The sequence below is a fragment of the Pleurodeles waltl genome, chromosome 5, assembly GCF_031143425.1.
Source record: "Pleurodeles waltl isolate 20211129_DDA chromosome 5, aPleWal1.hap1.20221129, whole genome shotgun sequence".
NCBI lineage: Eukaryota > Metazoa > Chordata > Amphibia > Caudata > Salamandridae > Pleurodeles > Pleurodeles waltl.
The window spans coordinates 718609617-718853775 of record NC_090444.1 but is presented as its reverse complement, the minus strand read 5'-3'; the positions used below and the strand labels follow the sequence as shown (position 1 = coordinate 718853775).

General features: G+C 45.1%; 1 protein-coding gene across 1 annotated transcript; it reads right to left on the bottom strand.

The window, feature by feature from the left end:
* Positions 1 to 7636: 7636 nt before the first annotated feature.
* RIOX1 (ribosomal oxygenase 1) lies at positions 7637 to 242919 on the bottom strand. Its single transcript, XM_069234671.1, has 15 exons — positions 242763 to 242919; positions 224341 to 224664; positions 220658 to 220803; positions 207115 to 207214; positions 166228 to 166341; positions 162930 to 163036; positions 161909 to 162016; positions 149157 to 149191; positions 110881 to 111059; positions 108263 to 108367; positions 97254 to 97395; positions 44096 to 44216; positions 32059 to 32158; positions 21695 to 21781; positions 7637 to 10011 (listed from the first exon to the last, which is right to left on the bottom strand). Exons 1-15 carry the CDS (start codon positions 242844 to 242846, stop codon positions 9943 to 9945), a joined length of 1821 nt encoding a protein of 606 aa, XP_069090772.1. The 5' UTR covers positions 242847 to 242919; the 3' UTR covers positions 7637 to 9942.
* Positions 242920 to 244159: the final 1240 nt, after the last annotated feature.

Here is a 244159-nt window from a genome sequence, read left to right as displayed (position 1 = left end):
GTTTTTGTAAACCTGAGGCAGCGTCAAAATGAAACACCACTTTTATTGCTCATTTTTTGCTTTTGCCATGCACATAGAATGAGCAAAATGCCAGACATGATTGTTTATGTGCGGTAAGGTGTCTCTTCCTGCACATAAACCAGTGCTTAATTTGTGCTTGTTGTTTCCGGTGCAGAGCAACGGCAATTATTTTTGAGGGCCAGTGCTTATTTTTCTGCCTCAAGCATTTACTGCGAGCAAAATACTTATATGAGAAAGACAGAGGAAGAGAAAAATGAAAAAGCGTCACAATGAGTGAAAGCAGAAAGCAGCAAGAGTGAGCTAAAGGGACAGGGAGTGGCTTCAAATGGATTGAAGAGGCTTGAGATGGCTTCAGGATTGGGCTGCCTCAGTAGTCCGTGTTTGCACATTTAATTGCAGCAGCAGCATGTTTAAGAGGAGAGCGATGGGCACCAGCACGTTTTTATTTACAAATTTAGCACCAACATCAACAATCATTTCAAAATGACCCTTTGGCACTTCTGTGTGTGCTGCATTCTGCAGCACACACAGAAAGCTAAATCGCCATAGGTGATTGTTTATGTGCAGGAAGGGCCACCTTCCCACACACAATCAAACCCCTCAATGCAGACAACCTTGCACAATGGTGCAAGAATGCCTGCGTTGGCGATAAACAGCTCAGTTTAGCGCTAGCGCAGGGAACAACACAGGGGTACACTGTATTCACTTAAATTTGGTGCATCCCTGTGTTGTGAAAATGACAGAGTGCGACGCTGTCAATTTTGGCACAGCGTTGCACTTTGTCATTTACCTTTAAATATGGGCCTAAATTCATTTAATTTTATTCGCTTCTTCGGGAGTTAAAAGTTCTATATGCGTATTAACACATTTCAAATACAATCATATTGTTAAAGACTACCATAAAAAAAAATAGTAACGGGCATATGCCAGAAAGATATAGGTCAGCTATTCTTAACCTTTTGACTTCGGTGGATCCCCACTGAGTAGCTACTGCTGCTGGACCCCTTTCTACGATTTAACCTAAAAAAAAACTACAGAAATAAGCATACATGAACTCAAACTAAGGATACCAACTTAGGGCCCGATTCACAAAGGAAAACTTAGACTTTTGGTCTAAGTTTAGACCAAAAGTCTGAGTTTATGACTTTTTGGTATTCACAAAGGTAAGTTACGAATAGTATCTTTACGTCTGCACTCGGGGTGGATTATCCGCACTCGTGGAGGAGGTAACCCTTCATTCTGACACACTTATGTCAGTGCCTACCATCTTCTCACCCAGCTCCAGGTGAAACGCCTCAGCCCAACAGCCAGTCCCAGCATTGCTGCACACACAAAGCAGAGCTGCAACAAACCAACCTTTTCAGACCTTTCAACATGTCACTGAATGTGTTTGTTGGTTTGGCCCTTGCCATGAGACAGCAGGACTTGAGGAGAATTGAGAGGATCCTCAGGCAAAGGTTCAACCTCTTTGGGATGCCCAGTCAAGATGTCATGGCCAGATACCGTTATCCCCCCTGCGATCATCTTAAAGATGGTTGTGAGTGGGAGCAGAACCTTGACTCTGTGACCTGCCGATCCCATGCCATCCCAGCCTAAGCCAAGATCCTAGCAGCTCTCCATTTCGTAGCTACAGGGTCATTCCAGAGGGTCTCTAATGACCTGGTGGAAATCTCCCAGGCAAACCAGTCCGGATGCCTACATTAGGTACTGAGCTGTATCAATAGGGGAGCACACCGCCACATATGAATGCCCCATACACTGGCTAGAAGGCAAAGGGAAGCTAGGGATTTCTACCTCATGTCCCACTGCCCAAGTGTGCTGGGTGCAATTTATTGCACTCATGTGACACTTCAGCCACCTCGCCAGAACGCACACATCTTCTGCAACAGACAACGCTGGCCTCCATCAACATGCAGGGTGTCTGTGATGCCAGTGGTAGCTTCATTGATGTGCATGAAGTGTCTCCCAGGCGGTACCTATGATAGATATGTATTCCACAGACCACCTCTTGTCCAGCGGAGAGCAGCAGTAGAATTTGGCAACATGTGTCTACTGGATAAGTACCAATGATCACACAAGTATGATGTAATATTGTTTTATAAGAACACAACCATTAGATGACACTAATCCTCATGTCACATACATGCCCCCAACAGATCATCGGTACCATTTCATATATCATGTACTGTTCTAATGTAAGAAGGATATTTACAAATATCACTCCATTTCCCTCATCAGGTGATGCTACATATGCACTCTCCCTTCATCTCCTCACACCATACAGACGTGCAATCACTGTACCTCAGCACAGGTACAATAGGGCACACAGACTTAAACAAGGCATAATTGAGCGCACTTTTGGTCTCCTGAAGTTAAGATTCAGGAGTCTCAACCTTACTGGGGGGTGCTGCTGTACTCACCTCAAGTTGTGTGTAAGATATTAGTAGTCCATGTGTTTTGCAAAACACAGCATTAAATCATGGCTTACACATCCCTCGGAAGCCTCATCTAGGTCTGAATCCTGCCTACCAAGACATTGTACAAAACAGAGGACAGGGTATGCAGGTATGTGACCAACTGGTTAAAACTTTCTACACCTGAGAAACATTTGTTTCATGGCTTCCGTGTGGTTTGCATTCTGTTGTCAATGATGATAGTCAGACTTTTGACACTATTCATATATTCCATCCTTCCTTGTAAGCAATACATGATGTCTGTAAACAACAGTCGTTGAAAAGAGTCAACAGTTTGGCCATACAATACGGTTTGTGTACATGTCAGGAATTAGCATGGACAACATCTCTTAGGGCTTCATTGACTCTGGGTAGTAAATGTTTGCTTGTGTCAAACCTCCATGGACAGTGTCACAAGAGGGGTCTTCTTCACTAATGGCCTCTCCCCTCAAGGTGAAGGTGTGTCATTGTACACCAGGGGAAATTGCTGCTATGAATGTTCACAGTGTAGTAATCCTGTCCCAAGTGCTGTGACTCACCCATAACTGTGTGGCCTCTGCCATAAAGGCAGAGGCTCTTTATGACCCAGGCCCCTTGTATGTGTGGCAAATCATGTGGCTGTGCGGCCATAAGTCTGAGATTTGCACACCATGGAACAAGTTCACGAGTGCAGAGACATGGATACTCCATGCTCATAGCTGACATTTTGGGAGCTGCTCATAGGATGTAGCACTTCAGGTCTGTGGTCAATCATAGTGGAGACTAGGACTTTTGTTCCTGTTTCACTCTGGAATGACAGAGACTACAAGACCCAGAATACATCTGATGTGGATTAACATATCAAGAATGGACCTGGGGAATTTTGAGGGGCTCTGTGATCACAAATGGTCTCCCTCATGAATCAGACTAACACCTAATGGTCACATTCCTTATGTTAGTCATTTAGTATTGTGTGTAACGGAGAATGCATCACACATGCAGGTCTGATGTACCCCTATGATAACATGTCACTGGCTCTTGACAACCCTACAGGTACCATGCGAGACAGAGGACATGGAGTGGCTGCCACTATCTGGGCAGGTGATGTTATCCTAACACACACACCCTGCTCTAAAGGTAAATCTAGGTCTATCACAGGTACAAAGACACACTACCCTGCAGCACGCAGTGAATTGACTCCATTGGCCTTAGTCTAAAAAGAGCTGATTGTAAATCCGCTCTGTGCACCCCCAAGGCACTCCTGTAGTACAGAAAGGGCAGCAAACACTGGTGCTGCCCTTCCTGCAATACGGATATTGCTAGTGTACATATAGTGCTTGCACTAGCACCAGTAGCTTTCGACTCATTAGCATGGGGGCATTTGCATGCTGACATCAGCCGTCACAGGGGAGGATCGGGGAGGTGGGGGGGGGGGGGTCAGGGTGGAATGGGAAGCGATTCCCCTTCCATCCCTGACAGGGGAAGGGGGGCCCGGTGCAGGATGAGGTGGTCTCGTCCCAGGCACATGGGAACCATGTTCAAGGACGAAACCACCTCGTCCCAGGCACCGTATGGGGTTAAAAGAAAAAAGTTAGTGGGGAAAGCCAGGGGACAGGGGGTTGCCTCCCAGCACTGTTTATATGACCTGATGGACAATACGGTCAAACTCATTTACTGGCTAGCTGACCATGAAAAAGGGAGCAGGGTGATTGCTGGTATCTGCAAATATTTGGATACTTTGGTCACCACAACCGCTGCAAAGGTATTCACAGACTATTACTGCAGAGACTATAGGGACGTCCCCATTCCTGCTGCTGAAAAAGATAACCCTATTATGTGTGACCTCCCACTTCCTTCATTACAATATGATGATAATCACAGGATTTGTCGATATCCACAGTAGAAACATACGCTAAGATTACCTCCATGCCCTTGAAACAAACCTTGGCCCGAACGGTTTCTCCTGGAATTTTATAAGAAATGGGACCGTCTTTCGGTAAACCCACCAGAGGATATGTACAGAGAGACTCTCCACACCCATTACTGGTCCTGACACTTGTAGGGGTGACGATCGCAGTTAATCCTAAACCTGGGAAAGATACCACAAAGATCCCACAGAGTGTACTTCATATTGGCTCATCTCCCTCCTTAACACCAAAGCAAAAATAATGGTTAAGGTTCTGACGACTAGACTGGTCGGGGTGATCTGAACGTTGGGTCACGTTGATCAAAATGGTTTTTTGCCATAGCAGGAAATCATGCATTGTGTTAGCCACTTACTCATAGCTTTTGCTTCAATTTGCTAGTCCACGTCAACCAGTGGCTCTGGTCACTTTGGACTTTGAAAAAGCATTCGATTCAGTGACAAGGTCCTTCAGAATCTTCAGGTATTACAAAGAATTCACTTTGGACCGAGGTTCATATCCTACATTAAACTCCCTTTATTCCTCTTACTGGGCATGAATCAATGGCATTCTCTCATGATCATTGTTGACAGAAGGAGAGGGATACAACATGGTTGTCTTCTTTCACAGCTCGTTTTGCCTTAACGCTAGAGCCCCTAGCAGCACGGATTCAAGGTGACACTCAGGTGTGGGGAATGTACTGGGGTGGAGGCATAGAAGAAAATATCTCTCTCTATGCAGAGGACATACTATTATACATTGAATGCCCGCAACTATGGGTTCCTAGAACTTTCAAGATTCTTACTACATACAAGGACGCGTCGGGCTTAAGGGTGAACTGGCACAAGTATGTGCTGGTCCAGGTGGAGCTGTTGGAAGGGATAGTTCTGCCCACAGTCCTAATCCTCCAGAGTTCGAGTCCTTTTAGATACCTTATCCTTCAGATCTCAATGTGACTAGATGAAAATTAGCGACTGAATATAGAGCCACATCTACATAAATTTAAACAGCAGCTGACAGCAGGGGGTAAACTCTCACTATCGATTATGGGAAGGGTAGTCCTTTATAAAAATTCTCTCTTCCACAGTTACAATACATCTTGCAAAACTGCACGTTTTCTCTACACTTCTCCTTTAGTAACCTGCAAACTAATATCACTTCCTGTATGATGAAAGATGGCCCGATATGAGTTGCGTTTGCTAAATGTGTTAATCGTCATGGCATGAGGGACAGTGTGCACTGGAGAGCCAACTATATTTGTAGGCTGCGCAAATGCACCCAATCAGTGACTGGTTGGTTGAAGAAAGAGATGCCTCCCCACCCCTCCCCCCCATCCGCAAATGAACTGAGGCGGTAGGGGTTTGAAATTCATGAAGTGCAGGCGCTTCTTTACGATACCAATCAACTTTAACTAGTGTCTGTTAATAAAACAGATGGCCCGAATTAAAAGGCTGATTCAGTTGACTGTTATGGGTAGGAGAGTGGACGCCCAGAGTGTCATGACTTCAAGGATTTGCACCCTGGGGCTGAACAGGCATCACAGCTTTAGTTGTGCATGGTACATTAAGTTGTTTGCTGAATTGATAACTGAATACAACCTCCACAAATCATAATTCATTAATTCTCTTCAAGCACACTGTGCGCATGAGAACTTTAGGGAGTCATTAACCCTATTCCAGACACATGACCCACTCAATGCCAAACTGACTCTTGAGGTGACAGAAGGGAATACCTCTTGTGAAGTTACAAAACATTGATGAATTATTCACCAGAACTGCTCCAGCTTTTGAAGTAATGATGGGTGGCGGACCTTGAGGCATTAGACAATGATGATTGGCTTGAAGCAAAGATGGTGGCTAGGATAAAGGCTAATTCCTCAAGGCTGTGCTTGAGGCAAATTTAATTATTTCCACTGAATATACTACATCGTTGAGAAACTATATAAAATGAAAACATGCCCGTCAACTTTGTTGTGCTGTTGGTTAGGGGTGGGAACCTTCCTGCACATGATCTGGGACTGCACACAAATTCGCCCATTTTGGTTCAGGGTCCATGCAGTCTTACAAAGAGTGTTGGGCTTCCCAGTGTTGACTGACCTCTCCCCCCCCCCCCCCCCCCCCCCCCCGAAAGCCCTTTTAGGTATCCCTTGGATGGAATGGGTCAAATGGGGACAAACTGTTGTACAATATTCCCTGCTTATTGGCTAAGAGGGATATTGCTAAGCACTGGTGTGCAGCAGCTCTGCCAACAGTTGTAGATTGGCTTGAGGGCATGGTTGGTTGTGCCCTGGTGGAAGCCACAGTTTTTAGAACCCAGGGTTGTTAGGAAAACATAAAATGATGTGGGGTAAATCATTAGACCTGCTTCATAAATTGTTTTCACAGGCTGCCTGAAATTAAATTCAGAGAAGTAAATTATACTATTTTAAATCCTACTTTCACACTAATATTGGAAGACTATCAGCCTCATGGTGTGTTGTTGCTGAGGCTGCTCAGCTAATATGCTGTCTACTGTTATGCCTTTATTTGTTATGACAAAACATTAAGTAGAAGTTTAAAAAAATGAATCAAACAGTCAAACGATTGGTGGGTGAGGGGAGACAAACTTTAAAATACCTAACAATACATAACTGGCATTCCAAAACAAGTCAACAATAAAAAATGTTATGCAGCACTTTATTAAAAAAAAAAAAAAAAGTGGGTTTTACAACTTGATATATTTTGGGAGTTTGTTGCAATATCCACGAATTACAGATAGAACTTAACGGTTTTCATTAAGAACTATTTGGTGCACAGTAGTGTTCAAGATATGAAGCATAGACATTCGCACCTTCAACTAGGGAAAATGCTTTGACAAGAAGCCTGCAAAAAACTGAACCCAGGATAGACCGCGGCAAGGTGGCCAGGATACCAGTGACCCATTAGCTCCACCTCTGCAGAAATACTGGAAGAATCACAGCCGGAATTACTGATTCTCCAGTGTAATTCCTCATTATTAAGAGGATTATCGGAGTCCAGTTCAGAATCCCCATTAATTTAGCATCTACAGAGCTATAGGGACCGCTGGTATTCGTAACCACATGGGGCGTGGAATTAAAATCCTATGTCCCCGGACACACTTACTGGGGCACTAAATGGTCATGTGTGAAATAAAACTACATAAAATATTTATATTCAAAGATTCTGTAGTTCATGGTTTTACAGAGAACACAAAAAAATATCAGAATTATTTCATGACTAAAAATGTAAAACAATGAACAAATGGACCAAGACAACATGATATTACTGTTGGTTTATTAAAAATATATATATACAAAAGTGGCAGGAGGAGATGAAGGGCCATATGTACAAACACTTTTTCCCATAGACACAGAATGGGTAAAAGCCTTTGCTACATCTGGCCCGAAGAGCGTTAACATTCACTGTTACAGATGTAAACTGTAATGGTAAAAAGGTATCTCACAATCATATTTATAAGTCTTGAAAAGCTCGGATTTGAACTTTGTCTCATTTATTTGTTCATCAACTACACTCTGCATCAGGCAACAAACATTTAATTAAATGCAATTTCTTAAGTGAAATCTGCAATAGAACGGACTGTCGGGTCCTAGCTGCCAGTTACTAAGGGAAACAATAATTCACCTTGCTGCAGCTAATATTTTATAGCTTTTCAAAAGGCGAGTAGAAATCCTGCAGTCCCAATATTTTACAATAGGACGCAGAAAAAAACATGTTTGTCTGGTAATTTGAATAAAACAACAAATAGCCTGGAAATGCATCAAAGGCTGGTCACAGAAACTTGGCTCACAGGCAGAAACATTCTAAAAAGTTATACTGGTTGACAATATTATTTTCACACAAAAAAGATACATTTTAGCTGACGCATTTAAAGAAAACGCTAAGTAACGCTTATGGGCATATTTACAAGAAAGTGGCCCATCAGCTATGATGGCCCACTTTTCTTGCATCCCCCCTGTGTTTCCTAAAGTCACCATGGTTGCACCGTATTTACAATACGGCACACCATGGCGCACATTACCACAATAGCGTCAACATTTTTGGCGCAATTGTGGCGTATCTGCCAACTAAAGCCAAAAATGATGGAGCTAGTCTAGCAATGCATGGGGAGGCTCATTGGAAACAATCGGAGCATCACTTTAACGCCTGCCTTGGGGAGATGTTAAAAATGACTGGAAAAAAAAAAGAACACTGATATCGTAAATTTCACTGCGCCATTTTTTCTGGGCCTCCTAACGGGGGAATGCCCCCTTTGCATACATTATGAGTGGTGAATGCATAATGTGGTGCAAGCGGTTACAATGAGGCGCAATGCTTGCATCGCGCAACTTTGTAAATCTGGCACGGAGAAAAGGCCTCCTTGGCACCGCCTTAGCATAAAAACAATGATGTAGGGTGGTTAAGGAGGCGCTAGGGGTTAGTAAATAGGACCCTTAATGTTTACTGGTTGGCTCTTGTAATATTAACAGAAAAACATTTTCCTATATAGCTAAATCAATCATATTGGTATATTTAATAATAAAGAAGGTGGGCACATTGGGCAGCAAATCAGTCATGAGAAACTATTTCATAAGCAAAAATTCCATAGCATGCATCATAATACATTTATTGAAGATTATTCCTCTTGGCAAGAACACCTGACTGAGACGCATCTTCGGAAAATCTATGCTATACATCAGCAAACGCACCACTGGTAACTGTTTTTTCTGTATGATTTACCAATATGAATAGTCTACACAGAAGTACAGACGATTCTAAATAACAAATACAATTGAAACCTTTTACCATTAGAGTCCGCCCATAGTTAGGAAAGAAACAGTCTCTCTAGTGTTGAAGAAAGATATTGAGAAATATTTGCATCAAAGGAACTGTGCCATTTTGCTAAGGCTAGCTCTTTAGCATCCTTTGGCAAGTAGATCTTCTAGCAAACTTAAGTAAGACCAGATGACTTTAACCCATCTAGTGCCAAAAAGCCGGGGAACTATGCTCAACTGTTGCATCATCAATAAAAGCAAACTAAGTAGGTAATGTCATCAGGGTGCTGCTTACTGCATCGTCAATAAAAATGGGCCAGAGTGAAAACTTTAGTTTGGTGGCGTTAATTCTGCTTTTAGATACTACTGAAATTCTAGTGTAGAGAATCGGCAAGAGTTTACCGAATGATACTACAGTATGCAATGATCAATTTGCTCTCCAATGCAACAATGGCAGCTTCTATAACCATTGCTGAATGCACTTCATGAAGTTTCGGTAAAAGACCAGTGTTTACTAAAAGACTACACAGCAAAATGGAAAACATATTTTCTGTTGACCCAAGCTCTATGAGTACATCATTCGTACGTTGTTTTCTGATGGTATGTACTCTTTTGTGGAAAAGCAGCTCCTCCGATATCAGTGGAAAACAAATAGCTAGCTTTCAGAAAGGCACAGTAAAACATGAATATTTGTGGGCCTCTAATTGTGTGTTCCTTTCTGTTCTGGTTACTGGTTGTATTTCCCAGAGGCTTGGTAGCTTTGACTTTCTCCAGGTGTACAAATCTGCAAATCACCTACTGATGCGCAATCATTTCAGGACGCATGCAGAGGCTTCTTTGTGGTGAGGAGGCCCTTCTCAAACAACACAGTGGATAATGCAATCTGCAAAAGAGTATATAGAAGAAAGCCACATAACTTTTTCAGAAGTAAAACATCACAAAGTAGTAAAACAATATGCACTAAGCTGTTTCAATCGATTTGAGAGTTAAGTGTAAAAGGGCTCTATCTAGTCTGCATGGAACCAGAACCGAACACCAATTAAAAAAACATACTTCAGCGAAGAAAGACAACTGTGCCTTTGATAACAAATACCCATACCATTTTACAAGAGGAATGTGTAAGGTCCAACTCATCAGTTACACTCCTTGAGTAACGTCTGGTTTTGTAGGCCACTCGTGACAACTTTGGATAGAATATCACACATGCAGATTAGTAGTTTCTGAGACAAAGCAAACTGCTAAAATCTAATTTGGCTCCAAGTATCAGAAATCCTTTGTTTTATAATAAAACCGTACACATTTCAGAGCCCCTGCTGCAATTCCTGCACGTTGATTTGGTTTCCAAATTATAAAACAGATTCTTCAGATCTCGAGTTAGTCTGGAAAACAGTAGCGGGCAGATCAGTAAAACACTGAGAATTACATTCTGCCTCCATCGCTCCTAGTGCACTGCAAATTTGTGGGGTACCTGGGACTAAGTTATTTATAGGTGAACAAACAGGGAATGTGAGCTGGGTTTCAACCATCGTGAGAATTTAATATTACTCTACAAATGATGTTTTTCTGTAAGAATCATTCTGCTCTGTATGAGAGGAACTACAGATTGACATTTTAGTTTGTGTGCTTGGCTGAGGCGCCAATGTGATGAAGCTGCTGTTTGTGGATTATGGCTGAAAGCATCCATGTCATAATCCCCACAAACCATAATAACGCAATGCAGTGGAGCCTCAACTGCACTGGAATAGTGGTCTTTGGGCCAGTGCATAGACCTGCTCGCTTGTGGACAGCACAGATGGAAGAAACTTCCCTTTTAGACGTGTGAGGAATTAACATTTTACACAGTGACATGGAATAGAATATTCAGATGAAATAGCAACAAAGATAAATCTTTCCTTTAATTTTAGTTACTGGGAAATCTCTCTTTTAAAATACAATTAGTGTTCCTTCAAGATCTCCCCTCCTGTAGTTCTCAGCTCCATTAAAAAATGTTGGCGAGCACTTGAGTCTCTGAACCAAATAAAAAAGCTGTGAAAACAAGTACTAACTGGTAATAAGTGTTCACATTTGAAGTACACTGGCATGGCCCGAAGACACTAGTGTTCTACTCTCATGCTTCTGCCTCCTCCTGTATTTACTGCAACTGATCAAATAGTCCAGCTGAAGCCACGCAACAATGGCCTTTACTGAGTTGCCACTCATTAACTACAGCTACAAGGAGGGAGGTGATAGAGAAGCTATATAAAGTACACTGGTGGTCAATTATATATCTATTGGCCCAGGTAAAGGACTAGTCTGCTTCACCCTTCCAGGAATACGCACTGGCAGTAAAAGATGATGGTAGTGGATGCTGCAGATTACTTCAGATGAACCTTAGATGTTGGTGGGAAGCCAGTGCTGATCATGTTAGATCTGTCAGCTGCCTTTGATACGGTCACCCATGCCAAACTCCTAGAGTGTCTCCAATCCATCAGAATAGTTGGTCAAGCCCTGGACTGGCTGGCCTCCTTTTTGGAAGGGAGAGGACAAGAGGTATAGCTCTCTCCCTTCTCTTCAGAGTCTCGTGCACCGTTAGTGGGAGTGCCTCAAAGTTTGGTCTTGAGCCCTACATTATTCAATGTACCACATTAGCTCAGCTGACCGAAACCTTGAGGGAAAGTAATCTCCTACACTGTTGATACTCTGCTGCTGTTCTCCTGGGGGGAGAGAAGCAGAGCTCCCAGGTGAATCCATGAGATGCTGCCTAACAGCCATCATCCACTGGTTAATCTCCCATCAACTTAAATGCAATGGTGACAAGACCGAATTACTATTCTTTAGTCTTAATGCCCCGGAGTCATAGCAGACCTGGCCAGATGATGCCTCCTCCCTACCCAGGCCATCAGGGAGAAAAACTGTCAAATGCTATGACTGTCAACCACAGATAAAACCAGTAGTAGGTACACATTTTGGGCTGCTGCATATTTTAAGGATTTTTTTTTTTATTTCTGCTCATTCTCAGCAAGGAAAATGGCTGTCCATGCACTTAAAACCTTGCGGCTGGACCACGGAAATGCCTATATCTGGGTCTTCCCATCCATCTTATTAATAGACCGAGGTGGTCCACAATTCAGTGGCCTGCATTCTCCTGGGCCTTCCTCTGAGAGCGCACAGGGGCTCTTCACTGGCTACCAATAAAGAAGAGAATATTATTTTAAACACTTGTTCTGGTCCACAAGGCACTCCACCAAACAGGTACAGGCTACCTTAGGACAAGAATTAGTTCCTATGTCCCGCCGAAGAATTTGGGATCAGCCTACACTTTTATGGCCAAAATCCCTCAGATTCACCGCACCAGAGCTGGGGGAAGGTCTTTCTCCTTCCTGGGGCCTTCTGCACAGAGCAAGCTCCCCCTGGAGTTAAGGTCGATTGATGCAATCCCACTGTTTAAGAGAACAACTGAAAACTTGGCTTTTTAAGCGGGGCTAAATACCTTAACCACACTCTGTAATAGGGACCCGAGTGCTGAGACACTCTTTGGAGTAATAGTGTGCTATACAAGTCACCTTTCATATCCATTCATTCATTTAAAGACCGAGCATAAGTAGCACACATTAACTTGCATGGCTTCTACTCATACTCTCATTCTGTGACAGTAGTAGCCACAATGTGAGGAAAGAGAAAACTTGCACTGGGGTCCAGTTGCAGTGGCCACTTCCCTCAATAAAATGTTTATTGTGTGCTCATGTGTACTAAAATAATGTTAATTGCTTCAAAAAAAGCAGTGACGACGTGAACAATAGTGTTGAAACACAGGGCTTGAACAGAGTTTAGTGGATGGGTTATCCATCAGAAACATGGCAGCTATCCAGATTGCCTTTGCACAAGTGCATTAGGTCCTATGGCACTTGTAATGAGGGGGACGAGGATATATATCATGTTTGTGACGGAGTAACCCATTCCCCAAATTCCACCTTCAGCCCATTACTTTTACCTCCCTGGACAGTGGTTCTGGCAGATGACTTGTCATTTGATGGTTCATAGATTGGTCAGACTTCTGAGGCTCATGGTGTCAGTGTAGGTTTGTCCAGATCAGAACACAGTAGAGTATAGGCTTTATGGTTAGAAGCTGCTATCAATCTAGGGCTCTTTTTGTTGGGGTCCTCCTATGGTGAGCCCTTCTTATGTTATGTTGATTTGTATTTGTTTAGTGCACGATCACCAAAGGTTTAACGCTCTAGCATTTGAGCAAGGGAATTACATGATAATTATTGGTCAAAGAAGAACTATAAGGAGTGATCACATACTGAAAGCAAGGTTTTCTTGGATTTTCTGAAACAGTAGTGGCAGTTGGTTTCTCAGATGGTTAGGCAACAGGTTCCAATGTTTTGCCACAGTGGTAGAGAAAGATTTGTTTCTGGAGGTAACTGGCCTAACTCTTGGAGCAAGGATTAGTTCTCAGAACACAAAGACTTATGTAGGGCACGCCAAGAGAGATGTCTTGCAAGGAATAATGTTATTTTTCTAAAATGGAAAACAATGTGTGCACTATTGTCAGAGCTGAAAGCAGTACCGTTGTGCACAGGCAGCCACTAAGAAGCTTTGAGGGAAGAGGAAACTTGTACTTCTAGAGGTTACACAACAGACAAGCTGCTGCATTGGGAACACATTCTAGTTGATCAATAAAGACGCTTAGGGACATTTACAAATGTTGCAGGCCCATAGTCTAAGTGTGAATGGATTACAGCAATAATCTCTGGTGTTCTTAATTCCTTATGTAAAAACTGAAAGATTATTTTCAAAGTATTCACATAATGAAAACAAGTTTTTCTAACTTTAGTAGCATGGGCTTCGACTCCAAGATTGAACGCAAGTTGGATTCCAAAATTCTAGACTTGGGTGGCAACTACCAGATGAGCACCTAGAGTACTATGCAAATTCTGGTCCTTTGTCTAAATCTTCGGAGATGTTGATAGTATCTCTAGTTTCCTTGCATTTAGTTTCAAGAATTTGGTAGCCATCCACCAACCAACTGCCAAAATACAATCAGGAAGCAATGAGGGAGAAAATTACTAGTTGTTGGCATTGGTGCAAATTTTGGCATCCGTCTGATGTAACTGAAAAGCAAAGGGTTTCATATATAAATAAGAAATTGTTGGGGATAAGATGGACACCGAAGGTACACCACAATCAATTGGTCTGTATTTTGAAGGGTAAGGCTGGATCACAATTATTTGCTTTCTACTGCTCAGTAAGCCTTTCAGCCAGGCCAGCAGTACCCCTCTGATGTTCCTTCTGCTGCCAGCTACCAAAGTGGGGTCATATACCCGTGAAATAGGTCTTTCAACATGGTTGGTTGAACAGGCTAAGAGGTAGACCGTAGACATCGTAATCAATGCAGTAGATTCCAGGATGCCAGTGGCTGGTTTAGCCTTTCTTTATGGCACATACGTGGACAAGTGTCCTATTAGTAGACAAACACTTTTGTAGAAGAGTAAAACTGTTGTGTAGGGGTGTTATACAGGTAATAGGACTGTGTATAAGGACAGCAAAACTTCGGATTGTGGGAGTCAATGTCCATCCACACCATCAGAATCTACTGGCCCAAATCCTGGCTAGCTCACAGTGCCTCACCTGAACTCCCAAAACAACTGAGGTGGCTGGGGTTGAGGGGTGATTATGGCAACCTAAATGTGACACTCCGACTCCCAGGGAAGTCGAGGAAACATATTTTACTCTTTTGTTGTATTACTCTTGCATACCCAGGCGAGATACACACAATAGGTTTTCAATACATTTATTGAAACAATCATAATCTTGCATTGGGAGAATGAGGTGTGATAATTAGGCAGATGAAACAAAGCAAAAGTAATCAGCATTATAGACACAATAAAGAAAATAAACAATCCAACCATGATGAATGTGGCTCTAGAGATTCCTACCGAATCCGAAGACTATACTTGAGAGTATAATTTGTGTACCCTATCTAAGAGATTAGCCCAGCACCATACCTGAAGACAGTGTCAGGAGTCCGCCTGCGGTGTAGATAGCAATCCGCCAGCACAGCTACATGTCAATCACAGCATTCATCTGAGGACGGTCGTGGCCGGAATGCCCTCTGCCCCTTCCAGGTCAGTGCATTGTTTATATAATAAACCATACAATTTTGGAAGCACAGCCCTGATGCAATGCTGTGTCTAGGTGTTAGAAGCGGTCTCCTGAACATGGACAACACAAACTAATATATTGTGTACAGTGGTCTTAGCCTTGGACATAAAATACTGAAAACATGTTGCGTGGAGGCTAACTAAACAAGCAGCTCGTTCTTGTAGGAGGCTGGCCTGGTTTGTAGTGGGTACCTAAGGTACTTACACCTTATTCTAGGTCCAGTTATCCCTTTTTAGTGAAATGTAGGAAGTGTCTAGAAGTCAGGCTCTCTAGGGGAAGCTGTAGCTGAGCAGCCAAGGCTTATCTGGGAGACATGCAAAGCTCATGCAATACCACTGTAGGCACACAGTACTCACACACATGAAAGAAAATACTTAGTGTTAGAAAAAAAAAAGCACATTATTTTGATGACACAAATGCCAAAAATACCATAGAGACTATACTCCCTTAGGAGGTAAGTAATACACAAATTACATACACCAGTATGCAGAAATAGGCATCAAACCAGTTAGAAAACAGTGCAAATAGTGAAAATCACAATAGTTAGAAATGGGCCTAGGGGGAACACAAACCATATGCTAAGAAAGTGGAATGCAAATGTTGGTTTCCCACCTAGGCAAGTGTAGTGTGTAGAGGGGCGCTGGGAGTATTGGAAAACACCAAAGGTAAGTAACAGAACCCACCCCAGAGCCCAGGAAAGCAGGAGCAAGTCACAATAACTTTCCTAGTACACACAAGAACACGAGAAAGAAGATAATGTAAGAACCAGAAGCGACTGCAAGTCACCAACAGTGGATTCCTGGACCTGAAGACCTGTGGAAGAAGGGGACCAAGTCCAAGAAGCACAGAAGAGTTCAGGAAGAACAGGAGCCCCTGCTAACCTGGATGAAGGTGCAAAAGAACCACCACTGGTGAAGAACAGTCAGTGCTGCACCCAAGAAGACGGATGCTGGTTCCTGGTTGGTGCAGATAATGTCCCACGGGGGATAGATGATTACAGTGTGGTTTGCGTCGCTGGATTCTGCCAACAGGCCTTGGCACACAAAAAGCTCGCGGTTAGTGGAAAATGGCGCTGCCCTGGACCAGGAGGGACCTGGTGGAGACTACCCAGGAGGGGTAATGAAAGGGGGCTCTCAGCAACTCAGAGAGCCCTCAGAAGACCAGGCAGCACACACAGGAGTCCCACAGCATGGGGACAAAGAAGGTGCAAAAGGAGGCCCTCGCAGCACTACAACAAAGGGTCCCACGCCACCGGAGAACCACGCAGGAAGCTGTGCGTCGCAGGATAGAGTGCTGGGGGCCAGAGCTGCACGGTATATGAAGAACTTTGTGGAAGGTCACCAACAAGCCTTGGCAACTGCAAAACACACGGTGCACAAGGGTACTGTCTTGCGTGGGGAGGCACGCTCTTACCTCCACCAAAGTTGGAGAGTAGGACATCAGGACCATGTTAGTCCACCACCTTTGTTGCTGGATCCATGCAACTCGTCAGGAGAGGGGACCGAAGCTGCCAATTGTCTATGCAGAGGGGTGCCTGCTGGAGCTGGGGAGTGTCTCCTCTCCAAGGGAGATTCCTTCATTCTTCTGGTGCAGGCTGAAGACAGGCTGTCCTCTGAGGATGCACGACCGGGAAACAGTTGCAGTTGCTGGCAGGAGCTGAAGATACAATGTTGCAGAATTCGTCTTTACTTCTTTGTTGCAGTTTGTAGAGTTCCTGAAGGGTCCCGATGCAGTTTCTTCCGTGATAAGGTGAAGTAAAGGATGCAGAGGATTCCTGCTGGAGTCTGACCCTCAATCTGAAGAACCACCAAAGAGAGAGACCCTAAATAGCCCTGAAAGGGGGATTAGTCAGCTATGCAGGTAAGCACCTATCAGGGGAGGGCTCTGACGTCCCCTTCTGGCACTGGCCACTCAGATGCTCCCAGAATTCCCTGCCAACTTGGAATCCAAAATGGCAAAACCAAGGGACCCTCTGGAGAAGCTCTAAGCACCACCCCTGGGGTGGTGATGGACAGGGGAGTGGTCATTCCTCTTTCCTTTGTCCAGTTTCGTGCCAAAGAAGGGACTGGGGGTCCCTGAACCGGTGTAGAATGAATTGTGCAAGGAGGGCACCAAATGTGCCCTTCAAAGCATTGCCAATGGCTTGGGGAGGCTACCCCTCCCAAGCCTGAAGCACCTATTTCCAAAGGGAGAGGGTGCAACACCCCTCTCCCAAAGCAAATCCTTTGTTCTACCTTCCTGGGCTTGAGCTGCTCAAGCAATAGGAGGGCAGAAACCTGTCTAAGATGTGGCAGCAGCTGGGGCTGCCTGGAAAACCTAAGAAGGCTGGAATGGCAATACTGGGAGTCCTCTCGAGAGCCCCCAGAGCGCATTGAATCATACAACCAACGCTTGCAAAGGCCTTGGGGTATGATTCCAACATATTCTATCCCAAATATGCGTGTGTTCGGAGTTACCATTATGTAGCTGGGCATAGGTAGTGACCTATGGGGGGAGTGCATGTTACACTCCCACCAGCTGCACACAGCCTCAACTGACACCCTCCTACTCCACAACTCAAAGCAGCTGGCAAATGAGAGCAGAAAAAGACCCAGAATTTGGGAAAAACATGTGGGTTTGAACTCAGTAATTCTGGGTTTGCCTAATTATCCCCAATCCCAAGACAAAAGCACATAACAGGAATGTTTAGATGAGGAAATACTGGACGAAATGGGTAATTCTGGCTACGGTATCGCCTCTTCTAAAATCTCAGGCACTGTGCCACGAAGAGTTTGTGGAAAGTTTTATTCCTCAGATGGCAAATTCTATTCAGTCTCCTTTGTGACAGAGATGTGATAAAAGGTTCTACAGTGGTAGCAGTCAAAACATCAAAACACACATGACTGAAATAGGTTATCAAGTAAGAAATTCCATGAGTAAGTGCACAGTATGTCAAACTGCGTGAGCAATCAATCATACAATGCAGTACATTTAGTGCATCATATATACCCCAATTAAGCTTACCACTGTGTCAACTGCTTTAGATCATTGTACACAGGCTGTGTGTAGTTAGCTATTTCTGGAAATGTATCAACATTAATTTAACTGACTTGCCATTCTCTCTTACAAGGAGTGTCAGTTAAGTTTTCCCTAGGATCAAGGCCATGTAATACTCAAACTGAATTCATTCCCAGTCTATTTCCAGTGAAGGCCCACTGCTTCACCTCCTACTTTACTCTTTAGTAGTGCTACATTCAAAGAAAAAAAATCTTAATAAACGTTACATAGTGGTGGATCACATTAGTAAAACACCATCTGTTGGGACTGAAGCTTTTTACTCCTGATGGCCCGGGGTCTAACTTACTACTAGTCCCGAGCAACTGGACCTAGTACCCCTTCAGCATTTGACTCTCAGTAGAAGTGTGGGTTGAGCAGTCTAAGGCTTCTCGGTGGTGTATCGGGGTTGTAGATAGATGCATGTGGTGAACACAGGCTCACAACTCAAAAAGTGTTCAATACCAGCACCAGTCAAATACTTGTTTTTATGAAAAAAGGAGTATGCATATTTGAACAGAAAGTAAAATGTGGCATACACAAATAACACACACGGTCCACCAGAGGTCAGTACTCTAGTGATCATAAGGCAGGTCCTTGAGTTCCACTTCCCAATCTCTAATAGTAGTGGTTATTCCTCTTTCAAGTTAGGAGACATTCAGGTTGGGCCCCCTAGTAGTTCAAGTCTCAGGAGCCCACTCCGACTCTCTGAAAATTCAAGTGTTCCAGTGCCAACAACACAACAAGGTAGAACAATTTCCCCTGCGCCCTTCAGCCTTGTGATCTGTCTTACTCGTGCCCTTGGGGTTGCTATGTCATAGTCTCCGGGAGCGTTCCACTTTTGGGTACCATGGAGGTCTGCAGTGGCCGCCGGCAGTGAGTAGCACTCTCAGCACTGCAAGGGCAGCAGCTGGTTGGGTAACATATAATATTGTTGAAAAAAGTTGAGATTAGTCTATTTTCACAGATGGGTAGTGTATAGGGGTAGTAGGGTGCACTTATGGTTTAGGAATGGGTAGTGTGTAAGGCTAGTGAGGGTATTTAGTAGGCAGGGGTGGGTAATTACAGGGATAGTAAGGCTTTTTAGTGATCAGTTGTGGTTAGTGCATATAAGGACAAATGTGTATTTAGGGCACATGGGTGATTAGTGTACAGGAGTAATAACGGCTTTTAGGCTTCAGGGTGGTTAGAGTATGGGCTCAGTAAGGGTTTTTTACAGTTCAGTGGTGGGTTTTGTATTGGAGTAGTAAGGGTGTTATAGGGTTCGGGATAATATAATTATATTAAAAATACATACAGTTTATATATATATTAATATGTAAAGTTCTATTAGTTTAATATTTATTAACTTTAATGTCTAAATTAGTTTTATTATACTATATCTATGCATATTTATAAACTCATATGTATACATATATGTAGAAATGTACACATGCATATATATATAAAAATACATATAAATATATGGTACACAGTGGCAATTGCCATTGTGAAGTTATACCTGGCTAATAACTTTGGTGCTGTAAGACTAACTTCAAAAAACTTTTTTTTTTTAAAAAGGTGTTCTGAATAGCTGAGAGGGCTCTTTATCCCATCGAGCGTCTCGGTCTCGCTGGATCGAGTGATCTTACTGGCTGCCTCAACATCAAAAGAAATGTGACAGTATCCATTTCAGGAGTCAAGGACTCAGTTCATATGTCCTAAGTTTGATTTAATAAAACATACATAAGGGGGCAGGGTAGGGGTGCTCTGACCCACTGGCTCTTGTAGGGTGTCCCCGAGGTACCTCTCGGAGATCAAAGTTTAAAAAAAAAAGTTTTCAGAATACCTGTGCTGTGTTCCAAATTCATGATATAGCGAGGCCTCCTGAGAAATCCAGCAATGCCTCTCCCATGAGGGGGCAGGGAAAACTCAGCTGCAGTGCCTAGGAACTGCAATAGCACCCTCCATATTCTGGGTGAAAATAAATAAAAAATTGTGGGATGGGAGTCAGTGGGGGGTTTGCAGGAACTCAAGTGGTGGTTGCCTGCAGGGTAAGTCTAGGTCTTGCACCTAATCCCCTACTACACATGGTCAAAAGGTGGGCTCAGTGATGGAGTTAGGTAAATGTGATCAATACCCCAAGGACATTCACAAAAAAAACAACAACAACAAAAAACAAAGGGTGATGAGACATTATAGTTAGGTAATTAGATCCTACTTTACATTAAAAAAAAAAAAAAAGTCACGGAAATTCGTTAGTATAAAAACAAAGATTAAAGTGAAACTAAACTTGTGAAATGCACTAACATTTTAGCTTTCTTTAAAAACTCCCTAGAAATTCATAGAAAAAAAAAAACTAAGGTTAAAGTGAGGTTATAGTTAGGCCTTATAATAATATAAAAACTATTGTTTTAAAACATAAAACACTGAAATTCACCAATGATAGTTTACTGACGTAACTACAACTTGCACCCACTGCCATGCAGCGCCTCACATATTACATCACTGACATGACATGTTCAGTTACATCATTGTTGTAAAAACAATGGACATTGAATAAAATCAAAGTACTCTGTGGCCTCAATTTGTCAAAATGTTAAATACCGAAATGGCACCCACTGCAAAAGAAAGGTTATGTAGTTTGACATGGAAACTAAAGAACTCTTGTGGTATTCTGAATGAAGTATGCTAATGTGGAGAGGAGGACAAAGAATCCATCAGGTTCAATCCTTGTGTTGTTCTGCAGCATTTCATCACTGTGAACGGCTCCATCTGCATCAGGGCAGAGCATTTAAGAAAACAGTAGCCTACAACTAACCCTAGCACAATTTATCATAATGGTGAGGTTTTTTTTGTTTTTTGGAAGAGGTAGATCCTCCAAGGTGACCTGCCTTTCACATTTTATGAATAGGAAAATCATAAGCCTTGGATGAGAACCTACTGGGCCAGTGTCACAATTTAAAAGGGGTATGGATTTTAATGCCAGAAATGCTCAACTTTAGAGGGATGCTGGCAAAGGAAATGTATTGGAAAACAACAGGGCACATGACTAAGTTCTTAAGCGTCTGTCTACACATTAACTTCAGGGCCAGTTCTCCCGTGGGCTGTAACAGAACCAGAAAATAGATCACACACGTCCTTTCTTTCTGGATCATCTGGTAGTGCCAGACTGCCCGAAAGACCAGTCCGACACTGTCGTCTGACATGGATCCCTAGCACAAAAAGATAGAAATTCCCTATCATCCCTGAGAACCACCCTGCTTTCATCTACAGCAGACATGATCCTTTGCTAGATTAGTTTCTACAATTTATATGTATACATTTTAAAACCAAATCGAAATTTATGTAGCAAATACAGGTAGAAGGAGCACAGTTGCATCTTTTCAATAGAGGTAAAAACAACATACCTTTTCATCTAGGTTTTCACATGGGAGGCTGTGCACGGGTACATATTTTGGGTATGAATGGATGAGGAACTCCACTGCATCTGCATCCTATGTAAATAATTCGAAAGAAGGGATCATTCTGGGAAAGCTTAACATGCACACATAAACAAAAATGTTCTCTTTCCAGTAGAGGTGCCCACCAAACATTTCCACTTTTAAGGTGTTTTGACTAATCACATATTTTTTAAAAACATCTTTAAAAACAGGTTGCACATATGACCAATCCACCATAAAACCATCTATGATATTGTGCAACTTTCTCAAGCACTACACACAAAACTAGATTGTAGTAAAGTGACTGCCACTACAAAGTGACTGCCACTACTGTGGGAGACAGCTGGCACTAGGAAAGCAATCAATAATTCACTTATATGAGACACTCTTCAAGCATTCACACAAGAGTGGATACCTTAACAATGATGTGGTGTATAAATAAAGCATTAAAATACAACTTGTGAGCAGGAACTCGGAAATGCCCTTCAATGGGGCGAATCCTTTTTGTCAAATTGAAGCCAACAAGTAAAAGTTATCATCCGCGAAAACCATATAATGTAGAGATGTCACCAGGATCTCCCAATTCACTCATACTATTCAACATACATATGATAACACTGCTGTAGCTCACTGCCCAAACCAAATACATGTACAAAGGTATTCAGGAGATGTTCAACTACATATTCCTGTGGCAATCTCGAGGAAAACTGTTCAAACATCACTAGCTGCTCTAAATACATTCATTATTAAAAGATAAAAGAGAGCTATCTTTTTCTGAATTGGTCAAAGACCGAAATCCTTAAATTGGTAGAAGACGTTGGTGAGAACTTTATTGTCAAATGGCTGGTGGCTCTGTACTTGACCAACTCTCGCCTAAAGCAGTTAAGTGCCTTGGAGAGTGGTCTGCCGTGTCTCTCCTTTTTTAGACATCGTACAACAGCTGTTATAAAAAATGTCAACATCCATCTTATGTTACTAAGAGGGACTCGGCTTCTACAACTACCTCACAGAGTCAAGCAGAGTGATACTTTTTTCAGTTTGGATGCAGATTTGCAATAACTCCACTTGTACAAAAAAAATACAAAGGTGGGGCCTGTTAGATGTTTAGTGAACTAGTCGTCACAGCTTTCTAAATTATGCAACAGGCTTTGAAGACGGGATGGGTTGGTAACGGAAGCCAATGGAGCTCAATTATGATTGCATTGATTAAATCATTTTATTTAGGCCCTGGATGAGACATAATGTGGAGCATAGGATGCCCTTAATGGTTGCCAGTGTGCAGTCTGGGAGGCCATGGAGCAGGGAGTTACCATCATCCGGCTGCGAGAATATGAGACCTTGAACAGCAGTCCTGAAGCTGCTTTTCTGCATGAAATGGTTTGTTTTTCTTTAGAAGAGAAAGCTGAAACCAGTTTGTCTTTGTTGTTTGGTAGAGTATTCCTTGAGGGCCATGTTTGTGTCCAGGTTATATTCAAGTCACCTAGCATTAGGTGAAAGCTGGGGCTTGTTTTAAATTGTAGCTTTAGTTTCAAAGCTTTGTAATCACAAATATACCCCCTTCACTACTGGTGTTCTTTCTTCAGCAGTAAAGATCAAAGGGCTGCTCAAAGGATTTTCACAAACCCTAAAATCTTTAAAATGCAAAGAATTTCTTGAACACGTTTCACTAGTTCTGCCTGCCAATAAAGGCTATTCCCATCTGTATGAGTTACAGCAGAAATAGACTAGATTTTAATCCCTTCGCTTCCACCCTCAGGTGCCAGGCCTTTTTTTGACTGTTTGGGGCAGTTTAAAAAAAAGAAGAAGAAAAAAAAAAAATCTTCCCTGGTCTGTGATGGGCTTTCTGGTCCCCTTGGGTGCAGATGGGCCTTCCAAAAATAGGACCATCTGCCCACAAGGAGGGTAGATATGCCCAACAGGACTGCCTCCCCAAACAACACACACATACACATCAATCCCTAATAGAAATAGGCTGACCTGCCCCCAAGGGGGGGGGCAGAAATGGCCTAAAATAAATTTGCCAAGGAGAGCAACCCTTGCTAAGAGGTCACTCCCCTTGCATGAAATTGGCGCAAAAAAAGAAATCCCTGCTGCCTAGTGGTTTCTGCCTCCCCTTGGGGGAGATCGGCCTAATAAAAATAGCCCGATCTGCCCCCAAGGGGACCAGAAATGGCTTAAAAAGATTACCCCACCCCCAGGGGAGCGAGCACTGCCTAAGGGTTCACTCCCCATGTAAAAAAAAAAAAATCCCTGGTTCTCGGAGGTTTCTGCCAGGGGCAGATCGGCCTAAGTACAATAGGCCGAAATGGCCTAAAACAAATGTGCCCCCTCCCAGTGGAGCAACCCTTGCCTAAGGGGTCACTCCCCTTGCGTGAAATTGACTAAAAAAAAGAAAAACCCTGGTGTGTAGTGGTTTCTGCCCCACTTGGGGGCAGACTGGCCTAATAAAAATAGGCTGATCTGCCCCCCCCCCAAGGGGGGGGGAAGAAGTGGCCTAAAGATAATTTTGCCCCCAGGGGAGCGACCCTTGCCTAAGGGGTCGCACCCCACATCTAAAGAAATACATAAAACAAAAAAAAATAATCCCTGATGTCTAGTGGTTTCTGCCCCCCCCCCGATCCCCGGGCAGATTGGCCTAATTAGAATAGGCCGATCTGCTGAGAGAGACAAAGGAAAGGAAAGGAAAGGCCTTTTCTTTCCTTTGATGCCTCTCTCGCCCCCTCCACGTGATCAGAAGAAAAATGCTTTTGCATTTCTCTTCCAATTTGCGCTGGTAGCTGAGCTTCCAGCACGGTGGGTGCAACCTCTGATGAGGTCAGCTTGCGATCATGCACTAACATCATCAGATGTCACTAGGGGGGGTTGGGGGGAGGAGGGGGAGGAGGGGGGGAGGTTGAAGGGGAAGCTATTCCCCTTCCATCCCTGCCCAAGGGAGGGCCCATAGCAGGACATAACCATTGCATCCTTGGCACCCGAGCGGTGTAAACGAGGACATAACCATTACATCCCGGGCACCAGAGGGGTTAAACAATCAGGTCGATCCATGATGCAGCCTCTACTGGCCTCCTGAAAAGGGTAACACCCAACCCCCTCTTTACCCCCAAAATATAAGCTAAAAGTCTGAGGATTGTGGTGGACAGCCATATAACTCTGAAAGTGTAGATGAGGGCTGTTACTTCACCCTGAAGCCTCCTTTTGAAATCTATTAGGAAGCTTACAAGCCTACTTCCTCAATAAACCCTAAAGTCATTAGTAGTGGCTACTATTCTGTCTAGTTTGGATTACGTTAACTCTGTTTACCTAGGGCTCCCGGCTAAGACGACTCGGAAACTTCAGGTTATTCAAAATTAGGTGGATTGTCTCATTTTTAGAGTCCGGAAAATATTTCATATGTCCCGTTTCAAAAAACAAAACTACATTGGCTGCCCATTAAATAATGGGTACAGTGCAAGGTATGTTGCTTAGCATTCAAAGTCTTCTACCACCTGGCTCCGTCACATCTGAACAATAAAAAAGTACATATGTGCCAAGATGTTTACAGAGGTCTGCTGATCTGAATCTCCTAGTTACTTACAAGTATAGCAAGGCAAACATGGGAACTCGTACTATCTCGCTGATGCCCCCAACCCTGTACTGTATAATCCCCTCCCACTGTACTAGCGATTGGATATAAATCTTTTTAAATTTAGAAAATGTATGAAAATGATCTCTTGAGGAGGCCTTCAAAGAATAGGTTCCGCTCAGCCTCAGCAACTTGGTAGTTTGTTTCCTCTCAGTATACAGCACCATGTAAACTTTGATGACCGTGCGCTTTACTAAATAGTCATTAACATAAAAAAACATGATCTACAAACGGATGTAGAATATTTAGCCACAAGATTCAGTTACTTTATTAATTATTCTTAAAGCACTACAGACAACTATTCCTGTTATTTAGTGTTGGTTAAACTATAGATGGCTGAGAACCCATGTACAGTGAACAACATACATCCCATCTCTAACTGTCCTCAAGGTTCGATATCTTAATTCTTTGAATCTAAGTGTGTTTGCTTTTCAAGAGCTACTCACCCAACCAATGGTTTGTGCTTTCCCAAATGGTGCGGACAGTTTCCTACCAGGCTTCAGATGCTTGTGACTAGAGCCTTTCAATATTCTGATCCCACAGAAAAACATACTACAATAACTTATTTTAGGCTCAACTACAAAAGGACAGACTCTATGGAAAAGGATGAGATACTAACATTGGCCGTTACATTTATTGGCAAGAACTGTGGAAATAGTCAGTTATATCCGGAACGTTTTTCTCATCAGATTGCCTATTGTATCATCACGGAAAATACTTTCACACACACTAGGACCTCCGCTCCAATCATGGTTCTCTATGTAAGCAGGATAAGGCTGGAATATTGTGTCTATACTGACTTTTTTTTTCATTTCAAAGTATTTTATCGAGTTTTCCAAAGAAGAAAAAGACAAACAACAGAAAAAAAGACAAAGAAAGGGTATCATAGTACATCAATGTTGCACACATGTTGGGGAATTCAGGAAAAGTTACTCATTCTTGTACAGGGATGCATTAACCTAATATAAGGAAAATATAGCAAGACTGAATCAGATTTGACATGTGCAAAATAAAACTAAGGAAGAATACACCAACAAGTATGGAAGTCCTATAGAAAAAAGTGTGAACAATTATGTTTTGGGAATGTGGGAGAAATAACCATGTTCCATTGTGGGCTGTGAGATTCATGGCAGTTTGGTGGTGGCAAAGAAGTTACAACGAAGGGGGTAGCCTCATCTAGTACCTCTTTCCAGATTGAACACAGACGTCAGTAATCCTCCAATTCTCACTCTGGCCGAGGGACCACTGTATTCACCAAGATTGAATACAGTCAGGTTTTGTGCAGGAATGGCCAAGTGATTCTGTCAAATGACTTGTCAGCATCCAGAGGGATCACCACGGCGTCAGAGTCCGCACATTTAGCTTGTTCTATAATACGACAGAAGGTGTGTTTTGTCATCCGATAGTCTGTTTCTCAATCAAGCGTGGTAATAAGGGTTCTAGGCTTTTAGAGAGAATTTTGCAATATAGTTTTGCATCCAGATTTTTTAGGGATATTGCGCTGTAATTTTTAGCATGAGTTGGGTCTCTGCCCTCTTATGGGATCACTACATTGGTGGCCCCCAAAAGCTGTGCAGTCTACGGCTCACGAGTTTGAGAAGTGATGAAAATGATAGAGGAGTATCAGGCTTAGGATAGGGGCGAACATATTGTATAAATTAGCTGAGAAGCCATATGGACTTGGGCTTGGGCTTTGTACAGTTTCAGGGATTTGATAGTTTACCGTTGAAGACAGAGGAAGTTATGGAGGCTTAAGAGTCGACTTCTCTACATAAGTTATAGTGGGCAATTGTTGTTTAGGTAGAAATTCCTTACACTTTTCACTAGAAGTGTTAGAATCGTCCTTGTATAGAGATTTACAAAAGTCCCTGATGAGGTCTAGAATTGTATGAGGGCTTGTGTGAGTAACGCTCTATTTGTCTTCAAGTGCAGTAATGCTCTTTGTTGGGCTTCTTATGTTTTAAATATAATGCAAGTACTTTATAAGGCCTGCTTTGCTTCACAAAGTTTCAAGCTTTTGTATTTCTGATTCCAAACTCCAGCTTTCTCGCTTACAATTCTATTGGATTATTTTTTTTTTTGTTAAGGGTGGAGACTGTTTGGTTGTTTGGCTTGGAAATGTAGTTAGACACTGTTTTTTTTAATCTCCCTCTTAAGTTCTAGTAGACTATTATGGTGCTTATTCAATTTAGGTTGGAGTTCAATTAGTGAGCCTCTAACCATGGCTTTGAGTATGTCCCAAAAGATAGAGGGTGAAGTATCTGAGGGAGAGTTGTCCCTGATGTAGTTTTGAATAGTATTTTCTAAAATATCTCTGGATGTCGCATCACTAACTGATTCATCATTAAATCTTCAGATTTTACAAGACAGCCTCATATTGGTGCCGATAAGAGTGATCAGTGACTAGTATCAGTAATATATCAGCCTGGTCGATTAGCTGAGTGTGTATCTTAAACATCAGAAGGTGATCTATTCTGAAGTACGATTTGTGTGGGTTGGAGAAGAAAGTATAGTCCTTGGTATCATGGTGTTGTAGGCTTCAAGAATCATAGATGTTAAACTTACATTCATAATTAATACATAATTTCCTACAAACAATCAATCTATGGAGTGATTTGGAGGGTTGCAATGATGTTTTGGACTGTCTATCAAGGGTAAGGTCAATAGGGAGCCAACCCTGATGATTAGTCTTTCGTCTGGAATTTGGTTTAGGGGGACAGTGAGAAAGTTCCAACATTCTGAGTGATCGGTGTTTGGGCCATACACGTTTAGGATGTAGAAAGAAATAGAATTCTTGGTTAGTTTCGTTAAGATCCATCTATCATCATCGTCTGTTGTGTGGACATCCACGGAAAAACCTGGGTTTTTGCTGATCATTGTTATCACACCTCTTTGTTTGTTGACCACTGGGGAACAGACAGCATTACTGATCCAGCTCTCTCCAAACATGGTCAACTCTTTACAAGTAATTTTGGATTCCTGTAAGAGGATTACATCTGCTTTAATTTGATATAGTTATCATTTTTTTATGCTTTGCTGGATGGTTAAGTCCCTTAACATTTAGGGAGATTATTTTTAAGTTTGTGTCAAGGGGGGTTGTTAGCATAATGGTAGTGTGTGTATATATAATGGTTTGCTGTAAGAGCGAGTCAGTATGTTTGAGAGTGCAAATGCACGGAGAGAAACTCTTAATGGGCAGACTCAATGTCCGCAGTGGTAAATCACTGGAACATATTTGGGCTAGTAACATTACTATAAGAATGTGGATGGTGGTGCTACGAAACAAAGGTACAAACATCAGCCATAAATGTAAGAGAACTGCCAAGTCAAACCATTTGTCGTTAAGTGAAAAAATTACAGGAAGACACAACTGAAAACAAACAAAATAAGATAAAAACCCACCACACCCTGGACTCCCCTCCCATCCCACTAACCCAGCCGCCACCGGCCCAACCCACACAAAATACTAAAGGTGAGGGAGACGACAGTGGGGCGAAAACCCAGCTGTTACAGCATGCAATAACTAGCAGAACTAGTAGAACAGTGGATGTAGTAGGTCCATACTTTTAAAGTGCAGAACATACAAGGTTATCTAAACAATAGGTATAAAAAAGTGGTGGAAACCCAAAAGAGATACCATTCCTTAGTGCAAAAAATTTATAGATGTGCCTAAGGAGGGAAAAGGAGTATAAGGTGGTGATCATAGACAAGTTTATGTCCCGAGATCAAACCCAAGACTGTTGTAGCATAGATAAATTAGATGAGAAAGTAGATAGAAGATTGACAACTGGTGTATAGTAGTAATACTACTCTGGCCTGATTATTCTTTCATTATTTGCAGCCTTGAAAAAGCCCTAGGTGAACACACCACTAGGGGGTGAAACACGTGTCGGCTGTCTCGCTTTGTTTTTCTGACAAATCTACCGTGTATGGAACCAATAAATGCACTGAAAACAAATATGTGGATTCAAAAACTTACTGTCTGAACTCAATTCGATATACAAATACAATTCTTGATTGTTTGCAGAGTGGTTTCTCGATTATCTTGGTTTTCCATTTTTGTTTTGGGGCTATTTGGTCCATACCCCAATTGACTACCCACTGCTTTATTACTTCATCTTGGGCCTTTTTGAGAAAAGGGAGATTTGGACCTTGGCTACTCATTTCTGAATCTAAACAATAGGGGTTTGAGATATAATCAATGGCCAATGGGGGCCCAAAACTGAACATTAGAGACTTAGGAGAATATATTTGCTGGATAGTGTGACTTATCTCACACCTTCGTAAAGGTCTGTTAATAACAAAGGCATAGCATATCACCGGAGGTAACGAACATGTAAGGATAATCTGCAACAGAACACAGCAAAGTCACAGATATCTCAGATGTATCTGTTAAAACATATGAAACATATGAGCTGATAGGTTGCTGGCAAGCCGTATTACAAAACCTGACAATCTGATAACATGCGTGTATATTCTACAGGGAAAGTAATGACCAACTGTCATTAAAGAGATTGTTGCACTTGATAAACGTCTGTGCGTCTATGCAGGGACATAGGATCTCATCTGCCAGAGCCGTCAGAATGTGCAGTAGTTCTGAAAGAGCTCATGTCATCAAAATGCCTGGGGAAAGAACTTGTATATAGCAGTTAGACCAGATGACAGGAATCACAATTCTTGATTATTTATAAACGGCTGGTGAGTATCCACTTGGATACCCTCTTTTTCATCCAGGAAGGCTTGCAAGTCTTTACAGTGGTTGAAGATGTGATTTTTTTCCGTCTGCAAGAACTTTCCATTGTGCGAGCTAACGAAGGAGAATTGGAGGTTCCCATTCCTGTGTCTAGGTCATAGGGTGAGGAAGCCTTTCCTAACGTCAACCAGGGACTTGGAATAGCCTTGCGAATTGAACATTCTGTTGCCGCTCCACAGAATGTAAATGTTTTTACGTATGTGGGTAAGGATTAGTTCTGATTGTTGGTTTCTCAGTGGGTGACAGCAATTTGGCGGGTGATGTTCTTGTTGGTCGGTTTGAATGATGGGACACGATGTGCCTTTTCTAGCTCGAGTTCTTTTTCAAAGATTAGGCCTGTTACTTGCGGTATCCACTTCTCCAAGAAGGTTAAGCAGTAGTGTGATGAGTCCTCAGAGCCCTCTGGTACTCCAAAAATACGTAAATTCCCTCTGTGGTTTCTATCCTCCATATCAGCCACATCTCTTTGGAGGGTTTTGGTTGTGATTTGTAGATTCTAGATATCTTTGTTTAAAAGTGTAGCATTATCTTCCAGGGAGCCGATTTGTGTTTCTGCTTCACTTACTCTGCTGTTAATAGTGTTGATGTCAGATCTAATTGCGCATATTCTTGTTGCATCGCATCCGTGTTGGCCTTAGTGGTCTTAGCAATATCATGTACTTCAGTGAGTTTTTTAAGGCGCATTATTTATACTCGTCTTCCCTTTGATAGGCGAGTCTGGTAGCAGCGTCCGGCTTTGGTGCTTGTTTTGATCTCTTGTTTGGCAATAGTTTTGCCCGACAGAATACGGTTTAGGGTGCACGCCAGAGTGCCATACGATATGGGCTTACAGTCCAGGTAGCAGACCACAACGCTGTGTGAGAGGAGCGTGCTGAGATACCTAGAGGTTGAGTGCAGTACCCCAATTGCCTGGTTAAAGCAGCAGACTCCAGGGATCAAGACAATGTGAGAAATAGTATTTGGCAGCAGGAAACTGGATAGTATTGATTTTCAAAAGTGCAGTTCGAAGAGGTGGTAGGTACTACTGTGCTTGCCAATAAAGCACACTAAGGCTCCAGAGGTACATCGGGTAGGAGGCAATAATGAGCCTGCAGTACAGTGAAAGCTTAGTAAGAGTACAGTCACCAGTACATATTAGATAGTAGAACACACTGGTAGACATTTGTAGGTGTAGCTGGTCCGTTAGAAGATCAGCAGGTAGGAAACCACTTATTGAGACATGGAAAAGATGGCTCTGGTACTATCTGAAATGCCTTGTTGTGAAGCGCCATCTTAGGGTCAGGCAGGCTGTCTGGAGGTTCTGGGGGCTAGAGGACACAGACTCCACTTCAAAGATAACTATTCTGCCAATTGAAAAGTAGACTACAGCGACCGTGAGATTGAGAAAGAGGGAAAGGCTTAATTGTAGGACAGCGTGCGTCATGTCCTCAGCCCCTTGCCGGATCACGCATCAGTCCGCCGGCCCTTTTCTTTCCTGGTGTGCAGCCACACCATTGGGCCGGTTGCAGGGGAGCAAAGATGACACTGACTGTTGTTTCATCAGCGGGTGGTTTCTCAGCAGGCGCTGGGATTCCCCTCATCTGCACCTCTATGTAGAGGACTCGAGGTAGTCTGTAGACCTAGCTGTCTGCAGTTTTTATTTCGTGGCAGTGCCGAGACTACGCAGCCTTTCACTGCACTGGTCAAGCCACACACCCTTCTATTGACTTTATAAATGTCAATTATTGTGCCATGTGCCAAATTCGTCTGCAACCAGTGGCTGCGATCTAGTGGGGCAGCCAAAGATTTACTAATGTATGTTGAGATGCTACAGTTAACATGTCTCCGTATTTCTGAATTATATTCAGTAGAACTTACCTCATCCCGCTCTTCTAAAAAACTAGGCCTCCTAGAAAGCAAACATGCAGCAATGCAACACAGAACCAGCAAGTGCAATTTCACTCAAAAGTACAATACCTGCAGATCTACTTCAATGTACTTTGGCTCCTCCTGGTGGTATACCCTGGAGTTCTCTGCTGTGTAATACAACCTACAGCAGTCAGCTTCATTGCATAACCTAAAAAAAAAAGAATATGTTATAATTAATTTACTTTGCAAACTACAGAACAAGTCTTAACTTAAAGTTATAATCAGCGCAAACAAAATATTTTGAGAATCATAACTTCACATCATTACCGCAATGCAGGTAAGATAGAATTGCATCTGTCACAGATACAAGAGTGTGGGTGGACAAAATGAGACCAAGTCTAATGACTAACATTCAAACAGCAAACGCCATGAAAACGCTATGAAAACACACTAAAAAATCCCAGGAATATTGGGGCAAATATATATAACCCTTTTGCAGTAGCAAACGGATAAATTAGTAAAATCTCAGGGTTTGCGACCTCAAAAAAACTTTACAGACTACAAAAGTCCTTATGAATGTTCACAAGTTTTTCTGAATCCCAAAACGGTTTTTGTAACCATTTCTGAATAGCCAATAAGAGAGGACATGGAAGGTGACTGCCACTCCTTTTTAAATATTGTAGGGGATGCATCCATGTCTGCGGCTACAATTGCTGCCAGAGTTGAGGCGGTCCTGATCTGCAAAGCTGAAGGTGTCTCATTAAGCTAGCTTCCCCTTTGGAAATCATGTTAACCTCAGGTGGAGCAGGCAGTGGTCCTGAGGGGTAGTACCTGTGCTTTTAATGGACACCTGCTGCTTTTTTTTTTTCTAAGCCAAATATTTTACTTGAACAATAAAGATGTTTCTCATCTGGGAAAGCAAAAGCAGATACACAAGTCTTCTGTATCTCGCTGGGCTCTATATCTGCACTTGTGACCAATCACAATGGGTTGGAAATTGCGAACTGCCTAATTAATAATCATTAGGCAGCTCATTTATGACCCATTTGATTATATACTTCAGTCGCACTGCAATTCGTGTGCAAATTACACATTGCTGGTTTGTGAATGGCAATAGTGCAGTTGGCCTATGGTGCACTAAAAAAATACAAACATTAGTAATTACAGTTATTATAATACAGTTATAAAATAGCTCCAGAGCTATCGAGCGGGAAAAAGGAACAGCTTGGATTGTAAAAAAAAAAAAAAAAAAAAAAAAAAAAAAAAAAATGTACAAACCATGGCTGCTCATAAACCTGCAACTTATTCTGAAACACATGCACATAAATGGCCATCTACACACACACCTTTGAAAAAATGATGAAAGCAAGCTCTTTATTCTTTTAAGCTACGAGGTTTTTATGTTCAATTAAGATCTCAAGTGCTTCGGCAATCCAACATCAGGGTACACCAGGAATCAGCTGAACTGAACACAATGTGCTAGTTGTACAGGCTTCACACAACGTGATCTAAGGTTCAAGGTCTAAGAGTACTGGACAATCAAGGATACAGAATTTCAAAGACTGTGGTTAGTCACTGAAATCACTCATGATCTCATGACAGACAAAATAAAAGTGTAGAGGCCAAAGATTCCACTCCTTTACACCACCATGAAAACGTGAGTAACACAAAAAGGACTTTCATCACCTATGCCACAGCCAGGAAAAGCTGCAGAGATAGCCTGAATGACTGAACCAGTTAATGCGGTCATGAAAAGCCTGATAGCATTTACCACCAACTGAAAATAATCCGAGGCAGAAAGGAGTCTTGTCACTTTCGTGTTTCAAAATGGTGGAAAACATGGCATGGAGTATGATAGGCTGCTGTCTGGACTGCTGAAGTTTATAGGTGACTTGCCATTTGATTTGTAACAAATTTAATAGAGGTCAATAAAAGGATACCGATGCCGATAACAAAGGAAATAAGCTGCTGGGCTAAAATAACACAAATATTAATTAAAAATCGGGGAACTTTGTGTTGTATGTGCACTAGGGATACAGGTGTCTTTGAAAGTCACAATTTAATTTCAAGAGCCAACAAATGAAAATAAATGTGAGGCAGATTAAGCCAATACCTTCAACTTTCTGGCGTTTGCAGAGCAGGATGATTTTGTGGTTATTTACAGAAACTACTGATACATAAAGGAGGGCCTCACCTTGAAATAAATAGATGAAACACTGAATCCAAATGGTTACAGGTAGGATATGAGGGGTCTCTGAATTAACAGTGATCATGCAGATGCAGAACTGATCGCAATGTGCGACACGACAGCTGCAATCTGCAGAGGGGCAAAGGAACTCAGGAACAGGGAATAATGGATCCAAGATGGCATTAATATTTTCACTCAAAGCCACATGGAGGGACTGTCCGCCGACAAGAAAGGACGGAATGGACACCATGGAAACCTAGAGGATAAGATTTGGCAATAACCAAAATACTACCTTCAGCAGCTGTCTGCAGGTCCACAAAAAGGACCATTCAGACAGCAAAAAAATGATGTGCCCACAATACTTGGTTGTTTTCTTTGAAGCTGTAATGACCACGGTAACAATATCCAGAGTATCGAAGAGAATAGGCAATTGGATCACCCACTGCAACACCCGTAGAGGCTGTGGAAGGGTAGAAGCTGAAAAGCTAACTATTCCCTTTAAAAACAATTGGGAGTTGCACTTGATCCCCTTATATTATAAGGCTCTATGTGAAGAACTGGTCAGTGCTCCCGCCTATGAATTGGGATAGGGGAATTAGAAGTACTGATCATGGATGTGGACTGGGCACGGGCTTGTGAACTGGTGCGGTATCATGTAATCAGTGATTTAAACTGCTGCATTTGAATTTTCTTCATTGTACTCATGTGAAACCCAGTCGCTTCACTAGGATTGACCCTTCTAAGGAGGCTAAATGTAAACGCTGCAGGGAGGTGGGGTCTAACTTTTTGAATCTTGCCAGAGACTGTGCTGGAATCCAGGGATTTTGGAAGGAAGTGACTCCAAGATTACAAGAGCCACTGGTATAGTGATCCCCTTGATGCTGATGGCATATCTCTTTGGAGTGGTAAAACAACTTAAGGGACGGAAACTACTGTACAAGCTCGCCCAACTCGCTTTCTTGTTTGCCAAACAGAGAGTAGCCACTGGCTGGATTAGTGTAAGGTCACCAGTCTTGAATGAGTGGCTCCTTGAATGGGGGGTAGCTGAGGAGACCCACATGCTCCTGACGGGCACTGATGACAGCACTGTGGATGCGATAGCAGCATGAGGGCTTCTTCTTGATAACTGTAATGGTCAGAATTCTTTCAGCTCGGAATCTAGTACTAGTTCTAGTGATAAGTAATAAACTGGTTGAACACTGTGGTTATGTGCTGTAGATATGATAGACAAGTGTGCAATTGATGCATTTCTTACTAGGTGTATACTTTCTACGACTTGACTGAAGTAATGTACTGTCACTCGAGGGACTTACCGACGGCCCCTATCCCTTACTGTAGCTGTTACTTTTGCTACTCGCAATACCAAGATATGTGATCAGGAGTCATTTTCTACATTGTACTTAGGAACCTGCACTGCTCAAAAGTTGTTGTGTATGTTTATTTTTCATGAAACTGAAAAAAATAGTTTAAAAAAAATAATTAGGAGTGCTGCAAGAGCAGGCAAGTAATGAAGGAAACAGTGTCACACACATGCAAGATATGGGAAGTTGTGTTTATAAAAAAAAAGCAGGCCTGGTACTTACTATGGAAGAAGATCTGTACCATCCACAAGTGCAGACTCTATTGCTGCTAAGATTTTGGAAATCTATAACCCAGTTAATGAGGTGAACCAGCATTAGAATTTGAACCTCTTTAACCTTGAGGCTCCTCTGAGTACATGATGTAAGTGGGGTGAATTTGTGTGCTAAAAACTGCATATATTGTACTTTTGCAGCATGGCAAAGTTTGAGTAACTTATGGTGGCAAGTTAATGATCATCTCTATAGGCCCGATCTGTTTATTGTGAAAAGTTATGATATAGGCACTATACCTGGTGGATTTACTGTGAAAAGCATATGTTGAAGTCAATAATAATGCTTACAGATAGTGTAAGGAAATGCCTCCTTGGCATGGTTGCCCCCTGACTTTTTGCCTTTGCTGATGCTAAGTTTTGATTTGAAAGTGTGCTGAGGCCTGCTAACCAGGCCCCAGCACCAGTGTTCTTTCCCTAACCTGTACTTTTGTTTACACAATTGGCACACCCTGGCATCCAGGTAAGTCCCTTGTAACTGGTACCCCTGGTACCAAGGGCCCTGATGCCAGGGAAGGTCTCTAAGGGCTGCAGCATATCTTAGGCCACCCTGGGGACCCCTCACTCAGCACAGACACACTGCTTGCCAGCTTGTGTGTGCTGGTGAGGACAGTCGACATGGCACTCCCCTCAGGGTGCCATGCCAACCTCACACTGCCTATGCAGTATGGATAAGTCACCCCTCTAGCAGGCCTTACAGCCCTAAGGCAGGGTGCACTATACCATAGGTGAGGGCACCAGTGCATGAGCACTGTGCCCCTACAGTGTCTAAGCAAAACCTTAGACATTGTAAGTGCAGGGTAGCCATAGGAGTATATGGTCTGGGAGTCTGTCAAACACGAACTCCACAGCACCATAATGGCTACACTGAAAACTGGGAAGTTTGGTATCAAACTTCTCAGCACAATAAATGCAAACTGATGCCAGTGTACATTTTATTGTAACATACACCCCAGAGGGCACCTTAGAGGTGCCCCCTGAAACCTAAACCAACTATCTGTGTAGGCTGACTAGTTCAAACAGCCTGCCACACACCAGACATGTTGCTGGCCACATGGGGAGAGTGCCTTTGTCACTCTGTGGCTAGTAACAAAGCCTGTACTGGGTGGAGGTGCTTCACACCTCCCCCTGCAGGAACTGTAACACCTGGCGGTGAGCTTCAAAGGCTCACCCCCTTTGTTACAGCACCACAGGGCACTCCAGCTAGTGGAGTTGCCCGCCCCCTCCGGCCACGGCCCCACTTTTGGCGGCAAGGCCAGAGGAAATAATGAGAATAACAAGGAGGAGTCACTGGCCAGTCAGGACAGCCCCTAAGGTGTCCTGAGCTGAGGTGACTGACTTTTAGAAATCCTCCATCTTGCAGATGGAGGATTCCCCCAATAGGGATAGGAATGTGACCCCCTCCTCTTGGGAGGAGGCACAAAGAGGGTGTACCCACCCTCAGGGCTAGTAGCCATTGGCTACTAACCCCCCAGACCTAAACACGCCCTTAAATTTAGTATTTAAGGGCTCCCCTGAACCTAGGAACTCAGATTCCTGCAACCTAAGAAGAAGAGGACTGCTAAGCTGAAAAATCCTGCAGAGAAGACGGAGACACCAACTGCTTTGGCCCCAGCTCTACCGGCCTGTCTCCCCACTTCTAAAAGACACTGCTCCAGCGACGCTTTCCCCAGGACCAGCGACCTCTGAATCCTCAGAGGACTGCCCTGCTCTAGAAGGACCAAGAAACTCCTGAGGACAGCGGCTCTGTTCACCCAAGACTGCAACTTTGTTTCCAAAGAAGCAACTTCAAGACAACTGCGTTTCCCGCCGGAAGCGTGAGATTTGCTACTCTGCACCCGACGCCCCCGTCTCAACTTGTGGAGAAACAACACTTCAGGGAGGACTCCCCGGCGAGTACGAGACCGTGAGTAGCCAGAGTTGCCCCCCCTGAGCCCCCACAGCGATGCCTGCAGAGGGAATCCCGAGGCTCCCCCTGACCGCGACTGCCTGACTCCCAGATCCCGACGCCTGGAAAAGACTCTGCACCCGCAGCCCCCAGGACCTGAAAGATCGGAACTCCAGTGCAGGAGTGACCCCCAGGAGGCCCTCTCCCTTGCCCAGGTGGTGGCTACCCCGAGGAGCCCCCCCTTGCCTGCATCGCTGAAGAAACCCCATGGTCTCCCATTGATTTACATTGGAAACCCGACGTGTGTTTGCACACTGCACCCGGCCGCCCCCGTGCTGCTGAGGGTGTACTTTCTGTGCTAACTTGTGTCCCCCCCGGTGCCCTACAAAACCCCCCTGGTCTGCCCTCCGAAGACACGGGTACTTACCTGCTGGCAGACTGGAACCGGGCACCCCCTTCTCCATTGAAGCCTATGCGTTTTGGGCACCACTTTGAACTCTGCACCTGACTGGCCCTGAGCTGCTGGTGTGGTAACTTTGGGGTTGATCTGAACCCCCAACGGTGGGCTACCTTAGACCCAAACTTGAACCCTGTAGGTGGTTTACTTACCTGCAAGAACTAACAAACTCTTACTCCCCCTAGGAACTGTGAAAATTGCACTGTCTAGTTTTAAAATAGCTATATGTGATTTATTTGAAAAGTATATATGCTATTGTGATTATTCAAAGTTCCTAAAGTACTTACCTGCAATACCTTTCATTTGAAGTATTACATGTAAAATTTGAACCTGTGGTTTTTAAAATAAACTAAGAAAAGATATCTTTCTATACAAAAACCTATTGGCCTGGAATTGTCTTTGAGTGTGTGTTCCTCATTTATTGCTTGTGTATGTACAACAAATGCTTAACACTACTCCTTTGATAAGCCTACTGCTCGACTACACTACCACAAAATAGAGCATTAGTATTATCTCTTTTTGCCACTATCTTACCTCTAAGGGGAACCCTTGGACTCTGTGCATACTATTCCTTACTTTGAAATAGTGCATACAGAGCCAACTTCCTACAGATAGGTGTTATTTTACACGGAATTTCACAGATCACCATAGTAGGCAAGGATTTTGACACTAGCTACCTGCTCTGACAAACCATGGGGGTTTCCCTGGGATGATTCCTGTTAAGCAATGTCGAGTGGGGATGTATATTGTTTTGCAAGCTGTATTTTTCTACATACTTGTAATCTTATAACTGAACACATGATTATTGCAAGGGTATGTGCACTTCAAAATACTGGTGTTGGGTAACGTATATAACCAATGTTAAAAGCTTCATCAATTTGTAGGGATAAGCAGGCCAGTTTTCAAAGGTTTGATCTGTTTAGTATTAAGTAGAATTAAACTAGTATTAGTTTAGGGTGACCTATTTATTGTGAAAAGAATGTTAAAGACAATAGGCTTTTTAAGACTGATTGGTATTACACTATGCTTAAGCCTGTAGGTAGCAAATTTGTTGCATGGAATTTCACAGATTACTGTAGTAAGCAAGGGTTTTGGGGCCATATGTACTAACACAGTGGTTCCCAACCATTTGACTTCTGTGGACCCCCACTTTATCATTACTGGAACTTGGGGACCCCCACTGAATCATTATTGGAAACCAGGGACCCCCCTCCCCCACTTAGTGATTACTGGAAGCTGGGGACCTAATCTGTTAATATTATTTAATTTTCTAAGCAGTCGCAGACCCCCCTGAGGAGGCTTCCTGGACCACAGGTTGGGAACCACTGTGGTAACACATTTTCCCAAAGGTACAGAATGGATAAAACCCTTTGATACATCTGGCCCTTGGTGTTGGGTATCTACCTGAACAGACTATGGGGAGAGAAGCTACCCATTACAATAATCCTTATTAGGTTCCATGAAGAGAGATAGTATTTTGCTTTGCGAACTGTAATTTCGTATATATTAGTACTTTTATGACTGTATTCCAAATTGTTGCCTTGTGGAAAGCTTATGTTCTGTGCAATGGGCTTAAACTGGTTATAGTTGCAAGCCAAGTATAAATGCTGTATGTCTGATTGCTTATCATGAAACGTTATGATAAAGACAGTAAGCCTGACATATTAGTTGTGAAGAGCATATGATAAAAAGAATAGTAATTTAAGGATGGACTTTTACTATTCTGAATAAAAGCCTAGAGATAGGCTTTTCTGTTACATGGAATTTCAGAGATTACCTCAACAGGCAAGGGTGTTGGCAAGCCCCTCTGACAAAACCATCAGTACAGAAGATTTGCACTGTGAGAATCCTTGTCAAGCCCTGTTTGGAGAAATACTATTTTGCTTTGCCAACTGTAGTTTTGAATACATTTGTGATTTTAGGACTGTATGGCTGATGGTTGCCTTGTGAGAAATCTTATTATCAGTACAGTAGGCGCCCTGAGCTGGTTATGATAACAAGCCAATAATAACAGCTATAGGCTTGATTTTGGAGCATGGAATTGTTATGCCCAATGCCATAGATCTGGCCTGTTTATTATGAAAAGTTAAACCAGGCCTACTGTCTTGGTAATATTTATTGTGAAAAGTATATAGTAAAGCAAGTAGACCTTTAAAAATGGACTGCTCTTGCATTATGTTATAGGCCGTAGAAAGGTATTTTTGTTACCAAGGGTGTAGCGTCAGGGCCTGACACCCCCAAATAAATGCATTCAATGGCTTGGCAGTTGGGTCTGGTGGCCCAAGACTGGTCTGCTATCACTGTGTCATTTTTACTTGTCTTGACCCAAGAATGAAAGACAAACAGTGACCTTTGATGTAAACGAGAAAGATATACTTATCTGGTCATTGAATTTCAAAATATGAATCTAGCTAGCCTGAAATCAATACTGGCTTCCCTGCTTGCTCAAACTGTGTGATCCTTGGCAAATATCTGATTTCACATTGCCTCCTTTTTAATATCAATTTAACATGCTTGAATCAGAATGTGTTTTGTGCAAGCATCTCTTATGTTTGATTTAACATACTATAATATTGCTTCATCTATAATAAGAATCAAGGCCACGTTTGGGGTTCTACATAACTACTGTTTTGCCTCTTAGTTCACCTACATGTTATTCGTGGGTGAGCCATGAACGTTTGTAAAAACTGTTACTTCTAATATATGTCTATGAAGTGATATAATGTGAAGCACCAGGGTGAAAAGCTTCCACATGTTAAAGAAGTGCACTTTTTGAAGTTTGGAAAGATTGTACCATAGTTCTACAATATATTTGCTACAAAATATGCATGAAAAACATTTTGATGGCTCGCCTTGTACACAGACTCTTGAAGACAAGTCAGATCCATGCCTTGGTTCTGGCTCAACTCACCCTATTAAATTTGCCTGCAGACCCTCCTTTAATTGCACCTTAGGCATAATGCATGGGCCCATCACTTTATAAAATGATTTGTAAAAGGTGAGTACTAGACACATAATGCACTGCCTATATGCACTGATTTGATAACTCTACCATCAAGGATTCTTCTATCAGAGACAAAGAAGAGTATATGCAGCAGACATTCAACCCATGGCAGGGACTCCAGCCAGTTATATTTTATGCAACTGTGGTCATAGGTTCACAGGGAGAACCACCAGGCTTGGGTGGGAGAGGCAGGGGCATTGCTTCAGTTGGGTCATTTGGGATGTAGCACCTCTCAAATGTATTTTTGGTTTGGTAGTTGGGTCTAGAGGCCAGAGTCTTATCTGCTATTTCTGTGTCGGGTTTTCTCACTGTCCCTATTTCAGTTAGACATTGTAAGTTGTTAATGCTTTAGATTAAGATCTAAAGTACATAAAGTGCCCTGTTTACCAAAAAAAGCATTAAATCTGCACCTACAGAAGTACTCCTTGTATGGGTGCAACTGTACTACTTTTTGTTATTACCAAAACATTGGCAGTAGTAGGCTTGGAAAACTGCTTTAGTCTCAAGTTCCCAGGCACACTACTGGAAATCAAACACCCTAAATGTGAAGGGATGGATGCTTGCAAATAGTCTAACCAGTGCCAATTGCTCGGGTAGCATTGCCACCCGTTTTCACCCACTGCGCCACTATGCCACTGCGCCACTATATATATATATGTCATTGCACGAAAGACAAAGTTTCTGCATGTTTTACACAAATCAAAATATTTATTTTAACATGGCTTACTTTAAACTGATTCATAAATCAGTTTTGAAAAAATAATTACCAACTGCTTTTGGTGTTTTTCATTTCCAGTACAGATTCTGAATTAATTCTTGTCTGCAATGAACATGAAAGAGCAAGGCACCAAGGATTTAAGCAATTTGTGGGAAGGTTGATCACAAAACAAAATTCCTATTATTTGCCAAGAACAACAAACAATATACAAATAAGATACAATACAAACCTGGCACAATGACATGAACTTTCATGGCTTCGAACTCCAACTAGCAACAAATGGCAAGTCAAATGGAGTCACCCTGGACAGCAACACATTGCCAAAAAACACACAAAAATGGCCTGGTACCAGCTTATTTCTTCTAAAGAAAGTGAAACAATTTCTTCCGGAAAGCAACCTTAGAACTGCTGTACAATCCCTTGTACATAGATGGCAGAAATTACCTACTGCATGGCCTCCCAGGCACACCCTTAGGTGCATTTTACATACAGCAGCAGTTCTTATCCAGGGCCTGTAGAAATATGATCACATCACCCCCATCCTGAAACAACTCCATTTGCTTCCCTTGCCAACTCGCACCACCTTCAAACTCAGCTGCATCATTTACAAAGCCATCAGGACCAGCGCACTTATTTATCTTGCAGATAACTCACCATCACTGGTGTTTCTCGGCACACATTCATCCAGGATCTAGAACCACATTCCCAAATCCTTTAGGGACACCACAACTCCGGTGTAACTTAGGAAAGAGTTAAAGACTCACCTCTTTAAAGAACATTACATCGATATGCATTCACTGCCCACAATCCAATATCCTCTCCTACTAAATGTTGATTTTAAGTTTGACTTTGACCAAGTACAGCACTTTTGCCACCTTTTAGCTAGGTTTGTGCAATACAAATACCATATACATCAATACATGACCAGATATTTGAAAGAATAAGGTGACCATTTCTATAAGGCAGTAGTGCCTAACCTTTTGACTTCTGTGGACCCCCATTTTATCAATACTGGAGCCCGGGGACCCCCACTGAATCATTATTGGAACACGGGGACCCCCAAGGAGTCATTACTGATAGCTGGGACCTAATATTATTACATTTTTTAAGCAGCCGCGGACCCCCTGAGGAGGCTTCGCGGACCCCCAGGGGTCCCCGGCCCACAGGTTGGGAACCACTGCTATAAGGTATAAGGATAATGCAAGTAACCTCAAGATTCCATATCCCCACAAAGGAACTCAGCCTTCAGCCTCTTTCCTCTATTTGATCATGGAATTCAAGGTGACTTGCAATAGTCTTAAAATAAATGGAATGAGGTACCTTCTCTCATATATAGTACATGGGAGCCTACAATTATCTGATTTAATTATTACAGTCAACCTATGAAGTCACTAATAGCCTGTAATAAAGAAGTGACATAGCCTCTCAGCTATAAGTTGATACAGTTGACATCTGTTGTCAGAATGCCTACTGCCAGATTAAAAGGCAGGTTACAAAGCATAAGTAACGCTGCAGTTTAAACAACGAAAACAAAACCTGGCTTTTCCATATTTGATCTGTTCTAAATAAACAGTGATCAGCAGAAAAGAGATATTTATGGCAACACGTTTATTTTTTGTACACTTTGGTTAAACATACGAAAGACACACACTCTCTGCTTAGTAGTACACATTCCGAGCAACAGAGTTTTTCTTAAATCCGACTTTCGTGAAACTGATATCTTTTTGCAACAAACGTTAAACCTCCTTTTTTGTATGAGTATTTTTCCACAACATATTCTACTTTTATTCTTGACGTCTGCAAACATGCTACCTCTCTCACGAGAGAGCAACACACCAAAGATTCAAGCAGTTTGCAGGAAGGGTTGGGTGATGGTCTGACCATGAAACATAAAGAATAAACTTCCTCCTACCATACATTATACAGATTTTGCAAGTCACCTTGGAGTTCCATGACATTAAACGGAACTTAGCCTTTGGGCTCACTCCTCAGGTTATGGAACACCTTGGTGACATACAACAGCCTTATGATGCATGGCAGAGAATACTTTATCTCAAAAATAATGGACAAGATTAAATAAAGGAGTTTGTGTATTTTAATATTTTCACACTATGAATTGTTCCAAACTAGAAAGTCAAAGAACTGCTGCCTTCTTATTTTTAGACTGGACAAATGAACTAGCTTAAAACAATGTTACTATTCCTAACTGGTGGGTTTTTGGAAGTTGTGCAAAAAAGTTGTTTTCAAGTATAATACAGACCTTACAATGCCATCCCGTAGAAGCCGTATAAGGGTTCCTCCACTTACGAGAACTTCTGCATCTTGAACGGTTCCATTTTCCCATCTCACTGGAGCTCCATGAACACTGCAAGATTTTTCAGCTATTTATCAAAGGTAGACAAAAGAATGCGTCTTCTCAGTGCCAATCTTTAAAGTCCCCATGTAGAATAATAGCAAAAGGGCCAGCTGTATTGATGTAGAATCGTTAATGTAAGCTGTGCCAAAAGACATTAATTAACTCCATACATTTACCAACAGCTTATGCCAGAATGAATGAAACATTACCATAGAGTAACAAATATATTTTGTCATTCACTTGGCTCTCTCACATAGCTCACTCCACAAGAAACTTTAACCAATGTGTCCAGCTTGACACCGCCAGTTTAAAGCCGGAGAAGTAGACCATGTAAAACTGCATACCCAGGAGCTTTCAACCCTACGACTCCATATTTAACTTTGCAAGCATTTATGATGTTCAGACCTGGCTTTCAGAGGGATGGTGGGAAAGACCTATTGCAGATTAAGGGCAACTGGACTAATAATGCAAAAATTACTACACAGGCTGGTCATTCTTGTTTCCCCACATACAAATCTTTTCTATTTCTTTGAGAACAGTGTGAGAACACTGATAAGATCAACAGGTTTTGCAGGACACATTGTCCAACTGGAAGAGATACTCTCATGCTAGTAGTGTGTCGCATTTGTGGGAATAGGTAGTACACATACTAATGTTCCCAGTTAAACTGAATGCATTAACATTAAATAAGGCTCACTTCTTCATATGCATGGTGTTAACTACTGAATCTGCTAGGAAGTTAGAATTGTCAGGTCATCATTCCCTGTGTATCTCTTAAGGCTTAAACAGGCCTAATTGATTCCATTAAATAACTATAAATCTTGGATTTATTTCAAGGCGGTCTTGCTAATTGCCTAAAAAACGCCTTCATCAAACAGCAATGCGTAATGTTTAAACCCATATGTAAAGCAACATACAAGAGTTTCATTAGGCGACAATGAACCTCAAAATGTTAAAAAGAAATCTGGAAACCACTGGGTGAAACTGACTGAACTACTGAATCACATTATCATTACTTACTGATTTTTTTGATAGACTGTTGCTGGCTGGGCATTTTCAGTGTAGGGGAAAAGTCAGTAAAACACTATTAACTTCGGAGGCTGCACACAATACAATTGGACACTATGCATGAAATGGTGTAAATACACTAATGCTACAACAATACTGTAGAGATATGTCATAAATACGAGTAGATCTGTAATGGATAGAGACAGAAATGCGTAATACTTGATTAGTTAGGAGATTGCAGCCTTGTTGCTCATTTAGATCGTGACTGCACAAGAGTTGTGAAAAGAGAATAGATTAAAATGGACACAAATGTTACCCATTTATTTGAATGTTTTATTCAACGGAGGTATACACATTCATAGACAGGATTAAGACAGCATGTTTGATTGTTCATTATGTAACACATCCTCTACGAGTCCTAAAGCATAAAGACAAAAAGGCAAAACGTTGGTAAATGGATGTGATCTCTCTCTCAAGGATTTGACAGAGCTCTCTCACGTTAGGTTTTTACGTCAGAGCTGAACATTGAAATCTGCAAATAAGCAATGACTCGCTCATTGTGATACGGTTTTGAAGGCCTAATGTTAGAAATGGGGTCTCTAGTGTGGAGCGGTTTGCACCCTATCCAAGCAGGGACCCACACTCTAGTCAGGGTAAGGGAGTCACGCAGCTGAGCTAACCCCCTGCTCACTCCCTTGGTAGCTTGACACGAGCAGTCAGGCTTATCTTAGCGGCAACGTTTAAAGTATTTGTGTTTACACACACAAACACCCCCCGCTCTCCCCACAAAAGTACTCCACACCAGTAATAGCCAATATTTATCTGAGTAAAACAAGACCAAAACGACATGAATCCAACATGCACAAGCAAAAATACAAATCTTTAAAGATTACATCTTAGTATAGTGCTTTGAAACACAATAGCTCCACCTGGGGCTATTACAGAGTCTTGAAAAAGTCATTCCCAACAGTCTGACGCCAATCACGAGGGAGTGCGGGCCAGTCACAGTCACACAGACCCCAGGTACAGTACCTTTGAAAATGATGAGGAAACAGACATCGCATGGAGTCAGGAAGGTGAGGCGTTGCTGGAGGCGGTGCGCCGTCAGTTTCTTGTTGCTACCGGAAGGTGAAGCTTCAGTTCTTACTGCTAGGCTGGGGAAGTGTCTGTTCCTCACAGCTGCAGGGGAGGTAATGCGGCGTCGGTGGCAAGGTGTCGATTCCTTAGGATCCAGCGGGGGTCGATGAATCCAGTAAAGCAAGATGCAAGGTGTTGACTTTGCGGTGACGCAATCACACCATGGGGCCACAGGTGCTGCGTCAGAGTCGGGTGTCACAGACGTCTGTGACAGGGCATTCAGGACTCACACTGTGGCAGGACTTCAGAGGCGTTGGGGCGGCATAGGACCTGCAGTGTCGATCACAATCATCCTACTCAGCAGGGACCATAGCTCCAGTGCAGGCAGCAGTGTGGAGTCGGACAGTGACGCTGGTTCTGGAGTCACTCTGGAGTCGACGTGCTTGTTTCTTCTTAGTTACACCAGAATACACTCCCAAGGGCCCAGGACCTGATTTTGGCACTACTTGGCAAGTCAGGGCTCTCGGCACGAGAACCCAGGTGCTGGCAGATGAAGTCTTTGATATCCCTGGGACTTCTAACAGGAGGCAAGCTCAGTTCAAGCCCTCGGAGAACCTTGGAAAGCAGGATGCGGAAAGCAAAGTCCAACACAACAAGGCAACAGGCAGAGTGACAGTCCCTCCAACTGCATCTAGCTCTTCTTCATGGCAGAATGTCCTAAGTCCAGAAGGACTCTAACTTCATGGGGTCAGAGGTCCAATACGACATTTTCCATTCGTTGGCATGTGTAGCTGCAGATACACATGCTGTGCATAGACTACAAAGCAGTAATCCTCCTGAAAGCGGTGGTCAGCCTGTAGGAGTTGAAGTTGTTTGAAATAATGTTCTTAATACAGCCTGTCCTACTGTGGCTTGTTGTGTTGCTAACACATCTACACAGTAATGTTTAGTAAAGGTATCAGGTGTAGACCAAGTGGCTGCCTTACAAATCTCTGTCATTGGTATATTACCTAGAAAGGCCATTGTTGCTCCTTTCTTCCTAGTGGAGTGTGCCGTTGGTGTAATGGGTAATTCGCTTTGAGGTAACAGGTCTGAATGCATTTGACTATCCATCTGGTTATGCTCTGCTCTGTTTGGAAATAGGGTTACCAGCATCGGGTTTTTGGAAAGCAACGAACAATTGTTTAGTTTTACGAAATGCTCTCTTTATGTCTAATGTATGCAGTGCTCTTTCTGCTACCGAGTCTGGTTGTGGGAAGAAGACTGGGAGCTCAACTGTTTGGTTTAGATGAAACGGTGATATGACTTTTGGTAAAAATTCTGGATTTGTACGGAGAACCACTTTATGTTTCTGTATTTGTATAAAGGGTTCTTCAATAGTAAACGCCTGTATTTCGCTAACTCTTCGTAGTGAAGTGATGGCTATTAGAAAAGCTACCTTCCAAGTTAAGAATTGGATTTGACAAGAATGCATGGGTTCAAACGGTGGACCCATGAGTCGTGTAAGTACAATATTAAGATTCCACGAGGGTACTGGTGGGGTTCTTGGAGGTATGATCCTTTTTAGTCCTTCCATAAAGGCTTTAATAACTGGGATTCTAAAAAGTGATTTTGTATGTTTAATCTGAAGGTAAGCAGAGATTGCAGTGAGATGAATTTTGATGGAAGAAAAAGCGAGATTAGCTTTTTGTAAGTGTAGTAAGTAACTCACAATGTTTTGTAAATAGGCCTCTAACGGTGTGATTTGATTTGCTTGGCAGTAGAAAACAAACCTTTTCCATTTATTAGCATAACAATGCCTTGTTGTTGGTTTCCTTGCCTGTTTAATGACTTCCATACACTCATTTGAAAGGTTTCTAAGACTTCAGGAGCCAGATTGCTAAATTGAGCGATGCTGGATTGGGGTGTCTGATCTGTTGTTTGTGTTGTGTTAACAGATCTGGTCTGTTTGGGAGTTTGATGTGAGGTACAACTGGGAAGTCCAACAGTGTGGTGTACCACGGTTGGCGAGCCCACGTTGGTGCTATGAGCATTAGTCGTGTTTGTTGTGACTCAATTTGTTGACTAGGAAAGGAATGAGCGGGAGAGGGGGAAAAGCGCAAGCAAATATCCCTGACCAACTGATCCATAGAGCATTGCCCTTGGACTAAGGGTGTGGGTACCTGGATGCAAAGTTTTGGCATTTTGTGTTTTGTTGCAAAAATATCTATATCTGTTGTCTCCCAGCGGTAGAAGTAATCTTGTAGAATCTGGGTATGTATTTCCCACTTGTGAGTTTGCTGGTGATCTCGACTGAGATTGTCGGCTAACTGATTGTGAATGCCTGGTATATATTGTGCTATCAGGCGAATGTTGTTGTGAATTGCCCAATACCAAATTTTTTGTGCTAGGAGACACAGTTGTGACAAGTGTGTCCCCCCCGTTTGTTTAAATAGTACATTGTTGTCATATTGTCTGTTTTGACAAGAATGTGTTTGTGGACTAGAAGGGGTTGCAAGGCTTTTAGTGCTAGAAAGACTGCTAGTAATTCTAAGAGATTTATGTGAAGTTGTTTTTGTTGACTGTCCCACTGACCTTGTATACTGTGATTGTTGAGGTGTGCTCCCCCACCCAATCATGGAAGCGTCTGTTGTGATAATGGCGTGAGGCACTGGGTCTTGAAATGGCCGCCCTTTGTTTAAATTTACAGGGTTCCACCATTGAAGCGAAGAGTGTGTTTGGCGGTCTATCAATACTAGATCTTGAAGTTGACCCTGTGCTTGCGTCCATTGTTTTGCTAGGCACTGTTGTAAGGGCTGCATGTGTAGCCGTGCGTTTGGGACAATAGCGATGCATGAGGACATCATGCCTAGTAGTTTCATTACAAACCTGACCGTGTATTGTTGGTTTGGTTGTATGCTTGACCTTATATTTTGAAACAATTGAACTATTTGTGGACTTGGAGTGGCAATTGCTTTTTGCGTGTTGAGTGTGGCTCCCAAGTATTGTTGTATTTGGGATGGTTGCAAATGAGATTTTTGGTAATTTATAGAAAACCCTAGTTTGTGTAGAGTATCTATTACATATTGCGTGTGACTTTGACACCGGTGTTGAGTGTTGGCTTTTATTAGCCAATCGTCTAGATACGGGAATACGTGCATGTGATGTCTCCTTATATGAGCTGCTACTACAGCTAGGCATTCTGTGAATACTCTGGGTGCTGTTGTTATCCCGAAGGGCAATACTTTGAATTGGTAATGGTTGCCCTGTATTACAAATCTGAGGTACTTCCTGTGAGGTGGATGAATGGGTATGTGAAAATACACATCCTTTAGATCCAGTGTTGCCATTTATTCTCACTGTTTTAGTAAGGGAACTACATCCTGTAGTGTGACCATGTGGAAATGATCTGATTTGATGGAAAAGATTTAACGTTCTGAGATCTAGAATTGGGCTTAATGTTTTGTCTTTTTTGGGAATAAGGAAATATAGGGAGTAAACCCTGTTCCTTTTTGATGGTGGGGTACTAGTTCTATGGCTTGTTTTGCTAGTAGTGCTTGCACCTCTATTTGTAGTAGGTCTAGATGTTGTGTTGACAGTTTGTGTGCACTTGGGGGGAACATTTGGAGGGAACTGTGTAAACTCTATGCAGTAACCATGTTGGATAATTGACAGAACCCATGTGTCCGTGGTAATGTCTGACCAATTTTTGTGGTATTTTGTTAATCTTCCCCCTACTGATGATGGGTGTTGGGGGAGGGTGACATTGAAGTCACTGTTTGTTACTAGGGGTCTGCTTGGCAGGCTGAAATTGTCCCCTTGCTCTTGGGTACTGTCCCCTGTATGAACCACAAAACCCCCCTCTCTGGTACTGAGACTGGTAAGTGGGTTTTGTTTGGGAGGTGGATGGCTCTGAGGGTTGCTGTCTAAACCCTCCCCTAAACTGTGGCTTCCTAAATGTTCCCCAATACTGGGAAGAATAGAGCACGCCCATGGCTTTGGCCGTATCTGTGTCCTTCTTCATTTTCTCTATCGCGGTGTCCACCTCCGGCCCAAATAGTAGTTGTTGGTTGAACGGCATATTTAATACCGCCTGCTGTATTTCTGGCTTAAAACCAGAACTTCATAGCCATGCATGCCTCCTGATGGTAACTGCTGTATTGACAGTCCATGCTGCTATATCAGCAGAGTCCAGTGCAGAACGGATTTGGTTGTTGGAGATTGCCTGTCCCTCCTCCACCACATGTTGAGCACGTTTCTAATGTTCCTTTGGTAAATGTTGGATAATATCCTGCATTTCGTTCCAATGTGTTCTGTCTTAACGGGCAAGGAGGGCTTGTGAATTGGCGATATGCCACTGGTTGGCCGCTTGCGATGCCACTCTTTTTCCCACCGCATCGAACTTACGGCTTTCTTTATCAGGGGGTGGCGCATCCCCTGACAATTGAGAATTTGCCTGCTTTCTTGCGGCACCACTACAACAGAGTCCAGAGGGAGCGGTTGTGTAATAAACACAGGGTCTGACGGGGGAGGTTTATATTTTTTCTCGACCTTTGGTGTGATGGCCCTTCCTTTCACCGGTTCCTGAAAGACCTGTTGTGCATGCTTAAGCATGCCTGGTAACATTGGCAGGCTTTGATACGAAGCATGCGTGGATGTTAAAAAGAAAGTCATCCTCCACTGGTCCTGAGTGCATAGTGACATTATGAAATGTCGCTGCTCTGGCCAGTACTTGCGTGTAAGATGTGCTGTCCTCTGGAGGTGAAGGCTTTGAAGGATAACACTTTGAAACTGGTGGGTCGTATAGATCCCAGGGGTCTTCATCGTCCTGCGTCAGCCCAGTATGTGTGGGTGACTGTGCCATCGGTGTGCCAACTGGTGACCTTGTCCATTGTGGCGAGTGAGGTGCGGACGTTTGTGGGGAGAAATGTGGGAGTGGTGACCTTTCTCTAACCACTTTGGCTTTTGGTTGCTCAGTTTCAGTCTCATGAAAAGCCAGTTTTCTTTTAAGCTTGAGCAGAGGGATGGTTTGAATTTTCCCTGTGTCCTTTTGGATTTGTAGACTTGGTTGAGTCTGGTCAAGCTCTTCCAAATCCAGTTCCTGCTCAAACCTGTGCCTCTCCTTAAGTTGTTGAGAGAGCCCATGTTCTTCAGTATAGGAAGTCTTTTTCTGCCACAAAGCCGTTTTTTTCGGTACAGAAACACCCATGGATACGGTCGGTCTCGGCTCCGAGAGGCTCTTTCGAGGCTTGTTCGATTCGACCAACCGATGTCGACTCTTTTTGATGCCGGTTTCTCGACCCGAGTCGGAAGACTTCGGCACGATCTTGGCCTTATTCGGTGTCAAAGATGGTATTTGGTCACCGCTTTTGTTGTGGGTCAAGCCATGGCATTCCGGCAGTGGCGTCCCCGAGGCCTTCTGTTTCTTCACCTGACTTTGGGGCTGGGTCGGGGCAGGTGTACTCACTTTTTGTGCCGCCGTCGGTGGCCGGTCCCCATCGGAGTCATCCGATCCTAACCTTGGATCAAAATAGTCATTTCATCCTCCTCGACGTTGAGGTGTTGTGTCGACTTCGATGCCATCTGCAAACGTCTTGCTCGTCGATCTCTTCTTGGATCAAAAAGCTTTGCAGGCCTCAAGTATCCTCTCTGTGTTCTGGCAACAAACACAGATTACAGACCCGATGCTGGTCTGTATAAGGATACTTGGCATGACACGCCGGACAGAAACGGAAGGGGGTCCGGTCCATGAGTCTTCGACGGCGGATGTGGTCGGGCCGACTAGCGGTTGTGTCGGCGGTGCCGATGTATCTATACTAAACCGGTCCCGAACGCAACAATACCAACAGATTTCAATGTTTTTTTAAGTTTTCCCGAATTCTAATTATGGAGCGAAGAGGAACACGTCCGAACCTGAGGGCGGAAATAAAACAATCTAAGATGGAGTCGATGCGAATGCACAATGGAGCCGAAAGGGAAGAGTCACTCGGTCCCGTGACTCGAAAAGACTTCTTCGAAGAAAAACAACTTGTAACACTCCAAGCCCAACACTAGATGGCAGGAACAGTGCACAGCATGTGTATCTGCAGCTACACATGCCATGGAATATATATATATATATATATATATATATATATATATATATATATATATGGAAAATGTCACTTACCCAGTGTACATCTGTTCGTGGCATTAGTTGCTGCAGATTCACATGCTGTGCACAGTCCGCCATCTGGTGTTGGGCTCGGAGTGTTACAAGTTGTTTTTCTTCGAAGATGTCTTTTCGAGTCACAAGACCGAGGGACTCCTCCCATTTCAACTCCATTGCGCATGGGCGTCGACTCCATCTTAGATTGTTTTGCCCGCAGAGGGTGAGGTAGGAGTTGTGTATGCTAGTAATAGTGCCCATGCAATGGAGTGAATGCGTATGTACATAATAAAGTTTTAAGTAATATATTTACAAATGTACAAATGTTTAAGATCTACTTCTAAACGGTTACAGGCTCCCGGGGAGGCGGGTGGGCGCATGTGAATCTGCAGCGACTAATGCCACGAACAGATGTACACTGGGTAAGTGACATTTTCCGTTCGATGGCATGTGTAGCTGCAGATACACATGCTGTGCATAGACTAGTAAGCAGTTATCTCCCCAAAAGCGGTGGTTCAGCCTGTAGGAGTTGAAGTAGTTTGAAATAATGTTCTTAATACAGCTTGACCTACTGTTGCTTGTTGTGCAGTTAGCACATCTACACAGTAGTGCTTGGTAAATGTATGAGGCGGTTGCTGCCTTACATATTTCGTTCATTGGAATATTTCCTAGAAAGGCCATGGTAGCACCTTTCTTTCTGGTTGAGTGTGCCTTTGGTGTAATAGGCAGTTCTCTTTTAGCTTTAAGATAGCAGGTTTGAATGCACTTAACTATCCATCTAGCAATGCCTTGTTTTGAAATTGGATTTCCTGTATGAGGTTTTTGAAAGGCGATAAATAGTTGTTTTGTCTTTCGAATTAGTTTTGTTCTGTCAATGTAGTACATTAGTACTCTTTTGATGTCTAATGTATGTAGTGCTCTTCCGGCTACTGAATCTGGCTGTGGGAAGAACACTGGTAATTCTACCGTTTGATTTAAGTGGAACGGTGAGATTACTTTTGGTAAAAATTTAGGATTGGTCCGTAGAACAACTTTATTTTTGTGTATTTGAATAAATGGTTCTTGAATGGTAAATGCTTGAATTTCACTCACTCTTCTTAGAGATGTGATGGCAATTAAAAATGCAACTTTCCACGTTAAGTATTGCATTTCACAAGAGTGCATGGGCTCAAAAGGTGGACCCATGAGTCGTGTTAGGACAATATTGAGGTTCCATGAAGGAACTGGTGGTGTTCTTGGTGGAATAATTCTCTTTAGGCCTTCCATAAACGCCTTTATGACTGGTATCCTAAACAATGAAATTGAGTGTGTAATTTGTAGGTAAGCAGAAATTGCCGTAAGATGTATTTTAATGGAAGAGAAAGCTAGGTTAGATTTTTGCAAATGTAGTAAGTATCCTACTATTTCTTTTGCAGATGCGTGTAAAGGTTGAATTTGATTATTATGGCAGTAATAAACAAATCTTTTCCACTTATTTGCATAGCAGTGTCTAGTGGTAGGTTTTCTAGCTTATTTTATGACCTCCATACATTCCTGTGTGAGGTCTAAGTGCCCGAATTCTAGGATTTCAGGAGCCAAATTGCTAGATTCAACGATGCTGGATTTGGATGTCTGATCTGTTGTTTGTGTTGTGTTAACAGATCTGGTCTGTTGGGTAGTTTGACATGAGGTACTACTGAAAGGTCTAGTAGTGTGTTGTGTACCAAGGTTGCCTTGCCCATGTTGGTGCTATTAGTATGAATTTGAGTTTGTTTTGACTCAACCTGTTTACTAGATATGGAAGGAGAGGGAGAGGGGGAAAAGCGTACGCAAATATCCCTGACCAGTTCATCCATAGAGCATTGCCTTGGGATTGATCTTGTGGGTACCTGGATGCGAAGTTTTGGCATTTTGAGTTTTCCTTTGTTGCAAATAGATCTATTTGAGGTGTTCCCCAAATTTGAAAGTAATTGTTTAGTATTTGGGGGTGAATTTCCCATTTGTGGGTTTGTTGGTGATCTTGAGAGAGATTGTCTGGCAACTGGTTCTGAATCCCTGGAATAAATTGTGCTATTAGGCGAATGTGGTTGTGAATCGCCCAATGCCATATTTTTTGTGTTAGGAGGCACAACTGTGTCGAGTGGGTCCCTCCTTGTTTGTTTAGATAATACATTGTTGTCATGTTGTCTGTTTTGACAAGAATGTATTTTTGGGTTATTATGGGTTGAAATGCTTTCAGCGCTAGAAATACTGCTAACAGTTCTAAGTGATTTACGTGAAACTGCCTCTGATGTATGTCCCATTGTCCTTGGATGCTGTGTTGATTGAGGTGTGCTCCCCACCCTGTCATGGAAGCATCCGTCGTTATGACGTATTGTGGCACTGGGTCTTGGAAAGGCCGCCCTCGGTTCAAATTTGTACTGTTCCACCATAGAAGCGAGATGTATGTTTGGCGGTCTATCAACACCAGATCTAGAAGTTGACCCTGTGCTTGTGACCATTGTGATGCTAGGCACTGTTGTAAGGGCCGCATGTGCAATCTTGCGTTTGGGACAATGGCTATGCATGAAGACATCATGCCTAGGAGTTTCATTACCATTTTGACTTGTATCTTTTGTGTTGGATACATGGCCTGTATTACCTTGTGAAATGTTTGAACCCTTTGTGGACTTGGAGTGGCAATCCCTTTTGCTGTGTTGATTGTCACTCCTAAGTATTGCTGTGTTTGACACGGCAAAAGGTGTGACTTCGCGTAGTTGATGGAGAAACCTAGCCTGTGAAGGGTCTGTATGACACATTTTGTGTGCTGTGAACACTGTCTTAGCGTGTTGGTTTTGATTAACCAGTCGTCTAAGTACGGGAACACATGTATTTGCTGCCTTCTGATATGTGCAGCTACTACTGCCAGGCATTTTGTAAAAACTCTTGGCGCAGTTGTTATTCCGAATGGCAACACTTTGAATTGGTAATGTATTCCTTGGAATACGAACCTTAGGTATTTCCTGTGTGAAGGATGTATTGGTGTATGGAAATACGCATCTTTTAGGTCTAATGTTGTCATGTAATCTTGCTGTTTGAGCAGCGGGATTACGTCTTGTAACATGACCATGTGAAAGTGGTCTGATTTGATGTAGGTATTTAGTGTTCTGAGATCTAGTATTGGTCTCAGAGTTTTGTCCTTTTTGGGTATTAGAAAGTACAGTGAGTAAACTCCTGTGTTTTTTGGTAGATTTGGTACTAATTCTATTGCGTCCTTTTGTAGCAATGCTTGAACTTCTAGTCCTAGAAGATCTATATGTTGTTTTGACATATTGTGTGTTTTCGGTGGGACGTTTGGAGGGAATTTGAGAAATTCTATACAATAACCATGCTGGATAATTGCTAAGACCCAAGTGTCTGTTGTTATTTCCTCCCAAAGTTTGTAAAATTGGCTTAGTGTTCCCCCCACAGGTGTTATGTGATGGGGTTGTGTGACTTGTGAGTCACTGTTTATTTTGAGGAGTTTTGGGGCCTTGGAATTTTCCTCGATTTCTTGGGAATTGGCCCCCTCTATATTGCCCCCGAAAACCTCCCCTCTGATATTGACCCTGGTAAGTAGGCCTTGTTTGTGAGGTTGTGGTTTCTGTGGATTGACCTCGAAACCCTTCCCTAAAAGGTGTTTTTCGAAATGTGCCTCTGCTCTGCGGGGAGTAGAGTGCGCCCATGGCTTTGGCTGTATCGGTGTCTTTTTTGAGTTTCTCAATGGCAGTGTGTACCTCCGGCCCAAACAATTGCTGTTCATTAAATGGCATATTGAGCACAGCTTGTTGGATTTCCGGCTTGAACCCTGAAGTGCGCATCCATGCGTGCCTTCGTATCGTGATTGCAGTGTTTATTGTCCTTGCAGCTGTATCTGCTGCATCCATGGAAGACCGTATCTGATTATTTGAGATACTTTGTCCCTCTTCTACCACCTGTTGCGCTCTTTTTTGGAACTCCCTGGGTAAGTGTTCGATGAAATGTTGCATTTCATCCCAATGAGCTCTGTCGTATCTTGCCAAAAGTGCTTGTGAATTGGCAATACGCCATTGATTTGCTGCTTGTGCTGCAACCCTTTTTCCCGCAGCATCAAATTTGCGGCTCTCTTTGTCTGGAGGTGGTGCGTCTCCTGAGGTATGAGAGTTGGCTCTCTTACGAGCTGCCCCGACAACTACTGAGTCTGGTGTTAGTTGTGTTGTAATATAGATTGGATCTGTTGGCGGTGGCTTGTACTTTTTCTCCACCTTTGGAGTTATGGCTCTGCCTTTAACTGGATCCTGAAATACTGGATCCTGAAATATTTGTTTTGAATGTCTTAGCATTCCTGGGAGCATGGGAAGGCTTTGGTACTGGCTATGGGTGGAGGATAGGGTGTTAAACAGAAAGTCATCCTCAATTGGTTCAGAATGTAAGGTGACGTTGTGAAATTCGGCTGCCCTTGCGACCACCTGTGTGTAGGATGTACTGTCCTCAGGTGGTGACTGTTTTGTGGGATAGGAGTCTGGGCTGTTGTCAGACACTGGAGCATCGTAAAGGTCCCATGCATCGGGATCATCCTGACTCATTGTAGTATGAGCTGGTGAGTGCATCAGTGGAGGAGTTGTTGCTGGTGATGCATGTATTGATGGTGGTGGAGACGGTGGTGGGGTTGTTTTTCTTGCCACTTTTGCGTGTGGTTGCTTGTCCTTTTGTTGAAAGGCAAGTTTCCTTTTTACTTTGATTGGGGCAAGAGTGGTTATCTTCCCTGTGTCCCCATGAATATGAAGCCTTCTTTGCGTGTAGTCCGGCTCTACAGCTTGAAGCTCCTCTCCAAATCTATGTAATTGGGAGGTTAATCCTTGTTCCTCTGTATAGGAACTAGTTTTCGGCTCCGAGGCTGGTTGTTTTGGAACCGAAACCTTTTCGGAAGTCTTTTTAGGCTCCGAAGAAACCTTCTTTGTTTTCGGCGTGGTGTCTCGGTGCCGAAATTCTTCGGTGCCGCTGTCTCTGTGCCTAAGTTTCTCGGAGCCGCTGTCCGGCTCCGAGGTTGCTGTGTGGCGGTATCTCGACCGGAGTCGGATGACTTCGACACCAGCATACCCTTTTTCGGTGCCTTGGATCGGTCACCTAGTTTTCGGGTTAAGCCATGGCCTGTTGGCGGTGGCGTCCCCTGGGCTTTTGTGGACTTCTCGTGAGTCTTGATTTTCGACATCTTACTCACGGTTTGGGGTGTTTCTTTGGCGTCGAGTTCTTCAGAATCCGACTCGTGGATGGAGAAAGCTTCTTCTTCCTCCTCGAAACGTTCTTGACCTGTCGGCGTGGATGCCATTTGTAGTCTCCTGGCTCTTCGGTCTCTCAGCGTCTTCCTCGACTGAAACGCTCGACAGGCTTCACAAGTATCCTCCTTGTGCTCGGGGGACAAGCACAAGTTACAGACCAGATGCTGATCCGTATACGGATACTTGTTATGGCATTTTGGGCAGAAGCGGAATGGGGTCCGTTCCATCAGCCTTGAAGTCGCACGTGGCCGGGCCGACCAGGCCCCGACGGGGGATCGAAAAAACCCCGAAGGGCCACCGGAGCTCTTCAAAATTCAGTGTCGATTTGTTCTAACTAACCCGATACCGAACGCAAACAATACCAACGATTTTTTCTGAGATTCTAACTAACTTTCCGACCAGAAACACGGAGCGAAAAGGAACACGTCCGAACCCGATGGCGGAAAAAAAACAATCTAAGATGGAGTCGACGCCCATGCGCAATGGAGTCGAAATGGGAGGAGTCCCTCGGTCTCGTGACTCGAAAAGACTTCTTCGAAGAAAAACAACTTGTAACACTCCGAGCCCAACACCAGATGGCGGACTGTGCACAGCATGTGTATCTGCAGCTACACATGCCATCGAACATTATATATATATATATATACATACATACACACACACACACACACACACACGTACAAATGTATGTTGAACTTAAACAGCTACAGGCTCCCGGGGAGGTGGGAGGGTGCATGTGAATCTGCAGCGGAACATTCCACGAACAGATGTACACTGGGTAAGTGACATTTTCCGTTCGATGGCATGTGTAGCTGCAGATACACATGCTATGCATAGACTACAAAGCAGTTTTTCCTCCCATAAAAGCAGTGGTTAGCCTGTAGGAGTTGAAGTTGTTTGAAATAATGTTCTTAGGACAGCTTGGCCCACTGTGGCTTGCTGCGCTGCTAACACATCAACACAGTAATGTTTGGTAATTGTATGTGGTGTTGACCAAGTAGCTGCTTTACAAATTTCAGCCATTGGTATATTTCCTAAGAAAGCCATTGTAGCCCCTTTTTTCCTTGTGGAATGTGCTTTAGGTGCAACTAAGAGCTGCCTTTTAGCTTTAAGGTAACATGTTTGGATGCATTTTACTATCCACCTTGCTAAACCTTGTTTTGAAATGGGGTTACCAGTATGTGGTTTTTGGAACACCACAAATAACTATTTAGTCTTTCTAAATGATTTTGATCTATCTATGCAATACATTAAGGCTCTTTTAATATCTAATGTATGCAGGGCTCCTTCTGCCACAGTATCTGGTTGTGGGAAGAAGACTGTTAGTTCCACTGTTTGATTGATATGAAACGGTAATACAACTTTTGGGAGAAATTTAGGGTTAGTTCGAAGTACGACTATGTTTGTGTACTTTTATGAACGGTTCTTGAATTGTGAAAGCTTGGATTTCACTAACTCTTCGCAATGAAGTAATTGCGACTAGAAAGGCAACTTTCCATGTTAGGTATTGAATCTGACATGAGTGCATAGGTTCAAATGGTGGGCCCATAAGTCGTGTGAGCACTATGTTTAGATTCCATGAAGGCACTGGAGGTGTTCTAGGTGGGATGATGAGTTTTAACCCTTCCATGAAGGCTTTGATAACAGGAACTCTAAATAAAGAGCTGTGCTGTATATTTTGCAAGTACGCAGAGATTGCAGTGAGATGTATTTTTATGGATGAAAAAGCTAAGTTTACTTTTTGCAAATGAAGCAAATAGCATACAATCTCTTGTATTGATGCTGAAAGCGGGGTAATTTGTTTAGATTGACAGTAATGCACAAATCTTTTCCATTTGTTGGCATAGCACTGCCTGGTAGTGGGTTTTCTTGCTTACATTCAGTTGGTAGTTGTACATACCCAAATTCTATGATTTCAGGAGCCAAATCGCTAGATTGAGTATGTTGGGATTTGGATGCCTGATCTGTTGCTTGTTTCGTGTTAACAGATCTGGTCTGTTTGGGAGTTTGATATGTGGTACTACTGACAGGTCTAATAGTGTTGTGTACCAGGGCTGACATGCCTACGTTGGCGCTATGAGTATCAGTTTGAGCGTGTTTTGACGCAGTTTGTTGACTAGAAATGGAATGAGCGGGAGAGGGGGAAATGCGTAAGCAAATATCCCTGACCAATTCATCTATAGAGCATTGCCCTTGGATAGGGGATGTGGGTACCTGGATGCGAAGTTTTGGCATTCTGCGTTTTCACTGGTGGCGAATAGATCTATGTCTGGTGTTCCCCAATGTTGAAAGTATAGTTGAAGCACTTGAGGGTGAATTTCCCACTTGTGTGTTTGTTGATGATCTCTGCTGAGGACATCTGCCAATTGGTTGTGTATCCCTGGAATGTATTGTGCTACCAGGTGAATTTTGTTGTGGATTGCCCATTGCCAAATTTATTGGGCTAGGAAGGAGAGTTGGGATGAATGGGTCTCTCCTTGTTTGTTTAGGTAATACATTGTTGTCATGTTGTCTGTTTTGATAAGGATATTCTTGTGAGTGCGAAGAGGCTGAAAAGCTTTGAGTGCTAGGAATACTGCTAGCAACTCTAAGTGATTTATGTGTAACTGTTTGTGTTTGGCGTCACATTGTCCTTGAATGTTGAGGTGTACCCCCCCAGCCAATCATTGATGCATCTGTTGTAAGTATGGTCTGAGGCACGGGGTCTTGAAATTGTTTAGGTTTGTGGAATTCCACCACTGATGGGACATGCATGCTTGGCAGTCTATCAACACTAGATATTGAAGTTGACCCTGTGCTTGTGACCATTGCTGTGCAAGGCACTGTTGTAAAGGCCTCATATTTAGTCTTGCATGCGGGACAATGGCGATACAGGATTCCATCATGCCCAATAGTTTCATGACAAATTTGACAGTGTGCTGTTGGGTTGGCTGTATTTGTGGCAATATATTGGGAAATGCTTGTATTCTTTGTGGACTTGCAAGCGCTGTTTGCGTATTTAGTGTTGCCCCTAAATACTGTAGAATTTGTGCAGGTTGTAGATGTGATTTTTGGTAGTTTATGGAGAACCCTAGGTTGTGTAGGGTTTGTATTACATAATGCGTATGGTTTTGACACTGTGTATGACTGTTGGATTTTATTAGCCAATCGTCTAGATATGGAAAGACACGAATGTGTTGCCTTTTTAGGTAGGCTGCAACTACCGCCAGGCACTTTGTGAATACTCTGGGAGCTGTTGCTATTCCGAAGGGTAACACTTTGAACTGATAATGCTTTCCTTGAATCACAAACCTGAGATATTTTCTGTGCGCTGGATGGATGGGTATGTGAACATACTCATCTTTGAGGTCTAATGTTGCCATGAAATCATGCTGTTGAAGTAGTGGGACAACATCCTGTAGTGTTACCATGTGAAAATGTTCTGACAGGAGGTAAAGATTGAGGATTTGGAGATCTAATATTGGCCTTAAGGTTCCGTCCTTTTTGGGAATGAGGAAATACAGTGAGTAAACTCCTGTTCCTATTTGATTTTGTGGCACTGGCTCTATTGCTTGTTTGAGTAATAAAGATGTTACTTCCTCTTGCAGCAGGGCGATATGTTGTGTGGTTTTGGTGGAATATTTGGTGGAGTTTGTGCCAATTCTATGCAATAGCCATTGCGAATAATTGATAATACCCAGCTGTCTGTGGTAATGGGTAGCCAATTGTTGTGGAACCCTTGCAGTCTTTCCCCCACAGGTGAGGTGTGAATAGGGAAGGGATGGATCAAGTCACTGCTTTGCCTGTTGTGAGGCTTGTTTTGCTGACTGATATTTTCCCTGCCTCTGAGGTACTGGCCTCTGTAAGTACTTTTGAAACCACCTCGTTGATATTGAGGTTAGTAGGCAGACTTTGTTTGTGAGGTGGATGCCTCAGGTGTTTGGGTTCTAAATCCACCTCTGTATTGGGGCTTATGAAAGGATCCCCTGTATTGTGTAGTATACAAAGCACCCATGTCTTTAGCTATGTCTGAAACTTTTTTCAATCGCTGTGTCCACCTCTAGGCCAAAAAGCTGTTTTTGGTTAAACGGCTATTGAGGACAGCCTGTTGTATTTCGGGCTTAAATCCTGAAGACCTAAGCCATGAGTGTCTTCTTATGGTGACAGCAGTATTTATGGTTCAGGCTGCTGTATCTGCAGAGTCTAGGGCTGACCTGATCTGATTGTTTGTGATGGCTTGCCCTTCCTCAACTATTTGTTGTGCCCTCTTTTGTTGTTCCTTGGGGAGATGTTGCATTATGTCTTTCATCTCATCCCAGTGGGCCCTATCGTATCTAGCCAACAATGCCTGAGAGATGGCTATCCTCCACTGGTTGGCTTCCTGAGATGCCACCCTTTTTCCTGCAGCATCAAACTTTCTACTCTCCTTGTCTGGTGGGGGTGCATCCCCTGATGACTGCAAGTTTGCTCTTTTTCTGGCTGAACTTACCACTACAGAGTCTAGAGGCAATTGTTGTGTGATAAAGGCAGGATCAGAGGGAGGTGGCTTATATTTTTTCTCTACCCTAGGAGTAATTATTCTAGTTTTAACTGGCTCCCTGAATATTTGGTCAGCGTGCTTTAACATGCCGGGGAGCATGGGAAGCAACTGATAAGTTGCATGCGTAGAGGAAAGTGTAATAAAAAGGAAGTCATTCTCTAACGGCTCAGTGTGCCTGGCGACATTGTGATAGGATGCCGCCCTAGCTATGACCCGAGTGTAGCCTGTACTATCCTCTGTTGGTGATGGCTTAGAGGGATAGCAGTCTGGGTTATCTGGAATGGGATCTGGATCATAAAGATCCCATGGATCCATATTGTCCTGCTGCGAATCGAAGGAGTGTGCTGGTGATTGCATAGGTGTAGGACTAGTAGGGGGAGAGATAAGTAAATGGAGAGTGAGGAGGAGGCTGAGGAGGAGAAAATTGAGGAGGTGGAGGTTTCTCTTTGGTTCTTGGCACTTTAGCTGGTGGCTGAGCAGTGTCCAAATATTCCTGAAAGGCTAATTTCCTCTTTGGCTTTAGAGGAGGTGCTGTTATAATTCTGCCAGTGTCTCTATGGATGTGAATTCTGGCTTGCCTTTCATCTATTGCCTCCATTTGTGAGTGTTCCTCAATCAGTTTAAGGCTTTCTTTGAGTGCTTGTGAAAGTCCATGTTCCTCTGTATAAATTGGCTTTTTCGGCTCCGAAGCTGTGTTTTTCGGTATCAAAAAAGTCAGGGTTGATGATGGTCTCGGCTCCGAAAACGATTTTGGAGGTTTCGACTCAAAGGATCGATGTTTGGTGGACTTGGAGACAGAGCCTCGGCTCGAGTCCGATGGCTTGGCCTTTTTACGGGTCGAGCCATGCCCTTCCGGCAGTGGCGTTCCCAAGGCCTTATGTTTGGGCTTGGCTGGGACAGGGGTAGGCGTACTCACGTGTTGTTCTGCCGTGACCGGTCTGTCCTCCTCAGGCTCCTGCTAGGAGTCGGACCCTCGAACGGTAACAACTGTCTGCATGATCTCCTCCTCTTCCACATCGAGACGTTCGGTGCTCTTGGATGCCATCTCGAGTCTCCGTGCTCTTCTGTCTAGGAGCATTTTCTTGGGGTGGAAGGGTCTGCAGGCCTCGCAATTTTCTTCCCGAGGGTCTGGGGAAAGGCAGAGATTACAGACAAGATGTTGGTCTGTGTAGGGAAATTTTGCATGGCACCGAGGACAAAAGCGGAATGGGGTCCGGTCCATGAGCCTTCTGTGCAGTCCGCCCGACCAGGCCCGAGTTGGGCGCACATGCCCCAAAGGGCGAGTAGAGATGTTTAACCCAATGGTACCAAAGTGTCGATAGAGGATGGTACGCGATCGAAACAATACCAACGAGAATTAGAGTTTTGAAACTTTTCTGACTCGAACTATCGGAGAGAAAGGAAACACGTCTGAACCAGATGGCGGAAAGAAAACAATCTAACATGGAGTCGATGCCCATGCGCAATGGAGCCAAAGAGGACGAGTCACTCGATCCCGTGACTCGAAAACACTTCTTCGAAGAAAAACAACTTGTAACACTCCGAGCCCAACAATAGATGGCAGACTATACATAGCATGTGTATCTGCAGGTACACATGCCATCTAACATATATGGAAAATGTCACTTACCCAGTGTACATCTGTTCGTGGCATTAGTCGCTGCAGATTCACATGCTGTGCACATCCCGCCATCTGGTGTTGGGCTCGGAGTGTTACAAGTTGTTTTTCTTCTAAGAAGTCTTTTCGAGTCACGAGATCGAGTGACTCCTCCCATTTCGGCTCCATTGCGCATGGGCGTCGACTCCATCTTAGATTATTTTCCCCGCAGAGGGTGAGGTAGGAGTTGTGTATACTAGTAATAGTGCCCATGCAATGGAGTGAATACGTATGTACATAATGTGGTTTAAAGTAATATATTTACAAATTTACAAATGTTCAAGATCAACTTCTAAACGGCTACAGGCGGGTGGGCGCATGTGAATCTGCAGCGACTAATGCCACGAACAGATGTACACAGGGTAAGTGACATTTTCCGTTCGATGGCATGTGTAGCTGCAGATACACATGCTGTGCATAGACTAGTAAGCAGTTATCTCCCCAAAAGCGGTGGTTCAGCCTGTAGGAGTTGAAGTTGTTTGAAACAATGTTCGTAGTACTGCTTGACCTACTGTGGCTTGTTGTGTCGTTAACACATCTACACATTAGTGTTTGGTAAATGTATGCGGCGTAGACCATGTAGCTGCTTTACATATTTCGGTCATTGGAATATTTCCTAGAAAGGCCATGGTAGCACCTTTTTTAGGGTCGAGCCTGCGTTGCATGCGCTTGCGCATGCGTTTCGCAGGGAGACTCTTTTGTATTTATAAAAGGGCTCGGAGCCCTGTCAACTTCACATCAGTGTTTTTTATTGGTTGGTGGGCTTCCCTAATAAAATCTGCTTGCTTTCATTAGTCGAAGGCACGCATATGGCATGCCTTTTCCGGTGGCAAGCCCTCCTCCAGCGCAGCGACCAAGTACAGAAAACATGCGAGACTCGCTGTTTTCCATCGGGCTCGTGGACTTTTTTTTCTCTAATTTACGAGCCCGATCTCGCTTGGGAGAAGTCGAGCGCTTTACCTACTTGATTTCACTTTTTCGGGTGACGTGCATAAATGCACTTTTGCCCGACACGTGAAAAGTCGGGTTAGGAGTTTACAACGCGATAGGCTCTAACACGAGCAAAGGCGAGACCCGATGCATTGTAAATGCTTGTTTCTAGTTGAGTGTGCCTTTGGTGTAATAGGCAGTTCTCTTTTTGCTTTAAGATAGCAGGTTTGAATACACTTAACTATCCATCTAGCAATGCCTTGTTTAGAAATTGGATTTCCTGTATGAGGTTTTTGGAAAGCAATAAATAATTGTTTTGTTTTCCGAATTAGTTTTGTTCTGTCAATGTAGTACATTAACGCTCTTTTGATGTCTAATGTATGTAGTGCTCTTTCAGCTACAGAATCTGGCTGTGGGAAGAACACTGGTAATTCTACTGTTTGATTAAAGTGGAACGGTGATATGACCTTTGGTAAAAATTTAGGATTTATCCGTAGAACTACTTTATGCTTGTGTATTTGAATAAATGGTTCTTGTATGGTAAATGCTTGAATCTCACTTACTCTTCTTAGAGATGTGATGGCAATTAAAAATGCAACTTTCCATGTTAAGTATTGCATTTCACAAGAGTGCATGGGCTCAAAAGGTGGACCCATGAGTCGTGTTAAGACAATGTTGAGGTTCCATGAAGGAACTGGTGGTGTTCTTGGTGGTACAATTCTCTTTAGGCCTTCCATAAACGCTTTTATCACTGGTATTCTAAATAGTGAAGTTGAGTGCGTAATTTGCAGGTAAGCTGAAATTGCGGTAAGATGTATTTTTATGGAAGAAAAAGCTAGCTTTGACTTTTGCAGATGTAGTAAGTATTGTACTATATCTTTGGCAGATGCGTGTAAGGGTTGAATTTGATTATCATGGCAGTAATAAACAAATCTTTTCTACTTATTTGCATAGCAATGTCTAGTGGTAGGTTTTCTAGCTTGTTTTATGACTTCCATACATTCGTGTGTAAGGTCTAAGGCGGTCATTCTGACCGCGGCGGGCGGCGTTGCCGCCTGCCATGCGGTCACCGCCAAATGGCCGCTCCGCGGTCAGGAGACCGCGGATGCCATTCTGGCTTTCCCGCTGGGCCGGCGGGCGACCGCCAAAAGGGCGCCCGCCGGCCCAGCGGGAAAGGCCCTGCAACGAGGAAGCCGGCTCCGAATGGAGCCGGCGGAGTTGCAGGGGTGCGACGGGTGCAGTTGCACCTGTCGCGATTTTCACTGTCTGCAAAGCAGACAGTGAAAATCTTCATGGGGCCCTGTTAGGGGGCCCTTGCACTGCCCATGCCAGTGGCATGGGCAGTGCAGGGCCCCCCAGGGGCCCCATAACACCCGTTCCCGCCATCCTGTTCCTGGCGGTAAGAACCGCCAGAAACAGGGTGGCGGGAAGGGGTCGGAATCCCCATGGCATGGAGGATTCCTTGGGCCAGGGGAAAACCGGCGGGAAACCGCCAGTTCCCCTTTTCTGACCGCGGCTTTACCGCCGCGCTCAGAATGGCCCTGGAAGCACCGCCAGCCTGTTGGCGGTGCTTCCGTGGTCCCCGGCCAAGTGTCCGAACTCTAGGACTTCAGGAGCCAAATTGCTAGATTCAGCGATGCTGGATTTGGGTGTCTGATCTGTTGATTGTGTTGCGTTAACAGGTCTGGTACCAAGGGCCCTGATGCCAAGGAAGGTCTCTAAGGGCTGCAGCATATCTTATGCCACCCTGGAGCCCCTCACTCAGCACAGACACCCTGCTTGCGTGTGCTGGTGAGAACAAAACGAGTAAGTCGACATGGCACTCCCCTCAGGGTGCCATGCCAGCCTCTCACTGCCTTGCAGGTATAGATAAGTCACCCCTCTAGCAGGCCTTACAGCCCTAAGGCAGGGTGCACTATACCATGGGTGAGGGCACCAGTGCATGAGCACTGTGCCCCTACAGTGTCTAAGCAATACCTTAGACATTGTAAGTGCCGGGTAGCCATAAGAGTATATGGTCTGGGAGTCTGTTTTACACGAACTCCACAGCACCATAATGGCTACACTGAAAGCTGGGAAGTTTGGTATCAAACTTCTCAGCACAATAAATGCACACTGATGCCAGTGTACATTTTATTGTAAAATACACCCCAGAGGGCACCTTAGAGGTGCCCCCTGAAACCTTAACCAACTATCTGTGTAGGCTGACTGGTTCCAGCAGCCTGCCACACTAGAGACATGTTGCTGGCCCCATGGGGAGAGTGCCTTTGTCACTCTGAGGCCAGTAACAAAGCCTGCACTGGGTGGAGATGCTAACACCTCCCCCAGGCAGGAGCTGTCACACCTGGCGCCCCTTTGTGCCAGCACCGCAGGACACTCCAGCTAGTGGAGTTGCCCGCCCCCTCCGGCCCCGGACCCCACTTTTGGCGGCAAGGCCGGAGAAAATAATGAGAAAAACAAGGAGGAGTCACTGGCCAGTCAGGACAGCCCCTAAGGTGTCCTGAGCTGAAGTGACTCCAACTTTTAGAAATCCTCCATCTTGCAGATGGAGGATTCCCCCAATAGGATTAGGGATGTGACCCCCTCCCCTTGGGAGGAGGCACAAAGAGGGTGTACCCACCCTCAGGGCTAGTAGCCATTGGCTACTAACCCCCCAGACCTAAACACGCCCTTAAAATTTGTATTTAAGGGCTCCCCTGAACCTAAGAATTTAGATTCCTGCAACTTACCGAAGAAGAAGACTGCTGAGCTGAAAACCCCTGCAGAAGAAGAAAGAAGACACCAACTGCTTTGGCCCCAGTCCTACCGGCCTGTCTCCTGCCTTCTAAAGAACCCTACTCCAGCGACGCTTTCTCCAGGACCAGCGACCTCTGAATCCTCAGAGGACTGCCCTGCTTCCAAGAGACCAAGAAACTCCCGAGGACAGCGGTACTGCTCCAAAAAGAACTGCAACTTTGTTTCAAGGAGCAGATTTAAAGACCCCTGCAACTCCCCGCAAGAAGCGTGAGACTTGCAACACTGCACCCGGCGACCCCGACTCGACTGGTGGAGAACCAACACCTCAGGGAGGACCCTCCGGCGACTCCGAGTCCGTGAGTAACCAAAGTTGTCCCCCCTGAGCCCCCACAGCGACGCCTGCAGAGGGAATCCCGAGGCTCCCCCTGACCGCAACTGCCTGAACTCCATTTCCCGACGGCTGGAAAAGACCCTGCACCCGCAGCCCCCAGCACCTAAAGGAACGGAACTCCTGTGCAGGAGTGACCCCCAGGAAGCCCTCTCCCTTGCCCAGGTGGTGGCTACCCCGAGGAGCCCCCCCTTGCCTGCCTGCAAGGCTGAAGAGATCCCTTGATCTCTCATTGATTTCCATTGAAAACCCGACGCTTGTTTCTACACTGCACCCGGCGGCCCCAGTGCCGCTGAGGGTGTACTTTTTGTGTGGACTTGTGTCCCCCCCGGTGCCCTACAAAACCCCCCTGGTCTGCCCTCCGAAGACGCGGGTACTTACCTGCTGGCAGACCGGAACCGGGGCACCCCCCTTCTCTCCATTGCAGCCTATGCGTTTTGGGCACCTCTTTGACCTCTGCACCTGACCGGCCCTGAGCTGCTGGTGTGGTAACTTTGGGGTTGCTCTGAACCCCCAACGGTGGGCTACCTTGGACCCAAACCTGAGACTTGTAAGTGATTTACTTACCTGACAAAAACTAACAAAAACTTACCTCCCCAGGAACTGTGAAAATTGCAGTGTCCACTTTTAAAACAGCTTATTGTGTTTTATGTAAAAAGTATACATGCTAATGTAATGATTCAAAGTTCCTAAAGTACTTACCTGCAATACCTTTCAAATGAGATATTACATGTAGAATTTTAACCTGTGGTTCTTAAAATAAACTAAGAAAAGATATTTTTCTATAACAAAACCTATTGGCTGGATTTGTCTCGGAGTGTGTGTTCCTCATTTATTGCCTGTGTGTATGTGCAACAAATGCTTAACACTACTCCTTTGATAATCCTACTGCTCGACCACACTACCACAAAATAGAGCATTAGTATTATCTCTTTTTGCCACTATCTTACCTCTAAGGGGAACCCTTGGACTCTGTGCATACTATTCCTTACTTTGAAATAGTGCATACAGAGCCAACTTCCTACATTGGTGGATCAGCGGTGGGGTACAGGACTTTGCATTTGCTGGACTACTCAGCCAATACCTGATCACACGACAAATTCCAAAAATTGTCATTAGAAATTGATTTTTTGCAATTTGAAATTTTTTCTAAATTCTTAAAAGACCTGCTAGGGCCTTGTGTTAGATCCTGTTTAGCATTTCTTTTAGAGTTTAAAAGTTTGGTAAAAGTTTGAATTAGAACCTAGAACTAGTTTTAGATTCTTAAAAAGTATTCCAACTTTTAGAGGCATAATGTCTAGTGCAGAGATGAATGTGGTGGAACTCGACACCACACCTTACCTCCATCTTAAGATGAGGGAGCTAAGGTAACTCTGTAAAATAAAGAAAATAGTAATGGGCCCCAGACCTTCCAAACTACAGCTCCAGGAGCTGTTGGCAGAGTTCGAAAAGGCCAACCCCTCTGAGGATGGCAACTCAGAGGATGATGATAGTGACTTGGAGGGTGATTCCCCCCCACCAGTCGTATCTAGGGAGAACAGGGCCTCTCAAGCCCTGACTCCACAAATAATAGTCAGAGATGCTGGTTCCCTCACAGGAGGGACCAACAACTCTGAAATCACTGAGGATAACTCTAGTGAAGAGGACATCCAGTTAGCCAGGATGGCCAAAAGATTGGCTTTGGAAAGACAGATCCTAGCCATAGGGAGGGAAAGACAAGAGATGGGCCTAGGTCCCATCAATGGTGGCAGCAACATAACTAGGGTCAGAGATTCTCCTGACATGTTGAAAATCCCTAAAGGGATTGTAACTAAATAGGAAGATGGTGATGACATCACCAAATGGTTCACAGCTTTTGAGAGGGCTTGTGTAACCAGAAAAGTAAGCAAATCTCACTGGGGTGCTCTCCTTTGGGAAATGTTCACTGGAAAGTGTAGGGATAGACTCCTCACACTCTCTGGAAAAGATGCAGAATCTTATGACCTCATGAAGGCTACCCTGATTGAGGGCTTTGGATTCTCCACTGAGGAGTATAGAATTAGGTTCAGGGCGGCTCAAAAATCCTTGAGCCAGACCTGGGTTGATTTTGTTGACTACTCAGTAAAAACACTGGATGGTTGGGTAACTGGAAATGAAGTGCATGACTATGTTGGGCTTTATAATTTGTTTATGAAAGAACACATTTTAAGTAACTGCTTCAATGAAAAGTTGCATCAGTATCTGGTAGACCTAGGACCAATTTCTCCCCAAGAATTGGGAAAGAAGGCGGACCATTGGGTCAAGACTAGGGTGTCCAAAACTTCCACAGGGGGTGACCAAAAGAAAGGGGTCACAAAACCTCCCCAGGGGAAGGGTGGTGAGACAGCCAAAAACAAAAATAGTAAAGAGTCTTCTACAGGCCCCCAAAAACCTGCACAGGAGGGTGGGCCCAGAGCCTCTTCACAAAACAATTCTGGGTACAAGGGTAAAAACTTTGATCCCAAAAAGGCCTGGTGTCGTAGCTGTAGTCAGTCTGGACACCAAACTGGAGACAAGGCCTGTCCCAAGAAAGATACCACTTCTAACTCCACTCCAGCTAAAACTGGAATGGCCAGTCTCCAAGTGGGATCAACAGTGTGCCCAGAGGAAATCAGGTGTCACACTGAAGCTACATTAGTCTCCGAGGGTGGGGTGGATTTAGCCACACTGGCTGCCTGGCCCCCTAACATGCAAAAATACAGGCAGCAGCTCTTAATTAATGGGACAAGTGTAGAGGGCCTGAGGGATACAGGTGCCAGTGTCACCATGGTGACAGAGAAACTGGTTTCCCCTGGCCAATACCTGGCTGGACAAACTTATCCAGTCACCAACGCTGACAATCAGACTAAAGTACATCCCATGGCAATGGTAACTTTAGAGTGGGGAGGGGTCAATGGCCTGAAACAGGTGGTGGTCTCCTCAAATATCCCAGTAGACTGTTTGCTTGGAAATGACCTGGAGTCCTCAGCATGGGCTGAGGTAGAACTGAAAACCCATGCAGCCATGCTGGGTATCCCTGAACTGGTGTGTGTCAAGACAAGGGCACAGTGCAAGGCACAGGGTGAAAAAGTAGAGCTGGAGTCTGGAAGAAAGGCCCAGCCTACCAAGAGAAAAGGAAAGTCAGCTGGGAAACCAGCTGCAACACAGCAAGAAAAAGAGAACCTCTCTTCTCAGGAAGAAGTTCTGCCCTCTGAGGGAACTGAGCCTATGGAGCTGGAACCTTATCAGGTTGAGCTTAGGCCCAGGGGGGCCCTCAAGGGAAGAGCTGTGTAAGGGACAAGAAACCTGTCCCTCTCTTGAAGGCCTTAGGCAGCAAGCTGCTGAAGAGTCCAAAGGCAAGAAAAATGGAACACATAGGGTCTATTGGGAAGATGGACTCCTGTACACTGAGGCAAGAGATCCCAAACCTGGTGCCACTAGGAGAGTGGTAGTGCCTCAGGGTTTCAGAGAGTTCATTCTGACCTTAGCCCATGATATTCCCCTTGCTGGGCATTTGGGACAAACCAAGACGTGGGAGAGGTTAGTCAACCACTTCTACTGGCCCAATATGTCCCAGAAGGTTAAGGAGTTTTGCCTCTCCTGCCCCACCTGTCAAGCCAGTGGTAAGACAGGTGGGCACCCAAAGGCCCCCCTCATTCCACTTCCAGTGGTGGGGGTCCCCTTTGAAAGAGTGGGTGTGGACATAGTTGGTCCACTAGAACCTCCCACAGCCTCAGGAAATATGTACATCCTAGTAGTAGTGGATCATGCTACTAGGTATCCTGAAGCTATTCCCCTTAGGTCGACTACTGCCCCTGCAGTAGCCAAGGCCCTCATTGGTATCTTTACCAGAGTGGGCTTCCCTAAGGAGGTGGTGTCTGACAGAGGTACCAACTTCATGTCAGCATACCTAAAACACATGTGGAATGAGTGTGGAGTGACTTATAAATTCACTACACCATATCATCCACAAACTAATGGCCTTGTTGAGAGATTCAACAAGACATTAAAGGGCATGATCATGGGGCTCCCAGAAAAACTCAAAAGGAGATGGGATGTCCTCCTGCCATGTCTGCTTTTCGCTTACAGAGAGGTGCCTCAGAAGGGAGTAGGATTCTCACCCTTTGAACTTCTGTTTGGCCACCCTGTAAGGGGACCACTTGCTCTTGTTAAAGAAGGCTGGGAGAGACCTCTTCAAGAGCCTAAACAAGACAGTGGACTATGTACTTGGCCTTCGCTCAAGGATGGCAGAGTACATGGAAAAGGCAAGCAAAAACCTTGAGGCCAGCCAACAGCTCCAGAAGTGTTGGTATGACCAAAAGGCTGCACTGGTTGAATTTCAACCAGGGCAGAAAGTATGGGTTTTGGAGCCTGTGGCTCCCAGGGCACTTCAGGACAGATGGAGTGGCCCTTACCCAATCCTGGAAAAGAAGAGTCAGGTCACCTACCTGGTGGACCTAGGCACAAGCAGGAGCCCCAAGAGGGTGATCCATGTAAACCGCCTAAAACTCTTCCATGACAGGGCTGATGTAAATCTGTTGATGGTAACAGATGAGGACCAGGAAGCTGAGAGTGAGCCTCTCCCTGATCTCCTCTCATCAGACCCTAAAGATGGCTCAGTGGATAGAGTGATCTATTCAGACACCCTCTCTGGCCAACAGCAAGCTGACTGTAGGAAGGTCCTGCAACAGTTTGCTGAGCTCTTTTCCCTAACCCCTGGTCAGACACACCTGTGTACCCATGATGTGGACACAGGAGACAGCATGCCTGTCAAAAACAAAATCTTCCGACAGTCTGACCAGGTTAAGGAAAGCATCAAGATGGAAGTCCCAAAGATGCTGGAATTGGGAGTAATTGAGTACTCTGACAGCCCCTGGGCTAGCCCAGTGGTCTTAGTCCCCAAACCTCACACCAAAGAAGGAAAGAGAGATGAGGTTTTGTGTGGACTACAGAGGTCTCAACTCTGTCACCAAGACAGATGCTTATCCCATTCCTAGAGCTGATGAGCTAATAGACAAATTAGGGGCTGCCAAATTCTTAAGTACCTTTGACTTAATAGCAGGGTACTGGCAAATCAAAATGGCCCCTGGAGCAAAAGAAAAGACAGCATTCTCCACACCTGATGGGCATTATCAGTTCACTGTTATGCCCTTTGGTTTAAAGAATGCCCCTGCCACCTTCCAAAGGTTGGTGAATCAAGTCCTTGCTGGGTTGGAATCCTTTAGTGCAGCTTATCTTGATGATACTGCTGTCTTCAGCTCCACCTGGCAGGATCACCTGGTCCACCTGAAGAAGGTTTTGAAGGCCCTGCAATCTGCAGGCCTCTCTATCAAGGCATCCAAATGCCAGATAGGGCAGGGAACTGTGGTTTACTTGGGACACCTTGTAGGTGGAGGCCAAGTTCAGCCACTCCAGCCTAAGATCCAGACTATTCTGGACTGGGCAGCTCCAAAAACCCAGACTCAAGTCAGGGCATTCCTTGGCTTGACTGGGTACTATAGGAGGTTTGTGAAGGGATATGGATCCATTGGGACAGCCCTCACAGAACTCACCTCCAAGAAAATGCCCAAGAAAGTAAACTGGACTGTAGAATGCCAACAGGCCTTTGACACCCTGAAACAAGCTATGTGCACAGCACCAGTTCTAAAAGCTCCAGATTACTCCAAGCAGTTCATTGTGCAGGCAGATGCCTCTGAACATGGGATAGGGGCAGTTTTGTCCCAAACAAATGATGATGGCCTTGACCAGCCTGTTGCTTTCATTAGCAGGAGGTTACTCCCCAGGGAGCAGTGTTGGAGTGCCATTGAGAGGGAGGCCTTTGCTGTGGTTTGGTCCCTGAAGAAGCTGAGACCATACCTTTTTGATACTCACTTCCTAGTTCAAAGTGACCACAGACCTCTCAGATGGCTGATGCAAATGAAAGGTGAAAATCCAAAACTGTTGAGGTGGTCCATCTCCCTACAGGGAATGGACTTTATAGTGGAACACAGACCTGGGACTGCCCATGCCAATGCAGATGGCCTTTCCAGGTTCTTCCACTTAGAAAATGAAGACTCTCTTGGGAAAGGTTAGTCTCATCCTCTTTCGTTTGGGGGGGGGGGGGGGGGGGGGGGGTTGTGTAAGGAAATGCCTCCTTGGCATGGTTACCCCCTGACTTTTTGCCTTTGCTGATGCTATGTTTTGAATTGAAAGTGTGCTGAGGCCTGCTAACCAGGCCCCAGCACCAGTGTTCTTTCCCTAACCTGTACTTTTGTATCCACAATTGGCACACCCTGGCATCCAGATAAGTCCCTTGTAAATGGTACCCCTGGTACCAAGGGCCCTGATGCCAAGAAAGGTCTCTAAGGGCTGCAGCATATCTTATGCCACCCTGGAGACCCCTCACTCAGCACAGACACACTGCTTGCAAGCTTGTGTGTGCTGGTGAGAACAAAACGAGTAAGTCGACATGGCACTCCCCTCAGGGTGCCATGCCAGCCTCTCACTGCCTATGCAGGTATAGATAAGTCACCCCTCTAGCAGGCCTTACAGCCCTAAGGCAGGGTGCACTATACCATAGGTGAGGGCACCAGTGCATGAGCACTGTGCCCCTACAGTGTCTAAGAAATACCTTAGACATTATAAGTGCCGGGTAGCCATAAGAGTATATGGTCTGGGAGTCTGTTTTACACGAACTCCACAGCACCATAATGGCTACACTGAAAGCTGGGAAGTTTGGTATCAAACTTCTCAGCACAATAAATGCACACTGATGCCAGTGTACATTTTATTGTAAAATACACCCCAGAGGGCACCTTAGAGGTGCCCCCTGAAACCTTAACCAACTATCTGTGTAGGCTGACTGGTTCCAGCAGCCTGCCACACTAGAGACATGTTGCTGGCCCCATGGGGAGAGTGCCTTTGTCACTCTGAGGCCAGTAACAAAGCCTGCACTGGGTGGAGATGCTAACACCTCCCCCAGGCAGGAGCTGTCACACCTGGCGGTGAGCCTCAAAGGCTCACCCCTTTGTGCCAGCACCGCAGGACACTCCAGCTAGTGGAGTTGCCCGCCCCCCCCCGGCCCCCACTTTTGGCGGCAAGGCCGGAGAAAATAATGAGAAAAACAAGGAGGAGTCACTGGCCAGTCAGGACAGCCCCTAAGGTGTCCTGAGCTGAAGTGACTCCAACTTTTAGAAATCCTCCATCTTGCAGATGGAGGATTCCCCCAATAGGATTAGGGATGTGACCCCCTCCCATTGGGAGGAGGCACAAAGAGGGTGTACCCACCCTCAGGGCTAGTAGCCATTGGCTACTAACCCCCCAGACCTAAACACGCCCTTAAAATTAGTATTTAAGGGCTCCCCTGAATCTAAGAATTTAGATTCCTGCAACTTACCGAAGAAGAAGACTGCTGAGCTGAAAACCCCTGCAGGAGAAGAAAGAAGACACCAACTGCTTTGGCCCCAGTCCTACCGGCCTGTCTCCTGCCTTCTAAAGAACCCTGCTCCAGCGATGCTTTCTCCAGGACCAGCGACCTCTGAATCCTCAGAGGACTGCCCTGCTTCCAAGAGACCAAGAAACTCCAGAGGACAGCGGTACTGCTCCAAAAAGAACTGCGACTTTGTTTCAAGGAGCAGATTTAAAGACCCCTGCAACTCCCCGCAAGAAGCGTGAGACTTGCAACACTGCACCCGGCGACCCCGACTCGACTGGTGGAGAACCAACACCTCAGGGAGGACCCTCCGGCGACCCCGAGTCCGTGAGTAACCAAAGTTGTCCCCCCTGAGCCCCCACAGCGACGCCTGCAGAGGGAATCCCGAGGCTCCCCCTGACTGCGACTGCCTGAACTCCATTTCCCGACGGCTGGAAAAGACCCTGCACCCGCAGCCCCCAGCACCTAAAGGAACGGAACTCCTGTGCAGGAGTGACCCCCAGGAAGCCCTCTCCCTTGCCCAGGTGGTGGCTACCCCGAGGAGCCCCCCCCTTGCCTGCCTGCAACGCTGAAGAGATCCCTTGATCTCTCATTGATTTCCATTGAAAACCCGACGCTTGTTTCTACACTGCACCCGGCCGCCCCAGTGCCGCTGAGGGTGTACTTTTTGTGTGGACTTGTGTCCCCCCCGGTGCCCTACAAAAACCCCCTGGTCTGCCCTCTGAAGACGCGGGTACTTACCTGCTGGCAGACCGGAACCGGGGCACCCCCTTCTCTCCATTACAGCCTATGCGTTTTGGGCACCTCTTTGACCTCTGCACCTGACCGGCCCTGAGCTGCTGGTGTGGTAACTTTGGGGTTGCTCTGAACCCCCAACGGTGGGCTACCTTGGACCCAAACCTGAGACTTGTAAGTGATTTACTTACCTGACAAAAACTAACAAAAACTTACCTCCCCAGGAACTGTGAAAATTGCACTGTGTCCACTTTTAAAACAGCTTATTGTGTTTTATGTAAAAAGTATACATGCTAATGTAATGATTCAAAGTTCCTAAAGTACTTACCTGCAATACCTTTCAAATGAGATATTACATGTAGAATTTGAACCTGTGGTTCTTAAAATAAACTAAGAAAAGATATTTTTCTATAACAAAACCTATTGGCTGGATTTGTCTCGGAGTGTGTGTTCCTCATTTATTGCCTCTGTGTATGTACAACAAATGCTTAACACTACTCCTTTGATAAGCCTACTGCTCGACCACACTACCACAAAATAGAGCATTAGTATTATCTCTTTTTGCCACTATCTTACCTCTAAGGGGAACCCTTGGACTCTGTGAATACTATTCCTTACTTTGAAATAGTGCATACAGAGCCAACATCCTACACTGGCTCTGATAAGTGGGTCTTGTTTGTGAGGTTGTGGGTTCTGTGCTTTGTCCTCGAACTCCCCCCCCCCCCCCGAAACTGTCTTTCGAAATGTGCCTCTGCTCTGTGGGGAGTAGAGTGCGCCCATGGCTTTGGCCGTATCTGAGTCTTTTTTAAGTCTTTCGATGGCAGTGTCCACCTCGGCCCAAACAATTGTTGTCCGTTGAATGTCAAATTCAGCACGGCTTGTTGTATTTCCGGCTTGAATCCTGATGTACGCAGCCATGCATGGCTCCTTATTGTCACTGCTGTGTTTACAGTTCTAGCAGCTGTGTCTGCAGCGTCTATTGCTGATCGTATCTGATTGTTTGAGATACTCTGTCCTTCTTCCACTATTTGCTGTGCTCTTTTCTGGAACTCCTTGGGCAAATGTTCTATAAAGTGTTGCATTTCGTCCCAATGAGCCCTATCGTATCTGGCCAACAAAGCCTGTGAGTTTGCAATACGCCACTGGTTTGCTGCCTGTGCCGCCACTCTTTTTCCTGCTGTGTCGAATTTACGACTCTCTTTATCTGGAGGTGGTGCATCTCCTGAAGTGTGTGAGTTCGCCCTCTTGCGAGCTGCCCCTACTACTACTGAGTCCGGTGTTAAATGTTGTGTGATGTACACGGGGTCTGTTGGTGGCGGTTTATATTTTTTCTCTACTCTTGGAGTAATGTCCCTTCCTTTTTCCGGCTCTTCAAACACTTGTTTGGAGTGCTTTAGCATTCCAGGTAGCATGGGGAGACTTTGATACTGGCTGTGTGTGGACGACAGCGTATTAAATAGAAAGTCGTCTTCGATTGGCTCTGAATGTAGGTTGACATTATGAAACGCTGCTGCCCTTGACACCACCTGTGCGTAGGCTGTACTATCTTCTGGTGGTGACGGTCTAGCTGGATAACAGTCAGGACTATTATCTGACACTGGCGCATCATAAAGATCCCACGCGTCTGGATCGTCTTGACTCATCCCCGTATGAGTCGGGGATTGCATCATTGGTGGTGTGGCTACTGGCGATGGTTGCGGAGAGCGTGGTGGAGACGGTGGCGGGCTTACTTGTTTAGCCACCTTAGCCTGTGGCTGCTTGTCCTTCTCCTGGAAGGCAAGTTTGCATTTCATTTTAATAGGAGGGAGAGTGCTGATCTTCTCTGTTTCTTTTTGAATGTGGAGCCTTCTTTGGGTGTAGTCTGGCTCTATTGTCTCTAGTTCCTGTCCAAATCTATGTGTTTTCATTTGTGAGGACAGCCCTTGTTCCTCTGTGTAGGAACTTGATTTCGGTTCCAAGGCCGGATGTTTCGGTATCGAAACCTTTTCGGCTACCTTTATCGGTTCCGACGCAACCTTTTTTATTTTCGGCGTCGTGGTCTCTCGGTGCCGACCCATTTCGGTGCTGCTGTCTCGGTGCCGAATTTGCTCGGAGACGCTGTCTCGGGCCCGAGATTGCTGTGTGGCGGTATCTCGACCGGAGTCGGATGACTTTGCCACCAGTGTGCCCTTTTTCGGTGCCGATGATCGGTCACCTATTTTTCGGGTTAAGCCATGGCCTGTTGGTGGTGGCGTCCCCTGGGCTTTTGTTGTTTTCTTGTGAGTCTTATGTTTCGACGTCTTACTCACGGTTTTCGGCGTCTCTTCGGGATCGAGCTCGTCCGAGTCCGATTCCTGGATGGAGAAGGTTTCTTCTTCTTCCTCCTCAAAACGCCCTTGTCCTGTCGGCGCCGACGCCATCTGCAGTCTTCTTGCTCTTCGGTCTCTTAAGGTCTTCCTGGACCGAAACGCTCGACAGGCTTCACAGGTATCCTCCTTGTGCTCTGGGGACAGACACAAGTTACAGACCAGATGCTGATCTGTATAGGGATACTTGTTATGACATTTTGGGCAGAAGCGGAATGGGGTCCGTCCATCAGCCTTAAAGACGCACGTGGCCGGGCCGACCAGGCCCCGACAGGGGATCGAAAAAACCCCGAAGGGCCACCGGAGCTCTTCAAAAATCGGTGTCGATCTGTTGTAACTAACCCGATACCGAACGCAAACAATACAGACGATTTTTCAGAGATTCTAACTAACTTTCCGACCCGAAACACGGAGCAAAAAGGAACACATCCGAACCCGATGGCGGAAAAAAAACAATCTAAGATGGTGTCGACGCCCATTAGCAATGGAGCCGAAATGGGAGGAGTCCCTCGATCTCGTGACTCGAAAAGACTTCTTCGAAGAAAAACAACTTGTAACACTCCGAGCCCAACACCAGATGGCGGGATGTGCACAGCATGTGTATCTGACATCTAGTGTTGGGCTCGGAGTGTTACAAGTTGTTTATCTTCGAAGAAGTCTTTTCGAGTCACGAGATCGAGGGACTCCTCCCCTTTCCGCTCCATTGCGCATGGGCGTCGACTCCATCTTAGATTGTTTTACCCGCAGAGGGTGAGGTAGTTGTGTATTACAGTAATAGTGCCCATGCAATGGAGTACACATGTATGTACATAATGTAGTTTAAGGTGATATATTTCCAAATTTACAAATGTTCAAGATCAACTTCGAAACGGCTACATGCTCCCGGGGAGGCGGGTGGGCGCATGTGAATCTGCAGCGTCTCATGCCACGAACAGATGTACACTGGGTAAGTAACATTTTCCGTTCGATGGCATGTGTAGCTGCAGATACACATGCTTTGCATAGACTAGTAAGCAGTTAACTCCCCAAAAGCGGTGGTTTAGCCTGTAGGAGTTGAAGTTGTTTGAAACAAAGTTCATAGTACTGCCTGGCCTACTGTGGCTTGTTGTGCTGTTAACACATCCACGCAATAGTGCTTGGTAAACGTATGAGGCGTAGACCATGTGGCTGCCTTACATATCTCAGTCATTGGAATGTTTCCTACAAAGGCCATAGTAGCACCCTTCTTTCTAGTTGAGTGTGCCTTTGGTGTAATAGGAAGTTGTCTCTTTGCTTTGAGATAACAGGTTTGAATGCATTTAACTATCCATCTAGCAATGCCTTGTTTGGAAATTGGATTTCCTGAATGAGGTTTTGGGAAAGCAACAAATAATTGTTTTGTTTTCCGAATTTGTTTGGTTCTGTCAATGTAGTACATTAACGCTCTTTTGATGTCTAATGTATGTAGTGCTCTCTCAGCTACAGAATCTGGTTGTGGGAGGAACACTGGTAGTTCTACTGTTTGATTCAAGTGGAACGGTGATATGACTTTTGGTAAGAATTTTGGATTTGTCCGAAGAACTACTTTATGCTTGTGTATTTGAATAAATGGTTCTTGCATGGTAAATGCTTGGATTTCCCTTACTCTTCTTAGAGATGTGATGGCAATTAGAAATGCAACTTTCCATGTTAAATATTGCATTTCACATGAGTGCATGGGCTCAAAAGGTGGCCCCATGAGTCGTGTTAAGACAATGTTGAGGTTCCATGAAGGAACTGGTGGTGTTCTTGGTGGTATAATTCTTTTTAGGCCTTCCATAAAGGCTTTAATGACTGGTATTTTAAACAGTGAAGTTGAGTGGGTAATTTGCAGGTAAGCTGAAATTGCGGTGAGATGTATCTTAATGGATGAAAAAGCTAGCTTTGACTTTTGCAAATGTAGCAAGTAGCTTACGATGTCTTTAGCAGATGCGTGTAAAGGTTGAATTTGATTATTATGGCAATAATAAGCAAACCTTTTCCACTTATTTGCATAGCAATGTCTAGTGGTTGGTTTCCTAGCTTGTTTTATGACTTCCATATATTCTTGTGTAAGGTCTAAGTGTCCGAACTCTAAGACCTCAGGAGCCAAATTGCTAGATTCAGCGATGCTGGATTGGGGTGTCTGATCTGTTGATTGTGTTGAGTTAACAGATCTGGTCTGTTTGGTTGTTTGATATAAGGTACTACTGAGAGGTCTAGTAGTGTTGTGTACCAAGGTTGTCTTGCCCAAGTTGGTGCTGAGTATGAGTTTGATTTTGTTTTGACTCAACTTGTTTACTAGATATGGAAGGAGTGGGAGAGGGGGAAAAGCGTATGCAAATATTAGTGAGTCATACTAATAGCACCAACTTGGGCAAGACAACTTTGGTACACAACACTACTAGACCTCTCATTAGTGCCCCATATCAAGCTACCAAACAGACCAGATCTGTTAACCCAACACAAACAACAGATCAGACACCTAAATCCAGCATCGCTGAATCTAGCAATTTGGCTCCTGATGTCTTAGAATTCGGGCGCCTAGACCTTACACAGGAATGTATGGAGGTCATAAAACAAGCTAGGAAACCAACCACAAGACATTGCTATGCAAATAATTAACCAATCGTCTAGGTACGGGAACACATGTATTTGCTGCCTTCTGATATGTGCAGCTACTACTGCTATACATTTTGTAAAAACTCTTGGCGCAGTTGTTATTCCGAATGGCAACACTTTGAATTGGTAATGTATCCCTTGGAATACAAACCTTAGGTACTTCCTGTGTGAAGGATGTATTGGTATATGGAAATATGCATCCTTTAGATCCAGTGTTGTCATGTAGTCTTGTTGTTTGAGCAGTGGGATTACTTCTTGTAATGTAACCATGTGAAAATGGTCTGATTTGATGTATGTATTTAATATTCTGAGATCTAGTATAGGTCTTAGAGTTTTGTCTTTTTTGGGTATCAGAAAGTACAGTGAGTAAACTCCTGTGTTTAGTTCTTGTTTTGGTACTAATTCTATTGCTTCTTTTTGGAGCAATGCTTGAACTTCTAATCCTAGAAGATTTATATGTTGTTTCGACATACTGTGTGTTTTCGGTGGGACTGTTGGAGGGAATTCGCGAAATTCTATGCAATAACCATGCTGGATAATTGCTAGTACCCAAGTATCTGTTGTTATCTCCTCCCAATGTTTGTAAAATTGGCTTAATCTTCCCCCCACAGGTGTTATGTGATGGGGATGTGTGACTTGTGAGTCACTGCTTATTTTGAGGACTTTTGAGGCTTTGGAATTTTCCTCTACTTCTTTGGAATTGTCCCCCTCTATATTGCCCCCGAAAACTTCCCCACTGATATTGGCTTTGGTAAGTGGGCCTTGTTTGTGATGTTGTGGTTTCTGTAGGTTGTCCTCGAAACCCTCCCCTAAAAGGTGTTTTGCGAAAGGTGCCTCTGCTCTGCGGGGAGTAGAGTGCGCCCATGGCTTTTGCCGTATCAGTGTCTTTCTTGAGTTTCTCAATAGCAGTGTCGACTTCCGGCCCAAACAACTGCTGTTCATTAAATGGCATATTTAGCACGGCTTGTTGAATTTCCGGCTTGAAACCTGACGTGCGGAGCCATGCGTGCCTTCTTATTGTTATTGCAGTATTTACTGTCCTTGCAGCCGTATCTGCTGCATCCATTGAAGACCGTATCTGATTATTAGAGATACTTTGTCCTTCTTCCACCACTTGTTGTGCTCTTTTTTGGAACTCCTTGGGTAAGTGTTCTATCAAATGTTGCATCTCATCCCAGTGAGCTCTGTCATATCGTGCCAAAAGCGCTTGTGAATTGGCAATGCACCATTGGTTTGCTGCTTGTGCTGCAACCCTTTTGCCCGCAGCATCAAATTTGCGACTCTCTTTGTCTGGAGGTGGTGCGTCTCCTGAGGTATGAGAGTTTGCTCTCTTACGAGCTGCCCCGACAACTACTGAGTCTGGAGTTAACTGCGTTGTAATATAAACAGGATCTGTTGGCGGTGGCTTGTACTTTTTCTCCACCCTTGGAGTTATGGCTCGGCCTTTAACAGGATCCTGAAAGATTTGTTTTGAATGTTTTAGCATTCCTGGGAGCATAGGTAGTCTTTGGTACTGGCTATGAGTGGAGGTTAGCGTGTTAAACAATAAGTCATCCTCAATTGGTTCTGAATGCAAGGTGACGTTATGGAAAGCAGCTGCCCTTGCGATCACCTGTGTGTAAGATGTACTGTCCTCAGGAGGGGACGGCCTGGTAGGGTACGAGTCTGGGCTGTTGTCCGATACTGGAGCATCGTAAAGGTCCCATGCATCGGGATCATCTTGACTCATGGCAGTATGAGTCGGGGAGTGCATCAGTGGAGAAGTTGCTACTGGTGATGTGTGCACTGATGGTGGTGGAGAAGGTGGTGGAGTTGTTTTCTTTGCCACCTTTGCCTGTGGCTCCTTGTCCTTTTCGTGAAAGGCAAGTTTTCTTTTTGTTTTAATTGGAGGAAGAGTGGTTATCTTCCCTGTGTCTTGATGAATGTGGAGCCTCCTTTGAGTATAGTCTGGCTCTACAGCTTGAAGTTCCTCTCCAAATCTATGTTTTTTCATTTGTGAGGCTAATCCTTGTTCCTCTGTATAGGAACCTGTTCTCGGCTCCGAGGCTGGATGTTTCGGAACCGAAACTTTTTCGGAGGTCTTTTTAGGCTCCGAAGAAACCTTTGTAATTTTTGGCGTGGTGGTGTCTCGGTGCCGAATTTGTTCGGTGCCGCTGTCACGGTGCCGAAATTTCTCAGAGCCGATGTCTCGGGTCCGAGATTGCTGTGTGGCGGTATCTCCACCGGAGTCGGATGACTTCGACACCAGCGTGCCCTTTTTCGGTGCCTTGACTCGGTCACCGCTTTTTTGGGTTAAGCCATGGCCTGTTGGCGGTGGCGTCCCCTGGGCTCTTGTTGACTTCTCGTGAGTCTTATGTTTCGACGTCTTACTCACGGTTTTCGGCGTTTCTTCGGCCTCGAGCTCTTCCGAGTCTGATTCGTGGATAGAGAAAGCTTCCTCTTCTTCCTCGAAATGCTCTTGTTCTGTCGGCGTCTACGCCATCTGCAGTCTTCTGGCTCTTCGGTCTCTTAACGTCTTTCTGGACCGAAACGCTCGACAGGCCTCACAAGTATCTTCCTTGTGCTCTGGGGACAAGCACAAGTTACAGACCAGATGCTGATCCGTATACTGATACTTGTTATGGTATTTTGGACAGAAGCGGAATGGGGTCCGTTCCATCAGCCTTGAATTCACACGTGGCCGGGCCGACCAGGCCCCGACGGGGGATCGAAAAAACCCCAAAGGGCCACCGGAACTCTTCTAAATTCTGTTGTAACTAACCCGATACCGAACGCAAACAATACCGACGTTTTTTCCGAGATTCTAACTAACTTTCCGACCCGAAACACGGAGCGAAAAGGAACACGTCCGAACCCGATGGCGGAAAAAAACCAATCTAAGATGGAGTCGACGCCCATGCGCAATGGAGTCGAAATGGGAGGAGTCCCTCGGTCTCGTGACTCGAAAAGACTTCTTCGAAGAAAAACAACTTGTAACACTCCGAGCCCAACACCAGATGGCGGGATGTGCACAGCATGTGTATCTGCAGCTACACATGCCATCGAACATATATATATATATATATACATACATACATAGTATTTACTTACCTCCTATTGGAAGCGTGCCTCTCTTATTTTCTGACACGGTGTTCCAAAATGAAAATGTCACTTACCCAGTGTACATCTGTTCGTAGCATTGGTCGCTGCAGATTCACATGTTGTGCACAGTCCGCCATCTGGTGTTGGGTCGGAGTGTTACAAGTTGTTTTTCTTCGAAGAAGTCTTTCGAGTCACGAGACCGAGGGACTCCTCCTCTTTGCTTCCATTGCGCATGGGCGTCGGCTCCATCTTAGATTGTTTTCCCCGCAGAGGGTGAGGTAGTAGTTGTGTGTGTTAGTAATAGTGCCCATGCAATGGAATGAATAAGTATGTACAAATTAAGGTTAAGTAATATATATATATACAAATGTACAATTGTTGAAGATAACTTCCGACGGCTACAGGCTCCCGGGGAGGCGGGTGGGCACATGTGAATCTGCAGCGACCAATGCCACGAACAGATGTACACTGGGTAAGTGACATTTTCAGTTCGATGGCATCTGTTGCTGCAGATACACATGTTGTGCATAGACTAGTAAGCAGTTATCTCCCCAAAAGCTGTGGCTCAGCCTGTAGAAGTGGAAGTAGTCTGAAACAAAGTTCTCAGTACGGCTTGACCTACTGTGGCCTGTTGTGCGGATAGCACGTCTACACAGTAGTGTTTAGTAAATGTGTGAGGTGTGGACCATGTGGCTGCCTTACATATTTCGTGCATTGGAATATTTCCTAGGAATGCCATGGTAGCGCCTTTTTTCCTGGTTGAGTGTGCCCTTGGTGTAATGGGCAGTTGTCTCTTTGCTTTAAGATAGCAGGTTTGGATGCATTTAACTATCCATCTGGCTATACCTTGTTTTGATATTGGGTTTCCTGTATGAGGTTTTTGAAATGCAATAAACAGTTGCTTTGTTTTCCTAACCTCCTTTGTTCTGTCGATGTAGTACATTAGTGCTCTTTTGACATCTAAAGTATGTAGTGCCCTTTCAGCTACTGAGTCTGGCTGTGGGAAGAACACTGGTAACTCTACCGTTTGATTTAAGTGGAACGGTGAAATAACCTTTGGTAGGAATTTAGGATTGGTTCTTAGTACAACCTTATTTTTGTGTATTTGGATAAAAGGTTCTTGTATTGTAAATGCCTGAATTTCACTTACTCTTCTTAGAGATGTGATGGCAATGAGAAATGCAACTTTCCAGGTTAAGAATTGTATTTCACAAGAATGCATGGGTTCAAAAGGTGGCCCCATGAGTCTTGTCAAGACGATGTTAAGGTTCCACGAAGGAACTGGTGGTGTTCTTGGTGGTATTATTCTTCTTAGGCCCTCCATAAATGCTTTAATGACGGGTATCCTAAACAGTGAAGTTGAATGAGTAATCTGCAGATATTGCTGCAAGGTGTATTTTTATGGAAGAGAAGGCTAAATTTGACTTTTGTAAGTGTAGTAAGTATCCCACTACATCTTTTGGGGATGTGTGTAATGGATGAACCTGATTATTATGACAGTAGCAAACAAACCTTTTCCATTTGCTTGCATAGCAGTGTCTAGTGGATGGCCTTCTAGCTTGTTTTATGACTTCCATACATTCTTGAGTGAGGTTTAAATGTCCGAATTCTAGGATTTCAGGAGCCAGATTGCTAGATTGAGCGATGCTGGGTTTGGATGCCTGATCTGCTGTTTGTGTTGTGTTAACAAATCTGGCCTGTTGGGTAACTTGACGTGTGGTACTACTGACAGGTCTAGTAGTGTTGTGTACCAAGGTTGTCTTGCCCATGTTGGTGCTATTAATATGAGTTTGAGTTTGTTTTGACTCAATTTGTTTACTAGATATGGAAGGAGAGGGAGAGGGGGAAAAGCGTATGCAAATATCCCTGACCAGTTCATCCATAGGGCATTGCCTTGAGACTGTCTGTGTGGGTACCTGGATGCGAAGTCTCGGCATTTTGCGTTCTCCTTTGTGGCAAAAAGGTCTATTTGCGGTGTACCCCAAATTTTGAAGTAAGTGTTTAGGATTTGGGGGTGAATCTCCCATTCGTGGACCTGTTGGTGATCTCGAGAGAGATTGTCTGCTAGTTGATTTTGGATCCCTGGAATAAACTGTGCTATTAGGCGAATGTGGTTGTGAATTGCCCATTGCCATATCTTTTGTGCTAGGAGACATAGCTGTGTCGAGTGTGTTCCCCCTTGCTTGTTTAGGTAATACATTGTTGTCATGTTGTCTGTTTTGACAAGAACGTATTTGTGGGTTATGATGGGTTGAAATGCTTTTAGCGCCAGGAATACTGCTAGTAATTCGAGGTGATTTATATGCAGTTTTGTTTGATGTACGTCCCATTGTCTTTGGATGCTGTGGTGATCGAGGTGTGCTCCCCACCCTGTCATGGAAGCATCTGTTGTTATTACGTATTGTGGCACTGGGTCTTGGAATGGCCGCCCTTTGTTTAAATTTGTACTGTTCCACCATAGAAGCGAGATGTATGTTTGGCGGTCTATCAACACCAGATCTAGAAGGTGACCCTGTGCATGTGACCATTGTGATGCTAGGCACTGTTGTAAGGGCCTCATGTGCAGTCTTGCGTTTGGGACAATGGCTATGCATGAGGACATCATGCCTAGGAGTTTTAAAACCACTTTTGCCTGTATTTTTAGTGTTGGATACATGGCCTGTATGACCTTGTGAAATTTTTTAACCCTTTGTGGACTCGGAGTGGCTAATCCTTTTGTTGTGTTGATTACCGCTCCTAAGTAGTGCTGTATTTTGCACGGCACAATGTTTGATTTTGTGTAGTTGAGGGAGAACCCGAGTTCGTAGAGGGTTTGTATGACATACTCTGTGTGTTGTGAACACTTTGTTAGCGAGTTGGTCTTGATTAGCCAATCGTCTAGATACGGGAATACGTGTATTTGCTGCCGTCTGATGTGTGCGGCTACTACTGCTAGGCATTTGGTAAACACCCTTGGTGCGGCTGTTATACCGAACGGTAAGACTTTGAATTGATAGTGTATTCCCTTGAATACAAACCTTAGGTATTTCCTGTGCGAAGGATGTATCGGTATGTGGAAATACGCGTCTTTGAGATCTAAGGTTGTCATGTAATCTTGTTGCTTTAGCAGTGGTAACACTTCTTGTAGCGTGACCATGTGAAAGTGGTCTGATTTGATGTAGGTGTTTAGTATTCTGAGATCTAAGATTGGCCTCAGTGTTTTGTCCTTTTTGGGTATTAGAAAATACAGTGAATAGACTCCTGTGTTTATTTCTGTACATGGTACCAGTTCTATTGCTTCTTTTTGCAGTAGTGCTTGAACTTCTATTTCTAGAAGGTTTAAATGCTGTTTTGACATTTTTTGTGTTTTGGGTGGGAAATTTGGAGGGATCTGTAGAAATTCTATGCAATAACCATGTTGGATAATTGCTAAGACCCAAGTGTCTGTTGTTATATTCACCCATGATTGATAAAACTGACTTAGTCTTCCCCCCACTGGTGTTATGTGGAGGGGTTGAGTGACCTGTAAGTCACTGTTTGGTTGTTGGGGTTTTGGGGCTTTGAAATTTCCCCCGGTTTCTCAGGAATTGTCCTCCTCTGTACTGGCCCCGAAAACCTCCCCTTTGGTACTGTCCCTGGTAGGTAGACGGTGTTGATTGTGAGGTGCTGGCTTGTGTGGCCTGACCCCGAAACCCTCCTCTGAATGTTGTTTTACGGAAGGTGCCGAAAGTGCCTCTGCTCTGCGGGGAGTAGAGCGCGCCCATGGCCTTGGCTGTGTCAGTGTCCTTTTTCAGCTTCTCAATCGCCGTGTCAACCTCTGGTCCGAACAATTGTTGTTCGTTGAACGGCATATTGAGTACTGCTTGCTGTATTTCTGGCTTAAAGCCAGATGTGCGCAACCATGCGTGCCTTCTGATGGTAACTGCAGTGTTTATTGTTCTTGCAGCTGTGTCCGCTTCATCCATAGAGGAGCGTATTTGGTTATTGGAGATGTTTTGTCCCTCCTCAACCACTTGTTTTGCCCGCTTCTGAAATTCCTTGGGTAGATGCTCGATGAGATGCTGCATCTCATCCCAATGGGCTCTGTCATAGCGCGCTAGGAGCGCCTGAGAGTTGGCGATGCGCCACTGGCTGGCAGCTTGTACAGCGACTCTTTTCCCAGCTGCGTCGAATTTTCGGCTTTCCTTATCCGGGGGTGGTGCATCGCCCGATGTGTGTGAATTGGCTCGTTTGCGAGCTGCTCCTACCACGACTGAGTCTGGTGGCAGTTGAGAGGTGATAAAAGCAGGGTCTGTGGGAGGTGCTTTATATTTCTTCTCTACCCTTGGAGTGATTGCTCTACTCTTGACGGGGTCTTTGAAGATTTGCTTCGCGTGCCTTAGCATTCCTGGAAGCATAGGCAGGCTTTGGTAGTTGCTATGGGTGGAGGAGAGGGTGTTAAAAAGGAAGTCATCCTCGACAGGTTCTGTGTGTAACGACACGTTGTGGAATTCTGCTGCCCTAGCTACCACCTGCGCATACGCTGTGCTGTCCTCGGGTGGTGATGGCTTGGTAGGGTAGGACTCTGGGCTATTGTCTGACACTGGTACGTCGTATAGGTCCCAAGCATCTTGGTCATCTTGGCTCATGGTGGTGTGAGCCGGTGAATGTGACGGAGTTTGTGCCGGTGATATTTGAGTTACAGGTGGAGGAGAGGGTGGCGGAGTTGCTTTCTTTGCCACCTTTGCTTGTGGTGTTAGTTGTTCAGTTTGGAACTCTAGTCTCCTTTTTCTCTTGATTGGTGGAAGAGTGCTAATCTTCCCCGTTCCACTCTGGATGAAGATCCTCTTTTGTGTATGGTCTACATCAGTAGTCTGTAGCTCCTCTTCAAACCTGTGTTTACGCATTTGAGAGGACAATGAATGTTCCTCTGAATATGAGCTGGTAGTGGTTTCGGTTGCTGATTGTTTTGGCACCGAAACTGTGTCCTTTTTTGTTTTCGGCTCCGAGGCGAATCTCTTCTTTTTCGGAGTCGAGCCTTCTCGGCGTCGATCATCCCCGGTGCCGCTGTCTCTGCGTCGCGCAGCGTCGGCTCCGCCTTCTCGGCGTTGATCTTTTTCGGCAACACTTTCTCGGTCCCGAGAATGTTGCGTGCCTGTGTCTCGACCCGAGTCGGACGATCTGGGCACCGGTTCGGCCTTTTTCGGTGCCGATAGACGGTCACCTTTATGGGTTGAGCCATGGCCAGTTGGCAGTGGCGTCCCCTGGGCCTTGTCTATTTTCTTGTGCTGTGTGCTTTTTGACGTCTTACTCACAGTTTCGTCGACGTCGAATTCATCTGAGTCCGTTTCATGGATGGAGAAGGCTTCCTCCTCTTCTCCTTGTTCCTCGAACTCTCGGTGTTCTGTCGGCGTGGACGCCATCTGTAGTCTTCTGGCTCGACGGTCACGGAGTGTTTTTCGGGACCGGAACGCACGACAGGCCTCACAAGTTTCTTCCTTGTGCTCGGGTGACAGGCACAAGTTACAGACCAAATGTTGGTCCGTATATGGATATTTATTGTGGCATTTAGGACAGAATCGGAACGGGGTCCGTTCCATCGGTGTCAATGTTACACGCGGTCGGGCCGACCAGGCCCCGACGGGAGATCGAAATTACCCCGAAGGGCTACCGGAGCTCTTCACGATTCGGTGTCGATTCTAACTATCCCGATCCCGAGCGAAACAATACCGACGTAATTTTTCGAAGTTTTGACTAACTTTCCTTCCCGAAACCCGGAGCGAAAAGGAACACGTCCGAACCCGAGGGCGGAAAAAAAAACAATCTAAGATGGAGCCGACGCCCATGCGCAATGGAAGCAAAGAGGAGGAGTCCCTCGGTCTCGTGACTCGAAAGACTTCTTCGAAGAAAAACAACTTGTAACACTCCGACCCAACACCAGATGGCGGACTGTGCACAACATGTGTATCTGCAGCAACAGATGCCATCGAACATAAAGTACCTTTATTTTTGTACAACCAAGTGCTTTCTTTAATGAGTGTACATACTGTGTTTCTGTAGTGGTATTGCATGAGCTTTGCATGTCTCCTAGATAAGCCTTTGCTGCTCATCCACAGCTACTTCTAGAGAGCCTGGCTTCTAGACACTGGAGACAATTTACTGAGAGGGGATACCTGGAATAAGGTGAAAGTACCATAGGTACCCCCACACACCAGGCCAGCTTCCTACACATCCTTTTTGGGGAGCAGGACCACAATGTACTCCTTCATGCTGACAATCTCCCCCTTGCCAGAGCCTTACACCTCCATCCCTGCAGTTGTACATGCTCTCCAAACCTATGAGCGGATATCAGGGTACAAATATCAACCTGGCCAAGTCCCAAGCGCTCAACCTTATGTTACCATCACACCTACAACACCAACAGACACTCACTCACTTTCAATGGTCTACCCGGTTCATCAAATATGAAGATCTCACTATCATGAATTCTCAAGCCACATGGATGAGGGTTAATTGGCAACACTACCGCAGGGCAATACTCGACGATCTCTGGCGCTCAAGGCCGCTGCAGATCTCATGGTTGGGCTTTATTAATGTACTGAAAATGAACATACTTTCCCGACTGATCTACCTTGTTGTAAGGGGACCTCCGCTCCTTTATTTGGAAGGGAAAGCACCCTCATGTTTCCACTACATTGCTTATGCTTCCAAGAAACAGGTTAGGGCTTGCCTGTCCCAACATTCAGAATTAATAGTGGGCAGCCAATCTACGCTACAACTCTGAATAGGTGGTGCCCAAGAGCGAAGAACACTGGCTACACATGGATAGGGCTGTTGTTTGCCGCCCACTAGGGGATCTTGCATGGTTTCCGAGATAGCCACGCCCGTATCGCCTATGTAGCTACCCCAATGCGCATGGTTTTTGAGATATGGAACAAGCCGGTGGATGGGCGGGGTCTGACAACATTCCAATCTCCAAACAACCCCACTGCACGTAACCACAACTTCTTATCAGCTCTCCCTCGGCATTCTTTTCCAGACTGGGTGAAGGGCGAATGCACAATCTTATAAGACTTGTTTAGGGGGAGAACTATTAAATCATTCAATAGATGTAAAGCTGAATTCCACCTCACTTAATATAGGAAAGTACCATCTTTCTTGGCATGTTACCCTCACTTTCTGCCTGATTGCCAGTGTGTTTTGACTCTGTCACTGGGATCCTGCTGGTCAGCACCCCAGTGCTTATGGTTTATGGCTTGCTTACCAGTGCACTTACACGTTTTTCTAAATTGTCACTGGTGTCCTGCTAATCAGAACTCCAGTGCTCATGCCCTTTGTTTCTAAATGTGTCACTATAGTCTAGTGACTCCATATTTCACTCTAAATTGGCATACTGGACCCCCTTTATAAGTCCCTAGTATGTGATACCTATGTACCTGTGGGCCTCCTGATGGTGCTCCCTCTCCTGAAGTTGCCTCTTTATTGTGGTGCCCCCATCACCTTGGCTTTATCATTGTCCTTATTGATTTGTTGTAAGGACTCGTCCACCTCTTAGCCAAACAAGGCCTCTTCACTGAAGGGCTTGTTTATTATGGAAGCCTGTACTTTGGTTTTGAAGTCAAATATCCTGAGCCATGCTTGCCTTCTGAGTGTTGTCCCTGTGCACATTTGCCTGCTAGCTGTGTAGGCTGCGTCCAGAGTGGATTTTAAACACATGGTGTTGATGGTTTTTCCTCCTGTATAATCCCCTTTGCCCTTTTCTTATCTCCTTCTGGGAGTTTCTTCATGAGTTCTTCAAATTTGTCCCACTGCTGGTGGCCGTATCTGTTTAGGAGGGCATTAAAGTTGGCTATATGCCACTGTGTTGCAGCTTCTCTTTCCATCTTCCTCCCCCCCATGTCCAGCCTTTGCTTTCTCTTTCTGGAGGCGGACTGTGGAGGAGAGTGTGCATTTCTCCTCCTTCTGCTGTTGTTGTGACGATGATCGAGTCCTCCACTGTGTTCCCCTGAAAGTATCTGGGGTCCTTTGGACAGGGTTTGCACTTCTTTTCCACTGTTTGTGTAACCCTTTGGCTGCCGGAGGTTCCCTGAAGGCCTCCTTTACCTGGTGCCGTATGCTAGGTAGCATAGGTAGGTAGAGGTTCACTTTGCTTGAAGGCATCAGGGTTTCCAGTAGGAAGCAGGAGTCCCCTTTCTCTTTTTTCAGGGGTAATCCATATGTATCTGCTGCCCTCGTCACCAGACTGTTGTAGCATGTGATGTCGTCAGGGAGCTAGGGCTTCAAGTGGTGGCCGTAGACGACCTCTCCTGTTTCGAGATTATTCCAACAGAGCTCGAAACCCCGGTAGCTTCCTCCTCCTCTGGGTCATATAACTCCTCCTCCATCTCTTCTTCATGCGGTTCGGGGGTTGCCAGGGCTTCAAAACTGCCTCCTCCTCCTTGGCATCTGCAGCCATCAAGGTTATGGGTGGAATTCGGAATTGTTTTAGTGCATCGTCCAACTCCTGCTTTCTTTGCAGGAGCACTGCCATTTTGGCCTCCAGATGATTCTGCATTCTCCACCTCCGATGCCTTTTCTACATCCTGTTCCTTCGACGGTCATTTTTTCAGCACACGTTCCCCCGATGGCTTTGGGGTTTCTTTCCCTGAGGAGGTGTTTCAACTGTTTCGGCGTCTGGCCCGCTTCGGTATCCCTGGGGTTCTCTTGTCTGTGGCTGGCCCTCGATGGTCGTTTTCTGGGATGTCAGGGCTGCCTTGTGGTATTTTTTCCTCGGGGTTTTCTCCTCTGAGCTTTTCGGTGGCTTCTTTACCTTTTCAGGTCTCTTTTCAACATCCTCTGTCATCTTATTCTGCAGTCGTTTTTCCTCTGGTTCCCCCTCAAGGAATTCGCTGTCGACCCAGTGTGTTGAATCTGTGCCTCCTGCTTGCGCTTCTTCGTTGCTGGAAAGACCTAGTTCCTACAGCTACCTTGTTTAATTCTCCTGCTCTGTGGATTTCATCAGCGGGGTGTTTTTTGCTCTCTACTTGTCCTGGGTGCTGTTGGTTTTGGCGTTATCTTCAAATTTGTCTTGATGTTTTCAGCATTGTCTCAAAAAACTTTGGATTTCCTCCCTTGCTTCCAGACCCAACAACACAAAAAAGAATCTGAAGATGGCTACCACGCACAACAACTTCCAGGGTGCTGTCTGACGTCATGCAGGGGACGGGCCAAACACCAAATGATAGTCGGCAGCGCCCAAAAGGAAAAGAAAAAAAAAAAAAAGGACAATTATGCACACAACCACTAGATGGAATGACGCACAGCATGGGAATCCAGAAAAGGATTCATGCTGCAAAACTCTATTAAGTTAAGTGCTTTCTATTGACCAGCTAGCCATACTACAGTGCAAATATCTGTTAGGGCCTTGTCACAGTAGGGACATTAACATTTACTTTTCCTACTTTTAAGTACCATGCTCTCTGCCTTATGGGCATTTAAGGCCTATTTAGGAGTGACCTATTGCTCTTTTGAAGGAGGGTTTAGGCCTATTAAAAGGGGTTTTTGTGGCAAGTTGAATTTGCAGTTTTAAAAGTGCACAGATAGGCTACAGTGGCAGGCCTGCAGTTATTATTTGCCCAGTCACTCTAGTGGTAGCACAATGTGTGCCACTATCCACTAGTGACACATAACTTACAGACCCTGGGTACACTTTATACCAGATACTAGTGACTGACAGTAAAGTTAACTATGGCAATTAGAAGTATAGCACATTGCGGTATGTTTTAGCGGTCAGACCACATAGAATGGGGCCTTGTTAAAAGAGTCCAAGTGCAAAAACAACAAGCAGCATCAGTCCCAAAAAACTGCGTGATCATGCAAAAAGAGGCATTTAACTAAGGGTATAAGCAATGACAAAACCAACAGGTTATACGTTTATGTAGTGCATAGACAATCACCTTCAGTGACATAGAATGCACATGCATGCAAATATGCAGACATGACAGAACACCTACAGACATCCCTGCAAATAGATCGGCAGATAAACATGCACTCACGCATACAGGCACCGATACACATAAACCACCTGGCATGCAGTCATCTATAAAAACAGATCACAAGATGTGTGGAGAGGGGAGTGGAGGGATAAAGTGTGAGGGATTGAGGTAGCATCCTACTGAATACAATGATCTTCCTCAAAATGAAAATGAGCAGTGGTTGATAAAAGCAGTATGTATATGCTTGTTGAAGAGGTAGAAAGAAGTATACAAAAAACGGGCTGCAGAAGACAGTAAGAGGAAGCAAAATGGGTTTGGAGGTACAAATCACTGCAGAGAGGAATAAGGGGTCAACATATGTTTAGGGATGGTAGAATGTTAGAAAGATGCCAAGGCAAGCAAGTTAACCATGCCTACTAATCAAGACAACAAAGCTAAGATGGAGTAAACAAACATTCAAACACTCAATCACTGTCCCACACAACATAGATAAAAGTGAGGCAATGCACAAATAGGCACACAACGAGGGTCAAGAGAAATAATCAGATGTTAAAAGGATGGACAGATATATGGATATACATTTAGGTCCATTTAGTCCTTAAATCCTCTGCTGATAAAATCACATTTGAGGGTAGAGGAAAGGTTTATGATAACACCTATTCAACTTTGGCCTTTCCTTTGATAAAACATTTCTATTGGGTGATGGAATATATCAGTTTCCATCTCCATTCTACCATTTCTCTTTTAAAATCATCACCTGTTGTAACAGTATACGTTTGTGGGGGTAATTATATAACACAAGCTGCTGGGAAATAATGGAGCGCTGTACAGGAGAGCAAGAGCCAAGGTACATTGGTGAAAATACTTACAGGGATACACAGAAAAGGTGGGTAAGCTGCAGTGAGGAGATAGTTTTCTATCAAGACATGAGTTGCAAGAGAGAGTACATAGTGGAATTTCTGAGATACACATCTTCAGTTCCTTCCTGAATTTTAGGAGGGCGAGAGTAGTTATTTTGAGACAGATATTCTGTTCCAAATTAGTGCATCGAGTCAGAAGGCTTTCATTCTGGTCATTTTTTATCTCTTTCTTACATTTCCTTGTTTCAGGTTTAGAAACATCTCTTCATTTGGTGTGGCACTGTCCTTCATGATGGCCAGCTTTTCTGCTACGTACACTATGGTTTTTTGATTTTGGTGGACTTCTAGATGGTGCACCATGTCTTAAAGATAATGCAGCTTTTTAGGGAGAGGGTGTCACTTGTTGGCTAACAGATCTGTCCAGATCCTCCCAAGTGCATTCTAGGAATTGTAATACAGCCCTACTGTATCCAAGTGTAGATTGCACTGGTAGCCTTTGGAACATGTATTTATTTTTATGTACTTAACAGAAAGGTGAAGTCTTAAGAAAATGATGCAGGCCTGAATGAGGAATCAGCGAAGCTCCTTCAGTGTTCAGGCAATGTGCCTGAATTTGCTAATGTCCCCAAAATGTAGGATGCCTTTCAGACCCGACAGCCTGGAATGAGAGAAACCTCTGAAAATAATTTTGCTTTTATCCAGGTGGGAAGTGACAAGGTCCTGCACTGATGATCTGAAGTCAGCTTTGCAGAGAACGTTTCACTTCTTTATGATATGTCCACAGCTAGCAGTTTATTACTTCCATTAGTGCACTGTGTTTATGTCTGTTGAACTATCAACTTTGGGATATGGGGAATGGTGTATCCATGATCACATGCTGACAGTCAATTGCAGTTTGCAATGTCCTGTGCACTTCTTAGTACCCCCTACTAAATTGGCAACTTTTTGTTTATATTAATGACTCAGAAGGGGCACTATTTAAATAACAATAATTAGGACAATATATTTTAACACATTATATTTAGGTTGTGATATCCTGGTACCATACACTCACTGCCCTGTGCACCCATTTCCTTTATGTTACTATACGGGGCCATGCCTCCCTAAACAAATACCCCTGTCTACGAGCCTGAGTAGAGTTGAGCAGTAGCAGACAGTCATCAAGGTTTACCTCTTTTGCATGGTATTTAGAAAAGTGAATCAAATATATAAAACATTTTTATCTTCTGTTTGTCCAGAATTAAGACCTGCTTTGCAGTATCCTCATGTCTCTCTAACACAAGTAAATCTGTACAGCTGCCTTCTAGTAAGCAAGCATGCCACAGGTGAGGGAATGCCCTTCTTCTGTAACTACTAGTCAAGAAACAGCACTCTCTTGTGGAGAAAAGACCTTTAAGGTCTGTACGTAATTACTGCAGAAGGTAACATTAGTAATTTGAGGATGATTTAAATTGCAATAATAACATATTAAACACCACTCAAGACTAAGTGCTCCCCTCTTTCTTGATAGTAACAGAAATACCACTGCTACTTCAAAGTGCTGTGAAAAAGAATATGTTCACCAATTTAATGTTACTCATTTCCGTCCCTCGTAACTAAGACCTGATCAAAGAACAAGAGAGCAAAAGAGAGAGAGAGAGAGAGAGGAAAGAGAGCAAGGCTGTATGTTAGATACTCCTTCCCCCAGGATGCCAATATATTAGCCAAACAATTAAAAGTATAGCATGCATAAAAAAGCAAGGCTCATAAAAAAGTATGAGGAGTTGAATTCAAACCTTGAATCGGCATATAGCGCCCCTTCCTGTCACTAAAATCTAAAGTTGACAAGCTCATGTTGGTGGTATTATCTACGGTTTCCATTAGGTCTTGCAAGTGGACATTGAAGAAAATAGCTATTTTCTGTGAGAATAGTTTTCTGCTTGAAACCGTTCTAGATTCACAACCTGTGCATTCACGTGCAGTCTAGTAGTTGCGTCTCTAAATTTTGTTCGTGAAAACAAAGTTTTAGTTGTTGGTGCCAACAACGGACAATATACTTCACAAGACATCTAGCCTAAACTCGCAATGCGTTATTTTATATTTTTTTTCGAAAGTTAGAAAGGAACATATGATTCGAATATTAGACCATCTGTAGACATGGGTTTTACATCACAATTTCTGCCTGTACAGTTTAACATTTGATTAGAGTTGACACGGCGTTGCGACCTGGCGTGCACTGTAAAGGAAGAACGTAAAGAGCGATGTGGAACACCCAATGACTCTTGCAATGGTGAAAGTGGAATATGGAGGCAAGTCACAGTTTGTCTTGCTAGCAACACAAGTTCAGCTAAAGGACCCTTCCATTTATCTCACTTGTTTAACTCAACACCCGACAGGCCACTTTACCTTCTGTGAGCACAGGAGGCAGGCAGTCATGCATGAAATCCTTAGCTTTTTGATCCACTCCAGCATCAACAGGAGCGTGGTCTGCTAACTTTTTAATTAACTTTCGCACCTTCTGCAAAAATTTGACTCGGCGAGGATCATCCTTTGACGAGAAATGAAACAAATTATCTGATCAACATAGCATTCAAAGCAGTTCATGTAAGTGGAATAAATATCAGTACAATCATCAACATCTACACATAGCATGTAAAATGAATGTGATATAGTATCCCTGACACAAATCATAAGAATGTTACCAGTCAACAAAAGTTTGTGATGAAATACAGTTACTAGGTCAAAGGGTGAATTCCTTTATAATGCACAGAACAGTGAATTGTAATGTACTTTTTGGACAGGACAGAGCTGTAGGAAAGTAGCCTCTTTTGGGGATGGTTAACCCCACTTTTTCCCTGATGTCAGTGCGTTTTGACTGTGTTCACTGGGATCCTGCTAACCAGGACCCCAGTGACTGCGCTCTCCCTCTAAATTTAGTTGTTTGGGACTTCACAGCCCCACATTTGGAATGCTGGTGCCCCTTTATAAAGTCCCTGGTTAATGGTATACAGGGCACCATGGGTTCCCCATGGGCTGCAGCATGGATTATGCCACCCATGAGAGCCATTGTAAAATGTGTCTGCAGGCCTGCCATTGCAGCCTGCGTGAAAAGGGGCATGCACCCCTTCACTTCAGGTCACTGCACCAGGTCACTGTAAATCATCCCTATGGTAGGCACTCCCAGAGGGCAGGGTGCAAGTACCGTGTGTGAGGGCACCCCTGCATGAGTAGAGGTGCCCCTACGAACTCCAGTTCCATTTTCCTGCACTTCGTAAGTGTGGGAATGGCATTTCACGCGTGTACTGGAGACAGGTCACTACCTGTGTCCAGCTACATAAAGGTAACTCCGAACTTGGGCATGTTTGATATCAAACATGTCAGAATCATACCCCAATAATGTTGCCAGTATTGGTTGTATGATTTCATGCACTCTGATTTGCTCTTACCAGTTTGCAAGGTTTTCCCAGGCAGCCCGCGCTACTGCCATCCTACAGACAGGTTTCTGCCCTCCTGCTGCTTGACAAGCTCAAGCCCAGGAAGGCAGAACAAAGGATTTCCTTTGGGAGAGGGAGACATGGAGGCAACACCCTCTCCCTTTGGAAATAGGTGTTACATGGCTTGGGAGGGGTAGTCGCACCAGACCAGGTACCCCTAGTCCCTGCTCTGGCACGAAACTGGACAATGGAAAGGGAAGTAACCACTCCCCTGTCCATCACCACCCCAGCGGTGGTGCCCAGAGCTCCTCCAGGTGGCCACTTGATTCTGCCATCTTGAATCCAAGATGGGCAGAGTCCTCTGGGAGCATCTGAGTGGTCAGGACAGGCAGGTGAAATCACAGCCCCCTCCTGATAGGTGGTCACCCAGCTAGGTGGCCAATACCCCTTTCAGGACTATTTAGGGTTTCCCTCTCTGGTGGGTCCTCAGATTGGACATGCAAGATTCCAGCAGGATTCCTCTGCATTATTTACTTCACCTTCTGGCAACTAGACCTGCAAATGGACCCTCCAGGAACCTACAATCTGCATACACAGGGATGGCTCTGCTTGCAACATTGTTTCACCGGCTCCTTCCAGCAACTGCAACATTTTCCCCGGCTGTGCATCCTCTGAGGGCAACAAGTCTTCAGTCTGCGGAAGAAGGAATCACCCTTAGAGTGAAGGAGCCATTCCACTGCATCCATAGGCACCAACTGCAACGACTGGCTGCGTGGATCTCCCCTCCTCCAGAGCTGAGTGGATCCTGCATCACGGGTGGTGTTCTGGAGTAGTCCCATTGGTCCTCTCTACCAGCTGTCCAACTTGGGAGAAGGTAAGCCCTTACCCTTCCATGCAGGACTGTACATCTGTGCACCATGTCTCTTACAACTGTCAAGGGTTGTTGGCATCTCCTCCAAAGAATCTTCATGCTCCGTGTAGCCCCAGCCCCCAGCACTCTTCCCTGCAACTCACAGCCTTCTGCGTGGTTCTCCAGCGATGTGAAACTCCTTTCTAGGCGTGCTGCATGGACATCACCGTGACTTCTGTGCTTGCTGTCGGTGGGCCACCTGCAGGGCTGCCTCCTCTTCCTGTGACTCTCCTCACTGCTGAGGGTCACCTGGGACTCCACTCTATGGGTTGAGTCACCCCCGGACCTTGCTGGTCCCTGGCAGCTACGCATTTCTTCTTCCACGACATTTGCCTTTGCCAAGGCTTGTTGGTGTTTTTTCTACACCACTGACCGATTGCAATCCTTTTTCTGGCGTGAGACGTTGACTGCATCACTTCAGCAGCTCCGGTGCTGCATTGCTGACTGTCTTCGTTCACTGTGGCCCTGGTCCTGTATCCACAGGGTGGGTAGTGGTTCCTGCCACGACCGGACACTTCATTGTGAACTGGACTTGGTCCTCTTCCTTTACAGGTCTTCGTCTTCCAGGATCCACCTTTGGTTTCTTGCAGTCTTGGTTGGGTCTTGCATTATCCACTTCTGAAGTCCTTTTGGTGGGTTTAGGGAAAACCAGACACTTACTTATTTTCTCCTGGTCACTGGGGGACACTCTGGTACCTACCTTGTGGGTTTTGTAGTTCCCCCAGCTCCTCTTTACCAATTCCACTTCTTCGGGTGGGGGCCCAACTTTTGCATTCCACTTACTTAGTATGTGGTTTGGTTCTCCCCCCACCCAAACGCCCCCACCCGCCCCCACCCGGCTGGGCCTTCAGTATTGTATATTGTTTTCTATTGCTTTTATGCTGACTTATAATGTGTACATATTTGTGTGTTTGCTTACCTCCAGTTGGGGTATTGCCTAGTCAGTATTTTAGTACTTTTGGTACTATAATAAAATCCCTTAATTTTGTGGCATTGTGCGGTTCTTTCATGTGTGTAAGTGCCGTGTAACTACAGTGGTATTGCATAACCTTTGCATGTCTCCTAGAAAAGTCTTGGCTGTGTAGGCCTTGCCGAGAATGAGCCACACGCTGACATGAAGGGATAAGAGAGTGGCAAAGATTTGGTGTCAATCATAAGTAGCTTGTTGAAGGCAACTCGTTAATGATTGTGACAGTTTTTGTTGCAGTCCCAGAGCAGTCCTCTATAACGAAATCGTTACTTTCCGGTAGGAGTAATTCACAGTGTGAATAGTTTTCTGGCTTTACATGCTGTGCATCTGTTCTGCCATCTAGTAGTTGGGTCCGGAATCGTGTTTGTCCTGCATCTCTTTTCTTTTTTGTGGAGTGTAATGTCAACCATCATTTGGTGGTAAATATATCCTCTGTGTAACGTCAGACGGTACCTTGTAGGTTTCTATACGTAACAATTTAGTTTTGCAGCAATAATCTTTTTCTGGATTCACATGCTGTGCATCCGATTACATAGTGGTGTTTGGTTACTTGGGTAGGCGGGTTTGAAATGTGGACGAGTTGACTAACAGAAGTTGTAGCACTGTCTGCTCCTTGTTCAGCTGAACGTCCACACAACACTGTTTCGAGAAGGTGTGTGGGAATGATCAAGTTGCTGCAATACAGATGTCGCCAATGGGTAAGTTTAATAGGAATGCTAGGCATGCACCCTTCTTCATGGTTGAGTGTGCCCTGGGGCGAGTGGGTAAAGGCTTTCCTGCCCTTGAATGTGCAAGTTTGGATAGTTTCCATTATCCATCGTGCGATCATTCCCTTTGTTAATGGTACGCCCTTGATTGCCCTTGTAAATGAGACAGAGTTGGTTTCCTTTCCAAACTGCCTTTGTCTCTTGTAGGTAGTACACAAGTGCTCTTCGCATGTCCAATGTGTGTAGTGCACTTTCGTCCTTTGACTTTGGAACCTGGAAAAAGGCTGGTAGTTGGGTGCTTTGATTGACATGGAACGGTTCTTGTATTGAGTGCTTGTAGGTCACTGACTCTGTGAAGGGACGTAATAGCTATTAAGAATACGGTCTTTAGAGATAAAAATTTCAGCACCATTTTGTGCATTGGCTCAGTAACCAGCTGTGGGAGTACTGCGTTCAGGTCCCACAATGGTGCTGGTCTTGGTGGCACAACTCTTTGACCCCTCCAGGATTCTATTCACTACTGGTAGTGTAAAAAGGCTGTTCCCTGTTGTCCCGCTTGTGTATGCGACTATGGCAGACAGATGGACCTATAGTGATGCATAGGTCAGGCCGTTTTCCAGTAGATGGGTGAAGTATGTTAGTACCGTACCGTGCTCTGTCCTTGTCCCTATTGTTTTGTTATCAATTCACCTGTAGAAGTATCTGCTCCACTTGTCCATGTATTCCTTCCTAGTGCTTGGCTTTCTACCCTCTTTCAGAATTTACATTGTCCTGGAAGGCAGCTCTAGGTGTCCAAACACTAGGTATTCAGGTTGAGTGTGGCTGGTTCTGGGTGGCACACTCTTTGGACATCTCTAGTAGGTCCGAGACCATGTCTGTCTGGCCCAGTGTGAAGCGATGAGTATGAGTGACATTGCTGGTTGTCTCGCCTTGTCTACTACCCTTAAGATCATGGGATTCCGTGGAAAGACATATGCAAATCTCCCTGACCAGTCTATTAACTAGGAATGTCCTTGGATTGGGGGAACTTGGATGCAAAGTCTTAGAATTGTGCTTTTTCTGGACTTGTGAATAGATCTATGCTTGGGATCCCCAAGTGTCTGAATACTCTGACTAGTATTTTCTCCTTTATCTCCCATTCATGGAAGGTGTTTTCATGTCTGCTTAATCGGTTTGCCTCTAGGTTCTGTTTCTCCAGGAGGTGTAATGTTACTAGGGTAGTGTTTCTTTGGAATGCCCATTTCTATATCTCCTGCACTAGTATCGACAGTGGGAAAGACTTTGTTCCTCCCCGCTTGTTGAGGTAGAACATCAATGTCATGTCCATTTGGATGAGCACTGTCTGTCCTCCTATGTGTCTAGGATGCTTTCAACACTGATAAAACTCTTTAGTTCCAGGCAGTATATGTGCTTCACTGCATCTGCAGGTCTCCTTATTCCTCTGACATTCACACTGTCCATGTTTGCTCTCCACCCCTTGTGCGATGCATCTGTAGTTATGGTGGGAGTTGGTAATCTGGAAGGTCTACCTATCCTCACATTTCTACTATTTAAATTTCCTTTTGCCCCCTCAATGTGACATCCACTAGATCCTCCTAGCCCCCCGTGGCTTATGACCATCCGTTGCAGATCCATTCCTGTATGTGTTGCATATGCAGTCTCCCATGCACTATGAGGAGGATGCAGGATGCCCATCAATTTCATGACAGTCCTCACTGTCATAGACAGCCCCTCCTGGTAAAGGCGAGCTGGCTCTGCTATTGCTGTTCTCCTTGGGACTGGGAATGCCCGTGCCGTTCTTGAATCCATAGTAGCCTCCAGGAATACCTACACCTGCTCTAGGTGTGGTTGTCATTTCACATGCTTTATGATGAAACCGAGGCGCTTTAGCATGGTGATGACTGTCTACATGTCTTTCTGGCATTTTCATACAGAACTTGCCTTTACTAGCTAATCGTCTTGGTATGTCTAAGCATGGATAGACGTGTATACCCTGCCTTCGCAACTGTGCTGCCGCTATCACTAAGCATCTTGTAAACACCCTTGGTGCAGATTTATGCCAAAGGGGAGCACTCTGAACTAGTAGTTCACCTCGTCAAGGACGAATCTGAGGTCCTTATTGCGCCTCAGATTAATTAGAATGTGCAGGTAAGCATCCTTTAGGTCCAATGTGGCCATGTAATCTCTCTTAGGAATGCGATCATTTCTTGTAGTATTGGCATTTTCAAGTGTAGAGTTCGTACAAACTTTTGATAAACAAGGTCTAGGATCTGTCTCAGTGTCAAGTCTTGATTTGGTACTAGGAGGTACAGTGGGTAGACGCCACCCCCTGCCTCCATTGGAGGAATCCTCTCTACGGCTTGTTTCTAGATAAGTTCCTTGACATCTTCTCGCAACTGCATGACTTCCTGTTCCCTTAAGGTACTTGCTCTATGAGGAACACATGGTGGTGGTCTGATGAGTTCTATGCAGCAACCTTGTCTTATTCTGCTTAACAGACAATTATATGTGATTGACCCTAACTCCTGGAGCAATCCTCCTATTCTGCTCGCTACTGTTGTTCTGTGGTGGGGGTGTGCTCCTTGTTTGTTTGTTTGTTGATCCCCGTCCTCTTGGGGACTATTCTCTTCCTCTTGTCCTCCCTCGAAGGGGCTGCCTTGCTGGGTGTTAACACTGCTGGTGTGCTGCCTGCTGTGTCACCTGTTGGCAGAAGCTCTTAAGCTGGCGGTGCTGGTTGGCTTTGGAAAGCTTACCCAGCCCGGTGGTCTCCTGGCCATCATCCCTCCTTCTTCTGAAGGATTCTCTGAACTACAGTGCACCTACTGCCTTTGTAGGGTCATTATCCTCTCTGATTTATTGCAGCACTTCAGCCACTGAAAGGCATATTGATGACTGGTAAATGCATCTCTGGTTTGAAGCCTGGCGTTCCTCCAGAGTTTTGGTGGCTGTGCACATCTCTCTGCTGGCTCTGCCTGGTGTGTCCAGCACAGATGTAAGGCAGGAGTTGTTGATGTTTCTTCATTCCTGGACTACAGCTCTCTGGTAGGTGGCCATACCTCATCCCACTGATGGTGGCCATAGCGGATGAGGAGGGCCTTTGAGTTATTCTCCATTGTGCGTTCGCCTCTCTTTCCATCTTCCTGTCCACCAGATCCACTCGCTTACTCTCTTTCTCTGGTGTGGCTCGGTTGCTTTTGGGGCACTGCTCCTTTTTCTTATGGATGCCACAATGAAGGAGTATGCAGCGTTGTTCCCCTTTTTGTATGGGGTGTCATATGTATGTGATGTTTAGATTTAACGACACAAGGCATTATTGCCCTTGCCGGGTTGGCTCTCTAAAGGCTTCCTTCCTCTGAAAAAGGATGCTGGGAAGCATGGGCAGGTACAGATTTGCCTTCTGGGAGGGTGTGCGAGTTTCCAGTAGGAAGAAGAGTTTTCCTTTTCATCCTCCAATTGGACACCATATTTGTCTGCCGCCCTTTTTTTCATGTACCTGTTGTACAAGGACAGGTTACCCAGCGGTGAAGACTGATAGCTACCTGCGCCACCCGAGGGGGACGCTGTGTTGAGATCATGCTACGTGTCCTTACATTGGCCGTGTTCCTCAAACACCGTTTATTCATCATTCTCAAATGTGAAGAACGCCTCCTGTTTTTCCTTGTGCTGCTTCCTGGTTGAGGGCACTTTAAAGTATGCTTGCTCCTCCTCCCTCTCTGTAGTTCTCTAAGGTCTTGCCAGTATGCAAAAATCCTTCAAAGATTCGTCAATCTCCTTCTGAAGGAAGCTTGCCTTTTCGGCCTTGAGTCTTTTTTTTTTTTTTCTTTTTACTTTCGACCTCAAGAGCCCTTTGTACTGGATCAGGATTAGGTGGCTTTCTTTAGGCGTCGGTGGTTCTCTCACTTTTGGCTCCTTGCCCTTTTCTTTTACTCCCTCTCGGGCACCTGCTTGCAACTAGGGTTTATGCAACGATTTTCCCCAATCAGTGTGCTGGCCTTCTGTTGTTGGGCGCTTAGACACTGAATTTGCTTTTGAGGACTTAAAGTCCGGGGACAGAAGAGCCCGGGGATTTAGCATCTCAGCCTTTCTGTGCCTTTGTTACCTTATGCTGTTTTATTATGGCATCTCTTTCACGTCACCTCCATCTTTTCTGCGTCAACGGTTTTGTCTTCGGCGTCTGATTCCACTCCCTCTACTGGTTCATCCTCCACAAGGTTCTTTTCATCCTTGCTGTATAGCCGAAGGTCTCTCAAGGGTTCCTGTGTCTTGTGGGCGCTAGCCATGGCGTGGTATGCTAGTCATTGTCAGGGTCTTGCCTTGAGTGTCTTTAGCACAAATTTAGCACAGGCCTCGCAGTCTTCATCCTTATGGTACTTTGGTAGGCACAGATTTGAGAAGTTGTGTGGCTTCCTCTGCATGAACTTGTGGTGGCAGCTGGGGCAGAACGAAAAGGGGTATTTTCCATTTCACTCTGCTGCCTCTCTCCTTTTCATTCACCAGCCACAAGGAGCTCCCCAGTAAGGGGGTCCCTGTCGGGGTAGAGAAGGTTCCCCTTTCTCTTTTCTTTGGTTCTTCCTGTGACCTCCAGTGTTTTCCTGTGGTAAACACTAACTTTACTCTGGTCTTTCTCAGACTCAAAGACAGAAAATCAAATCTGAAGATGGCAACCGTGCTTAGAAACTTCTGGGGCGCCGTCTGACTACACACAGGGGTTGAAGTTACCTCTCACAAAAAAAGGGAGCACTGAACCATTCACTTTAATCACATCTGTTTCAAAATCTTTTTTTATGGAGGCAAGGGCAAATCAGCCTTCCTTCCTTGACTTAGGGTTTTTTTTTAACAAAAATACCTATGGATGTCAGTGTTCTGTGACAAATGCTTGGGGTGAGGAGAAAATATAGGCTCTGTATGTGCAGGTAATCATCAATTTTGCCACCACATATTACATCAAGATTAAAGTTTTAGTTCTCTTAGATGTTCCTGTCATGCTGTAAAATGAATAGACTATTAAAATAAGGAAAAGCGTCACCCTGGACCATCTGCCTAGAGAAACAGACTAATGAGATAACTCACAGTCCTAAAGCAAGGAGAAAGCAAACATGTAATATAAAAAATGTAAGAGCAATTATATTTGCCTTTCCCATAGGAAAACAGTGGGTTACATTAGTAGTGCTTAGTTTCAGTTTGGGAGCAGCTAGAAAAATTGTTCAAGGACTCATTTTAACAGTAATAGTAACTTAAAATCCAACTTAACGGTAACATCTGATTTTATATCATCATTTTGGAAACCTCACCATTAGAAAGTTGTTTTCCTAGCAAGAGCCAAAAGGAGTCTTTTTGGCTAGTGTCACATGACTGCTGATGGCTCCTCCTGTGTGAGATATAGATTGCTCCCAGACAGTGATTAAAGGGCTTGGACATAGGGAGGTATTTTACTTCCTTAAGCAGAATCACCTCGAAGCTGTGCCTGGCCCCTTCCTGAGCTTCAAAGGATGCCTACCCTGTCACTGACAGATTAATGTCACACCTTGGTCAGCCTATCTTTTGTCTTCCTAGACAACTTGGCTTCAAGTCGAGGGGGAATGGAAGGTGCCCCAGAACTGGTTTGGACTGATCACAAGTGAGGCCTTGCTTATTATCATAGCCACACGTCTGGGTGGGCACAAGGAGGTCTAACCAAGAGGAAAAAAGTTGTGCCATGTTAGAATTTGGGAAAGAGGGTTACTATAGGACAATGTACAGTAAAACACAGAGGAAGTGCTGCTAAAGTGGGTATGGTCAGTCCTGGGAACTTTTACCCCATTGATTAGGGAGTTTCCTCACCAGAGGCTGGCAAAGGACATAAATTTGACATCCCAGGTACCCTCCTCAGAAACATCTTAGACGTGTGAAGAATGGGAAGTACTGCTCTGCTGTCTGGTGAACCTGGACGAAGATGACTTCTTTGCCTTGAACCTAGGACCCGAAGGGTCAGTTGTTTGACCTGGTTGAGCTACAGGGCCACAACAAGCTTCAAGAAGCCCTTCCCTAGAAATGTCCATCAGACCAGTACCAACTGAACCTTCCCTGGACCCTGAAGCTGGCCTCTATTGGAGTGAGTCCTTAACCCCAAGTGGTGTTACAAGTGTTCTCTTCCTGGCCCCCAAACTTCAATAAATGGAACTTAGAAACATTTTGCCAAATTTCTGCCTGGAGAACAGACAAAAACTTAGATCGGCATTGGAGCTGCAGCAGTCAATGTTGACTTGCCGGTCGGCCTCGGCTTTCCGATTTCAAGAAGCCCTGATTTCCAGAAAATGTTTAAGTCTGAACGTAGAGAGCTTCATTGAGACCAAAACAGAGCAGCATCTGATCGATGTTGAGCCCTTTCCAGGCATGGACTTCACCTGCTCTGAGCTTTCTGACCTTCATCAACAACCACAGCGGGACCCCACTACTCTTCAGCAGCCTGCAGTCGTTGAGGCACACTTCACGTCCAGCTTGCAGCTTTCCCCATCGAAGGCTTGCCAACTTTCTCCACAAAAGTTTCTAAGTCAAAGGTAAACTTTCTACCAAGATGAACCTTGTCTTTGTATTCGACACATGCTCCATTGAGGTCGGCCTGATCTTCTGTCTTTGCCCAGGTCTAGAGAGACCAGGTACCAGCAGTTGGCCCTTTGTGATTTTTAGTGTAATTTTTAAACCAGACTTTAAAATGTTATATCTCTGGTTCTACTGATTGTATTTTTGTCATTTTGGTGTAATTTTAATTATTTCAGTATTCTCTATCTTTCTAACGTGGCTTGGGATTTTGTTTGTGTTGTTCTTTCACTTTATTACAGATTGAATGCTACATAAATATTTTACACACTACCTCTACGTTAAGACTGACTGCTGTGTGCCAAGCTACCAGAAGATTAAGTGTAGGTTTATTTGGTGCCTTTAGTATTTCACCTTAAAGATTATATTTATTAATTGAGGGGCAATCCCATCCTCTCAACGAATATTCAAATTTCTTACATCCACCAATAGAAAACTTAAAAAACCCATCAATATTAACACTGCTGGCCTGATTTAGAGCTTGGCAGATGGAGTTACTCCGTCACAAACTTGACAGAAATACTGTCTGCCATTTTACGATTCCATTATATCGTATGGACATCGTAATACTGTGGATGGGATATCCATCATGTTTGAGACAAAGCAACCTGTCTGCCAAATTTAGGCCCTTAGTCTAGCAGAAAGGACTGTTTACAGAACTTGGGCCTCAAATTGTGAACAGCAAACACACTGATATCCATAGTGGTTAAGTAGCAAAAATGTAACAAACACATACATACATACATAAATGTATGTGTGTTGCTGTAAAGAGACTGATCTCCTGTTAAAAAAAACGAAAAAAAAAAAAACTCACACACCTGTTCGGAATTCTGTACTCCCATATAATCCAAATAGTCCAGTGGAAGGCCTTGACGGTATTCTACATCCTCTTCAAGTGCAACCTGCAAAGCTGCAGGAAGAAGCTGGAAAACAGAGCACAAATGGAACAAGTTTTAAAAAATTGATTCCTTAAGAAATATTCTATTCACTGAAATAAAGTATGAACTGGGCACAAATTTAGCAGAACACTAACAGTTCTCCTAACAGCGCAATGTCCACTGCTCAGTTGTAAGCAGAGTAAACACTGTAAAATATAAAGTAGAACTATAGTATGAAAAACATTCATGAATAATAAATCCCAATATAATTTAATGTACTTATGGTTTATATTATCTATAACAATAGCATGTAAGTCCTAAAAAAAATCAAGTGTTTATCACCAATGTAATTGTTAAAATGTGGCTAGCCTCTAAAATATGTGAGAGAGCATCAAGAAATCCTAAAATATCTTCAACCAATAGCCTCTGCAAAGCAATAATACACTCTGGGGTGCAAAAGGAGACTGAACACATTGTTTATGGGCATTTCAAAGAATAACGCAAACACTTGCAAGCCTCAAGTGGGCTTCAACGGTGCTTGGACATATATGCACGACTAACTGTACGCTCACTCTCAGGACAAACCTTGGTAAACTGCACAGTCTTAAAGAATGGCACAGTGGTGTCCCCTCTTGAGTCACTGTAGAAGCAAGTAGGGTCTGCGGCCAAGGTTTGCAGCAAAGCTTTTATGGGGCTCTGTAGTGCTTTCAAGCCAAGGAAGGAGTCACTGTAGGCTGCCTTCCACCAATTGAGAGCCACCGACTATAGACTGCTGAGCAAAGAGCTCACGTCAAATCCATGTCCACATCAAGGTCGGGATCGCTCATGATGGACATGCTCCTACCAAGGTCTTTGAGGTATGTCAGTCCTCTGCTTTTTCACACCCCAAAGTCTGTGATGAACCTGGCCCCTGTTCCCAGTCTGTTACACAAGAAGTTGCGTGGTAGGTAGGATTTGCAAGGGGAATGGAGAGGGTGAGGTGGTAGTTTTGTGGTGGATGAGGTAGGGTGTGGTTTGTGAAAGTATGTTAGACCTGGTCAGCATCTGAATGGTCGATGGTGTTAGCGTGAACTGTCCCAAATGATTAACAAACTGCTGGCTCTTTGGAACATCTGGCATCATGATACTTCGCTGTATTTTAATTTTGGAATTTCTAAAGTCTTGATAGCATTTTTCATCTGTGTGCGTGGTGATCTGGTTGCAAATTTGATCCGGGCTATTTAATAATCATCTCTAAATCTTCGCCTAGGGCCTAAGGAAGTGCTCCGAGCAAAATGTATTGGCAGACATGCAAGTCAAAAGTACCAGAACTACGTGGATAGTTTGTGTTGCAAAGAAAATCAATCTTAGCAACCAGCGGGACGAAGAACAGACAGGGCCAGAATCTTTGTCAGTAGACATGAATGGTGATATATAACAGCTCAATTTGTCAGCCCTTTCAGTTCCTAAATCTAAATGCAAAACAAATTTGAATGATTTGTCAGGCTCAAAGGTTAGGATCAATCATCCTCCGCTTTCAGCGTCTATAAGGAATTTAGTTGCAAAACATTTTAAAGTTAAGGAGATCCTAACACACTCAAAAACAGTGGAGGCCAATTCTGATGGTGAGCAAGTTGAGCACGATAGAGTACATATAAGTCTACACTCTCCCGTCTTAACATCTTTATTGAACAAGCTGGAAAGACCACAAACGAGATCTAATGGAGCTAGCAGGCTGATCAGTTGTGCAGCAGAGTATTAGGCATCTCTGTCCACTCATTAAAATCATCTACTAGGAAAAAGACGGTATGGAAAACTAATAAAGGGGGCCAGTAAGTCTGGGAGTACATCAGCAAAAACCGGTACATACTCCAGGGAGCTGATAGCACCAATGGAGGATGTGTGGGAAAGGGAAGTCGAAAACTCCAGTAGTTCTGCCAAAGGAAAAGGACGATGTTTTAGAGGCTGAACCTTCAAACTATCTTTAAAGATAATACTTAGCCCTCCACCACTCCCAACAGGGAGAGGTAAATGAAAACCTTCGGGGCAGGCAGCAGCTAAATAAGGTGCTGTGACCTCAAAAGTCCAAGATTCAATAACAAAAAGCATGTCTTATTTATCTAGGACAATCACCTCATATTTCCACCATGTGCTTGACTAATGAACACAATTTATTAAAGCACAAGACAAGTTGATTCCCTGCTTGACTGGTGAATGAGCAATATAGTTCAAATGAGGGTGGCTTATTAACTCCACGACAGTGGCCTCACAGTGGTTTACCCAAGACAAAACCTGCATAACCAAAGTACTGGGCGGACCAGAGCCTAACCATTATTCACTATTTTTTACCTGCTCCAAGATGCAACCTGACGTCAACAGCAGGACTAGCAGCATGGCCGGCACTGTGCGCATTGCCGAGGACCAGACAGATCTGCCTTTGGTGTGCTTGCTATTCCGGTGTGCTGCAGGCAGCCTTATATAGGCGTCCTCATCTCTGCACTTTCTTTCACTGTCTACACCACAAACCATTAGTTACTGTGACAATGGACAACTACTGACTTGCATTTAAGAAAATATACCTTTTCAAGGAGGTCTCCCCAGGAGTTCTTCTGGTATGAAGAAATAGTTACATGAAGAGAGTGGACATCAGGAAAACAGTCTCCTTGGTGGATAAACCCTCGTGGAAAATAGAGCAGGTCTCCAGCTTCAAGTACTGTATCCAGAATGGGCTCTCCAATTTCTTCCTGGCTGAAATTTTCTGAACAATAATGATAAGGAAGAATACTGATGCAACAGAAAAGGTTCGTAATATGGGCTGAACTAAACTGAGGGCTTGCTAAAGCATGAACGAAATTTAAACATAGTATTGGTTCAGCTTACCAAACTCTGCAAACAAGGTACATATTGTTAATGTTCTACTTGTTGCTAGTACGTATCAGAAAAAAATGATAGAAAACAAAACATGCTTCCCATTGTTAACTGCCAGACACTGACTTGGAAAAGCAAATACTCCACAGGCAAGAGAATTCCTGATGTCCTGTAAACTATGCCTATTGAGATAGTAGGATGAATGAGAAAACACTTCAGAACAAGGTTTTATCAGCCACAGCCAACACTTCAAAAATGTAAAAACCTTGTTCAGTGATTGCACCAAAAACTCTGATTATTATTATTATTTTTTGCATCAAAGCAGGCAAAGTGAGTCATCTATGCAAACAACCTTACAAGATCATGGGTCTAAATAAACTTTACCCCTTCACAGCCACCGTAAATCAAAAATGCTTATGCAATCAACTTATGAGTTTACAGGTGACTCTTCTAGTGCTCTCAGGCTGCTGATTCAAGAGGCTACGGATTTCTTCACCTCACTACTTCAGGGCCACAATCAAATGTCCAGTCTCATCTTCCCAGATTTTTTTTTCTTTTTTTTCTCCATTTTCATCACTCCTAAAACGCTCAAACTTCCAAAAGAAGGTATCACAGAATGGGACACATAAAAGTGGAAGGTAGGATTAACCACTTTCTCCTCTAAGTTTAGTGCAGTCCCAACTGCTTCTACTTGAAAGGTGCCCATTTCTTGGCTTTGATTTCCATTTGGGCTTCAGGAAGCCAAAACCTTGTGCCCTTTGGGAACAACCTTTATGGCATTAGGTTCAAAATGAAGCAAGATCTAAGACCTCATTCCGTAGGAAGATAATGAAAGCCTGGCAGAACCAGTTTAGGATGGTCTAGGACAATAAGATGTACCAGACTCAGCATGCACAGATGCTGCCCAAACAGGCCTCAAAAGAAATCATAGGTAATCAAAACTCAATCAAATAAACAACAGCTTATAAACAGAATGCAACAACGGTAAGCCAAGGCAAGAGTTGTAGTAGTTCAAGAGAATGTAATTGCTTGTAGGTCAGACAATCTGCTTGTAGGTCAGAACCAGCTTAGGGTCATGCCAGTTCCTAAGGAGAGATAAACTTGTAAAAACTATCGGGACCAATTTCAGAGGGCCAAAGGGCAGGCAGAGGCTACAGGCCCACCATGGGGGTTGGGGTCTTTTCCTCCTGTTGTCCCAGGGCTGACTCTCTATGGGTTCAGTGTAACTGGGTCATGTATTACCCCGTCCAGTACTGGACTTTGTGAAAGTCGAGCAGTCTACAACTTTTTGGGAAACAGTAGGTGTAATACATGCACAGGTTCACAACTCAAAGTACAAACAATAAGATGTCCAGTCAAATACTTGGTTGATTAAAAAAAGGACTACTTTAATGTAACACATAAAGCAAAGCATCAGCACCGTAAAACAACCTGCACAGCCTCTTAAAGTCAGCGTGCTGGAATCATCATGGGCATAATCCCTGTTTTTGGTCTAGTGGGGGTTTGTTATTCCTCATTTAATACTGGAGATAACTCAAAGATGCAGCCCATGCTACGCAAACAAAGTCTATGTTTGGCCTTCAGAGTTAAGTCAGATGTGCTCAGCTGCTAAGTTTGTGCAGGTCTCCGGCAGGTCCCGTGGACTTGCAGTCTTACCTAACCAGAGGGCAGCTGGCAACCCTAGAGGATCAGGTGCTCTTCGCAGGCTCTGGTCTCCACACACTGAGGGCCTGCAACCTCTTTCAGTCTTTCTCCAATGTTGCATCAGCCTGCCCACTCTCTAGGCAACCACTTTGATGTCACATGTCCCCACTCAGCTCCTCCAGCAATCAGTAAGTGTCCCCAACCTATTCACATAGCACAATGAGTTTGGGCAAGGCCCTAGCTCCAAGGTGGTCCCTTCAAGACACATGGGAATTAACCATGTAGGGCCGCAAGCAGGCACCAGTCACAGTGCCTCCCCTTCCCAGTGCGCTGTTGACACCAGTACACACACAAGTAACTGCCTCCTGGAGCAGACGGAGGGTGGGGGGGGCCATTAAAATTCCTGTTGGGGGTGCCCGCTACTCTGAAAAGCTCTCTTACGTACTTTCCTTTGTCAAAGAGACAGTCTGCCACAACAGTAGCCACTTCAAATTTGATTGGCTGCAAACACAGGCCAAGGAAGTAACTGGAGATCATACTGAAATATGCCCCGTAATGGTTCAAAGGTCCAAGCCTTCCTCTCTATCAAGATTTCCTGGTCCACAGGGCCAACCATATCAGTTTCACCATCTCAGTGACAATGAGTCCATGACCCACTGACAAGTAACTCTTCTTGGAATTAAAGACCTTTGATGTGTACAGACAATACGCTGCTCCTCTTCCAGCCACGTGTGCTCCACCCAAGTCTTCAGGAAGGCCAGCAAAACACAGCTCTTTTATGGGGGGTTTACAGTCCTATAAAACACAAAAGGAGAGTACTGGGAGTATTAGCTAACCCACACCACCTCCCAAGAGAAATCTGTAGAACCACTAAGGGTGTGGGGTAGTAGGGGTTGAGGGTGGAACTTAACCGGTGTTCTCTCAAAAGGCGGTATCAATTAGGTCGCCTTAACATATGGGTTGTAGAAGGCATGGGCAAAGAGTGTCTCAGGAATGAGAAACTGTGTTGTCCTAGGAGGGGAGATAGAAAGGAGGGGAGTCCCCTTACGGACTAGGTGGTCTCACACACAAAATAGTGTCTTGCTTCATCATTTGACCACCTAGCCCCACCCAAGTAAGATGATACTACTTGGGCGGACTCAACCTCTTGGTTAAAAGAACCAGAGGGAGTGCTGAAATTAAACTAGCTGGATAGATACGGGGATCCAGATGAGGTGGAAATAAAATTACCATACATGTCACCAATTAATGCTAATTAAATTTTAATGGAGGTGCATGTTGGTAAAGTTAAAAAGTGGGGAGGAGGCTCACTGGAGAATAATGTCTCCTGGAGTCTAAAAAGGAATACGTACGACCGGTTTACAGTCATCTCAAGCCTTGCCAGGCCCTGTAGTTCCAAAATGAAACCCACAGATCTCAATGTTAAATACCACACAGGTATACACATGCATCCAAGCACGTACAGGCAAGTATCGCATGCTTTCTGATGCTCCAGACTCTGTGCAAGCAAAGGGTGAGTCAAGTACACAGCCACAGAACCTTACATGGGTGGGTGTTGGAAATGGCCCTTTTTGGAGGGTTATTCCCAAACGTTTTACCTCCTGTTTTTGACTGTGTTCTGCATTTCACTTTTGCTGGCTCTAGGACTCTGGGACCTTTACCACTGCTGACCAGTGCTAAAGTGCAAGTGCTCTCTGGCTAAATTGTATTGGTGATTGGTTTATCCATGATTGGGATGTCCGATTGACTAGAGAGTTCCTAGTAATGTGCACCATGTGTACCCCGGGCCTGTACATCAATTGCTACTGGTGGGCCTGCAGCACTGATTGAGCTACCCATATGAGTAGCCCTGTAAACATGTCTCAGACCTTCCACTGCAGTGTGTGGGGAAGTTTCAAACTGCCACTTCAACCTAGCAAGTGCACTTACTTGCTAGGACCAAACTTTCCCTTTTATTACCTGTAAGTAACCCCCTAGGTCGGCTCAAAGCAGCCCCATGGGCAGGGTGCCTTATATTTCAAATCCAGGACATGTACAGGTGTGTTTCACATGTCTTGATAGTGAAATACTGCTAAATTTGTTTTTCACTACTGGAAGAACTGTCTCTCCAAATGGGCAACATGGGGATTGCCTTGAAATATCTTATGTGTAATTTCCCACTGGGAGCAGATAGAGATGTGGAGTTGGGGGTCTCTGAACTCACAATGGAAAAATATAATTCAAAAACCAACTTCACCAAAAGTTGTAAGTTTGAAAATGCCAATTTTAGAAAGTGAGCTTTTTGTTGCTTAACTATACTGTGCCTCTGCCTGTCTGTGGAATACACATCTGGGTAAGGATGACAATTCGGCTTTTTGTGCATTCACTCTAGACAGTCACACAAAGGGAGCTGAGGTGTGCCCTGCATATCCTGGTGGCCCATCACCAGACCTGATGGGTCTTCCTGAACTAGAGTGGTGGTAGAAGCTGACACTTGCATCTGAAAAGCGCTGTGCCTGTCCTTCCACAAAGCATTCTCCAACACCCTGGAGTGTGTCTTTAGCCAGGGCAAGAAAGGCACTGTCTAATGCACTACAAAGACTTTTCTTTGAAGTTTTCCTACTTCAAAGGTAGGATTGGGTGTACGTACTGGACCTCTAGCCCCACAAAGTTAGAATCCTTCTGGACTGAGGACATTCTGCCAGGAAGAGCTGGAAGCTCTATAAGGGACTGCCATTCTGCCTGTTTTGGTGCTGTTTCTGTCCTGAGAGAGAAAGGACTGGACTTCTACATGAAGCTTTCCAAGGTTCTCTAAGGGCTTGAACTGAGCTTTCCTCCTGTTACAAAGTCTCAGGGACATCAAAGACTTCATCTACCAGTGCCTGGGCTCTTCTGCTGAGAGTCCTGACATGCCAAGTGGTGCCAACTCTAGTCCCCGGGCCCTTGGAAGTGGAACCTGGTGATCTGAAGGAGAAAATCCATGCACCAACCCGCCACAGCAGAAAAATCCGACACAGAGCCTGTTCTGCGGCTCAAGAATCGAAGCAGCGTGTCTGGATTTTCCATGCATCATCCTTGGGGCGTCAATTTCTCATCAACCCCACACCACAGTAAGGAACCAAAGCTGCATGTCTGAATTCAACGCATTGCCTTTCCTGCAAGGAAAGAATCGACGTGTCACCTCCCCTGCGCAGTAAGGAACTAAGGCATAGTTTTGCTTTTTGGCACCTCACCTGCCCTGCGGTCTGCATCGTATTTATTTTTAATGAATCCCAGGTACTTTGTGCTAAAAAGATACAACCATTGATTCCTATGGATGAAGACTCATTTAACCCTTTAAAATGTGATATTGTTACTTGTGTATGTTGAATTTTTGTCATTTTGGTCTTGTTTTACTCAGATGAACATTGGCTACCGTTCTAAACTCGTTTGGAGTACTTTTACAGTGTTTTTCACTGTGTGTGTGTGTGTGTATATATATATATATATATATATATACACATACATACATACATACTTTACACATTGCCTCTGAGATAAGTCTGACTGCTCGTGCCAAGCTACAAAGCAGGGGTTATCTTAGCTATGTGACTCTCTTACCCTGACTAGAGTGAGGGTCCCTACTTGGACAGGGTACAAACCACTGCCAACTGGAGACCCCATTTCTAACACTGGGTGTTAGAAATTGAGTCAGTAGTTGGCAGAGGTATACACCCTGTCCAAGCAGGAACCACAATCTTAGTCAGGTAAGTCAGATACACACCCTAAATTAACCTGTGCTCAGCCTCTGGTAGCTTGGAACAGAACACTCAGGCTTAAATTAAGCAGCAATGTGTAAAGCATCTGTGCAGCACACACAAAACACACTAAGTACCACAATGAAAACACCACAAAAAGACACCCCACCAGTTTAGAAAAAGAGAATATTTATCTAAGTGAAACAAGACCAAAACAACAAAAATCTAATCAATAGAATTCAAGATATGAATTTTTAAACATTAAATGAGAAACAGTCACTAGCTGTCAAATGGCTCCTTGAGGCTGAGAGGAACTGGTGCAAGGCCGACTGATCGAGGGTAGGCTGGCTACAGAACTCATGCAGAGTCTGCTGATAAAGTACCTCTGATGGGACAAAGCTTTGACGCTAAGGGCACAATGCAGAGATATTTTCCACACAGTGGGGTCACTGCGTCGTCTACGGGCTGTGCTGAAATACAGGTGAGCCAAGAAGAATGTCGTCGTTTGGGCTCACGGGCTGTGAATCTGCTGTCGAACAGCCTCTGCATCGGTATCAAACAAGCAATTTTTAAAGAAACTTTGTTGGATTTTCAACATAGTAAATGCATACAATCTTGTTGGGGACTTTAGTATAACAATCATCAATCAGGTAGGCACAGCAATGCATGAAACTCAACTGCACCAGCGGAATGCTAAACGTCATATACTTGTCGAGACCGTTAATGGTGAAGACCAAAGCATCTCCTATGAGGGTGCTAGCCCCCCCCCCCCCCAATCACCCAGTGTATCACTCACCCAACCGTCCCTTAATTCCCTAAACACCCACTTCCCCCAGCCCTTACCCCCTTGTAGTGTCCCCCTCTAATTGGCTCATGTTTGAATAAACACCCACAGCCACATTTATGTAAAAGAACAAGTCTAGGTATGCTATTTCACCATATTGTCTTCTAAGGGATCACAGCCATGGAACGCACAAGGTCACACCTTCCTTTTTAGGGCTTATACCCGCGAGCACACCCAGAAAGCATCCAAATTAGTTCTCCAAAGGAGACTCGTGTTCTCGGTGTTGCAGCTGATCCACTAAGGCCTCCCAAGCCCTAGCTGCCTCCACAGTGCCCTGCCTATTCAGGCATCTGGGTCAGATCATACTTTCACAGGATGCCTATTTGATGAGTCCCTTTCACAAGTAACTATGTTAGGCCAGTGAGGGTGCTTCCAGTTCCTGTCTACTTCTCTTTTCACCAGACAAAGTCAAGGTCTAGAAATGTACTAGTTATCTTAGTTTTGGCTATATGGAGGAAGTTGAGTAACAGGTAAAGGGGAGTAAGGGATTGTTCTTTCAGTCACATCGGCCAGTCTGCCAGTGATGGCTTCCCAAAAGTCTGTCAGTTGTGGAAAGCCCAGAACGTGTGGAAGAATCCTGCCCCCATCTCAGCGCATTAACGGCATTTTGCATCTGTGGTGGTAAAGTATTTATTGGATCTGCTAGGCGTGAGGTGCACCCTATAAAGAACATAAAACGTAATCAGCCTGAACCTGGCATTGCGTGTCACCTTACTCGTGTATTCCAGAATACACTCCCACTCCTCATCTGGGAGGTTGATATCTAAATCTTCCTTCCATTGTGTCTTCAGTCATAACAAGAGTTGATCAATTTCATGCCCCAACCTACGGTACCATCAGGTCACAGCTTTGAAGGTGACTGCAGCAGTCACCTGATATTGACAGTTGGAGGACGGCATCGGCTCTGCTTCAATCAATCAAAAAAGTTTATAGAGCGCGCTACTCACACGTATGGGTCTCAAGGTGCTGGGGACGAGAAAAGGAGGTGGGGGGCTGCCGATTACTGTTCGAAAAGCCATGTCTTGAGGTGTTTTCTGAAAGACAGGAGGTCCTGAGTCTTGCAGAGGTTGGTGGGGAGGGAATTCCAGGTTTTGGGGGCAAGGTAGGAGAAGGATCTGCCTTTGGTGGTGGCGTGTTTGATGCGGGGGACTGTGGCGAGGTTGGCAGAGCGGAGGTGGCGAGTGGGAGTGTGGAAGTTCACTCTTTCGTTGAGGTAGGTTGGTCCAGTGTTGTGGAGGGATTTGTGTTATGTGGATGAGGACTTTGAAGATGATTCTTTTGTCGATCAGGAGCCAGTGAAGGGATCTGAGGTGGGAGGAGATGTGTTCATGGCGTGGGAGGTCCAGGATGAGGCGGGCGGCGGCGTTCTGGATCCTCTGGAGTTTTCGTTTAAGCTTGACTGTGATGCCAGCGTAGAGGGTGTTTCCGTGGTCTATCCTGCTGCTGTTGAGTGCATGGGTGACTGTCTTTCTGGTGTCTATGGGAATCCATTTGAAGGTTTTTCACAGCATGCGGAGGGTGTTGAAACAGGAGGAGGTGATGGCATTGATTTGCTGGGTCATGGAGAGAGAAGAATCTAAGATGATGCCGAGGTTGCGTGCGTGGGTGGCGGGTGTTGGGGATAATCCTAGGGCAGAGGCCCACCAGGAGTCGTCCCATATTGTTTTGTTGGGGCCGAAGATGATGATTTCGGTTTTGTTGGAGTTTAGTTTGAGGTGGCTTGCTGTCATCCATTTGGCGGTGTCAAGGAGTCCGGCGTAGAGGTTGGTTTTGGCGGTGGTAGGGTTTCTGGTGAGGGAGATGACAAGCTGGGTGCATCTGCGTAGGATATGATGGTGATTCCGAGTGGCCGGAGGATGTTGGCGAGCGGAGCCATGTAAATGTTGAAAAGGGTGGGGCTGAGGGAGGACCCTTGGGGGAATCCGCAGATGATCTCAGTGGCTGGGGAGTGGAAAGGAGGGAGGCGGACTTTCTGGGTTCTTTCGGTGAGGAAGGAGGCGAGCCAGTCCAGGGCCTTGTGTCGAATTCCTGCATCGTAAAGGCGTGTGCAGAGTATTTTGTGGCACAGTCTTGAAGGCTGAGGAGAGGTCCAGGAGGATGAGTGCGACTGTCTCACCCTTGTCGACTCTGGTTCTGATGTTGTCAGTACAGGTGATGAGGACGGTCTCAGTGCTGTGGTTCTTGCGGAATCCAGACTGGGAGGTGTTGAGTATGTTGTTTTCCTCTAGGAAGTGAGACAGGCGGGTGTTCACTAACTTCTCGGCGACCTTGGCAGGGAAGGGGAGAAGGTAAATTGGGCAGTAGTTGGTGAAGTCATCAGGGTCTGCTTTGGGCTTTTTCAGGAGTGCGGTTACTTCTGCATGCTTCCAGGAGTCTGGGAAGGTGGCGGTGTCGAAAGAGCTGTTGATTACTGCGTAAAGCTTGGGAGCGATGGTTGGGCTGGCCTTTTCTGAAAATGCGGCGGGGGCAGGGGTCCGAGGGGGAGCCTGAGTGGATGGAATGCATCGCTTTTTCTGTTTCTTCGTCGTTGGTAGGGGCCCAGGTGTGTAGTAGGTGGGGGTGGAAGAGTTGTTGTTGGTCGTGTCGGTGGTGGTGAGTGCTGGTGGTGTGAAGCTGTTGTGTATGTCTAAGATTTTGAGGTGGAAGTGGTTGGAGAGGGAGTCGCAGAGGTTTTGTGTGTGAGTGTGGTCGATGTTGCTGGCTTGGGGTTTGGAGAGCTCTTTGATGATGGTAAAGAGTTCCTTGCTGTTGTGTGAGTTTCTGTCTATGCGTTCCTTGTAGTATGCCCTTTTGGTGGTGCGAATGAGTTGATGTTTGCGTATGGTGGTTTTGAGGGGGGAGAAGTTGGTGGTTGAGGGTTCCTGGCGCCAAGCTTTCTCTGTTTTGCAGCATTCACGCTTGGAGGCTTGGAGTTCCGTGGTGAACCAGGGGGCATTCTTGATGTTGCGGGTGGTGATGTTTCTTCTAAGAGGGGCGAGTGAGTCGGTGCAAGTTGTAATCCATTGTGTGAGGTTATGGGCAGCAATGTTGGGGTCCTTGGTGTTTGGGGGGGGGGGGAGGGTGTGTTATGAGCGAGTTGAGCGTTCAGGTGTTCTGTGGGGATCTTGTCCCACATGCGGTAGGGTGTGGTGTGTTGGTGGTTGTGTGTGGGGGGTTTTGAGAAGGAGAAATGGACGCAGTGGAGTTCGGTGTTGTGAGTGCAGGTTATGTGGTTGCTCGAGGTGAAGATTGCATCTAGCGTGTGTCCTGCTGAGTGGGTGGGTGATGTGACCAGTTGTTTGAGTCCTAGGTTCGTGAGGTTGTCTAGAAGGGATGTTGAGTTGTGGTCGTGGAGGTTCTCCAGGTGAAAGTTAAAGTCACCAAGGAGGATATAGTCTGTGGAAGCGAGGGTGTGAGGGCTGATGGTGTCAGCGATGACGTCACAGAAGGCGGGGCGAGGTCCTGGTGGTCGCTTCCAATGTTTACGGACAGCTGCTGTGACTGCACTATGAAGGAAAATTGTCCTTGTGGAAGGTTATATCGTTGTCTGAACTCCTCAAACGGGAGGAGAATCTCAGCCGCGAATAGGTCCCTCATTGTCATCACCCCCTCCTCAACCCATCCCTCCAGTCCATGCCAATTCCCGCAATATGGCAATTTGGAGAGAAACCGCAACGCTACGTCCAGGGAATACGGGATCAGGGTCCACAGTCTTAGTTGGCTCCTGGACCAACAGTGCTGCAGGGTCTAGGTTTCTCAGTTGTTGGTGATCTCCCAGTGAAGAACCCGAAGCACCAGTCTTGCCAGTTGGCCCAACGGATGGAGTTGAGGGGAGTACCCCATACCTACAGCAAGTCTTCTGACTATCCATTGGGTTAACTACTTTAACTGTGCCGCCAGGTAATAAGACTCTAAATCCGTAACCGCAATACCACCTGCCATCGCAGGCATCTAGATGGAAGTTTTGTCCCTGAAATAGGCTTGCGGTATGCACACTGACAGCGTTCTGAAGAAGTAGAGCAGATGGGGAAAGGCGACCATCTTTAGAAGTGCCACTCTGCCTGCAACTGATAGTGGCAATTCACACCACAACTCCACATGAGCCCTCAGGACCCGGACTGCTCTACCCACCTTATCTTCCAGAAGATCCTCCGTTTTATGGTTAATGTGGAGCTCTAATAAGTCAAGCATCGAGGCTCCCAATGTAGGGGTCCTAAGCCCTCTGAAGGCAAGCCAGTAAGGCGCACCAGGAATATACAGGACTTATTCCAGTTAACTCAGAGACAAGAGAGATTTCCAAAGTGATTCAGCAAGTCTCGGGCCCATCAAGATCTGCCTCAGTAACCTGTAAGAAAAGCCGGTCATCTGTATAGAGGGCGATATAATGCTTCTGATACCACATCTTTATGTCACGAAAGGCCTCATCCGTCCTGGCCGCGCACGCCAATGGCTTTAAAGCCAGGACGAACAATAAAGGTGACAGGGACAACCCTGTCACATGCCTCTCTCAATGCTGTAACTGGTTGAGACTGAATCTCGTGTTCTAACTCTGGCTGATGGCTAGTCCAGGATATAAACCCTTAGCCCAGCCCAAAGTGTTCCAATACCGTCTAGAGGAATGGCCATTCAAGGCTATTGAAGGCCTTCTTGATGTCAACCGCAAAGACAGCAGCTTCTGTGTCGCCGGTTGCAGTGACCGCCAACATCCCAAGTAACCTTCGGATATTATGGGCTGTATTACGAACAGGGACGAAGCCCGCCTGGTTGCGATGAATAAGACAGGTCATCTTCGGGAAAAGGGAGGAGGCCAGGATGTGACTTAGAATTTTGTAGTTAGTATTCATTGCCCGCAGCGGGCGGTAGGCTCGTCTGTCCTTGGCTGACTTACTCGGCTTCAGGTGGGGTACCATAACGTCTCCTAGGCCACCCTATATAATTCAGTGAGTTTAGGGGTCAAACTCTCCATACAGGCCCAGTAGAATTCCAACCGGAATCTGTCTGTTCCCAGGGTCTTATTCCAGGCCAGAGTTTTCAGGGCTGCTCGTACTTCTGATAAGGTGATATTGGCCACCTGGGGCAAAATCCTAGGTAGGTTTTGGCGGGAGGGGTGGGGGAAATCAGAAAAGCTATTTTACTTGGGGCAACCCCTTTGGTGCCACTGTACAGCCTGGTGCAGTATTCTCAAAACTCCTGATTAATGTCATCTGGGCAGTACACTGTGTCTCCCATTCTGGTGTCAATTTCCACTAAAACCAAACCTCGTTTTGGCGGGTTCACCAGCCATGCCAGGAGCCTCCCTGCCCTGTCCCCCTCAGCCTAAGTTTGCACTGTGTACACCCGGTAATTGAAGCACCACAGCCCTTCAGTGTATACAGCCACTTTCTCCTTGGCCTCCAACAGGTCATGGTAGACTTCAGGTTGGATAGGCTTTTGCTGCTCACAATCATGCAGGGCTGCCTTTGCGAGGCAGTTCTCAGACTCCAGGGTCTTCCGGATCCCCACTGATTCGGCAATACAGCATCCCCTAAGAACGGTTTTGAATGCCTCCCACTAGACCAAAGTAGAGGCTGTTCCTGCATTGTCCTTGAAGTAGTTTGCAATACATGACCCTCTAACATTGCAAGAGTCGGGGTCCTAGAGGGATTCAGGACACAACTTCCATGATGGGATATTGGGGCGCTGTTAGAAACTGGGTCCAAGTAGGGACCATAATCCTACTCAGGGTATGTCACAACACAACCCAAATTATCCTGTGTTCACCCTCTGGCAGCTTGGCACAGAGCAGGCAGGCTTAACTTAGAAGACAATGTGTAAAGTATTTGTGCAATAACTCATATAGTAACAGTGAAAACACCACAAAAAAAGTACTCCACACCAGTGTAGAAAAATAGATAATATTTATCTGAATAAAATAAGATCAACATGACAAAAATCCAATACGCACAAGTCGAGATATCACTTTTTAAGGTTTAAAAAAAAAAAAAGGGAGTCTCAATCCTTAAGAATCAGTGGTTGTATCCTTGTAACACACAGTACCTGGAATGCATAAAAAATAACTATGCACTTGGGCCGCAGAGGAAGAGATGCGTTGAAAAATAAGGTACTGTGTCAGATTTTCCGATGCGGCACCGACAGTGCGTCGTTTCTTTACACGCTGCAAGGTGATGCGTCGATTTCCAGGAGCACAACCTTGGTTCCTCACTGCGACGCGGGGAATACTGTGACACTTGGGGACAATGGGATAAAAATCTTAGACGCGTAAGTTGAAGGAGCAGATGCTGCTTCGATCCGGTAGGTGATACAGTGATTTTTCCACCGCGAGGCAGGTGCTGCGTCGATTTCTGCAGGCGTTGCGTTGATTTTCCGATGCACGTGGATTATCTTCTCTGGGGTTAAGTCTTTGTGGCCCTGAGAGTTCAGAACAGGATGCCACTCAATCCAAGCCCTTGGGGAGCACTTGTGGGGAAGGCAGAGTCATTCCAGCAAAGTCAGGGGGCAGCAGGGCAACAAGCAAGGCAGCAGTCGTCCTCAGCAAAGCAGTCCAGATGAGCCCTTTGGGCAGCCAGGCAGTCCCTCTGACAGAGTCCAGATGTAGATCCAGAAGTGTCTGATTTGGTGGGGTCAGAGACTCAGTATATATACACACACCCAAAAATGCTTTTGAAGTGGCGGAAACTGTAAAGAGTGGTTTTGAAGTGCACAAGTTCACCTTTCACCCCAGACCTATCTGCCAGGATGCCTGTGAGGGGTTATCAGTCCTTTGTTTGAGGGCAGGGGCCACTGGCCTTCGAAATGTAAGAGAGCCCCTTCACCCTTCCTGCCGAGGGAGACTCATTCACTATGCAGATGTGACTGAGTGTCATGTGTGTATGGCTGTCTGGGTGGAATGCACAAGAGGAGCTGTAAACCAGCACACACCAGACATGGTTTGGAGACAGGTTGTAAGGCACAGAAGGCAGGAAGTGCAAATAAATTCCCACTTTCTAAAGTGGCACTTCTGAAATAGTAATAATAAATCCAACTTCACCAGTAAGCAGGATTTTCTATAAAAATTCTGGCCACACTAAACGTGACAGGGCTACTCTTTTCAGATCAGAATCTACCACTTAAAAGTATATAAGGACAGTTCTAATGCTGGCCTATGAGAGGAGCAGGCCTCACAGTAGTGGAAAACTAATTTGTGAGTTTTCAACTACCAGGACATGTGAAACACATAAGTACATGTACTGCCTTTTACTTACATAGCACACTGTCCTGTGGGTTACCTAGGGCCTACCTTACGTTTGCCCTATATGTAGAAAAAAGAGTTCAAGGCTTGGCAAGTAGTTTTAAATGCCAAGTAGAAGTGGCAGTGAAACTGCATACAACAATGGCAGGCCTGAGACATGATTAAGGGGCTACTTATGTGGGTGGCACAGCCAGTGCTGCAGCCCATTAATAGCATTTAATTTACTGGCCCTGGGCTCCTCTAGTGCACTTTACTAGGGTTATACAAGTAAATTAAATATGCCAATTGGGTAGGAACCAATGTTACCATGTTTAGTGGAGACAGCACACACACTTTAGCACTGGTCGGCAGTGGTAAAGTAAACAGAGTCCTAAAGCCAGCAAAAACAGGGTCAGAAAAATGGAGGGAGGCAGGCAACAGGTTGGGGGATGACCAACCCTAAGGCTGTCAGGTCTAACAGGTGCACTCTTCCCCAGTCCACCTCCAGCAGTAGAGGGTCATGATCTGAGATTGTCCGGGTGAGATACTCAGCTGAGTCCACCTGTTCATGGATCTCCAAGGTGCAAAGGATGGTGTCTAACTGAACATGTAACTCATGTAGGGAGAAGAAGTAATAGTCATGGATAGTTCGTTTACAGCATCGCCATGTGTCCAGAAACCCCTCTCTGCCTGTCAAGCCATGAATGCCTGGGCCACCCTATGTAGTGGGCAATCTGGTAGAGGGGATTGGAAGGGTGTAAAGACACCTCCGCTATACTTCCTCCCCCAAAATGACTGGTCCCATTAAGTGTGGTGCCAGGGTTCGAGAAAGGTCTTCAGAGAAGGATGCCAGCTCAGCATTTGACCAATAAATGCTGCTGAGGACTATATCGCTGCCATCTAACAGTCCAGCTAGCACTGCATAGCAGTGCATCTGAGCTGCAAGGCCACCCCTTCTTTAGCTATAATGTAGGTTTCCTGCAATAGTGCTATGTGCAACCCCTCGTATTTAATGGGAAAAGACCTTGTGACGTTTATCTATCATGTGCAGCTCCCTATGTTCCAACAATATAGTTTATATCCTGCATCAGTCACCATAAGATAGCAGTGAGATAGCTGCGCCTTGGGACAGATACCAAACCCAAACAACCATTTCAATAACAATAACAAATCCCTGAACTCACCGCTCCCCAGGAGAAGTCGTACCAAGCCCCCTACCCAAACAGGAGACCAACCTAAAGATAAATTCCAGTTGTAGGAAAATTCACCCAACAACCTTTGGCTCAATGGGACTAGATAGGCAAGCCTCCAGGGTACTAAGGATCGGTATCACATTATCCACCCTGGCCTAAATGGGCTTGGAATCTCCCCAGGACCTCTATTACATCTGCCAACTGTCACCCAATAGACAGTATGTTGGAGCCAGTACTGCAAGATGGTCACAACAGATTGTCCGCTGTGCATGGCATCACCACCGGAAGCTCCTCTGTAGAGAGCTCAGAACCACTGCCATCAGTATTGCTCGAACGTTGTGAGGCCCCAGAGCCCCTCTGTTCTCCTGATGCGAGAGCGCCAGGCCCACTGGTACTCAATGTCGCCACCTCCTCAAGGACGCAATTTTGCACCTGTTGGGCCTCCTCCTTGGTCGGGGTACCTACTTGCCAGTCTCGCTTACACTGTGGCCTCTTTTGCAGACCCCATCCTTTCCACTGTGAGACCTGATTGGAACCCGTCTCAATCCAGTCTCACACCTCCTGAGATGTATTGAAGAAGAGAGTTCTCTTTGGTGCGATCACCCGCAGGCAAGCCTGAAATAACATGGAGTACTGCATTTCCTTCTGGCACAGCTGGTGTTCGGCATCGACGAATGAAGCTCGCCATTTCTGCATTTCTTTCGTGAAATCGGGAAAAATCATGATTTTGTGGTAGTGTATGCAGAGCTCTGGCTTCGTTTGGGCTTGGTCTAAGATATAGTCTCAATAATGAAGGTGTGCCACCACAGGTCACAGCAGCACTTCAGGCGGGGGTGGTCGAGCCAGTACCCTATGTGTCCATTCAAGGGCATAAAAGTGGGAGAGACCCTCCAGGGCCACATCCTCCCGCAGCCAGCGCTCCAATAATGCAAGCATATCTGGTCCCTCTGAATCCTCCGGTAGGCTGATAAATCGGATATTGTTCCTTCTGGATCTACTTTCACTGTCCTTAGCCCTAATTTCTAGCAGGTGAACCTTGGTCTCCATGAGGGTGAGTCTCTCCTGCAAGCTAGTGACATCAGGGTGCAGGCCTATTAGGGAGAGCTCCGTTGGAGTGGCCCTTTATGCTAAGTGCCTCTTATCATCCTTGAGTATACCAAGATCAGCGCCAGATTATCAATTTTATTTTCATGGGCTTCCCTGGAGGCCGTAATTGCCTGTAGTATGTCTTGTAAAGAAGGGCCAGAGAGTAACTCCATTTTTGGAGGTGGAGAAGATCCTGTATTACCAGCTGCCTGGCTCGACAGGGGTTCCCAGGTCCTGCTTCCAAGGGACCTTGCCCATTGTGTGCACCCTGCAGTCATCAATGTCCAAAGAACCTCTCCCCAGGAGCTCTTCCACACTGTGGAGGGGCAAGAAGCTCAGGCCTCAGCTGAACACCCTCCCAAGACACGAGCAGCAGTACGGGAAGGGGAGGCCAGAACAGTCCAGTGCCAGTCGAGGTACCCCCCCCTTCCCAGATCAGTGTGTAAACAAATACTTATCTAGTGGTACTCCTCGGTGATGGCAGGTCCAATTATAAAAGACTGTGCTGAGGTCCGGTGGGTAGCCGCACCTCATGACATTTAGGGTCTCAAACGCCAAACTCCCCCTCACCCCCATATTACCTCCTTCATGAAGCTCTGAGGAGGCAGCTCAAGTCGCACAATCCAGGAGATTAGGCCGGCAGGTAGGTTTCTGGGAGCTCCATCTCGCTCCATGTCAGAAGACGCCTCCAGTCGGGTAGGCTCACACCACCATCCGTATGCAGGCGGGCCCCTTTGAGATTTCACCAGTCCCCCTCACTGCTACGTGGGAGGGGAAAAAAAGACCACCAGCACAGATCCTTAGAACCCCGGTGTACTCAATTTTGTGAATACAAATTGGAGAGCCCCTCGTGGCCCCCACTTGGCCACAGTGATTAATCCTGGTCCCAGGTGGGCTCCCCCATGATGCACCACTCACAACCAGCTTTCACTGCAGGCCTTGAGATCTTGCCGGCGGGCCCATCTGAAGCAGCCACCAACCCTTGCCACAGGTCCCAGGCCAAAACTGCCTCTGGGTGACCCCAGCATCCCTCTACGTGTGACAAGCTGCCAGCACCGGAAAGAGCCTGTCCCACGTGGCGGCCCTCCATTGGGGCTCCTCTGTGGCCCCCTCATGTGCACTCGTATCAGCTCTGAATCCGAGCCGGGCACCCCGGGCAACAGCTGTAGGATGGCCTGGTTTGTAGTTGGCATTTAAGGTACTTACACCTTATACCAGGTCCAGTTATCCCTTATTAGTGAAATGTAGTCCGTGTCTAGAAGCCAGGCTGTCTAGAGGTAGCTGAAGGTAGAGCAGCCAAGCCTGAACTAGGAGACATGTAAAGCTCTTGCAATACCACTGTAGTCACACAGTACTCACGCACAAGAAAGATAATACTCTGTGTTACCAAAAATAAAGGCACTTTATTTTAGTGACACAAGGCCAAAAATATCTTAGAGGCTATACCCCCTTAGGAGGTAAGTATTATACATAAAATATACACCAGTAACCAAAATCACAAGTAAACAGTCATAAAATATTGCAAATAGTGCAAAACACCATAGGTTACAATGGGACTAGGGGGGGAAACACAAACCATATACTAAAATAGTGGAATGTGAATGTCTGTTTCCCACCTAGGCAAGAGTAGTGTGTAGAGGGGTGCTTGGAGTGCAAGAAAACATCAAAGGTAAGTAAAGTACCCCACCCCAGAGCCCAGGAAAACAGAAGTAAAGTACAGCAAGTTTCCTCAGAACACACTAGAAGTCGTGAAATGGGATTATGCAAAAACCAAGCAAGACCGCAAGTCACCAACGATAGATTCCTGGACCTGAAGAGAGAGGAGACAAAGTCCAAGAACAGCTGACGAGTCCAGAAGTAACAGAGCCCCTGCTAACCCGGATCAAGGTGCAAAAGTGAATTCTCTGGTTGGAAGAAAAAGTCAGAGATGCACCAAAGAAGACAGCTGTGGGTTCCTGCTTGGTGCAAGAGATGTCCCACGTTGAGTAGATGGATGCAGGCTAGTTTTCGTCATTGGATTCCATCAACAAGCCTTGGCTCACGCAAAAGATGCATTTGGTGGGAAAAGACGCTACCTGAACCCAGGAGGGACATGGGGGTCTCAAATCGGACTGAGGAGACAGAGGGGGCTCTCCGCACTTCAGAGAATCCTCAGAAGAGCAGGTAGCACCCATAGGAATCTCAGGACACGGAGTTGCAAATCGCGGTCGTCGCAGCACTACACAAAGGGATCCCACGCCGCCGGAGGACAACTCAGGGAGCTGAGCGTCGCAGGATAGAGTGCTGGGGACCTGGGCTACACTGTGCACAGAAGCCCTAGGAGCTGCAAAACACACGGTGCACACGGGTACTGTCTGGCTCAGGGAGGCAAGCTCTTACCTCCACCAAATTTGGACAGTCAGGGTCACTTCGTTCCACCACCTGTGTTCCAGGATCCACCCTTGTTGTCAAGAGAGGGGACCCACAGTACCAGTCATCACTCCAGGAGGTGCCTGCTTAAGCAGGGAAGTGACTCCGTCACTACACGGGAGATTCCTTCGGTCCTTCTTGTGCAGGATGAAGATAGGCAGTCCTCGGAGCGTGCACGACATGGAATCTGTTGTAGTTGCTGGCAGGAGCTGTAGTTACAGAGTTGCAGTAGCCGTCTTGCATACTTTGTTGCAGTTGTAGAGTTCCTGGAGCCGTTCTGCAGTTGATCCGATGGTAAAAGGTGAAGCAAAGGTTGCAGAGGAGTCCTGCTGCAGTCTTGCAAACCGAATCTGAGGAAACACCCAGAGGAGAGACCCTAAATAGCCCTGAGAGGGGTATTGGTCACCTATCCAGGTTAGCACCTATCAGGAGGGGTCTCTGATGTCACCTGCTGGCATAGGCCACTCAGATGCTCCCAGAGTTCCCGGACCATCCTGAAAACATGATGGCAGAACCCAGGGACACTCTGGAGGAGCTCTGGGCACCACCCCTGAGGTGGTGATGGACAGGGGAGTGGTCACTCCCCTTTCCTTTGTCCAGTTTCGCGGCAGAGCAGGGACTGGGGGTCCCTTAACTGGTGTAGACTGGATTATGCAAGGAGGGCACCATCTGTGCCCTTCAAAGCATTTCCAAAGGCTCTGCGAGGATACCTCTTGTCATAGTTTGACTCCTGCTCTAGGCAAGACTGCTGGTTTAAGGGTGGCAGTACTTATGTTTGTAGGCAACTATGCCAATCATACAACAAATCGCAACTGTCGTCCCAACCATCCTGGCTCACAAGCAGCACCTCACTAGAAACCCAAACAGTTAAAGGTGATTTGTGGTACCCTTTACGCGTGGACTTAAGTGTGTGACATCTCAGGGAGTGTCGTGGTTAAACAGAGATTACCCCTTTCTCATATGAACAATATGTCCCAATCAAACACAGGCAATGAAGAAGATACAGTAAAGTTTCAATAGGTTTTATTTAGAAAAACTGCAATAAGTTGCATGAGCTGAAATGATTAGGCTAATGATCATTGCAAGAAACAGAATGGTAAAGAGTAGAGTAATTAACACAAAGACCCTCGCCATCTTGCAATAATATGTAATGACATGAGATGTGAAATATGTCCTAATACCCTAGCATAACGAGCCTAACTTTTAACCTAAAAGAGAGCTAGGTATATTAAACCTAATCTGTCAATGCCATATCCATGAGAAGAGCCCCCAACCCTCGTAACCTTGGCATGAGGTCTCTAGCTCGGACTCCGCAGGGATAAGAAGACAGGGTCAAAGTCAAGGTGACGTGCAGCATCGATAGCAGCGATGGCATCTGGCTGGCATCCCTCTGACTTATCTGTTTAAGTGAGGAGTATTTATACTGCTCTGCTTGGACCCATGAGGTAGGGCTGTTCCTAAACTATAGATAACAAGACATGCTTGGGATGGTAATTTATATAAACAATTCCCTTGAAAGTGTGAAAAGGGAAAGTACTTAATGTGAACACCTACAGTTTGTTTATCTTTGTTGCTTGATATTGATGCCTTAGTGTGGTGGCACTGATTACGAAAAACTAAAACATGGGCCCAACTAAAAACAAGGCAGCCATCTCAAAAGATTAAATTAATTAAATGCACTAAAACAGAGCAAGCTAAGTAGGGTAAAAGTCATTAGGTGACGGAGGCACGAGTCTGCAAGCCAAAGGATAAGCTAACTCCTGTATTCCATTAAAACAAACTAGGATTCACTATACCCTCCTCATTTCCGTAACAAGTATGACCCCATAACGTGATGCCACCGAAGGTGAATGAATCCAAATGCTAAAAATGCTCTGGCCTAAAAACTAAAATCATAAAACTAGATAAAAAAATAAATAAAAAATAAATCACAGTTAAACACTTGTTAAAAATCAATAGCTAAAAAACATACAGAGATATGTCGACCATGACAAGCACAGCAGGCCACAGTAAGGGCAGTAAATGTACACTTTGGATTTGGTGTAATAAGCCAATCATCAAACTGTCTCACAACACTCATGATCTTGAAGAGCATCTTCGAAGCCATCGAATGGAAAGGACCTCAGGAAAGAGGCCACATCGTCAGATTTTAGATCGATCACAGGATAGGCAGACGGCTCCACGAAGCGGTAGTGCATTGTAGTCTCTTGTGCAAGTCTACCTGCAGTACTGGCATCCACCATAATGCAAAGAGCCAAATCGTTCAACAAGGATGGCTCATAAGTGGCCTTGCGAATCAGCTTTAGTCTCAAGGGGCACGACCGTGAATGAACCCTCATCGGGGACATCAGCAGTTTTTGGTACACAGGAGGCACTGACGTAACAGCAAGACACACTGGAGGCAAGTGTTCGAAGAGGCACCATACACAGCAAAAGACTGGTTGCACGCACCATAGGAGTGGTCAGAATGACAATGACCAGTCACGCTCCAATTCCTCCAGCAAGGAAGCATCGAAGACCTGGACCATGCGTTCACGGCACAGTTGAGCTGGTGGCAGCCACTCCGTTGCTTTGCATAACTGGAAAGACACAACCACTGCAAATCAAAAGAAATAGCAGCAGTATTCCACCAATCAATGCCAAAATTATAGGAAAGCCACCAAACACACTTGAAAAGAGTAAATAGATGGCCAAAAGGATGACTCCGAAGACAGTCTGGAAGATGGACACAAATCCAGACCCAACAGCCCTAAAGAAGTGAACAATTCCAGTAGCATGCGGGGCGTTGAAAGTTCTGAATACCAGTTCTTCAAAGTGCTTGGGGAAGTTTTTATTTAATAGGGATTGCATCTCAGCTGATGATCTCGCAATCTGGAGAGCGTAAGTCTCTCTAGCTAATGTCAACGCGACTTGTTTTTGAAACAGTAAGAGCCATACTGTCGAAGGACGCTCTGCAACTGTGAAAGGCAATTTTTCCAACTTTTCTATGTGAAGCATGGTGAAACTCGCTTCCCTTTTAGCCATTGTCTGTTGTTCCCTGGATAAATTAAAAGCGGTGAATAACTCACTTCCGTTAATGTATTTCCATGGAATTCAGCCGTTTTCCAATATCTGTAATATCCAACCTAACTGCATGATAGAACTCAGCTGACGTGTCCATGATATAAGAGGGACATGTCTGTCTGAATTATATCAATCTCAGATAACACTATGTTTGTTAGGGAATAAATCCTGTTGGACAGAGTGTTCATGGCGTTATTGACAACTGCTAAAGTCTTTTCTAAGTTTTCCTTATCTATTTGCCTTAAACGTGCAGCAGCTTCTAGATCTCATTATACATAGCATAGGTTAATCTTTTAGAGCGTGGCTTTCTAGGACCTAGCAAAAAGTCCTATGAGTCTACATCTTCGGAAAGAGTGTTAAGATGTTCCTTAACTGTGGCCAACGTGTTAGACTGTACCCATTGTTGGCACAGTTTACCCACACTGTATGTTTTAACTATACCCGAGATGAAGCAAGGGTCTGGCCGCCTAACCTTGAAACCCCTCAGGAATTTAAAAAAAAAAAAAAAACTGCCTGACATTCATTGGTGTCTATTGGCAAAATCAACCACCTGCCGGGACTGCAAAGTGAAGAGTTATAGGTACTAGCCTGTACCTTTGCGTCTAGCTCTTCCTCAGCGACATTCAGGAAGAATTGCCAATCATTCAATTTCGCCGGTGTGGGGCTATTGGGCATGTTCATTTCTTTTATTTTTGCTAACTGCAGACAGGATGTCTGTGAATGGTATCATTTAAAAAGGTCATCTGGACAGGAATCAGGCATGCTCTAAATAAAGCTTTCCTACCCTGTATTTGCCAATCTTGTGTTCTCCATACACTCTTCCAGTATTCGTAACCTTCAGCTGCAAGACGGGAAACAAAGGAATCTGAATAAATCAGCTTTGTATCAGTTAGCAAAATGTTCCTAATTTTGGAGGGAGGTCATTTGAAATAATATGACTCAGGATGTTTTGTGTAATGCCCAGAAAATAAGTGAAATTATCTGTACATCCTTTTGGGCTCTCCATTGGTGATGTTGAACAGCGTTCCCACTGTGTGGGATTAAGTACTGATCTGTGTCTAGTGGGACGGTGCAGGTAGTAATGTCCCCAGTTATTGTAAGAGAACATTTCCCCATAATTCATTGTATGTCTATATACATCATGACTTTCAAATACTGAATAGTCCTTCAATTCAGTTAACATCTGTCTGGACATCCCAATCATCAGATATAATACCAGGTGTAATTACATCTGTTATAGAAATGTTGAATACATATGGAATTTGAATGACCGCAGTAGGCCCGTATATATCAAATGGAACGTTGTCCCACACAATCCCATTAGGAATTGGTACAGCTGAAATTTCACAAGGGATAAGTCTCTTTGGACCTTATGTGAGGAAAGACATGGAGTTAAGACCTCATCCACAGATGCAACAGAGGAGAGTTCAGGAAGGTAATGACCATTTATAAGCAAAAAGAAAAAACAGTCACAAAATCAATCCATAGAAAAAATTCAAAAATTGTCAGGCAGACCCATAAATAGTTCCATGGGTGAATTAAATAGTTATTTTTAAGCCATAGGTACAGCTTAAATTTCTTAGAAACATTTTCAATTACTGGAGTGGATGAGTCTGAAGAAAAGTCATCAATGTCGAAGTAACCAGAAGCAGTCTCTGCACATGCAGGAGCAGGTGCATTACTGGTAGATGGATCCACTTCGCGTGGAAGCTCATAGTAGGTGATGTCATCAGTGTGTGTAGTGTTGGTGTAGAAAACAGCCAAATCTTGGACAGGTGCTGTCGTTGAAGTGGTAACTGGAATCAGCAAGAGCTCATTTTCCGCCCTCCCCACACTTGAGGAGGTATTAGTAACATTGTTGGACATTGTTGTGTAGTCCGAAGTAGTGTTGTTATTTCTACTTTGAAGAGGTATATCCTGTTGGGTACAGGGAACTTCCCAAGGGACCTCTGGGTCTACTGTGCAGGGATCAGCCACATGGTGAAGTTTGACATCGTCAATGGAAATTAATCGGTTTCCTTTGGAACCAGGCCGCAGTAGTAGGATGAGAGTTCTGGTACCCTGTACTCCCAGGAGTGGGACCGGTGCTCTATAGGATGGGCTGAATTATTTCTTCACAGCGATCTTCTCACAAACCAGATCCCCAACTTTAGGAATCCAGCCAGTGCAATTCCTAAGGTGGCAGCCCTGTGCGGATAATTGATCATCACGAAATTGCTGAAGCTCCTGTAAAACAGCGAGACGTTAATTTATGTCAAAAGGTGTGTCTGCTGCCACCAAACTATGGACATCAAGATCAGGGACATACATGGTATCCCAAAGAGAACCTCATAGGGAGTGCGTCCCCCAAGGACCGTCATGGCAGAATATTCAGTGCTCTCTGGACCCCATATAGGTGATGAAGCTAGCTGCGACCAGAACCTAAATACTCTAGCTGTTAAGAACTGCTTTAGATCATGGTTCTGCCTCTCCATGACCAAATTTCCCTCGGGATGATATGGTGAGGAGTAATGTAGTTCAACACCCATCATCCCCATGGAGTCCCTGAATTCTTTTGAGGCAAATGCAGGGCCCTGGTCCGAATGGAATGCTACAACTGCATATGTACCGATAAAGATCAGCAAGTCTTTTATAACAGTTCGAGCGTCAGCTGACCGCTGAGGCCATACCCACAGCAATCTAGAACAAGAATCTACAGCTACTAAGATGTATTTGTATGCACCATCAGGTTGAAGTGAACCGCAATGGTCCAGGTACACACACTGTAGTGGCCTGCTGGACACTAAGAGGGATGTCTGCGGTAGGTGTTTGATGTTTGAGCCCTTGATTTGCTGGCAAATGTCACAACAAAGGACGTATTGTTTTGTCTGTTTGTACAGACCTGGCCACCCGAAGCATTTCTATAAGAGTGTTATTGTGGCCAAGATACCAGCATGTGCAGAAGTGACACCCTCATGCACTGCTTTTATTAGATCTAATCTCTGGCCTTGATTTGGGATCGCTTGATCTCCAACCCCAGGAATTGTTACATAGGCAACATCCTGCGCACTGATGTGGTAAGAATATTTTGTAAGGTATGCTTTTGGGAGAGACTTGCCTTTAGCCGAAGCTTTAAAGACAGTCAGAATTTCACTATCCAATCTCGCCTGAGAACGAGTCACTGCAGCCACAGAAGCGGTAGCTACTGCGGATTTGGCTGCTTCATCAGCCAAAGTATTGCCGATAGAGTGTACTCCTAAACGTTGGTGGCCCAGTGTATGTACTACATGGACACACAGTAGCTTATCCTTAAGATCAGCCACACTCCCCCACAATGTTTTGTGATTTATGGTGTTCCCTTTGGAGTCTCTAAACCCGTTCAGCTTCCAATGACTGAGGTAACCATTGTAGGACTGGACCAGAAGTATGAGTCACAGACAACTAAAGTCTGCAATCCTGGCTCTGTGTGTTCTAGCGCTAGAAGAAGGGCTCTAAGTTCAGCTAGCTGAGCTATGCAGTCCCCTAGGGTCTGCATGTAAGTATTGTGCAGGGTGGAAAACTTCATCCTTTATCACTCCACTCAAGGCTGCGCAAGCGACTGAATATTGATGTTTGGTACCTACCGCTGGTTGTGCTGAACCATCAGTATAAATGACAGTATGGTATCTGTCAAGAGGCAAGTTATCTAGAGGAGCGGGGTACTCCTGTTTGTATTGGGGAAATTCTTGTGTCTGGAGCTTTGGATCAAAGATGTAGTCAACATCGGTGGCAGTCAGGGAGGTTGCCCACTAAATCCAACGTGGATGTAATGCTTTAGCGTTAGGAACGCTTGCTTTGGTGACAGCCTCTAAGGCTGGCACTGGGGTAACGACAATAATGAGTTTCCCTTGGGCAAGTGGCCTCTCCTTAATGACAGCCATTTGAACTGCAGTTAGAATTTTTTCTGTGGGTGCAAAACTCTGTTCTGCATTGGAGTATAAATGTGATTTATCTGCTATGAGTACTGTGTCGCCCTTGTTAAAGGTGACATAAGTTAACCCAATGGCACCAGCAATTATTCTGATGACCAAATTTGTTTTGCTGTCACGGGTGTGCCAGTGTTTGGCTTCTAGCATGTCCTGCTGCAATCCCCTATGGATGCGTGTGTGTTCAACTGTCCAGTGTCTGCTAGAAAAATCAGGGTGTATTAAGTCATAGAGTGGCTTGATACGTTGTGCATAGTCAGGAATGTATGTTCTGCTAAAGTTGAAGAAACCAAGTAAAGACTGTAGTTTCTTGAGAGTGTTAGGTGGGTGAAGTTGAGCACATTTCTCTAGAAAGTGCGGGGCCAGGCTCTTCCCCTCGTCTGATAGCTCGTATCCCAGGAACAGTATGCAGAGAAAGGCTATTTTTGTGTTTCTAAAATTGAATTTGTAGCCAAGGGCTGCGAATCCTGAAATGACCCCAATCTACCCTGGCAAAGATGAATGTTGAGGTTGTCATCTGAGATAAATATCATCCACATAGGACAACGCATCGGGATCAATATCATGCAATATTGATGTTAATCGGGCTGAAAACAGCCCTGGGCTGTTTTTGTAGCCTTGGGGAAAATGGCAGATGTGTTTCTGTGAGCCAAATGAGAATGCACTCAGGTCCCGAATTTCGTGTGCTAAGTTTTGGCAGAAGAACCTGTTGGAAATATCCACCGTTCTTTTGTATTTTTTATGCACTATATTGTTAATTAGTGCTATGCTATGTGAATTTTGTATAGCATAGGTACGTGTATGACTGTTTAAGTGTCTGTAATCTAAGACTATTCTGTAGGAATGGTCTGGTTTTGCAACGGGAAATAACAGGTTATTCATTGCAGAGACACAGGGCTCTATTACTCCCTGGTACTTGAGGATCTCCCTCACTGGAGCTTTTGCTTTGTGTTTGACAGGATATTGTGGCTGAGGTTGGGGTGTAGACCTGATAGGTATTACATGACCAGGAGAGTCCTTGTCCCAACCTACATGATTGCGGTACAACACAGGTGCTTGCGCTAAAGCCCAACTGACAGCGTAGGCTTGTTTTACCGCTTCTGGAAATGCTCAGGTGGCTAGTCCCTTTCGGCCAGCAGGATATCACAACTAAGTTCATCCCAAAATATCACACCAATGGTGCGCTCCACGTCTCCCTTAATTTGAATATTTAAATCATAAACCCTGTCGGGTGGGAGAATGCGGCCGTCCGCAGTCTCCATCGCAATGAAAATCGCTAGTTGCTGTCGCATCCAGATGATCTTTCAGTCTCTGGCGACATATCGTGACCTCTGCTGTGCTGTCCAACAGTGTCACTGCCCATGTTCTTCAGCAATGTTCTCAAGTGTACTGGCACTTTTCATTGACAGTGCTGTCATCTTTCTCTTTTTAAAGTGTGGATTTTGTTGTGGGGGCTTTTCTTCTTTTTTGTCTGAAAAGAGTGGTGTGTTTTCTGTTTCACATATTAAGGATGTCGTTCAGGACAGCCCCCCCCTCTTGCTACATCTATCTGGTGCGTCCTGAAAGGAACACTAGGGACGTGAATCAGTATATCTGTCAGGAGCTTTTATACTTTCTCTATTTCTGAGTGTATATCTCCTTTCGGAGTTCTCCGGATGTGGAGAATCTGCTCTCTGATTTCATCTATCTTTAAATTGTTTTTGCTTTCCCAAGCGCTTCTTAGAACAGTCCTGTGCTTGTTTAGTACCTTCCTTAGGGGTGGTACTCTGTAATTCAAGCTTCTTCGGCTTGGTTCCCAAACTATCCCGTCCTAGACTCGTATAGGCATCAGAAATAATTTTCAGTAGCTCCTTCTCCCGGTCCAAATGTGGAATCTCTCGGAGACGCTGGCGTATAGCGAAGATACTGCTTCCCCTTTGATATTACTGAGTAGGACTGAGGAGACTGAGTCGAAGTTACGTATTAATTTCATCCCCAAATCTAGGGCTGGTTACACCCCGTGCTCATTCTGTATTTAACACTTCCGGTAAATTGGCAACTGTTGGGGAACCATGTGTGGTAGTACATATTGCAGCGACGATTGTACCCCATGTGGCCCAATAGTCCACCAGGAGAATCATCTCCAAGGGAAAGCACATTGTGAGAATTCTATGTTTCTCCTGTGGTCCCGTATAGGGAAACGCAGCTTCCAGCTTATTTGTTTTCAGGGGTATCCAGAACGGTACTTTCTCCCATTCTGTGGGTACCTTACTGTAGGAAGTTGGCTCTGTATGCATTATTTCAAAGTAAGGAATAGTATGCACAGAGTCCAAGGGTTCCCCTTAGAGGTAAGATAGTGGCAAAAAGAGATAATACTAATGCTCTATTTTGTGGTAGTGTGGTCGAGCAGTAGGCTTATCAAAGGAGTAGTGTTAAGCATTTGTTGTACATACACCCAGGCAATAAATGAGGAACACACACTCAGAGACAATTCCAGGCCAATAGGTTTTTGTATAGAAAAATCTCTTTTCTTAGTTTATTTTAAGAACCACAGGTTCAAATTCTACATGTAATACTTTGCATGAAAGGTATTGCAGGTAAGTACTTTAGGAACTTTGAATAATCACAATAGCATATATACTTTTCAAATAAAACACATATAGCTATTTTAAAACTAGACAGTGCAATTTTCACAGTTCCTAGGGGAGGTAAGTTATTGTTAGTTCTTGCAGGTAAGTAAACCACCTACGGGGTTCAAATTGGGGTCCAAGGTAGCCCACCGTTGGGGGTTCAGAGCAACCCCAAAGTTACCACATCAGCCGCTCAGGGCCGGTCAGGTGCAGAGTTCAAAGTGGTGCCCAAAACGCATAGGCTTCAATGGAGAAGGGGGTCCCCCGGTTCCAGTCTGCCAGCAGGTAAGTACCCGCGTCTTCGGAGGGCAGACCAGGGGGGTTTTGTAGGGCACTGGGGGGGACACAAGTCCACACAGAAAGTACACCCTCAGCAGCGCGGGGGCGGCCGGGTGCAGTGTGCGAACAAGCGTCGGGTTTGTAATAGGAATCAATGGGAGACCAAGGGGTCTCTTCAGCGGTGCAGGCAGGCAAGGGGGGGGGGGGCTCCTCGGGGTAGCCACCACCTGGGCAAGGGAGAGGGCCTCCTGGGGGTCACTCCTGCACTGGAGTTCCGATCCTTCAGGTCCTGGGGGCTGCGGGTGCAGGGTCTTTTCCAGGCATCGGGATCTGAGAGTCAGGCAGTCGCGGTCAGGGGAGCCTCAGGATTCCCTCTGCAGGCGTCGCTGTGGGGGCTCAGGGGGGACAACTTTGGTTACTCACAGTCTTGGAGTCGCCGGGGAGTTCTCCCTGAAGTGTTGTTCCTTCACCAGTCGAGTCGCGGTCGCCGGGTTGCATGTCTCACGCTTCTGGCAGGAAACGCAGTCGTTTTAAAGTTGCTCCTTTTGCTGTTCTCGGGAGTTTCTTGGTCTTTTTAGAACAGGGCAGTCCTCTGAGGATTCAGAGGTCGCTGGTCCTGGGGAAAGCGTCGCTGGAGCAGTTTTCTTCCGAAGGGGGAAGACAGGCCGGTAGAGTTGGGGCCAAGGCAGTTGGTGTCTCCGTCTTCTCTGCAGGGTTTTTCAGCTCAGCAGTCCTCTTCTTCTTAGGTTGCAGGAATCTAGTTTCCTAGGTTCTGGGGAGCCCCTAAATACTGAATTTAGGGGTGTGTTTAGGTCTGGAAGGGCAGTAGCCAATGGCTACTGTCCTTGAGGGTGGGTACACCCTCTTTGTGCCTCCTCCCTGAGGGGAGGGGGGCACATCCCTATTCCTATTGGGGGAATCCTTTTTCTACAAGATGGAGGATTTCTAAAAGTCAGACTCACCTCAGCTCAGGACCCCTTCGGGGCTGTCCTGACTGGCCAGTGACTCCTCCTTGTTTTTCTCATTATCTCTCCTGGACTTGCCGCCAAAAGTGGGGGCTGGGTCCAGGGGGCGGGCATCTCCACTAGCTCGAGTGCCCTGGGGCATTGTAACACGAAGCTTGAGCCTTGAAGCTCACTGCTAGGTGTTACAGTTCCTGCAGGGGGGGGTGTGAAGCACCTCCACCCAGAGCAGGCTTTTGTTTCTGTCCTCAGAAAGCACAAAGGCTCTCACCGCATGGGGTCAGAAACTCGTCTCTCAGCAGCAGGCTGGCACAGACCAGTCAGTCCTGCACTGAACAATTGGGTAAAATACAGGGGGTATCTCTAAGATGCCCTCTGTGTGCATTTTTTAATAAATCCAACACTGGAATCAGTGTGGGTTTATTATTCTGAGAAGTTTGATACTAAACTTCCCAGTATTCAGTGTAGCCATTATGGAGCTCTGGAGTTCGTTTTTGACAGACTCCCAGACCATATACTCTTATGGCTACCCTGCACTTACAATGTCTAAGGTTTTGCTTAGACACTGTAGGGACATAGTGCTCATGCACATATGCCCTCACCTGTGGTATAGTGCATCCTGCCTTAGGGCTGTAAAGACTGCTAGAGGGGTGACTTACCTATGCCACAGGCAGTGTGAGGTTGGCATGGCACCCTGAGGGGAGTGCCATGTCGACTTATTCATTTTCTCCCCACCAGCACACACAAGCTGGCAAGCAGTGTGTCTGTGCTGAGTGAGGGGTCCCTAGGGTGGCATAAGACATGCCGCAGCCCTTGGAGTCCTTCCCTGGCATCAGGGCCCTTGGTACCAGGGGTACCAGTTACAAGGGACTTACCTGGGTGCCAGGGTTGTGCCAATTGTGGAGACAATGGTACATTTTAGGTGAAAGAACACTGGTGCTGGGGCCTGGTTAGCAGGGTCCCAGCACACTTCTCAGTCAAGTCAGCATCAGTGTCAGGCAAAAAGTGGGGGGTAACTGCAACAGGAAGCCATTTCTTTACACTTACCCATGATAGTATGTACTGTTTGCGGATTAATCCCAGCAGCCAACTGGTATCCAGCAGGTGATGGATGCGCTGGTGTAGTGTTCCAAGTTCGCATTTCGAACAGAACCAGTCATCTGTAAAGTGTTACTAGTTCAAGATATACGTTTCGCAGGTCTGCTGCCTGCATGTTTTGAATACCTGGGTGAGGTGTGTATGTGGAAAACTTAGGCAACGTTGGTCCTTCATTACCTTAGGGACCTAATCTCACGGGTTGTATTACATGTGGTAGGACGCCTTAAAACCAGTTCTGATGCTCCTGATATGTGAGCAGTATTTCACAATACTGGTATGCTTGGTACCGTATTGGTACGTTTGCAATTCTGTATGTGTGGAATGTGAATGTAGTGTTGTCTTCCTTGGGAAAGTGTACCCAGGAATAAAATGATTCAGTTTAGTAAGCTTCACTAGCTTCCACTATGAATGTAACATCCCTGCCGTCTTCTCTTAAGCCGTGCGCTACTAGATGTAGAGTTAGTGCTTGTCTAGCATTCTCAGGAACTTCTATGGCATTAGCCACAATATGAAATGGGTAAGAGAGATGGAACACCAAATGGGGAGTATAGTCCTTTTATGAGTTTGAGCTCGAACAACCTACAGCCTAATTAGGTGCTTCCTGTTCAGCTGAGGAAGATCTTCCCCAAGACCATGGACGTCTCTGTATAATGGTACTTAGGGTACCTCTAGAATGTGAGACAGTGATAGTCAGGGTATCTGTAAATCAGTGCCTAAACATCATTGTTGGTGGCACCATGTCGTAGTTTGACTCTTGCTATAGGCAAGACTGCTGGTTTAAGGATCACAGTACTTATGTTTGTAGGCGACTATGCCAATCCTACAACAAATCGCAACTGTCGTCCCAACCTTCCCAGCTCACAAGCAGCACCTCACCAGAAACCCAAACACTAAAAAGGTGAGTTGTGGCAGCCTTTATGCATGGACTTAAGAGTGCGACATCTCAGGGAGTGTCATGGTAAAACGGAGATTACCCCTTTCTCATATGAACAATATGTCTCAATCAAACACAGGCAATGAAGAAGATGCTGTGAAGTTTCAATAGGTTTTATTTAGCAAAACTGCAATCTGCGATAAGTTGCATGGGCTGCAATGATTAGGACAATGATCAGTGCAAGAAACAGAATGGTAAAGAGAAGCGTCATTAACACTAAGACCCCCACCATCTTGCAATAATATGTAATGACATAAGATGTGAAATATGTCCTAATTCCCTAGCATAATAAGCCTAACGTTTAACCTAAAAGAGAACTAGGTATATCAAAACCTAATCTGCCAATGCCATGTCCATAAGAAGAACCCCCAACCCTTGTTACCTGGGAATGAGGTCTCTAGCTCAGACTCCGTAGGGTCACGAAGACTGGGTCAGCGTCAATGCGACATGCAGCATCGATGGCATCTGGTCGGAATCCCTAAGACTATCTAATTGAGGAGTATTTATACTGATCTGCTTGGACCTCTGACGTAGGTCTGTTCCCAAACAATAGATAACAAGACATTCTTGGGAAGGTAATTTATATAAACAATTCCCTCGAAAGTGTGAACAGGGAAAGTACCTAATGTGAACATCAACAGTTTGCTTATCTTTATCACTTGATATCGATGCCTGATAACGCAAAACTAAAACATGGGACTTTTGCAAGGGTAGTTTTGCATCTGGTAGCCAGATTGGAAATGAGAACTAGACATTGTCCACCGTGAATTGTTTTGAAAGTCTTTGGAGAATTCCTTTTTATCCACCCCTCGCTCTTTTTTTTTTTTAACCACCCTTTTGGGAGACAAATACCCAGCCCATACCTTCTTGACAAAACTGGTGCTGGCCCAGATGGCCACCTCCTCAGCAAGCTTCCTAAAGTCAGTCAGCCTGCAATTCACCAGGTGTTGCTGAAGCTCAGGAAAGCAATTATCAAGAATGTGCTCCTTTAAAAATAAGTTGAACAGCCCTTCAAAATCATCAACCTTGCTGCCCCTCACCCAGTCCTTCAGTGCCTTACCAGCATAGGCCAAGAAATGTACCCATGTTTGTGTTGAGTTTGTGACTAGCTGTGAACCGTTGCCTATACCTCTCAGATGTCAATCCAAACTTACTGACTAAAATGGTCTTCATGGCAGTGTAGTTGGTCTGGTCCTCCACCTTTAGAGTAAGGAGTGCATCCATCCCCACTGTGGGCATGTACTGCCAAAGATTATTTCCCCCCCCCCCCCCCCCACAGAACTCTTCTGGGACCCTGTGCACTTTTAAAGTCACTTCATAGGCTACAGACCATTTATCTATGTCATCCCCTACTCCATAACTTGCCACCACATTTTTTGGGATATGGAATCTGTACTCCTATGCAGACACTGCAGGTATGCTGCCACCATCACTGCTGGACTCAGCCCTCCTGGCTCTGATGTCCAGCTCCCGCAGCCTCAACTCCTGAGCAAACAACATTTTCTTCTCCTCCATAGCCAATATTTTTGCCTCCATCTATTTCTCCAATTTGTGGTCAGTCAGTTCCAACTTTATTTCCTCTCCTCCCTCCTGTCCTCCACCTCTTCTTGGGGTCAGACCTTTTGATGACAAGCTGCTCCCTGCTGAGGAAGGGGCCCTCATTCCTGGAATTAAGTTGCTCCCCTCATTCTAGACCCAGGTCCAAATCATCCTCCACACCCAGCTCCTACTCAGCCTCATTCACCTCTGAGCTCTCGTTCAATGCAGCAATGGCTTCTGAATAGGCTCGTAGTGCCTTCTGCAGCTCCACTCTTCTTGGTGCTGCTCTTTACAGGAAGCCCAAAATCCTTGCAGAAATCCTTGAGCTGGGCCACAGTATAACCCTCAAGTTTGGTCAACTCAAACTTCATTCTTCTAAGGACAGATGCTTACCCTCCAAACAGAGACATGATTTAAAATAAAAAGCAAAATTTTTAAATCGGGGAGAAATTAAAAATTTAAAATGCCAATTGAAGAGAGTAGAGAAAAAAATTCTAATTGGATCAGAGAAATTGATTTGAATTGGTCTAAATGTTAGCAGTGCACAATTAATTACAAAATGTTATTGTACAAACAAGTCATATTCTCACCGCTGAACATCAATGTTAGAAATGAGGTCTCTAGTTGGCAGAGGTACACACCCGATCTAAGTAGGGGCCACAATCCTAGTCAGGGTAGGTCAGATATACACTCTAAATTAACCTGTGCTCACACTCTGGTAGCTTGGCACAGAACAGACAGGCTTAACTTAAAAGTGGGATTGTTTGTAGTAGAGCACACAGGAACTGCAGCAAACGTGAGCAGAGTTGCCACAGGAAAAAGTTTCCTATAGGTTAGGGAGGAGCCAGGAATCACCAACCCACTGCCTAGTGCCAGGCACAAATGTGGCAGCCCTTGGCACCCTATTCAGAACACCTCTAGAACAGTATAAGAGCAAAGAAAAAGATTATGACCTGTGAGGTGAATCTAAGGTCTGGAACTGCTCCCACTTGTACCCAGGAATAAGAAGTGGACTCTAAGGGTCAGTTGGCTGATCTCCTGTTAAGCTACAGAGACACAAAAGCCACAAGAAGCCTGCCCTTAAATTTGCTGGTGGCTTCTGTGAACTAGGTCCTAACCCTCAACTGCTGGTCTTCAGGTCCAGGATTTTCCCTGGTGGACTGACAGTAGACCAGAACTAGCCTGCCAAGTCAGTCTATTGAGGGTGCATCACCAGTGAGCACTACTATGCCGCTGCTCCTGCTACTTTATTATCCAAAGCAGCAAATCAGATTCAGTGGGGCCAATAAAGATCAGCATCTGATGACACCGAACTCTCTCCGGCTACAACCTGCAGCCTTGCCCTGCTGGAGGAATCAGATTTTCACAGAAAAGACTGAGAACCTCGTTCAGAGTTCAGTGAACAGATTACTCTGTCACAAGTATATTAGACGTGTATTATATCCAATGGCACTTGTAACATGGCAGGCAGGATATCTGTCAGGTTTGTGACAGAGTAACCTACTCACCAAACTCTAAATCAGGCCCAAGTCCGGAAGTAGATATCTTCACTGGACCAGAAGCCAATCAGCATTCGATCGACTGAATGCTTCCTGGGAGCGAACTCCAGACTTTGCCTGCTCTGAGGTTTTCCCACCTTTATCAATGGCTGCACAAAGGACTCATTCTTCAACACCCAGTTGTCGCTGACCCTGTCTTCAGATCCAGCCTGCTGCCTTGCCCCACTGAAGATTCTATCACCTCAGAAATTTTCTAAGTCATAAGGTACCTGGTTTACCCGGACCAACCTGGTCCTTACATCTAGCCCACGCTTCACAGAGGTTTACCTTAAAACTTACCTTTTCCCCGGCCCAGCATGACCGGTTTTACTCGTGGTTAGGGCTTTGAGATTTTGGTGCTATTTTTATTAGAAATCTTAGAAATTCATATCTCCATTTCACCCTATTGGAGTCATTTTGTTTGTTAAAATATACTGTATTTTGATAAATTGTAGTGGAATGTTTTTTTTTTTTTTTTTTACATGTGAACTGTTTTGGTAATTTTTCAGATTTAAATTACTGGATCTAACAAGAATAGTGACATTATCACTTGTAGTGAACCACCATTCACCCCAATTAATAATCCACTTTCTCACATCAGAGATCCAGCTGGGCAACTCAAGGCAGCCTGCACATACGTCACCATGCAGGGGACTTTTCTGCCCCAAATAAAAAACATGTGTGCTACACTAGGATCAAAAATCTAAGTCCACCAATGAATTATATTTTAATAAGCAACAAAACCAGCAAGGGTAGATTTCTAGCTGGACACTACATGAAAATATACATCTGGGGATTTTACACATAAAGCAAGGAAGTGGAAATACTTCTTTACCTTGTGCAGTAAGTAGCATTTTTTTATTTTGTTACTGCAGATAAGTTGCAAATTACCTGTACAGATACACCCAGGTAAAGCACATTTTTCAGGCGGCTTATTTAATGTTCGAAGGAGGCTTTCAAGCATGTCACAAACGCTTCCTTTGAGATATGCCTGTTACAGCTTTTGCATGCAGCAGTTTTAAGAATGTGTTATTTGGTAACCAAATAATTAATAAATAAATAACACACTTACAACCGCCTTCATGACTAGGTTGGCAGAGGATGTTATATGCCACATATAATCACTCGTAATATTATTGCACAAAGTCAGCAGCTGCCATCCAGTGGCACTAAGAGATGGTAGCTAACGAAGCTGTCAACACAATTAAAACAATATAAAATAAATTCAGGATTTTGTAAGGTGAGTTGTGTGACCTGTTGTACAAAGAGTGTGAAATAAGAGGCTGTTAGGTGTTTAGTTTTTCCTAACACAACATTTAAATAACAAAGTCAACTGCACAAACATTTCAAAATATATTTCACTAGTTGTGAAAGCCCATTAGTTTTGACTTCTGAGTGATGAAAAATATTTTAATAAGATGAAAACAAATTAGAACACTTTACTTGATGAGGTGCACATGATAAAAGTGTTTTGTGAAAAACAATTTTCACACATAATTGTTAATATACTATATAGCTTTATCAGTAAAGCTGCATGTTAGTGGTAAGGTTTTTGGACATTTCTTAGAAACGTAATGTCTGTAAATGAGTGTGCAACCACATCATGTTTTTGTTATACATCTATTAAAAATGAGTGTTCAAACAAACTGAGAAACTTTCCTGCCCTGATGGAAATGCTTTTAGTAAACGAAGAGACAAGTCATGGATCATGTGTAACCCTATATGTGGGCTAGATACTTATTATACATGGAGCAAACATTTAGTCTATTTAATCAAACAAAAGAGGATTTTTTTGGAATGCAGAAATGTTGAATTCACATATGTGAGAATGAAGAAAAAGGCAACTGTGAAATAAAATATTTGCCTAGCATCACACAATTTGAGACCTGTTTACGGGTCAAGCACATTACAATTAGGTCGAGTAGATTAAACTTACTCGACATGCAATCTAGTAACATTTCTATGGTTTTTCAAGGCCTGACTACTCTTATCTAGGGACAATTATCTCTTTAAATTCTATTGACAGCATGAACAAACGGGCTTCCAATGTTTTCTTAAAGCAATCATACTGACCCTTTATTCCTAACAATATCTTTTCCATGACAAATATTTCCCCAATACATCAAAGTTGTATATGCTGGTGTTTCTTCATGCTCAGAACCCGAAGATCGCCTGCTTAGCTACACTGACTAATAGCAAGATCTGTCTGACTCTTGTCTGAGTATGACAGACAATCCGCCACTCCGAAAATAGTGTAAGCTGAGAGCCTGATCAGTTTCACTCAGTTCATTTGGCCAATTCCATCAAGTATCTCCTTTCAAAATCTTTAAAGCTTAGGGCATTGCCTAAACAAATGAAGAGGCCCTGGACTGCCACACCTCTCCAGCAGAAATCGCTCCTATCGGGATTCAAATTTGGAATTCTGCTGGGGCTACAGGCCAGTACACTGAAATTGTTACAAATTGTTCCCTCATTGCAGTACAAGCAGAACTCCGCTGAGGCCTCGCCAACACTTCTTCCCATTATTTAAAGTTCTACTTTAAGCTTCCATCTCTCTACACCGTTGTATGAGTTTGGTTAGTGTCAGTATTAATTACCCTATACAGTTCTGATAACAAATATCCGTAATTACATTTAAGGAATATTCAACAGTCAAAGATGCCATGAATCTAGAGGCCTGTGCCTATACTTTTTTATGTGCTATCCAGTACCTTATGTGGAGTTAAATTCTTTCAGATTCGGAAAGGCTAAAGTCTTTTTTAGTTGTTCAAACTGCTTTATTCCCTCCAGGTTAAAAAAAACGAAAAAAAAAAACCCATTCATTTGAAGTTAGCAGTCCACTATGACGAAGTCTGACCACAGTTCATGCCAGTTGAAAAGACAGAATTCCCTGTAAGCGAGAGCATGGGGGATTGGTAAATGGATAACCCCTTCTTCAGCATAACTGCATTCCAGGATAAGACGATAGACCTCGTCACAAGTGAGGAATGTAGTTCCCTTGAACGAGATTTACTATGTAACCAGAGAATGTTCCAAACATCCTTAATTATTTGATTTATAAAGCACCACATTTTTTCGTATGTCTCCTTCCAGCAGCTGTTCCTAAAGTCACTTATGGATGGGTGATGGGGGATACAAAACACTGTGGCCAAAGCTCTAAATTTACCCATGTCCAGAGGTGAGAAACTCATCCAGTCCCGGTGAAGACCCATTTGAATTTGGGTTCAGTTTCTGAGCTTGTAGAACATAAGGTTTGCAGTAACCGCGGGCTTTGAGAAATGACAGAAATAATGAGATAATGCATCTGTCTGTCAATCTCACGCCTAGCGTCAGTTGCAATTTGTGAATACCATATCCAAATATAGTTGAATGTCTGATGTTGAATAATGACTGCATAAATGTCTGTAAATCCCTTATGTTGGGTAAATGCATTGACTGCTGTGTAAATGAGTAGAGATGTATCAAATGATAGATAACTTGCTGTAACTTGCTATGCTCTAGGTCAGCCACTTATGAAGACTGTCTCCGCTCTACAGTATTTTACTATGAATCTCACTGTTTTGTTTTTTATATTAATTTGGGGGAGGACTGGGGCTTGGGATCTCGATCAGACGGCAGTTGAAGTTATCATCACGCTGACTGTAGTGGATGGTTTGGTACACTAGTTCCAGACGCCTACCTACAGAACTGGTTTTCCACAGAGATATCTGTCCGAGTGCCCTCCCTACGATCACTTCAGGGATCCCACTTGCAATGTGGGGTTGCTGGCATATTTGAAGTTTAGTACCATATTTGTTTAGCAAAGGATCAATGTATGACAACCTAGACCTGAAGACAATACATGCAAGTCTGTAAGTGGTTTCTTTTCTTAAAGATAAAGACAAACAAATGTTGATTTTAACACTTCCAAATCACCTAAAGGAAGATTCAGAGTAATACTTACTACTTGAATACTGTGGTAATATTTCTGTGCTTTTCCTGTAAGTTAATAAGTGGAAATATTAACAAGGAAAGTCAAAACTCAAAGCAAACTGCACTTATATCGGTCACATAATTTGAGTACTTCAAAACTTATCTATGAGAAGGCAACCAAAGAAGAATCTGTGAACTAGAGATACCACTGTTGTACAAAATTCCTCTGATGTAAGTGTAGAGGCTCCTAGAAGCAATACTTGACAGCAGCTTATGGCGATGATTTAACAAGTCATAATTCAATAGCTTAAAAACATGAACATTTGTTTTTGAAAAATACTGAATATAGAAACAGCATTGGCTAAATTCAAAATAATGTGGCATAAGTTCAAACGTGTATCTTAATACACAGAGAATGCTTTACTTTTGCTTGAGAGAAGGGGGGTATAAAAGCATACAATTCAGTTGAGATCATTATTAAGGATAGCAGGATTAATGAAAAGCCTGAGTAATAGAAAAACAACTAACTCCTGTAAGAAGTTGGAGTATAAGTTGAAGGGGATGAGAACCAACCACAGTCCCTGTCAGGGTGAACCACTGAAGTCACTAAATTATTCTGAGCTCACCCCACTTGTAGCCATAGCACACAGCAGAGAGGCTTCACTTACAGATAACATGTAATATATTTCTGCAATACTAAGACAGTAATAAAGTCAAAACAGAACACAGAAAAAACACGCAAACCAATTTAAAAAATAGGGAACTTCAAATAAATAAAATAACACGGAACAACTAATCAGTAGAACTGGAGTAATGAATTTTTAATGTTTGAATTAAAAATAGCCCCAAAAAGCATTAAGCACCAACAACGGTCATTTGGTTGCGTTGGACGGTGTTATGCTATTAATTGTGTTTGACCAATGACTGTGTTTCACCACTGCGCATATTAGTTGCTCAATGTTCACCAGTAGCACATTACATGTTGTGTTTAGGTTAGCTGCCTATTGGCTTTAACATGACATTAGACATTACATTTGGGTTAGCTGCCTATTGACTTTAACATGGTATTAGCCCTTACATTCTGTATTCAGTTTAGCTGCCTATTGGCTTTAACATGGCATTAGACATTACATTTGGTATTTAGGTTAGCTGCCTATTGGCTTTAACGTGGAGTTAGACATTGCAGTTGAGACACTGCAGATGAGCTGTGTTTTTCCAAGCTGTGTTTTTCCAAGCTGTGTTTTTCACACCAAACCCTAGCTGATAAGAGAGCTTAGATTTTGTGTTTAACTCTCAATCCAGTCTGGGAACGAGTGAAGTTTGGAGAATTGTCCACTCTCCAAGTTTATTCGGTTGCCACACTGAGTTTGCTTTTAACGATGGCCCTGGGCAACAGCGAGGGGGAGAGGATCTTGACTTCAGACAGCAACGGACGTCAGTTGCCTGTCTCCCGCTTGGGTGGAAAATCTCTTTCTCGCAGTTGAACCGGAGTCATCAACTTGCAGCCCTTAGAAAGATGTAGCGGAGTGAAAGGCCCTACAGTGATGCAATTTAGACTTTTATGCTTTGAAGTTATGCTATAATATAATCACATGTATTTGCTTTGTACATTGCAAATGAGAAGTACTCTGATATATTTTGCTTTCATTGCTGCGACTACTTTTAAACGTGTGCTTCCAACCTACTAATTTAGTCTTTCAGGAACCTCGTGGTGAAGTAATAATAACAATAAATGTCAGGAACCTCGTGGTGAAGTAGTAATAATAATAAATGTCTTCTTTAAACTAAGAATTGCATTCCAGAGAAGTTTTGTAAGCTGGGTCATAAGATAAGAGAAGGAAAGCAAAACAGACGGGGGCAAAGATAAGTTTCAAAGTCGTCCGCGATGAAGCGCAGACCAGCTACCAGGACAAGGTTTGTCCGGTGGGGAAGTTACCTTCTGGAATAAACAACCTTTGGTGAGAATAGGCAGTGGACTAACATCGACCAACTGCAATGTCAGGCTGGAGCTTCAGAATAACCAATGGGATCTGGTGGGTAAAGCTCTGGCTGAAGAAGTTCATATTTTTGTGCTCTGTAGTACCTTTGGAGTTGATCAGGTTCCTGTCAAAGACAGCACTGAAGGAGGTACTGGATGGAGTCAAAGCAGCCTCAGCATGGACTGATGACGATGCTGAGTAAAGAACATAGCAGGAGTTACCAGTGAAGTCAGGTCCTGCGGCGATGATAGGTGGATAGGCTGGGCAGGTCGTCTGATAGGCTGGGCAGGCTGGTCCTGGTCTCCCGATGGTTCTTCATGGAACAAATTTGACAGAAAGTTTTTCAAGTCCAACCTTTAAGCGCTACACAAAAGGAATAAACATTAATATCAACCAAGAGTTCCAGGACCTTTAGAAGACTACTTGGAGGTCAGGACTCACTCCCAAAGAAGCCAGCAGCAGGGTCAAAGACAATGTCCAGTTTGAACTTGTCTGCTCGAAATGCAGGGACAAAGCCCCCTGTAGTTTAAACAGGTCAATTTTACGACCCTTTGATGCACTTCTGGGGTCTTGGTTAAATGTGAAGCAGGTTCTGTCTTCTCAGGTCTTCAGACAGCCAGGCAATCCTCTTCTGAATCTTCTTCTGGTCCAGCAGTTTTCTGAGAAGGGTAATGGGGATGCCACATTTATGACCAGTGACAGCATGTGTGTGGGAGAAACTCCTGGACACACTCTATTTAATGGGATAAAAGTTCCCAGGGATGACCTTAGCCACTTTTGTACCACGTCATTTGGGTTCTGCTGCTAACAATCCTGCACTGTCCCTCTCTGCCAAAAAGCAACATAGCAGAAACATTCTTCCCCTGTGCAGAGCTCCGGTGCCCATCCTAGAGGCATGCCCAATGAAATGAGCACTCCCTCTTTTGTGCTCACTCAAAACTGGTTCTGGGGCAGCACTGCTCCCTCAAGGCAGGGCGTCTGGGGGACAAAGAAGAGAGCAGGTCCAGGTTTTAGCTCAATCTACCTATGACAGAGAAGGCACCTTACAAGGGAATGATGCTCCAGGCTATAGTCCAGAGGGTCAACCTGCCAGGGAAACAGAACACCACCCAAGGCCTCTGTCTCAGCTTTTGAAACAAGTTAATACTCAATTTAGGGGCTCTTCAGCTCACAGGGTTTAGGCAGGTAACTTTTTTTTTAAAGTACATGTTCTAAAATACGTATTACCTTATTACATATATATTTATTGCAAATCCAACACTACCAATGAATTGAGCTTGTAAGAAATATTTTTTTTAAAGTGTCAGGTTGAGCACTGTAGCTGTTGCGTAGCTGGAGATACCAAATATTGAATGTAATATTGCTTCCAATTCTTTTCTAAAACACAGCCTGGGAGTGTGGCAGAAAGGTAATGTTTCACCTGACCAACATTTCTGGTGAAGATGTTGGTGGGAAGAATAATCTGCAAAGGAAAATCTGTTTTATCAGAAGTAATAGATACAAGGTTTTCACTGTAAATCAGATTACAACATCAGTGATGTCAATCATTAACAAATCTGTAGAGTCGGGGAAACAGGACCAAATTTTACTAGAAAGAAGGCAGCTCAGAAGATTATGAGGAGGAGAAATTCTTGGTTCTGAGAGGCTCCAGGGAGGAATTATCAGAGAGTAAGCTTTTCAGAAAGAATGGCAGTGGAGCTCTTAAATCCTCTAGTGAAAAAAGCATTTGACACTTAGGAGAAAGGGTGAAAATGACACAGTGAATAATAATAGAATTTAAAAATGTGCTTTTACTTGGAAAAACAAGCCTCTGTACTAGATGTTAATAAACAGGAGGAATCACGGATGAAGACGGGGTCATGAGTATTAAAGATGTTATTACTATGTCACAGGTGAGTATTAGGATGGATCTGGATGTCTATGCCAATTTGGATTAAGATTTGTTTCTGAAAGATGCAAAGGAGGTACAATTAACATCTGAATTTCATGCGAAGGGTCATCAGTAGCAGTGTTATACTTTATGCCAAAGATATTCATTATTCCAGGTGAAATAATTTGGTGGCCTGCAGCCCATGTTTTTAGGTATATTAAGATCTGTGTGAGAGGGCTTTGGTAATGGCATACTAGCAGGGTTCACATGACCTGATGTGGGAGTTTAAGTATTTAAGACTCCTAACGAGGAGTCCAAGATAATTAACAATTTATTCAAAATGGGGTTTACTGCTTACAACGATTTACAGATAGCATTCAAGATGTCTGAGGGAAATGTATTGGATATTGTGGGCCAGACAGCCATGATATGTGATACGGCAGAGACAGCCATGGCTGAAGAAGCCCAAGTGGGAGGTGGTGAGCTTTTGTTTTGGTGACAGATTATGTGATTTAAGCACATTCACATCATTAGATATGTGCCAGAATAATTTGAATAAAGTTTTTGCTAGTATTTTGCAAGGGCCTTTACTTCCCAGGCAAAAGCAAGAAAAAAAAAATACAATATTAGAGCCGTCACCAGGTTTGTCCCTCAAAGTAAGAGACTAGGTATATCTCCTGCAAACTTGACAAGTACAGGATGGGCCCAACCAGCCTCAAGTGTGAGTACAGATATGTTTCTATCCCAAAATTTAAGGAGGGAAGCAGACCGCGATTCTGTAGATAAATGGTGTAAAGCAGTGGTTCTTAATATTTTGAATTCTGTGGACCCCCACTTAATCATCACTAGAACCCAGGGACCCCCACTGAATCATCATTGGAAGTCGGGGGCCCTCACAGTCATTACAGGAAGCCTGGAACCCCAGACAAATTCGTTTTGATAATTTGGACCACAAAACAAAAACAAAACATACAGGCTGAAGCATTCAAACAAATATGCCAATGATTAAATATTTTATTTAATTAACCAATATTAAAAATATAAACATTTTAATAGGAAGGTAGAGCTTTTCCGAATTCAGATGAGGCCGCTCACCATCTATACTCTTTTGTGCTTGATGCACTTGAACTACTCCCACAAATCTGAGCATGCTAACTTAATTTTTTACAAATTACTTCAAATTTACAGAACACTTTACCACTGTCAATTTGACATTCTGCTACCTTATTTATACAGACTTTAATAATCTGTTAATATTATTTAATTCTCAAAGCATTCGTGGACTCCATGATTAGGATTCACAGATCCCTACGGGTCTCCAGCCCACAGGTTACAAATCACTGGTGTGAATCAAAATCAGATGTGTGGGTTCTGGAAGTTAATCAAGGTTATAGAGTTTATAATGGTTCCACTTGATGTCACAGATACGTTTTGTTGGAGCATTCAGTGATGCTGCAAGACTGGTAGTGGAGAGAAACTTTTTATCAACAAGGAGAAGTCAATGAAAGAGCCAACTGAGATGGTGGATTTTTTAAGTATCCATGTCACTGCAGTGAAGTAGATTCTTTGTTCGCTGAAAATGGAGGTGATCAAGAAAGATAACTATTTTGTGGCTGAAAGATTTTTTTTGCATTGAGAAGAATGGCAAATGTTTCAGGCAGTTTCTTTATTGTGGTCCACAGCATTACATGGCTTTGCAGTATTTGAATGGATGTGTTTTGGTAGAGGGTCATTTGTACGAAGGCGTGGTGCATTTGGATCAGGAATTGAGCGAGGAATTGATCTGGTGATTACAGAATTCAGAGAGCTAGAATGGCCGAGCAACTTGAGGAACTTTGTTTTATGCAATTGTAGAGTTGGGTGCCTGCGTGACTGGCTGGGGTGAACAGAAAGAAAGAAAAAAAACAGGCGCAACTGGTCGCTGAAAGAGAAGAATCTGCAAGTAACTGTTTGGAACTACTGGCAGAGCCATTTGCAGTCAAGAGTTTGATGATGAGTCAAGGAGCCAGTTTTGGTGAGGTTGGCAGTTCATCATATAACCAGATTAGGATGCACATTGGTGGTAGATTGGAATTTGAATGTTCTTAGGGATTTGAGTGAGTGAATGTAACCCAAATTTGTTCAGGAAGATGAAGCAAGAGCAGATGTATTCATGATGAATTTGTTTGTATGACAGTTAATAGTTAAGTTGCTACGATTTGCAACTGAACCACTCTCCCAGGAGAGATAGCTACAGATACATTTCTTTGTATGTGGATAGAGAGAGGTATCAGTGCATTTACTTGCTTTTCAATGATTCTGTGAGTAATTCTCCAGGCTAGCAATTTGAGGAAGTCTTTGGAATTATTCTCTACATTTTGGGAGTCTTAATCTTAGTACCCAGGCTTGTTGGAAATTGCGGAAGACGTGTTGTTTCTGCTTTTATTGTTTCAAATAATGTTAAGAAGTCTAGATGGATCTCATCACAGGCTGGTGAAATTTCGGAGAAACCTGAGTAGTTCCAGGTATTTTAACAAAGTTTTGAGAGTTGGGTGGTGATTCTTAGCTACATAGGACCAAGAAAAAAATATTAAGCATCTTGGGCAAAATGCTTTAGCTGGTGCTTAGAAAAGGTGTATATCAATTTCATGTCAATAAACAAGAAAGATGCTGCTCCTATAGAAAAAAGGGTGGTTGGAACGTAGGGGTCAAGAGGGAATCCTTATGATCAAGAATTGGTTCCCTCACACACCTGAATGGGTGACATGGTTCATCATATGGCCAGCTCCTCGTCAGGCTGGCGCTGTAATGCCCAACGGCCCTGTAAGAGGGCTTTTTCTTAGAGATCCTTGTGTGGGGTGTGTGGTTGGGGGTGTGTGTGTGTGGTGTGGGGTGTGTGTGTGTGTGTGGTGTGGGGGGTGTGTGTGTGTGTGTGGTGTGGGGTGTGTGTGTGTGTGTGTGTGTGTGTGTGTGTGTGTGGTGTGGGGTGTGTGTGTGTGTGTGTGTGTGTGGTGTGGGGGGTGTGTGTGTGTGTGTGTGTGTGTGTGGTGTGGGGTGTGTGTGTGTGTGGTGTGGGGTGTGTGTGTGTGTGTGTGTGTGTGGTGTGGGGGGTGTGTGTGTGTGTGTGGGGTGTGTGTGTGTGTGTGTGTGTGTGTACAAGAAACTGTCAAGCGAGTTAAAACTGACTAACAGGGTACCAAATTGTTTTTTATATAGTGGTCCCCTTGACAGAGAAAAAAGTGAAAAGCTATCATATGGGCTCAATGTACTAAGATAGCCTTAATACGATTTATGTAGGGAAGACATGTTTCACGTCTGTTGGTCCAGCCCAATCCCTGGTGTTTCTTCAGGACCAGCAGAATCCCTACCCTACACCTAAATGGGGCGCATGATAACAGGTAATTTCCAAACAACTAAAATACCATTATGAAGTACTGTCCAACCTAGGAGAGACAAATAGAACAAATGAACAATATCAATTTGAGCATCACCTCAGAGAACATATAGATTGACACCTCCTTGTATTTTAGGTGATTCTCAAGTGTCCTCACACTGCATGTTGAAAGCGCAAAAAGTCGCTATCAAGTGATTAGTGCTCATAAACACAGTAGGCCAGGCAGGTGACCACGTGTATAAAAACTGTTAAAAGCACCGTTGTACAGTATAGACCTACAACATAAAACATAAATGAACAAGGGGGAATAATATCCCAGTAGATGAGGGCGGGGGTCTTACCCTGTTGGATCACACTGTCAGGTCTCTTAGGTCAAAAGCACATTAATGCAAGGAAGTGTCAACCTATATGTTTCTCTGAAGTGACGCTCAAAATTATATTGTTCATTTGTTCCATTTATCTCTTCTAGGTTGGTCAATCCTTCATAGAGGCCTTTTATTTGTTGGGGAAACACCTGCTATCACACATCCCATTTAGGTGTAAGGTAGGTAATCTCCTGGTTCTAAAGAAATGCCAGGGATCCGACTGGAACAGGCGTGAAACAAGTTGACTCTACATAAATCATATTAAGGTTATCCCGGCACATTGAACATATATGTTAGCACTTCCTCTTTTGTTTTTATGGGGACCGCTATATTAAAACCAATTAGGTACCCCTTAGACACTTGTAACTCGCCTGAACCTTTTTTGGCATGTGCTGCGCTCCACCCTACACGTACTTCGTCCTCACACGCACATCCATCATTCAGCAGAAAACAAAAAGATCTCTGAGAAAGAGGCCTCTCGCGGGCCCCATCTCGCATAGCCAGTGCTAGCCCGATGAGGACCTGGCCCTATGATGAAGCATGACACCCATTCGGGTGTATGAGGGCACCAATTATTGATCACAAGGATTCCTCTTGACCTTTAGGCTCTAACCTCCCTTCTTTCCATAGGAGCAGCACATTTCTGGTTTATTGATTTTGGTTTAGGAGCATGGGTGTTGGACCTTTATCAGCTCCTTATCCCCCCTTTCGTGTTTATGTCAAATTCATGTGGTTGTAGCGGTAGTAATGATTTTTTGGGCAAAACTGTTTCACAAACAGTTAAGGTATGCTTGTGTAAATTTATATTGGTTGATTTCAGCAGGTCATGTCTTCATGGAAGGCCTTGCCATACAAAAGCATGCTCATCTTTTAAGACTTAAAAGGCCACATTTGCTTAGGGGTTTCTTTCTTTGGGAGGTCAAAAATATTGTTAATGCTGAAGGCATGGCCTGATAATTTGATTTTGGCTATGAAATGTCCTTTTTTATGCTAATGTTTGGGGGAAATACAATAGTCAATGTGAGTGTTTTTAGGAACTATTATCATTTTATTGGCTTTTTCTCATATGCTTTAAATGCATTAAAATGCCATTATTCAATGTTTATTTCCCTGTGTTCTCAAACCCTGCCACTGTGATTCAGACACACTCTGACTAATTCATCACCTTGGATAGAGCATGGTTGCTACCCACAGGTGCTATGGTGCTTGACACCAAGTCCTTTTGATAAGTTAAATAGTTAATATACATTTTCATAGCCTTGTAGAACGGTATAAGGTTAAGCAGGAGATGAAAACGAACAGAAATGCTTTTTAAGGAGACTTCTGCATGTTAAGAAAAGTGATCCCCAAGATGGGCAATGCTAGAACTGAGGGGCTAGAGAATCCACATGAGTAGCCAAACTTTATTGGATAAATAGAAAACATTGTGCAAAGGGACCTGGTCTCTGTATGAAACTATGTACAATAGAGTCTTAAAAAGGGTGTTTTTTTCTGATTGGAGGCCAGTGAAGTTTAAACATATGAAAACAGATGTGGTCAGCTTTGCGTATGTTTCAAAAAAGGTGTGCTGCAGAATTCTAGATAACTCGAAAGCAATCTGCTGGTTTTCAGATAGGCCTGAAAATAAACCACTATAATTGTTGAGCTGTGAATCGTTTTCCTTAAAGGGACCTCAATAGAAGGCACTAACTAGAAAGAATATTGTTGATGAGGATCAAAAGACTGGGACAAATACAATGTCCTCCCACTGCAATCACTGTTCTCGGTGTTGGAACAGTATCAAACTTATCCTGCCAATACCTACAAGTCCAGAATGAGAGTGGGCCACAAGACACCAAGACCTCAGTTTTAACTGAGCTTAACTTTATAGTATTAGCTGAAATTTATTGTGCCACAAATATAAGGCAGGAATGAAAGATAGCTAGAGTACCGGAGGAGAGGCCATCCAATCTGATAAGGAACTATCATCAGTGTAAAAGTAAGCCTCACACCTGATGAAGGCAGCAAGAGTAGCAACATACACACTGAAAAGGGCAATCCTCAGGCAGGTTACCTGGACACACACAACACTTCAAGGGCTTAAAATCAGTGAGAAGAGAGAGGGAGAGGGGGAGAACCAGCTTTTTGGGTTGTCACAGGCAAAGTATTCTATCCAGCCCAGTGCCTTGGCTGGGACACCCATCCAAGAAATTCTTCCTATTAGAAATGGATGGCTGACAGTATTGAGTGTCATGGATCAAAGTTGATCTAGTCCTCCATACTGCTACCATCCAGCACCATACAGATGTCATCAACCAGAAGACTAGGACAGTTTGTAGATGGTTTCAATTTCTTGATATTCCAAGGACTTTCTTTCAAGCCAACTGAGCATACAGTGACTTACATGGAGAATAAGCTTTGAAAATATGCCTCCAATCTGGACAGTAAATTGCCAGATTCTACCATCAAATTTAGGCAATGGAAAGTACCATAGTTCTTGGCAACAAAAACCCTCAATAGAGATGGACATATTTATAGTGAAATATGAAATCTTTTCATAATGGCTTCTGGGACAGTTAACTGTAGGCTTGGCTAGATATAGAAGGAGATTACCAACAAAGAAAGTTTTCTCCTTTGACATGTGCAGGCGATAGCCCACTGTGTCTTAATAGAGCAACAAATCTGATAACGCACACAGTGCCACTGGTTGTCATAACATATTGGCTTCCATCACATGGTCACCAGGTGAGGAGTCAATATCATGCAGTGGATAAAAAAAGTGGTCTATAAACCCCTGAATACAGTAGATCTCCACCTCCTGATTGGTGCTTCTACACAGCTGATGTTCACTGCAGGTGGGTAAACACTCCAGGACAAAGGTGGAAGACTCAGATGCTTTTTTTGGAGGGGCAGGGGTCGGGGGCAGTGTAGATGTGCTTAGCAAGTAGTGCTCTGTACAGAGCCCTGCCCTCCAAGGGCCTGCCCCCTCTCACACATTGAAAACGTACAGACGTTGGCAGGTCTGAAGGAAGGCAAGAAAGTCCCTTCCTGGTGACATGGGAAACAGGAATCAAGTGACAATGTTTGCAAGTATCTTAAGGAAAGTCATTGGACTGGGATAAAACTCGTTTTATTTTGACTTTGACCTATGGGTCTTTTAACTTGCAAAGACCACTGAATATTGATAAATATCTAAAATTTACACTATCTGACCATATCCCATCAACACCATTCATAAGAATCTGGGGCCAGATGTACGAAGACCTGGTCACTAAAATCCAGTGGCAATTTGCAGCCTAATTTCTTTCAGGGAAAAGAGGCTGCATTAAAAAAATATGTAAAAAAAAACAAAACAAAAAAAAAAAGATGGAAGTGGTCCCCTGGACCACTGATTAATTAATCCCCAGTAAACATTTTTTTACATTCACAACAAGGGAGGAGCACCACTTACTTTTTTGTATGCATTAGCACCCAAACTCGGGAATTTGTATTTTTTCAGTGTTTTGCGACATGGGTTCAGTAGCAAAACACTGATACAGTGCATACTAACTAATAAAAGCCCATGCATTCCAAAGGTCGGTTTTCTACAATGTTTGTCTGAAGGTAATCTGAAGGTTTTCTAAACTAGTTTGGGTTTAGAATGTGCATGGGGAACTTCCCGCATTTCAGGGGTTTATGGCATTGAAGGAACACAGTTTGACGAAATAGTACAGTAGTGGTATCCAAATAAGACAACAATAACATATCAATTTTTAACAAATTATGTTGCTGGTGTGTAACACTGAGACAGCTGCAACAATTCTCCATCAATTTGAGTTCAGAAATCTTCAAGCACAGCTGACACAGGTTTAGTGATAATAATGTTTTTAGTTCAAGTTAAACAACAGGAAACAGTTGTAGTCCACGGTGCAATTTCGAAAAGAATTCTTTTGATTAAACATGCCACAGGTGTGTTTATATGAAGTCAGATTTGCTACTTGTCAAATTAAGATGTAGTGCCAAAGTGGGTGGAGCAAAGTTATTTGAATTTCGAAGTAATTTGAAAAGTAGTGTTGAAGACTGTCAGGATCGGCTGTGGCGGTTGGAAGCTGCAGTACTACAGTGACATGTCAAGGTACGAGGGACAGGGAGTGTTAGGACAGATCCAGTGTGCAGCCTCCCTATAGACAATAGGTAAAAATCAAACTGGGCACACTGTTCCTAACAAAAAGGAAGAAAGAAGACACAGAGGCACTTCTAAATTTAGAAGCTAAAACCCTCACACATCCACTGGGTGTCGTGCTTCAACCTTGGGTCTGCTCCTCGTCGGGCTGGCACTGCAATGCCCGATGGGACCCAAAAAAAGGGGGCTCTCTGCCGGAGATCTGTTAAAGGTGCGTGCCATAACGATGAGTAGGAACAAAAAGAAAAAAAAATAAAAAATCAGACGTACTGTGAAGAATAGAGCTAGAACATTAAAACTGGCTCGAGACCTACCCAGCAACAATTTTTTTGTGAAAGATGGGTCTCGGTCAAGGTTAAAAACAAGGGGATTATAAGGGCAATAATGTTCCTCTACTCTAACCATTAACATGTAGGGCAAAAAGGACATTGACTCTAGCCCCAACTATAAGGTCAACATGTTTCACGCCTCAGATGTCCCTAAGGATCAATTGGCTTTTCATCAGGACCATGAAAACCTTAGCTACTAAAAAAACAATGAGCGTAAGCAAAACAAGAAACTTACACGAACAGCTACGCAAAAGAAAAAAAGCCACAATCGGCGTAGAGCCTCCTATATTAAGAAAAGGGCATCATGGGTAAAGTGCTGGCCGAAGGGCTGTCGTCACAATTGCAGACTGAGCCCCCGCTGGAGAACCTACCTGCGGCCGCACACCCGGAATCGTTTATCTCTACTTATGTACTACTATGTATTAATTGCATTAATTAGTTTCTGGATACCATAAAATGCCTAATAGAAAAATGTATAAAAAACAAAAACTAACAGAATGACTGGTATGAGCGTGATGGAGCGTGACGACTCCATCTAGCATGCATTATTGTGGGAATAAAGTCTAAGGCTGATGTTGAAGTTGTGTATTTACATACAAATTTCCATGATATTGTCATAGGATCAGCACTGTCTGAATGTTACTGGAAAAGATCAAATAAATCCCTTTGAAGAGAAAATAAGTAGGATTGTACACTGCTGCCACAAGAACGGCTGCTGTTACATACCTTGGCTCATAAACCCGCCAGTGTTTCTTCCCTTCAAGCTGGATTATGAAGGCTTCAATGTCGTCATAGTGAGGTGCAAACCCCTGAGTGCCAGCAGGGGTTAAATACCTGTCACATAAAGAATACCACCATGAAATTATCACCAGTTTCATCTTAGGCCCTTGCAGGGCAGAGAAAAATGTAATTCCTAGAAGATCCTCTTACACAAAAATCATCATATTAACATTAATAGGATTCTTTCCCACAACTAAAATCGTTGTTTTATATTTCCATGTGTACTCCACAATCCCTTGCCCTTCCACTTTTGTTTTACACCATTTTCTTTTAATATATGCAAAAGATACTACAACGAAAATCAGGGAAACAAAAGGCAAATCCTAACAAGCTCTGGCAAAGCCAACAGCCCTGGTATTGGCTGCTGACCTTCTGGCTTTGCCAAAGCTTTCTTTGTGAATAAGGCACACATTGCTTGAAAATAATGATTGTCTATATGCCAAAATGTATATCTGTTTTGTAAAATCACGAGTCAAAAGTCCTAGGCACTGGAAGGAACTGCTTATTGTGATGACCTGCACACTTAACAGCGGAATGCTGCGATTCGCAGTCAGGTAAGCCAATGGCTGAAGTGATTGACTATGTACCTCACGTTACATGTTGAAGTGGGTGCGAGCAAAATGGGAATGACACTACAGCAGACCAATGGATGCAGAGGATGACTGAAACTCAAATAATTATGTATAATATAGTATGTATACTTTTAATAAATATAAAAGGTTGGGGGAATCCAGAACAAAAAAAAAAAATCAAAGACAACATTAAAACAAGTCTGTAAAGACCGAGAATCAGAAAAGAAGACAGAATAATTATGCTACAACTTGTTTCTCGGAGTTCTAAACAGCCACCATGAGAAGGGCCAAATGTGACCAAGACGACTGGTGCAAAAATCAACCAAAACATCAATTTAAGTCTTAGCGTCAATGTTTCATGACAGGTATACTGGAATGGATCGATTAACACTTACGTATTGGCACCACACATACTTCCAAAATTCTCCTGCAGCACAGATAAAAAGTTCCACATGGTAACAGAAAAGCTCTGTGGGTTTAACATCCTCAAAGAACAGCCATTCTGTGAAAAATAATCAATAAGAAAAAAAATAAAGAAATATTGTGCAATAAGCCAACAACAAAATCACATTCGAGTTCTGGGAAATAAATATATATATACACATATATATATATATACACACATATATATATATATATACACACACACACACACACACACATATATACACATATTTACACATATATATATATATATATACATACAAACACACACACCCATGGGGGACAAAGTAAAGCGGCACACCAGTGAATCTTTTCCAAGGATGGTGGGAGGAGCAAGGCAAGTGGTATGGACAGATGCCAATGAAATGCACAAAACATATTCCTATCTGGAGCAGATACATTGATGATCTTATTTTAATATGGATGTGACATTAAGCTAGCCTCAGAATGGATCAATGTGTTGGAACGGAATGATTTGAATCTTACCTTCACATACAAGAGAAGTGAATACTTTGAGATCACCATACATGTAGAAAACAACAACTAACAACTTCCCTACACCGAAAGGACACTGCTGGCAACAGGGTTTTGCATGCCTCTAGCTATCATCCATACTCACTCAAATGGAGAATCCCCTATGGGGAACTCCTGAAGGCATGTTGTAATTGCAGCCTGATAGTATCTTTGAAACTGAACAGTGTAATATTCTACAACGGTTCACACAGTGAGGTTATCCTTTTGAAATCCTGGCTAAGGCTAAGCAAAAAGTACAGAACAAGAAGCAGGAGGACGTGATTCTTCAAGTGTGGGGGGGGCAGAGAAAAGAGGGTCGGGATTAAAAAAGAAAAAAAAATGCGTGCTTCCATTATAATTCCCATTGGGATTTTAGACATGACTACAGCCTATACTGCCGGACAGAATTACACCAAGCGTGGCAAGAGCTCTTGGCCCAAAAAGTGATTTTTGTTATTTGGTGTAAATCTGTTCATTAGCTTTTGAGATATCAAAAGCAAAAGAAGCATATCTAGAGGAGCGAAGGATTTACAAATAATTAACTCATACAGAGATTTGCAGAGCTGGATTGGCTGCCAACACTTCAACCAGAAAGTGCTCGCAGCCATCTTTGGACTCTGCTTCAACAGAGTCCCAGACAAAAAGGTAAACAATAAGAAAAAGGGCCAGCATAGAGTCACCCTGATTCCTTAGCTCTGGTGCTGGGGTCCCAGGTACCTCCTTGGGCAAAAAAAAAAAAAAACATATTTTTAGAAACATTTTGGTGCAAATTTGTGATGGGTTTGTGCATCCGAAGCTCATTTTTTTTTCTTAATGACGCCCCTGGGTGGGCCAGGTCCTGTGGGCATGTAAAAATAATTGGGGGTGGGGAAGGGGGCGCAAAGGGGCCCCCTTACTAGGGCATTTTTATGCTCTGGGGACCTCCAGCTCCCCAGGGCTTATTAATGTGATAGGCACTGTATTAATTGGATAATACAGTGCTTAATTTGTATTGCAGGAAGTGGGGGGCGTGCCCCCTTTCTCGGGGACAGCCACCTCCATGGGGCTTAATTTAGATTGAATGCAAGGGGACTGTCACCTCCCCAGGACTAAAGACATTATGTATGCAGAGGGGCGACAAGGCCACCCGCACCTCATCACCTTCCTGGGGCTATTCATCTTCATTAAGAGGGAGCCTACGTGGTGCCCCTGCAGCCCCAGGGACCGCCACCTCCCCAGGGCTAAATACATTAGAAATGTGGGTGGTTGGCAGCTCCCACCAAGCAAAAGCAAACATAACTCAGCTTTCTGCAAGCAGGAGCTGTCAAACAGCTCTTGCTTGCAGAAAAGTCAGTTTTCATCTGTTTCCCTGCAGGCAAATATGCATGCAGGGAAACAGATAAAAAGATTTCTCCCACAAGCAGGGAGCTGCTATTTCAAGTGGCTCCCTGATTGTGGGAACAATGCCGGCTCCCGCAGGAGTCTCGAGCCGGCTAGGGTCTTGAGGCTCCCCCTGCGGTCTTGTTACTCTCTCTTCTATCATGGGATGGAGAAAAGAGAGCGAGAAGAGAGATTGAGAAGAGAGAGAGAGAGAGTTATTCCAATGGTCTCTCCATGCAATAACTTAAAAGTGTCACATTAACAAGATGTTTGGTTCAAATGTTATAGTTACATTTTGATGGACAGCAGACCATGGTCACTTCTGGCCTAATTGTTAAGCTCTTGGACCCTCACTCAGTAGGCTGAAGGTTCAAATCATTGTATCTCATGGCAGTGTATCTGTTTATTTTCCAGTGCTTTGACTGTTCCTAGTGATGTAACATTGAAGTCTTTTTCCACTCAAAAACTTTGGCTTCAAGGTCAGAGCTACATTTGGACACCACATGCTAAGGAGTCTCTTTTGGTCAAGTGGTTATGGTCTCAGACCCGTACACTCAAAGTTGAGGGTTCAAGTGTGTGTGTCTGTGGTCACTTCTCTGCTCTAGTTTCTTTTAAACTTCAAAAAAGTAAGGTGCATACTTAAAGATGAAGATTCAGCCTCTTACAAGAATCAGAGTTTAGGATAAAGTTATTTCTCAACATTGAATGGCGAATCTCAAATGCCAATGTCAACAGATTATCTCATGTACAAATTCCTACTATCATTCTACATCAAACTATGACATAAGAGTATGACCTATATAATGATGTACAAGTACTATAAACACTACACTCCCTTCCTCCCAATAATTTTGTAAATAATATCATATTGACATAATGACATGTTTATGTCAATGGCAAGTAATAAAATAACCTGGCATTCATTGCACATTCACAATGAGTTATCATTAAATACTTTCAAATCTGAATTCAACACACTGAAATTGGAAAGCATCACAAATTAATAAGGTATTTGGTTCAAGAGTGTAAATGTTTGCAGTTACCTTCGTTGTGAAAAATGAACATATAAATACAGACATTTTACTAGAGGCTTATTGCATCATGTGAAGTCTTCATTGTGATTTGCATTAGTAATAGTATTATACAACTAAACCTAATTGAGTCACAAGGTAAATGGAGGCTTTAATAGAGCATAAAAGGAAACAAAGCATTTTTTTTCAGACAAACTGTGAAGCAGCACACAACCAGGTTGGGCAGAACAGGCCTTCAATCGGGCAACTCCTGTTGATTCACAGCAAATGGAAAAGAAACCACATACCTGTGATGAAGAAAACAAGCCTCAAAAACGCAACACAGCGTGTAAAACATCTTATTTACCTTATAGTAGTCCCAAACGACCAGTGGCAGAGCTCGGCCGGGAGGATTGTGGGTTTCCCGCTTTCCGTCAATGTAGCTTGTGACATCCAGATTCACTCCAAACTGTAAAGAATTCTGGGTATATAAGGGTAAAAATTGGAAAAATGTAAATATGTCCATTTACTTGGTTAATGGGAACACAATTTAGGGTGGAATAATGCTGCACTGTAATAGTCTCTGAAAATAACGAAACACAGCTTCTCGACAAATCCCCTAGCAAAGGAAGTGTTTTTTAGAAGACTAAATATTATCTCTCTAAATACCTTACCGCCAAACCCCTCAATCAACAGAGCCATCCACTTTTACATTGGGATCTTTCCTGTATTCATTCTTTCTCACTGTAAAACATGCACTAGCCAAGAAAAACTTGTCATTTAACTTATAAAACCACAAAGAAATTAACATGAATTGATATTTTAACAAGAGGTAACATGAGAGAATACTCTTTGGAGAACAGATCCAATTGGTGAAACTTGACCAAATGGTTAACGTCGTGTTTTATCTGCATTAAAAAAAAAAAAAAAAAAAAAAACACAGAAGTGCCAGCTGTGCAGAAAAGAGAACAAGCATTGGTAAAGCCAATAGGTCTCGCCTATACGAGATCTATTGGTTTTGACAATGTTTTTTTTTTAGCTATGTTGTACAGCAGAGTGGGCTGCACCAGATTGGGTCAGCAATACAGAGAACAGCAACAGGCAGTAGCTCTTTTTTGTGGATGCCACTAAGGCATTTGATTCTTTGAAGTGGACATACCTGTTCAAATTAGTGGAGCAGCTTGGTTTCAGCACCTGATCTATTCAATGGTTAGGATATGCACAGCTAATTAGATACCTGCAAATGAATTGAATGGTGACACCTCCCATTTTCCATAACTAGGTGAATCAGAAAGGGTTGCCACTTGTCAGCTATCCTATTTGCCATTGCGATGGAAACCACTGAAACACAACTGTGTCAACTGCATACACATAGGAGCCTCGGGAATTCCTAAAATTTGATCAATACACTGGAATATCCAATAACTGGTCCAAATACAGGATTTTCCCTAACTCCCGTCACAAGTCTGCTTGAACGCGAATATCCTTATGCAATGGTCCGCCTGCTCAGTTAAGTATCTTGGCATTTTGGTTAGCTGAAACAATGACAAAGTTGGAGAAAAACTAGTACAGATTGCTTGTGTGACCGCAAGAGCAGGTACAGATATGGTCCCTACCCTGCCACTTTCCAGAGCCAGGATGGTGGTAACAGCCAAAACATAAGGACTCCCCAAATTTACGTATTTGTTTACCAACATCCCCGTTCCACTTTTTAGGTGATTCTTTCTAATTGAATCTTATGACATTAGCTTGGGCAGGCCAGCAGCCCAGAGTCACACAGGAGACACTTGCAATGTCATTTGGATCTGTGCACCTGATCTGGAGCTCTATTAATATACCACACAAGCTCAGTTTGAAAACGGCTCTCTGCTGGTCCATACAGCAGCAGAAGGCTGACATAACGCAATTGCCTGCACCGTTTGGACTTGGGATCACCTGCACTTCTCGACACTACTTGACTGTCACAAAATATCTCCCTTGCTAGAAATCCTATGCCCCCTCTGTAGGAGGCTGGACTGGCTTGTAGTGAGTACCTAGGGGTACTTGCACCTTGCACCAGGCCCAGTTATCCCTTATTTGTGTATGGGGTGTCTAGCAGCATAGGCTGATAGATAATGGTAGCTTAGCAGAGCAGCTTAGGCTGAACTAGGAGACGAGTGAAGCTCCTACAGTACCACTTAGTGTCATATGCACAATATCATAAGAAAACACAATACACAGATATCCTAAAAATAAAGGTACTTTATTTTTATAACAATATGCCAAAAGTATCTCAGTGAGTACCCTCAGTATGAGGATAGCAAATATACACAAGATATATGTACACAATACCAAAATATGCAGTAATAGTATTAGAAAACAGTGCAAACAATGTATAGTTACAATAGGATGCAATGGAGACCCATAGGGATAGGGGCAACACAAACCATATACTCCAAAAGTGGAATGCGAACCACGAATGGACCCCAAACCTATGTGACCTTGTAGAGGGTCGCTGGGACTATTAGAAAATAGTAAGGGTTAGAAAAATAGCCCACCCCAAGACCCTGAAAAGTGAGTGCAAAGTGCACTAAAGTTCCCCAAAGGACATAGAAGTCGTGATAGGGGAATTCTGCAGGAAAGACACAAACCAACAATACAACAACGATGGATATCCAGTCGAGGGTACCCGTGGAACAAGGGGAACAAGTCCAAAAGTCACAAGCAAGTCGGAGATGGGCAGATGCCCAGGAAATGCCAGCTGTGGGTGCAAAGATGCTGCTACTGGACAGTAGAAGCGTAGGTTTCTGCAAGAACGACAAGGGCTAGAGACTTCCCCTTTGGAGGACGGATCCCTCACGCCGTGGAGAGTCGTGCAGAAGTGTTTTCCTGCCGAAAGACCACCAACAAGCCTTGCTAGCTGCAAATCGTGCGGTAAGGGTTTTTGGATGCTGCTGTGGCCCAGGAGGGACCAGGATGTCGCAAATTGCGTCAGGGGACAGAGGGGGCGTCGAGCAAGACAAGGAGCCCTCTCAGCAGCAGGGAGCACCCGGAGAAGTGCCAGAAACAGGCACTACGAGGATGCGTGAAACGGTGCTCACCCGAAGTCGCACAAAGGAGTCCCACGTCGCCGGAGAACAACTTAGAAGGTCGTGCAATGCAGGTTAGAGTGCCGTGGACCCAGGCTGGACTGTGCACAAAGGATTTCCGCCGGAAGTGCACGGAGGCCGGAGTAGCTGCAAAAGTCGCGGTTTCCAACAATGCAGTCTGGCGTGGGGAGGCAAGGACTTACCTCCACCAAACTTGGACTGAAGAGTCACTGGACTGTGGGAGTCACTTGGACAGAGTTGCTGGATTCAAGGGACCTCGCTCGTCGTGCTGAGAGGAGACCCAAGGTACCAGTGATGCAGTTCTTTGGTGCCTGCGGTTGCAGGGGGACGATTCCGTCGACCCACGGGAGATTTCTTCGGAGCTTCTAGTGCAGAGAGGAGGCAGACTACCCCCACAGCATGCACCACCAGGAAAACAGTTGAGAAGGCGTCAGGATCAGCGTTACAGAGTTGCAGTAGTCGTCTTTGCTACTATGTTGCAGTTTTGCAGGCTTCCAGCGCGGTCAGCAGTCGATTCCTTGGCAGAAGGTGAAGAGAGAGATGCAGAGGAACTCGGATGAGCTCTTGCATTCGTTATCTAAGGAATCCCAAGAGACAGAGACCCTAAATAGCCAGAAAAGAGGGTTTGGCTACCTAGGAGAGAGGATAGGCTAGCAACACCTGAAGGAGCCTATCAGGAGGAGTCTCTGACATCACCTGATGGCACTGGCCACTCAGAGCAGTCCAGTGTGCCAGCAGCACCTCTGTTTCCAAGATGGCAGAGGTCTGGAGCACACTGGAGGAGCTCTGGGCACCTCCCAGGGGAGGTACAGGTCAGGGGAGTGGTCACTCCCCTTTCCTTTGTCCAGTTTCGCGCCAGAGCAGGGCTAAGGGGTCCCTGAACCGGTGTAGACTGGCTTATGCAGAAATGGGCACCAAATGTGCCCATGAAAGCATTTCCAGAGGCTGGGGGAGGCTACTCCTCCCCTGCCTTCACACCATTTTCCAAAGGGAGAGGGTGTAACACCCTCTCTCAGAGGAAGTCCTTTGTTCTGCCATCCTGGGCCAGGCCTGGCTGGACCCCAGGAGGGCAGATGCCTGTCTGAGGGGTTGGCAGCAGCAGCAGCTGCAGTGAAACCCCGGGAAAGGCAGTTTGGCAGTACCAGGGTCTGTGCTACAGACCACTGGGATCATGGGATTGTGCCAACTATGCCAGGATGGTATAGAGGGGGCAATTCCATGATCATAGACATATTACATGGCCATATTCGGAGTTACCATTGTGAAGCTACATATAGGTAGTGACCTATATGTAGTGCACGCGTGTAATGGTGTCCCCGCACTCACAAAGTCCGGGGAATTGGCCCTGGACAATGTGGGGGCACCTTGGCTAGTGCCAGGGTGCCCTCACACTAAGTAACTTAGCACCCAAACTTTACCAGGTAAAGGTTAGACATATAGGTGACTTATAAGTTACTTAAGTGCAGTGTGAAATGGCTGTGAAATAACGTGGACGTTATTTCACTCAGGCTGCAGTGGCAGGCCTGTGTAAGAATTGTCAGAGCTCCCTATGGGTGGCAAAAGAAATGCTGCAGCCCATAGGGATCTCCTGGAACCTCAATACCCTGGGTACCTCAGTACCATATACTAGGGAATTATAAGGGTGTTCCAGTAAGCCAATGTAAATTGGTAAAATTGGTCACTAGCCTGTTAGTGACAACTTGAAAGTAATGAGAGAGCATAACCACTGAGGTTCTGATTAGCAGAGCCTCAGTGAGACAGTTAGTCATAACACAGGTAACACATTCAGGCACACTTATGAGCACTGGGGCCCTGACTAGCAGGGTCCCAGTGACACATACAACTAAAACAACATATATACAGTGAAAAATGGGGGTAACATGCCAGGCAAGATGGTACTTTCCTACACCCTCCAACAGGATAGAGAGTGTGCCTTCAGCTAAAACACGACTGAATACACTGGGAGATCTCTGCCCTCATCATGGATATTCATTCCAATAGACACTCACCAAATCACCCCCCTTGATCGCTTCTTGTATTACAGACACCTAACTACATGCAAAACCCTACATACAACCTTCCTGGCTGCCCCTCTGCACCTTCTTGCCTTGGATTGACTCCTGGAAAATGTGTCCTCTATAAATTTAAATACTCAGATCTACGCTGCCATGCATGACATGGCCCTGGTGTGTACTATGAGGGCGAGAACCATGTGACTACAAGATTTAGACCCTTGACTAATCGAGGAACATTTGAGGTTTTTTTTGCACCCGAATCAGTGCACTCTCACCCAATTATAGGCTGCGACTTAACTGTGAGGAAACAGGGTGCATTACATGGTGTGGTTGTGCGACCTCACCATGCAATACACTTACCAAACCCTTTAGGATGCTTGTTCTGAACAGCAAGGCTTAAACAAAGTGACATATGTAAAACATGTAAACAGCACTAAAACAATTGAAGAAAAATCAACAATACACCACAGAAATCAGACACCAGCTTTTAAATATATACTGCATCTTTATATAGTTTTAGACACCACAATGAAAAAGATCCACCGGAGGGTTCGGAGACATAGAATTTACAAAGCATAGTAAATCAGGGTGTTTTCACTGGACCATGATCAAGCATTGGCAAATTCAACAAATGTGACACTTAGACATTTTTACAAAGTTTGGGCAGGCGTAATGCTGTCACTTGGAGTCACTTTAGCGGACCCACTCCAGTGGGAAACCAGTCAGGAGGCCAGTAAGGTCTTCAGACACAATAGAGGGATGCATGGGATGAAGGATGCCAGAAATGCTCAAATAATTCTATGGATGTGATGCAGTCGATGGGATGAGGGGTGTTAGAGGTGGCATGGTTTCCCTCCTGTTTTTCTGACTTCATTTTTTTGCTGGCTTTAAGATTCTGTGCACTTTACCAATGCTAACTAGTGTTAAAGTGCAGGTGCTCTGCACTCAAACACGTTCACATTGGCTTAACCACAATTGGCATATTTAATTCACTTGTAAGTCCCAATAACTACCCCTAGTAAATATAATTGTGTCCCGGGCCTATAAATTAAATGCTGCTACTAGTGGGCCTGAAGCAGTGTTTGGGCAAACCACTACTGTAGCCCTTTAAACATGTCTTAGGCCTGCCAATGCAGAGCCTCTGTGTGCAGTTATAAAATGCCATTTGGATCTGCCGAGTGCACTCACTTCACAGGCCCAAACCTTCCTTTTTGTAAAATACAAGTCACCCCTTAGGTAGGCTCTATTCAGCCCCAAGGGCACTGTGAACTGTATTTAAAAAGTTGGACATGTATCTTTAAGTTTAACATGTCCTGGTGGGGAAAAACTATTACATTTGTTTTTCACTACTGCAAGGCCCATCTCCCCCATTGGTTAACATTGAGGATACCTTGAAGCAGCCTTGAAGTGTACCTTCCAAGTGCGAAAATATAGAACTTTGGATTCTGGCGTCTCTGGACTCGCAGTTTAAAATCACAACTTATGGCGAAGTCAGATTTTAAGTTTCAAGTCTGAAAATGGCACTTTTAGAAAGTTGGCATTTTCTTACTTTAACCATTGTGTGACTCTGCCCGTCTCGGAATACACACCTGGGAGGGTGACAGCTGGGCTATGTGCATTCCCTCTAGATAATCATACACAAAGAGATGGACTACAACATTTGCATCCAGTTGGCCCATCACCAGGCTGATGGGCCTTCCTGGGCTAGATGGGAGGGAGGAGCTAACGCACCTGAATAGGGCTGTGCCTGCCCCCCACACAATGAGCTGCATAACCCCCAGTAGAGTGTCTGGAGCCAAGAAAGAAAGGGCAGGGATCTTGTGCACTTCAAAAGCCTCTTTGTAGTCGCCCCCACCTTAAAGGCTCAACTGGGTATAAGTACTGGACCCCAAACCCCACCTAATGAGTACACTGCTGGATCTGAGGGAATTCTGCCAGGAAGGAGGACTGCTGTGTTCCCAGAAGGGTCTGCCACTCTGCTCAACTGCATTGCTGTGTTGGCCTGCTGCCTCGTTCCTGGGAGTGAGAAGGACTAGACTTTGCTCTCTACATCCTCTGCAGAACCAAGCGACTCCAAGGGATTGCTGGTTTGCCTCTTGATCGGTAAGTCTCAGGGCCAAACACTTTCCTCAACTCTGCTTCAGCTGCTGGACATTGCCACTATGAATCCTGTCAAGAGGTGCCAATCCAATCCTGGGCCTTGAGAGGGGACGCTGCAGCTGCTTTTCTGCACAAACTGACGCATCAACACCGTTGCAGCAATCAGAACTGCCACATCCTCTTTCGACGCAGAGCTGATTTGGCAACAACGCAGGTCTTGACTGCGAGGTTTGACAATGCAAAACTGATTCCAAGACACCACTGCGAGGTTTTACGCAGTGCTGGTTTGATGACGACTTGGTACCCGACTGCGAGGCTTGATGAGGACACATCTGCCCAACTACGTGACTCGGAACTGACACATCCAAGTCTTCAATGCCGACGTTTGCGCCATCTAAGGTACGTTTTTCAACGGCCTCTGCACCAGTACTGTAGCCGGCCAGCCCTCCATTGCAGTTGACCTGAACTTTGAATTTACACTGTTCTGGCGTGACCTCAAGTAACCTTTTAGAGCTACTGACTTCGAAGCACTGCATTGCAGTTTATTCTTTAAAAATTCATTTCTTGAGTTCTACTTATTGGATTTGTGTTGTGTTGGTCTTGTTTTACTCAGATAAATATCCACTATTATTCTGGAATGGTGTGGAGGCTTTTTACAGTGTTTTTATTGAGTTACTGTTATTTAAATGTTGCTCAAATACTTTACAAATTGCCTCTCAAGCTAAGCCTGACGGCTCTGTGCCAAGCTACAAGAGGGTGAGCACAGGTTAATTTAGGTTGTGTATCTGACTTACCCTGACTAGGATTGTGGTTCCTACTTGGACAGGGTGGATACCTCTTCCAACTAAAGGCCCAATTTCTAACAATGGGTCTTGGTGTGACTACTCGGTCCACGAAGTGGGTGAGGCAGCCCTGGTCACAAGGTCGATGACCCACAAAGTCCTCTCTTTGTTGGCAGAAGTCCAACCACCAGTGGACTACCAGTCGCCCAGTATTGCGATTACAGGTCTATCTTTCTTGGATCCATAACTCGTTCTATGGAGGTCCCAGCTGTACTTTGGCGACACCCTCAGGTTCAGTGAACTAGAGTGCAACTTTATGCATCTGATCCTGGTACCTAGTACTGCAGGGTGATGACTGGCAGCAGGTTGAATATTCTGGTGTACCAACTTGCCCCAGCAGACTCAGCTATTGTGTTCCTGTGGTGTGAATACGAGGCCAGCTCACTGACCTTTGGAGCCTCTTGGCTTTGGCTGGGCTCTGGTGACGACCTCTCCCCACACAGCAGGCACAGTCCCTTTCCATTGCTAGCCACCAGGTTCAGCAGGTGCAGTCATTGCCAGTGCAGCCTGACTTTGCTGGTTCTACGCTGCAGCAGGGTAGTCCTCCTTCCCATCCAGTCAAGATCTCAGTTCAAGGTGCCAGGGATGCCATATTTATGTGGTTGGTAGGTAATGGCCTACCAGGGCCCACCTTCCTGATGACTACTTTGTGGGATGTGTGTCATCTGGCTATCCCAGGATGTACCATTCTGCCCACTTCCAAGATGGCAGAACCACTCTCTCGGAATCCAGCAATACCTACATCAGCCCAAGTGTGTGGCTACCAAGGGAGCAACGAGCCAGTGTAAAACCAAGTCAGCATGTGACTTCCCTTTCCCTAGTGTCAGCCTGCCTCTCTAAACAAAAGAGCAGCCTCTCTCCCAAATGTTTCCCATTTGCCCTTAAAAGGAAGCTGTGTCTTTGAAGTTCACCTTTTGGGCTACCACCTGTTTTTGGCCAGGAGTCCACTTTGGCTCCACCAGCCTGCCTCCGTGCCCCTGACCCCCGCTGTTGGGCGTTAGAAGAAGTTCGAGGCCCTCCACCACCCACAGGCACCAGCTTTCGCTTCATCCCTGGTGCCTAATGGTAGGCGTATCTAGTTGTGCTCTGCACTCTGTATTTCATGTATTTTTCTGTTTAATGTAAATAGTTTTTCGTTTTATGCACTATTTTTAACTGCTCCTGTGCCCTTTTTCAATTCCACTTAGTTTTGCCCTCTGTTGTTTGCACTGCCCGTTTCCACCCGGCTCTGGTCGGTCTCCTGATCCCTGCCGCTGTGTCTGCTGTGGCCCCACCCCCCTCGGGCCCCCTTTGGTCCTTCCCTACCGCCTCCCTCCTGCTCCTCCTCCCTCACACCTCCCCTTCTTAATGGCAGATGCTGCGCAAAGCCCTGTGTGACACCCTGACCTGTTTTTGGCCAGGAGTCCACTTTGGCTCCACCAGCCTGCCTCCGTGCCCCTGACCCCGCCGTTTGCCGCTAGAAGAAGTTCGAGGCCTTCCACCACCTGCAGGCACCCACCTACGCCTCATCCCTGGTGCCTAGTGGTAGGCGTATCTAGTTGTGCTCTGCACTCTGTAGCTCATGTATTTTTTTGTTGAATATAAATCGTTTTTCGTTTCATGCACGGTTTTTAACTGCTCCTGTGCCCTTTTTTAATTCCACTTCATTTTGCCCTCTGTTGTTTGGACCGCCCATTTCCATCCAGCTCTTGCCAGTCTCCCAATCCCTGCTGCTGCGTCCCCTGCGGCCCCGCCCCCCTCGTGCCCCCCATTGGTTCTTCCCTCCTGCCTCCCAGCTGCTCCTCCCTCCCACCTCCTCTTCTTAACGGCAGCCGCTGTGCGGCAGCGCCAGAGGCAAGCCTATCTGCGCCCATCCGTGCCTGGACCGCTCCTAGCGCCGGTCCCCTGGCCCACGCTACTATGACCCCCCGAAGCAGCACTACTCCTCCACAGAACTCCACACCCTCAACCCAGGCCAGCATCCTGCCTGCGCCCAGGCCAACCCCAAGCACACACATGGACCATTCACATGCCACTCATGCAATTTTTCCTGCACTCACACTAACACCAATAACACCAACACGCACCACAACACCACCAACCCCCACAACCACCTTAACAGCATCCTCCTTAACACCAGCTCTGTCCACAAGCACGCCATCGAGCTCTGGGACCTGCTCACCACATACTCCCCTGAAATCGCCTTCCTCACGGAAACATGGATGAACCCCTCATCAGAACCAGACATAGCCATAGCCATCCCAGACAGTTACAAAATCACCCGTAGGGACCGCATAAACAAGCCAGGAGGAGGTATCCCCATCATACATAAAAACACCATAAAAATCTCCATCAACACCAACGATACCCTAAACAGCGCAGAACACCTACACTTTCTAATACACATCAACGCCAACACCACCCTTAGAGGAATCCTTATTTACAGACCACCAGGACCCCGCCCCTCCATTTTGCGAAGCCATCGCAGATACTATCAGCTCCCACGCCCTCACCTCCACAGACTACATACTCCTTAGTGACCTCAATTTTCATCTGGAAAGCACCCACGACTGCAACTCCACAGCCCTGCTGGACAAACTCATGAACCTCGGCCTCAAGCAACTGATCACCTCACCCACTCACTCACTCAGCAGGACACACGCTTGACACAATTTTCACCTCCAGCAGCCACGTCACCTTTACCCACACCACAGAACTCCACTGGACTGACCACCACTGCGTCCATTTCTCCTTCATGAAACCCCCCACCCACCACCTACAACACACCGCACCCTACCGAAAGTGAAACAAGGTCTCCAAAGAACACCTGATCGCCAACCTCACACAAGCTCCACCCCCATCACCAACGACCCCAACACTGCCGCCCACAACCTCACATAATGGTTAACCTGCGCAAACTCCCTCGCCCCATTGAAAAGAAACAAAAACACCCGCACCGTCAAGACCGCCCACGGTTCACCACAGAACTCCAAGCTTCCAAACGAGAATGCCGCAAAATTGAAAAAGCATGGTGCCAAGAACCCGCAATGAGCAATTTCTCCGCCCTCAAAACAGACATGCGCAAACACCATCAACTCATCCGGGCCACCAAACGGTCCTTCTACAAAGAACGCATAGGCAACAACACACACAACAGCAAGGAACTCTTTGCCATTGTCAAAGAGCTCACCAAACCCAAATCCAGCACCATCGACCCTCCTCACACCCAAAACCTCTCCAACTACTTTCACCTCAAAATCATAGACATACACAACAGCTTCACAGCATCAGCACCCACCATCACCACCACCGACATGACCAACACAATGCCCTCCCACACCAACCAACTACACACCTGGACCCCCACCAACAATGAAGAAACCGAAAAAAAAACATGAACTCCATCCACTCAGGCTCCCCCACAGAACCCTGCCTCCACCACATCTTCAACAAGGCCAGCCAAATCATCACTCCCCAGCTCAGCGCAGTAATCAACAGCTCCTTCGACACCGCAACCTTCCTAGACGTCTGGAAGCACGCCGAAGTCAACGCACTCAGCAAAAAACCCAAAGCAGACCCGGAAGATCTCACTAACTACCGTCCATCTCTCTTCTCCCCTTCCCCGCAAAGGTCGCTGAGAAGATAGTGAACGCCCAACTGTCTCACTTCTTAGAAGAAAACAACACACTCAATGCCTCCCAGTCTGGATTACACAAGAACCACAGCACTGAGACCGCCCTCATAGCTTGCACAGACGAAATCAGGACCATAGTGGACAAGGGCGAGACAGTCACCCTCATCCTCCTAGACCTCTCCGCAGCCTTTGACACTGTATGCCACCAAACCCTCCGCGCACGCCTTTTTGATGCAGGAATCCCAACACAAGGCCCTGGATTGGCTCACCTACTTCCTCGCCGAAAGAACCCAAAGAGTTTGCCTCCCTCCCTTCTGGTCTCCAGCCACCAAGATCATCTGCGGGGTCCCCCGAGGATCCTCCCTCAGTCCCACTCTCTTCAACGTATGCATGGCCCCCCTCGCCAACATCCTCTGCCCCCATGGAATCATCATCTCTTACGCAGAAGACACCCAGCTCATCTCCCTCACCAGGAATCCAGCCACCGCCAAGACAAACCTACACGTCGGACTCCTCAACATAGCCAAATAGATGACAGCAAGCCACCTCAAACTTAACTCAAACAAAACAGAAATCATCATCTTCGGCCCAAACAAGACAGCATGGGACGACTCCTGGTGGCCCACCACCCTCGGACCACCCCCAACACCCACCACCCACCACCGACACGCGCAACCTCGGCATCATCCTAGACTCGTCTCTCTCCATGGCCCAGCAAATCAACACCATATCGTCCTCCTATTTCAACACCCTTCGCATGCTAAGCAAGACTTTCAAATGAATTCCTTCAGAAACAAGAAAAACAGTCACCCATGCCCTCATCAGCAGCTGACTGGATTACGGCAACGCTGTAAAGAAATGGCTCCCTGTTGCAGTTACCCCCCCCACTTTTTGCCTGATACTGATGCTGACTTGACTGAAGTGTGCTGGGACCCTGCTAACCAGGCCCCAGCACCAGTGTTCTTTCACCTAAAATGTACCGTTGTCTACACAATTGGCACAACCCTGGCACCCAGGTAAGTCCCTTGTAACTGGTACCCCTGGTACAAAGGGTCCTGATGCCAGGGAAGGTCTCTAAGGGCTGCAGCATATCTTATGCCACCCTGGGGACCCCTCACTCAGCACAGACACCCTGCTTGCCAGCTTGTGTGTGTTAGTGGGGATAAAATGACTAAGTCGACATGGCACTCCCCTCAGGGTGCCATGCCAACCTCACACTGCCTGTGGCATAGGTAAGTCACCCCTCTAGCAGGCCTTACAGCCCTAAGGCAGGGTGCACTATACCACAGGTGAGGGAATAGGTGCATGAGCACTATGCCCCTGCAGTGACTAAGCAAAACATTAGACATTGTAAGTGCAGGGTAGCCATAAGAATATATGGTCTGGGAGTCTGTCAAAAACGAACTCCACAGCTCCATAATGGCTCAACTGAATACTGGGAAGTTTAGTATCAAACTTCTCAGAATAATAAACCCACACTGATGCCAGTGTTGGATTTATTAAAAAATGCACACAGAGGGTATCTTAGAGATGCCCCCTGTATTTTACCCAATTGTTCAGTGCAGGACTGACTGGTCTGTGCCAGCCTGCTGCTGAGAGACGAGTTTCTGACCCCATGCGGTGAGAGCCTTTGTGCTCTCTGAGGACAGAAACAAAGCCTGCTCTGGGTGTAGGTGCTTCACACCTCCCCCCTGCAGGAACTGTAACACCTAGCAGTGAGCTTCAAAGGCTCAAGCTTCGTGTTACAATGCCCCAGGGCACTCCAGCTAGTGGAGATGCCCGCCCCCCTGGACACAGCCCCCACTTTTGGCGGCAAGTCCAGGAGAGATAATAAGAAAAACAAGGAGGAGTCACTGGCCAGTCAGGACAGCCCCTAAGGTGTCCTGAGCTGAGGTGACTCTGACTTTTAGAAATCCTCCATCTTGCAGATGGAGGATTCCCCCAATAGGATTAGGGATGTGTCCCCCTCCCCTCAGGGAGGAGGCACAAAGAGGGTGTAGCCACCCTCAAGGACAGTAGCCATTGCCTACTGCCCTCCCAGACCTAAACACACCCCTAAATTCAGTATTTAGGGGCTCCCCAGAACCTAGGAACTCAGATTCCTCCAAACCTAAGAAGAAGAGGACTGCTAAGCTGAAAAACCCTGCAGAGAAGACGGAGACACCAACTGCTTTGGCCCCAGCTCTACCGGCCTGTCTCCCCACTTCTAAAGACACTGCTCCAGTGACGCTTTCCCCAGGGACCAGCGACCTCTGAATCCTCAGAGGACTGCCCTGCTCTAGAAGGACCAAGAAACTCCCGAGGACAGCGGCTCTGTTCATCCAAGACTGCAACTTTGTTTCAAAGGAGCAACTTTAAAACAACTGTTTCCCGCCGGAGGCGTGAGACTTGCTACTCTGCACCCGACGCCCCCGGCTCGACTTGTGGAGAAACAACACTTCAGGGAGGACTCCCCGGCGACTGCGAGACCGTGAGTAGCCAGAGTTGCCCCCCCCCGGGCCCCTACAGCGACGCCTGCAGAGGGAATCCCGAGGCTCCCCCTGACTGCGACTGCCCGACTCCCAGATCTCCACGCCTGGTAAAGACTCTGCACCCGCAGCCCCCAGGACCTGAAAGATCGGAACTCCAGTGCAGGAGTGACCCCCAGGAGGCACTCTCCCTTGCCCAGGTGGTGGCTACCCCGAGGAGCCCCCCCCCTGCATCGCTGAAGAGACCCCTTGGTCTCCCATTGATTTCTATGGGAAACCGACGCGTGTTTGCACACTGCACCCGGCCGCCCCGCGCTGCTGAGGGTGTACTTTCTGTGCTAACTTGTGTCCCCCTCGGTGCCCTACAAAAGCCCCCTGGTCTGCCCTCCGAAGACGCGGGTACTTACCTGCTGGCAGACTGGAACCGGGGCACCCCCTTCTCCATTGAAGCCTATGTGTTTTGGGCACCACTTTGACCTCTGCACCTGACCGGCCCTGAGCTGCTGGTGTGGTAACTTTGGGGTTGCTCTGAACCCCCAACGGTGGGCTACCTTGGACCCAAACTTGAACCCCGTAGGTGGTTTATTTACCTGCAAGAACTAACAAACACTTACTCCCCCTAGGAACTGTGAAAATTGCACTGTCTAGTTTTAAAATAGCTATATGTGATTTATGTGAAAAGTATATATGCTATTGTGATTATTCAAAGTTCGTAAAGTACCTACCTGCAATACCTTTCATTTGAAGTATTACATGTAAATCTTGAACCTGTGGTTCTTAAAATAAACTAAGAAAATATATTTTTCTATATAAAAACCTATTGGCCTGGAATTGTCTTTGAGTGTGTGTTCCTCATTTATTGCTTGTGTATGTACAACAAATGCTTAACACTACTCCTTTGATAAGCCTACTGCTCGACCACACTAACACAAAATAGAGCATTAGTATTATCTCTTTTTGCCACTATCTTACCTCTAAGGGGAACCCTTGGACTCTGTGCATACTATTCCTTACTTTGAAATAGTGCATACAGAGCCAACTTCCTACATTGGTGGATCAGCGGTGGGGTACAAGACTTTGCATTTGCTGGACTACTCAGCCAATACCTGATCACACGACAAATTCCAAAAAATGTCATTAGAAATTGATTTTTACAATTTGTGCTATTTTTCTACATTTTAAAAGTCCTGCTAGGGCCTTGTGTTAGTCCCTGTTAGCATTTATTTTAGAGTTTAAAAGTTTTGTGAAAGTTTCAATTAGATTCTAGAACTAGTTTTAGATTCTTAAAAAGTATTCCAACTTTTAGAAACATAATGCCTGGTGCAGATGTGAATGTGGAGGAACTCGACCTCACACCTTACCTCCATCTTAAGATGAGGGAGCTAAGGTCACTCTGCAAAATAAAGAAAATCACAATTGGCTTAAGACCCTCCAAACAACAGCTCCAGGAGCTTTTGGCAGAGTTTGAAAAAGCCAACCCCTCTGAGGATGACAACCCAGAGGAGGATGTTAGTGACATGGAGGAGAATTCCCACCTTCCAGTCCTAACTAGGGAACCCAGGGACCCTCAATCCCTGATTCCAACTGTGATAGTCAGAGATGCTGCTTCCCTCACAGGAGGGGCCAGCACCTCTGAAATCACTGAGGATAGCCTCAGTGAAGAGGACATCCAGTTAGCCAGGATGGCCAAAAGATTGGCTTTGGAAAGACAGATCCTAGCCATAGGGAGGGAAAGACAAGAGATGGGCCTAGGTCCCATCAATGGTGGCAGCAACATAACTAGGGTCAGAGATTCTCCTGACATGTTGAAAATCCCTAAAGGGATTGTAACTAAATATGAAGATGGTGATGACATCACCAAATGGTTCACAGCTTTTGAGAGGGCTTGTGTAACCAGAAAAGTAAGCAAATCTCACTGGGGTGCTCTCCTTTGGGAAATGTTCACTGGAAAGTGTAGGGATAGACTCCTCACACTCTCTGGAAAAGATGCAGAATCTTATGACCTCATGAAGGCTACCCTGATTGAGGGCTTTGGATTCTCCACTGAGGAGTATAGAATTAGGTTCAGGGCGGCTCAAAAATCCTTGAGCCAGACCTGGGTTGATTTTGTTGACTACTCAGTAAAAACACTGGATGGTTGGGTAACTGGAAATGAAGTGCATGACTATGTTGGGCTTTATAATTTGTTTATGAAAGAACACATTTTAAGTAACTGCTTCAATGAAAAGTTGCATCAGTATCTGGTAGACCTAGGTCCAATTTCTCCACAAGAATTGGGAAAGAAGGCGGACCATTGGGTCAAGACTAGGGTAACCAAAACTTCCACTGGGGGTGACCAAAAGAAAGGGGTTACAAAGCCTCCCCAGGAGAAAGTAAGTGACACTAGAAACAAAGAAAAAGAGTCCTCTGTAGGCCCCCAAAAACCAGAACAGGTGGGTGGGCCCCAAGACACAACCCAAAACAAAGGTGGGTACCAGGGTAAGAACTGGGATGCCACTAAGGCATGGTGCCAAAACTGTAGACAGACAGGGCACCACACCAAGGACACTTCTTGTCCCAAAAACAAACCCCATAGCCAAATCCCAGGGGTAACCAATGTAGCCATTGGGTATGACTCCTCAGATGAGGAGGTCTTCATAGCCTTCAACTGGAAAAAGGGCCCAACAGGTGAGTTGGAGATTCCAGAGGGAAGTAGACACTTCCACCACCTACTGGTGAATGGAATCCCAGCCACTGCCCTGAGAGACACTTGTGCCAGTCACACTATTGTGCATGACAGGCTGGTGTTCTCAAACCAGTACATCCCAGGTGAGACTGCCAGAGTAAGAGTTAGCCGAGACAGGGTCACGGATAGGCCTGTGGCTTTTGTGCCCATAGAAGTGGGTGGGACTTTTAGCTGGAGAAGGGTGGTAGTCAGTACAGACCTCCACCTTGATTGTCTCCTTGGAAATGACTACCCAGAGGTTAGTCAGAGCCCAAGAGAGGAACTGGTCCAGTGCCAGTCCTCTCCCAAGGATTCTGGAGGTGCTACCCCTGCAGTAAATGCAAGTAGGCCCCAGAAGAAGAAAAGAAAACAGAGTAGGAAGGGTGGACAACCTTTAGCCAAGGTTCCAGCAAGCCAAGGAGATTCTGCTCCAGTAGGGGAGAACTCCAAAAGTGGCACTGGTAAAGCCCAACCTGACCCACAAGAAGTCCTGGCTAGTCAGGCAACTGTTAAACCTGAGTGGGTGGCTCCTCAGTTAACAGAAGAAAGAGTGGAAGAAGGGTGTTTACTACAAGATGTTGTAACCCCCCACTCTTACACAGCAGACAGGCACCCTGAACCCAAAGAAGCCTGTAACTTAGCTCCTTCCCTTGCAGGTGAAGAGCTAAAGGTGTGGTTCTGGGCACTGACAGCTGTCAGTGGCCTCTGCTGGGTGTTAGCCTTTATGGCTGCACTATCCTTGGCATGGTGGTCTGACCCCATGCCAAATAGCAAGTTAGGCCCCCTGACCCTGTTGGTCATGGTGGGGTTACTCCAGCTCTGGGTAACCTCTTTGGGTAAGCTAGGGGTGACCCTGGCTAAGATAAGATTAGCAGAGGTGGATAACTCTAACCCCAAAATAGAGAGAATGGGTGAAGACATTAAAAGCACAGACAAGAGGCAATTCAGACTAGGTCCTATCACTGTGGAAGTGGGTCAGTTCCCCAGTGGGAATGACCTGAACAGGAGGATGTAAGGCAGAGTAGGCCCTGCAACAAACCAGCCTATTTCCTCTACTCTTCCTCGCCTGACAGACTAGGAAGACTCTCCCAGCTTTGGCTGAGTCTCCTGGCCTGTGGGCTGGGGGGGGGGGGGGGGGGATTGTGTAAAGAAATGGCTCCCTGTTGCAGTTACCCCCCACTTTTTGCCTGATACTGATGCTGACTTGACTGAAGTGTGCTGGGACCCTGCTAACCAGGCCCCAGCACCAGTGTTCTTTCACCTAAAATGTACCGTTGTCTACACAATTGGCACAACCCTGGCACCCAGGTAAGTCCCTTGTAACTGGTACCCCTGGTACCAAGGGTCCTGATGCCAGGGAAGGTCTCTAAGGGCTGCAGCATATCTTATGCCACCCTGGGGACCCCTCACTCAGCACAGACACTCTGCTTTCCAGCTTGTGTGTGCTAGTGGGGATAAAAATGACTAAGTCGACATGGCACTCCCCTTAGGGTGCCATGCCAACCTCACACTGCCTGTGGCATAGGTAAGTCAGCCCTCTAGCAGGCCTTACAGCCCTAAGGCAGGGTGCACTATACCACAGGTGAGGGCATAGGTGCATGAGCACTATGCCCCTACAGTGTCTAAGCAAAACATTAGACATTGTAAGTGCAGGGTAGCCATAAGAATATATGGTCTGGGAGTCTGTCAAAAACGAACTCCACAGCTCCATAATGGCTACACTGAATACTGGGAAGTTTAGTATCAAACTTCTCAGAATAATAAACCCACACTGATGCCAGTGTTGGATTTATTAAAAAATGCACACAGAGGGTATCTTAGAGATGCCCCCTGTATGTTACCCAATTGTTCAGTGCAGGACTGACTGGTCTGTGCCAGCCTGCTGCTGAGAGATGAGTTTCTGACCCCATGCGGTGAGAGCCTTTGTGCTCTCTGAGGACAGAAACAAAGCCTGCTCTGGGTGGAGGTGCTTCACACCTCCCCCTGCAGGAACTGTAACACCTAGCAGTGAGCTTCAAAGGCTCAAGCTTCGTGTTACAATGCCCCAGGGCACTCCAGCTAGTGGAGATGCCCGCCCCCCTGGACACAGCCCCCACTTTTGGCAGCAAGTCCAGGAGAGATAATGAGAAAAACAAGGAGGAGTCACTGGCCAGTCAGGACAGCCCCTAAGGTGTCCTGAGCTGAGGTGACTCTGACTTTTAGAAATCCTCCATCTTGCAGATGGAGGATTCCTCCAATAGGATTAGGGATGTGTCCCCCTCCCCTCAGGGAGGAGGCACAATGAGGGTGTAGCCACCCTCAAGGACAGTAGCCATTGCCTACTGCCCTCCCAGACCTAAACACACCCCTAAATTCAGTATTTAGGAGCTTCCCAGAACCTAGGAACTCAGATTCCTGCAACCTAAGAAGAAGAGGACTGCTAAGCTGAAAAACCCTGCAGAGAAGACGGAGACACCAACTGCTTTGGCCCCAGCTCTACCGGCCTGTCTCCCCACTTCTAAAGACACTGCTCCAGCGACGCTTTCCCCAGGGACCAGCGACCTCTGAATCCTCAGAGGACTGCCCTGCTCTAGAAGGACCAAGAAACTCCAGAGGACAGCGGCTCTGTTCATCCAAGACTGCAACTTTGTTTCAAAGGAGCACCTTTAAAACAACTGTGTTTCCCGCCGGAGGCGTGAGACTTGCTACTCTGCACCCAAAGCCCCCGGCTCGACTTGTGGAGAAACAACACTTCAGGGAGGACTCCCCGGCGACTGCGAGACCGTGAGTAGCCAGAGTTGCCCCCCCCGGGCCCCCACAGCGACGCCTGCAGAGGGAATCCCGAGGCTCCCCCTGACTGCGACTGCCCGACTCCCAGATCCCGACGCCTGGTAAAGACTCTGCACCCGCAGCCCCCAGGACCTGAAAGATCCGAACTCCAGTGGAGGAGTGACCCCCAGGAGGCACTCTCCCTTGCCCAGGTGGTGGCTACCCCAAGGAGCCCCCCCCTTGCCTGCCTGCATCGCTGAAGAGACCCCTTGGTCTCCCATTGATTTCTATTGGAAACCCGACGCGTGTTTGCACACTGCACCCGGCCGCCCCCGTGCTGCTGAGGGTGTACTTTCTGTGCTAACTTGTGTCCCCCCCGGTGCCCTACAAAACCCCCCTGGTCTGCCCTCCGAAGACGCGGGTACTTACCTGCTGGCAGACTGGAACCGGGGCACCCCCTTCTCCATTGAAGCCTATGTGTTTTGGGCACCACTTTGACCTCTGCACCTGACCGGCCCTGAGCTGCTGGTGTAGTAACTTTGGGGTTGCTCTGAACCCCCAACGGTGGGCTACCTTGGACCCAAACTTGAACCCCGTAGGTGGTTTACTTACCTGCAAGAACTAACAAACACTTACTCCCCCTAGGAACTGTGAAAATTGCACTGTCTAGTTTTAAAATAGCTATATGTGATTTATGTGAAAAGTATATATGCTATTGTGATTATTCAAAGTTCCTAAAGTACCTAACTGCAATACCTTTCATTTGAAGTATTACATGTAAATCTTGAACCTGTGGTTCTTAAAATAAACTAAGAAAATATATTTTTCTATATAAAAACCTATTGGCCTGGAATTGTCTTTGAGTGTGTGTTCCTCATTTATTGCTTGTGTATGTACAACAAATGCTTAACACTACTGCTTTGATGAGCCTACTGCTCGACCACACTAACACAAAAAAGAGCATTAGTATTATCTCTTTTTGCCACTATCTTACCTCTAAGGGGAACCCTTGGACTCTGTGCATACTATTCCTTACTTTGAAATAGTGCATACAGAGCCAACTTCCTACAAACGCCCTCTATGCTGGGACCACAGCCAAGCTTCAGAAAAAAACTCCAGCGAATCCAGAACGCAGCCGCACGTCTCACCCGCAACCTGCCCTGCCACGAACACATCTCCGCTCACCGCAGATCCCTACAGTGGCTGCACATCAGCAAAAGGATCATCTTCAAAGTCCTCATTCACGCTCACAAATCCCTCCACAAAACTGGACCGGCCTACCTCAATGAACAAGTAAACTTCCACATTCCAACTCGACATCTCCGCTCCGCTGACCTCGCCCTCACCACAGTCCCCTGCATCCAACGCACCACCTCCGGCGGCAGATCCTTCTCCCATCTCGCCGCAAAGTCCTGGAACTCCCTCCCCACCAACCTACGCAAGACCCAGGACCTCCTAACTTTCAAAAAGCACTTCAAGACATAGCTTTTTGAGCAGTAAAGGCGAACCCCCTCCCACCCCACAGCGCCTTGAGACCCTAACGGGTGAGTAGTGCGCCTAAGAAATTTTTGATTGATTGACCTGTGTGGCTTCCTCCCTGGGGGAGGTAACACCTTTCCCAGTGGCAGGCCTCTATTGTCTCCTTTCCTGGGAGTTGTTAGTATGCCTCCCCAGGAGGGCAGAAAGCTGCCTGCAGGACAGACCCAGAGTACAACAGTAAACTGACACTGGAAACCTTGAGCAACTAAAGTGGCGCCATCTAAAGTTGCACTTTGCCCACCAGTGAAATTAAATTTGATTTAACAATTAAATCTGATTTAATGCACTGATTCGTTTGATACCTTACATCACTCACCCTAGCAATCCCAATAAGAAGTTAGCAGGGCGGAAAGGTCAACCTGTTACTCTGTACTTGCCAACGGAGCTACTGGTCTTTCCACAGTAAAAACGACAATTCAGGCTTTTTACTGCTGGAACACTGAAAATAGCATGGTCCATTTTTTTTTTTTTTTAAACTTTTCTTTTATTGTTAATAACACAATATGATACAGAGTCAGTGGGATCAGGGTCCAGTCAATCGAGAGTAATTGCACATCAGTGATATTAGGAAACCAAAGAAGAAGAAAAAACGCATAAGGCACAAACAAGGTATCAGTCGTAATATAAAAACCTGAGGTAGAGTTCACTTCCAACATGTTTTAGGCTATGTGGGGGGGTTTAAAGAGGATAAAGATATAAGGGTGAAGGGTAGGTTGTACCTGTTCAGGCGAGAGGACCGGGGAGTGCCACCTTGGGAAGCGAGGGATGTCGCTGCGCGGATAATGGGTGTTGCAGCTCATGTCAACTCTGTGGTCAGTTTCAGTTGGGACCAGGTGACTATCAGATGACATAGGGAGAGGATCTACCATGGAGGTCTGTTTGGAGCGTTGCTGGAAGGCGACGTTCGGACTCTAGTGGGTAGTTAAGGGCGTGGGGGAGAGAGAAAGAGAGAGAGGAAAGAAAGAGGGAGAAAGAAGAAGAAACAGTAGGAAAAGGGAGGGGGAGAAGGGGTAGAAGAGAAAAGAAGGGGAAGAGGAGAAAAGAAGAGAAAAGAGAAGGAAGAGAAGGGGAGATAAGGAGGGGGAGAGGGGGGAGAATACAGAGGGAGGGGGAGGTACGGGAGCGAGGGGGAGAAGGGGGAAAAGACGCATGTGGGGGAGGGGAGGGAAAGGGAAGGGAGAAGGGAACAGTGGTGGTTCCGGGTAGGGCACTATTGCCCCCTTGTAAGGAAGGGAGCCCATACCTGTAGGAATATTTGAGCTTGGTCTTGTAAGTTATAGATGATCCGTTCATGCATAGCAGTGCGGATCATGGCTGTAATCCATTCCTCCGGGATTGGGGGGGGGTCTCTGACCGCCAGTGTCTGAGTATGCAAATTTTTGCAGTAGCTAACGCTGAGTGCAACAGTCTCTTGTGTGGTCTAGGGAGGTCTGGTAGGGAGGTCGTATCTTGCAGAAGTATGAGGGCAGGAGGAAGTGGTGACGGAAGTGACATTACTTCAGCCAGAGTGGAGCTCACAGCATCCCAGAGTGGTCGTACTGTTGTACAGTTTACTAAGATATGCATCAGGTCACAGGATGTTTCTGGACATCGCCAGCAGTTTGCATGCGGGAGGAGTCAGGTCCTATGCAGTTTCGCTGGGGACCAGTGCCATTCATGTAAGATTTTGAAGAGGCAGAATTTCAAGCGTGCTTCCCGGGTGCCTCTGTCTAGTGTCTCTAGGGTAGCTTCCCAATCATCTGGGTCTAGATCCTGCTGTAGCCTGGTTTGCCACCATAGACGTAGTTTGTCCATTAGCGGTTGGAAGTAAAGCCGTCGAATAATTAGATCATAGAGACCCGACATTACTCCCTTGTATTGTCCCCATTGCTGCAGGTAAGCCACTATCGGTGAGGGCAGGGATCCCCGCAGTGGAGGTGCATTCCCTTGGGAGAAACAATGCTTGAGTTGCATGTATCTCCATTCCTGGTTCGGGTGTAGGCCGAACTCGTCCCGTAACTTGGGGAAGGGTTTGAGCACATCGTTCTCCAGGACCTGTGAGAGGGTGAGGATGCCTGCCTGTTTCCATTGCGGCCAATGGAGTACCTCGCCACCTATGCGTAGGCCACTGTTGTGCCACAGGGGTGCTTGGGCATGTATGAGGGGGTGGACCCCAAACAGTCGGTGGGCCCTTTGCCAGGAAGCCCTGGTCGCCGCCAGGATAGGATTCACTGAGTTAGTGGCTGGGAGGTCTGCACGGTAGGGTCCACAGAGTCCTTTCGTTCGCAGCCAGGAGTCGTTTTTCCACTGCTATCCACAAGGGGGAATCTGGTATATTCAATAGTGTATTGGATAGCTGAGACATTTGGAGGGCTAAAGAGTAGTGTTCCACCGATGGGAGTCCCATTCCCCCGTTTATGCGGCGGGCCAAAAGCTTGGCTGGTGATAGCCGTGGTCGCATTGTGTCCCACACGAATGATCTAATTAGTGCATCAATGCCTCTTAGTGTGGAGAGGGGCACTTGTAAGGGCAGGAGACCTAGGATATAGGGGAAGCAGGGTACCGTCGCCATTCTAACCGCTTGTACTCTGCCCCACATGGAGAGGCCTAACTGGGTCCATTTCGCAAAGTCCAGTTTCGCCCGCGTGATGAGAGGGTCAATGTTGTCCGCCACCATGTGTGCCGGTCCAGGGTTAACAAGCACTCCTAGGTATTTAAGACATTTTGGCATCCACCGGAATGGGTAGCCTAGGAGTGCCGCTTTTGTGGTTACTCGCGATAGCGGAAGTGCCTCGCTTTTGTCCCAGTTAATACGGTATCCCGATAGGGCTGCGAAGTCCTCGATTACCTCTAATAGGGCCGGTATGGATCTTTCCAAGTCCGTGAGTGTTAAGAGGATATCGTCAGCGTAGAGGTATATCTTGGAGGTGCCTTCGGGTAGTGGTAGGCCGGTTATGGAGGGAGAGGACCGGATGGCTGCCGCCAAGGGCTCCATTGCCAAAAGGAACAGGAGGTGAAAGGGGGCACCCCTGCCTTGTACCCCTTCGGATAGGGAAAGGGTCTGAGAGGAAGCCTCCGCAGTTGACTCTGGCCGCGGGTTGATCATAGAGCAGTCGTACCATGGAGATAAATTTGTTGCCTAGACCAAATCTCTCTAAGGCTGCAAATAGGTAGGGCCATTCTATGCGGTCGAACGCTTTTTCGGCGTCTAAGGACAGGGCCAGCGCCGACTCCGGGGAGTCTCTGGCCCCCCATAAGGTATGGCACAGGGTTCGTAGGTGGTTCCTAGACGTGCGGCCCGGTACAAACCCCACCTGTGTATAGTGTATTAAGGACGGGATTACTTTACGTAATCTGTTTGCCAGGACGCTTGCTAGAATTTTGATGTCCCCGTTTAGTAGAGAGATGGGTCGGTAGCTGCCGCATAATAAAGGATCTCTCCCAGGCTTCGGTATGACAGCTATTGTGGCATTATTGGATATGGCCCCTAATGTCTGTGTTTCGCAGGCTTCTTTGAGGGCTTCTTCGCATAAGATATCAATCGCCTCTGCCCCTACCCATTTATAAAATTCTGCAGGATATCCGTCCTCTCCGGGTGATTTGTGGTACGGGAGGTCAGAGATGACTTTATCTATCTCCTGTCTGCTTATTTCCCCTTCTAATAGGCTACGGCCCTCGTCTGTTAGGGAGGGGAGGTCCAGCTTCTTTAAGAAGGTGGTAGCTTGCGCTAGGTTGGTCGTGGTTTCTGGCGTGTAAAGGTGTCTATAGAATTGGGCAAATTCGTTTGCAATGGCCTGCGGGTGGGTCAGTATGTCCCCGGCGGGAGAGCGAATGGCTGGGATGGCTAGAGCGGCTGCTCTTTGATGGAGTTGGGCTGCAAGCAGTCGTCCCGCCTTCTCACCCTGTTCATAGTGTCTCCCTAGGAGTCTCGGTAATGCGAATTCGGCCTGGGTGGTGTATAGCTCATTAAGGGCCATTTGGGCTTGCTCTAGACTTCGGCGGCCTGGAAGGGAGGGGTGTGCTGTATATTGTCTGGTTAGTTGGCATATGTCGAGTTCCAGAGACGCTTGTTGCTCTTTTCTGTCTTTGTTCGCTATCGCCGCATCCCGCATGAGCTCTTCCCGTATCGAGGCTTTGGCTGTGGCCCACATAGTTCGACTTGAATCAACCGTACCGAGGTTGTCTTGAGGGAAAAAAGTCGCATGATCCTGTAGCTGCAACTTACCTTGGGGGGATCGATATCGATGGATCGCTAATCTCCAGGGTTTTTGGCCCGGGGATACCAGGCCTAAGCGGATGGCTATAAGGACTGGGGAGTGGTCTGAAAGGCCTCTCTCCAGTATGTCATCCCCCAAGGTGTGGGCCACAAGATTATGGGATAGGAGAAAGTAATCGATCCGTGATTGGGTACCTTGCACCGGCGAGAGAAAGGTAAATTCTCTGTCCGTTGGGTGAGTCAGCCTCCAGTGGTCAACCAAACCGTTATCCGCGAGTATATCAGACTGGATGGCCCTGTCTTCGTTGTTACTCGTGTCTAGAGGCCCCGTCCTGTTCAATGCTGCGTCCCTTGCTAGGTTCCAGTCTCCTCGTATAACGTAACGGGATGCCCCTATCTCGGTTAGAAGTCGATTGAGCTGGAGAAAGAAGAGGCGTTTGGGACCTGTTGGTGCATAGACTGATCCCACACACAGTGTTGAGTCCCCGATTTTCAGTTTGGTAAATATGTATCGGCCCTCGGGGTCTGTCCACGATTTGACGACCGTGAAAGGGAAGGTTTTGTGTAAGAGGATCGCCACCCCGCTTTTTCTTGGGACATTCTCTGTATCGGGTGAGGGTGGGGTGCAGCTAAACAGGACGGTTCCCACCCAGTCACGTCGTAGTCTATCAGATTCAAGACTGTCTAGGTGTGTCTCTTGTAGTAAGGCGATGTCTGCCTGCTTAGAGTTAAGGTAGGATAGGACTTTCTTCCGTTTGATAAAGTGGGTATGGCCGTTTACGTTCCATGATATCACCCTGAGGGGAACGACCGGTGCTCCCATCTGGTTGGGCATCCTCGTTTCCTGTGTCTGCCCACCCGGGGGTATGAGCTCGGGGGAGTGGGGTGGACTCTGTGAACTGAAGAGGATGTTGGGGAGGGGGAGGGGGGGGAAGGGTGGCGGGCGCGTTGGATACGAAGAGTAGTTGAAAAGAGAATAAAAAGGAGATAGTTGGGGACAGAAGAAATATAAAAAGAAGGTAAAGATGGGAGACTGGGATACAAGTCCCGAAGTACACGAACTTTAACCGGCGGGTCTAAAACCTAGGCCGATTGAGCTGTGACGCCCGGCCAGCGTGCCCCCCGCCGGGGGGGGGGGGGAGGGGGGTGGTGCCCAAGAGGCACCCCAGACCTCTGCGTGGATGCCTCCAGTTATGTCCGGGGGGTGTGGTATGTGTTTGTGACCAGAGGATGGGGGGGAGGAGGGGAGGTCGCATGTTGGCCGCGTCCTTGTGGGGGGGGGATGGGGGAAGCGCGAGGAAAGGACAGGGGGAGGTGTTGTTGTTACTGAGGTCGCTTCCCCTTGGTTATTCTGAGGGGTTGCGGCATGTATATGCTCTGGGACTTGGCATCTGTGGTCTGTTCTGCTTTGCACCAGCGCCCATCATTATGTCACTATTGCGTTTGTTAGTAGACCGGGGTCTAGAGTTCAAAACCCAGTTCAGAATCATTTTGCCCCAACCCTGCCAGGGCAAGCCAGTAGTGTGCAAGGGTATTGCGTCAGTTCCCATATTTTCCAGAGGACGTTATAGATCCTGATTCTAGGTGGGAGAAGTGATGTGGGATATGGTAAGTGTTACCCGCCATGAAGGGGAGGGACGTTGAGAAACAAAAGTAATCGGGAGCCATCAAAAACTATCACACAATCCGAACAGTCTAAGCAGTCCGAGGCGGTTAAAGCCTTCTGGTAGGGGGGGGGGCGGTTCTCCGTGGTACAATGTCTGAAGAGTATACATTAAAATAGAGTACTCATCATTTCTCTGTGTCAGGACTCTTTCATCAAAGTTCCTATGTTTCCTGCAACGTTTCTATGACAGTGTGGTTGTAGATATCGAGGGCTTGTAGGAAAACTGTGTCCATGTTGGTTTCAGGTAGTAGGCACCTAGAGTTTCAAAGGGGATCGAGACTTGTCTCTGTCCGGCAGCTGTGTGTACATCACCACCGCCTGTAGGACTTGGCCCCTGTCATCAAAACTTTTTGTTAATCTCTCCAGGTCTCTGCCCCTGGTTTGGGGGTCTGTAGTAGGTCTTCCGTCGGTGTCCAGAGCAATTTCCGATTGGCCCATTCCCCTAGTTTGGTTCTGTGTGTCTTGGGGGGATAGGGTTGTTAATTCCATGGGTTGTGTCGGATCATGCAGCCCCTCTAGGAATTACTTTAGGTCCTCTGGGTCATAGAAGGTTCGTGACTCTCCGTTCTTAGTTATCCACATCCTGGCTGGCTCGAAGAGGCCAAATTTAACGTCCAGATGGCGAAGGCGAGGGCGGAGGGAGAGAAAGGCTCTTCTTCGATCTGCTGTTTCTTTGGAGAAGTCTGCTGAAAGGCGGATTTCGAGGGGACTGAGCCGGAGTGGGCCTTGCCTTCGGGACAGCTGTAACAGTTGGCGGACCTGCCCGTGCCGGAGGAAGCAGGCTATGATTGGACGAGGATGATCTTTTCCGTTTTCTCTCTTGAGACCAAGACTATGCGCTCTTTGAAATTCCAGAGGGGGGTCAAATGTTATGTCGGCTAGTTTGGGAAGCGTGTCTCGCAGGTAAGAGAGGATATCTGTACCCTCAATGCCTTCTGGAAATCCAAGGAAGCGGACGTTGTTTCTGCGGCTTTGGTCCTCAAGGTCGGTTAACTTGCTGCGAAGGTACAAGAGTTCCTGATCTCTGTCAGTTTGTAAGACCACTTGACTTTCCACAGCCGCTACTCGATGGTCCAGTCCGGAGATTTGTGACTGGAAGCCGGCTATTTCCAAGCGCATGGATCTCGTTTCCGCTGTTAATGCTGACATGGCAGTGTCCATACCTTCCAGTTTGCGGCCTACTGCCGATATCTCCTGCAGTATACGATCCATTGATGCTCCTTGAGTGTTGTCTGACATGGTGTCGTGTAAGGGGGGTGGAGAGTCTGCGGTAGCAGGATGTTTCTGTTGGCGCAGGGCTTCAGAGAAGAGTAGTTGGCGAGCGGGTTTACACGGTACTTTACCCGCCGTCTTGCCTCTGGGCATTGCGGGTTTCTCCCTGCAGGTGGGGATCCAAGGGGGTGCCTGTCCGTGTCTCAATGAGGGCGATCAGCGTGGGTGGCAGAGGAGAGAAGGTGGCGGGGGGGGCAAGGGGGGTTCAGAGTTTTTGGTGAGTTCAGGGGAGTACCTCTCTGAGTGGCCTCCTGGGGAGGGCTGTCGTTGGTGTATATAAGAGGGGAAGGATCTCGGTGTTGGCTCTATAGCGTTCAGCGTCCCGCAGTGCTGTTCTGTGGGGAGAGGAGTTGTTTTGGAGCCGAGGTCCGATGTTATTCCTGGCCCTCTTTGCTCTCCATGCCTCGTTAGTTCTAGCTTTGTTGGAGGCTACAGTGGCTTTTCACTTTTCCTGTTAGTGTGGTATTGCTTCTTTTGTTGTTATGTTTGTGTTGTTCGTTTTCCTTACTCTTTTTTTTTCTCCTCTTTTTTTTTTTGTTTTCTTTTTTATTCCTTACTCTTTGCCCCCTCTTGTGCTTGCCCCTCTTTTTATTAGGTAGTGTTTGCTCCTTTGCTCTTTGCCTTCTCCTCTTCCCGTCGTTTTCCTCCTCTCTCCTCTCGTTGTTATATTCCTCTCTCTCTCTCTCTCCTCACTCGCGGCCCCTCTCTCACTCAGCCACCACCCTCATCTCCGTACATCTCTCATCCTCTCTGACTCACCGGCTCGGCCCTCACCTCTCCATCCTCTCCGGGGCCTCTGTCGTTTCTCAGGGGGCCTTCTCTGGAGCAGGTAAGGCTGGGGGGGTGGGGATAGCCGTCCGTTGCGCTCCGCTGGTGGTGAGGCCTCTTGTCGCCGATCCCGTCACCCCCGGCAGAAAGGGGAAGGGTGGAGAGGCACTGGGAGGCACGTCGTCAGCATCGGGCCACCTCCTGTTGTTGTTCCGGGCCGTGATGTTGGTCGGCTCCGTTCTCCCCCTTCGGCAGCGATCGATCGGGAGGGAGGGGGCAGGCGGCGTCCCGGCCTGTTGCCGGCTCCAGGAGCCGAAGATGAGCCGCTGTCAAGGCACAGGTAGGGACGGAGGGCGCGCTCCCCCACTTTGGGCTTCAGCGAGGGACGCGTCTCTCCGTGTCGGGGTGATTCCTCACTCGAGGCCGCGGCTCAGAGGCCTGCCGTAGGCCTCATGCCTGCTCTCCTCGCTCCGCCCGGCGCCTCCGGAGAGGGCGCTCCCCCCGCGTCACGGATGTCGGCCGTTCGTCGTCTCCAACTCCTATGTCGGCCCCCGCTGCGTTCCGGGGTCCCTCGGAGCGCCTCCAGCGCCGCCGCCGCGTGGCCCGCTGCCGTGCGGAGCTCGGCTCTCAGGCGGCCATCATGGATCGCGGCCAGACCACGCCCCCCATGGTCCATTTTCGAACATACAGCACCTTGCCTTAGGGATCATTACACCTACTTTAGTGGTGACATATATATTAAAAGGGAGGTTTGGTCTTTGCCATTACCTTAAATGGCAAAATTGTCTTAGCAGTTAAGAAGTGCCGTTCTAGTCTGCAGGGCAGACACGGAACCATGTTTTACCTCGTTTCTCTCAAGGTGGCACAACAATTGCTGCAGTCCCTTGGGTTCACTTACTTACAGGCTCAGGGTACTCCTGTTACCATATACAAGGGACAAATAAGTAAGTTAGGCTATGCCAAATGGGGACAAGCCAATTAAACATGCACCATTTTAAAGGATCAGACCACATGCACTGAGGACTGTTTAGCAGGGCTCAGGGCATTTCAGAGCCATTACATCAGTACCTACAAGTCAAAATGGGGGCAAAAAGTGGAGGTAAATCTACAAAAAGCAGGTTTCCTTACACTTTCCATGTATAATTTCTCCACAGAATGTAATGCATGTGTTTCAAGTTGAGACTTGTGGATAGCTCCTCCCGTCGGAAATGTTTGGCGTGTTAGGCAGATTTTTGTTTTTTTTTCACCTGGCATGGAGATATTCCCAAGTTGCTGCATTTCGGTATGATGTATTCAATATTTTAAAACAGAGCACTATCGTCCCCATATGATATCTTTGATAGCTATACTAGAACGTTTCATCTGGCACTGGACGCTTAACTATATTGCTTGTATTGGCCAAAAGAAGAGCAGCTAAGTACGCAGGGCAGCAATTCTCTCCTCAAACACTGGTGACAGGATGATGATTTTTGCCAGGAGCAGCTCAACACAAAATGGGAGCTGATATCTATCAAGTCCCACCCAAAATCGCCTGGACGACCTTTATCAATTCTTTGCAGCTGAGAGTAAAGATGGAACCTGGAGAGGGTAGTGATATGTTCCTTGTGACTGTTTAACTAAATGTGTCATGCCATGCTAACTAATAGCAAGGTAAAAAAAAAGAATACTGTTCAAAGCTTGTTTATTTAGGCCCTGGCATCCATTGAAGTTCACATACTGAATAAACTAATGGCTGATCGGCTATCTATGTGTTCAAGTTTCTATCTGCATATCTGTGACTTTTCTTTTGCTGCGATGCAACAATCTGTATACTGCCTCATTGTCTACTGAGAATTTGTTTGTTTACTTGTGAAGTATTTCAATAAATAAATTAAAATACATATATCTGTCACTATGGCACAATCATATAATTTGTAGCAGTGGGAGGTTGCTTTTGATTAATAATCAATATGTATGTTCAATGCAGGTGTGTGGAATTCCTATAGGGCGATGCCCAGGACATACTGTTTGGGGTCAAGGACAACAAGTTTTCATGCTTCTTTTGTCCTTGGGAAAAGTAGGCCCAACACCTTGCAGCACAAACTCTTTGGCTGCCAATTTACAGTACATTAGGGACCAGGGAAGGGCACCATCTGTGTTTCAATATGTTACTGCTGTTCAAACTTGTATTTATGGTTCATTAATAAAAGCCTTTATTATTAGGGTGTGCACTGTAAGGAAATAATGTAAACGCAGACGGCCACTACTGATAGAGGTTCCAGTATAAAAATGTGATCACGTTTGCAAGGTTTAACAATATGAAGCTATGTATAATGATCTCAGAATGCTGTCTGTTTATATACAAATATTTAGAGCCTTGAAATCGATACTGATGATTTGTTGCTTTCAAAGTGAAATGTTCTAAAAAAAAAAAAAATTTTAAAATACCAACTGGAGAAAAAAAGTTTTGTTAAACTACTGTGACATTTTAGGTATATTTCTTTGGAGCATCACTTTGCAAAACATGTTGATGCATACTAGTATTTGTAATAAATATTCACAATCGAAAATCAGTTTAACGAGTTTCAACAAGATTATGAGAAGCATGAAAATAAACAAGCCTTGGCAGAGCCAATAGGTCGACACTGGTGGTCAGCCTTTTGTTTTGTCAATGTAGGTCTTGTTACATGATTTTGTAAAACTTTATTGTGAGAGCTGCTGGTCCCTAAAAATTATAACAAACATTGTCAAAATCAAAAATATTTTTTGGTCTCAAAAAGCACTCTTTTACACAGTAGGTCCTGACACTGAACAAAATTACTTTGTGCGCTGATATGCTTCTTGTAAAAGAGCAAAATGCTTCCACTCACAGTGAAGCCCGCGATAGAGATAGAATTTAAATAAAAACTAAAAGTCTTGGTTAACGCCAGACCTAACTAGGGGGCCATTTCTTAAAAGAAAACCACAAAAGTGCAGCCATAGTATATGTCCTTGCAGTAGTGCAGAATTACGCCTTCATGAATTCACAAGAGCTTCCGGAGGTTTGCAAGGAAATTGTACTCCTAGAAAATATTTATGAACTGTGTTTTAGCACAAGTAAATAAGGATGCGTGGATTTGCTTACATGAAAATCCGTTGAGTGTTTACAAGTTCACTTTCCCTTCAACCACTTTTTTTTACTCAGCCCTAGAAGAAGTTTTACTTCTGCCCTTGTCAAGAGTACTTTTCCAACCTTTCTTGGTATGGGAAAGGAATAGAGAAGAGTTGGTGAAAACCCCCAAAGCATGCAAGTTAGGTTTGCACAGACTCAAAAGGGCATTCAACCCTGAAACTATTGTTTCCAGTACCTCCAGCCCCAGTATGTAGAGCTGCTGAAAGGTGGCAAAATAAGGGAATTGCTAGTATTCAAACCTTATTATAGAATAAGCCCTTGCATAATCAGAAAGACTATTATCAGAGCTCCTATATAATGAAATTGTTGCCATAATCTGTAGCCGCACTACGTGGCACCATAGGGACAAGTGGATTTGTTTTTAGAGAACAAGTAGATTTATGAAGCAACCTCTCCCATGGACAAGTAGATATTTTAATAAATTCCACACTACCGTCAATGCAAACATCTACACACAAGAGTAAACAAGGTAACAAAGTGTAGGAATACAACCTATTGGTCTGTGTCCAGTAAATCTTGGAATCACACAGTCAATTTAGCAGAGGTTCATGCAGCACATAAAGTCAGACGATACAGGATCATAGACCTCTGCAGGTACACTTAGATCCTCACCTGGTATCTATTCTCTGTGGTTGATGACACTAACTGTCATCGTGGTCACAGGAAAGGAGATACCTAGGAGTATGAGACAGACAGCTATTCGATAATCGCATAAGCCAAAACCATACATTGCAAGCAGCAGAAAAGTCAGCAGTACACAAATTAACCACAAAATAAAATAAACCAGTGCAGTCAAAGAATGTTAGGAGTTACACCAGAATCTGCCAGTACCAACTTTATGCTAGCTAATAATCCTGTGCTACACTGACTTTGTTGGAACCGGACTTCCAATACACATCCCTCGCTTCCACAAGGGTAGGGCCATACCTTGAGATTCTATTTTTGTTTTTTCTTTACCATGGGCAAGAGAAAATCCTCACAGGTTCCTCATATCCACAAGAGCACCACAGTGAATCTAATACTTTGACTTTTCTTACATCCACGGTATGTGCCCTTACAGAGGAGATTTCTACTGTGGAGAGTAGTCCTCCTTGTTGTCTCTCTTCTAAAGATTATTACAGTGGTACCCTCTGGCACAACGTCTGGCAATGCCAAAAATCACTTGACAGCCCCCCTGCACAAACTGTTGATGTGATTGTTCATTAGCCTGGTGAATTTACTCCAACTGATACTGGTTTTTTACCTAAAAGGACATCGGGACGGTCTTCCTACCCTGCAATGTTATCCTCAACTGTGTAATCTGATGGCGAAGTTGGAAAATGTTATAGTCAAATCGTTCAAGCAATATCATGACAGACTTTCTCACACAGAAAGTGTTCTTGTTCAACTTTCTAAAGCCCCTCCTGTTTCTTCCACTAGCACCTTGTCGCCATGGCCACAGAGGTCCCTGTGGCTACATCTCTGCATAACACTCCCCCTCCCCGCCCCCTGTGGGTCATTTGCATATTTCTAACGTCTAAAGTCAAGGGCACTGATATCTGTTCCAGTCACCTAACAAGTGAATGCCGTTTACATGGAAGGCAGCACAAGGTGGCTTATACTCAGGTGGGGCCCCGGACTGGTAGACTGATGGCTGTCACTGATACGGACCTTTTACATTTTGATCTTCCTACGGCAGCTGCTCCACTTTTTGTTGTTTTGGTCAATGCTCCTATCCACAAGGCTGGTATCACAGAGTATATACACCAATTAAAAAACAAGGTTGTCCACTGGGTTCATGGTTAACTGGGCTGTTTGTCACCACTTTTAAATCACATCAACATGGTCAGGTGGGGCACATGGCTGGGTAAGGGCACCAAATCTTTAGCAAGTAACATTGCAGTCATTTACTTCAACAATGCTTTCCTTGCAAGCTGTATTTTAAGAGGCCTCTTATCCCAGCACAAAAGTATTTCTGGCATATTGCTACTCTCTTTGGATTACATAGGCTTATGTGTGGTGTTGGTGCTGGCCCCTCTCCCATAACGTCCAGTCGTGTGGCTCTCTCAACTCATTCAGTGCATTGAAGGTGGTTTAACTTTACTGTATGAACATCAAATGCTTTTGAATCCCTCAGTTAATTTGATGCTAATTATTGTCTTTTATTTTTGTCTTCATCCTTGAGCTAATTGAGTGGCGAACATCAGCCACTCAATTAGCTCCCCATTCACACTTGATATCCTTTCCTGAAACACTGCAGGTGTTATGGGCATCGGGGATAATCCCGCCTGGCTGTGTCTACTAAGGAGATTTAACATCATTTGCCTACAGGAAACTTGGGAAGTTGACCACAATTTCTTGTAAGATAGTTGTTGTAGCTACTCTGTGCCTGCTTGTTGCGGACAGTCAGCCAGTGCCACTGGTGGTCTTCCGACACTGGTTTCTCTTGGTCTCAGTTGTAAGCTGCAGCAACTGGAATCTGTCTCACCTAATATGCTTGCTCTGTACTCGACTTTCTCTAGCTCTCAGCCAGATTGTGGTCAACTTTTATGATGCCAAAAGCTTTCACTCTAGAGGATGATGGAGCCTTTAGATCCCTGTTTGATAAGAACTTTTAGGTCATTTATATTTTTTTACAACTGTAATTTTGCTAGGTGATGTTGATGCACATCCTTGTCAGAACTGCATACCCATCATCACAGCTCTTTCTCCCTACTCCAATACTCATTTTAAGAACCCAACTCAAGGGGATCTGCTTGACGCTATATACAGTTTACAACTAACTTTTCAGCTTTGACTGAAGATAATGTGCAGTCTTGAAAACTTAGACTTTGCTCTGATGCCTTCTCAACTTGCCTTGATGGTCAGCTCCCTGATGAGATTCTTCCTAGCTCAAAAACACCATAACCCAGTGGTTCCCAACCTTTTGACTTCTGTGGACCCCCATTTTATCAATACTGGAGCCCGGGGACCCCCACTGAACCATTATTGGAACACGGGGACCCCCAAGGCGTCATTACTGATAGCTGGGACCTAATATTATGAAAATTTTTAAGCAGCCGCGGACCCCCTGAGGAGGCTTCGCGGACCCCCTGAGGAGGCTTCGCGGACCCCCAGGGGTCCCCGGCCCACAGGTTGGGAACCACTGCCATAACCCATAATGTTAAGGATCGTCTCACTTCTTCCAGGCAACATTTGCAGGTCACTGTGAGATGGTTTGATCCGTCTTGCACCAAGGCTCACAGAGACCTCCTAATGGCTCTTCACAAAACTCTGAAGGATCGGCTGAAAGTTGCTTTCCTTAGATCCTTGTATAATCCCACCCTCCACCTTTGGAAGCGTACTTTGAAGCAGAAGGCTTTACAGGATCTTATTGTTGTCTGCACCTCCAAGCGCAATTTTAACTTTTTGTATATAATCAACTGCCTGTTTAACTCTAGCTTGGGTAATTTACTGACAAAGCGCATCTCCCCTGAGGACTGGGATAAACATTATGAAGGTATATCAGATGTCTTAGAAGGTAAGTCAGAAAAACAATTCTTGCTCTCCTAGCAACAAAGCTCCGGTCCTGATGAAGTCCCAATAGACTTATTTAAGGGCAAAGTCTCTTTATGGGCCTGTCTGCTTACCATTAGAATTCATGTGGCACTTAAACATAGACTTCCTGTCTCATGGTCCAATTGTGCCAGTGTTGTCTCGAGAGATGACCCGCAGTGTTATCACCCAATTGTTTTGCTAGACTCTGAGGAGAATCAGGGGCCCAAGACAAACTCCATAAGGGCCGATGATATGTGCCACAATCCGAAGCTGCACAGTGTTCTAGTGTTTCGGAATGCCAAGAGGGTTAGACAGCCACACCCCTTGGGCCTTCAAATGGAGAGTTTGGAGAATGACTGGTGTTCATCGGGAGAGGAGACGCAAGCGGACCAGGACCGGAAGAACCAGCTATGGAGGAACAGTTGGAGTGTGATGCAGTGACCCCAGAGAGAGCATCAGTCTGCTCCTCAGGAGGAGGAGGAGTGGCTGGAGAAGAAACCGTAACCAGCAAGGACCCTGTCGCTGCCAGCACCACAGAAGGAGAGCAGACGGCGGGAGAAGACAGACAAGGGGAAACAAGCAGCTTCCAATGAGGGATCAACGAGGAAGCCCAGGACTCCCATATCCCGCGAGCAAGCCTGGCGGCAAGAAGACTGACTGATGCCACGGGTCCCATCGCCACGGCCCAGGAAATGAGTCATGGCCTGAGGCAAGTACCGGGGGCTGTACAATCATTCTGGTGGGGTTGGTGGGATACGCACACCGCCAAATAGAAGCACCTGGGGTCTGGACTTTTCATAAATGCGTGGTGTGTCACAAGGGTGTACTTCCAGGAGAAGCACTCGGTTTTTGGTGACAGTAGCCAGGTGAAGGTCTCACAATGCCATAGATATTGAGCTGATCCTTTGTTATTTGGGTTTCCTTTTGCAAAGGAAGGATCATGAGGAGGTCCAGCTGGATATCTGGGACAAGACAAGGAAGGATGGCGGATGTACAGAACACGCCTTTCCCTGATTGCCTGGTTTTGGCCAACTCACCCTCAGGCTTTGACTTTTGCTCATATACCTCGTGACCTGATGAAACGTGTTCAAACGTATAACTTGTCGGTCCTCATCACCTCTTACTTATGACAGACCCCGAGGTCAAGGTGCTAAGGAAAAAGGTACTTTCTAGATTAATAACCTCAGTCAAAAGATTGCCACATGCTCTGAAGTCCAGTATGGTTTCAGACCAAGGACAGGCCTGTGGATAAGTGCCTGGATTTGTATCTTGTAGTTAACAAGTACACTGTGGCTAAAGTGGAAGAAATACACCTAGCCTGCATCAGACCAGGTCAACAGAGAGAAACTGTGTATATAGTGCTAGACTTGAGCAAATATTGTTATTTTATGCATGATCTGCATCTGACCCTCCTGTAATATATGGGTTGAAGGGAAAATACACCAAGTAACTTTCAACTAATTGGGTGCAGGGGTGGGGGGGGGCGGCGCAGAAAAGGTGGTATTATGCCCCTCTTTGTATTTACTCTTTACACAAACAAGCTGAAATGAGTTTTAGCTGCATGGGAGCGTGATATGCCTTTGCTAGGTGGCAGATATTTCCCAGCTTTGTTATATGCTGACAGAGTTTTAACTTCTCAAACTTCTCAAGGCCTTCACATCCTGTTGGATATATATTTAACAAATATATGGATTCATTGGATGTGAGCATTAGTTCTGTTAAGTCTCACACTATTACTTTAGGACCCTAAAAAAACCAAATGCAGAATATTTTTTTGCCAGAGTAATGTTCTTAGTAAAGTCAAAACATTTCCCTATCATGGTATTCTGTCGGACCCTTCTAGTTCACTTGGACACCATTGAACAAGAAAAGCTAGAAGTATTGCTTCTGACTTCCACTTTGCCGCCAGACTTGAATAAAGGGCAGTTAGAGCAATGCCAGAGATTTAAAAGGCCAAATGTGTGCCTTTAGTGATGAGTGGTTGTGATATTTGGGGGTATGGCAACATATCTAATCAACAATGTGTTGGGATTATGTTTCTGAAAAGACTTCTTGCACTTCCCAGCAGCTCCGCTACATTCAATTGTCCATGAAGAATTGGGGCAGGGCTTCCTGTGTGACACCATTCGACCGAGACCTCTTATTTTTTGGTTGTTTGTCTGGCTTAAACCTGAGCTGGATCTTATTAGAAAATTTGAATCAGACTGAATGAGCTTAGATTATGCCAACGTGATGAGAGAATCCTCTGCTTTTTCGAAAGTCTATGTTGGGGCGTATGTTTAAGTGCAGACCACCATGTCAGTACAACCATATACTTTGTATAATATGCTGTGGAAATAGGTTAGGGCTCAGAGCACATCCTCTGCGGCTTGGTTAGCAGGAGTAGTAGTGCACAGAGTCAGAAAACCAGCACCTTTTTTTAAATAAAAAAAAATAGGGGTGATCAAGTAAAAAGAGGCATTTTCCTACGTAGCTTCCATCCAGAAGAAAGGTAAGAAACAGCACAGCCATTCACTTGGCAGTTATATTCCAAGCGGTAGAACCGAGAATGGATTGAGATCTATTGAGAACAGGTTTTTTTTCCAAAATGTCTAAACCTACTTTAAATTCTTACCTTAAAATTTCTAAGACTGTGTCTATCAAATCATATCTTAGAGACCTTTCCTGTTAAGGGCTATTAGAGGAATTTGCCCCATTGAACCTGTGACAAACAGACATCCTAATCAAACATTCATTTCAATTTGTCTTTTATATAAAGAACAACGCAACAGCTTTTGGTTATCTATTTCATACAATAACAGATTTGATTTTGTATTTTTATGACTTTTCAGAAGCCTTGTGTTTCGCGATTATTAGTTTCATCAAACACTCATTGACAGTGAGTTTAATTGATTTGAATAACGTTATACTTCATGAAATGTTTTGGACTTTTAATCTAAAATGAGCAATTGGTTTTCAAATGTATGCATTTTAATGCAATGGATGTATTTATTATATTCTTACATTTGAGGATTCACACATTTTTTGTGCCCTTTTAAGGCAATTTTGCAGAATAAAGATTATTTGATTAATTGACATAGTACTTTAAAAGAAGATTTGCAGTTTAAACTTGCCCAAACATATCAGGGATGGCAGGCCTGTAGTCTTGTTTTACATTGATACTTTAGTGGCGACACAATATGTGCTGCAGTGTACCATTTACGGTGGGAATTCAGCCCGGGCAATACCCCTCCTTATGAGGACTATACTACCCAGCCGCCATCTGCGCGGACTATCAAGTATAATAAGCAGGGCCGCAATATATTGATGGAACTTCGATCACCTGAAAAAACCCACAAGCAATACTGTGGGAATTCTGCCCAGGCAATAACCCTCCAGATGAGACTATACTTCCCAGCATTCATCTGCGTGGCACTATCATAAAGCTGAAGCAACCCACCTCAGGTGCGCGGACTCATGGTGAGATAGGCACACGTGAGGACTTCAAAAGAGAGCGGCCGTACTAACAGCTAGGAGTGGGCTTGCTCTGGTGCAAATGCACGGAGGGCCTTTCGACAAGTAAGTGGAGTGTGAGAGGGTGGATGTAGACTCCTTCCCAAAAAACTGGGTACAATCTTGGAAGGAGCTTTACTATAGGACTGCATGTGTGGGTATGTGCCTCCCCAAAGAACATTACTAATTACCAACAATGGACACCATGGATGAATGTTTGAGTTTGAATGCATTTACACCCCATGATGCGCACCACTGGGGTTGTGCTACGACTTTACCAAGCACATAAATGTCCCTAAGTATACAATAAACGCCATGCCCACATGCTATTCTGAACTCAAAATAACATTTGGCAATGATTAAATCCATGCCTGAACCTGATAGGAATGACAAATCACATCAGCTTGGTTTACATACAATTATTAACATAAGTGCATGGTCACCTGACATCATCAATAAACATTCATGACTAAGTATTAACTACTGCATGTGCCCGAGATGATAAGAATGATAGAGATACGAGTGCTCTCACTACGGAGTAAATGATGCACAGGCGTAAGTGCTATTTTACAACAAGGACCTGACGAGGGTCCTATTTTTATAATTACCAATCAATATTTTTACAACATAATGATTGACAATTTAGCTTTACAGATACTCAGAACACACGGACTTAACCGCCCATAAGTTATACCACCCTTGGTAAAAATCAGTTTACAACTGTGCTCACTCTACATCACTGTGTGACTACAAAGGACCCCGTTCCCTTTCCAGACCAGGAGCCAGTATCCCCTAAAATCTAGGGTGAGTGATAGTGTATTTCTCCAAGGATAGCATTTGCACGTTTAGCTGAAATTACTCTAACTGGAGGGTCCTAATGCATGTGCGTCGTATAGGCACATATGTTTTCACTTATCACGTGTGATGTTTGGCAGGGACTTGCAGTGAAGTGTCACCTGCATTTCTGCAGCATGTCTGGAAAAAAACTCATAAGGAAGCTCAACTTTTTCCAATGTAATTTATCTGTAATTTTCTAACCTTTCAACAGGTCAATTTACCAAAGTCTACTCTCAGGTAGGACTAAACTGGGTTTCGTTGTTTAATAAGACAATATAACTTGGCGTTTAGAACGCCCTAGTCAGTTAGGTGTCCACAGCCCTGAAGAATGACCAAGAGCAGTTAAGGCTACATAGCAGGGCAGAAACATGTTGGCTAAAGGAGGCGGGTTGAGCCATTGATCTAAAAAATACCATCAACTCTGTTTTAGATATACCAGAGGGTCCCATCACTTAAAAAAGAAGCACCAGGACACCTCGGGTATTTTTAATCAATCTAGATCCTGCCTTTGTGTAGTAGTTTTTATATAAGAACCCTCTCCATCACAAGGTTGAGTCTGCCCTGGTGGCACTGTCCTACCAGGGTGGGGAGAGGTTGCTGATGATGAAGCATGACACTAATATGTATGTGAGGCTTCCTCTTCCATGAATATGATTTTCCCTTGAGTTGTGTTTTGACAGTAGTCCTGTGATGTCCCCATTTAGGACACAAACTGGTTTACTCATACAAGGAAACAGTCAATTAACTTTGCTCATTAGCTACTGTACCTGGTGTGATTGACGCAGTCCACCATAAACATTTGACTAACAAGCCCTTGGGTACACTTTCTACCATTTATTAGGGACTTATGGGTAAGTTAAATATGGCAATTAAAAATCTAGGCAATTTCAACATGTTTTAGGGGTCAAAGTGCATGCACTATGGCCTGGTTAGCAGAGTCCTAGTTCGCAAAGAAAATAAACCATAAGTATTAGTCCAAAAAAACAGGGGTGATCATGTTAAAAAAAAAAAAAAAAAAAAAAAAGAAGAGGCATTTTCCTACACTCCTCAAATGTATGCCACAATTTTATTCTGTGCCAGTCGTAAAAACGTTGTTTAGAAAAAAAAAATTCGCAAACATTACTTCTATTTGCACAATTGTAAAGTTGAAACAGATTCTGTAAAGGCATAACAGAGAAAGTCAAACATGCTGCCTTCTGAGCTTAGAAAACTGACTTATTTGAATAAACATCATCCTACCTCTCTCAGAATCCTGTCAAATTCAGCAGTCGAAAACAAGCCTTTGTAGTAATCCGAATTAAGCCTATGGATAAGTGCAGGTCGCTTCTCCCATATTTCACTACAAAAAAGAAGGACATTTCAAATATTAAAATGCAGCAAGAATGCGAGTGCCAGTTTGTTACTGGTTGCCATGTGACACATAGAAACAGAGTGACATGGCTCCCAAATGAATACTGTAGTCAGCCACGCTGCCTTGGGCAAGTTCTCCCTGAAACCCAAAAGTTAAAACGTATAGGAAGCAACTAAAGTGCTTAGTATAAGATCAGAGCCTGACTATACGCTGCAATTCCTATGCCCTCATGTCTGACATCTGTTCTTTTATGCAGCTTCCTGTGGGCTGCAATCAAACTGAGTATGATGGGGAGGCACCTGCCAAGTAACTTACCCACAACAGTACTTTGGAAAGGAGGAGGTGTGGCAAAGGGGAGTTGAACTCTATCCTACATAGCTGCACCAGGTACTTTGAGCCATTCTTGCCACCCACCATTCCACTCCAGGTCCAAGTTGACAAACCTCCACAAGGGAATGGAGCTGGAAGCTATTATGGCAGCTCTCCCTGACATGGATAAGTGATGCACTTCTTGGAACAATGATAACAGTACTTGCAGGCATGCATTTTATCGTAGTTTTTTAGTATCAACAACAATACTTACAAGATAAATGTTTACAGCATTTCAAGACAAGCTAACAACCTGTAAAACGCAACAAAAGTGGAACTGGCAAATATTTAGTAACAACCTCTTTTGTATAAATGACGGAAATGGCTGAGGGTGTGGCCAAGCAACATGGCCGCCAGGACACGCCCCTAGTAAGCCCCCGCTTCCCGTCTGAATCCTGCGGTTATCTTGGGGTGCCTGAGGCATACGGTGTCCCCCCCCCCACCTGAAGGGGAACGGAGGTCTGGCGGTCTGGTGTGGCATGGCCCCCTTCTGGAGGCCACGGTGGCAGGTCCAGAGACAGTGTTTCCGGGCTTCTCCTGGGCCACGCGAGGCGCGGCTGCAGAGCCCCGAGGGCCTGTGTGGCGGTGGTGCACGGACCCCTCTGCCGATCTGGGCTGGCTGGGCTGCTCGTTGGCCTGCCAGTTACTCGGCCCCAGTCAGGAGTGGAGGACTGCTGGGCCTTCGGGCGGGCAGCGGTGTCCTGGGAGGGTGCGGTAGGATCGGCCTGGACTGCCCTGGAGCACCGTGCTGAGGCCTGACGAGGTGGGGCCGCTGGTCCGCACACATTGGAGCGGGTGCGCGTGCGGTAGCCCCTGAGCCTCTTGGCCCCAGACTCGCAGAGAGTGGTTCTTTCTCATCAAGGGTGCCTAGGACTTTTGATCTGGTGTCACTGCGGAGCAGCAGTGTACAGTGGTGCCCTGCGGCGTGAGGAGCAGCGGATCCTGTCCTTGCGGTGCCTTGTGCTCCGGACACTTTGGTCATATTACTGAGACAGCTGAAACTGGGTCACTGATTTGATCCGGGACCGCAGTGTAATGGTGCTGCACAAGCGGACAGAAGCGTCACAAGGTAACACCATGGAGCAATATACCACTTCGGTGCCCTTACCACAACGTCAGATGAGATTGGTGGGGAACAGAGATGATTTGAGCGTGCCAGCGAATCCTGAGGAGCCTTCACGAGCAGAGCTACTTGCAGCCATCCAGGGCTCTAAAGTGGCCCTGGAGGGCAAGATAGAAACAGTGGCAGTAGAAGTTAACCTACTCCGGGCAGACCTCAGGAAGGTGTTTGACAAGGTCAAGGTGGCAGAGGGCTCTAATGTGAAGCTGCAAACAGAGATGGGGGCCCTGCGGAAACAAATGGTGCAGTGCAATACCACAGGCGGACAGCTGGAGGCGAGGCTGCAGGGTGCAGAGGGAAGGTCCCAGCGGAATAATGTCAGACTGCTGGGTTTCCCAGAGCGTGTGGAGGGGTCCGCAGCAGAAACTTTTGTGGAGAACTGGATCAGAGATGTAATGCAACCGACTGGGCTCTACAGGGTATTTGGAGTGGAGCAGAGGGCTATCATTGCCCGTCTTCTGAACTATAAAGACGGAGACTGTGTGTTGCGGGCTGCCTGCAAAACTGACAGGGCAGTATTTGAGAACTGCAAAATATCCATTTATCCCGATTATACGAACAAGGTGTTCTCAAAAGGGATTCCTGGAGGTGAAGGCTAAGCTCTGTGCCATGAACATCAGATATATGCTCCTGTATCTGGCACGCTTAAAGGTGCTTTCAGGTGGTAGGTCACATTTCCTCGAGCGTCCGGAGGAGATATGGAGAAGGCTCGAAATGTGGGATAAGGTGACCCCGGGGAGAATGGAAAGGACTGGGGGGCCTCTGGAGCTGATGGCCCAGACTGGAGGTCTTGTGACGATGGTCAGCTGAAGGATACTGTGGCTCGTGGTTCGGCCAAGGATTCTACTCCGAGTGGAATTACAACAGGATGGGACAATGGCGGTGGTACCTACTGGATTGGCTGTGGGTCTGAATTTGGAGCTGGAGCGGGGAGCTGAGAGGGTCTCCGCACCTGTCTATGTCCTTAATGCTCTGGGATTTCTGTTGCAGTGAGAGTACTTCTCTGGAGGAGAGATGCGACTAGAACACAGTTCAGGTCCTGATGGGACCTCACCTAGGTGCTGGACAGTATTGGACATGGGGTGGGGGAGGGGGGCATATGATGACTATAGAGCTAGTTGGAGTGGGATTCATGTAATTCGTAGATTGATGCCGGGGTGGGGGTGGTCACTCCACAGCTGTGGTAGGACTTCAGATCTTGGTAGTTGGGGTTTAGGCAGCAATTGTAGCATGGATTCACAGTATGGTTTGTTATGGTTGTTTTACTGTATATCTGGGGTGGGGGTTCAATTGGCAAGGTTCGCCAATATTTGAAGTTGTTCCAACAGCGCAGTTATAATGGTGAGATATGCTATGTGTACCTTCTTTGTCTTCCCATGGTGGGGTGGGAGTCAGGGGGGGGGAGGGGCGATAAAGTTGGAGGGATGGAAGCTCAGTACCAATATGGGTCATCAGATTAATATGATGATGTGGAATGTTAGGCGGTTGAAGAGATTCACCAAGCGGTATAGGGTACACTATTTTCTTAAGAGATATAAGGTTCATATTGCCTGTCTTTAGGAAACACACATGACTGAGGAGGAAGCACAAACTGTCCAAGAAGTGGCGGGGTCAAATGTTCTCAACCTCCTTTTCCTCTTACGTGAGGGGTGTGACCATATGGGTGGTTCCAGGGATTCCAATCACCCACATGTATAGTGAGGTAGATGTTGAGGGGAGATATGTTCTGGTTGAGGGTAGGTTGGATGTACCACCCATCATTATCCTTAACACTTATGCACCTAATACTGATGATCAATCATTTTATACCAAAATACCAGAGATCTTGGGGGAGTGTGTGGACAGGCCTATTGTTTGGATGGGGGATTACAACTGTATATTGAATGGTAAACTGGGGACTAAGCCCTTGATGGTGAAATCTCTTGTGGAAGTGATGAGTCAGTTAGGGTTATGGGACAGTTGGAGGGAGTTGCACCCAGAGGGCAGGGAATTATCCTCTCATTCTAGAGCACATAATACACATACTCAGTTGGATAGGTTTCTTCTGGCTGGTCTTAACAGCTCTTAGGTTCTGGAGGTTACACATCTGGGTCGGTTCCTGTCCGATCACGCACCCGTGCTGATGCAATTGCAACGGGGGCAGCAGCCACCAGTATGGCACATAGTTGGCATCTGCCTGCAGATTTCCTCACGGATGTGGTGTGTCGGGATGGGGTGGGTGAGGCCATCAAAGGTTACATGGACTTGAATTGGAACACAACAACATCTAGGGGTCTAGAGTGGGAGGCTATGAAGGCTGTAATGCAGAGGGTTTGCATAGGTATGGCGTGCGGGTACGCAGACAAATGGAGCAGGAACTTACAGATCTGGAGGCGAAGTTAAGGGATTTGCAGCAGCAGTTACCAGACACAAGAATGGCTGAAAGGGAGGAACTCAGGTTATTCAAAAAGGTTAACAGTTGTTGGGATAACCTGAGTCAGGTCACACTCAGAGCATACAGGCAGCGACTACATTGTGAGGGGGATAAATCTGGCAAACTTTTGGCGTGGATTCTGAAACGGGAGGTGGAGTCTCCTCCCATTGTGCACATTAGGAATACTAGCAGTGAAATGTTCACGAAGCGCATGGATATTCTGTGTGTTTTGGTAGAGCATCTGCAGAGGGTATCAAGGGCTGGTGTTGTACTCCCAGAGGACGGCATGGGGGGTTCCTGAGGCGGATGCGGCTTCTTTGATTGGAATTAGAAAGTAGGGATGCCATGGAGACGGCGATTACTGTGGAGGAGGTGAGTGAGGCAGTTGATGCAATGTCTAAGTCTAGGTCCCTGGGTGATGATGGTTTTCCTGTTGAGTTGTATCAGACATTCCCCCTGTTTCTGAGGGAGAGGCTTCTGGAGGTGTTCGAGGAAGCCCTTGTAAGTGGCATGTTGCCAGAAACTCTTAGAGGTTTCGCATGGCATGGAGTTTGGCCCAGGTTTCTGCACATGTGGGGGCGGTTACTGTATACTGCCCCCACTGCACAAGTTTGGGTGGAGGGAGAGCTCTCGGACTCCTAGGATATTAGTAGGGGTTCGAGACAGGGATGCCCGCTTTTGCCTCTCCTCTTTGCTCTTGCGGTGGAGCCACTAACGATCTGGCTTCAAGAGGAGCTGGGGCCGTGGGATATCCGGGCGGGGCAGACCATACATGTGGTTTCCCTGTATGCAGATGATGCATTGGTTTATCTCCAGGAACCCCGTGTCTCATGCCGATGTTGCTACAGAGGATGGATGTTTTCGGGGTTGTTTCTGGTCTCAAGGTAAATAAGAAAAAAATTGCTCCTGTTCCCCTTGGGGTCCCTTTATGGTGTTCCCCTGGCTGATTTAACCAGGGCAGGTGGGAAGTTGAGAGTTTCCAGTATCTGGGTCACTCATACTGTGGCTGCGCATAACAAGCACAATGTTGAGCGAGAAGTTGTTGGCCTGGAGCGTTCGGTCTCGTTCTGGAACAGATTACCTCTTTCTGTAATAGGCAGGGCTGCTGTGGCAAAGATGGTGTTCTTGCTGCAGTGTCTATACCTAGTCCAGAACTCTCTGTACCAGTTGGACCGCTCAGCTTTTTTATTGTCTGGATAGCCTGTTGATCTCATTGGTGTGGGCTGGGTGACGTAGCAGGGTGGCTCTGCCGGTGTTGCAGAGGGATCTTGAGGGTGGAGGGCTGGCGATTCCTAATATTAGACAATATTATTACACAGCACACCTGCAATATGCTGCCAAGTGGATGATTGATGCCGATAATTGAGAGAAGAGATTGCTTGCAGGAATGTTGGATGGGCAGACATTGGTGCATCTATTGATGTGGGGGGGAGGGGGGGGGGGGGGTGGTGATCTGATCCCGCCGTTCCCTACTTGGTCAGGACCACTGCAGGGATCTAGGAGCAGGGAGTTAAACATGTGCTCTAACGAGCCGCTTTCGACAGAGCTGAGAATATGGGATGTAGCATCCTTTCAGGGCGTTGGAGAATGACCTGGGGGTACCCATAGCAGATGCTGATTGGGATTTGGCTTTGTCTCTGGTGCTTATGGTGTCATGTTATAATAGGTTTAAGTTATTGCATTTTAACTTTGTAAACAGAATGTATCTCATACCCAGTCAACTAAACAAGACTGACCCGAGATGAAGAGCAGGGTGTCATAGGTGTGGCACACTCGGTGCTTCCTTTCTGCATCTGGCTTTGACCTGCAGGATGGTATATAACTTCTGGCAGGAAGTGGCAGCGAAAGTTGAGGAGGTTACGGGACTGGGGTTGGAGGCAACACCAATGACTTGTCTTTTGGGAGGGGGGCAGAGACCGCGGGGCAGGAGTATTCCATATAAACTAGCACAGCTAGCGCTGGTGTTGGCTAGGCGCACGGTAGCTATTGGTTGGATGAGTGCCCGGAATCAGTTTATCCCTGATTGGATACAGGACTTAATGGAATGGGGTGCAGCCGAGGAACAACATATGCGCCTGACACATAAGGATGCGAGGGCACTCACTGATGTGGCAGCTTGGGGAACCTTACTGGAACGATTCACTGGTGTGGAGGACTTAAGCTCTGCAGGTAGTACGGAGGATGAGGGGGGAAGGGAGCATACACACTGAACCTCTTTAGCAGGTGACGGCTAACTATGGTCTCAACATCTTTCTGTTTTCCACAAGCTATATAATGTCTGGTCTCATGTGGATCTTAGGTGGGATGGGCGTGTTGGAGGGCAATTCTATTGCAGTGGTTGAGACTGTCTCTTGGCTTGAACTTCTTCAATAAAGCCCTTTGGTACGGTGATATAATGATGCTGTCATGTCTTGCAATAACCTGCGCTGTATTGTATGTTTATTATAATTTTTTTAACACAATAAAAACAGTTTTTTTTAAAAATGATGGAAATGGCTACTTCAAGGCAAATTTGGATGTGATACTATTACTGCCACAAGAACGACAGTTCAGCACAGAACTGGCTTTAATTCTACCAAAACAATTTAGGATTCTTCTGATTGCGCTCTAACTCATTTTTACATTTCCAGTTCTTTCCAGCACATCACAAAACTCCCTGATAAATATGATAACATGTTTTCTATTGTCAAACATGGTTTTAAAACATTTATGAATGAAACTGGTGAAGTTTAAATCTGAGGGGAATCATCAAGTCTGAAAAAGCTGCAATCTTTACAAATATTTTGACAGGAAACTCAATGTTTCATTATAGATTGCAATGCAGTTTTTTTCACCAAGAAGACACTAAGGGGGTCATTATGACCCCGGCAGTGAGTGTTAATGTGGCGGTAGTACCGCCAACAGGCTGGCGGTACATACCACCACATTATGAGAATGGCGGGCACTTCTCCACTCATACCGCCATGGCAGTATCAGCCGCCTGGCTGGAGATATCAATTACCAGCCCGGCAGCCAGCACTGTACCGCTGGCAGCATTATGAGCCTGCCTGCTACCATGGTTTTCGTGGCATTATAACGTCACAAAACCATGGTGGTAGGCCCTAACGATAACAGGAAATTCCTTCCGTGTAGGACTCATTTTATAATTTTTTCTACCCCTCCTCTTCCCCACCACCTCACTACAACTAATGGGACCTGCCCCACAAACCTGCCAAGGCCACGCTCTCCTCAGAGCGTGGCTGGAATTCAGGTGTACTGCCTCCTGGCCTTTCGCTGCGTCTCAAGGCACCGCTGGCGGTCCCGGTGCTGCCTGTGTCTCCCTCGCTCTCCTCCACCTGGACGCTGCTGACTGCTTCCCCGCTCTCCACTGTTGAAACACCACAGAGGTTGTTCCTGCTCTCCTCTCCTGTAACGCCACCGAGTTCATCTCTGCTCTCCTCTCCTGGAACGCCGGCGAGATCTTTCCTCCTCTCCTTCCCTGCGGTGACGGCACAAAGTGCTTTTCTCTGCCTGCCGTCATCCGGAAGTCGTTCCCGATTGGTTGCCGACTGGAGGATATCCAGGTCGGGAATCTCGTCATTACTGGTGCCCCGGGGGCATGGCAGGTCCGACCGAAGCAGTGTCGACCCGTCACATTCCCATTGGGAGCAGACAGAGATAGGGAGTTTGGGGTCTCTGAACTCACAATTTAAAAATATAATTTGAAAGCCAACTTCACCAAAAGATGTAAGTTTGAAAATGCCACTTTTAGAAAGTGGGCATTTTCTTGTTCAACCATTCTGTGCCCCTGCCTGGCTGTGGAATACACGTCTGGGTCAAGAGGACAGTTGGTCTTTTTGTGAATTCACTCAAGACAGACACACAAAGGGAGCTCAGATACACCCTGCATATCCTTATGGGTCCTCCTTCGCTAGAGTGGAGGGAGGAGCCGACACTTGCACCTAAATAGGGCTGAGACTGTCCTTACACAAAGCAGTCTCCAACCTACTGGAGTGTGAGTGAGGCCAGGGCAGGAAAGGCAGGATCTTGTGCACTACAAAGAGATTCCTTTGAAGTTTGCCTACTTCAAAGGCAGAATTGAGTGTAAGTATTAGGCCTCTGAGACCTCAACTTCAGAACACTGAGGACATTCTGTCAGGAAGACAAGCTTAATGCTGTAGGAGGAACTGCCACTCTCCCTGTTGCTTTGTTGTGCTGGCCTGCTTCTTCTGTCTTGGGAAAGGACTCTGCTTTCTTTATCCTGCTTTTCAAGGTTCTCCAAGGGCTTGAACTGAGCTCGCCTCCTGTTAAGAAGTCTCAGGGACATCAAAAACTTCATCTGACAGTGCCTGGACTCTTCTATCGAAGTCCTGACTTGCCAATTGATGCCAAATCCAGTCCCTGGGCCCTTGAAAGTGGAAACTGGTGTCTTGCCTGCCAGTAAGAACCGATGCATCACTTCCTCTGCCAGTAAGGACAGACGCATCACCTCCTCTGTCAGTAAGGAACCAACGCATCGCCTCTCCTGCGCAGTAAGGAACCGACGCATTGCTTTGTTTTCCAGAGCCTCACCTCCTGTGTGGCCCAAATCGTCTTTCTTTTTGATGCATCCCTGCTACTGTGTGTTAAAAAGAGACAACCATTAATTCCTCTGGATTAAGACTCTTTGCAACTTTTTAAAAGTGATATCTTTGCTTGTCTATGTTGGATTTGTGTTGTTTTGGTCTTGTTTTATTGGCTATTTATAAGCTGGAATAGAGTCCCTTTTTAGTGTTTTCACTGTGTTACTGAGATAAGCCTGACTGCTCGTGTCAAGCTACCAAGGTGGTGAGCAGGAGGTATCTTAGCTTGTGGCTCCCTTACCCTGACTAGAGTGAGGGTCCCTATTTGGATAGAGTACAAACCAGAGAAACAATTGCAAGTGGTCTAAACCATTGGCAAACCCTATGGGTAGCATTCCAACCCATCGTTTTTCACAAACTATGCTACTATAGAAAGAGGTCTGCTGTATGCAAATCAGATCTGATCCTGCTCCTCGTGCTGTCTTCCTATGTTGCTGTATGCACTGCCATTAAGTTTAAACTAGAATATTTGCTCAAAGTTCACTGAATTAATTAGCCGTCTTTCACACTGGTATTGAAGACCATGTGATGAAGGTGTTTCATACACTTTGGACCGCAATACAAGTTGCAGGTTAATCCCAAATAGGACAGTAACAGGAGTTACTATACTATACTATACCCCATCAAGATTACACAAGATTACACAATACAATGTAACTCCACGAGCCCAGTTTTAAACACCAGGAAAATTCAGCTGCTGAAGGTTGGCAAAATGTCAGAGAAGTACTGGTGAAACATATGGAGAATTAGTGCAAAGATCAAATTAAGTAGTCCTCAATACCTGGTAATTCTACCCTTTCTAGCGGTTCCTGAGGGCTAATTACAACTTCCAGAATTACTGATGTGCATGCAGGAGTATTTTCAAGGGGAGGAAAGCTCAGGAGTAATCTCACCATTTTCTGACTGCTAGAAATGGGGTCTTTGGTTAGCAGTCAGTTTACCCCCTGTCCAAGGAAAGACTCAATTTCTAACATTGGTGATCAGCGGTGAGGATTTGAACTTGTATTTGTACTTGACGTACAATGATTAAGAGTACACTGCTATTTTCAGTGCAGACCATTACGTGACCACATACAGTTTTTCCTTTTTGATCTCTGGTATCCTCCTGGATATGGTGTTGATACTTGGACACCTGGGCGTTAGGGTTTGCACCTGTGAAACCTCTGCTGAATGATAGTCAACTTCTATATATCTATACAAAGAGGGAGCTAAACATTTTCTGCAAGGAAAGGGGACTGACTGTGAAGAAGAGGTCCAGAGGGAGGATCTTGAGTCAGTCCTGTTTTCTTATTAGTTGAAACGCTGCCAGACAGCACTACCAGATAATTCTGAGGAGGAGGAGGAGGACAGTGGCCCTGAAAGGGAATCTGAGAGAGATGGATGGCTCCTAGCTCAGAAGCAGTGGATGAGAGAGCTATATAAAGAGCTTGAGAGGGCTGAGGCGGAGAGAGCCTTGGCCCTGGAAAAATACATCTTTGCAGCTCACTAGCTGAGCTGTGAAGAGCAGAGTCCAGTTCAAATGGTGGCAGCAAAAATATTATGTTCAGGGCTGATGAAGAAGTGCGCATGCCCAGAGACATGGTGCCCAACTTAGAGGAGGGTTTCACACACTAGGAGGTTCAGGGGTATGATGTAGCCCCAGTGGTGTGCAGGGTCCCTGAGGTGGATTGGGGAACTGGCACGGGGAGTCATATTCCTTGTGGTGGGAGGGACACTCTACTGGCTCTAGGTGAGTGACAGGGAGAGGGGTTCCCCCACCCCCAGGTAGAAGTCCTGGTTGTGGAGTGTGAAGACACCCCAGAAGAGTGTGGGTTGAGTGTCAGGGACAGTCAGGTACTGTCTCACCAGTTTCAGGAGGGTGATGTGAGGTACTTTTTCAAGGCTGAGTCACTGGTTGGTTGGGTGAAGGGTAGTTTGGTTAATTAATGTGAGGGGCTGTGTGATGCAACTGCTGGACAGCATTTATCCTATTCTTGTTTTCCAGAGCTACGCCAACACCAGGTAGAGAGTATGTTCTCCGACCCCAGGGAACTTGCACTGGAGGCAGACCTCTGGGTGAGTACCAGAGAGTCTGAAGAGGCATTTGGGGGTGCTCATGAAGGAAGTGGTGTAGGTGTTTCCCAAACAGGTGAGGTGGGAATGGATTGCAGTGTCCCGGGTAGGTCCCAGTGTAGTGGGATGGGTGAGGGATCTCATGCCCAGTCTCAGAGGAGGGGGAATGGGGGTGAGCTGAGTCCCAGAGTGCCTGAGATCCAATCCCAAGTCCTGGAAGGTTCCATAAGTGAACGCCAGGAGGGGAGCCTAGCCTGTACCATAGGGCCATCTGCTGAGGGAGACCCCATAGTGTCAGGAGAACTTGGGGGGGGGGGGGGGAGGGGGGAGCTGTAGCCAGCGTACCACCAGTTCTGCTGTCTGGCAGTACCATTCCCAGTGAGGGGGAGCAGAAGTCCAGAAAGAGGGTTGAGAGGGGATTGCAGCCCCCAGTGGAGAATGGAAGGGTCAGGGGTTAGCTCTGAGGTCAGAGCCCCCCAGGAATGACCTTGGTGATACTATTTCTGGGCTGGGGGGAAACCAGGCTCTGCCAGGTGGGCAGAGGTCAGGGGTCCAGCGCCAGCCAGACTCTCATGTGGTCCTTCGAGATGATTCCTTTGTAGGGTGTAGGTGTGCTCCCCAGGAAGTCCTGGCTTGCCAAGCAGTGGTCCAGTCTGAGGGTACAGACCCTAGGCTGGAGGGTCAGGTGCAGGGGGTAAACCCTGTCCTGATCTTGGAGGTGGGGGCTGGGGTGCCCCAATCACCCACTCCGGTATAACTTCTAGGGGTACTCTCCATGGTGCGGGGATGTGCACAACCCTGGGAGTAGGGGCCGGGGCCGGACAGACTCACCCCTGACCCCAGTTCAAACCAAGGGTACAGACCCTGGATTGAAAGGCCAGGTTCAGGGTGTCCCCTATGACCTGGAAAGAGGGGCTACTGCTACCAATGCCCCTACCATGTTGGATTCTGGGGCGGGTGGGGTATGGGAGAGAGAAGACTTGCCCCTGACTCCGGTCCAACCGGAAGGTACAGACAACAAGTTGTAAGACCAGATGCAGGTTAGCATCCCTACACTGGTGGGAGAATTGTGCAGGACTGCTTCTACAAACAGCCTGACAATTCTGGACTCTGGTGGTGCCGCTCCTAGGGGGAGGGTACAGAGCCCCAGAGGGGAGTACCAGTGTAAGGCTGTCATCCCTGACCTGGTGGAAGGGAGAGTGGAACAAGGGTACCAGGCACTTGGGGCTACTGCCAATACTTATACCCCTTTCTACCTTTGAAGTTGGTAAACTTCAAAGTAAAATCTTAAGTGTTTGTAAGATCCTTTCTTGTTCAGGTCAGGCTCCAGCCACACACCAGGGGGTTGGAGACTGCATTGTGTGAGGGCAGGCACAGCCCATTCAGGTGTGAGTGACCACTCCTCCCTTCCAGCACAGAAGGCTCATCAGGATATGTAGGCTGCACCCCAGCCCCCTTTGTGTAACTGTCTAGAGAGAGGTGCAAACAGCCCGACTGTCAAACTGACCCAGACAGGGAATCCACAAATAGGCAGAGTCACAGAATGGTTTAAGCAAGAAAATGCCTACTTTCTAAAAGTGGTATTTTCAAACACACAATCTAAAAACCAACTTCACTAAAAGATGTATTTTTAAATTGTGAGCTCAGAGACCTAAACTCCATATTTTTGTCTGCTGTCAAAGAGAATCTGCACTTTAATAACATTTAAAGGTAGCCCCATGTTAACCTATGAGAGGGATAGGATTGCAACAGTGAAAACCGAATCTGGCAGTATTTCACTGTTAGGACATATGAAACACATCAGCATATGTCCTACTTTAAACATACACTGCACCCTGCCCATGGGGCTACCTAGGACCTACCTTAGGGGTACCTTACAAGTATGAAAAGGGAAGGTTTAGGCCTGGCAAGTTGGTACACTTGCCAAGTCGAATTGGCAGGTTAAAACCACGCACACAGACACTGCAGTGGCAGGTCTCTAGCCATGATTACAGGGCTACTCATATGGGTGGCACAACCAGTGCTGCAGGCCCACTAGTAGCATTTGATTTACAGGTCCTGGGCACCTCTAGTGCACTGTACTTGGGACTTACTAGTAAATCAAATGTGCCAATCATGGAAAGCCAACTATACATACATTTTATATAGACAGCATAAGCACTTTATCACTGTTTAGCAGTGGTAAAGTGCCCACAGTCCTAAAGCCAACAAAAACAGGTCAGAAACAATAGGAGGAAGCAGGCAAAAAGTCTGTGGGATCACCATGCAAAAAGGGCCAAGTCCAAAACTGACCCACTCATAGGTCCATTGGTGTACTATTGTTTGTACAGCTAGTAAGCCCACAACTATGACACTACTGGTAGTTACAATGATTGTGAAGATTAAACCTAAAAAGTCAAGGTTGGGAGGGCAATAAATAACTCATCATGGTGGGTGCCAGGTTCACATATTCAATTCCATCTCCTTCGTGCCCTTTCAATGCTATTATGATTTTATTTGTATTTATTTTTTCAACACAGCATAGAGTTTTAAGTTAATATGTTTTCAAGTACACCCAATGTCCTGTATGCTATACAATAAATTAACAAAATGGCTTGAGGCTTGACTGCGCCTTATAAAAATCAATAAATAAATGAGTGCCAGCTGCTCAAACCCAGATGTGACAAAGGACGTTTGTGACGCAAACTTAAAAAATTAGGGTATTCGCTCAACTTTTTTTTTTTTTTAAAAAGCTATACTGTTTTACTCTGGAGTTTATATAACGAAGTTGAAACAAGTAAGAATCCTCCCCCCTATCTTCTTTTATGCTATAAATCTTATTTTTGGTAAATGTGATTCTTTAAACCTGGTCTTTAATGGTGCACAAAGAGTCCTACCCAAAGAAGTCTTTGGGGCTCCAAGGGGAAATCATCCATTCAAAGAGCTTAGCAGCTCGCTCTCTGCTATTCTGAACAGCTCCCAGATCTTGGAGGACCGTTTCCAGGGAAGGACCTTTATGCTTCTTCACGCTTTCTATACGTTTCTGCAAGAATGTAAGAGAATCTGTTGTTTTAAAGTGGTAACATGCATTTGATCAAATTACACAGGCTCACCAATTCTACGTTGCTACAATAAAGTCCTGGATTTTTTTTCCTCCTGGTGCACTTTTAGATTTATAGAGTAAAGCTTGTGATTTATGGCTTAACATATAACAACTGCAATGACAAATGTAAAAGCGATATTAGATATTGTTACTTTGGCAGTCAGGGCAAACAGCTTTGATTCAGTATAGCAGTTCCATGTATTTTCTGAAAAAGTAAAACAGAGTTGATGATTAGGTTGATGACACATACAGTTTAAAAATCCAATCCACCCAGTTCATACAAACTGCCCACATAACTTGGGAATATTCCTCCAATTCCATGTTTCAATTCACTTTGCTCACATGTGGGGCATTTTAAAACAAGGGAGAAAAGTGCATGAACACTCCATACATTCAGGGTACATTTACATCGAAATAAGGAATACCTATGTGGATCCTTATTAGACCAGGCATCATTGGCATCTGGCCTCCTGTGTTTGTGACCTATTTTTGCTGGACTTTAGGGATCTGTGGACTTTACCACTGCTGACCAGCGATAAAGTGCAGGTGCTTTTTACCAGGGTAATATTGACACTTCCACAAGTGCCATATTTAATTTACTTGTAAGTACCTAGTAACGTGCTACTAGTAGGCCTGCAGCACTGGCTGTGCCACCTACTACAATAGCTTTCCGAACAGGATTCAGGCCAGCCACTGCAGAACCTGTATGTGCAATTTGTGACTGCCATTATGACCTGGCAAGTGTACCCACTTGCCAGGCTCAGACCTTCCTTTTTATTACATATAAGTCACAACCAAGGTAGGCCCTAGTAACCTCAAAGGGCAGGGTGGAGTGCATTTAAAAAGTGGACATGTACTTTTTAAGTTTAACATGTCCAGGTAGCGAATAACTCTTATGTTCATTCTTCACTATTGCAAGGCCTCTCTCCCACAAGTTAGCATAGGAAATGCCTTAAAACCCCTTTTAAGTGTAATTTCCCCAATGAAAGCAGATAGGAAATGGGAGTTTGGTGTCTCTAGACTTACAATTTAAAAATATGTCTTATAGTAATGTTTTTTTAAATTGCACGTATGAAAATGCCACTTTTAGAAAGTTGGCATTTTCTTGCTTTAACCATTCTGTGCCTTTAGCTTGTCACTGGAATGCATTTCTGGGTTGGGTATAAGTACTGGATCCCAAACCCCTAAAAACCAGTTTAGAGTCCTGGGGAGACTCTGCAACTATGAGGAGCTGTGCTTTATGGAGGTACTGCCACTTAACCACTTATTTTGCTGTGTTGGCCTAATACACTCTGTCTGTTGTGCTGCCAGAAGGAACTGCAACTTAACTTTGTGCTCTACTATGTTGGCCTGCTGCACTCCACTTGCCTTACTATTAGGAGGGACTGCCACAGAGCATCGTGTTTTGTGTGTTGCCTGCTGCCTGTTACTTGTGGGATGAGGAAAGATTGAAGCTGCTCTCGTCACTTGCTATTTCCCCAGTACCAACAAAAAACAACTCCGATGAGAGCACAGCAGTTCTGATCACGACCCTCCCTCTAGGGAAGCAAGACGCTGTGTGCCTTCCTCGACAAAGCACTGAAGCGGGGTTTTGAATGCTTGACCTTGCCTCCAGTGCCCTCCATGAAGATGAGGTATCTGAAGCGTGGATCCCCGAGCTGTGGCACCCACCAGAGACTCTGGATCACCAGAGGGCTGTTTCAAACGTGAGACGGGGCACTGTATCCTCCCAGCCATTCGCCATTTGCCAGACCAAAGCCTGGGCGAGGAGGCATTAGTGCATTTCTCCTAAAAAGGATGAAGCAACAATGGACATTCCCTTCACTCACATTTTTCGCAAGGAATCAACACTGTAATCGTGCCAGAGGGAGTGCTGCAGTTTTCGTTGCCCCTTGCAAAAAACCATGACATTACTGGGAGCACTTCATAATCCTCACTGGGGATGAGCAGGAGCCTCCCGATCCCCAGGAGAGGTGAACATGGTCTCTGCCCACTGTAATTCAGACCCCAGAGGCCTCGAGGATAGTCACAACACTTCCCTCTAGGATATCGTAATTACCCGAAAAGAAGCACACCAGCATCTGAATTTGATACACGGCAATACATAATTGAATAAACCAGCGTTTTAAAGCACTAGTGTACCTAGTATAACTATCTTTTGATCTACCTTTTGGATTTTTGCCGATTTGGACTTGTTTTAGTCAGATAAATATTATCTTTTTTTTAAGTCTTTTTGTGGTGTCTTTCACTTTGTTATTGTGGCTAAGCGTTGCACAAATACTTCACACATTGCCTCTTAAGTTAAGCCCGACTGCTCTGTGCCAAGCTACCAGGAGTGACAACAGGATAATTTAGGGAGTGTATCTTACTTATCCGGACGAGGAATGTGGTCCCTACTTGAACAGGGTACATACCTTGGCCAACTAGAGACCCAATTTCTAATAATCCTATACTCAGTTTTTGCAAGAAGTGTTCACCTTAGTAATTAGCATGTATGTATCTCGATGTATACACAAACCTAGGAACCATCACAAAAAGTAGCATTTATTGATCCAATAAGACAAAACACTTCTAAAGAATTTATGAGACAATCTCTTCCACGCTTTGGCTTCTAAGGTTTTTTCAACCATCTTTCCTGTTGGAGAAAAACATCTTTGCCAAGGAATTAAGCCAGCCACTGTCATCCCTGTTCTATTAAGAATACCCAAAATGACAGTAAGGTCTAGTAACTCAGACTCTATCCTTTCCTCGCTCTGACAGCAACTGACAGTGAACTGAGAAGAAGGAAAACACAAAAGGGAACACATGCAGGCAGCACAAAGGCGAGACACTGCACAAACCTATGAATATTTATTTATTTGGGTTCATTCGGTCTAGAAATCTAGGCCATTTTGAGTAACAAAGATAACAATCATACATGATAAAATAGTATTTGTTAAAAAAAAAAAAAAACAAGATAACAATAAAAAAAAAACTGCAATAATCAGGACAGTATAACAATAAGATCAACAAAACTGAGTATTTGATTATGGATAAAAAGTACAATAAATAAAACATGGCTAAAATATTAAGGATAAAAGGAGATAAAAACTAGAATATAAAATTCTGTCTAACATACCAATGTGTGCAATTGCTTCCCCGTAAGACCTGGCCCTCGTCAATCCTCAAATAGGGGCAAAAAAAAAAAAAAAAAAAAATTACAGTTGAGACTCCTTCTGACGACTATTGTCAGGATGGCTCACATGCCCTTTGAAACAATAAGCCTACGCCGGATGTACCAGGCCTCCGCTAAAAATTTGGTAACTATGAATATTATTATCTATATGTGATTTTTCATATGCCAGCCCTCAAAGTACTTTTGGTACTGGAGAGACACAAAAATAATTTTTATAACCCATTACAAGTGTTACATTTGGTTGATGTAGACTAACATTTTGGTGACCGCTTTTAACACTAAGATGTCTTTTGAAGCATTACCTTTAACATATGGCCTGCAGCTTCAGGAGTTGCGTCCACTTCTGACTTTAATTCCGTGCTTTTTAATAAGGCAGGATATAGTTGCATCATTCTTACTTTCTTGTTGGTTTTCGATGAGAGTGCTACACTGGTTGTGGGAACAATGAAGGAATTCTGGGCTTGCTCCACTTCATCCTCGACTGAAGGTTCTACTCCAGGTACATTAACAATGAGTGGTAAGAGATCGGGCACTTGGCAAGTTTCTTTTTTAGACAACGAAATCTTTTGCTTTTTTATTCTTCGTCTTCTGGTCTGACGTGCCTTGCGTTTGGCAATGCCGTTCACCTTAAATAGTAAACAATGGACAGTTATCAATCAGCAAGCACACCAGAAAAGCTCGTTGTATTGCCTATAAAATTGTGCAAACACTGCCAGGAGAAATCATGAACTGACAGTGCCTATGTGTCTGGCTTGTAACTAAAAGTGCCTCTTCAGTGACTAATGGGTTTAGGCACTCAATAAGGCATGCATTCTGCGACTCGTTTTTTCAGTAATGGATCCAGTCATCCAATAACTCAGACTTGATTCATTTACCTACTTATTTATAATAAAACTCACATTCTATAACCATATTCAGAATAAATTTAAAAAAAAAAAAGCAGAAAACAAACATGCTGCTTAAACATGGCAGGGACATGCTTACAATAAACCTAGATGTGCGTGGATATCTTTGGAGCGGTATTGTGCATAGCGTATCATTCTTTTGAAGTTCAGAAATAGCCATTATGTTTAGAAACAAAGTGTTGATGACTCTGGATTGAGAAGATATTGATATATGGTGGACAATTTCATTCCAAGATACCCCCCCCCCCCCCCAACATCACCATTGCCATATTGCATTTACTCTACCAATCCAAGATGGACAAATGCTTCTAAATGTGGAGCTAACTTGGAACCCAGAAACAACGCTTAAATAATGATACACTTGACAATACCATTGTAAAACTGCGGCCCTATATAGAAGCTAGGACTGAGCAGGATACTAAAAGGCACAAGAAATTCTAACGGCAAAATTAACAAGCATCTGCAAATGCAATGTGTCTCACATTTGCTCGAGTTAGCCCTATTGGTGTTGTAAACTCCTAACCAGACTTTTCTTGCCACATAAATTTAAACTGAAAAGTAATATAGTTTCACATAAGCAAACAGATTCAAAGCGCCACTAAATTAGAGTGAAGGAGCACACAAAAGAAAAAAGAAGTTCGCTTGCAGTCAAACATATCGGCAAAAGTTCAATTAGCCATCTAAGAGGGGCGATGTCCATGGCAGTAACTAAACCGCCCCAAAGAGGGAGAATGTAAAGCATTTACCAACGAAAATAAAGGATTTTTGAAGGGCAAGCCCATGAACGAGTGATAGTGATGGGCACGCAGTGGGCGTGGATAAAAGCCGAGATACATATCAACACATAAGAAAAGCAGCGCTTGTGCCCTGCTATGCTCAACCTAATAAAAGAAAGGAAGAAGGGAACCTTTAAAAGAAGAAAAAGTAAAAGTAACACTAAAAGATTGGCCAACTAGCCTGGCACTGAAACACACACATTTTGAGGTGGACAAATGCCATCACTCACCGGTCAAGGGAGCCAATAACAAAAGTGGGCGGAAGCATTGCCCCATGCCAGCCTTCTCCAACAAGTAGCTTGTGAGCTACTCTTAGCTCCCCACCTACTGATCAGTAGCTCCTTTCATGAGCTCCCCTCTATGCAGCCCAGCTTTGAAATTAGAAGGTTTTGCTGGGTTTAATTGATTTGTGAATACAACATATGAAAACTGTGTGTTTTTCAGAATTCATAAGCTGAGGTTTGGAAAAAATGGTTGCATTTACAAAATATATGTAAAGCCACTACTTGAATGATAAATTAGGCTGCACTGGGGAGACTATTACCAATATTAACTGATGCCACAGGCACTGCAGTTGTGGCTGCTGTGTTACCCATACTGGGGCATTCTAAATTCAAGAGCTGCTTTTTGACATTAGAGCTGATGCACCAAGGTCACTAGAGGTAATCTAGCACAAAGTGTCCCTAATTTTATATTTTCTAATCTGGTCACTATTACAACACAATAATATGTGTTAATAGCTCGGGATGATTTTTATTGAACATAAATAGCTCTCTTCTCTATGCAATCCTGAGCAGAAGCAGAACACGAGCCACAATAGAACAGAACAACGGCAGAAGACGGCTGACAAAAAGCCCCTTTTTGTATGTGTGTATTTTGAATGATCTGCTTGTTACAAAGGCCTGTTAAGACAACTAAAACTGTCAGGCTGCCCTTAAGAGGGTCTAGGAAAGATTAACAAAGTACAAGACATCTACTCCAAGCACATGTCAGAGGGGGTAACCAACAGCAAAACCCTTTACTACCCAGATAATCTGGGAGATTTCATGTAAAACATTACCTGTTTACAGCCTTTAAAGCAGTAAACAAATATACCCTTAAATACTATTAGTTTTAAGATGTAAATATATATTTACAATATACATACACACACACACACACAATTGACGTAATTATGGTTAGGTGCTGAAAGGGTCAGCAAATTTGTAACCTATGTCTACAACTCACTGGTTGCACTCAGTCTCTACTTCGTTTAAACGAAGCACCCCAACAATACAAGACCTTTATCCATCTGCTGCGGGGATTAGTCAGGACCACCCCCAGCTGGTGGCCAAACTACAGCAGCCTGCCTTCAGTGTTCAGCTTGATGCTCCTGCCTGCCCTCTGTTCTTCATTTGTGCACAGATTTTGCCTCCCTCCTGCCCTTGGTGGTCATTTTGCTGCCCCTGCCTATTCTTGTATGCCCTGTATAGTCAGCTTGCTTTACCAGCCTCTTCATCCCTACTACCCACCCTCCGTTATCTGTCTCTGTGCCCCAGACCTCTCCTATCTGCCATTCTTGGACAGCTTGCTGCCCCGGCCAGCTTGCTCTCTCTGGTCAGCTTGCTGGCTTTACTTCACTGCGTATGTGCTTTTCCCACTCACTACTGTCCTAAGTGGTCTGTCATGCTGCCACTGCTAATGGCAGCCTGCCCTCTGGGGTCAGCTCACTGCACCTGCCCTCTTCAGCCTGCCCTCCATTGTCTGTGTGTGTTTCCTGCACATTCCTCCTGCCCTCCCACAGTCTATTGTGCTGCCACCGTCCCTGCGACTCGCTTGACTTCATTTCAGATTCCTAGAGCACTAATCATAATTTCTATGACAAAATGTACCCTCTCATTTTGTTCATTTCTTACGGGAATGCATAGGACTTACAGCTTTGATTCTGTGAAGGTGGCATCAGGTGTGCCACATTCTTGTAATAAATAACAAATATTAGCCCTCTACTTGTTTATCAGAGGATTTGTGAAAACTGCAGCAGCACACTGGGGAGCTGACAGACTGTTCCTGGTGTTGAAGGGACATGTATCATCCTGCATACTGGAATGCTTTACTGACATGGATGAGAAATACATTTGACAGTTCACATAAAAGGTGTCCTCATTTTGGCTTTCTAGAGCGCTAAACAATTTCCATGACAGAATGAATCCCCAAATTGTGTTAATTTCTAAAGTAAATGCTTTATGTTTTACAGCTTTGAAGCCATCAAGATGGATTCAGGTATGCGGGAGCGCCATCTATACTCTAGGTAACTTGCACAATTTTACAGCGGTTGGGATGATGATAAACTCAAACACTATGAGGTAATGTGTCCCTACTGACAAGATTCTACATCATCAAATACAGTGAATGAGGAAGGACTGATTCAAAAAGGAGTTTGAGATCAGTAACTAGGAAAACCATGAAGGTTTATTAAACACAAAGGGGGTCATTCCGACCCCGGCGGTCATTGACCGCCGGGGCCGCCGCGGTCAAAACAGGAAAACCGGCGGAGTCCCGCCGGTTTTCCGCTGCCCTGAGGAATCCCCCATGGCGGCTCAGCTTGCTGCGCCGCCATGGGGGATTCCGACCCCCTCACCGCCATCCTGTTCCTGGCAGTTCCGACCGCCAGGAACAGGATGGCGGTGAGGGGTGTCGTGGGGCCCCTGGGGGCCCCTGCAGTGCCCATGCCAATGGCATGGGCACTGCAGGGGCCCCCGTAAGCGGGCCCCACTTTGAATTTCAGTGTCTGCATAGCAGACACTGAAATTTGCGACGGGTGCTACTGTACCGTCGCACCCTTCCCACTCCGCCGGCTCCATTCGGAGCCGGCTTCCTCGTGGGAAGGGGTTTCCCGCTGGGCTGGCGGGCGGCCTTCTGGCGGTCGCCCGCCAGCCCAGCGGGAAACACAGAATGGCCGCCGGGGTCTGAATGACCCCCAAAGTGCCACAAAAAAAATAAAAAATAAAATCTGCAAATGCAGAAATAATTCTCATTGAATCAATCAAAGATACAGGAATTATTTGTCATGAAGGCTAACAGTTACAGAAATAATGCAACAATAAACAAAAACCAGGTAAAATAGACCAAGTCTCAAATGTTCAGCCAATCAATTGAGATATCAGAAACCATCCCTAGTATGCTCCCAAAAGTCTTTGGCTCACCCTAAAATCCAGAAGTCTTTTTTAATGAATGTCACCACAGAAAAAAGTCATCATGGTGTGAGCAAAATTATCATAATCTGAATAAATCATACTGCGGTATTCTGAAATGTTATATAACCTTTCTATCATAGCACTAACCCACTATGTGAATATTGGTTCACTCCTTCTATCCTTATGTCAGCCACAGGCGTCAGAACAAACTACTTTCATAAAAACAAACTCACAATCGTGAATGAATGCAATACAGTGTGCTAGCAGGAAGAACCCGATAAAACAGCAAAAAGGCTTCCTTCCAAGAGTTCTTCGAGATTAGCATGGCATGCAAAAAAAAAATATATATAATAATAATAATAATTAAAAAAAATGCTGCTTTATGTGGAGTCTCATGAAAAAATATCAATACATAATGAAAATTGTGATACAGCAGACATTATATAATGATGGAGTCAAAGCCTAACTGAAGCCTCATTTAGCAAAAGTCAGAAAAAAACACATCATAACGATTTTGGTGTAATTCTGTTTATCTTTTTTATCTGTATTACTTCTCAATATTTCCAGTGAGAAATTAACGTTTTTCTTGGCCCGACGTTACAGATAACAATAGAATTTTATAAGAAAAGCTGAAGTGAATGAATGTTTATTACGATGATTTGTCAAACAGTGCCAAAGTAAATCGACAAACACACATTCTTGCTATGGAAAAATCTGACCAAACTATAACCTAAAGTTTTTTGTTTTTTTTTAAACACAAAAAGGTATGCCGTCAAATCTGTGTCCTTTTTTCTTCACATACCAGAGACTTTCGAATGTGCCCAGGACTTATGATTGCCCCAGAGTTAAATCGAGAAATTTGAAAAAAAATGTAGCACAATTTTTTAAAGAAAAAAAGAAATAGGCAAAAAATGCTGTTCAAGATAGATCTTTATCTAAAAACGGGATCAACAAAAGATTGCCCTCTTCTCAGCTTTCCGAAACAGGCTAAATTAAAAAAATAACAACTTTTTACAGTATCATATATAGTGTTTAATGTTTCTAATTTGTGTGGTTTCTACATTTTTGCAATTTTTTTTAGAGTAAAGACGTAGGGCACCCTTGGGAGAAAGGGAGAACACAGGCAGATATACATTTGATAAAGTGCCTAATTTAGAGTTTAGCAGACAGGGTACTCTGCTGCAATCCGACTGAGTTACCAGCCACATAGGGTACTGCACTAGAAACACAGCCTAGTTATCTGCCAGCCAAACCCTTGGTGCATCCACCTTATCTGGAGATGGGCAGACATCAAGTATTCCGTCGACAGAGCCCCTGCTGGCTCTGTCGACAGAATACTTCCTCTGATGGGCCAATTGAGTACAAGCAAATGAAGGAAGGCCATAGCACTGCCCACCCTCCCCCGTTCAGGCTGGACCTTGTAATGTCTTTTCTAACAGGGAAAGACAAGTGGTGAGGGACAGGAAAAACACAAAACAAAAATGAACCCCACTCGGGGTTGGGAGTCATTAGTTATTTGCAGTGCTTAATTTGTAAATAAAAACGTGCCGGTGCTCAAAGTCCTCCTTTTAAACATGCGGCTGCTGCAATTAAATGCAGGAACATGGAATATTGAGACGGCGTCATCCTGAAGCTATCTCGGGCCTCTTCAATCCATATAAAGCGCCTCCCTGCCCCTTCAGCTCACTCTAGCAGCTTTCTACTTTCTCCCTTTGTGACCCTTTTTCATTTTTCCCTTCCTCCGTCTTTCTCATGTGTGTCTTTTGCTCGCAACAAATGCTTGAGGCAAAAGAATAAGCCCGGTCCTCAAAAATAAGTGCCGGTTCTCAGCACCGGAAACAACAAGCACAAATTAAGCACTGGTTATTTGTTTTTCAGAAACAAACTCCCAGCTGTCTTGGCACCTAGTCAATTGAGCATGGAGGAAAAAGTAATGGGAGAAATCAAAGCCAGGAAATAATTCATTTTTGAGCACTAAGTCAGTAAAGGCAGAAAGGAAAAACAAAATAGAAGAAATCAAAGCATATTGAAAAACGTTAAGATTTAAGAGAATGTCTAAATCCAGAAGACATATTTCATGAGGACTGTATCTGGCCAAGAATTCCAAAGCTTGGCCAAGCATATTGAAAACCTAGAGCCACCAATCCTGTGTTTTGAACTTAGAAACAACTAATAAATTAGCTGAGGAGGATTTAAGTCTTATTAGGTTGATAACTTATAAAAAGCCACTGATGAATGAAGGAGCCTTACCAACTAGTGCCATATAAACAATAGAGACCCTTAAATTGAATGTGTTGCTTTATCAGTAACCAATGAAGGTGGGAGAACAAGGCACTAGAGCAGGAGAAGGTAGAAGCCTATAGCAACAAACAAACAGCATTGTCTTGAATGACTTGCAAGTTATAAAGTAGAATATGAAACTAAAGGAATTTGTATAATTCAGGTGCAAGCCGATGAGAGCAAGGATAGTAAGTTGTTTATCTTTTCCTTATAAAAATTGTAGATCCTTTCTCAGTGATCTCAAACGAATGGTACAGATTCAGACATCTGATAAAACCTGCCTTGCCAGAGACAACAGGTTATTCATTTTTCCACCCAAACCTTTTACAGAGTTAGGACAGTTCAACTCTGCCAGCCAGTGGGAATCAAAATTTTAATTTTCTCTGCATTCAAATGATGTTTGTTGCTGTCCATCCACTGCTAGATGAATTTCATGGTATATTGAAAAGCCTCCTCCATAGCATGATTTCCCTCCGGGAAGAGTATTAATTCTGTGTCACTGGGGTACATATCTGTTTTAACATACTGCTCGGATAAGGCTCTCACTGATAGGCTCAAGTAGATATTGAAAAGATGGGGAGAGAGTGAAGAGCCATATATCACCCCAGAGCTAATTGTTTTTTTTTTTTTTTTGCATTTTAAGGGTCAAGGATTGGTGCGCCCAGAAATTATTAAACTCTGCCATTGTAAAGCTGTGCCTTCAATCTCTATTGCTTTGACACAGTCCAGCAGTATAGCATGATCCACCGTGCCAAATGCTACTGTCAAATTGGCAGGGATCCTGTCATTGACAAGGCCTGGTCTAATATCAGCCTTAAATCTTCAATAGAGAGAAGGACATACTCAATATTATAAGCCAGAAAAACAATTATCCAGTACAAATTATCCAGTAACTTATCATTTAGCAGGTAATTACAAAGTTGCTTAGCAACATGGTCTTCCAAAATATTGGCACTTCTTGGCAGTAAACAAATTGACTGAAAGTGTGTCATTGTTAGTGGGGTTTACAGAAGAGAATGCAATTAGAATGAGGATTATGCCACTTTGCTGATGTAAGAGCTCATTGATAGTGACCAGCCAAATCGAGAAACCAAGTGATTTCACCGTAGTAAATAGTGAAGTGAAACCTTTCACTGTCAATTATGTGATTAGCCTTGAGAAAATGCTATTAGATATGCAAGAGATCAGTAGGACTCCTGTTTTCTGGGGATTTTTGTTTCAGATACTTTTATGTCATTCAGTTTTCTAATTTTTCCAGTTCACAATGTAGAGTGAGGATATCTTCGATCGATGGTAATTATAGATCTAGCTGTGCGTCGTCTGCCTTCTGGTGAAATGTATTACCTAAATCTTAAAGCAACACATTAGCCGCAATTGTCCTATACCCTTGTTGGGAATGGCACACTTTCTGTGTTCTAAATACTTTTCCAGCCGATCTAGGCCATGTAATGAGAACAAATAAACTCGCCATAATTGAGTACTGCCCACCTAAAAAGTCTGGGAATCTGGTTTCCTTCTTCGGTGTTTCCTCTTCCAGGACATTCTCTCACATATCACTATAAAGGAGAGCAGGCTCCTGCTTGCGGTTTCTTGTAACAGGCTTCATTGGTTCAGTATGTTGCTTGCACCTTGGGCGATAGCTCAACATTATTCTTCAGAAATTTTCAGCTTAGAAATTCTTGCTACAGCTACTGGTCTGCTTCTCTTTTTGACTCTCTGTGCAGGTATCTTTACCTGAAGTTTAGGGTCATTGGAGGAAATGGCAGACATTATATGTGCGAGACAAGACCAAGATCTATGCTGCTATGAGGTCAAGTCCTTAAAATCGGCACTGGTACCTTGATATGGCTAACAGATAAATATGCATTTGGTGCAACAGACTTAACTACTAATGTAAGAAGGTTAAGCATTTCAATGCCTCATCAGGGATAGTAAGCAGTATTTACATTCATAGTCCAGTACAATGAGGTCACCTATCTGACCTTTTTTTAAAGAGGAAAGGGTGGCACTTGTTCCTTGAATCTTTGTATAAATACCTTTAAGTTTGGTAATATTGTTTGAACCATTAACATGAATTTCATTTCATCCTGGTCTGGGTAAAACTTATGCAGTTGACATACACCTACACTGGTACTGTCTGAAACACCTATTCAATATGAAGGAATATTTGTCTTGGCATTTGGACTAGATAAATATAACATGAATCCCATCCCTACATATTACAGGGATGCAGACAGTCACCTATCCCTCCAGAACCCAGAAGAGGCTTGTGAGAAAGGAGCCTCTTTCTAGTGTGGTTACCCCCCCCCACTTTTGGCCTGTTTGTGAGTGTGTGTCAGTGTATTTTGCCTGTCTCACCGGGATCCTGCTAGCCAGGACCCCAGTGCTCATAGTCTGTGGCCTAATGTGTGTGATGTCAGTAGTGCTTAACTATCACTGAAGTTCTTCTAACGAGAACTTCAGTGCTTATACTCTCTTCTTCCAAATTAGTCACTATAGTTTAGTGACTTCATTTACCAATTCCAATTGGCACACTGGACCCCCCCTTATAAGTCCCTAGTATATGGTACCTAGGTACCCACGGCATTGAGGTTCCAGGAGATCCTTATTGGCTGCAGCATTTCTTTTGCCACCTATAAGGAGCCCAGACAAACCCTTTCACAGGACTGCCACTGCAGCCTTCGTGAAATAGTGCACACACTATTTCACAGCCATTTTCACTGCACTTAACTTATAAGTCACCTATATGTCTAACCTTCATTTACTGAAGGCTAGGTGCAAAGTTACTAAGTGTGAGGGCACCCTTGCTCACACTGTCCAGGGCCAAATCCCCGGAACTTCCTGAGTGCGGGGACACCATTAAACAGATGCACTACATATAGGTCAATACCTATATGTAGCTTCACAATGGTAAGTCCGAATATGGTCATGTAAGGTGTCTTAGATCATAGAATTGTCCCCCCATTCCAAATCTGGTATTGGGGGGCCAATCCCATGCATCCTGGGGGCTCCACCATGGACCCCCAGTACTGCCAAACCAGCTCTCTGAGGCTTGCACTGCAGCTACAGCTGCTACCACCTCACAGACAGGGTTCCTCATGGGGTCTGAGCAGCACACCCCTAGAAAGGCAGAACTAAGCATTTCCTTTGGGAGGAGGGCGTTACACCCTCACTCTTTGTAAATAGGTGTTACAGGCTTGGGAGGTGTACCCTCCCAGAGCCTAAGGAAATGCTTTGAAGGGCACAGATGGTGCCCTCCTTGCATAAGCCAGTCTACATCGGTTCAGGGACCCCCCCCCAGTCTCTGCTCTGGTGTAAACCTGGATAGGGAGTGACAACTCCCCTGTCCATCACCACCCGAGGGGTGGTGCCCAGAGCTCCTCCAGTGTGTCCCAGGTGTTAGCCATCTTGTTTTCCAAGATGTAGGGACACTCTGGAGGTCTCAGAGGTCAGTGCCAGCAGGTGACGTCAGAGACCCCTCCTGATAAGTGCATACCTGGTTAGGTAGCCAATCCCCCTCTCAGGGCTGTTTAGGGTCTCTCCTGTGGGTTCCTCTTCAGATTCAGCTTGCAAGTTTCCATAAGGAATCCTCTGCAACTCCTGCTTCATCCTCTGACTTCAGATCAACTGCAGACTGCTCCAGGAACCGCTGTAACTGCAACAAAGTATCCAGAAGGGCTACTTCGACTCTGCAACTTCACCTCCAGCCAGCAACTGCAACAGTTTCAATAGTGTGCGTGCTCTGAGGACACTATCTTCACCCTGCACCAGAAGGACTGAAGAAATCTCCTGTGGAGTGACGTAGTCACTTCCCTGATCCAGGAGGCACCTTCTAAGACGACAACCGTTTCTCTTGGACTCCTCTCCTGGCGATGAGCGTGCTCCATGGAACCCAGATGGTGGGCCCCTTCGACATAGACTGTACTAAGGTCCAGCTGTCAGTACCCCTGTGCACCGCTTCATCTTCACCTCCCGAGGCCTCTGTGCACTATTTACAAGAATCCTTCATCCACAGTATGGCCCCGGTCCCCAGCACTCTATCCTGCGACGCTCAACTTGCTGAGTTGTTCTCCAGCGGCGTGGGACCTTCTTTTGTAGTGCTGCAGCAACCGCAATTTGCAACTTCTGTGTCCCCATGTCCTGGGACCTCCATGGGTGCTGCCTGGTCATCTGTGGGTTCCCTCAAGTGTTGGGAGCCCCCTATGCCTCCTCAGTGCGAGTTGAGGCCCCCAGGTCCCTTTTGGGTCCAGGCAGCGCCATTTTGAAGCAATCCACAACACTGCGAATCCGGCCCTGCAACTCGTCTGCATCCAACATCTCCATGTGGGAAATCCTTTGCATCACGCAGGAACCCGCAGCCATCTTCTTTGGTGCTCTTCTGCAGACTTCTTCCAACCGGAGACTCCTCTTTTGCACCATCTTCTCAGTTGGCAGGGGCTCCTGTCCTTCCTGGAATCTTCTGCGACTTCTGGACTTGGTCTCCTCTCCTCTCCTTACAGGTCTTCAGGTCCAGGAATCCACCATTTGTTGGTTGTAGTCTTGCTTGGGTCTTGCAGTAACTATAATCACGACTTGTAGTGTGTCCTGAGGACACTTGCAGTACTTTACTCCTACTTTCCTGGCCTCTGGGGTGGGGTATTTTACTCACGTTTGTGGTTTTCTTACACTCCCAGCACCCGGCTACACACTACACTTGCCTAGGGGGGAGTTTGTGATTCGCATTCCACTTTCTTAGTATATGGTTTTTGTTCCCCCAGACCTATTTCTTCCTATTGCATTCTATGGTATTTTCTACTGTTTGCACTATTTGGTGACTATTTACTTACCTACTTTTGGTGTCTAGTGTATATATTGTGTATAATACCTCCAGAAGGAGTATTGACTCTAAGATATTTCTGGCCTTGTGTCACTAAATAAAGTACCTTTATTTTTGGTAACACTGAGTATTGTCTTTTATTGCGTATAAGTTCTGTGTAACTATAGTGGTATTGCAGGAGCTTTGCATGTATCCTAGTTTAGCCTAACCTGCTCTGCTACAGCTACCTCGATCAGCCTAAGCTGCTAGAACACTACTACATTTCACTAATAAGGGATAACTGGACCTGGTATAAGGTGTAAGTACCCATGGTACCCATGGGCCAGCCAGCCCGTAGGTACCATGCCAGGCCAGAACAAGCCAGGCCAGCCTCCTACAAGGCTGTAATATAGAAAATAAAGATGAGTCTCCCACTGTTTCCCAAGACTGCCTACCACAGGAATCTCCAACGTGTAGCTTGACAGCTACTGGTAGCTCACCACCACAGTTGAAGTAGCTCTAACAGGTAAGATGAACCCAGTACCTCATTAAGATGGTCTCTGCATTTTAAAGAAGGCAGCACTGCTCATCTCAGGACCAATAAAGTAGAGGCCAACCAAACCAATGTCAGGGCCTCAAAATAAGATTAAAACACACAGCCAGCCTATGGGATCTGCCACATGACCATTTGTCTCCACTCTCAATCTAGCTAAGTTAGAAGGAGAGTGACAATGTTGAAGACCCAGCTCTATCAGTCTCACTGTGTGTGAACAAGGGGCCAGATGTACGAAAGGATTTTACCCATTCTGTGTCTATGGGAAAAAGCTTTCGTACATATGGCCCAAGAAGCCATGAACAAAGTCCCAGTAGTAACCTGGGCAGTAACCATCCCTGACCCATTGAATTGTAGAGCTGTAGGAGCGTCAGTGAAAATGTCCTAGTTGGGTGCATGATAAGTTCAAGAGCTGAGAAGAGCAGCATGTGAACCCAGAGATGAGACAATTAAGAGCCTCATGTGCATTTGTCTGGTTATGTGTGTGCCTGAGTGCAAATCAACTTTCATCATATGTATATGCATTTGGCAAAATGTTGTCTATTCACGGCTTAATAGTGACAATGGCATCATAATGGTCATCCTTGACATAGCTTTGACATTGTTGGTCAAGTGGTGGAATACTGGCTGCTATAACTGGCATATCAAAACCATAACTACCCTAGTTTTAGCCACCTCTGTCATATTCTTGGCCAGCCCTCACATGACCATGCTAGTATATGGTGGGCATCTTGGCCATTATGGTATCCAGCCTTGGCCAAGTGGTTGCCCTGGTAACATGATGGGCATTACTGGCATATTACAGGCATCACTGGAGTTATGTTGAGCATTTGTGGCCTATGACTATAATACCTGGGCATTTGAACCAGATTCTGTGCATGTGAGACATCTGTACATCCGAGTATTCAATGAAAATTACAATATGAATTTTGGGAAATGTGTGTTACCTAAAAATCTAAACGGGTATTTTGAAGGCAAAAAATAGGGTTTTTTTTTCAGAAAAGGTTTTTTCCTGGAAAATTGAGGTTGTTTGCCCAAAATATAAAAGTGGTATTTGACAACAAAAAAAGAACACATTTGTAGAAATCGGTGTGCTGATAATGATAAACGGCTGCATTTCTAAAACACACAAAGTTAAATGATAACTCAATCTAAGTTGTGAAGATGGATTGCTGTGGTTACCCCCTTTGTGCCAGAGAATGTAAGATGCTTTGGCAGATATTTCGCTATTGAGGAGGAATAAAATATTTATTTTTCCTTGCTTTGTGTTGGTTACCTCATCTGAAATACTTTGGTGGTCATACTGTAATGTTAACATGTGACCACTATTTTACAGTGATAAAATCTACATGTAGGTCGGGAGGAAATTACTTGAGCAGAAGTAGCTCCTACTTCAGAAAAGGTTGGGAACCCCTGGACTACTATATCTGACATCTAGCAACCTCCTTTAGGACAGATGCTTTCCTGCACACACAATAACACATCAACAACAAAAGGCGGCAATGAATGGACCTATGAAAATTTATGCACAGCAAATGCAAATGGCATCAACCATCTTATGCACAGGTCCGCTCACACTAACAGTAAAACAGGCTGACCTGTTCCGCTACATGAAAGGTTATACACAAATTCAGCCTGACAAATACTGTCCTCCTAGGAAAATCATACACAACAAATAAGGCTTTTAACACGGCTGTGTTACTATAGCAAAGAAGCTTCTGAATAAATATAAAAAGGAAATAGTACAGCAATTTACACCAATGTTCTGTGAGGTATAACCACAGTTTACTTTATAGTATATAAATGCATTACAGTGCTGCAGTGTATAACATTCTGACAAGGAGAACATTCTATTTGTATAACCCAGCTGCGTATATTCCAACTAGACCAGCAACCAGAGTCTACATGGGGTAGTTCATCATACTACCATTCCGATATCATCTTTCTGGATCGCAGAGTTATTCAACGTCATAGGTTTAATTATTCATTTGCCTGAAATATATTCTGAACATACGTCCACTTCTCCACAATCATTCCTGGGCATGTGTATGCGATGAGAATGTTTTTTTAAAGTGTTCCTTTTTTTTATGCACATCATATCCCTTCTCCAGTTACCCAGGTCTGGAGAAGAACGATAAATCTACTTCAGATTGATTTCCTTTTATCAATAAGGCAGTCTCACTTTTTTTTTTTTTGTAATGGTGGTAGTAGGATCTTGAGTCAGGAGCATCTAAATTTTCAGAATGTCTAAGTAAAACCAGTTATGACACATCACCACAATTTTGGCAACGAGAGAGTGTGGGGGGGGGGGGTGCCCCAACAATGGTGTGTAGGAGCAGCCACAACCTGGGCATTCTAGAGGGCAAAGTAAAGTGAGACTACTTGAACAGAACTCACCTAGATCTGTATGTGCAAGGACAGGAATTTGAGGCAGCATTTGTGTAAAGCAGATCAGAAACTGTTTTACGATTGCAGTCATCAAGCTGCTCACATCATCTTGCTGTGCACAATTGCCAGTAGAAAGAGGCATTACAAGCTCGAACAGCTTAGAAGATTGGGAAGTCCGAGTTGCTGAGCTCAATCTCAGATTGACAAAAAGGAAGACCTGCATGGCAGCCATATTGTGGTTTGCGAAGAAATGGATAAAACAAGTCCAAATCACTAAAAAAGTGATGCAATAATAATGCACAGTGTGGTCATCTTAGAGGATCTTTGGGATGTAATGCACACAAGCAAGTGGTACTTGTGTTGACGGGAGAAAACATCGGCAACGGACACATTGCCTTACCTTCAGAAGCAGCTTTCGTATTTACAAAGGAGAGAGTAAACTGCATTGGTGGGAAGAGCAAATAGCATTGGTACTGCACACATCTAGATGCCCATCAGAAATGTTGTACATTTAAAGGAGTACCAATAAAGATGTAGCAAAGAGAAAAAGAAGAAAAGGTACAGTTGTGTTTTGCACGGTGATGTTATGATTCCTACAATAGTGATAGGCACACTTGAAGATATTGGAAGGACAGGTCCTTTAGCAGTTGTCGACTGGTATCTATAAATCTGCAATTGTCATCCATGTGAGTTATTTGGGGCGGGAATATTTTTTTGTGAGATTGTAAAATGCAGAATTTAACACTGTCTGCAAACCTCTGCTAGGATGAAACAAGTGGAAGAAAGTCTTTTGAAGTACTGCCAGGGTTTATGGAACAAATATAAGTACTAAATGAAAGTTTTCATTGTTGTTACATTGCTTAGGCACTCGAAGGCAAGATATATAATTTACCAGACTTGAGTCAAGAGAAAACGAGGAACTTGGAAGGGAGTATAAATCTATTTCTGCAAGTTAGATTCACATTATTTACCCCATTAAGAAACTGGCATGTCCTTTGTTTTCCACTCCCTCACTAGGTAGAGATTGGCCATTTTTTAGGCCGATCTGCCCCCAGAAATCCATGAACCGACCTTCAAGGACTTAAGACCACTGGGAAAATGCAGATGAAATAAAAGGCTTATCCATTTCTCACTGTATTCACTGGAGTAGGGCTATAGATGGTTTGTTTTATTTGCTGATGAGCAACTCTGTATACGTATAAGTAGAGCTGTATACTGGGGGGGGGGGGGTAGTCTTCATGAGGGTCTGCATTTAGTACTATGCGTTGGGGACAGAACTACATATTCAGGGTACTACCGTAAACTAAAAACACTGACAAGCTGCAGCAGCAGCCCAAGCTAGAAAGCATCACACTTTTGAAGAAAAATTCACTGCCGGAAAGCAGTGCGTACTTTTATAGAGTCAGTAAAAGCACGCAGAGGTTGAAGAAGACAAGATCTTTTGAAATGGAGTTTCCAATCTTTGCTAGTGTTACCAGAACAGATACCATACATTTTGTTCAAAACAACAATTCCTGAATAGTTAACACCATCTTGAGTTGCCTCAGGTTGAAAGGGAAGGAAGACGTCTCCTGCCCTGTGAAACAAGAGAAAGGACAGACAGCTAAAAAAGAAATGTCTTCTCTCCATGGTGCCCTGCTAGATGGAACAAGCATAAATGCGCACAATTGGTTAATCAGTATATCTACAAGTTGCTTGGGAGCTAGTATAGACTTTAACTGATAAAATCATTTGAAGCTTTATGGTGATAAAGAGTTAACCTTTTTAAGAGGTGCTGTAAGGCTCTTATCAGATGTGGAATATGTGTTTTAAATGAAAACATTTGGACTAGGTACACCATTAATGCGCATTAATAAAAATATAAAACTTTTGAAAGCACCTAGTGCATTTTATGGAGCAGCCTATAGTATATTGCACATAACTTCCCTTTTACTATGTGTGATTCATTTTTTAAACTGTGGCAGCATGTCTCATACTCTGGGCAATATGTTTTTTTGTTTTTTTTTAACAATAAAGGTATCCATATTGACACTACTTTTTGTCACAACTGATATCTCCACAAATATATATGTCTCTATTCCCAAATGAACCAACCAGAATTCATATTAGTGACCCTTTGGTTGAACACAAAAACAACAAAAGTGGATGCATTAAAAACTGAGCTTTTCTACCAGAACAATACATAGCCAAAGATTAGCTAAACTTAAATTTTTCATTTAAGGTGTGAGCTAGTTTCTATGGTTACCTGTAGCTAAAAGCAGTGCTTGCCTTTGCTAAGACAGCGCCCTGGGCACGGGTGGAGAAAAATGTGTCACCCTTGCTGGTGGTAGTGAATTAAATGAGGCAGCGGAGGGCTTCTTTTGTGTTCACTGGTCAGTATCTGGATGAGCAGCGATTGGCCCATAAACACAAACATCCTCAGACCTCCCTTAGCTCACGTAAATCACCGATAGCTTATCTGACTAACACAGATGATGGTATAACCTTGATGCACACACCTCCAGACACCCCTCAGAATACTGGAAGCCTGGGCCCAGCTCACCCATGCTAAAGGCCGGCCTTGGCTGAAAGGCCAACTGAATAGTCACAGATACTTTGTTATTTTTTGTTACGTGGCCCCACGGAACTCATAATCAGTGTTCCCATTCTTGTTTGTGCATTTTAACCATTTCAACTAAGCTGTTATTCTCAACTGCTGCTCTAACACTGGAGACGTGGGATGCGAGGCTCTGTGAAATCCATTCACTTTTTACCTAACAATAAGGTACAATCAACCTTTCCGAGAGAAAAATGCTAGCCATTTGTTAATGTTTTCAGATTCTGGAAGAGCAATGAAACAACTCTTTATGTAAAAAAGAACAACAACAATAAAAAAATTAAAAAACACCTCTGTATGCGTTTTTAGGTCGAGCATGCAAGAGCTCTGGCCTGTTGTAATCTATCTGTGGGCTTTTAACCACACACACTGCACGCCTACCACTATCACTCGTTCATGGGTTTGCCTTTCAAAAATCCTTTGTTATCATTGGTAAATGCTTTACGTTTGTTCCTCCTTGCAGCGGTTTTGTTACCGCCTTGGACACTGACCCTGTTACATGGATAATTGCACTTTAGCTGATACGTTTGATTGCAAGCGAACTTCTTTTTCCGTTTGTCTCTCTTCTTCGTGCTCATACTCATGGTGGCTGTGGAGCTTTGAACCTGCACGCTTATGTCAACTGTTTCACTTTTAATGTTCAATGTATGTGGCAGGAAAAGTCCAGTTACAACGCTAAAAGCTCTAACTCGAGCAAACGTGAGACCCACTACATTGCACATGCTTGTTTTGATAGCAATTCTGTCTGTGTTTATCTTAATTAGCATTCAGGAATCTCTTAGATACGTTTCAGTGATTTCTTGTATTAGTATTGTAAGCCTCTATCAAGAGAAAAACATAGCTTTTTCACGGAGTTTCCTAAATTATCTTACCGATCTACACACAGAAACAGTGGTCATTACGGTAAAATACCAGTAGAACACCAGCCAGGTGGCAATCCTAGCATGAAAGGCAAAGTATGCGCTCAAGTTTTCTAGATCCACGCGTGAGCACTTCGTCTAGTCCACCTTTTTGTCTTTGATACTGTGACGTACTTCAATTTAACACACTCTAAGTTGAGGATTTTAACTCCCAGAATGCAAAGGAAAAAAGCATGAATGTTGAACCACTCAAGCAGGACCCAGGAAACTAGAGCATAAATCCTTGAAATAATAACAGCATCCAGGCTGCACTGCATCAGGCAATTTTATGACAGACAGTGGATCAGGCAGAGAGGTCTCTGACGCCTTCCAGCATGCCATACTTCGCATACGCTAACCTTGTGTTGGGCTGGTCGCAAACCCTGCCGCTCCCCGGAATGCCTCTGTCGCACAGCGAAAGCGGAGACACGTGTGCCCTCCATTGCTGTAAGGGAGCTGCAAGCAACACTGAGCAGCAGGCACAGCTGACGCTGCCCGGCACGCAAGACGTAGTTACAAAAAGAACCAGAAACAAGCTCAGCCTAAACAACGACATAGACTGACAATCAAGCGAAAATTAGGATTTCAAACATAACTTCGCAGGTATTTTTCAGCGGCTGTGTAACAGATTAGCAATTGTCGACTATTTTCATTTCGAGTAATAATCTCTCTGCTTCGTCCTTCGATATTCTTCTGTCCAGTAAACGCGGAGCAGCTCCAGCCCTTGCAAAGAGAGTTGTTTCAATTAGAACAGGTGTAGGAGGCTGGCCTGGCTTGTAGTGGGTACCAAGGGGTACTTACACTCTGTACCAGGTCCAGTTATCCCTTATTAGTGTAGAAGAGGTGTTTCTAGCAGCTTAGGCTGGTGTTTCTAGCAGCTTAGGCTGATAGAAGGTAGCTATAGCAGAGCATCTTTGGCTAAACTGGAGACATGCAAAGCTCATACTATACCACTGGTGTCATATGCACAATATCATAAGAAAACACAATACGCAGATGTTATGTAATGTGTTTTACTTGTAGGAATATAGAGTTATGTAGAATGTTATGGATTAAAAGAATGTTGGGTTGGAATAGAATGTGAAGGGTTGGAAGGGAGGCAGTTGGAGATTACCGGGGTGGCACACAGAGGTCTTGGAGGTGTTGGCGTGTATCTATAACTTAAATAAACTATAGTTACTGGATACGGCGTTTTCGTGTATTGATACAACAAGAATTTTGGCGACGAGAGCTGTATTTTATCAGCAAAGGACTTACGCAGCAAAGGAATCACGATGATTCGACTCCTTACTTCAGCTACATGAAGTGAGTAATGCCAACACCTCCCGCTTCCTATTTCCAGAATTGAATTCGTTTTTTGGTGTCCCTCGCGAGCCCGCCTTAGCCCTGAATTTATTGTTTTTTCCAAGATGTTTACTTGTTGTTTGTCGGTGGGCCGTGAGAGGCGCGAGGCATGAACGGTTTCACTCGTGCCCACGGATTCTTAGAAGGGCGCGAGGCAGCGACTGCTGCACGCACCCATTGATGTAACCCTCGCGCCCACGGATTATAAGAAGAGCGCGAGGCGCCGTGCGCAGTTTGCTCCATCGATGTAATACTCGCGCACACGGAATTGGAAGGGGCGCAAGGTATCAACCATACTCGCTTCACCGTTGCCATTCCCTGGATACATACTGCATTAACTTGATATATTTATTTACCTGATTTTACGCCGTACGTTATACAGAGACTTTCTGCTCGTGGCTGTCCGACTTCA

Coding starts and splice junctions, on each gene's coding strand:
- RIOX1 (XM_069234671.1), bottom strand. CDS start 242,846: ATGGAGGGCACACGTGTCTCCGCTTTCGCTGTGCGACAGAGGCATTCC. Junction 224,665..242,762: donor TGCGACCAGCCCAACACAAG/GTTAGCGTATGC, acceptor TTACTATTTAAG/GTGAACGGCATTGCCAAACG. Junction 207,215..220,657: donor AGCCCCAAAGACTTCTTTGG/GTAGGACTCTTT, acceptor TCTTTTTTGTAG/TGAAATATGGGAGAAGCGAC.